The 258945-nt window shown below is 55.0% G+C and overlaps 5 protein-coding genes across 17 annotated transcripts; 1 reads left to right on the top strand and 4 right to left on the bottom strand.

Moving 5' to 3' along the window:
• Nucleotides 1-7636: 7636 nt before the first annotated feature.
• On the bottom strand, nucleotides 7637-33350 carry RBM44 (RNA binding motif protein 44). Its single transcript, XM_036253371.1, has 15 exons — nucleotides 33281-33350; nucleotides 28144-29726; nucleotides 27816-27874; nucleotides 25627-25803; nucleotides 24991-25174; nucleotides 24875-24897; nucleotides 24656-24740; nucleotides 22966-23080; nucleotides 20969-21097; nucleotides 18552-18631; nucleotides 18372-18442; nucleotides 16913-17201; nucleotides 12663-12811; nucleotides 12387-12531; nucleotides 7637-8007 (listed from the first exon to the last, which is right to left on the bottom strand). The coding sequence occupies exons 1-14, from the start codon at nucleotides 33348-33350 to the stop codon at nucleotides 12408-12410; spliced, it is 3138 nt and encodes a 1045-aa protein (XP_036109264.1). The 3' UTR covers nucleotides 7637-8007; nucleotides 12387-12407.
• A 16739-nt stretch (nucleotides 33351-50089) lies between these two features.
• LRRFIP1 (LRR binding FLII interacting protein 1) lies at nucleotides 50090-176410 on the bottom strand. 13 transcript variants are annotated; one of them, XM_036254781.1, is made up of 21 exons: nucleotides 176303-176410; nucleotides 112752-112838; nucleotides 106386-106403; nucleotides 102843-102890; nucleotides 101313-101357; nucleotides 100649-100699; nucleotides 96187-96246; nucleotides 93915-93977; nucleotides 86223-86300; nucleotides 77558-77593; nucleotides 77009-77134; nucleotides 73456-73626; nucleotides 70062-70154; nucleotides 68944-69036; nucleotides 67699-67791; nucleotides 65849-65990; nucleotides 55877-55926; nucleotides 54100-54217; nucleotides 53148-53227; nucleotides 51985-52089; nucleotides 50090-50766 (listed from the first exon to the last, which is right to left on the bottom strand). In XM_036254781.1, the coding sequence occupies exons 1-21, from the start codon at nucleotides 176396-176398 to the stop codon at nucleotides 50656-50658; spliced, it is 1764 nt and encodes a 587-aa protein (XP_036110674.1). In that variant the 5' UTR covers nucleotides 176399-176410; the 3' UTR covers nucleotides 50090-50655. The 13 variants fall into 13 exon arrangements, with proteins under 13 accessions (XP_036110674.1, XP_036110675.1, XP_036110676.1 ...); XM_036254782.1 differs by lacking the exons at nucleotides 67699-67791; nucleotides 68944-69036; XM_036254771.1 differs by lacking the exons at nucleotides 50090-50766; nucleotides 51985-52089; nucleotides 53148-53227; nucleotides 54100-54217; nucleotides 55877-55926 and adding an exon at nucleotides 60240-63571.
• Nucleotides 176411-200674: 24264 nt separating this feature from the next.
• Nucleotides 200675-209408, top strand: RAB17 (RAB17, member RAS oncogene family). The gene is made up of 5 exons (XM_036254964.1): nucleotides 200675-200804; nucleotides 206295-206446; nucleotides 207311-207436; nucleotides 208989-209082; nucleotides 209296-209408. Exons 1-5 carry the CDS (start codon nucleotides 200675-200677, stop codon nucleotides 209406-209408), a joined length of 615 nt encoding a protein of 204 aa, XP_036110857.1.
• Nucleotides 209409-212866: 3458 nt separating this feature from the next.
• PRLH (prolactin releasing hormone) lies at nucleotides 212867-213649 on the bottom strand. The gene is made up of 2 exons (XM_036253370.1): nucleotides 213550-213649; nucleotides 212867-213048 (listed from the first exon to the last, which is right to left on the bottom strand). Exons 1-2 carry the CDS (start codon nucleotides 213647-213649, stop codon nucleotides 212867-212869), a joined length of 282 nt encoding a protein of 93 aa, XP_036109263.1.
• A 4834-nt stretch (nucleotides 213650-218483) lies between these two features.
• On the bottom strand, nucleotides 218484-258686 carry MLPH (melanophilin). The gene is made up of 16 exons (XM_036254340.1): nucleotides 258633-258686; nucleotides 254390-254523; nucleotides 239901-240122; nucleotides 239631-239743; nucleotides 238364-238402; nucleotides 236482-236585; nucleotides 235109-235243; nucleotides 233606-233810; nucleotides 230850-230989; nucleotides 225903-226073; nucleotides 225485-225640; nucleotides 224055-224147; nucleotides 223314-223391; nucleotides 222866-222923; nucleotides 222292-222392; nucleotides 218484-220155 (listed from the first exon to the last, which is right to left on the bottom strand). Exons 2-16 carry the CDS (start codon nucleotides 254497-254499, stop codon nucleotides 220129-220131), a joined length of 1752 nt encoding a protein of 583 aa, XP_036110233.1. The 5' UTR covers nucleotides 254500-254523; nucleotides 258633-258686; the 3' UTR covers nucleotides 218484-220128.
• Between the last annotated feature and the right edge of the window lie 259 nt (nucleotides 258687-258945).

The following is a 258945-nucleotide window of genomic DNA, read 5'->3' as shown; positions in this document are numbered from 1 at the left end:
GGCCCGAGGGGGCGTCCTGCGGGACGGGGGGAGGGGGGGCCCCCCCTCACTGAGGGCTCGGGGAGGCCGGGTACTGCGGCTGCTGCACGGGTGCTCCTGAACCGGTCTCAACCCGGCGGCCGGGCCCAGGCCACGGTGTCGGTGCGAGAAAGGAGCGGACACCGGTGTCCCGTGGGGACGGGCGAGCGTGGCACTTGGGGAGACTCGATATCGAACAAGGACCCAGGGCCAGTGAAGCCCGGAGCCCAGCGAGACCTGCGGGCCGGGGAGGGCACGCCAGCGGGGTGGCGGCGCACAGGCCGGCGAGGAACAGGGCTCTGCCCGGCTGGAAGGTGGCGCCTCCGGACGTCTGGTCAGGGTGGTGGTGGGGGCCGGAGCTGGGGGGGCCTCCCGGCCTCCCGAGCTGACTCTGACCCCACGTAGACGCCTTAGATTTGCCTTGCGAGGCGGTCACTCTGGGTCCGCTTGGAGAACTGCCTGGGGGGTGTCTTCATTTAGAGGGGCGCCGGCAGTGACAGAGCCCTGGGGAGCAGGGTTCCTGAAGCGGGTGGGACCGGACACAGACCCCAGCGGCAGGAGCCCTGGGCAGCTGCGACAGCCCCTCCAGGACTGAGCCAGAGTGACTCGTGCTCACACTAGTGGGCCGGCCACTGCCTGGGCGCAGCGGTCACCTCTGGCTGGAAAGGACAGCAGAGCGCATGTTGAAGGAGCACCTCCTGAGCTAACTGAAGGGGAGCAGAGCCCCCTGCCGTCAGCTTAGAGAACAGGAGGCAGCTGACAGCCAGGCTGCCACCCATCCACTCTGGGCAGGGGCTGGCAGGGCACTCGGGGTCAGCATGCCTGTGACCTGGGGGCCGCAAATGTCCTAGTCAGAGTCTGCATCCGATGGCGGGGCGGGCGCACACTCCAGTCAGTGAGCTCTTCACACCACTGGGTGGCGGCCTGGCCCCCCTGTATTCATGTAACAGACATTCGAGTCCTTACTGTGTGCAAGACCATGCTGGGCAGACAACACAGATCCTGCCCTTTAGCTGGTGAAGCTTATGGGGCACCTCCCCAAATCTCAAGTGATAACACGCACGGCTCGCCTGGCTGGCTGTGGGTGAGAAGCCTTGAGGTCTGGGGGAGAGAGGGCACAGGGGGACTTGCAGGCAGAGCAAAGGGGCAGTGCAGGGACCATGCCCCATGGGGACAGCACGGTTGGGGAGCTGAGTGAGCCCAGCCTGGGGTAGGTCCACTGTGAGTCCTGGACGAGAAGAGCAGGTGTCTCTGCTCAGATCGCCCTCCACCCGCAGCCTGCACCACCCACCCACCCTGGGCGTGGGCCTGTCCCCATCACCCCCAGCACCGGGGACTTGGGGCTCCCTCGCCCTCAGCACCAGCCATCTGCAATGTTCCTTTGGAAGCTCGGTCACGAGGCGAGGTTGGTGGAGAGCCCTTTGCCAGTTCTCCTGTTTTTCTCACAAGACAAAGGGAAGTTCACAACTCTCTTGGGAATGCCCAAGTGGGGGCGCACACACTGGGTGCTCTCTCCCCTAACAGTTTTCATACCTGCACCCAGGGCCTGGGTAAGAGTCCCCGGGAGTAATGACGGGCCCCCTTCTGCAAAGGTAGGAAAGTGAGGCAAACTCGAACACCTGCCCCCCTAGCTCTGACACCATCACAGGAATTGACATCTTAGCCCCGGCTCCATCCTGTCCGATGTGTCTAACTGGTAATAGGCAGCACGGAAAATCGTTGCTCTCCCCGACACCTCCTTGCATACGGACAGTGGGTTCGACAGCGGAAGAGGAGAGAACATGGACAAATGCTTTATTCACTGCGTGCACAGTAGGGCTAAAGACACAATCTAGGCGAGTCAGCAAGGGCTGGTCAACACTACTAACAACTCTAACTTAGAAGGCTTTTGCTTCCACCCACCATGAAGTAATAGGGACTGGATTTACCACCACCCCCACCACTTTTTAAATCCTCACTTGAGGATATTTTTCCATTTATCTTCAGATAGAGGGGGAGGGAGGGGGAGGGAGAGAGACAGACATCGATGTGAGCACGACAGACATTGACTGGTTGCCTCCAGCACGAATCCAACCAGGGAGGGGGACTGAACCGAAACCGAGGTACATGCCCTTGATCGGAATCAAACCCGAGACTCTCTGGCCCGTGTGCTCACACGCCAACAGCTGAGCCAGACCGGCCAGGGCTACCCTCCTCCCTGAAACCACAGAACCGGACGGCACCCATGAAGCAGGTGTGCCGGAGCAGAGCCCGGCAGGGCAGCAGGATCCCACAGCGAGGTACCAGGGCCCTGGAGCTGAGGAGCCAGCGGGCGCCGGCAGGGCTGCAGGGGGCTGGAGAGGGGGCCCCTGCGCCTCAGCCCTGCACACCCAGGAGAGGACTCTCTCCAGGCAGGGCAAGAACCGCTGGGAAGGAGCAGGTTGGAAGAATCCCAAAGAGCTGAGCGCTGGGAGCGGCTCCAGTTCTCACCAAACGCAGCAGAAAGAACCCTGAGATAATCAGAACATCTGACAGTAATTAGGAGGGTGCTGCCTTTGTAGTTGGGAAAACTGGAGAGGTTTGCCCCGGGATGCCCAACAAAGCTTAAAAGCAAGAACTGACAAGATCTAATGATCCCCAAACAAAGACTTTGAAAAGTAAAGAACAGAATGCCAGAGACCTTCAAGCCAACTTCAAGCGCCTGACAGACATGTGACTGGAGTCTTGTCAGGCCGAAGTGTGTGAACTACTGTGTAAAAACTGTTCCCTAAACCTATACGCTCGAGAAGGCCGACAAACCCCAAGAACAAGTCACGAAAAAGAAAAAGATGAGGAGCATCACAGTCAAACTGCTCACACCCAGTCATCGAGAGGACACCTGAAGGCAGCCAGAGGGGTAAGAGCACCGTCCTCACAGGGGAACCAAGGGAAACGGACCGAGCTCCCCAGCAACAGTGGGGACCAGGTAAGAAGAGCAAATCTCTGAGTCTCGAAGGCAAACACATCAGGTGTCCTCTAGGCAGCTTCAGGAATTTGCTGGCTGTTCCGAGGTTAAACCTCAGGCATCATCCATGACCAACCCTACTGGGTACGAAGAGAGCAGGCGTATACACGTGGGCACTCAGCTCCGTGAGCGCGTGCGTGGTCCAGGGGGTGGCAACCACGCAGCCAAGCGGCAGGAGCCCCGGAGCACTCGGCTTCCTCACGCTGTCCCCAACGCGAGGAGCCCGTGGAAACGACGACGCCTGGACTCCGCTCGAGGGACCGTCCCACTTCCCAGGGCGCCGTCTCCAGAACCAGAGCCCGTGGGCAGCACGTCCGCCACAGAGCGCCCTCAGCATCACTTGGTGAGATTTGTAACTGCACAGTGACGCGCCGGGGCAGCTCTCACCGGCTCACGAGCCCGCCCGCTGCAGCAGCGAGCAGAGGCAGGCTGAGAAGACAGGGCCGGAGTGGAGGCCGAGGGGCCGAGGATGATGCGGAACCACCACCAGAAAGGTTCCTTAACATCCTAGACAGGAAAGTCATTTCGAAATGTCCCAACATCACCGAAATTAATAAAAGTCAAGTCTATCCAGAGCTACTGCGGGGAACCAGGAGGCGAGACTGCACCTGAACTGAACACCCTCCCCACCACCCCGAGACACTCTGCTATAAATGCCTAACAACCACACCGAGGGGGTCGGGAACGAAGACACAACCGAAGTCAGTTCAGAGACTCTCCCGACTGCACACTGTGAGGCTCGAGACAGGAACCCGGCTGCAAGGGCACACTCCAGGGGCCAGTGTCCTCGCCGGCGTGGCCGGGCAGTGCTGTGAAGGCCGTGTGCACGAGATGATGGGACGAATGGACAGACACAAGTGCGCCAGCTGCACGAGGTACCAGATACACCGACCTCCGAGCAGTCTGCTCCAAGGGCCTACGACCAACCCAATGAGCACATCTACTGACCCAATCTGGTTTCTAAGTAGAACTCTCCAATAAAAGCAAACAGCTGTTGACGTGACTGATTCCAGGGCTTGGGCAGGAAATGCAGAAGATGAGCCCAAAATATCCTGTGAGGTAAAAAAATAAAGTCAAGTACTTGACAGAGGATGGTGACTCACAACACAGAACCCAACCAGAAGGTGTTCCCAGTGGCTAAAGCTGGAATGATTGAAGCAACAAAATAAGCAATGACAGGATCGTATTTTAGCTCACAGAGCAGTTGATGAGCATCAGTGAGTCCATACTGCTACAACTGAATAAACAAACAGGGAAGAAGAGACAGCTTTTCCTTAAAGGAAAATTCTAATACATGTAGAGGGAAGGAAGAGACATCACCATTGGAAAAACACCACAAAAACAGTTATTTTAGGCAAGATGCTAAAAGCACGCGTGAGCTCAGGAGGAGCAGACACCTGCACACCAGCAAGCTCTCAGCTGGGGGACAGCAGCGCTGCAGGGCAGAGGCCACCTCGGCCGGTGCTGAGACGGCATCACCCAGAGGAGACGGGGCACGTGCCCGGGACAGGACGTGCTGAGGACACCGCACCCCTTGGCACCCTCGCCAAGGAGACACATCACTCCCATCTCATCAGAAAACAGTCGGTAAGTGGAAGTCCAGAGGCGTTCTACAAAGTGGCCGACGGTGCGCACGAGACCGGAGAACACGGGGAATGGCAGACCGCGGCAGGAACGGTCCCGAGTGCATTGTGGGACTGGCCTGGAGCTGGATGAAGGGAGAGCGGGGAAGGGTGAGATTTGATGAGATCTGTGGCCAGCGACGGCAGCTACGTTCATTTCCTGCTGTTTGTGACCTGACCACGGTTATGTGAATTAACTTCGGGGAGGCTGATGAAGGGCTTTCATGAACTCTCTGCAACTTTCCTGTAAGTTTAAAATTATTGCTAAATAATCCGAATTACTCAGTGTGTATGTCTGCCTGTGTGCGTGTGTATGCACGTCTGCGTGTGCATGTTTATCGGTATCTGGAGCTGTCAACCACGTAGGTTACTTTTCCCTTTTTTGGGCTTCAGCTAGTTTGTGTTTTTATCATTTGTCATCAGCAGTTCCCTAACACACTAATTTATGGCCTGCTTCATTCCAGAAACATCAAGGCAGGTTGTAGACATTCTTCGAAGAGAAAAACAATCTGAACAGTAGAGCGCAGACAGACAGCAGGAGGCACTGCGCACTGCAGGGCTCGGGGACGCGCCAGCGGCTGCGCCTTGACGGCGGCCCTGCTCTCCAGCAGGGACTGGGCATGCTCGGCTTCCCTCCGTGCCTGGGGCAGGTCCTCTCCACGTGGCACACCAGACGCCCGAGCGCAGCCAGGGAGGTCGGGGCAGGAGTGGGAGCCCAGATGCTGGCTTCAGAGCATGTCTTCTGACTACACGGTTAGAAATGAACCACACGTTTGGCTCTTGGCTTCCCAGCAGTAAAAGCAGTCACTTACAGCAATCATGTTCACAATATACATGATGATGACATTCTCTGACCTGTCAGTAGACTATGACAGTCAGCCCTGACCACCATGATGTTATTAAGATACAGTTCCATGGGGTTTATATAACACTTACAGCCCCTACATAACTTCTGTCCCCGAAAAGTAAAGATTCCGGCACAAATACACAGAACCTGTCAGCCTTACGTTGTCCCTGACAGTTTTCTAGAGCTAGAAATCATAGCTGTGTTAGCTCTCGACTGCTGATGTAACACAGCGCCACAGGCTGGTGGCTTACACACACACACACACAGACTCACTGCACATCTGCAGGTCAGGAATTTGACAGGTTTTACCAAGTCACAGCCGAGAGGTCGGCTCCAGGGAACAAGCTGTCCCTTCTTTTTCCAGTGTCTCGAGGCCACCCTCACTCCTCGGTTCTCGCCCCCTCCTCCATCTCCAAGCCAGCAACAAAGGGTAGAGTCCTTCTCGAAAGGACACTTCTCTGGTTCTCTCTCCTGTCTGCCCAGGTAATCCAGGGTCGTCTTCCGGTTTCAAGGTCAGCTGATTGGTACCCTTACTTGCTTCTGCAAACTTTTTTTTTTTTAATTTTATTTTTGTTACAAATGTTTCTCCTTTTTTACCCCACTGACACCCTCCTCCCCATTCCCCCCACCCCCACCCCATCCCCGGCTTTGTTGTCCGCATCCATCAGTTATGCCTACATGCATATAAGTTCTGTGGTTTATCTCTTCCCTCCCCCCACCCCCCCTTCTGAGGGTTGTCAGTCTGTACCCTACTTCCATGTGTCTGGGTCTACCCTGTTCCTCAGACTGTTATGTTCATTATATTCCATAAATGAGTGAGATCATGTGGTATTTGTCTTTCTGTTTGGCTTGTTTCACTTAGGATAATACTTTCCAGGTCCCTCCATGTCGTCTCAAAGGATAAGAGATCTTTCTTTCTTTCTTACAGCTGCAGTTTCTGCAAACGTAATACCCTTTCACACGTGACACATTCACAGGTCTGGAGGGTGAGGACAGGACAGCCTGGAGGACCTTTATTCTGCTGACCACAAGATCTAACACACATTTTACTATGGGCCATGTAAATAACTTGACAATAAGTAGCAATGATCAGTAGTGAAAAAGCAGTCAGGTCAATATCTATGGAAGGGACACTGGCTGCAGAACTGTTTACGTAAAGAAACGAACCCGTTACACTGAGCTGCTTGGTTGGACACCATCTCCTTTGCTCAGAATTAACGTGAGCATTCGGGCAGAGCCGACTGGGAACATTCAGTTCCACTCTGGTTTGGTGACAGTCTTAGTTCCAGGTCTCTCGTTATCTCCAAACACAATTATGTGTATATTCTAGTTGATATTGTGCGAGTGCTCTTTGGTGTCCCAGTAATGGTACGAGAGAAAGCCGGTTTTGAGCAATAATGTATTTTAAAATGATCTGACACTTTGCTAGTCCACGTTGAAAGTAATGTTAGTCCATGTTTCAACTTGATTCAACGCTAACTCTTAACGTAGCCTTTAAATAGAAATAACCATATAACTGAACATGTAGGGAAAATCTCCACAATTCTAGGATTGTAGAAATTTGGCTTATGGCAAAACCAATGAGACTCGTTTTTAATAGCATTTTAACATTTTTTTTTTTTTTTTTACATTCTGGAGCCCAATCCCCATTTAGGATGGATCTGGTTATTACTAAAGAAAAATTAATATGTGAAATGAAACAAAAACCTCCATTAGAAAGGAAAACCTAAAGCCCCCAGTTGGAGGTGCAGACTTACCATGCATGTGCATCCCAGAGAAACCTGGCCAATTATTTCCACAGGAAAATGCCGTCCAGCCGGCAACAAGTATTACATTTACAGTGGTATTGTCAATTCCGCCTTTATTAAATTAAATAAATACCTCAAACACAAATGTTAAAAGAGTAACTTTTAATCAAGTGATACCAACTAAATATTAAATACTCTAAATATTTGAAGAAAATGCATACTTACAATGTCCATCTTACTATTAGTAAAACTGCAATTTTGAACAGTATATTACTTTAAAAAAGAAATCGAAGAAATTTGTTATAAGGCAGAAAAATTAGACTTTGAAAACTGTTCCAATTTATACTCTAACCTAACATAAAACAACTTATTTCTAACTAAATCATTATTAAATGAATGTAAGCAATATAGTGGCCATTTAAAGCGAAGTACTTTAAATCTGGGTGATAAACGTGTGCATTGAGTTTACAATACGATCGCCACCATCTACGATTCTGTTTGCAACTTCGATAGGAAGATGAGAACAGAAACGCAAGCACTTCACCGGAGCACGGTAGGCCCCTCTTCCTGGTGAGGACGGGGACAGCGCCTCTAAGGGACTCACAGTGGCCGTGAAAATGCACTAAATGTATGTGTCAGCAGTAATTATCTTGGAAGCTTAAAAATACACTTATTCCAAAACCCATTTAACCAAACTTATCGAATCACATCATCTCAGGGTTCCACAGTCTTCCCTACGTGCTGCAGAGCGTCCTCTGTCGGAGGGAACTCGTGCTTCCCACGGAGATTCTGTAGGTCAGAGAAGGAAGAAATCAACAGAGTGGACACGGACGCAGTGCTGTCACACTCCACACCTGCACGCACACCTCGCTCAGTTCTCTGCTGGACCGGGAACGGAATCAGGCCACCAGATCTCATATATGCAGGACTATCAGACCGCCTCGCGGAGGGAACTGGGTTGTCAGCGTGGTGACAATGCAGTCATGTCCTCAGCAGAGTCACGTGAGTGAGACGATGTACAAGCTGCCCTACTCGCTGCGCAGCACCCGAGCTAGTACCGTGCAGGCGACTCGCAGACACTGGCCACCAATCAGCATCAATTATATGGAAATCGTTCTTTTTTATGACGAACAGACGCCACGGGGATACATCTCTCTGTACCGCAGGCCGACGCTCCAACCGCTGAGCCAAACCGGCCAGGGCGTCGGGGATACATCTCAACAGGACATTCTAACATGCACCCTCAAGAAGTTTTGTGTTCACGTCAAATCTCCCACAGAAGCTGCTCTGGTGTAAGGACAGCCCCACCCTGTTACTGTCCAGCTCACTGCTGTTTTCATTTCCAAAATTGTCACTATTTGAAACTATCTTGGTTTATTTCCTTCTTGTCTCCAGAATGTAAGCTCCTTGAAGGCAGGCAGGCATTTTTTCTTTTCATTGCTAAATTCCCAGCACCTAGAGGATGATCTCTGTGGTTATGGGGTGTGGGTGTGGGAGGAAGGCACACACTTTCGGGGTGCTGACCGGGCACGCAGTCCCGGGCATGGGCATGTGAACATTCTGCGCTGCAGTGTGGATTAGGAGGACAGAGCATGAGGGCAGCACCGGGAAGGCATCAGTGTTAGGCTAGCAGGTTACCGGGGTAGAGAGAGCAGTTAGGAGACAGTTGTTAGAAAGTACATATATGCAGTTACTTAAATGCGTGGCTGCAGGAATGCACAGGACAAAAGGAGAGCTCGGCAATGCCATTATAGGTGACAACTTAGATGCCAACTGTGCTCGATGTCACTGGGTGTTAACTGCTTCTAGGTGTTTTTAGGGAACAGAGCTAAAAATATGTATTTTTAAAGAACATTATTTCCAATTAAAATGCAACAGTACAGGATTTTTTTTTTTTTTTATCATCCTCACCCGAGGACATTTTTCCATTCTTTGTTCAGATAGAGTGGGAGGGAGAGAGAGGAACAGAGAGAGAGAAACATCGATGTGAAAGGGACACATCGAGTGGTCGCCACCCGCACAACCAACCAGGGCAGGGGAGAAACTGCAACCGAGGTACGTGCCCTTAGCGGGAACCGAACTCGGGTCTTTCCGGACCGCAGGCCGATGCTCTAACCGCTGAGCCAAACTGGCCAAGGCACAACAGTACAGGATTTTAATCACCTTTTCAATGTCTAAGATCTGCAGTGACATACCCTTTCTGAAAAAATCCTGTCCCTTACAGTTATCTGTGCCTTTTCACTTCATCAGTTTTATCAGGGATTTATCAATTTTATGTTTCTTCATTGTTTATTTCATTAGTTTGCACACTTCTGTATTTCCTGGGTTATCACCTTTCTCGTTTTATTGCCTGAACTTCCTGAGGCAGACGCTTCCCTCACTGATTCTGTCGTTTGTCCTTAGTGCGTGGGCGTCTGAAGCCGTCCGTTTCCATCTGCACAGCTCCGGTGTGGAGGGTTTTCATCACCGTCCACTAAAACCTATGTTCTAATGTTCATTATTTCTTCTTTCACTTGCTGGTTTATTTATTTCCAAACAAGAGGATTTCCAACTTATTTTTTTTAAATCCCCACCCGAGGACATTTTCCCACTGACTTTGCGAGAGGGTGGAAGGGGCAGGGTAAGCGCGAGGAGAGAAATACCGACGAGAGAGAGACACAGCGATTGGTTGCCTCCTGCACGTGCCCAGACTAGGGCTGGGGCCCGGACCTTCACCGGAGGCACATGCCCTTGACCAGGAATCAAACTGTGACTCTTTAGCGGGAGGGCTGACACTCTAACCACTGAGCAACACTGGCCAGGGCTCAACTTCTTTTTCATTATTGATTTCTAAGTTATTCAAATTGTAGCCCCAGAGGAACATTCTTTTTTCAGTCCTTCAGTAGTTGAGACTTATTTTATGGTCTGTAAATCAAACTGTAAATATTTCAGGGGACCTGTAAAAGGTCTGAGCCGGTGGGAGATCACATCCACAACGCAAGGCCAGTGTCGAGCAAGATGGCTTTATTGCGTGCGCCGGGGTGCAGGCGGGCTGAGGCGGGAAGGGTTCAGCCTCGATCAGGGTTGGGGTGTCGGTTATCTACTCTACTTTTAGCTTCCGGCAGTTCCTGCTGATGTATTTTGTCAGGCCTACCGTCCACTTTGCAGTAGGGCTGGGCTGGTATCTCGTCCAGCATCTGCTGGGTTACCATTGCCTTACAGATAATTCAGATAGTCCTTACCCATACTCAACAGAAGGCTGAGCAAAGGTCATGCAAGCAACACAATTTGCACAGTTTCCACCTTTTGCAAACTTTTACCTTTCCCCTTTAAAACAGTACTGGCCCTTCCAACCTGAAGAGACTCGAGTCAAGGTGGTTATTTGGATTGTTCAAATTCTCTATATTATCATTTTTGTCTGCTTCTTCTATTAGAGAAGTATGTCAAAATCTCCCATTATAATTATAGACTTGTTTTTCCTGCTAGTTTTGGAAATACATGCTTTACATATTTAAAGGTATTATTAGATGCATACTAATACAGAACTGTTATTTACACGTGGTTATTAAATAACCATTAATGTCATTGCTCTGAAGTGCACTTTGTCTAATATGAATACAGCACTGTTACTGTTCCATCCTTTTGGTACCCTAATGTTTTTCCAGATGTGTCTCTAGAGACACTAAAATGGTTTTCAAAAACCCAATCTGACAATCTTAGTCTTTCACAGAAATAGTTTCTTCACATGTGCATGTACTCACTGACGTGACTGCTCCCACCATCCTCCTTCCCACGAGTCACCCCCCCGCCCCGTGCGCTGCCCGGTCACTCTCCTTTGTGACCTACCTTGTACGATTTTCTATTACGTGCTTCTCCCTCACCCTATCGGCACTGGATGTATTTTTTAAATTGTGGTGAAGTATCCGTAACACGGTCGCGTGATCAGCCGTCTCCAGAACATTTTCACCTGCCTGAGCCGAGACACCCACTAACCCCACCCCGTTCTCCTCCCCCAGCTCCTGGCACCCACCATTCTACTTTCTGTCTCTATTAATCTCACTACTCTCGGTACCTTGTGTAAGTGGAGTAAAACAGTATTTGTCCTTTTGTGACTGGTTCATTTATTATAAACTCTTCAAGGTTCATCCATGATGTAGCATAAGTCAGAATTTCATTCCTTTTCTAGGCTAACTGTTATTCCATTTATGTATATATCAGCTTTGTTTATCCATTCATTTGTCCAGGGATACTTTGGTTGCTCCTCCGCTTTGGGGGTGAATAATGCTACTATGAATACAGGTGTACAAACATCTGTTTGAGTCCCTGCGTTCTCAGTTCTTCTGGGTATGTACTCAGAAGCAGAACTGCTGAGCCATACGGTAAGTCTGTGTTCAATGTGACAACTGCCATACCATTTTCCACAGTGGCTGCACACTCCCCCAGTCCCAGAGGTGAGCAGCTCACTGTGCCAACTCCGCATGAGCAGTGTGGGTGATGCTGAACAGGTGCTTTCCTGCTCAGAATCTGGAACTTTGGTACATGCTAAGCAGTGGGCACCCACAAGACCAGCCCCAAGCACAAACTTTGAGCACTGAGTCTTTAGTGCAGGTGCTGTCCTACCTCACTAGCGGAGGAAATAAGCACAGCCCGTGTCACTCCCCTGGGAGAGAGTTCCTGGAAGCCTGGGCCTGGGCTCCTCCAGACATGTCCTGTGAGCCTGTCCCTTCGCTCATTTAGCTGTGTCCTTTCGCTCTCATAAATCCCAGCTGTGCGTACAACTATGTGCTAAGGTGAATTCTCCCAGAATCGCTGACCTGGGGGGCGGTACTGGGGACCCCGACAGCCCTGTGAGCGAGGCACCGTACAAGCAGATCCGGCAGTCTCAGCCAAGCCTCCTGGTGACTGAGGCCCAGGCCAGCTTCGTGACTGCAGCATCAGGACAGTCCCGAAGCTACAACCACCCAGCTAAGCTGTTTTCAAATCCTGATTTGCAAACTATGAGATGATAAACATTGTTTAAGTCAATTAATTAATTTTTGGGTAACTGGTTTTGCATTAATAATGAACTAATACAGTATGTTGTTTTTTTACTTTTATAATATTTATAATACTCTTTTCATTAGGAAAAATAAAATTAGTAACTTACATTTTTAAGTAATAGTTAAATATAAAAGATATGATTGACTTACCTCTTATTACTTCTTTTATTCCTAATTGGAAGCACAGTTTTTCAAAACAGATGAAGTCATTTCCACAATAGTATTAAGAGACAAGCCATTCAGATAACCTTTATGACTCATTCTTACTTCTTGAAGAGCATCTATAATACGATCTCTGTGCAAAAGGCAAACCTGCATGAGCATCGTCCTGTCCACAGCATGTGTGCACTCCAAACATGGCTAAGTTATCAAACTGCATTTCACATAAAACTTGACATGCAGCTAAAACAGAACTGTGGCTGTCACCTGCTGACATCCGGATGCAGTTCAGCGAGTCTCTTCACGATCTTGGTAAAGCTGCGCAGGTTCAATGTATTTGGGGGTATGAACCGAATAGGCGTGTTGTGTAGTAATTCAGTGGAGTCGATCTGCTTACAATTCTTCATCTTGACACCCTAAATAAGTGTTTTAGAAATTTTCTTACAATCAGTAACCATTACATAAACACAATCCAGCTTATTCAACTAAAATAAAATTTTAAATTACAATAGTGAAAACTAAAAGTATTAACAGTAATGATAACAATTACAAATGATAAAATTAAAAATTTTAAGAAATTTGCTTTGATTTGGGATTATTTATACCAAGTGCCTTTCCTTGAGCTGTGCTCAGGGCCACCACTTGTTCTCAGAGCAGTGACAGTGTCTGAACCCGACTTTCTCAGCCAGGACTCCGCTCTGAGCCGCAGAACACAGACCTGTTTTCTCATCTTTCCAACAGAGAGAACGCAACGAGTTCATGCAGATGAGAGAGAGGTTGAGAGAGGCTGATTCACCATATACAATGAATATCTTAGGCTTTGGGCGTGAAAGCTTAGTTCTCTTATCTGACCTGACAGAAAAACTGGTCTACATGGTAGTTTCACATATTCTACATCTTATTTACTAAATATGTAACGAACACATACTCTATGCCCAAAGCCGTAGTGCATGCTGGGTGGGGAGAAGGCCAGGGAAGGAGACCCCTCTCCACTGATGGACCTTGTAATCCAATTGAAGAGACAAAATTAAAATAGTCAATTAATTACTATTAGCCAGGCAAGTAGGCTATAAATTGCACGAATCCAGTATAAATCCCATAAAAGTTCAACAAAGGAAGAGCTGAGACGTCAGGCCCGATGGAGTCGGGACAAGACGTGGTGAGAATCTCGCACGTGGAAATCTCGCACGTGGAGCAGCGTCCGTCTCGCTGCTCTGCTTCCCCCTCACTCGGTCTCGGCTCTCAGGACACAGCTCTCGGTCTGCTTGCTCACTGCAGCCTTCCCGGGTCCAGAACAGCGCACACCGCGGGTATGTCTTAACTGTTCGTAAAAAAGTAGATGCTTGGGATACAACAGTTAAGTGACAGAGGAAACCACAGAGAGGATGAGATTTCCATGGAAGAGCCAAGTCGCTGGTCAACAGCGATGGTAACGACTATTTGTTGAGTACACCTGCCAGGTCAGGCAGTTCCAAACATTTTCTGCATCAAAGTCATACAACATCTGTGAAGTAGAAACTACTATCCCCATACTAAGACAAGGAAGCTCAGACGCAGAGACCGCGTAACTGGCTCAATCACATGATGAGCAGGGGCAGAGCGAGGTTATGGATATGTTGTTCTTGATCATCACTACTCTGTCTCTCATCGTAGACAATTGTTTTCTAAACCAGGGGTGGACAACCCCTTTCTGCCAAGGGCCATTTGGGTATCTGTAACATCAGTCTTGGGCCCCACAAAATTACCACCTTAACAATCAGCTGCTCTATTTGCTCAGGCTCACTTGGTGAGGTGTGTGAGGTCAGCTGGAGCCGACTTCGTAGGCCTTATGTGTGTGGCCCACCCTGTAAATGAATACATATAATGAATGAATGTTGAGAATACAAGGAAAAGAAGGGCGACAAGAGATTGCTGGAAAGGTAAGAGAACCTGAGTCCAGTCTAACAAGGTGGTGACAGAGGCCTCTCTGCCCACACACCCTGAGGTAGCATACCCTACCCTGGCCCATGGTGTCCTGTGTACACCGCGTAAGCCTCCCTCTGCCAACTCCACGGCTACTGCCCCCGCTGACTAAGCAGGAGCGCACCACCTGAACCAGTGAACGCCAACACCACAGGCTGGGTCAGTCAGATGTCCTGTCTAAAGAACAAGGAATTGAAACGCAGAGGAAATGAGTCAGTCAAATGACAGAGGTGGAACTGAAAAGCACTGCAGAGTGAAAATGAAGAGAATAAAGCCAAACGGAGGAAGAGGAAAGCCCGGCCGACAGAGCGCCCACGTGCAGAGGCAGAGGAACCGAGCACACGGCTGTGGGGGCAGGACCCGTGTCTACAGGAGAGGAGGGGGAGCCGCAGTCCCGAATCTCTGGTTCAGGCACCATGTGGCCCACCGCACTGTTTCCTTTTTTCCCACCGTGGATTGAGGTTATGTACCAAAAACAAACATCTTAAACATGAAGTGTCGCTGAGATGAAAGGAAAAGAATTTTGAGAAAGGGATGATCAAGCGTCGAATAGGTTAGATAGTCAAAAAGAAGGTCAATGGGGGAAAGACCAATAAAAGGTCACTGGTGACAACAACAAAAAAGCAGTTAAAATACAACTTTAGAGACCAAAATTCTGGGATGTTTGGCAGTAAAACAGGACAGACAGGAAAGGTAAGTTCACAAGAATGAAGTCCAGTGGGAACCTCGCGGAGCCAGGCAGCCGGGAGGGCCGGGCAGGGCAGGGCCATGAGTGCTGGAAGGGTGGGTAACCGAGGACGGTGGGAAAGAAGGGCTGACGGACACAGGACCCCTTTGTCTTATCCAGCAAGTAGCTCTTTCATCCACTCATTGAAACGTTGCTTTCATCTACAGACTCAAAATAATCCCAGTACAAATCAAAGTAGGAGTTTTTGGTAGGTGCTGACAAGTTGAACTATGAAATTTATACGGAAGGACAAAGAGACTAGAATAGTCAAAACAATTTTGAAAAAGAACAAAGCTGGAAGACTAATTCTACCTGATTTCAAGGCTTATTATAAAGCTACAATCATCAAGATAGTGTAGTATTGGTGAAAAGATAGACAAACAAATCAATGGAAGAGTCTAGAAATAGACCCATATACATATATGATCAATTGTTTTTTGACAAAATTGTAAAGATAATTCAATCTCCATAGGATGGTCTTTTCAACAATGAGATGCTAGAAGAACAATTCCACATGTAACACAAAAACACAAAGAAAAAAATGACTTAAATTCATTCCTCACACATTACATAAAAATTCAGTCAAAATCTTTGTGATTATAGGTTTCTTAGATACAACACTAAAAGTACTAGTTGAAAAAGAAAAACTGGTACTTTATCAAAATTAAAAACTCCATGCCCAGTTGATGTGGCACAGGGGACTGAGCGTCGTTCGACTCCCGGTCAGGCACAGGCCCAGGTTGCAGGCTCAGTCCCCAGAGGGGGCGTGCAGGAGGCAGCCGATAGAGGTCTCTCTCTCACATCGATGTTTCTCTCTCTCCCTCTCCCTTCCTCTAAAAAATCAATAAAAACATATTTTAAAAAATGTAAAAACTCCTGCTCTGATAAAGATACTATTAAACAAATGAAAAGACAAAGTACAGTCTAGGAAAAAGTATCTGCAAGTCACATATCCATCTGATAAAGAATTTATATTCCAAATATAAAAAACTCTCAGAACTCAGTAATAAGAAAAACAACAAAAGAGTAAAAACGAACAAAATATAAACAGGAAGGAACCGCTGCTACACGCAACCCGCACCGGTCTCAGGCGCAGCGGAAGCGGCAGCAGCCGGCCGAGGAGGCCCATGCCGCCCCTGCAGTGGCGTTCCGGGAAAGGCAGCAACAGGAGCAGGACGCACAGCAGAGCGCAAGAGTGTTGGCAACGGACTCTTCCGTATCTTGACTGGCAGTTACATGTCTGTGTGCATCTGTGTAAGCACACAGACAGCAAACAAAGTGAGTTCACTGCATGTAAGATCAAACGAAAGGAAGGATGGATGCCCATGTGGTGCCAGGTGCTGTCTGAAGTAAGATGAGGAAGAGGAACAAAGAAATCATGACGCTGGACATAAACGACTTGTATGGGAGAAAGGGAGCAAGGCAACTTCTTCACTTCCCTGTGGTGGTGAGGGACGTGTGGGCACAGAGAATGAAGTAACTACATTTCAGGGTTTTAACGAGTACGGGGTAAGGTTAGCTTAGCTGCCATAAAAAGGATGACGCAGTGTGGTCTGCGAACAGAGAGGCAGACCCTGCAAAGCACTGGCAGAACCGAGTTAAGTGAAAGGAAAACGAGCTTTTCTGGGGCTGGGGCTGCAGAGACCTCCTCCCCGCAGGAGAACTGCAGTTGTACAGCAGCAGGTCAGAGTGGGTCCAAGGCTGCCAAACACTGAGAGTATGTTCTCTTCCCACTTCAAGATGGCTGGTTTCGGAGTCATCTGCTCTACACAGCCACTTACTGCAAGGCAGCTCACAAGACCACCCAAAGGGCCTGCAGGATACCAACCTCCTGGTCGAAATGGAATGACTCCCTGTCTTGCTCAGATCCCAGGTGCCTGGGCCTAGTTCTGGGCAATCTAGAAACAGACGAAGCTGAGTTGACTTCTTTGTTGGTGTTTTTCTCCCAATTATTCAAACTAATTCTCTTTCCATTTTTGGAGGACAGTGGTGATGTACATTCTCCAGGACTTTTTATAAGTCGCACATTGACTGATTTCCCATTTATTTCTATCCCATTCATTTCTTTTGCAGCAGACTTTGCATCATTGTTGTTTTTAAAAGCAAGAGATGCATATCTAAAATATAAAAGCAGAAAAAAAGCATATGTCTCAAGTGACTCCATTTAAGACAAAATTAAACATCAAGTTTTATAAAATAAATTTCAATCAAAACTACAAATAGGATCCTTTTTTTTTTTTTTTTTTATCCTCACCCGAGGACATTTTTCCATTTTTTGTACAGATAGAGTGGGAGGGAGAGAGAGGAAGGGAGAGAGAGAGAGAAACATCGACGTGAAGGGACACATCGAGTGGCTGCCACCCGCACGACCAACCAGGGCCGGGGACAAACTGCAACCGAGGTACGTGCCCTTAGCGGGAACCGAACCCAGGTCTCTCCGGACCGCAGGCCGACGCTCTAACCGCTGAGCCAAACTGGCCAGGGCTAGGATCCTTTCTTAATTGAGAGCTTAATATCTGAAATAAATGATGACCATATTTAGTAATAAAACGGTAAAGGCATTCCCAATGAACTCTTGCCATCAGTATGTTCTGGCAACGTCACAAAACACAGTAGCAAATGCATATGATGGCACACAGATGACACACTGATCTGCCTAAAAGTACACCGTGGGAGCCCCGACCAGGGGAGGGCCGTGGGAGCCCCGACTAGGGGAGGGCCGTGGGAGCCCCGACCAGGGGAGGGCCGTGGGAGCCCCGACTAGGGGAGGGCCGTGGAAACAACGGAAGCGCAGTATCTGAGCACCTGCTACGTGCCAGGTTCATTCCTACTGCTTCACTCACTCAGCTAACAACAGCTTCAGGGCAAGGCCATGAAGACACACTTGTTCTCAGCCCTGCTCTATAGAAAGAGCCTGAGGTTCAGCAAGGTTAAGTAATTTGCCCAGACTCATCAGCAAGTGCTCTTGGAGCTGGGCGGAGGGCCCGGCGGCGCAGCAGCTGAGCCTGCTCTAAGTACACGCCCACGGCCACCAAGAGACGAGACCAGGCGCGCACGGCCCAGGAGTGCTGCTCTGTCTCAGCAGGAACGGGGACAGCACGTGACGAAGATCCGACGGGGACCAGCACCAGTTCAGGTGGCAGCTGTGGGGCCCCGGGGCCCCCTCCTAGGCAGGGGAAGCTCTGCCGCAATGGCCCTGGCTCGACCCCCGCCTGCTTCATGTCCAGCACAGAGCCCCGCGCCAGCACACACAGGAAACGCACACTGACGGACGCTGGGAAACTCACCTGTAATTAGAAGAATCATAAACCGAAATTTCAGAAACTTGATATTTCTGGAAATGGGATCTTATATCAGCCTAAAAGAACAGAAAAGTTTGTGAAAGGTAGAAAACAACAACAGATAATAAAAATTTGAACACTAAAGACTTCTGAAAATGAAGCTCAAAAAAATAAATCCTGGCATACCTCAGATACTGAAGGGCAGAGACCACCAACATGTACCAAATAACCTTTAACTCTTTGTGAGGGTTCAACATTCTGAATTTCTGCTTATACAAAAACATAAGACACAACAGAAGATAACCATTATTATATCAATACTTCTAACAGAAATGTGAAAATTGTTAAATATTTTATTTTTATCATCACAGAGCTCGTCATAAAAGCATCCGCAAACAGCAGCGCTGACTGAAGACCAAGAGCCGGAGCTCAGCTGGGGATCTCTGGCCTTGATCGTATCGCCTAAAAAGAAAGAGGTCGGACTTGTTGACATTAAGCAAGTCTGTTGTAGCTTGAAAATGGACCAATAAGAACCAAACAGAGACTCAATCACCCCTACTGAAGACTGTGTCTTCTGCTCCTCTCCGGTTGGGAGCAGCACCAAGATGCTGGTGCACACAAGACCCTCCCCATCCCTCACGCTGGCCAGGTCTCTTCATGTTCATGCCTTTGCTGGGGGCACCACACCGAAAACTGTTAAGTCAGACGAATACCAGCAGGTACGAGGCTGTGTAACAGTAATGGCACATGGAAATGGGGGGGGGGGGGCAATTTAGATAGCACTATTTTGGAAATCACAAATACTAGGATTATAGGTATATTTTCCTTATTTGATAACAGAATTCAAAAGTCTTAGACTACATTTTCAGCCTGTATTTTGAAGAGAGCCTGGTCTGAAATAAAAAAGGATTCATTGAATTGAGATTCTTTCAAGTTACTATTAAAACCCATACCTGGCACATAGGAGGTCACACAATAATTATCTGTTGAATGAATTCTTAAATTAGTTTTTATTTGTATGATTTTAATTTTTATATAATAATGGGGTAGTTATAACTTTTATTTTCTTCATTCATATAATAATGCTCTAACACTTGTTGAGTGCTCCCCACATTCCAGGCAATACACCAAGCACTTCATACGTATCATTTCGTGTGATGTCGGCAACCACCCCGTGAACTACAATTGTCATCTTCTCCATTTTCTAGAGGAGGGTGCTGAGATCTCAGGAGTCGAGGTCACAGTCTAGCCAGTGGCAGTGCTGGAATTCAGGGAAAATCCTTCATCTCTAGGCAGTGATACCTACCCTTCTTCATTAACTTAACTTGCTAATTTCTTTGGTTTATAATGTGCTGTATAGAAAAAACAGTGAAACTAATGATCTCCCTTTATAATTTACATTTTTACATTGGGGGGATAAGGGAGCAAGGAACTACGTTACAGTAGAAAAGGTACGTAAGTAGGTATCAGGAGACATCCCTTTCACCCGTCACCGCACCTGGCACTAGAGTTGAACACAACACATCTCCTAACCCCCCCCCCCCCCGGTGGGCTGAGCGCTGCACCTGGCACCAGGACAGCCGTGAGCAAAGCACAAAGAAATCCGACCTCACGGGGCTGAAATCTGAGCGTGGGAAGCAAAACGCATCGCACACGATATGGAGAAAAATGTAAGGAGAAAAGGTAGTTACAGTAAAACTAGATGATATAAAGCCATTTATTTTAAACGGTGTATGTGTATTACGTATATGCATAAAAACATAAAATAATAACAAAAATATTAATAGTGGTTATTGTAAATTGGAGACACTTCAGGCAATTTTTATTTTCTTATACTTAAAAAAATTATTTTACTTATTGATTTTTTGAGAGAGAGAGAGAGAGAGGGAGAGAGAGAGACAGACATCGATTTGTTGTTCCACCTATTTTTTTTATCCTCACCCGAGGACATTTTTTTGTTCAGGTAGAGTCGGAGGGGGGAGGGAGGGGGAGGGAGAGAGAAAGAGAGAAACATCGATGTGAAAGGGACACATCGATTGGCTGCCTCCTGCACGCCCCCTACTGGGGATTGAGCCACAACCTGGGCATATGCCCTGACCGGGAATCAAACTGGGACCCCTCAGTCCATGGGACAACGCTCAATCCACTGAACCACTCTGGTCTGACAAGAAAAACGAACATTTTAAAGTGATTTAGTCTTTAAAAAATTGACCTACAAATTGCAAATTTTCTCATTTTTTTTATATTTATAAAAAAAAGCCACAACAGGAATAAAATATTAAAACAGCCTTGTACTGCCCTGGCTGGTCTGGCTTAGCGGTTGGAGCATCGGCCTGCGCACCAATGAGTTGCGGGTTCGATTTCGGTCAAGAGCACTTACCTTGGTTGTGGTTCGGCCCTGACCCTGGTCAGGGTCACGCAGGAGGCAACCAGTCGATGTGTCTCTGTCACATCAATGTTTCTCTATCCGAACAAAAATGGAAAAATATCCTCAGGAGAGGATTTAATAAAACAGCTTAGCACCCCTGATAACATGGAAGACAATAAGCACTACTTTAAAAATGGCTAGGTTAGAATTTCTTAGTAAATTGTTAAGAACCAACCTGGTGTAAACTTCGGATTCTGTCCATCTTGCTCTATTTGACTTTCCTGTATTCCTGAGCAATCAACTCCTGTCAGGTTCTCTTTAGCATCAAACCAGTCTTCACTTACTTCTTGAGAGTTTTTGTTATCTGAGAATTGAACACAAGCAGCTGTGAATGATATAAGTTTACCCCTCTGAGAAGTTATCTAAAAGCTTCCCAGAACCAACATGATGACAATACTAGTTTTATGTATAAAAATGAAAATATTGCCCTGGTTGGTTTTGCTCAGTGGTTGGAGGACTGGCCTGGGACCAGAGATGGGGTTCAATCCCCAGCCCTGGATGGGGTCATGCGGGAGGGCAACCAATCGATGTTATCTCTCTCATATCCATGTTTCTCTCTCTTTCTCTCTCTCCCTCCCTCCAACTCTATCTGAAAATCAATGGAAAAAATCCTGGGGTGAGGATTAAAAATTAATTAACAAAGTAGAAGAAGCAGGCATAAGGATAAGGATTCTCTGAGAAGGGCCCTGGCCAGTGCGGCTTAGTTGGCTGGAACACTGCCCTGTACGCCAAAAGGTCATGGGTTTGATCCCCAGCTGAGCAAGCAAAGGCCATTGGAGGCAACGGCCTGTGTCTCTCTTTCTCTCTCTAATCAGTGGAAGATATCCTCAGGGGAGGATTAAAAAGAAAAGAAAAAAAAAGTTTTTGAGACGGGATTTTCAACAGACCCTGAATAAAAAGTACTTTTTAGTCTGATGATCTGCAGTCTGGTTTTCCTTGAATTAACACCAATTTCCAGCCACATTTTTCTGATTTTATTTTTTATTCCTCATCCGAGGATATTTCTCTATTTATCATTAGATAGGGAGGGGAGAGGGGGAAAGAGAGACAGAGAGAAATATTGAGGTGGCAGAGCCACATCGACTGGGTGCCTCCCGCACGACCCGACCAGGGCTGGGGACGAACCGCAACAGGGGTACGTGCCCTTGACCAGAACTGAACCCGCGACTCATTGGTCTGCAGGCCGGTGCTCTAACCACTGAGCCAAATCAGCCAGGGCTGATTTTTAAATTATTCCTTATTAAAGAGATTTGCATTATCTTTCTACACAGACTGACAGCAGGCGTCTTTAAAGGGGTTAAACAGTACTGCAGCTCTTTATTTCTTTAAGAACTGAATTAGTAATGTTTCCGGAATGATCATCTTTTTTCATAGAAGACAAAATGAAAAATATTACAACTTACAGAGGTACAAATTGGACAGAGGAATTTTCAGGCTGTAAAACATGAACCAGAAGAATCAAAGTCTGTGTTATTTGGCAATATCAGATATAGTATCACATGACCTTAAAGCAGCGGTTCTCAGCCTGTGGGTTGCAACCCCTTTGGGGGTCAAACGGTCCCTTCCCAGGAGTCGCCTAAGACCATCGGAAAACACGTATTTCCGATGGTTTTAGGAACCGAGACACCACTCGCTCCTCCATCGTCTCCAGGCGGGTCCGCCCGCACGCAGATGCGCCCACATGCAACATGGGACCTGTGTTAAAGGGTCGCAGCATCAGGAAGGTTGAGAACCACTGCAAAGAGGTCAAGTCCATGTAAAAAGAACATACTTAACATTCATCATCAGAATGATGCCTTTCAGTCAAATAAAAATATTTATTTTGATTTAATGAATGGGCACCAGGAATATTTAAACTATACTGATTTCTGGCAATGATACAGACAATACCTTTGTTTTTTTTTATCCTCACCCAAGGACATCCCTCCATTTCTCCATTTTTTGTTCAAATAGAGCGGGAGGGAGAGAGAGGAAGAGAGAGAGAGAAACATCAACATGAAAGGGGACACATCAAGTGGCTGCCACTCGCACGACCAACCAGGGCCGGGGACAAACTGCTACCGAGGTACATGCCCCTAGTGGGAACCAAACCCAGGTCTCTCGGGACTGCAGGCCGACACTTTAACCGCTGAGCCAAACCGGCCAGGGCAGACAATACGTTTTTATACTGACCTTTGTCATCGAGTTTCAGTTTACTGAAGTATCCACCTAGATCACCACTTTTTAAACCATCTTCCTCGGGTGAGGCACCTTGTTTAGGATGACTACTGTCAGATAACAAAGCCACCTGAGGATCACGATAATAAAGACGACAGTCATGAGGACTGATGGCACTCTCACTGCGGGGGGCACTCTCACTGCGGGGGGCACTCTCACTGCCGGGGGCACTCTCCTGGCACTGGCCCTCAGGACAACTGAAGGCTCTGAGAGCAGAGTCATTCTCCACCCACTCTGCAGGTGCGCAGACGGGCCTCTGTCACACAGGTCATGGGGCTCAGGATCTGAACTACCCCGTCTGTGCAGTGACCGTATGCTCACATGACCATTATCTAGCAAAGTGTAGAACACACACACTAGAAATCAGATGATTTTTGAAGGTATACATAAGTATTTTTCATATTAACATTTAACTTATTTATTGGAAGTAATATTTCTTTACCAAATGTAGCGGTAAATAAGGTACTCTTTACACGTAAGTTTATTTAAGAATTGTTTAAAGAACACCACAAAGCAGTAACGTTACAGGGAATGCATGGCTATGGGAAATTGTGAGGATGTACAGAAGTAACTGAAATCTACTCGCACTACACTGGCTCATGCATAGCCGTTCATTCAATGAGACAGGTATTAAAATATAATCACAACTTAAAGTATTATTTTATAGCCAAAGCTTAGATTATAAAATTATGTGTATTATACCTTGTAGTTTTAAAAATAATTTGTTCTTCCCCAAATAAGCAGGTTATATCACTGCTACCATTACAATGATGAAATACAACTTCTCCAGAATGTTATATATCATTAAATAAATAAGTTGTTTAAGCAACTACATAAGAAATTTGAGGATAGCAAAACCTGTTTGTAGATCTGTTAAATTCTTTGTGCATAATTGAGTTGAATAAAACAATGAAATAAACTGCTAAAGTAATTTACTATTATCATTTAAGTTAACAGAAATGAATATAAATCAACCAAGTACTTCACTTTTGGCTTTGGAATGCACCTTGTTATATACGACTACCTACATAATATAACCTCAGGGTTAAAACCAAAGTCAGGAAGCAACAAGAAATGCCAGCTGTCCTGCTCCTGCCTCACTTGGTAATGGAGCATAACTTACGATTCTCTATCACTTCACAATTTGCAGAGTGACAAGCATTTCCCTGGGACCAAAAGAAGTAAAGAAAACCTATGAAAGGCATTTTTAAATTATTTTCATGTCAAAAAAGAAAGAATTAAAACATTGCCCTGTCTAAAATGAATATGTAATTACTTTGCTCTCCCTCATGAGATGAATTCCCTAAGATAATTCATTTTTACCCCACTGGATCAATATGATGGTGGTCACAAGTCATGCTTTGCCTGAAACAGTCCGGTTTATATCTTGTCATGGTAAATTATGAACATCACACTACCTTTCACCCTCAAGTCCCCTGGTTTAATGATAAATTATGTGGTTGCCCTACTCAATATATACTGTTGACGTCTGTTTGACCTGGATGCATGTGATACCACTCAAACAATAGTATACATAGTAAGCCAGTTAAATGACAAGAAGGACATGAGAACTTCTACAAATTCTAGTTTACTTGGCTTTAGCCAAAAAAATTAGATTTACACTGATGAACTAAAAAAATCTTACTTGAGAGAGAGTTTTTTTTAGGCTTGAAGAAATGTCAACATCACATATACTTTGACTATCTAGTTCAGAATCTGCTCCTGAAAAGCTGAACAGAGAAACATTTCATTAAAGATTTTGTCAACATTCTAAGTAATGACCAAAAGAGAAAACTTAAAATTAAGTAAATTAAGCAATTTTTAAGATAAAATAAATTCTAAATTTGATGAAACCATAACTTACACATGTGATTCTTTTTTCATTAGCTGGAAAGACAGAAAAGGGAAGAAAAGTCTTTTAGTTTGAAGTGTTTTATCTAAACGAAGTAAAATGTTTCCCCTTAAGACAAAAGCACATACCCTGGCAGCAAAGGCGGAGAAGGCGGACAACAACTTGGACTCGACGGCCAGCGGGGGCAGCTCGTCCAGCGGTGTGCCCCTGCTTATCTTCTCTTTCAAACCCACATACTTCACTTTCAAGTCTCCCAAAACAGACAGCAGTGCTGATCCTAATTCCTTTTTGATAGGATTAGTTGAAAAATTCCTGTTCAAAAGTTCACAAAATTGGTTTACGCTTAAGTCATCCATTTAACATTAATATCGTATAACATACTTAGTTCTAATTCTATCAGATCTTCAAAATTTTTTCTTTTAAATGTTCAGTGAAAGAAAAGGACCCAGTGAAGACTGCTTTCTGGAAGCAGCACCAGCGTCCTCATCACATGAGCCAGAGAGAACGCGGTGGAGCGTCATGGAGACCCTGCGATGACTTCACCTGTACTCGGACTTCACAAGGAGCATCGGATCTACCTTTTCACTGGGTTCTTCATCCCAGAATGCACTGCTGTCTCTCCATGAAATTCAAATGTATTACTTTTAAAAGTCGAGTTGCAATCTACTACTCATTTTGCCCTTCAAAATGATATTAAAGCAATTTTTTAGAATTTAAAGCTAGTGTCAATTTCTAAGATGACAAGACTTAAAGTGGACAGTCACCTATTTAACCCTCCCCTACTTTCCATCACAAGCTTGTAGATGTCACTGCAGTGGCGCTGACACATCTGATAGTGGACATCTAAGAGGTGGGACTCGGCCCTGACGGCTCTCTGCAGTGTTTTCTGGCAGCACTCTTGTGGCAAAGTCTTCTCCATTTCTTTAGAAAGTTGAGGTTCCCTTTAAAATAAAAGACTAAGTTAGGTAAGATTCTAAATATTTTTCTGTTAATGACACAGCCCTAGAAACAGATGTTCAGGTTCTTGCATTTCCGTGTCTAAATCAAGCTCCCAGACACGGAAAGGCCACAGGAACACATCACAGCGGCAGCAAACAAGGCCGCCAGGAGTCAAAGCTCAGCATCTTCTCTAGAATGCGAGGAGGTAAGCAATGCTCACATTCATGCTTCCTTTATGAAAAAGGACTTCAAAGTGAAGTACTGACTTACCCAGAATCTCTAGGTTTTCACCCGACATCAAGCTTTGGCCAATATTTTTATTTTTATTTTTTTTTTATTTTTATTTTTTTTAATGAATTTTTATTTATTTTTTTTGTTACAGACATTTTACCTTTTTACCCCGTTGGCACCCCCCACCCCACCCCACCCTCCACCCTGTCCCCGGCTTAGTTGTCCATGTCCATTGGTCATGCATACATGCATATAAGTTCTGTGGTTTATCTCTTCCCCCCCGCCCCACCCCCCATCCCCTCTTCTGAGGGATGTCAGTCTGTGCCCTACTTCCATGTGTCTGGGTCTACTGTATTCCTCAGACTGTTATGTTCATTATATTCCGTATATAAGTGAGATCATGTGGTATTTGTCTTTCTCTGCTTGGCTTCTTTCACTTAGGATAATACTTTCCAAGTCCCTCCATGTCGTCTCAAAGGATAAGAGATCTTTCTTTCTTACCGCTGCATAGTACTCCATTGTGTACATGTACCACAGCTTTTTTATCCATTCATCTACTGGTGGACACTTGGGCTGTTTCCAGATTTTAGCTATTGTAAATAGTGCTGCTACAAACATGGGGGTACATATATTCTTTCTGATTGGTGTTTCAGGCTTCTTAGGGTATATTCCCAGCAGTGGGATCACTGGGTCAAATGGCAGTTCAATTTTTAAGTTTTTGAGGTAGCACCATATTGTTTTCCATAGTGGCTGCACCAGTCTGCATTCCCACCAGCAGTGTACTAGAGTCCCCTTTTCTCCACACCCTCGCCAACACTTGTTGTTTGATGACTTGTTGATGGCGGCCATTCTGACAGGTGTGAGGTGATACCTCATTGTTGTTTTAATTTGCATCTCTCTGATGATTAGTGATGTTGAGCATTTCTTCATATGTCTCTTGGCCATTTGTATGTCCTGTTTGGAGAGGTTGGCCAACATTTTTAAAGCTACAGTGTTCTGGATGGAAATTACTCTTAAATGTGTTATCTTTTTAATAGGAAATAGACATTTCCCTTAATAATTAAGGATCATTATTATAAGCAAATATTTTCCTGCGTTACTTTATTAAAAAACCCAAGTTGCTGCAGTTCCCGAACGTGAACGGACCAGCTGCCGGAAGCCCCGCCGGCTGCGCCAGCACCTCTCCGTCAGGGACCCGGCTCTCGCCAGCTCCGTGGGACTGACCGCCAATTAAACTCAGAACAAGGGAGAGTGAAGGAAAAAGCAAACCATCTCAGAGCATGAAAATTAATTTGGCTTCTCAGAAACTCCCTTTTTCCCTTCCCCCATGTCCTGGCTCTCCATTGTGTCCTATATCATAAGGGTATCTAGTAAGTACAAAGTCAATTACACAGTGGGTTAAAACCAAGATTAACGTATCCCAGTGCAAGTAGCTATTTACTTATTCATACATATGACATTTTTCAAAGATGCTACTTTGTTTTGATCTACAGGGGGATCAAATGAAAGAAAACTGAGTAAATAAATCAGTATGGATTTGGGTTGAATAAAAGGATGCCACAAGTTTCTAAAGAAATTGTTGAGAATGAAATCTCAATAAATGAAAAACATTTACCATTCTCTATTATCCTAATATTTTTTTGTAAGAAGGCAAATGGCTGAAGCAGATGATCTCTTAAGCTCCCTTTAAGCTACTTTTTAATATGGTTGAGTACACTACAAAAAGGGAATAACTACTTTGATTTTCCCCATGTGTATCTGCAAGCTTGTACCTCTCACTTACCTCTCAGGATGTTCCTTTAAGTCTGTAACAGCAAGTGCTTTTCTTAATTCCAGGGAATCCTGCAAACGTGATTTAAAACCAGATTAGAGCTATGCGACAAACGACACAGTGTACCTGGAGCTCCACACTGGAAGAATGTAAAAGCCGCCTGCTGACGGCTGTGGCCCAGCGGCCCAGGGAAGGGCAGGGCTGGCCTCTGCCCACCTTCCCTCCACCCAGCCTGTCCCACCACAGCCTCAGGATCCTCGGCTAAAATGCAATTTACATTAGCATACAGTGCCTCTTTATAAAGTCAAATAAAATTCTATTATTAACATACTGGTTTTACCTTACTTAGAAAACTTCCATTTGGTTTTATACTGTTAACTGAGAGGGATTTTCCCAGTGACGCTCTCGTCCCCACCGTCGGCACATCGTCGTCATGACTACGTGAGCCATCCGTGTTACAAGCCACGCTTCTTTGTTTCGCCCTCTGCCCCTCCCCAGGGCGTCTTTTATTCATCATTGTGATCTCCGTGTTGCTGGACACAGACACTACCGAAGGCCTGGCGCCGGTCGCTCTGCTGGCTGTGAAACCAGCCCTGAAGTCGGTGCTGACATCCACTGTCTGATTCACGGTGACCGTGCACTCGGCCGCCTCTGTCACAGATTGGGGACGTGTTCCTTCCACACTGTGTAAGCACGTTTTATTTGAGGCACTGCCATCAGTAACTTTTAGGGAGCTGTCTTTTATTGTCTGAGTATCTTCAACTCCAATCCTTGGTGAGGTAAGAGAAAAATCTCGGACTGAGTTAGGAGTGTCTGGCAGACTTTCATACTGTGAATGTTCACAGGCAGAAATGACAGAATCACCACCAACGGAGGGACAGGGAGTCTGACTACCTTGAAAGCACTGTAGTAATGTCTCTAGAGCTCTGTCCTGTGGTGACGTGCTACGGTTTTCAAGGTGTTGAAACATTTTGTTCTCAACAGTTGCATCTCCACAAAACTCTTTACTTTCCGTGACTTGAGATTTGCTTTTGCCAGTATAAATTTTGGTTTTTAATGCCTGTTGAGGGTTTAAGAAAGAATTCTTAGATAGAGATTTCTGGTTTTCAGAACTACTCCTTAGTGAAATTTCACCAAATACTGTATGGTACATTAAACTCGTGTCTTGTTCCTTATTTTCGTGCTTTGGTTTATGATAGTCTCTTAACATAACAGAATTCTGGTATTTGGAGACATGAGGTGAATCTCTTTGTCCATAAACATCAACCAAATCTAAAGAGTTGCTAGAACTTTTCAGCTTAACATCATTAACTTTTAGACTGCTAGCACGCTCAACTTCATAACATGCATCATTTAACCCAGCAACTTCCAGGCTAGATATGTTCAGGGGTTTTGTCCGATTAGAATTTAAGTGGCTGCTCAGATACTCCTGCTCTTCCGCGCTGAGATAGTCCAGCTGGGAGTCTTCATCGGTTTCGTGCCTCTGCACATCTTCGGTAGGTTCTTTATCATCATCGTCCGAAACCTTGGCTCTTTCTAAGCCAATAATCTTATCAACTTTATGTTCCAAGATATCAAAAAACATCTCTCTTTTCTGCATTTCAGAATCTAATTCTGAATTTAAAAGACTAAGATTTTCATCCTTCAGTTTTGACTCTGAATAATGGATAGAGTATGTTTCATTCAAGAAAACGTAGCTGAGACTGTCCTCGGACGCCCTGGAGGGAGCGCGCGTGCTCTCCATGTTGCCGTCTGGACTCGCGGGAGCAGACGGCTCCAGGTCGACGCTGTCAAGGCTTCGGATTTCACTGTCGTCAGCTTTCTGTCCTAGTGCCAAGGAATCCCAGTCGTCATCACAAAAAGTCAACTTCGCTTCATTACAACCACTGGAAGATGATAAATTTCCTTTCTTAGAAAGTCTACCTGATTTTAAAAATAAAGATAAAATGTTAACAGCAGGACATTACAGAATCTATCCAGTAGAAAAGAACTTAGATGTGATCTACTCCAAGCTTTTCCCAAAGTAGGACTACTTTTACATTATCCACGACAAACACCCTTGTGGTGGCCACCATGGAATGAACTGGGTCTCCCTTAAAACCTCTATGTTAAAGCCTGAACTCCCAGTGTGACAGTCACTGGGGACGGGAACCCTGGGAGGTACTCAGACTAGGGGAGCTCAGTCTAGAGAGCTTGCGCTTTCTCCCCCACGTGAGGAGGACACTGCATGAAGGCAGCCTCTACAAGCCAGGAAGAGAGCCCTCCTCAAAGCCTGACCACACTGGCACCCTGGTCTGAACTTCCAGCCTCCAGTGAAAACTAAGCCTGAGCTACCCAGTCTGCGGCATCTTGTGGTGGCCCAGCTGAGGCAGCGGCCAAGGCTCTTCTCCAGTTCGCTCAAAGGCAAGGATTCGCTCCTGCCCAGGCAGCCAGCTCTGCCTGTGGTATCTGAGTGCTTCCTAGGTCCAGCCTTCGGCAGCGCAGACACGGAAAAGACCACGTGGTGGTGCACCCAAACACTATGGCTTCATAAGGTCACAGTGAGAAGCACACATAAATGCAGTGCAGGTAACGAGCAGGTAGATGCTCGAGAAGACCAGGAAGCCAACTTCAGAGAAAACTACATTTAAAAAGTGTTTTGAGCCCTGGCCAGTCTGGCTCAGTGGTTAGAGTGTCTCGCCTGCAGACTGAAGGGTCATGGGTTCAATTCCCAGTCAAGGGCATGTACCTGGGTTGCGGGTTTGATCCCCCAACCCCGGATAGGGTTGTGTACAGGAGGCAGCCAATAGATGTGTCTGTTTCACATTGATGTTTCTCTCTTTCTCCCTCTCCCCTCCTCCCTTCCACTCTAAAAGTCAATGGAAAAATATCCTTGGGTGAGGATTAACAACAAAAAAGTGTTCTGAAATACAATAGCTATTGTAAGCAAACCCAGCACCCATGAGCGAGCTGTGTGAAGGGACGTGGCATTGCAGGGCCCAGCAAACCGCCGTGGCTGGAGTGAGCTCTGCCACAGGAGCCACTGGAGCCACTGGAGCTGGGGCAGGGAAAGGTCTGTTCATGTGCTAGGGGGGCTGCTCTTATTCTAAGGCTACAGAGGACTGGAAGCTTCTGAGAGGGGCTGTCCTGTGCATGGACTTGGCCACAGGAAGAAAGACGGCTGAAGGGGCAGCCTGGAGGCAGACGCCGAGTGCGGAGTGGAGCCAGAGACGGCGCTGGTACCAAGTTCCACCGCTCAGACTTGGTGGGTTTGAGGACAGCAGATGAGGAAGAGAGGGGTTAGTGGCTTTCACATTTTTATTTTTTTGCCCAAGAACACGATCAGAATCATATCAAGGGCAATCAATACATATAATGTGTGTGAGTAAGTGAAACATTTTATAAAACAGTAACTACTACGACTACATCCAACATATTCTGGTATGTTCTGGTCTATTTTATTTTATTTAAAAAAGCTGATTTCAATCAACTAAACTGACTTCATGACTCACCAACTGGCTACCAAATGCTTAGCCACTGCTCTAAGATATTGATTAGGCTTACAACTGGTATTTTGTGAGTGGAAATACCTAGAGCTAGAGAACAGGGGCTTTGCCAAGAGCTGACTTGGAGGACAAAGGGGAGAAAGAAGGGGGCAGGGAGAAGAGAATGAGCTCATTTCCAGGCATGTGGAGTTTGAGGTCAGCAATAAGATACCCAGATTCAAATGTCACCAGAGTGCTGTAACAATTAAAATTTTTTTCTTTATTTTTAGAGAGAGTGAGAGAGAGAGAGAAACGTTGATGAGAGAGAACATCAATTGGCCTCCTCCTGCACACCCCCCACTGGGCTTTGGGCCCACAACCTGGGCATGTGCCCGACCGGGAATCAAACCAGCGACCTCTTGGTGCGTGGGTCAACGCTCAACCACTGAGCCATACTGGCCAGGCTTAAAAACACACAATAACTAGTCAGGGGCACTGACTTCTTTTCCATTAGATTGTCACATAAAAAATGACAGCAGCCACCCTGGCTGGTGTGCTCAGTGGTTAGAGAGTCTGCCTGTGCAACAAAGGGTCTCGGGTCTGATTTCTGGTCAAGGGCACGTACCTGGTTTGCAGGTTCCATCCCAGGCCCTGGTTGGGGCACGTGTGGGAGGCAACAAATTGGTGTGTCTCTCTCATATCAATGCCCCCCCCCCCCCCTCCACTCTCTCTGAAAATCAATGGAAAAAATATCCTCGGGTGAGGATTTAAAAAAAAAAAAAAAAGACAACAGCTAATACAATAATAGCCGTCTGGGGTGAATGCCCTAATATATAGGTCATATAACCGAGATGCATCTTACTGTCACATCTCATAATAAGGTTGTATCTGACTGGTTAATTCTTGGTAACAGAAATCCTTATATACAAGTATAGGCACCTCATTTTAAAAAGTCACTTTGGAGCAAAAAGGGTGGGTAATTACTATTATTTTTTGTAAATTAATCAAAATTATATATATTTTTTATGTCAGACTAGCAAAAAAATGTAATATTAGTTTGTGCGCCATGAGGTGACCAAGGCTGCAGGCTGCTGGTCTTGTAAGCTGTTATAAATATGGGGCTGGAGCCAAGGAAAGTGGTGTGAGCTTCAATGGTGAACTCACGGGCTGATAGAAATTTGTACACATGTTCATTATATATTCTTGATGTGAATTCTTTGTTTTTCTTATTAATGTGACTTTTTCCTAGTTTATTGCTTATCTTTTACTTCTTATAATATCATACTATGATTTTTAAGCTTTCTTAAATGAGTCAGTCCTTTCTTCTCTGACTTCTGAGTTTTGTCTCTGTGGCCTTCTCTACCACGTGATTATAAAAGTATTCTTCTGTATTGTGTGTGTACGCAACACAGCCTTTCTACACTATGTATATATTTTTTCTCTAGCATGAGGTAGGAACCTAACTTAATTTTTCCCAAAATGGATTGTCAATTATACTAATTCCATTTGCTGAATAATCCATTACTTCCCTCTGACTTAAAACATTACATTTTTTTCTAATAATTAAAACCACGTACAATCACAAGCATATACATTTTAGTTACCTTCCTTTTTATGCTCTTGTTATTTCTTATTTTTTTCTCTACCAATATCAGAGAAAAAGAAATTTCGGATTTGTGTGAAAACAAATCACATTCAACTTGGGTAGCGCAGGTCAACCTGCCCACGTTCCACTTAAGACAACTGTACCTATCAGCAGCTCCCAAAGGCTGGTCGGACATTCTCTCTCTGGTTCGCCTTCTCTTCCCTACGTCTTCCACTTCCCTGAGAGGTCCTGTGTAGGCTGCCCATATTCACTAAAATCACCTGAGTGAGGTTGCCAAGTCACATCTTGCTGCATCTTACATTACTGGATGAAAGTTTAAAAAATAGCAACACCAGAAGGGGAACTATCTAGCCCAGTGAGACTGCGTATCTCTCCGCCCAGAATAAAGCCAGCTGGCCTGTGCCCACCTTTCTGGGTGCCTCCACGGCGGTGGTAGTCCTCATCAGCCGCCGACTCCGCCACCGCAGGGGCCTGCATCTCTCAGGATGTAGATTCTAGAAGAGGTACAGATACTGAACTATTGGTATATACAGAATTACATTAAAAAAAAAAGTAGAAAAACAAGAATTTGACAAAGTGACAATTACAGTAAAAGATTCTAAAATAAGAGGGCTGCCACACAAAACTGATAGAACATTAGAATAACTTTTTAAAAAGTTAAGTTGACAACTACATAAGATTGCATTATTTAAACACCCCAGACATACTCATATCCAATTTTCAAGGAACATTAAAGAAAAAGCACAACACATTAGGCCACCAAAAAAAATAAAACCTGAATCAAAAACATTTCCAAATCTATAGACTTACAAAAACCAGTGACATGGTGTATCCACACAACTTTTCAGCAATGGACAGAACAGACCACTGACACATGGAACCTTGTGGATTAACCTCAACAACAGAAAGAAGCCTGACAAGAGGTCACATGCCTCATGATTCCATAGAAATGGATGTACAGAAAAAGCGAGTCTAGAGAGACAGAAAGTAGACCGGTGGCTGCCTAGGGTAGGGCTTGGGAAGAGGGGTGAACTATAATGGGCATAAGGGGTCTAACTGGAGGCATTAAAATGTCCTGAAACATTTGATTTGATGGCTGCACCACTGGATCAAGTCACTAAAATCACTAACTGCAGGACCGTACTCACTGAGAGTGTTCAAACAAAGTAAGACAATGGTTTCTTGCCCTAACCCAGCTGCGCATGAGGAAGCCTAGCTAGTCGTTCGAGCTGGGCCTGGGGCTCTCAGCAGCCACCCCTGGGTTTGTCAGGGTCCGTGTTGCCCAGCAAGGCCAATGAAGCTCTGCCCAGGTGGTGGGCCGAGGCCGAGGCCGAGACAGGGAGGCATCAGGGGGCGCAGAGCATGGTGGGGGGAGGCAGAGACCCTTTCCTTCCACCCACTCAGAGACCTTCCTGGCCCCGCCCTGGAGGGCATCTGCCTGGGCGGAGCCTGTGGCAATGCTGCTGCTCCTGGCGAAGCATCTGCAGGCACCACCACGACCCGCGGCACCAACCCCGGCCTGTCTATGAGCAGGTGTCTTGGTGAGGGGCCAAGGCCAGGGCCGGCCAGGACCCTCACCCTGTCTCAGGAGCTCAGCCACGGCTGACCCAAGGGAGCAGCTCCAGGGCTGGGACAATGGTCAGATGACCTGGGGGGTGCAGCATGCTGGCGAAGGAAGGAGCCCTCTGGGGTGCTGCACCCACACCTGTGGTTCAGCAGAGAAGGGGACTAGGAGGCAGAAGGGTCTGGAAATCCACCTTCCTCCACTGTGTGCCCAGAGCCAGCCCTGCAGCCGGACAGAGAGGAGGAGTCAGAGGGACTCTCTGTGCCATGGTGGGTCTGAGGATGATCCCCAAAGGGTCTGTGGATGCCCACCTGCTGCGCTGGGGGCTTGGGGAGGACGAACCCCATTTCCTGTCTCAGAAAGCTCCCAATGCTGTGCAGAGGCCAACAGTCCAGGAACCCTTGTGGTGGTGGTGGGGGTGGGCGCCAGAAGCCAGGGAGAAGGTTGCAAGCTCCCACTTTCCACACCGAAGGCCTCCGCTTCCCTTTACCTCTAGGCTCCGTGTCTTCCTGGCCCTGGGAGAGGGCACCAATGCTCCGTTCTCCCTGTTTCGCAGCCTCCTCAGTCTGGGGATGAAATCAGGCCTCCAGGTCAGAATGTAAACGGTCAGAAGTGGGCGACACTGAGCAGATCCTCTGTGAGTGGAAGGAAGGGCAGGCAGGTGGACCTCATCCTAGTGATGGGCTCTTTGCACAGTGCCTTCTGCCCCCCTCCCCTGGGTCACACTGCTTCTACCCTGCCCCCAGAACATGAAAACCCCAGAGATGTCCAGGCTGTGTACATGGGACTTCACTGTCCAGGAAGGTGGGCCAGGCATGTTCATGGATCAAGATACTCAATAGTGTTAAAATCTATCGTCTACAAATTGAGCTATAAATCAACACAATTTTTTTGGTAGAAGTCGACAAGTTGATTGTAACTTATACAGATATGCAGCGGACCTCTAGAATAGCCAAAACAATCTAGAAGGAAGTTGGATGACATACTTTAAGCCTTATAAAGCTACGGTACTGCCAGTGTAGTATGACAGACTAAGAGGTTAAGAAACAAAGTCCTGGAGTCCAGAAAGGGCCGCTTGAGTTCTGGGAAAGGCACCACTTCATGCAGTGTGGAAGGGAAGGTGTAGTAAGGCATATTCAACAGATGCTAAAGGAGTCAGACTTCTGCAAGCAGAAGGAAACGCCGGAACGCTGGGCTCCTACCTCACATCATACACAATAACAAACTGACATGGGTCATATTTCTGAAGGAGAAAACCAAACCTATAAAGCTTCTCAAAGAAAATATAAAATATATTCATGCCTTTGAGGTAGGGAAAGATTTCTGACACAAAATTTAAAAAGGTGTTAATAAAAAGTTGTTAATTTGAACTTCAGTGAAGTTTTAAAACTTTTGCTCATCAAAAAATCCTACTGGGAAGTGAAGAGAGGAGTCAAACACAGGGAGAAAATATTCACAATTTATATATCCAAGAGAGGACTCTATCCAGATTTTGTAAAGAGCTCTCACAAATAGAATTGTGAAAACATAATCTGCCCAGCTGGAGTGGCTCAGTGGTTGAGCATCGACCCTGCACCAAGAGGTTGCCAGTTCGATTCCCAGTCAGGGCACATGCCCAGGTTGTGGGCCCGATCCCCAGTCGGGGCATGCAGGAGGCAGGCAATTGATGTTCTCTCTCATCGATGTTTCTATCTCTCTCCTTCTCCCTTCCTCTCTCTCTAAAATCAATAAAGAAAAAATCTGATAAAATACTTAGACATTTACTTCACACACACAACACTCTTACGTGTGTGAGAAAGTGCTCAACATCACTAGTCATCAGAGAAATGCAAATTTAAATCACCAAGATACCACCTTCACACTCACTAGAATGGCAAAAACAAACAAACTGGTATCACCAAATACTGGTGAGGATGTAAACAAAATGAAACCCATACATTGTTAGAGGGAATACAAATTGTTAACATTTTAAGTGTTTGGAAGTTCCTAATGATATTAAATATATACCTACTTCATTACCAGTTTCAGGAATGAACCCCCTTCTGCAGATAATTCTTTACTATGTCATTCAATAATGACTGGACCTCTATCTGCTGAGCCACGTGCTACGTGCTGAGCACACAGAAGTGGGCCAGTCTGTGCCCTTATGAAGCATGCTGGGCATGTAACAAGCAACTTCCAAAAGCACGGTGGGGGTGGGGGTGAAGGAGCACATGAATCTTGAAATAGAGTACCTTTCTTCAAACTTGCTTGCATAGGAATCACTTGGAGTACTCCATAAAAACACAGATTCCACAACCAAACTTGGGGTCCAGAAACAATACCCTAGGACAGTCCTGTAACCTGAAGATTTGGGGAAACATAAGGTGCTATGGGAAATATAAAAAGACCTAAACTAGTCAAAGGGTTAGAGAAGGTCTTCCTCAGGAAGTGTCATTTAATCTGAGCTCTGAAAGAGAAACAACTGGGAGTTAGCCATAGTAGTACTGTACATAGTAGTTACTAAATCAATTTAGTAATGATTTTTACATAAAGGACATAATGTCACACACACAAAATTGCCTTTGGAGTTTTAAAAATTGAGACTCGTAAACTTCGGATTTCACATTAAGTAAAGAACAATATAGTTCCGTTGCACAGATAAAGGAAAGCTTGCAAAGACAGTGACATCTAAGCTGAATCGTGACATCTGAGCACCTCAAGAGGACTACTGAGGATGGCCCCCAAGTAAACAGAAGGCGAGGAGAAGAGTCAGGATAACTAGGCTCATGTATAAAAGTAAAATCATTATCACTGCGGGTGTTCTCACTGAACTAGGAACCTAGGAGGAGGAATGCCTTTTCTGTCTTTTATATTATTTTGCTTTCATGTGGGGAGCAAGGGAGATTTAGTGCCTATAACATACAAATTAAGATACACAGTTGTGAACCTTAGAAATTATCTGCCCTGAGTATTCAACTTCCAATTTAATGTTTCAGAAACTTTTTTGCTAATAATGAAAGATTTGGCCTAATAGCCTTTTAATGTTGTTACTACCATAAGACTGGCTACAGGTTAATGTCTGGGGTTATGAACTTTCTGAAGATTTGATAAAAGTCACACGGTTACTTCCCTGAGATAATGCACACACATGCAATTTAAAGGATTTATGGACTTCTCTACTACGTTAAAATTTTTAAGTTAATAAGTCCTGACCTTAAGGGATTGAATTTACGTCAACAATAATCCTAATCTAAGAATGTCAGGTAAACATTTAAGATAAAGAGTAAGACTGAAAGAAAGCCAGTTTATTAAAATAATGGACATTTTTTAGTATAGCTCAGTGGTTTTCTTCCATTATGGACTCGGAACTCTTCACATTCTTAAAAATATTGAGAACCCCAAGGAATACTTATTTATATCTATTAATACCTATCACATTAAAAATTAAAAAAATTTAAATGTTAATTTATTTATATACAGTAATAAGCTTATTGAACATAAGTAACATTTTAAATTTAAAAACATTTCAAAAAACTAGTAAGAAGAGCATTTACATTTTGAAAATCTTTTTCAATGTGTGTCTTAACAAACGGGAGTCTCCTTCATATCTGATTCTGCATTCAAATCTCCACTCAGTGTGTTGCAAGACTCACATGGACAGCCAAGGTCAAGAATTATGACAAAAGCAAAAACTTTAACAAAAATACTTACAAATCATTTACCTGATAAGGGCCTATTATCCAGAATATATAAAATAATCTTACAACTCAACAGCAAAAAAGACAAGCAACACAATTTTCAAAAAGAGCCAAGGACTTGAATGAGCATTTTTCCGAAGATAGCCAATAAAGACGAAATCACATTTATTCCCCAGTGTAATGCAAATCATTACACTGTGAGGACTCCTCACACCCACTAGGCTGGCTATGGACACCCAAGCACACACGGAAAAGGAGGCTGGCCGGCGGGGCAGCGGGAACCCTGGCCGCTGCTGGGGAAGGTAAAATGCCCACTTCGGGAAACAGTCCGGCCGCTTCGCCAACACTTAAACGCAGACCGACGGCGGGATCCAGCAATTCCACTCCTAGGATCTGCTTTCTCCACCCTGTTCTAGTTCTTGTTCGCCAAGCCCAGACCCAAGCTGGAAGGGTCACAGCGGCCCCCTCCCAAAATACAGCCCTCATCAGTTCACCCTACAGCTGAAAACTCGGCAACGCCGTCTTCGTCCTTTGGGTCAAGATGAAAACCCCGCACGACCCAGACCTTCCCAGGGCCTGAGCTCCTCATTCACTTTGGCCACGTGTGTCCGCCGCCGGCGCCCCGCCCCCAACCGCTTGTTCTATAGGCTCAGCCCCGGCCTCCGCCCCCAGCCCACGCCAGACCCTCACCCCCATCCGTGGCCCCCAGCCCACGCCCGGCCCCACCCCCAAGCGGTGGCCCCCAGCCCACGCCCGGCCCCACCCCCACGCGGTGGCCCCCAGCCCACGCCCGGCCCCACGCGGCAGACGTCCACATAACGGTGAACGCTCGAGTGAACCCATCTTTCCCCGGGGCAGCCCCCTAACTACGCGCCAAACGAGTTTTTTGGCGGTGCCAGTCCGACCTGGCGCCTGCGCAGTGTGGCTGGGAGACCCCCTGGGAACCAAATATAAAGACACCAAAGTGGGGGGCATGCGGACCACCGAGGACAGCTGACGAAGGCACAAATCCACGCCCCCCCAACACCAATCTGCCTGCCTCCCGGCCCAGGACCCCGAGAAGCCCTCGAAGGCCTCCTTCCCACGGCTGCCGCCCCCACCCCCGCCGGGCCCTGCCGCAGCGGGGACCACTGCCCCGTCTCCCTCGGACCCGGCTCCACCCTGCTGGGCGCACCTCCGGGCAACGCTGTCGCCTTGACGCCGCCGGCGCGCGAGGTTCAAACTACCGCCGCCTCCCAGCCCGCGAGTGCCGGCCGCGTGCAGCCGCGCAGCCCATCGGGTAACGGCCGCCGGAGGCCCGCCCACCCTTTGACTCCCCTGCGCGCCCCCATTGGTCGAGGCGGACGGGGCGGCTCCGTGATTGGCCTGCCCGAAAGCGGGAACGTAGGTGCGCACTGCGATTGCGCCTTAGCGGCGGGCGGTGCAGGGTTGAGCCTGCAGAGCCGCCTGGAAGCCTTTGGGGCTTTGCAGGCCGAGACCCCCGCCTGCACGGCGCCTGCGCGAAGCGCACGTGGGCAAATGGGGTGGTGCTGCGCGGGGTTGGACCCAGCGTCCGCCCGAGTCCGCCCGCCCACACTGGCTGTGCTACCCCGCGCCTGGCTGCCGCCGTGGTTTCCGCCACGTGTCCCTTCTTCGCGTCCACCACGACGTGTCCTCCCTGCGACAGCCCTCCAAAATATCGCTGGCAGGGCCAGGTCTAGGGTGAGACAGAGGCACCTGTTGGCCTCGGTGCACAGTTGAAGGGGCAGCAAAAAACTCAGTTATCAAGATAACATCTTAACACAGTCGTTTAAGAAATGGAAAGTAATGAAAAATCCAAGATGAACACAATATCCAAATCAGTACTCGTAATTTTCCCTTTTGCCCCCAGCTCCAAAAGGCACTGCTATCCTGTCTTAAAATGTACGTTTTTTGCCCTGGGGGTTTGGCTCAGCAGTTGGAGCGTGGGCCCGAGGACCAGAGTCCCAGGTTCGGTTTCCTAAGGTACCTCGGTGGCAGTTTGTCCCCAGCCCCAGCTGGGGTTGTGTGGGTGGCGACCAGTAGATGTGTCTCTCTCTCAAATCAATGTTTCCCTCTCTTCCTCCTGTTCTATCTGAAGATAAATGCAAAAATGTCCTTGGATGAGGATAAAAAAAAAATGTGCATTTTTTTTTCACGGCAAAGTTGTTTTGCATTCTTTGACTTTTGCTTAGATGATCATTTTGTTTAAGAATAATAAACATGTTAACATTCCTGAAGTCACATGTGTTTAATTCAGAAAATGCAGACAAATGTAAAGGAGAAAATAGAAATCCCTTCCACTCCTTGACAGTCTGGCTTTGGGTGTCTGGGGGGAGCTGTATGGAGAGGGACTAGGTCAGATCTTCTCCCATGTGGACTCCGCGGCCCTTTGCTGATTGGCCTCTCTATTCAGGAGTTGGGGGCATTTTTAGTCCACAGACACCTGCTGAGGTCCTGCTGTGTATCAAGCAGACCCTGAGCACAAAGCTGAAGGCAGTTCTTATTCAAGAAAGTTCTGTCCTGCTACACCAGACAGAAGTCACTGGGGGCTGAGGCGGACCAGGCGGGGATGAGAAGGCACAGTTGTGGCCTGATGGCAGGGAAGCCACACCCTGGGAGTCCTCAGAGAACGCAGCAGGGAAGCAAAGCAGTGGGCACACCTGTGAGCTGGGCAAGGCGACCTGTCTGCTCCTGCACCTCTGTACTATCTATAACACCTGGTAGGCTACTCTGCCCCACACTGTCTTCTAGGAAAATGATCTTGGCAATGTGACAGTATGAAGAAAGGGAATGCCTTCTGAAAAGAATGCAGATTTTCATTTTGAATTTTAAGTGGTATTTGCAACTCAGCTGCCAGTGCCAACCTATAGCCTCAAATATATCATTCTTCTTCTTATTTTTAAATATTAATTTATTTTTGCCCTGGCCAGTCTGGTCAGCGGTTAGAGCGTCAGCCCACGGACCAGAGAGTCCCGGGTTCGGTTTCCTCTAAGGGCACGTGCCCCAGCTGCAGTTTGTCCCCGGCCCCGGTTGGGGTCCTGTGGGTGGCAACCACTCGATGTGTCTCTCTCACTTTGATGTTTCTCTCTCTCTTCCTCCCTCTCTATCTGAAGAAAAATGCAAAAATGTCCTCGGATGAGGATTAAAAAAATTAATTTATTGTTAAAAATTCTCACCCGAGGATATTTTTCCATTGATTTTCAGATACATTGTGAGGGAGGAAGGAAGGGAGGGAGACAGAAAAAGAAACATCGATTGGCTGCCTCCTGCACGATCCCAACTGCAACCAAAGTATGCACCCTTGACTGGAATTGAACCCATGACTCTTTGGTCTGCAGGCAGATGCTCTAACCACTGAACAAAACTGGCCAGGGCAATTCTTAGTTTTAATCTTCACCAGATGATACTTTTTCCATTGATTTTTAGAGGGACTGGAAGAGAGGGAGGGAGGGGGGAGAGAGAGAAAAAAACACATTGATGTGAGAGAGACACATCGATTGGTTGCCTCTTGCACACGTTCTAACCAAGGCCAAGAATCAAACCTGCAACCCAGGTATGTACCCTTGACCGGGAAATCAGACCCTCAACGCGTTGGTCCGAGGGCTGATACTCTAACCACTTAGCTACACCAGCCAGGGCTCAAATACATAATTCTCAATATAGATGTTAAAATTGTATGTGCAATTATGATGGGATATATGTTGATTTTCCTTGAGTGGTGTCAGTTTCAAGGGTAAGTCTCTCAGATGCCATAATTAAATGTGTGTTGAAAGATGATCATAAGTTTCTTAATTATTCTGGAAGTCTTGTCCTAGAGATATTTATTATGCTGTTCTTATTTGAAAACTCCAAATACCAAAACACCACAGGAGATTTGACACAGCATGACGACGGTTGTGAGAGGAGAGGCAGGTGACTGGGAGATTTCCTTCTAATTCAGTGTTTCTCGAAGCTCATCATCACCTTTCCCCAGGGAGCTGCCTTATACTTTTCTAATAGCACCCACATTTTCGTATTATAGATTTAAAAATATCTAGGCGAGTCGTAATGTTTTGTTTTCTTTTAAACTGCCAGGGTTCCCGCTAAGGGCATGTACCTCGATTGCAGTTTGTCCCCGGCCCTGGTTGGTTGTGCGGGTGGCAGCCACTCGATGTGTCCCTTTCACGTCGATGTTTCTCTCTCTCTCTCTCCCTCCTGCTCTATCTGAACAAAGAATGAAAAAGTGTCCTCGGGTGAGGATAAAAAATAAAAAATAAAATAAACTGCCAGGTGACTATCATAACAATCTTCTGAGATCACCCCCCTAAAAACTCTCAAAATGATTTTCTGAAGAAATTTATACATTTGGGAGAAAGTGGCATCTTCATGAGATTTGGTCTTACTATACATTTCTAAAGTTTTTCATGTCTTATATCTCTTAGCAGAATGTATAAACTTCCTAATATAGTTACTCTGTTGGAACGAGGAGGTTTTTTGATTGTTTTTGTTTTGGTACTATTATGAATTGAGACCCCCATGATATTATCTAAATCTAACTGCTCAGTGTTGTTATACAGGAAAGCTATTGATTTCTGTATATTGATAACATATTCTAATATGTTAGGAATGCTCAAACCCCCATTGCATTCTATAGTTTTGCTGTTGAGTACAAATAGTGCTTATTTTGCCTCTTTTCCAATATTTATAGCTTATTACGATTTTGTATTTCATTGTATTGGCTAAACAGTGCTAACCCAGCATCTTTGTTTTCTTTCTGATTTAAATGAAAAGGCATCTATTTGTTGTATTACAGAATGTGATGTTAACTGAGAGTTTTTTTTTTCTTTCTTTCTTTAACCTGGGCATGACTGGGAATTCCCTGACTGGGAATTGAACCGGTGACCTCTTGGTGCATGGGTTGACGCTCAATCACTGAGCCACACCGGCTGGGCTGTTTGAGAGTATTTTTAATGATGTTGAGGAATTACCCTTCTATTCCTTAGTCTAAGAGTTTTATCTTTACAAATCTCAGGATTTAATGAGATGATTGAATGGTTTTTTACTTTTATTTAAAAATATATTTTTTCTTTATTGATTTTAGAGAGAGAGGAATGGAGAGAGATAGAAACATCAATGAGAGAACATCAATTGGCCGCCTCCTGCATGCCCCTCATTGGGGATCAGGCCCACAACCTGGGCATGTGCCCTGACTGGGAATTGAACTGGCAACCTCTTGGTGCATGGGTCGATGCTCAACCAGTGAGTCACACCGGCCATTGGTTTTTAAAATTTTTCTATTAATATCTTTTCTAACATTAAGCCATCCACAAACCCGATATTGTGTTGTCAGTCTTTTACTATGTTGTAGAATCTGACTTTTAATTCTTTATGATTTTTCATTTACATTGATAACTAAGATTGAGTTTTAACAGACCATGAAAACTGCCATATGTCCTGCCCTGCCCCCGTTCTCATAAACACTTGCATGAGTTCGGTCAAAAACACTCAAGGCTGTGATCAAAGTCAGTAACAGAACAAGTATATTATTTGCATTTATGAAAGACTGAGGATCGGTCCTGTAACTTTCCTTTGAAAGTGGGGACAACTATCTATCTTCATGAATTTGGATAACTGGCGCCTGGGACCGTCGAACACCGGGCTCTGAAGGAAGTGAAAATGGCAGCACCGGGATGTTCTGATGAAGAAGAGGGTGAAGAGTGAGCGGCTCATTGAGTGAAGCCAATGGTGTTGCTGACGGGCTTGTACTGCGGTGGCCACCACGGAAGGACACCTGAAGGCCCTCGGGTTGGTTCTCTCTAGCAGAGACGTTTCAAACACTCAAAGCCGCAACTTCCAGGGCCTTCTGCAGTGGGAGAAGAATGGACCCTTGCCCTCTGGACTGTGAAGGGTCGAGATGTTGAAGAGCATTGTGGGGAGACTGCTGGGTTCATCTGGAGGCAGGCTTGGGAGCAGGGGACTGAGGCTAGGAGCCAACGTGCATGTGCCCAGCCTGGGGCTCGCGCGGTTTTTCTTAGAGCGCGCCCTGCAGAGTTCTGGTCCCAGAGGGCTCTGTGGAAACAATGGTTCCACGGTCAGTTTGGGAAGTGGTACCCAGCCCATCTCCCTCTTAAGGAATCTGATGACATCCACGTGGACATGCTCCTCACCAGGCCAACCCACTGACTGTTTAACTGGGTGTTACCAAAGACTGTTTATAGAGTTCTTTTTACTTAGGGCCTTTACTAACATTCCTAGGAATTCGTGGTTCATGAAAACACTTTGGGAAATATTGGACTCGTAGTAATAGTCGTCATCACAATAAAGAAGAAGCAACAGCCCTGGCCGGTTTGGCTCAGCGGTTAGAGCGTCGGCCTGCGGTCCGGAGAGACCTGGGTTCAGTTCCCGCTAAGGGCACGTACCTCGGTTGCAGTTTGTCCCCGGCCCTGGTTGGTCGTGCGGGTGGCAGCCACTCGATGTGTCCCTTTCACATCGATGTTCCCCCCCCCTCCCTCCTGCTCTATCTGAACAAAAAAAGAAGCAGCAACATGTGCTACCATTTCTTGAGTGCTGCGTAGCAGACACTGTTCTTAGCACTGGGCACTTGGGTCGTGTGGGAGGTGGCCACTCGATGTGTCCCTTTCACTTCAATGTTTTTCTTTCTCTCTCCCCCTTCCTCTCTCTCCCTCCCACTCTAGCTGAACAAAAAAAATGGAAGAATGTCTTCAGGTGAGGATAAAAGAAAAAAAAACCACTTTCACATACCTCTAATCCTATGCTTCCTTGAAACAGTAATATGCTAGCCCAGTTGTTTCGTAAGGAATGTTGCAAGGGCCCTGGAGGTGTGGGAATGGAGATTAAAATCTTTGTGTTCTCCTATTTCAGGAAAAAGCAGATAGGTACCATGTCTGATTAGGCACAAAATGACACAGGATTTCTTAAGCAGCTTTGGGAATGGCAACCATCTTTCTGCCTTGTCACACATGTTGGGGTGCCATTTAAAATTTGACGTGGAAACCTCAGGGCTGTGGGCAGCGAAGGTGAAATGGCATTCTGCGCTTCCGGAGGCTCCCTCTGCCAGGCACATAGCTTAGTGCTTCAGACGTCAGCCCGAGTCCCTGCTACCTCCTGTCCTGCTGCCTGGAGCGGGAGTGGGAGCCGGAGCCGGAGCCGGAGCCGGAGCACCTGCACGCCTCAGGTGGTCATCCACGTGCATTAGGTGAAACAGGTCTGCGCTCCGAGGATCTGCATTTTGAGGACTCATGTTGGGCTCTCAAAAATCGATACACCTTAGTTAGCTAGTTTCTTCTGTTTGTGCTACAGGATTTCTCTCAGGCCAGGATTCAGTGACTAGTTTTCACTAGACAGCAGGTTAATACCTAGCTCTCATTAAAAAAAAGGGAAACAGCCCTGGCCGGTTTGGCTCAGCGGTTAGAGCGTTGACCTGCGGTCCTGAGAGACCCGGGTTCGGTTCCTGCTAAGGGCACGTACTTTGGTTGCAGTTTGTCCCCGGCCCTGGTCGGTTGTGCGGTGGCAGCCACTCGATGTGTCCCTTTCACATCAATGTTTCTCTCTCTCTCTCTGTTCCTCTCTCTCCCTCCCACTCTACCTGAACAAAAAAATGAGAAAATGTCCTCGGGTGAGGATAAAAAACAAACAAAGGGAAACAGAAACTGATTAGGTTTGCTGGGGTTTATTAAACCTAATTCCGAAGCATGGCAGAATGTTCTAGGTAGGAATTATGGGAGTCCAAGGTGAAGAAATGGTGTGTAGCTACCTACTGTGCCTGACTTGGTGCCTGTATGAGGGCCAAGCCCTTGGTCTGCTCTTGTAATTACTCAAATGACAAGTTTAAAAATACTCGCTTTTGTAATAACAGTAAAAATTGTCACCTACTCTTCTGGATTAAAAAGAAGAAGAAAGTGTTGTGCTCATTCTCCTGAAGCAGTCTCTGTGAAAATGTGATGAGTCACCAGTGTTTGAAACTGTTGAAACAGAAGACGAACGTTGTAAGTTATGTATGTGGCTCTTATTATGTTCCTATTGGACAGTGCTACTACCCTAGATATTCAAATGGTCAGGACTTTTTCATCCGTCAGTGTCGGTTTAAATGTCGCCTACTCCATGAAGACTTCCCTGACCACCCAGCACAGGCAGCAACCTCCCCGCAACTATACACACCTGACCACATTCACGCTCGCTCACTCTGTTCCATTCCTGCTTTCATCATGTTCATGATCTGAAGTGCTGTTTACTTACTACCTGAAGGTTCATCCCCGTTCACCCCAGGACTTGGAGAAGTCCTTGACCAATGTTTCGTGAAGTCTCATGAACTCCAGAAAGGTTCCCTTCCAGAAACCCTGCCCGTCATTCTTGATGACATCAGAGACACACACACACACGGTGTGTAGGGTAAAAACGAAATAATAAATGTACTTTTTAAATCACCGTAAGGAACAGACATCTGGTCTAACACAGAAGAGGGTCCCAGGTGCGAACCACCTGCTCTGTCTGTCACATCTTCTCGTGCCTCGGCGTTGGGAGCTATACGTGCCGCCGCAGCTCCAGGTCAGATTTCCCTGCAGATTTCGTCGTCACACCTGCTCTTACTGCTGTACTGTTAGTGTATTCACACCTGCCTTCTCCCACGCCTCGCTTTCTAAATCTCAGCAGTGCTACATCTCCGTTCTTCGGGCAGTTTTTTCTGCATCTGATCAGTTATTTTCTGTTGGTCATACGGAAGCCAGACACCTCTTTTTAATCCCCCCCACAAAGGGCCCAACCGGTCACAGGAGGAGGGGGCACTATTTCTCTTGTACTTTTCCAGCATCCGATTAAACCAGAACTAGACTGTTAGGAGAGTGAATTAAAAGCTTCTGATATGGAAATATTAAACCACAGTATCTTAACACCACATTTGGCAAATCGTGGCGGGTACAGAACGGAATGCCAGGCTGTCTGAGGCGGCGAAGGAAATCCTCCAGGAACTCCCCGGAGGGAGAAAGGCGGCCTCACCCTGGGCCAGCACGGGGTTGTTTAACTGCAAGGAGAAAGCTCACGGGATGGGACATCTGGGCACACCTGCATTGGGGGAGGGGCTACGACTCACTGGAGCCTCAGAGAGCCAGGCCGGCGCTGTCTTCAGAAGCAGAGCTGGGTGGGTCTCCATGGGCGGAGGTGGGCCCGGAAGGCTAGCCCTGAGGCAGGAACACAGACCTAGAGACCTCCTTCCTCATTATGCTAAATACGGGATTGGAACCTCTTGGGACTTAGGGTCTATTAATACAGAATTCACGTAGTTCTAGTTCAAGACTCTGCCCAGGTCTTGTTCCTATGCCACCCACGGGGACGAGTGATTGCAAACGGAGACAAACCCAACCAAGGTCAGTGGCGGTCCACTTAGGACGAGTGGGGCCTGTTTAGCATTTAGTGTCCTTGGGGACTGCGTGGGAGCCACGGCAAGTGGCGCTGGGCGTGTCCTGGCAGAAAGGGGAAGGGAGCAAGCGAGGGGAGGTGGGGACAGCCAAGTGCATACACGCCAGCCAGCGGACGGGCATCGAGGTGGCAAGTGTGGGCCAAGGGCTTGGGCCAACTGTGGGGTCCCTGTGAGATTGGGAGCTGGGTGGCAATCTAGTCCTGGAGGCTCTTGGGAACAGGCCAGAACTCCGACCACTGAACTGAGGTCCTCTAAACCCCCAAGTATCCTCCACGCCGGGGTGGGGATGAGGTGTTCCTGCCTGTGGCCGCAGGTGCAGGCAGCCAGTGGCCGCAGGTGCAGCAGCCAGTGCTCTTCCCTGGCGCGGTTTCCTCACCTGCAGGATGGACCTGATAACAGCATCCACCTCTCCGCGTGATCACGGAGACCGAGTGGATGAAAAGACGAGAGTCTGGCTGCCAGGCATGTCTAAGCTGCACAGGTGTTTGCTGCTATTAGTTTCTTCTGCGGACTGGGAATCATTCTTCATGTTACCTTCCCTGGTCAAATTAGGGGGTGGTTCCAGCCACATTTACTGGTTGAACACGTCTGTGTGAAGACGTGGAAGGGACCGCAAGGATAAGACAATGAAGTAGACATCTCTCTCTCCAGTGCGGTCAGACGGGGGCTGCAGGGACAGAGCAGGCAGCAGGGGCCCTTCCTGGCTCCTTCCTCCTTGTCCACTTGGCACCTTGCTGTGCTGTGTGGTGGAGCCTACTTCTAGCCACATTTGCTTCCAGTCTTGGCCCTTGGCTCCCGCCTGCAGGCATCAGCCTGGCACCCCCAGGGGGCGGCAGTCCCAACCCCTCCAATCAGATCTCAAATGCAGTGAGTCCCTTCCTTGGCTCTTCCCTCCTCACCCTTAGGAGCTAACCCCTCCTACAGGTCGATCACTCTTTATAGTACCTTCCCTGTTCAGATTAGTGGGTGGTCTCTGTAGTTCGGCTGCACCCTGACGAAATCCACTGTGTTCTTGAGAGGACTTGGAACACGTAGTGCTCATTAAAAGAACTTCACACTTAGAAGTCTTTGGAAACCAATCATCCTAAGACTTGCTCTGACAAATCCTTGGTAAATCTAAACCCACACTGCTGTGGAGAGTTGCGGCTTCCCCGGGATGAGGCTGAGTGGGTTTTTGTGTAAAAACAGTGGTTGGGACATGTGTGGGCACTGACCCGCACTCATGGTCGGGTGACTTTATCTACGGAATACTCATGAAGATCTGAACTGTAAAATGTCCTCGGTACCAGGAGACACAACCTGTCTCCCACCTAATGGTGAGCATCCTGTGTATCCCAGATCCATGCAGGGCTGGCGACCGACCTGGTGACCTCTAGCATGACACTGGGAGTGTTTTCTCAACTTTATACACCCAATTCATGTCCCCTACCCCAGCGTTCTCCAAGTGTCAACACTAGATAGTTTCGGATGACATGTCTTTTGTGGTTCGTACTTGCTAATATCTTGACAAGCCGTCCTATTTAGCCTTATTTGAAACACGGCATGTACAAAGAATAGCTAAAAATCAGCCAATAGCCCTGGCCGGTTTGCTCAGTGGTCAGAGCACTGGCCCTCAGACCAGAGTCCTGGCTTTGATTCTGGTCAAGGGCATGTGCCTTGGTTGTGGTTTGGTCCCCAGCCCTTGTCGGGGTCATGCGGGAGGCAAGCCAATCGATGTGTCTCTCTCACATTAATGTTTCTCTCTCTCTCTCCCTCCCACTCTATCTGAACATAAATGGGGAAAAAATATTCTTGGGTGAGGATTAAAAAAAAAATCAGCAAGTAGCCAAACTTTCCCTCCTTTCGTCCTTGAAGAGAACACAGTTGTTTCCACGCTGGTCTGTGATGTCCTCAGTTTACTTTTTAGTCTACGAATGCTGATTCTTATAGCTGTACTATTTATTTATTTATTTAAACATTTTTCTAGTTTTGACATTATTGCAGGAGTCCCTCTCCCCCCCGCCCCCCACCAGGTGCATCATTCTTATTCACTGTGAATATACCTTGTTTTTTATCCTCACTCGAGGACATTCTTTTTTTTGCATTTATCTTCAGATAGAGCCGGAGGGAGAGAAGGAAGAAGAGAGAGAGAGAAACATCGATGTGAGAGAGACACATTGAGGGGTTGCCACCAACACGACTCCACCAGGGCCGGGGACAAACTGCAACCGAGGTACGTGCCCTTAGCGGGAACCGAACCCGGGACTCTCCAGTCCACGGGCCGACACCCTTACTGCTGAGGCAAACCGGCCAGGGCCCTTCTTTTAAAAAACACAGAAAGGAAAATGAATTGATTTGATATGCTTAAAAAATAAGCAGGATGGCCCCAAACATACAGAACAATGAATACAAATGGTTACATGAAGCTCTTTCTCAATGGGTAGGGGGGTGTAAAAAGCCACATTGCCAGTCTTTCAACCTTTCATTTGTTTAATTTTTCTAACAGTACATTCTTTAAAAGAAGTTAACAACTTCAATTGCAAATAGAAGGATTAAATAATGCAAATGAAAAGCTGTCAGTTTTAGTAAGCGACTGCCGTATTTCCTGGGAAAAAAGTCCTCTTGTGATTGAACGGATGCAAAAACCCCTTAGAAAAGCTTCCTTTGTTGCCGGTAAAGAGTCTTCTTAAGGTCACTTTTACGCCCGGACCATGCTCCTGACTACTGAGTGGCGCTTGGTAATGGCTTGTGGTTCCACAGTGCTCGTGCGGGAAGCACAGACTGACAGGTGCTGCGGCCGCGGCTCCGGTGCAGACTGCCCGACACGGTAACATTTCCCCGTATTTTCAGCAAGACACGTGAAAAAAAACAAACTCAAGTCCCACTTTAATCTTTACTCTGATGACCCCTTTAAATGGCACGAAGAGGCTGCCTGGCCTTTGGGAGGCCCCCGAGGGCCCAGTGTGCTTATCAAAGAGCTGCAGGTCCTGGGCGCCGCCGCGGGCGGGTCTGCACCGAGGCATGGGGGCTGCTGGGCTCCCGCGAGTCCCGGTGCTGGCCCAGGAGCAGGGAAGCGAGCGGCTCCCGGCAGGACGGAGCAGAGCCTGCGGTGCTCTCCACCGGCCAGGCTCCCGCGTGGGCTGGCGCTTACTGCTGGGACAAGAGTGCGCTCCTGTTGGCTTTCATTTTCTCCAGTCGCTTCACTAAGTGGCCGTTGCTCACCTCCAGCTCTTCGGTTTTGTCCAGTGCGGAGCGGAGCTGGGGACAAGGGGAGAGGCAGCTTTGAGGGATGGGCTTCCTCCGAGCCTACCAGGGTTGCCAAGACGGCAGCCCTACTGGAGACCAGTCTGACCTGGACCCCTGGGATCCCAGACAGCCAGTTGCATGCGTGTGTGAATGCATGTGCTGCTTCGTGCAAAGAGGCTCAGGCTCCCGGGCTCGTGAGCAACCTTCCTCCTTTAAAACGACTCAAGCCCAGACATGCGCAGGCCTGGGATTCTGATGGTGTCACGAAGGGCAAGTGAGGCGCACAAAGAGCTGAGCCTGGGCCAGCTGGAGGAAGGGATCCCTGCAGCCCCGGGCAGCCAGGGGCAAGGCTTCTGCAGGCAGAAACCGAAGCCGGAATGCGTGAGGCCAAGCTGGTGACGCCCTGGAGCTGGGGCACGAGCCTGGGACAGTCTGTGGCCCTGCTTCTGGTCCCAAACCCTTGAAGACGGGGTGCTGGGGCCCTGGGACGGGTTAAACCCCACTGCCGTGCAAGCCCTCTCTGCAGGAAATCCCGTCAGGCCTGCAGTGTTCCTACACATGAAAACCCTGCATAACCTCGCAGAACACACACACACAAAGGGACAGACCACAGAATCAGACTCCCAGACAGGTGTGCAGAACAGAACAGCTGTGCGCGGCATCTTTAAAGAACAAGGACGCGATTAAGGAGAGTACGCGTGACCACACAACCAGGAACTCAGGGATGAACACACCTGAAGACACAGATGGAGGTGCACTGGAAGGTGTAGGCAAAATCTACCCGTCCGGCGCCAGGGAGCCAGGTGAGGAGGGGCTGGATGAGGGAGGGGGCTGGGGCCGTGTGAGGGCTGCAGTGGGAAGGTCGGATCTCCCCGACTGGAGCCCCAGAGGGGAAGTGGAGAGACCAGGGGTCAGAAATGAATGAAGGAGATCATGATTTAAACATTTCAAAACCGAAAGACCTCACAGAACCAAGAATCGCACACACCCCAAGCAGAATAACAATAAGCCCACATGTAACACACGAGAGTGGATCCGTAGGAAATCAAGGACCGAAAGGTCCGTGGCCCAGCTCTGATCTCTGACACAAGACTGCCTGTGTGATGTGGCTTGGCCTGATGGGACAACAGGGGACCCAGTGGCTGATTCCCCCACAGGAAGTCCTCTCTCTGCTCGCCCCACCAGAGTATTGGTACCTATCCTTTCCTTAGAAACAGCCAGAACAGTTACCTCTCTCTGGAGCTTCCGTTTTTCAGCCTTCAGTTCATCTTCTATTTTTTCTGCATTTTCAGCGGCTGATTTATAACGTGATACTTGACTCTCTAACCGTATTACCTAAGGGGAAGGAAAAATCAGCTGCATAAATGGATTGGGCTGTTTTACTTCTCTAATGGCTTTGTTTCATTTGAAATCAAAGGGTGTAACAATAACATGGGCGCATGTGCCACGCAGAGAATTATGACCTAGACTTTTGGACTATTAAATAGGTTCTAGCCTAGCGAGCTAGTTGCTCCTATCTTTGAGCAACCAGGACTGACCCCTGTTAGGGACTTATTTCTCCCTGGTCCTAGTCCAAAAGCGTGGCTCCCACAGTGCTGAGACCCTGCCGTCATCTCTCCCCTTCACAGGCTGATTCTGCTGGAAAATGGGCCGGTCCAAGCAGAACAGGCCCGGGAAGCAAAGGCTCCACCCGGCCCTCTGCTACCATCTAATCTCTCCCGGGGGTGGGGAGGGAGGCAGAAGGGCAGGAGGAAAGGCAGGGAACGTGGACGGGAGAGGAGGAGGGTCTGGTGGTCTTCCACGGCCTGCCAGAGGTTCCCGCTCTGCTGAGATCAAGGCACAACTCATAAAGCTCATTACTTTCTGTGCTGTGTCCCTATAAAAACTCCAGAGAAGTTTTACCCACGAGTACACAAGGGGGGGGGGGCACCTGCTGTTATCTCGCCCTTTGGTTAGGACATAGTTCACCCCAAATGTGCCCAGCATGCAAGGTGCATGAGTGCCCACACCTGGGGGCCAGAGAGAGCGGCCTGGCTGGGAGAGAGGGAGGGATCGGCGGGAGACCATCCCTGCAGGAAGCGCTTTTTAAAATTATTATTCTAAAAGAACAACAACAAAAAAGTCTCGCTACATTATCTACCTTCTACAGCTAACCCTTTTTTATTTTATTTTTTTACAAAGGGTCAGTTTCGATTATACAACCCAAGTCCCAGGATGACGACCTTCCCTTCCCTACGTTCTCTCTGCCGGGAATACATTGAGGGTATCTCGGCTCTAGAAATCTTGGTTCTAGAAATCTCGGCTGCTTTTTGTCCTCCGGCCTTTCAGGGGCGGGGCCTCGTAATTAACCCTTCACCCGCCATCGGCTTAGCTGCTGGAATGTGCACACATACATTTTGCTCTAGTGCAGTTATCTCTTGCTCAGACTTGGCAAGTTTAAATTTGAGGTCGCTGATCTGTCTGTTGGCATCCCCTAAAGGTTGAAAAAGAAGGAGAATGTGTTAAGCTCTCGGGCTTTTAAAATGTCAAAACAATCGTTACTGGGAACCAAGCCCTTACTTGGTGATCTTCCTGTAACCCTGGTCAGCCCTGGCCCGTGGCCCCAGCCCTCAAGCCGAGACAGGAGGGTGCTCTCTCCATGTACCCAGGCTGGGACAGTGCCCAGGAGAGAGTCCCTTGAGTGAAGAAGACAAAGAAGTGGTGGGGGGCCCGGCCAGTGTGGCTCATTAGTTGAGTGTTGACCCTGCACCTAGAGGTTGCAGGTTCAATTCCTGGTCAGGGCACATGCCCAGGCTGTGGGCCTGATCCGCAGTGGGGGGCGTGCAGGAGGCGGCCAATCGATGCTCTCTCTCATCAATGTTTCTGTCTCTCTCTCCCTCTCCCTTCCTCTCTCTGATATCAATAAAGATAAAAAAAAGAAGTTATGGGGGAAGTGGGGGAGACTGGGCCTCATTTTATCCCCTGAAGCTTTCTAGTTCACTGGCATAGAAAAATACCTTCCAATTTCCCATACAGTCAGCAGGCCCAAAGGCGGCTGCACCCAGCACAGTGAATGTGGGTTCCTGCGGTGCGACCCAGCGTGACATCTCTGTGCACATTTTGGGGCGCCTGTTCTGTGTCTCAGGCTCACGCAGAAACATCCCTGCCTCACCCACCTGTCCATCCTGTTCTGTCTTACAGAGGAACATCTCTGTGCTTTTGTAATCACAGGGAGGGGGAAGGGCTTCTGGGGGGACATGGGGGGACACCAGGTGTCCCTGCCACGGCGGTTTCTCCCTTCCCACACAGGCACACTGAAATCGCGCGCGCCAGCACGTGGACTCCCGCGCGAGGGTTGACATTTACGCTGTAGATCCAGCACATGTACGTCCGTCCCGTTTTCGAAGACACTCTCCTCGGGGCGCAGGCCGTCTAGCTTGCCGTTCTTCTCTCTTTCTCCCAGCTGCCGTTTGAGTCTCTTAATCTGAAAACACCCGCCGAGAAAGGACGTTAGTTCCTCTGTTCCAAGGGAGACACAGAGCTGGCCCGGAGCCTATCGCCAAGGGGGCAGCGTGTGAAGGGGGACCCGCCCCATCGCACAGCTGGATGTGGCCTCGCCGTTCCTTCCTGTGTCTCTAGGACGCCAAGGAGACAGCGGTCACATAAGCCCGAGAGAAATGCGGAAAAAGGTGACTGTCCACCACGGACACAGGGAGCCTCTCCCCTTTCATAAAGGAACCCACACACATAACTACATAACTTCTGCCAGTTAGACTCTTCTCAGGAACGAAGATTAGTGTTTGAAAATGCCGTTACATTTACAACAGCAGGCACGGATTGTCTTGCAAGTCTGGTGAAGGCAGGGGGGACTATGAAGGCAGGGGGGACTGTACAGGCAGCAGTTTAAATGCTTGTCCGAGCGTTAGCAGTTCAGGGCGCTATTAACTTCCACTCGATTCCCTAAGGAGTCAGGAGGGGCCCCCTGGAGCCTCCCAGGCACAGAAGTGCTGAGACGGAGCGCCCACCAGAACCGGCACCGCTGCACAGAGCCTGGACCGGTCCTCCCTCGGGCTGGACGCGCAGCTCACAGCCACAACGGCAGGACTGCCTGGTGCGTGCAGGGCGGCGACCAGCCCTGCCCCGGGAACCTCCGGTCTCTGCAGACTTGGTGGCAGTGCCCACACACAGACGCAGCCCCTGGTACACACTCACCACCCGGGCAGGCTGCTTCCAGAAAGCGAGTACAGGATCGCCACAGACACGGGTGTTTAAACGATCACAGGAGCCCTGGCCAGTTTGGCTCAGCGGTTAGAGCGTCGGCCTGCGGTCCTGAGAGACCCGGGTTCGGTTCCCGCTAGGGGCACGTACCTCGGTTACAGTTTGTCCCCGGCCCTGGTCTGTTGTGCGGTGGCAGCCACTCGATGTGTTCCTTTCACATCGATGTTTCTCTCTCTCTCTCTGTTCCTCTCTCTCCCTCCCACTCTACCTGAACAAAAAATGGAAAAATGTCCTCGGGTGAGGATAAAAAAAAAAAAATAATAAAAAAATAAACGATCACAGGAACGTGAGACTCTCCCTGCCCTATCGCGTGCTTACCCAATTTTGAGAGACATCATCCACGGCATTGTAAAAAGTAAGGCAGACAGATACCTTTGATTAGGCTTTGGGGGAGGGGGGGGCGAGAGAGGGTCGGTTTCTGGGACAGCGACTGTGGAATGGTTGGCTAACTACCCTGCATGGAAAACACCAGAGAGGGCAACTGTTTCTTATTTCTTGAGAGCGATGAAGGCAAAACATGGTGAAAGCAACTTTGTTCAGCGAGGACAGAGACATACCTGCCGGAAAGGGGTGCCGATCACTGAAATAACAAAACGGACATGGGTGGACCGGTGGTGTCCGGACCCACTCGGTCACGCCCTCGCCTCTCACGGCCAAGCCAGGCGCATTGCAGCACGGCCTTGGGCCTCTGCGCCCTCCTCTCCAGCCCTGTGACTCCAGGGGGAGCACAGGATCAAGCGCCCAGGCTGGCTTGTTACTTTGAAGCGTGATGCGTCAGGGTCCTGACAAAGCAAGGAGGGACAGGCAGGTTCCTGGTTTCGGGTGCCCCCCTCGAGAACTCGTGAAGTCATAAAAAGACGGTTACCTGTTCCAGCAGGCATTCTCGTTCATCAGCAAGCTTTTTCAACCTGATGTCTGAAGAAATCAGAAAGACACAGGTTTAGGGGCCTCGGCGGACTGCACCGGGCAGCAGAGGGCTAACTGGAGAGTGAGCGTTCGGGTTAGTGAGACTGATGGTGAAGGTATCACACACGTACCACAGCGAATGAGGCCACACACAGGATGGAGAGCAGTCCAGCCGCGGGAGGTGGAGGTGGTGAACCCCCGGCACATGCTTGTCTCGCCAGGGGCAGCGTCCGGCTGCATGCAAACGGGCTAATCTTCTACTTGGGGTTAGCATGCAAGGGCTCTGGGGCCAAACCACACTGCAACACAAGACCTCACGGGCTTCACGGTTCAACATCATTAGCAAGGTGCAAACCACACGCTGGGCGTTCCCGAGGCACGTCTCCGGCACTGGGTCGGCCCGGACCTTCCGGTGCACACCCAGAGGTGTTTCTCTCCGGGCTCCCCCAAGCGGGAGTTTTGACCGTCTGCTTGCGAATCGGAGTCTGCCAACTACACATGTGCCAGCCCACGTGTCAAATGCTTTTATCCTTTCGAGGAAGAATGCAGTAACAACGAGGTTTCTGTCCTTCCTCCCCGGCTCAGATATAACAGGATGCATACGCACGAGCATCTAGGAATCTCCCTAGACACCTCCCTGAATGCATCCTTCAGCGCAACGGGGATACCGTGGCCTTCGGAGGGTGTAGGGTTTGGGCCAAGCTCTCCGGCTTGAAGGACCAGAACAATGTGAGGGAGAGAGTGAGCCTAGTGCGTGCTGTGCCCTCCCTGCGTCGGGCCACCAGCCTCTTCACCCACGGAGCCCTGTGGGTGGCACTGTTATTATGACTCAAGGCACCAGGCTCAGAACAATTAAGCAGCATTCCCAAGGCCTCGCTGACCAGCCGCAGGGCCGAGACCCTAACCACCTGCTGTCCCAGGGCGAACGCAGACCTCAGAGCTGGCCCAGCGGTCCTGTCCCCGGGGGACTATCGCCCTCACGCTGCCTGGCTTTTGATCAGCCATATGCCATGGGAACAATTCATATAAAAGGAACCTTTTTGTTTTCTTTTAAAAAACCATGTATCCACATTCTCATCATGTTCCCTCCATTTTTCCAAACACCCCAAGTTGTTGTTTTGGAAGGCATGGTAACAAAGTAAACTGAATCAGAAGATGTTAAGTAAAAGGTAACGCCACGGCCCCTTGAGTTCCAGTCTCATTTACATCCGGTCAAACTGCTCGGAGGGGAGCCTCGCTTCCCCTCTAAACCTCCCGGAACTCAAAAACATTTCTGCAGCTATAAACCCAGATCTTTTATTCAACATCACTTTTCACTCCACCTTATCTATTTTATAATCCTATCCACAAATCCATGGGCATCCTAGGAGACCCTGAATATATCAGAAAGTGGTCTGGAAGCTCATTTGTTAAACAATTTTATTATTGTTTTTCTATTAGGAGACTTCAAATACCCTAGAGAGTGAGTTAAAAAAAAAAACCCGCACAAATGTTAACATGTAATAACAGTCCTAGGGAAAAAAATTAAAAATAAGGACACGGTAACCTTTAGCCTCATGGTGGGAATATGACAAAAAGTGGAGCTTTTAAGAAACAGACTTTTTAAAGCAGAATTCAGATGAAAACAAGAGTTTTAAGATAATGAAAATGAAAGAAAATGACCTGACATGAAGACAATGAGTACTGTCTTTTTTGTAGCTTTAAAAACCAACAGTGGGATTTGCAGAGTGAATGGTGCTGTGTCACTGGTATACTTTTAAAATTTTTTTTCTTTATTGATTTGAGAGAGAGAGGAAGAGAGACGAAGGGAGAGGGAGAGAGAGATAGAAACATCGATGAGAGAGAACATCGATTGGCCGCCTCCTGCACGCCCCCACTGGGGATCGGGCCCACAACCTGGGCATGTGCCCTGACCGGGAATCGAACCGACGATCTCTTGGTGCAGGGTCGACGCTCAACCACTGAGCCACACCAGCTGGGTTACTTATTGTGATCTTCACAAGGGCACAGCACACCTATTGCCCCCTGTACTGACCATCACTAACACCCACTTGATAAACCAACTAACTTCCCACGACAGACCTGTGGCTGCAGTTCTCAGAAACAAGACATCAAAGAACATGAAGTCACATGTCTCCCACGGAGGGTTTTCTTTTACATCAGGAAGTGAAAATGAGGTGGGTATTCAAGACATTTTAGTAATTCTGGCAAAGGATTACATTTTTAAAAAATCTGGTGTTTATACTAAACTCAACGACTTTTCTGGTATGCATTTGAGACACCCGTGAGAAGAGAGACAAAAAGCCAAGGCCTGCCCAGCCTGTGTGGCTCCGTGGCTGAGCATCGACCCACGCGCCAGGCCACTGATTGATCCCAGTCGTGGCACATGCCCTGATGCGGGGCGAGCAGGAGGCAGCCGACCAATGTTTCTCTCATCGATGTTTCTAATCTCTCTCTCCCTATCCCTTCTTTTCTCTCTAAAAATCAGTGAACACCTGTCGTCCCCGGGCAGCCCAACAGGGCAGAGCGGGCTCAGCAGCCAGCAACGGCCACACCATCGAGCAATCGCTTTCCGGGGCCGTGCCTGGTTCTAACTCTCTCCACGACTCGAAAAGGCAGGTTCCGACCCCACTTCCAGGGCACAGAAAGGGGCCCAGTGAGTGCAGGCGGCTGGCTGCTAACAACATACTGTCGCTTTTATTCCTGGGCTAATTTCAGGCCCCGCCAAGGGCCTCAGGCCTCCACTCCCCCCGGCAGAGGACAGTCACCTCCTGCCTACACTCGCTAAGTAGGGGAGACTGACACCTCTCAAGAACCCACTAGGGGCCCTGCTGTCCCACTTCCTCCTCACAGGACTGAGTTTGATTATATGGTCAGTTTCACATGGTCAGTTTCATCCTCCCTGGGCCAGGTCCCGGGCCAGGACACCACCTCCTTCCTGTAAAAGGAAAGACAGGGACAGGTTGCTAAAGGTGACTCTTTTTGCTCCTGTTGACAGGGCCCAGGAGGTCTGTGCAGACGGGAACTCTCTACACCAGCCCTGCTGGCCTGTTCCGCTGAACAACGGAAACCTTACTTTGTCTTTGACGTAACAGGGACCGTGGATTGGGTGAAAAGGCTTTTCTCCTGAATGACAGTTTTCTCTACATATGACCATCACACTGAACAGGCACATATGAACACCCACACACACATCCCTCCTTTCCTTCCGGGGCCTGGTTGCTTGGAATGAATCTTACTGTGGCGTTCCCTCGTTTTGATGACCACGGTGGCATGCTGGGGAAGTCGCTCTCCCGGGACAGGAGTCTACGGACAGAAAACAGACATCCCGGACTGTCTAAACCCCCAGAGGGAGCACGGCAGGGTCCTAGTGACGGTGGGATGTGCACGTTCAGGTCGTTAACTGGAAATACTAACGTACAGAAAGCAGGCGATGCAATCCGTCTCATTCCCGAAACCTCAGGACCTTCCCCGCTCCCCGATCGTGTTACCAAATCCCAGCCTCTGACTCCCACCCATCTCAGCTGGCTTCCCCTTTCTCTACATGCAGCCAGGACGATACTTCATTGCATTTTTGAAGGAGATTTACACTGTACATACAGTAGCTCCAGGCTGGTTTGGGGCTGAAAGTAGCCCAGCTTCCTGATTTTAGGTCTTGTGATTGATGTTTTCCTCTGCTCTGTTGCGGTGAAACCGCGGGGGTCTGGGTTCCCCTGGGGACGTGCTAGAGAGGGAAACTTTTGGATTCTTTTCTGAGTCTGAATCTTTTGACACCGAAATCTTTGCAGGTTGTTGGTATACCCCGTGCTTCTTAGCCCTAACAGACCTAGGTGGCTTCCTCGATCATTTAAGGGCCTCCACTGTGAGCATCAATTACTGTGCCAGGCCACACGGTCATTTCACACTCGGGTGTTCACAGTGAAGCCTCGGAGTGTCCGGAAAGGGCGCGGCTGTGCAGAGCCCCTTCTCCTTAGGGGCTCATGTCCTGATTCTCGGCTGTCCACTCCCCCTGCGAGCTGGAGCCCCCCTGCTCGTTCACTGCACCTGCCTGCCCCGTACGAAGCGATGAAACATGTTTACTCATGAAATGAGTGAGCGACTAAGCGAGCCTGCTGGCGGCTGGCCCGAGGCAGGGGAATTAGAGCGTAGTGTCTGAGTGTGCTCCTGAGTAGCAAGGGGGGGGGGGGTGGGGAGAAGGCACAAGGTGTCATGATCTCAGCATTCAGTGACTGTGGCTCCAGAGGCCTGTAGAAGGAAGGAGTTTCCCAGTGAGCACTGCAGCGTGAAAGCAGCTGGCCTGGAGGGGGAGACTCCAGCTAAGACCCTTCAAACTGTGCAGCAAGCCTCAGGGTTTTCTACCCACAGGGCACGAGTAGGCAGGGGCTGACCGCCCCCTCACCCTCCACTCAGGACACTTACGCAGTCGGTCAATGTTTACCTGCTGTTTCCACCACACTCTTCCAAGCTCTAAGTCCCGGCACGTGGAATGGAGATCTTTCTGCACTGGACTCCCCCTCAGACCACGGCTCACAGCAGAGGCCGCAGGGGCAGATGTCCTTGGTCCTCCCCAGACCGGGCAACACCAGCCCGGCCCAGGTGCCGGGAGAGAAGGTGAGTCCCACTGACCAAGGGTGCTCAGCGGGAGTCCCTCACCGGACCCGGACAGGGAGCCACCACGCGGAAGTGGACGGACGCCCGAACACTCGCTGCCAGGGTGACAATCCAAGGAGCCCACAGAGTGGAACCACAGGCTTGTGAAACTAGAGAAATGTCTTTATTTCAATTACATGATGACACGTTTGCCTCAGATGTTACGGAGGTTGTGGTCTCGTTAGCACTCAACGAGATCTTGTAACAGTAATATGAGTCCGTAGAGTCGGGTTAACAGCATTCATAATGTTCATGCCCTTGTGATTTGAACATGGTACAATTATTTTTAAATTGAACTTCACAATTATTTTTTAAAAATGCTTCTTTAGATAGGAAATATATATTTTGTTCAGGAAGATCAAAACAAGAACTCCCCAGAAGGCTAGACGGAGACACAGCAGACAGGCATTTTCACACCAAAACCCAGAAGTGACTCGGCCCCGGAACACACCCCGTCACGGCAGTGCGCACAGACGGCCCCCTTTCCTGTCGCTCTTTTGAAAATGATTAGACAAACAGAAAAAAGTAATTTTAAGGCTAAAAAAATAAATTTTAGAAATGATTCTCCCCACCCTAACATTGTCTAGAAAACGTGATGTCAACCTACGTCGCTTCCAGAAAAAAATGATTAAAAAAACCTTTGTATAAAGTGACTTTGGTCCGTGATTGGCAGGAAGTCAGAATCTACCAAATCAACTGAGGTGTCATGGACCACGAGGTCCAGACCACTGGCTGAGAAAAATTCCTTATACGAGGTAAAGACAAGGAAGTGCTCTCAGGACTTTGAGATCGCCGTTATCCCTAAAATGATGAGTCATTGTCCTAAGGTGCAAATCTCATCACTCAGCCACGAGAGGCTGCTTGGCCATTGATCTCCTTTTTAAATTAAATTAACGTACAGATCAAAAGCAACTATGAAAGCACACGTATGTGAATGAGACACATTCATTTAAATACCAATTATACTCACGATGTGGGGATCTCAGATGCTATTTGGTCACTTCAATGAGATGCTGATAGATTTGGTCAAGAATATCCACTCCCTATCAGCCTAAGGCAGATGGGAACCATGTTTATTTTGATCATAAGCAGAAACATAAACAGTGTACACTATTGTTCGATACTCCCGGAATGCTCTCAGTTAGATCTTAGACTGACCATCAGTGTGTCTCTCTCTCTAACCTGGGGGAGAAAGATGTAAATCTACAAGTAACAGTCTATCACTCAGAGTAGTAGATCATGTGGTAATTGATTGTCGTACGTGTGTGTCACGGGTCTCACCAGCGGAGGGAACGGACAGGAGTCTGTCGCTTGGCCTCACTGCCGTCCTGGGCCCCTCGGACCCCGCCTGACACGCAGGCCCCCGCCTAGGACAAGGTGCAGTCCTCTTTGCTTCTGTCCTTCTCATTTCTGACCTCCGCCTCTGCTTTGCTCTCTGAATGCAAGTCCCCCGACTCTCCTGCAGGTGGCGTGTCATCGTCTTCTAGACTAATGCTATCTAAAACCTTCCTGGCGCCCTGGCTCGGATGCTGGGACATCACACAGCCCTCCGTGCCTTCTGCTTGAGGGGCAGCAGGACCGTCCTCACGGGGCCTTTTGTCTCCGAGCAGGGCACCGCAAGGCACGTCTTCCTTCCCGGGCAGGGCGCTGGGGGCAGCCCCCGTCAGAACTCCTCGCTCTATCCCCTCCACCCCAGCTCTGCAGCCTGAAGCCCCAGCTGCCTCACCTTCCAAGAGCACCGGCTCCCCAGCGGCCGCCCCCCGCCCCGCCTCCGCGCTGACGTCACCGCCCTCCCGGTCAAGTTTTCCATCCGACTCCATCCCGGGGTCCTCTGAAGAGCCCGGGTGTCCACTGCCTCCCGCCACAATGTTCGGTTTGGGATTTCCGACCTCGTTTTGTGTTTCTGCACCTGACTTTTCATCAGCAGAGGTTACCTGCGTAACTTCGCTCAGATCTGGGGTCGGAAATGTTAGCTCTTTCTGCACCTCTTTCCGGGGTTCTACAGGTGACCTTTTCTTCCTGTTTTTCTTTTTCTTATTTTTTGTCTTCTTCTGTGATGCGTCCAGTCCCTCTTCCTGTCGGTCGTTCCTGTCTTCACTGGGTTCTTTCCCATCTAGGGGTTCACTCCTGGCATCGACCGTATCTGGCCCTGTTGCTTCCTGAGCCCTGGGTGCTGGAGAAGAGGGACTGGCGGGGACGTCTGCCTGGGCTGCTGTCTCCTTCCCAAATCCCTGCCCCTCAACTTCCTCTTCAGTGCTCTGCCCCCCTGCTCCTGTGCCCTGCGCTGGCAGTGCCCTGGGCTCGGAGACTGCCTGGCTGGCCAGCTCTTCCTCCAAGCCATGCCCCGCGCTTGGGTCCGGCCCTTTGGGGACGTCTCCTGCGTACCTGTCATCATGACTCACTGTGTCATCGCCATACCTTGGAGGACTGGAGGCCTCCATGCCCTCCAGCTGCCCCTGTCCAGCTGGCCCTGCCCCCCCTGCGCCCTGGGTGCCGCTCACCCGGTCAGGCTCAGACGGCTGCAAAGGGGCAGATTCCTGCCGTGGATCTGCGCTAACTTCTCCCGAACGGGGTTGGCCATCTTGCTCTTCTTGTTCCTGTTTCTCTGCAGCTTCTTCACTTTGGTTTTGAATATCCAAGGCATTCGGGCTGCCCTGCCCAGTCACAGGACCCGGGATGTCACCGTCTAGGTCACTCAAACATTTAGACTGTTCGAGGGCAGCCCCAGTCCTAGCACCTGGGGCGCCTGTGGCCTCACCGGCCCCCACCTGCTCTGTGTGTTCAAGGGAGGGTGCGCTCTCTAGCATGTGGCTTTGACCCCCGTCCTCATTTGGAGCTAATGTTCCTAGGGAGGGGGCACTGTCTTCAGAGGCTCTTGGGTCCTCGGCACTGTCGCCAGGCAGGGGGTCCTCTTTCTGCTGTTCCTGCTCAGTATTCTGCCCGATTTCTCTTTTCCCCACATTCTCCACAATTTCATCTTCCACCTCCACTGCCGTGGCTTCTCCTAGAAGACCATTGAGAGAATTGAAGGGACCCCCATGATGTGGCAACCACGTCAGATACCTGACAAGGTAACGAGGTTCTCCTTCCCACCAGCCCCATTCGGAGAGGGAGTCAGCTGCTGCCAGGTCTGTGCCCCAAAGCAGCTGCCGTGCCAGCGCCAGCGACAGCCACCGCCGCCACCTGGTGCCATCGCGGTGCACTGACTTTCAGAGGTGACGTTTCAACCACTAGAAAGAGCTGTGGATCAGGCCGCCGAGCAACCCAAATGACGGGTTTAAGAAGGACGTGCTCCCCATTCTCACGCCAAGCGCGTCTGACAACTCACCCGTTTCAGCCGTCAAGCTGCACGGCGGGCCACGCGGCCCGAAAGGCGGCTGTCCGATCATTTCAAAAGGGACAGGGCGTTTATCTTAAGGAACTCAGCCTCAAGGTCAGTCTCAAGGAAGATGCTTTTGCCATAACTCCGACAAGGGAGAAGAAAGCCCACCCTCCTGACCTGATTCCCTGTCCTGAGAAAGCAGCCCCTGCCCTCAACACCTTCGCCCCAACCCTGTGGGCAGGGGGTCCCGGCGGGAGGCAGACCCTTACATCGCAGTGACCACTTACTAAATAACAGACAACCCATCAATCAAAAAGTGATGAGTTAACAAACACGTCACTGCTTTGGAATGAATGTTCTGGATCCTCCAAACAAGACTGCGGCATCTAAGCTAGCATGCTGCCGAAGGTCAGAGATTGATCATTTCGTGACCCAGGGTCTCCACGGGGGTGCGCTTACCCCGGGAAAGCGGGGGACAGCTACTCAGGGCCAGTTTTGCTTCACACTTCAAAAACTTCTATGAGTGCATGTTTTCTAGTGTACATTTTATGTCCATAACTATTATATCTGTAACTATTATATACATATATAAATAAAAAATCAACATGCCTGTTGAGAGGTCCTCACAGTTCCAGATGAAACTACATCTGGAGACCACTTATAAAACTGATACTTCCGGTTCTTTCAGCGTCTGTTTCACAACAATTGTCAAAACACAAAACGTATATCCGAACAGAGCAGCATGATCCAATCCCTAGCTGCTCTGCTACTACAAGGGCATGACAGCCACGGGCCAATGCTCTTCTCTCGGCCTCTGACCCCGTTAAAGAGCTGCGTATTCCCTCGGGGTCAGGGAGAGTGAGGTCCACCCGCGAAGCACGCCCCGAGGCTCCTGCATTTCCGTAACTCGCGGGAAGTGAGCCAGGCCTCCAGACGGAAAGCAAAACCGTGCCTGACCTCACTGGTGCTCGCTGGGAAGCGGGGCCACACAGGTGACCATGACTCTGAGGCTTATCCCCAGGCAAACATTACGACAAGTACGAATTGGTGAGCCTTTCCGGGGGTCCTTCAATCGACTGGAACCCCCGACTTCTATTCTTTCAGAAGCAAAAATGTGCCATGCATGGAGACATCCCCTGACCGGGGGCAGACCACCCAGACTCTGCAGTAAAGAACGTCCCACATGGACCATACTGGGCACCGGGGCCGCCCGCCCTCTCCCTGGGCACCTGGGCCGCCCGCCCTCTCCCTGGGCACCGGGGCCGCCTGCCCTCTCCCTGGGCACCGGGGCCGCCCGCCCTCTCCTGGGCACCGGGGCCGCCCGCCCTCTCCCTGGACACCTGGGCCGCCCGCCCTCTCCCTGGGCACCTGGGCCGCCCGCCCTCTCCCTGGGCACCTGGGCCACCCGCCCTCTCCCTGGGCACCTGGGCCACCCGCCCTCTCCCTGGGCAGCAGGGTGGCCCATCCACCCAAGGCTACACTGAGTGTCAACCGAGACGTGCTCTGTCTCAGGTCCACCTCCTGTCCACCCGCCTCAAAGCTCTCACAGGATGTCACGTTGGCTTGTCAATGTGGTCACTGACTTAATCCACAGCCTCTGCCAGTCTGACCTTTTGACAGTTCTGTGACATACTCGGCACAGGTCTGAGGGAAACCAAGTAGCACTGTCAAAACCGTCCCTCGACTTGGAGACTATTTTCAGTCTCCCGTGGTAGCTCTGTGAAGAAGAGACATGCCCTGAGCCACAGGTGGTGAGCACGCATCAGAGGTGCTGGCCAGATGACACGCGTGGGTGACCATCGTGTGGCACGAACACTCCACGAGGAGGCACAGCAAATGGCAGGCATGCGGCGTGGCGGTTAGTGGGTCAGTGATGACTGCTTCCACGCTAGTAATGCATGGGAGATGAATCAGTGCCGGCTGGGAGGTGACAGGGTCCAAAGGAACAGGAGGACTTACCTAGGGTCCCGTCCCCAGTCACCTTGAGGGCATTCAACTCTTCTTTTGTCGTCTTGGTAGGACCCTGGTATGCAACGTTATTTAGAGTGTCTGGAGCCTCTCCGTTGGTAGTTGCCTCTGAATGTAGGATTATTCCATGTTTCTGGGAATTAAAAACAGGCCCACTGTAACACTCGCTGAGTGACGGCAGGCTCAGCTCCACTTTATGAGTAATAATTTCAAAAGAAGCTGTTTTTCCTGATGCAGAGGGAAATTCTACAGAGCTGAGAAGAGCTAGGCACCACCCTTGTGACTGTTCTATCCACACACACGCGTGCAGACGCTCCGGCAAGGGCTGGTCCGTCCGCAGGATGCCACACGTCCCGCTGTGCCGTGACCGGGCACTTTCGGCAGGAGGTGGCGCCTGCAGGCTGCCACCGCGGGAAGCATCGGGCAAGTCGCCGCAAAGTGACCTTCACTTTCAAAGCCCTGGTTGTTTTCCTTAGAAAGAAGTACAGAGCCCGGCCGGTGTGGCTCTGTGGTTGAGCATCGACCCTGCACCAAGAGGTCGCCAGTTCAATTCCATTCCAGGTCAGGGCACATGCCCAGGTTGTGGGCCAGATCCCCAGAGGGGGGCATGCAGGAGGCGGCCAATTGATGTTCTCTCTCATTGATGTTTTTGTCTCTCTCTCTCTCCATTCCCCTCTCTAACGTCAATAAAAATAAATAAATAAAAAGAGGTACAGAGGAAAAGAAAGAAATAGGTATGTGTTCTGAAAAGCATGGATGGAACTTACGTTAAGGAAGGGATTAGGAAGTGGCTAGAAGGTTTGGTACATTCAACTCGCCCTGGCTGGTGTGGCTCAGTTGGCTGGAGCGTCGTCCAGTACCCCAAAAAAAGGTGGCGGGTTCGATCCCCGGTCAGGGCACATACCCCGGTTGTAGGTGTGTATGGGAGGCAATTGATCAATATTTCTCTCTCAAATCGCTGTTTCTCTCTCTCTCTCGCCCTTCCTCTCCCTCTAAAAACAATAACAGAAAAAGAACTGTGCTCCCACTCACTCCATAGCGAAGTACTTTAAAGACAGCTGTCCTCACGACTCCGGGACCCTACTTGACCATGGGCGACTCACTCACTCACAGCCCTCTCTGTCCAGCTCCCTCTCTCGTGCCGGGAGGGACCCCAACACTGCACTCAGCCTGGGGCTGGCAGTCTGCCGAACCCGGGCTCCAAGCTGCTCCCTCTGGTTCACGGCTCTGGATACAAGTGGCCACACTGATACGTCTCCGTTAACTACCCAGGAATGTGCCCACGGCCACGCTGTCTCCACGCCGCCTCCCCAGGGCTCACAGTCCGCCCAGAGCTCTGGCCTCACCGCTGTGAGCGGCGTCTTTTCGCTCGGTGACCAGCCAGGGCGAGGACCACTGGACACGGCCCAGACAGAACAGGACTGTGCTACATCCAGTGTCTCAAAGTGTAAATAGCACTGTTCAGCTGGAGAAGTCTGGACAGCTGAGCCTTCACTGTAACAGACAAATGCAGTCTCTAACTTTGAGTAGCGTCCTGGAGAATTTATTAATGAGCATGGAAAAAATGGAGACAGTATATCGATGAATTCTTGGAAATCTGAGATGCTTGCCAGCTCAGATACGCGTGTGAGCACCTAGCCATGGGAAGACCCAGCGGGACCTGGACCTGCTTTGCAGGGCTCTTCGGTGTCAGCCAAGCCCAGATTTGAGCAGACTAAGAGAACTAAAATCAAGGACATAAAAGGCGTTAACACCAGCACACACACACTCCCTCCTGAGAACCCCAGAATTCGCCGCTGTCCCCGGGATTCTCTCTTTGAACTGTTTCCTTGGCTTCATACCTTTAGTTCCTCTTTCAGCACGACTACTTCTTCTCTAAGATCATCCCGTTCACTCCTGATGGAATCAAAGAACTCTTTCTGCCTCTCTAAGGCCTGAGTGTGCAGCGGAGCAGGGAGAGAAATGGGCAGAGGTCAGCAGTGTCGTCGGAAGCAGAGGGGGGAGGAGGCCACACCCTGCCACACGCCGACAGGCCAGGCGTCCGGTAGCACATGCCTCGGGACACAAGTGCAATGCCAGTAACGCACCGTCCTGCAGCTGGGAACAGCCGAGGATGCTGCTGCCTTCTCCCGAGAGGCAGGAGCCGCAGGGGCACAGGCGGGCTCGGCTGGCAGCGGCCCCAGCTGAGCCCGGTGTCCAGCCGGGTCAGAGAACTCGCAGAGGCCACGTGCCCTCAGATGAGGGGCAAACACGGAATGAGAAGAAACACCGGAGAAGCCTCAGCGAACACTATCTTAGCAATTTGGACTAACTTTCCACCTGGGTTCTCGGCGACTGTTGGCACAGGTAAGCACGAAGTGGTCCCAAAACACACACACGTGCACACACACACGTGCACACACACACACACGTGCACACACACACGTGCACACACGGAATTCTGAGCAGACACGAGGAGCTCATCAGAGTCAGGGCAAGGACAGCGTCACACTAGCAACACTCTGATGACATGCTGGAGCATCTGGGGACCGTCCCCAGAGCGGTGTGGTGTGACCGGTCACTAGACCCGGATGCCACGGTCAGGAAGCACAGCAGTTACTGTCAGTGGTTCCCTTCTTCCCCCTCATCACGCCCACAGGCAGGTGGGCTGCCTGTTCTGTTCTTAGGGAGGGAGAGGGTCTCAGGACTCTGGAGAGATTTCAAGCTGGAGGGAGGGGGGCACAGCCCTTGCCGGCTCGCAGCTTCCTCGAACCCCTTGAGAAAAAGCCCCGACAAGGGGGGCAGGCAATGCACACGTTAGGGCTGCCCGAGTGCCGCCCCCAGGGAGTGTCTCGGTCAGCCCCTGGCTGCTCAGGGGGCAGGCAGAGCCCGGCTCATGCTGACAAAACGAGACTCTCCAAGTTGGGAGCCGACTGCCAATTTGGAGTTACTTCCAAGTCGGGTACGTTCGAGTACTCGCTGCGTGACGGAGTTTGCTCACAGGGGACCATGCACACCCGTCCGAGCACACCGCAGATCCTGAAAGCAGCACACAGGCCAGGCAGACGGCTCACGGGAACAGGCTCGCGGGGACTCGAGAGGCCTACCCCTATCTTTTTGTCTTTCCACTCTATCGTTTCCTGCAGATCAGAAATCTCCCTGACAGAACTCGCCTGCTTCTGCTGCAGCTGGCGGATTTCCTGAAGGACAGGAGCAGAGAGAGCAGAGGGAGGGTTAGACAGGAGGAAGGACCAGGCAGACCTGCGGGGAGCTGTCACTGGGAGCCGGCAAGCACGGGGAGGGGGTGAAGCACCTGCTCACTGACCCCCCGCTCATCCCCGAAGGTGAACGTCGTGCTGGGTCCTGCTCCCCAGCACCCAGAAGTGCGGGAAGAAACCCGTCTTGGGGAAGTTCTCACTGAGAGGCATGTAAATGCTGACCAAGTTAGAAGGCAAAATCAGCCCGGCCGGTGTGGCTCAGTGGATTGAGCGTCGTCCCATGGACTGAGGTCCCGGTTTGATTCCCGGTCAGGGCACAGGCCCGGGTTGTGGGCCAAATCCCCAGTGGGGGGCGTGCAGGAGGCAGTCGATCGATGTTCTCTTTCACATCGATGTTTCTATCTCTCTCTCTAAAACCACTAAAGAAAAAGTATATACATATTTAAAAAAGGCAAAATCAGCCCTGTATGTCCCCTATTGCCACTGTACTGAATTAGCACAAATTCGGTGGCTTCAAGTAACACGAATGTATTCCAACAGTGCCGCGGCCCCAAATGGCCCACTGGGCGGAGCTCCAGAGGTGGGCAGGCCTGGGAGGCTCCAGGGGAGAGTCCGTCTCCCCTTCTTTGAGCTTCCAGAAGCACCAATTCCTTGGCTCACAGCCCCTCACGTCACCCCCTACTTTTGCCTCTGCCTTTCCTGCCCCCCTGCTGTCAGGACCCTGTGCCGCACCCGGCCCGCCTCGAAAACCCAGGGTCGTCTCCCCCCACAAGGTCCCTTCGGCGTGGAAGGGAATATTTTCACAGGTCCCGGGATCAGGACGCGGACATTGCTGTGTCTGCCCCACCTCCCCAAACACGCACACAACCACCCAGGAAGGGGCGTTGTCACCAACGAGAGCAACGGGACACCTGCAGCGAGGTGCAAGAACTGGCCGAGCCCTGGATCTTCCGGAAAACCCGCGGCCCCGAAGTCGCGGGGGAGGCGGGAGGGGCGCAGGCACCCACCTGGAGCAGCTCCTCCCTCTGCTGCAGCGCCGCCTTCACCTCTGAGAACTGGAACCGCAGCAGGCCGTGGGCGTGCTTCTCCCGCTCGAACTCCTGCGGACAGACGGACAGACGGGCAGAGCGTCAGGGCGGCGCAGCTCCCCCGGCGCCCACGACCTGTGACCACACCGCGCAGGGGCCCGGGCCTTTCTACCACCACGAGCGCATTTCCCTGGGCCTTTCTAGAAGCCGCCTGCGGCTTGCGGGGAATCGGAGTTGATGGCACGGACAGCGTTCCCGGGCCCCTCTGGACGGGCCATGTCCGGAAGGGTCTCCGTCAGGGTGTCTGCTGTCGTCCACGGAGCTGGCTGTGCTGAGGGCCCGAGCGAGGACACAGCTTGGCAAAGGATTTATACTAAAATTATCCCTGATGTTGAAACATGACAAGGAACGCCTTTTGGGATAAAAAGGGACTAAACAGGTTGACTTTGGCAGCCTATCTCGTGGACCGTGGCTGGCCGACTCTGCACTCCAGGGACAAGGCGGGAAAGGTGGGGGCAGCGGAAGTGCTTGGCCGCCCCCTAGTTGCACCGCCCCCTCTGTGAGACTCACCCCAGAGACCTGGCAACATGGCTCTCTGGTCTCCTGCTCGATTCATCACAGCGGGGCTGTCCCCAGTGATGGTCTGGCGCTCAACTAACTGCCAACAGCTCCGGGGACAGCAGGGGCCACCTTCCCTCGATCTGGGAGCTGGCTTATTGCAGAAGGGATTCGACCTTGGTTTCCGCTCACCCACTTTTGAAGTCTGGGGTGATGGGTCCCCTCCTAGCTGTGACAGGATGGGACTCTGGGACTTCGCTCGGCCTGTGGTCTCCTCCTCGGGGCAGCTTCTCTGGGTGGGGCGGGGTCTTTGCTCTCCCTGGTGCCCGAGTGAGTACTAGAACGCACTACAGTGCCCTGGCCACCCGGCAGGGTCAGCGCACGCTCTCCGCTTCTCCATTCACTGCACCGTGCCAGGTTTTTTTGTTTTTTAAGGATAATGATACTCATAAATTAAATTTTCTGTTTATTTCAGCAAATTTGAAAAATTGGACAATAATCCAGGGTTTGCTTAACCAACTCATTCCTGAAAACACAGAACGCAAGGCTTCCTCGTTCTGTACGTCATGAAGACCAGGAGAGCCCAGCCGCCACTGGACCAGTCTGCTGTCCGGAGCTGGACGTACGCCCGGGCTGCATGCTGTAAACTAGCACGCTAACCCCCATGCTTCCTCCCGGAAGCCCAAATAAGATTCCACCCTTCTTTGACCTTAATGGAAATATTTAATTCTTTTTTAAAAAATTTTTTTAATTGATTTTAGAGAGAGTGGAAGGGAAAGGGAGAGACAGATAGAAACATTGATGAGAGAGAACACTGACTGGCCGCCTCCTGCACGCCCCCCACTGGGGATCGGGCCCACAACCTGGGCATGTGCCCTGACTGGGAATCGAACTGGCGACCTCTTGGTGCAGGGGGATGTTCAACCACTGAGCCACACTGGCCAGGCGAATATTTAATTCTTAAATGGAGTGACTGTGTCTCTTCCCAATCAGCAGAAAATAAATGAACATAATTTCCTTAAACTCTTTGACACCTGCAACCGACTACCTCTCCGTGGTGTTCGGAGATGACAAATAAAAACCAGGGACATGTACTGACAGGGATCCTGAGGCACCCAGTCACTCCTTAGCCAAGCTGGCTGGCTCCTCTGGAGGGATCTTTGCTCCACGTATGACTCTGCCTTACATGGAACACACAAATGTTCTAGTAAAATCATCTCTAGTTGACCTACTGAAATGGGCATGTGTGTATTTAAGTCTTTCAGCAAAGGGCATGGTATTCTTCTCAGATGCTTGGGCTCCCTAGACAAGTGTAGAATAGTTGCTTAAAACACACACACGCACACTGCCCTTGCCGGTGTGGCTCAGTGGTTGAGTGTGTCCCATGCACCAAGAGGTCGCCAGTTTGATTCCCAGTCAGGGCACATGCCTGGGTTGTGAGCTCAATCCCCAGTAGGGGGCATGCAGGAGGTGGCCAATCAATGTTTCTCTCTCATCAATGTTTCTCTCTCTCCCATCCTCTCTCTCTAAAAAAATCAATGAAAAACATGTATTAAAAAATAAAATTAAAACACACTGGCATTGATAACAAAAAAAATTTTTATTTTTAAGAAAAGCTCAGACCACCGTGGGTGGTTTGGTTCAGCGGTTAGAGCATCGGCCCGCAGACCGGAGAGTTCCGAGTTCAGTTCCCGCTAAGGGCATGTACCTCAGTTGCAGTTTGTCCCCGGCCCCATAGGGTTGTGTGGGTGGCAGCCAGTCGATGTTTCTCTCTCTCTTCCTCCCTCTCTCCTTCCCACTCTGTCTGAAGATAAATGCAGAAATGTCCTCGGGCAAGGGTTAAAAAAAATAAAATTATATAAAATTTAAAAAAAATTAAAAAGCTCAGACTTTTATGGAACCTGGAAAACACACACCCACACCAACACACCAGGTGTGTACATACCATCTACAAATACAGTGGAACCTCGGTTCTCGAACTTCATTCCTCCGGGAAGGCTGTTCGAGAAGCAATCTGTGCGTAAACCGAATCGATCACTTGTTCCCATTAAAAACCATGTAAGTTGACGCCCTGGCCGGTTTGGCTCAACGGTTGGAGCGTCGGCCTGCGGTACAGAGAGACCCGGGTTCGGTTCCCGCTAAGGGCACGTACCTCGGTTGCAGTTTGTCCCCAGCCCTGGTTGGTCGTGCGGGTGGCAGCCACTCGATGTGTCCCTTCATATCGATGTTTCTCTCTCTCTCTCTCTCTCCCTCCCGCTCTATCTGAACAAAAAATAGAAAAATGTCCTCAGGTGAGGATAAAAAACAAAACAAAACAACCATGTAAGTTGAAAGCATCTGTTCCAGACCCTCACATGATTCCGTTTTCACCTTTCTTATATACAGTACACGTCGAATACCCGGTCTACGCTATACAGAAACACTTCTCTTAAATTTATCAGACCACCCCCTACTGGCCTTACACGAGTGTCTCCTGTGTCCCTGCCTCCGAAACGCGCTCCCCGGCCAAAAGCTCCTCCTTCACCCAGATCAACCGCCGCTCTCAGCCTCTTCGGGGCCTGCGGCCCGGGAGCACTTGCACACCCTCAGCAACGTCCGCTCTCGATGCTGCAGATCGTGCGGTCTCCCATCTCACCACACCCAGAGCCTTCCCTCCTCTGCTGCCTCAGCACGGAGGGCTGTCGGCTGAGAAGCGAAGTGCTGCTCCACAGCTGAGACCTTTGTCCCGCGAACAACGAGGCCGAGAGACGCTGAGAGGCAGTGTGCCCGCACACGTCCCCACGCGCCGTCCCCGCTCCCCCACGCGAACGCGTACCTTGCTTTTCTCCTCGTACAGGCGCCTGGACTCGGCCAGCTGTTCCTCGAGGTCCAGCAGCGTGTCCTTCAGGGTGTCCACCTGGTACATGTAGTTCATCTTCTCGTTGTCCAGCTGCGCGTTGGAGACCATGGCCTTTTTGTATTTCTCCTCCACCTCTGCGAGCGAGTCCTGCGGGACCAGGTCACACTTTAGAAATCGCAGTAAGAAAACAGGGAGCAAGGCTTCGCCCGGATTCTTAAACACACAGCCACTCGGCCCTACGCCGAGACTCTGTTTCGTAGAAACGGATGAAAGCAGGAAACACATGCCAATATTTTAAACACACAGAGATTCCTTCTTTTCAACCTGGTCGAATTCTCGCCACCCGGGATGGAAAGGGTTTAGGCCCAGGAGGAGGCAGCCGCCCCGTGCGGAGGGTCTGGTCACAGGCGGTCGGGGCTTGACCTGAGGATTCAGTAGCCACCAGGAGTGGTTCAGGCGGTTCAACAGGTTTCTGAGTAGTCACTCCAGATGCGTGACCAGAACTGGGGACAGGCCAGCGTGACGGCCGAGGCAGAGCCCTGCCGTGAGCGGCCAGAGATCCGTCTGGGCCTCTGAGCCAGGAAAGGGTTAAGTGGAATTTCAGGTTCTCAACCCACAGGGAAACTAAACAAGGCACACGGGCCTCAGAGGGTGGGCCCTGGAAAGACCAAGGTCATCCCTTTGGGAGGACCGAAAAGGGAAAGAGGCCTGGGAAGTCCACATGCCCCTCGCGTGGCTCCTGCCCTCGAGGGGCAGGGCAGGCGGCAGAGAGCACAGCCGCGTTCAGACCCCAGGACAGATGGGGAGGTGACTCCGTAGCGAGAGCCAAGTCCCGGGGTAACCCACCCCCAGCTAACGAGGGGCGGGCATGGCCTGGGCAGGTGTCTCAGGTGCTGTGGGAGGCCTCCCGGGGACCCGCAAGGGTCTCACCTGTAAACCAGGGTGACAGTTTTGGGTATGACCAGTGATCCCTGGGCTACCCCACCAGCGACCTTATCACAAGAATTAAAAACCAGGGTCTCAATTTCCTCCCCTTTTAAAATGAGGTAACACATATGAAAGTGATTAGTCATGCGATTTGCCACCTGCTCGGGTGTCCCTGTGCTACTGAACTCAGACTATTTCAGGGGTACGTTCTAGGGAGCTGGGGACATGGCATGTTTACCGCCTATTGCCAGGTCCTCAGTCTGCCTGGCCACCTCACAAAGACAGAGCCTCGCCCCTGCGGTTCGCCGCCCCCCAAGGATTGGGGCTGGATGTCCTGGCTAGTGCAGGGCAGGGCTTCCACATCCTGACAGTGGGGTGCGTGCACCCCAACAGACCCAGCACCAGGCACATTGAGATGCTGCTCCAATTAGTACAATGTTACAACATGCAAATAAAGGACTCGGTGCCTGGAGACTGTGCTGTCTGTTCCCGGAGATGGCAGGCACGGGCGATGCCAACGGAGTGAGGCACTGTGGGCATGTAACTGCTACGGGGCTACGGAAACAAAAACCCTCCTTGGAGCTTCGGTAGCTCCTGAATTTCAGCGGGAGGGAGGCTGCGTGCGTCAGAAAACGTGTTAAAGCTTTTTCTTGAAAGGTTGCACCGTACACACACCATGCAGCTCCCCCTGTCGGAACCTGGGGTGTCTGCTGGGTTAGCGTGCACTCTGACTGTCTCCTGGAGGACTTATCGGGTGAGCTGGGTTAATGCCGTGCGCCCACACTGCACACTGGTACCTTCAGCTCTTTCAGCCCCTGCATGTATTTGCCTTCCACATCCTGAATCTGGTCCTTGAGCTCACTGAGTTCCTGGGGGACGGCAAGAAAGGGAGGCGATGTCAAGGGAACGTGGCCAGACCACAGACCGGCCGTCCCGGGGTCCTGCGTCGGCGCGGCCTCCCTTCAGTCCGAGCACGGACTTCCTTCCTCTTTTGACAAGTGTGCGAGAGAAATGAAAGGAAGTTCCATGTTACTAGGATGAAAATGCAGGTGCATCTCGTGACATTTTCACAGGATTGTACAAAACTGAGGTCTAGCTCGTAGGATATTTTCGCACAGTTTCCCCAAACAGGCAGAAGCGCTTCAGAGACTGGAACAAGACGTTTTACTCACGGTTACAGGTTCATTCAAGCCCTGAGTTTACTCTGAGCTGGATACAGTACGACACGAGAGACAGAAGCCAGCAGAGCTGGGCCCTGCACCCCGCAGCTCTGGGCCTCGCTCTGCCCGTCCCTTCACCGCCACATCCCTGGTGCTTGGCATCGGCGGAGCCAGACGCACCTGGAACGCGGCTGAGCACGTGACTCGTGCTCACACCCAGGAGCTGAGGCAAACCCGGATGACAGCCAACAGCGTCGATGGAGTAAAGGAACAAACAGAGCTGCAGGTGGTCCAGGGATGGCACACGGGATGTTTTAAGAAGAATAGTAAAAAAATGTTCTCATCACCCTGGCCGGTTTGGCTCAGCGGTTGGAGCGTCCGCCTGCGGTCCGGAGAGACCTGGGTTCGGTTCCCGCTAAGGGCACGTACCTCGGTTGCAGTTTGTCCCTGGCCCTGGTTGGTCGTGCGGGTGGCAGCCACTCGATGTGTCCCTTTCACATCGATGTTTCTCTCTCTCTCTCTCTGTTCCTCGCTCTCCCTCCTGCTCTATCTGAACAAAAAATGGAAAATATCCTCGGGTGAGGATAAAAAAAAAAAAAAGTTCTCATCAAGCACAGGTGTCAGATGGCACCTTCAAGGGAACCTGGTCCACCCCTGCTGATGCTTATATCTCTTCTCGGGCCTCCCTGGCAAATGGGCCCCCAGCTGCGCACAGCACCTGTGGCAGCTGGTTCTCTTTTAACCCACTTCAATGATTAGAAAGCGCTTCCATACATGAGGCCAAATCAGATCCTTGAAGCGCCTCCCTCTGCTCCCCGGAGGACCCACCTTCTAGCATCTTAACCTTCCTTTCGTGTGTTCTCCTTTTGATACAGTTTCTTTAACCAATGTTGCATTTCTGTCTCACACCAACAGTGCTGAGACTGTAACCAAAATAGTGTCCACATTCTAGCAGGAGAAGGACAAATCACTCCACACCACAGTGAGGTCTATGCAGGTATGTGACAGAGAGAAGGAATGGACAGAGGTGTGCAGAAGGCAGGGGACAGAGTGCCCACGCGCCTCTGTGTGGCATGGTGAGTGTTGGCACAGGTGTGCAGGGGGCCAGGTGCAGGTGTGCCCCAGAGCTGAGGGGGTGCAGGGGCCTGGGCACAGGTGTGCCCCAGAGCTGAGGGGGTGCAGGGGCCTGGGCACAGGTGTGCCCCAGAGCTGAGGGGGTGCAGGGGCCTGGGCACAGGTGTGCCCTGCTATGGCAGGGCAGTCAGGGACGGTGTTCTGCGGGAGACCATATCTGAACTGGGTTTTGGTGTTACTAGAACACCTGTTTATGGGAGCCAGGGGAGATGGGCCCGAGAAGAAAGATCTGGCACTTTAGGAATTAAATCTGTTTTTTCCTTGAAGACAGGTTTTAATAAAGGGTTATAGAAGGCAGAGAGCGTTACCTTGATTTCCCTAATGGATGCTTCGGTGTCGATGGAGATGGAGGTGTCCCCGCTTCCCCTCCGAGAGGAGGTGCCACCCAGTGAGGCCAGCGTGGCTGCAGACAGGCCGGGCAGGTTACGAGACCCCTAGAGTGTGGCAAGGGTCAAACACCAGTTTAGAGAAAACCAGTTACTTGAACATCTGCTACAACGGCCCCTTCGCTTGGACTCAGTTTCCCACGGAGCGCCTTCCGTGGGCTCGCGGAGAGCGATAAGGACAGGGTCACGTGGAGGGGCCCGGGGTGCCTGGGAACCTGTCTGGGCTCATCTTACGCCCACGGCTGGGCCACGGCCAACTCCTTCACTGTTCTGAGGGTTTAACACACCTTGGAAGCGACCCCGGGGACCCCCAAAGGTTGTGACGCTGGCTGGTGGGCCACACACTGTCCTGTTCACTCACTGGTGAAGGTTGTGACCAAGGACCAAGCAGCGTACTTTGTTAGTTCCACCCATAAATGCTGGGACCCTCGGGTTTGTCAGGGACAAGACAGTCTTGTAGAAATCCCTCACCTTCTCTGTGAAGTCTTTCTCTGGTCTCTCTTCCACCTGGAGGGAAAACACACGGGCATTAAAGACAAGCATTTGCTGGGCGATCTGGACGCGGGGGTGAGAGGACTGTCAGATGACCCAGCTGGGTCGTTCGCAGTTTCAAAGCACTCTGCCGAGACCCTCCCGTGCACCTCGCCAGGCGGGCGGCCAGGCTTCCGCTGCCACCCTTCCCACGGCAACGTAAAGACGCCGGAACCCACACCGACCACAGACAGGCCCACCGTGGGGACTCCCTCGTGGGCTCATTTGGACAGGTTCACTCTCGATCCTGCAGCTCTGAACGAGGCCCGTCCGCACGCCGGAGGGGCCCCGCGCTCCACACCTGTCACCCTCCGCAACGACTGTGAGCGCAGCGAGGACCACGGTCCTGGGGCTGGCGGGTGCGACCACAGGACTGCTCCCCACAAGAAAGCAGCGAGCGAATGGGGAGCTTTCCTACTTCTCACCAGTGACTGGGTCCGTGTGAACCTTCAATCGCCTGCGGACGAGGGCCATGGGAGGCTGGGGCGGGGGCTGAAGGCACAGGAGACTTTTCTGGGTGAAAAGTGGGACCCCAAGCATTTGGCTTCTCTCCTCTCTGCTGTTTGGAGGAGTCTGAGGCCCGTCTCCTCCCTTCGGCAGGTGGGAGTCTCGGAGGGACCCAGAGCAGCCAGGAAGCTGCAAGAACGGTGACCCACGGCACCGCGCCCACGAGGGGTCTGAGCACGGGCCACACCGGCAGCGGCGCTTCTTCCTTCTCTGCTCAGCGTCCGGCAAAGACAGCTCCTTTCCCTTTCCCCTCCCCTTCCCTCCCCTCCCCTCCCCTCCCCTTCCCTCCCCTCCCCCCCCCCTCTTCGGTACATTGAAGGCTCCTCTCCACAGCCCATTGGGAAGGTCACAGAGGAGGAGAATGCCTTGCACTCAGCTGTCTCCAGTCTCCGGGGAGGCCGGCACCCATCGCGCCTTCCCGTCGGGGCTCCAGTCTCTCCGGGGAGGCCGGCACCCATCGCGCTTTCCGTCGGGGCTCCAGTTCGTCCCGTCGGGGCTCCCAGTCTCTCCGGGGAGGCCGGCACCCATCGCGCCTTCCCGTCGGGGCTCCAGTCTCCGGGGAGGCCGGCACCCATCGCGCTTTCCCGTCGGGGCTCCAGTCTCTCCGGGGAGGCCGGCACCCATCGCGCTTTCCCGTCGGGGCTCCAGTCTCTCCGGGGAGGCCGGCACCCATCGCGCCTTCCCGTCGGGGCTCCAGTCGCTGGGGGGAGGCCGGCACCCATCGCGCCTTCCGTCGGGGCTCCAGTCTCCGGGGAGGCCGGCACCCATCGCGCCTTCCCGTCGGGGCTCCAGTCTCTCCGGGGAGGCCGGCACCCATCGCGCTTTCCCGTCGGGGCTCCAGTCTCTCCGGGGAGGCCGGCACCCATCGCGCCTTCCCGTCGGGGCTCCAGTCTCCGGGGAGGCCGGCACCCATCGCGCCTTCCCGTCGGGGCTCCAGTCTCCGGGGAGGCCGGCACCCATCGCGCCTTCCCGTCGGGGCTCCAGTCTCCGGGGAGGCCGGCACCCATCGCGCCTTCCCGTCGGGGCTCCAGTCTCCGGGGAGGCCGGCACCCATCACGCTTTCCCGTCGGGGCTTCCATTCTCCGGGGAGGCCGCACCCATCACGCTTTTCCCGTCGGGCTCCCGTCTCTCCGGGGAGGCCGGCACCATCGCGCCTTCCCGTCGGGCTCCAGTCTCTCCGGGGAGGCCGGCACCCATCGCGCCTTCCCGTCGGGCTCCATGTCTCCGGGAGGCCGGCACCCATCGCGCCTTCCCGTCGGGGCTCCAGTCTCCGGGGAGGCCGGCACCCATCGCGCCTTCCCGTCGGGGCTCCAGTCTCTGGGGAGGCCGGCACCCATAGCGCTGTCCCGTCGGGGCTCCAGTCTCCTCGGGGAGGCCGGAACCATCGGGCTCCCCCCCGGCTCCCGTCGGGGCTCCAGTCTCCGGGGAGGCCGGCACCCATCGCGCTTTCCCGTCGGGGCTCCAGTCTCCGGGGAGGCCGGCACTCACCATGGTCTTCCCATCGGGGCTCCAGTCTCTTGTCTTCCCATCGGGGCTCCAGTCTCTTGTCTTCCCATTGGGCCTCCAGTCTGTCCTATAGCTCAGCGCTTCTTCCACTGGACGGCCAGAGAGTCCACCCGAGTAGCCTGCCTCACCAGTGACCTGGGACTCACGGTCACCTCTCACGCTTGCTCCGCAGCCGGTCCGGACTGTGGATGGAGAAATCCGCCGGAGCTGGGCTGAGGCCCGGGCGGAGTGGCTCACGAACACGGAAATGGTGACAGTGACGTCGTCTATGGGGCGTTTGGGTGCCAGTGCTAAGCGCTGGTCAGGACGTGAAGGCGGTGACGTCCTGGGAGGACGGCCACTTCCCGTCTGTGTGCACCCTGGGCCCACACGGCTGGCCCTCACAATCTGTCCCCACCAAGAAGGCTTACTAACTGCCACTTTCTTTCCGAACCTGCACCCCAACTTTCTCTTTGCAGGAGGATGCCTGAACAGACCCATGAAATGACTCAGCGAGTGTGACAGCCAACTGCGGGGACCAACGGAATCGGACACTCCAAAGGCGGCCACTCCAAACCAGCTCTGACTCCGGAAGGCCAGGCTCGCGGGCGTCCTGCCCAAGTGCAGCCCTGGAGCTGGCTCTGAGCACCTGGTCTCACCCTGCCCACGCGCGGGCTTCCAGGAGGACCCTCCTGCTCCCCTCCGTCTCCTCAGTGTCCTAAGAGCAGGGCAGAAAAGAAGAGAGACCACGTCCCTCGGGCAGGGGCTGGACTGGCTCCCATTTAGCCCCCTGGGTGGGGCTGCTGATCCTCCCTCTGCCCAGAGCACCCGTCTCACGTGCGCACAGCCGGCTGGCCCCCAAGGACCGGGATGAGCCTGTGTCTCTGGGGAGCTTCCAGAGTTCTGGGCCAGTGCCCGTTCGCCCCTCCACGTGGCAGCTGCATCCCATAGCGGAGGGCTCCCCGCACTGTGCACACCTGGGGATTATCGCCGCAGGTGTGCCTGCCCCACCCACAGGTGCTCTGGGGCCGAGGTGGCCTCGAGCGGGACGGCTCCGTCTCACCACCCTGCACCCACATTCCAAACTGTGAGATCTCAGCCCTTCGAGTGCGGTCTTGTCTCCATCAGGAGCAAACACATTCCTGCGCATTTCGGACGCGCAAGGGAAGGCTAACTGGCCTGCGCCCCGTCCGCTGGAAATCAGTCCACAAACCGCCCGGGCCCAAGGCCTTCATCCGCAGAGAGAAGCCGGTTTGCAAAGGAACGACGGTGACGAGGGAGCACAAGGAAACTCTCCGCGGGGGGAGCAGGGCCAGTTCCTGAGCCGGTCCCCTCCCGCGGCGCCTGAGCTTCGTGCTTCGCGTTGGCAGCTTCTCTGACCGTCACCAGCGACAGGCACAGACTGTGCAGCTGCATGAAGCTCTGCCGACAAAGGTGTGCGTCCCCAGAAAAGAAGGACCCCCACATTTTCCTAGTGTCCTTTCCAGAAGCAGGAGGCAGAAGCCACGCAGAGCCGAAGCCGGGGACTCGGGCCTTTCGCTCAGCTGGTTCGGCTGCGTTTCACGCGCCCAGGTGCACAGTCACTGCCTCGGCAGTTCGCAGAACATCGAACTGGGAAGGAGGAAACCTGACGTCATAGTTTTCTTTAATTTTAAAAAGCGTTTCAAAAATAGTTTTTGTAAAAAGTCTTCGCTCTCAGACACGTAAGGGACTCATGTGAACAGGGAGGGTGTGTTTTTAAATAGAGACCACGCCGGGAAAATGAAGCTTTCAGTTTAAGGAAAGCGACAGCCGGTCTGGGCCTAACCGCGGTTTCCAAGCTCCGTCTACATACATGTTGGAGTAAATGGTTTTGTCTGCTTTCCGAATGACAAGGGACAGCAGCCTGAAGTTGTTGCAAGGCCCAGGGCTGCCACTAGATGGCAGTGTGTCCGGCTGCCAGGGAGCCGTACCCACTTTAATAAAGCTCCCTCTGTCCTCTCAACAAAGGAGCAGGTAGGTAACCCATAGGGTGTGTCTCATCTCCACACAAGGCACAGCCCTTTACCTCCGAAAAGAATATACAAGCAGCAGCTCCGATGCACCGTGGCGGCCGCTGCATGGCGTGGCGTGGGGACCGCCACAGTGTGGGCGCGCGCTCAGGGAGATGGGGTGCTCCAGCCCACAGCAGCCCCGGCCCTCTGCGGACACCAGTGTCCTCATTCGCGGAAGGCTGGCAGCGGCCACATACCTTGCAACCTGCTGCATTTATGACTCTCATTTTCTGAGCAACACCAACGCTTTAGGTCAGCGCGCCGACTTCAGTGGCGGGCTTAGGACCGAGTGCACAGGACAGTGAAGAGTCCCTTCTAAACAAATTCCTCTGAAATGTTAGACTGTGGCAACTGTTCCTTTCAAAAACAAACGCTCAAAGTAGCGCCTTAAATAATCGATGCATTCCAGTGTTCACCCGTCCTGTGAGGGTGCTACTGACCACGGCATCGATACAACGCAGGGTCTCCCTACCACCAGCCACCTGCCCACCTCCTACACACAGGTACGGCCTGTGGGCACCGGGGGACCGCAGCAGGGGGGCCAGGTACAAAGGACTTTTCCTCATGGTGTCCCCACCCCCCGTCAGCACCCCCGGACCCCGAATGGGCAACGAGGTCCCAGAAACAATGTCACTGTATAGTCCCCTCTCAAGCAACCAATGAACAACAGAAAACACTGCTCAGAAAACACCCACTTTAAGGGCAATTTTCCTTCAAATATACACAGCAGTGGAGTCCACCGTCAAGGTGGAAACGTAGGGGTTAAATCCAGTAACACTGACGTGACCCTGAGTGGCCTGTCCTTGAACTCTCGTATTCCTAATTCAATACCCATTTGTCCCCTGGTCCCCGCCCCCGCCTCTTCACACAAGGTGCAGCATGAGTCACTGCAGACCTGTTTTTCTAGCTGAGGGGCCAGAGCTTCTAGCTCCTCACTCACGTCTCTGAACTCAGACAGGAAGGAGGAGCTGGGCTCCACTCAGGTCGGGCCGACAGACGTGTCAGCGACGAGGATTTGGGGGCCGGGGCGGCTCAGGCCTGGCTGTCAGACCTCCTGGTTCCAGCCCTCCGGAAGCTCCCTGCCCCCTCCCTGGGAGCCCACGCTGCCGAGGGCAGGGACAGGTGTCCGCTCGCCACTGCAGCCGATGCCTGGATCACACAGGTGCTCAGTACACCGGCTGAATGAGTGAACCCCAGCTTCTCAGGGGAAGATCTGGGGCTTGGTGGAGAAGAGGACATGGCGTGTTTATAGGAGGGGACACGAGAACGAGGTGGAATCGTGTATGTCCTCCTGAGACAGGCCGGCCCCCTCTGCGTTCCCACGACCGGGGAGGGCCAGGGGGTGGGGCGAACTCCGTCTTCAGATGCTGAGGCACCTGTGTTTCCTTGAAGCCGGGCAAGCTATCATTTCCTTCATTCTGCTTACTTTGCTCTTTAACAGGGCTCCGCTCCCCGCCCTCGGGGCACCTGCCCCCACCCCCACTCAGGTTCCTTCCCAGCGAGACCTTGTGCCCTGTCCTCACTCACTCATACTGCCCCTGCGCCCGGAGTCCTGATGAGCGGCCAGGCCAGGGGTCATTTCCCATGGTCCACAGCACCTCCAGCCCTGCCAATGCCTGCTCTCTTGTCTTGCTTCCTGAGGGTGTCACCACCCCCTCTTTCCAGGGGAAGCTCAGGAAGTTTACATGCCTGGCCAGGTGCTCCCGACCAGGAATGCGAGCGATGACATTTGAACCCGGCAACTCCCCACACCCTTCCTGCTCTGTGTCCCTCTGAGAGGCCAGGCTTCAAGGGTCACTCACTGCACGGCCTCGCCCCGGGCTCTGCCCATGGCCTCTGCCCCTCCCTGCCGGGCAGGGCACCAGGGCAGTCCAAGCTCGATTCTGGCTTCTTTCCAATCAACAAGGCCAAATATATCCACTGTCACTCTGTGGTCCAGCAAGCCCCAAATACAAACGCCCACCCCTCGCAACGGTGTAAGCGCCCGGGACCCAGAACACAGAAAGAGGACTGTGACTTTGGAACTCGAGAAGAGGGGCTGGCTCAGCTCTGTCTCCTGGACCCCGCAGGTGCCAGGACGCTGCCTTCTCCTCTTGAGATGGTCAAGTGCCCTGTAAACACACCCCTGGCGACCGCCCTGCCCGGGGATCGCCCCCCGAGGGAGGTGCTCGGATGGGGCGGCTACACGCCGCCCCACAGTCCGCGGGATGCTGGCCACCGCTCCCTTGATGTGTCGCCATGACGACCGGTGAGCCTCTATAAGGAGCCGCGACCCGGGAGGAAAGGCTGAACTGATGATCTGTGTGTGGCCCGCCGCGAGGTTGGCTCAGCGAAGTGCCTGGGTGCTCGGAGCGTCCAGGGCTGCGTGTGAGCAGTGGGCAGCGCGCTCAGAGCCTCCTCAGCTGCAGACTCCGAGCTGAACAGAGAGAGTCAGAATCATGAGGAGCCCTAGGGCCCCTCCGCCATTGCTTGGTTCCCCGGCGGTACCTGGAGAAAAAGCGACCCCGCGCACAGCTCCCCAGGACCGGGACCTCACCAGACCCCCAGTGGCAGGGACCACCCGCCTCTCGTCATCAGCCCCAGGGACACTGGACACGTTTCACGCTCCCCTGTTTATGGTCATCCACAACACCCCGGTTATGTGAGTAAATCTGTCACAAATTTAGAAGCTTCTGACAAAGAAATCTGAGTCTGATTTCAGTCTCTTCAGCGCAAGTGACCGGGTTGGGCCCTGTGGTTCTGTGACCTCACTGGGCTGCCCCTGACCACCCCTAATCGCAGGCTTTCCCGCTCCGTGTGCTCAGGGCTAGGACCCTTCGAAAGGAGAACCGCGGTCTCCACTGGTCAACTGTGAGTTCCTTTACTTTTCTCCAAAGGAAGGTTGGCCCTCCATTAGCTTCCACGGAGAACGTTTGCTCCTCGTGGTCGAAGGTTTCACGTCGACGCGTGGACAGGTGAGAATGTAGGGCACAGCCGAGCTGGGAGGAGGCTTGACCGGAGGCCGCCGGGGTGCTAACCCGGTCAGCAGGGAATCGAGCGCGAAAACTGCCCCCTTCAGTCTTACGCAACAACCGTAAAGAGCAGATTTGCCAAAAAACCGAGGTGACGTGATATCAAACAGCTGGGCATCACTCCTGCTGATGGTGAGCACCTGGCCTCCGGGGCGTCCTCACCCCCACCTGGGCCCCTCACCGCTGCTCTCCAGGACGGGGTAGGGGGGTGGTCAGGTGGCGCGGGTGCAGAGGGGGTGTCCGCAGCTCACACTTCCACAGAGAAAGGGGCTCTCCCGTCCTAACATCTGCCCCCCTGACCCATCTTCTGTTTTCTCACTCCCGACATTTCTCCACTACCAGGAACACGCCAGTACAAGGCCAGAGAGGACGAGCTCTGGCCTCGGCCTTGGAGTCAGGGACACAGGGAGGGGCACCGAGGCCGCCCACCCGCCCGCCTGATGCAGCAGTATGAGCTCAGTCTCCAGGGGTCCCTTTATCTGCTTCCCCAGAAGCCTGACATCTGCATTTGGAAGGAGCCCTCCAGGCTTTAAAAGAATAATAAAGAAGAGATCATCGAATTTAAAGATCGAACAAGTCACCAGCACACAGTGGCGCATCGGTGCAGGGGAGCTCAGCTCCAAGCCAACCAGGAACTCCGCCTGAACCCCAGCCAGGAACACGGCCTACACTGCAGGCCTCCGAGCACCCAGCTGTCCTGCAGCCAAGTTCAGAGCCACGCTCACCCTGCTCCGTGCCTGGGAGGTGGAGGAAGCAGACCGACGCTGCCCCGCTCGGCTTCCTGTGCCCTGGGCTTCTCAAGGATGCGGTGTAGGGGTGTCATGCACACCGAGCAGCATGCAGCCCGGCTCCTGTCCACTGAACCCCGCCCCTGGTCTCTGCCAGCCCGCCACCTCCAGGTGTCCCCAGGGGCAAAACTACCCTGCAAATCCCTCACTGTTCAAAGAATGTGTAGCGGCATCATACGGAGCATCCGATGAGGGGAAACCGCCCAATATCCAAAGACTACGGAGGCACACTCGAGGCCCAGAGGATGGGGACCACATCATAGGGCCCTTATTTTCCAAAGCAAAACATGAGTCATGATGCTGAGTAACCAACAAGCTCTGTGGTTCCACACACACTGAAGAAGGGGAGAGCCCGCGGGGTGACGGGGACGGGCCACAGCTAGGGATGCCACGGCACCGCCCCCCGCCCCCCCCCCCGCCTTCTAAAACCGCCTGGGCCGAATAACAAATGACGTCCAACAAAATGCGTCAAGTCCATCCTTTCCATGTTTAAATCATAAAGAGCAACGCATGGGTCACATGCTACACTCCCCACACTGCTCAAAGGCCCCCCTCCCAGGAAGACCCCCCTCCCAGCACTGTCGCCCGGCCCTCAGAAGCGTCACAGTGCCGGCCAGCATCGTGAAGCTGCTGTTCCAAGCCGGACAGCTCCCCCCACTCGCGTGTACCGGGACCGAACCGATACGGAGCACCTTGCTCTCTCCCGCATGCAGGCCGAGGCGGCGGCCCGAGGACAGACAGCAGAGGAAGGGGAGCAGGCAGTGGACAGAGGCACACTCACCACTGGGCTGGCCCGTGCCGAGCTGGCTCTGGAGGAGGCCCGGGAGCTGGAGCTGAGGTGGCCGCAGGGCTCCGAGGGCTGTCCCACAGCCCGGTGCCGCACGCAGACAGAGACAAAGGGACAGGGTTAGCAGAGATGCCCGAGCATGAGGCCCCCCCGCAGCCGAGAGGCTGGCCACGTGCAGTGCGGAGCAGGGGTTAGCACGGAGCCCAGGTTCCCCTGGAGAGCGAATGCCCGCTAAGAGTGAAAGACGTTCATCAGCGCCTCAGAAGAACAGAATGCTCGGTTAGTAGGAGAAAGGGACACAGGGCATCTGCTGAACTTGGCTGTGCGGTCACGCGCTGTGGGTGCACAGAAAGCCACCTTGTCTCTGTGGAAGAGACTGGCCGCCTCCCTGCCCGCACTGAGCCTGGCGCTGGGCAAAGGAAACGTCTGCTTCTCCATCTTCCCCAGTGAAAGCAACATAAGATCGAGGGTTCAGTCAAAAGCCAGGCAGGGCTCCGTTAGCTCTGCTGTAGACATCGGTCTGTCCGTCCACCAATCTAAACTCTCTCCTGGGAGAGGTACACACCGGCTGCTGATTTATCTGGGAGCCATGTCCTCTTAACTTTGATTTGTACTCAGGTGTGTCCTCATCCTAGATACCTTTCATGTTTTCTAGAAAGTTCTTACTTCCCTCTTGAGCAAGGAAGGGTGGGGGAGGGGAGGGGAGGCAGGGTACCAGCAGCAGTTGGGATCACGGCCTCCAGCAGGCATGGCATGGCCACAGGAGCCGCCCTGCTCGGTGCCCTTCCTAACACCGGGCACCCACAGACACACCTGCAGGCACTATCCTTCCTGCAAAGTATATGGGCCACAGCGTGTCGGGGTGCTCGCCACTGTCACCGTGAAGACCACCTTCATTGCCCGGTGTTCCTACTAGAGGGTCACTCCTGGGGGTGAGGTCTGCACTCCCCCCATTTCCTGCGGAGTCCCCAGTGATCAGACGAGCCTGGTACACAGCGTGCATTCCAAAAATACTTGTTGAATGAAAAACTTCAATTCTAGACTATAAATAGCCTTGGCCAAGGTGAGCAAGTTCTTCAGACCTGCCCTAGCTACACCGTTCCTTTCTCTGACACGCATTTATTGCACGCTCACGTGCGAGACTTCTCAGATGCACAGACATCGTGTGTAAGAACCAGGGCCAGATGGGTTACGTGAGAAATTTACTGGTATCACCTGCCTCACCTTGTAGCTTTACTGTGCAAAATAAAGGAAAACCCCCGAACCAGCACTTTAGGGCAAAAGACTTCGCCTTTGGGTTTGCCGAGAGGACAGGGGAGACGTCCCCCCTGCACGAGTCCTGCCGCAGCCTGTCTCTCGCACCCCGGTGTAGGATGCGGAGACGAGACGGTGCTAACAGAGCTCAGGGCTGACCCAGGTCCCCCAGCGCCGGCCTCAGTCAGAAAGTGTCTCCGCTCCACCTGCCCTGATCATGAAGAAAACCCTTCGAGCCCGGACCGCTGCGGTCCACGGGGCACCCCGGAGCTGCTTGCGTTGGGGAGTCAGCGTGGCTCACGCGGGTGAAGGTAAGCTGGAAATATCTGAGTCCCACTCCAGGCTCTCTGTCCTTGGCCATACCACGCACACGGCTTACTAACGGCAAGGAAGGCGTAAGACAGACAGGTTGTCAAGCAAAACTGTTCTACTTTCGAAAACCGGCCATTCGCTCCCTTCGAATCAGGTCACGAGGACGAAGTCACTGAACTGCACACACACACTGTGGCCGAGGCTAACTTCTTGGGAGAATGGAGACGAGGAAGGATCTCCTAGATGGAGGCTGTCCTGGGCAGGCTGGGGCTCGGGACAGGACGGACCCCCAAGCTTGCTCACAGGTGTGTGTGTTTATCAGGGGTCACACCTACTAGCTGGGTGAAGAGCGTGGGAAAGCGGGGGCACGGAGCCCCATTCCGGAACACGGGGACCCGGCGTGGCAGTCGGAGAGTGACGGCGAGGCTGGGGTGAGACGGGGTGGGAGGGGGGAGCTCGGTGCGCCTTCCTCCGCTCCGCCTGCTGCTTCGCTGCTGAGAACAGAGCTGACGCCCAAGATCTCTTCCGAGGGGTTTTACCCCGGGTTTAACCTGTCCAACTGAAGTCGGCAGAAGTGTGCTGAGCTCCCTCTGGGTGCACCAGGAAGCGGAGAAGAGCTTGTTTCTATTCCCTTTTCTTCCTTCTGCATGCCTGACACCAGGGACACGCGGCCCTATCTCAGGAGCTCGTGCCCCGGGGCGAGAAGGCCTTCCGTCTCCGTCACCCCGCTAACCAGCCGCGGAGGCCGTAGTGAAGGAACCCGCGACACACATCCCGCGGAGACCAGAGGTTCCACTTGGGTCGCCAGGAATCTCAGTGCTGGGGGGAAGTCTCATTCCCGTAAGGAATTAGTATGCCGTTTCCTGTCTGATAAAAAATACCATGTAGTTGCATTTATCTGTCTCATATAAGCTAGAGCTATTTCACCCATTAGGTGTATGAACTTTTTAATGGCTCACAAAAGTCTTTAAGAACCGGAAAAAGGTTTGAAAAAGCAGGTTTAGCCTGACCAGTTCAGTTCAGTTCAGCAGTTACAGCTTCGACCTGTGGACCGAAGGGGCGTGGCTTTGAGTCCCAGTCAGGGGCACGTACCCTGAAACTCTCTCACATAGATGATTCTCTCTCTGTCTGTCTCCCCCACCCCCCATCCTTCCCTCCAACTCTATCCAAAAATCAATGGGGAAAAAAAACCTCGGTGAGGATTAATAAAAACAAAACAAAACAAAAGTAGGCTCCACTACAAGAAAAATGTTATGCAATATAAAACTGACAAATGCTTAATGAGATGTCACCAAAAAGGAATGCTGCGTCAACTAATTATTAAATATAATACTTGTAAAAATTACATTCTAAAGAAAACTATGGGCTAGACAGGTTGCTTTGTAAGAATCCCTGGATATTCACGATGACTGGAGAAACATAAAATTGGATTATTTAGCTAACTGATGAAGTAGCTAATCATTTCCGAAAGCAAAATTAGAAAAGCGTTTTCACTATTTCTGAAGAAACCGTCTATCGCACGTGGACCCGGCGCAGTTCCAGGACCTCCGGGGGCGCTGTGGAGCAGCGCCTGTGACCGCGGGAGGCTGGCTCCCGCGGATGCTGGTCCAGCTGGTCCTCGGGACGGGCTCATTCATTAGCTTCCTCAGTTCCGAGGACGAATCCATTTCTCTATTTGTTCACCTTTATCATGACTCACTCAGTTTTTTCGTTCAACAAGTATGTCTTGTACAACTACCAAGCCTTTATCGCATGGCCACTGCAATCCTTCAAAGGAGAAGGAAGACAAAATTATGAAAAGGGAAATGAGCCCTGGCCGGTTTGGCTCAGCGGTTAGAGCGTCAGCCTGCGGACCGGAGAGTCCCGGGTTCGGTTCCCCTAAGGGCACGTACCTCGGTTGCAGTTTGTCCCTGGCCCCGGTTGGGGTCGTGTGGGTGGCAACCAGTCGATGTGTCTCTCTCACGTCTCTCTTCCTCCCTCTCTCCCTCCCTCTCTATCTGAAGAAGGATGCAAAAATGTCCTCGGGTGAGGATAAAAAATAAAAGACACGGGAAATGACGTAAGTGGGATATCCTGAGTCTTCGAATTCGTCCACCTCCCTCAGTTACCCAGAGGTGAGTAAGTGGTGGCCTGCGTTTCCTTTCCTCCTTTGATTGAGACCAACCCCTGCGCTACCTGAGTGTTGTCACGAGTTATGGGGAAAGAGCCGATGAAGCTTGGTGGAGGTCGGTCTTGTCCCTTTGACTGCAACGGGCGAGGACATCAGACTCTCAACCCCAGGCTTCGTGACTCATGGTCCGTGACCCTTCATACAATGGGAAATTGAGACGAGACCGTGTCTCCTCCCTGTGACTCAGGCCGGTTGTCTCCCCGGCTGGACTGTGCTGAGCAGGCCCGCCAGGCCACGCAGCGGACGGGAGAAACCACAACCACAGACAGTGCCTCACAGCCCACGGGGCACAGGCCCTTCCCCGCAAAGCCCCCCCGAGACTGTGGCCGTCCAGCATGGACGCCTGCCACAGAAACAGACGGTCAGGACGGGCGGCCCGTCCCTCTCCAGCACCTAGGAAACGCTGAAGCGTGCACTCGGATGGAAACTCAGAAGGTTGTGAACAAGGGGCACAGCCACTGTGCATACGTGAGTTTCCCGCACAGCGTAAGTACCAAGTGAGCCGGCCCAGAGCGTGAACGCCTGTTAACCTTATACACAGCGGTAAAAGCCGCCTTTCCATCTGCCAGGGAGGGTGGGACCCTGCTCCCCGCAGACTGAAGCGGGCTCAGCTGTCGGGAGAAAGGAAACCCAGATCTGGCCAAAGGGGACTGACCGGCACCACGCACGTGTGAGCGGCATGTCACCGGTGGTTCCCTGCGGACAAAGCAGGTGTGGCGGTGCGCACGCGCGGTGGGGGCCTGCGGGGCTGAGGGGGGCACCCGGTAGCTCCCAGCACAGACTGTAGGGGGAGCGGGGAGGGGGGCTGGAGGATGGGAGCAAAGGGCAGGTTTTAGAAGCCACGGAAAAACAGCAATGAGCCTCATGATAGCTAGGAGCCGAGCCTAATCCAGTTACGGGGTTAGAAGAAAAAGAGTCCACGTTCGCAGTAAATCTGACGGATCCAAACGCCAGTTTCCATGAAAGGCAAATGCGAGATGGTTTTTGACTTGAAACCGTGACCTTCTGCAGCATCCCTGCGACTCTCTCCTAGTCATCTCTTCCCAGGCGTTCCCGGAAGGGGGGGGGGAAGGGAGGGGAGCGAGGGGAGCACGGTGTCCAGGCAGACCCCCCAGACAGCAGCCAAACCGCACGTGCACAGCCAGCACACAGTGTGTTAACCCACACACTTCCACGTGGGGAGAGGGGGCAGCAGGGTCCCAGGAGCAGCCTGCAAGGCACACAAGGGGCTGTCAGCCTGCAGCCGCCGGCCACACCTGAGCCCGGCGGGGTTGCTGGGACCCAGAGGCTGGTGTGGCCGCAGACTGAGCTCCAGAGCAGCGCGGTGACTCATTTCCAGGCGCAGGCCACTGGCCGGTCTGGGGTGAGTCACTCGGCCATGCGAGGGAGAGGACAATGCGAGACAACAGTCCAGCCTCCAGGACACGGTCCGCCCTCGGGCTCTGAGCGGGCTCTGAGCGGGCTCCTGGGGAGAGCCAGGCCAGTCCCTGCAGCTAAACAGGAAGCCAGAGGAGCGTCCGCCGAGACAGGGCTGCCCCCGAGGCGGAGGCGGCCCATCACGCACAAAGGCCTTCCGAATTGCTTCCTGGACACATCGACAAGAGAAAAATATTTTCTGAAAAACAAACGAAGCCCAAATGGGGAACAATTGCTGGAAAAGGAGGAGAGCCCAAGAGACCGATTTGGGATGGCTGGAGCTTTTGAAAACACCCATTCACTAGAGCCTCCTTTTTCCTAAATTCCTTTTTCTATAGACGGTCTTACATGATGTTCGATAACATTTTTAACAGCTGAGAGACGTCTCAGAAGGCTCATCGAGCCGATGGAAACCCGCTGGACTCTGCTCTCTGACCTCCACGCAGGAGGGCGGGGCGTCCACACACGGGCACGCGGGGAGCGAGGGAGGAAGGAGTGGCGTGCAAGGGGGAGACAGACCCGGTTTCCATGCTGGGCGGACAGGGCGCTGGGAGCAAGGCCACTACAGGGAAGGCCAAGGTCCGAGCGGGACGGTCCCTGTAATTAGAGAACACGCAGGAGGGCCAGAGGCCGCTGTACTTCCTCTGGGAGGCACATCACATTGCACATCCACATGCAACCGCCGCTCACAAGGAAACGCGTGTGCACACACTTCCAGGGGCGGAGGAAGGGGAGGGTCCGAAGGAAATGAAGACGGTCCCGCTGATGGACAAAACTATGCTGGGGACCAAGTCAGGACTTTGGGTCTACACACAGGCAAAACCAGACTGCAGTGCGTGTGATCGGTAGCGAGATCACAGGGGCTCTGGACGTCTTTGTAATCTGAGTTCTGATTTTAAAGGTTGGCAGGAAGAGCTCAAAACCCAGAGTTTGTGGGGAGCCCTGGGCGGTTTGGCTCAGCGGCTGGAGCGCCGGCCGAGGACCAATGAGTCGTGGGTTCGATTCCAGTCAAGGGCACGTACCTCAGTTGCGGTTCATCCCTGGCCCTGGTTTGGGTCGTGCGGGAGGCAGCCCGTCGATGTGTCTCTCTCACATCGATGTTTCTCTCTCTCCCCCCTCCTCCCACTCTATCTGAAGATAAATGAAAAAATACCCTCCGGTGAGGATTAAAGAAACAAATACAGAGTTTGTGGAGAGATCAGCCTCTCTTTCATGTAGAATATTTCGCTGGAAATGGTCTCTGGCTAGGCCTCCCAGGTGGTCACACCACGGGGCGTGCACAGTCCATAGAGGACAGATTGAGCGCTGCCATTCTGAGCCCAGGAGTCTATATGACATTTCTGGGGAATACTTCTCCATAAATTAATAATTTCCCCAAATAAGGTGTTTTACCCGAGCTGAAGGACCCTTGCAGGGGAAGCCATTTGCTCCGGGTTTCGAGGTCAGCAACATTCTACTGACCACCCAAGAGCAGGACTGTCCTTGAAGGTCCAGTCGTTCCATGTAAGGAGCTGATGGCTCCTTAAGACATTCCGCCTCCACTTCAAGTCCCACAACTTGTGCCGGTCACTCCTGTGCTGCGCAGGCAAGTGGAACTCTGGGGCAGACGGGGAGAAACGGCCTAACGGTGACACACAAGCTGCAGCGTGTGTCAGGGGCTGGGCTGGAAGCGCAGAGGGCCACGGGGCCACGTGGGAGGAAGCACCCACAGCCACCTCCGGACACTGCGTGGTCCAGTCCACGGTCTGCCTCTGCCACGTCTACAAGACTGGAGAAGTCCTTAGGAAAAGTCTTCAGTGGTACGTACGCCACGGACACCTTCCCATTATGAGGTTTAAATAAAATAAAAGGGGCCGGTGCGCCCTGCAGGAGCTGAGCACAGTAGTGACCAAGGAGCTTCCGGGGGGGGACGAGAAGATGACGCTGGGCGGTGTGGTGGTGGCGACACGCGGCCGCAGGGAGGTCTGACGAGTGCTGCATTTTGAAACGGCCAGCTCTAATCGCGGCTCGGCCACCTTGGGGGGTCACTTCCGGCCAGTGGATGGAAGGAGTGACCTGTTATCCTCGGTCTCTCCGCCATCTGTCTGACAGCGACCACCTCCGCTCGGAAAGTGAGGAGGTTTTCCGAAGGACTGAGTGCTCTCTGCAACGGCATAGACCCCCTGGAATTAGGAAAATACACACAGCCCGGCCGGGGTGGCTCAGTGGCTGAGCGTCGACCCTGCACGGAGAGGTCACCGGTTTGATTTCCGCTCAGGGCACATGCCCAGGTTGTGGGCCCGATCCCCAGTGGGGGGCGTGCAGGAGGCGGCCAGTCTATGTTCTCTCTCATCGATGTTTCTGTCTCTCCCTCTCCCTTCTCCTCTCTAAAATCAATAAAAAAAATAGAAGTAAAAAAAAAAACGGGGGGGGGGGCACAGAGGAAAAGTGGTGAATAGATGTTAAAGGAGGGGAGTTGAACCCACACACACAACCGCATGCTATAAAACCTGCCGCTTCCGGAGAGGGTGTGAAAGATTTAAATGGAAACCAACCAACTTCTCCTCTCTGGATGATGACACAGTGGAGATTCTGCCGTCACCGCTGTAGCTGGAAGTCTGGGCACCAAAGAAGACAGAGTAAGTGACTCGCACTTCCTTAGTGTCCCCGCAGCCCCACCTGTCCGGGTCAAAGGTAAATACAAAGTGCACCACCGCACCACGTTAGCCCCGGGAGCACCAAGGCCCGAGCGCCTCTGCAGCGGCCGGAATGCTTAGCAACAAGACGCTCGAAGCGTCACCTTCCAGGGTTTACGTCTCCGTGGTGTCCTGTGGTTGAACTCTTACTGTTTTTCACAGTTTCCCATCTCTGGTGTTACTTGTAATGACTTACTAAATCTTATGATGGATGTCTATCACCTCCTAGCCTGGATTTCCACTGTTACACATCTTCGGAGCTAAATGAAACTCCGTTTATGGTAAAAGCCTCCCGCCATCCTGCGGGCCAGCACACCCAGGGGCTCCCGCGCTCCGGGAGGTGAGGGGTCTGGGCCAGCCGCCCCTCCCAGCGAGAACCACTGTCCACACATGGCAGCTCCCTGCAGCGGTCTCTGCGGTTTCTCCCACATCCTCCAGGAGGCTCTGAAACAGCCCAGAACTAGATGGGGAGGGACTGGAGCTACCGATGAAGGCGGGAGCTGGGGATGCAAACAGTCCAGCGGCCCCCTGCGGGCCGAGTTCCCTGGGAGGGGGAACAATGTTTCCAGACTCCTCCCTTGGGGGGGGGATTCAATGGGGATTCTATTCCTTCCCACCGGTGCTCCCCACAGCCCACCCACCTTTCTAAGCGCACCCTCCACCATCCTGGGCCTTCCCCCCGATCTTCCCAGACCTGCTGCCGCAGTGGACGGAGGCTACCTGGTTCCTCAATCATTATACTTCTCGATTATTTATTAAATCAATTTTATATCCAGTTTTTCTCCATGGTGAACGGCTTTACAATCACGTTCTTTCGTACTTCTGGGCGCGTGACTGAAATCTCAATACATCATACAGCACACTGTATTGCTATCGCGTAGAAGCCGGAGGTTCAACTGTGGCTCTCTGTGGAACACAGAGCCCGATGTTATCTTGTCCGGTCACAGAACGTGGCACTGCGTGTCTGGGATGTTCCAGAGAAGAATGTGATATTGGGTAGAGGTTGGACTAACGGGTTTCTACAGTAACGTCTCACCCTAAACGACAAAGCATCGTGCTCAATCACGGTGAAGCGATGCCTTGAGGGTGAAAAGCTGCGAGTGAACGGAACCCCGACAGCAGTCTGGGGCCACCAGGGGCCACCGAGGCTCTTGTCCTCCGTGGCAGCACGGGCTGTAGGACACGGTGGTGTGCCTGCCGCCTGCCCTGGGCCCGAGTGGACAGAGATGTAAAGAAGTAGTAACGGAACCGGAGGAAGTCCAGGGACATCCCTGCAAACAGCAGATGCAGGAAGACAGCCCGCAGACAGAGGGCGCTCCGTCTGAAGAGGAAAGCTGGCAGAGACCGGGCGCGTGCAGTCCTGGGGGGCAGGAGGGAAATCCTGAACCCTGAACACAGAACTTAAGTGTGTGTGTGTGTGTGTGTGTAATGTAATTCAGATTAATGTAAAGAAATACTGCTTTACACAACTAGTAACATTTATTACAAGAAAACAGTGAAGCAAATGTTAAGGACAGGAAGACTGTAGATAATTCAATGTATAACATTTGCAGCAGGTCATGAAACAATCAAAAATGTATCTAGTTTAGCCTTTTGAAGCCCAGGGAGACCTTCCTGCTAAATTTAGCTCAGGCCCCCCCACTGCTCTCCAGCACTCCTGCCTGGTCCCTTTCCTCCTCTGCACCCCTGCAGAGGACGGCTCGGGCCCCTGGCTGCACCCCTGCACCGCGAGTGTGCCAACCTCGGTATCCAGGAACACACAGGCTCTGCCCGTCTTTAAAATGACAAACAAGAGCCTGGAAGACGGGAAATGTCGAATTTCAGCATTTTGAAAGCTGGACATACGTGATATACACATTACATACATACACCTCGGGCCATAAAATAATGAAAGAGCTCATCTTTAGTCTAGATCTTCTAAGCTCAGAGATTCTTATCAGCATGAAGCTCTTACACAACCATCAGGACTGCTTATCAGCTGAAAATCATGAGCTCTCACTTTATCATGCACTAGGGAATAAAAGAGAACCACTATGACTGGGGGGGGGGGGGCAGCTACACTGAGCGATGTTTTTAAAAAGCTCGGCAGCAACAGGTTTGAATTCCGTGCCATGCAGATGACTGTACTAACCCTGCCAGATCTTCTGTTCAGGGGCTGCGATCCATATAGCTCTCCATCATAACCATTTGTCTGTTTCAATGAAGAAGAGAAGAAAAGGTGATATCAGCAGACACATGAAGACAACGGACAGACAGACAGACAGACCAGCAAGGAGGAATCAGCCAGGTACAGACTGAGCTTCCCGAGGGGAGTGGATGAATGAAAGCCAGGGATCGCCCAAATCCTTACATACCCCCAAGAGCCTCAGGCCCCCCATCTGCTCCGCTACAACTCAGGAAAGTCCATTCAGTGTCACTTGTGACTGCAGGGCACTGGGGGCTTGAGGCCCAAGTCCCTCCTGTGGGTGAAGCCACGGCCCGGCAGTCTCTCTGGGCGGTTTCTCCTGCCTGCAGCTTCACGGCGGTGCTTTGGAAATCCCAGCGTGCGAAGAGCCTGCCCACCACGCAAGCGGCCAGTGGTTCGGCCCGAGCTAGTCAGTTTTCAGTTCTGGGTTCAGGGTGAGTCCCTAACAATCACGGCCCCTCAGGAAGCTGTATTTAGAAAATTCAGACACAGCTTCTATCCACTCCATCATTCCATGTAAAAATTCATTACGGGAAATGGTAGGGTACGTCCTCTACACGCGGTTTTCATTCATCCAGTCTCCGCTGGCCTGGGGAATCAGAACGCCGGGGCCTGGGGTGTGCAAGCTCCCCAGACGCCCGCAGGTTAGCAGTTGCTAAGAGGTGAAGTAAGACACGAGAATTAATGCCCCATCCAAACCAGTCATTCTAGTGGTGAGTCACGCTCAGTCAGGAAGCTGCAAACACCACTCGGTGCTCTCACGCACACGCAGACGTCACACGTGGCCACGCGAGACTCAATCGTCAGCTCTTCGGATGGACGGTGTGAGGTTATTTTTCTACTGAGGCAAAGGGCAACTCACGTTCAAGGGCATGAGAGATGGGAACCACAGAAGAAAGGCAAAATCAAAACTCACGCGTGCCCTACCGGGTGCCTTGAATTTAGTTTTAAAATGGAATAAAAGCTGGAAGTAAAAGTGCCCTCCAACAGGTGCTCCTGACTCGCTAACACGTCCCCCCTTCTCCTCAGGGACGGCCCTGAAGGCAATTCACTTCAGGGAATAAAGTGGCTAAAAAGCTGGAAACATGTCGCTAATACATTAATTACGTAAAGGATGGAAATGCGTGTCACAGAAATGTGCTCATCCCCCAGTGTCAGGAGGCTGGGGTCCAGGGTGCTAGGCAGGTGGAGGGCACTATTAATTGTCACCGCAAAGGTAAAAACCCTTTTCAAACGCAGGAACTTGCTGATAACTTGGGAATGCGACAGACTGGGTGATGCACAGAATGCCCAGGAGCGTCCTGAAGGGAGGGGTGCGCGGGCTGCTGTCACGGTGGGCCGTGGGCTGCTGTCACGTGGGCCAGCTCACGCCCCTGTGCCTTTGGAGCTGGGATTGCCTCCCTGCGGTTCACGCTGACCGCGTAGAAAGCAGAACGCACGCAAACTCTCCCGGACAGATGCAAGAGAATAATTTCGAATTTAAGGCGGAAGCCTGTTTTGGTGCTGGAACTGGGGTCTTTGGCAAAGAAGCCCAGCTGTACATTGAACTCCATGGATAGGGACTAGAAAACCATGGATTTGTCATGGAATGAAACTATTTTAAATGTAACCTTTTAAAGGGACAACAGTCCTTGATCTGATTTGAGTTCCTTGAAAGGAAGACGCCATCTGTTCCCACCTTGGGACCCAGAGCGGCCAGCAAACAGCTGGTGCTCCAACAGTGTGTGGTGCCAGCCAGGTGGGTCAGAGCTGTGCCCAGGAGGCTCTGAAGAAGACTATGCGCTCTGGTTGGCACATCTGCCTCTGCCCACAGTCCCCAGGTAGAGACTGGGGGGCACCTGTCTCCACCCACACTCCCCAGGTAGAGACTGGGGGCACCTGCCTCCACCCACACTCCCCAGGTAGAGACTGGGGGCACCTGTCTCCACCCACACTCCCCAGGTAGAGACTGGGGGGCACCTGCCTCCACCCGCACTCCCCAGGTAGAGACTGGGGGGCACCTGTCTCCACCCACACTCCCCAGGTAGAGACTGGGGGCACCTGTCTCCACCCACACTCCCCAGGTAGAGACTGGGGGGCACCTGTCTCCACCCGCACTCCCCAGGTAGAGACTGGGGGGCACCTACCTCTACCCGCACTCCCCAGGTAGAGACTGGGGGGCACCTGCCTCCACCCACACTCCCCAGGTAGAGACTGGGGGGCACCTGCCTCCACCCGCACTCCCCAGGTAGAGACTGGGGGGCACCTGCCTCCACCCGCACTCCCCAGGTAGAGACTGGGGGGCACCTGCCTCCACCCGCACTCCCCAGGTAGAGACTGGGGGCACCTGCCTCCACCCGCACTCCCCAGGTAGAGACTGGGGGGCACCTGCCTCCACCCACAGTCCCCAGGTAGAGACTGAGGGGCACCTGTCTCCACCCGCACTCCCCAGGTAGAGACTGGGGGGCACCTACCTCTACCCGCACTCCCCAGGTAGAGACTGGGGGGCACCTGCCTCCACCCACACTCCCCAGGTAGAGACTGGGGGCACCTGCCTCCACCCGCACTCCCCAGGTAGAGACTGGGGGCACCTGCCTCCACCCGCACTCCCCAGGTAGAGACTGGGGGGCACCTGCCTCCACCCGCACTCCCCAGGTAGAGACTGGGGGGCACCTGCCTCCACCCGCACTCCCCAGGTAGAGACTGGGGGGCACCTGCTTCCACCCGCACTCCCCAGGTAGAGACTGGGGGCACCTGCCTCCACCCGCACTCCCCAGGTAGAGACTGGGGGCACCTGCCTCCACCCGCACTCCCCAGGTAGAGACTGGGGGCACCTGCCTCCACCCGCACTCCCCAGGTAGAGACTGGGGGGCACCTGCTTCCACCCGCACTCCCCAGGTAGAGACTGGGGGCACCTGCCTCCACCCGCACTCCCCAGGTAGAGACTGGGGGCACCTGCCTCCACCCGCACTCCCCAGGTAGAGACTGGGGGGCACCTGCCTCCACCCACACTCCCCAGGTAGAGACTGGGGGCACCTGCCTCCACCCGCACTCCCCAGGTAGAGATTGGGGGCACCTGCCTCCACCCGCACTCCCCAGGTAGAGACTAGGGGGTGGCACGTGTGTCTTTTCGGACAAAGATGCACTTGGCTCTTTAGACAAACACCCATGAGATTAGTGGGGACACCACCAGTTGTTATCTGTCACACGACACCATTAGCATCACACAGCAAGTCATCCGAACATCTCACCCAGGCGTAGGGACCCCAAGACTCCAAGTCGGGCTGCGACTGCCGGAGTGAGGATGGACGAGGACGGCAGGAAGAGAGGTGCGGACACCAGGTAAAAACCAAGTAGACACAGAGACAGAAAACAGGCAATACTGAACATCGTAACAACATTACTTCTGTTTTCATGATTTCTAGGGTCTCGTGGGCATTTGCAAAAGGAATTACGTCAGAATGGTAGCTGCCGTAAGTCCTGTAATGTTAACTAAAACTCTACGGCAAATGTCACTACCAGTCCTCAAATCTTCAGGGGCAGAGCTATGTCATCTCCTCGGAAATCTGCCTTTCGCCCCGGGGTCCCTGAGCCAGCAGAGCAGATTAAAGGCACCTTTAGTGCCCATGAAGTCTAGGAGTGACGCCATGATTTAGTTGTCATGGCGACTAACAAGCCTCTGCTCTCTGTGGTCCTTCAGTCAGAAAGGATGAACCGGGAATGAAGCAACAATGTATCACCGCAGCCAGAGGAAGCTTCACCCAGCAAGCAGAACTGCAGGCGCAGGTTAACCGGCTGCCCCCCCCCTTCACTTCCAAACACACAATGTTTCCAAATATAATTACGGATATTTTTGGAAAGTTTCAGGAAAAAGATGGTATTGTGTTTGTCAGCCATTAAGTGACAGTGATGAAGAGATTTCACCAGGGTGATGAAGGAGACGCAGCCCCAGGGATCCAGTGGGCCCCACTTCCCGCTCGGCAACCTCCGGCAGCTCCCCCAAAACATCACCGAGTGAGAAGTATTTTAACTTGTGGTTACTGGGCCTGAGACTCCAATTCAGGCGGGGAGCATGTGTGCAAACAGGACATGACTACGCGCCTGTTCCTTCACACCTGCCTGCACCCCACCAGCCACGCCCGGACGACGTCAGCAAGGTGTGGCAGTTGTGTGATGCGGACAAATGTATCAAAGCACTGTGGCCTCCAGCCTGGGAGAAAGACACAAAGGTGCCTATGCTCATGAGTGGTCTCCGCGGCAACAAGGAAACATCCCGCAGCTGCACAGGTTTTAAATAAGCACCTGGTCAGCTAGCTGTTGACCCCGAGGCTACAGGGACAACGAGGAGGCCGTGTGAAGGTGGGGATGAAAACGCAAAAGGCTTGGACACGAACTGAGCCATGCAGACCCAAGCACTCAGGTTACTGACCCTCAGGCTTCCGCGGCTACCCACGGACATTCTCTCATCTTCATCAGAGGCCTAGTGAGAGAAAGGGTGAAAGGGGCATGAAGCAACAATGTATCACAAACAAACCCAGGCCATGAAGCAACAATGTATCACAAACAAACCCAGGCCGGCTCCCGGTGGGAGGCGGCTGACCAGGCCCCACAGCAGGGGGCCGGAGAGGCAGCTTCGGAAAACCTCCAACCTCCAGGCCCTGAGCCGGAGCCCAGCCCCTCCCAGCACGGACTCTGCGCCTCAGTTTGCGGAGGGCTGTTTCTGGATGATGGGGATCTACATTAATTTCATTACAGTGCTGTTACCCACTTCGCTGGAGTCTACACCTACACAGGCTCAATGCGTATTACTCTGCGAAGCATCCATGGGTATGTGATAGCCAAGAAAGCATTAAAACTGTCATGGATATATTAATACTCAAATTTCTCAAACACTCTCCCCTCCCCAAAGTTAGGTCAAAATGCTAAAAGCTGAGTTCATTGCCTTTTAGGTAATAATATCAGTATCAGTTTCCTTAATAAACGCCACTGAGGTATACATACACAGACAGATATCACATACAGAGAGAGCTTTGCAGCCACTACAGACACATGCTTTCCGTCTACACCCCACGGAGGGAGGGAACAGTACTGACCGACGTGTTTCTCCTGGGTCTGCGTGAGTAGCGCTCGCTGTCTTCCTGCCGGAGCAACAGGAAACGCGGGAGTTAGTGACAGACGGGAGGAGGCCCGGCCAGCCAGCTGGGCCACAACACCGCATTTCCGATAGGGACAGAACACCTTCTTTGCCTTTGCTCACAGGCTTCAATGACAATGCCGGTGAGAAATGTTTTCTTCTACGGGGGGGCATTTAAACACACAAAATACTGGCATATCTCACGTTGGCTTTGAACACACGCGTGTGGTGGAGAAGGAGCTGCATCTTCACTTCTCTCTAACGGCTCAAGTCTGGTCCATTTCCACCCGCCCGCTCTTTCCCTCCCTCTCCTCGCCCCCGGGATCAGCTCAGAAATCATTTCCACGGCAGGGCCAATAAGGCCGTGGTCCTCCTGAACGTATTCCATGCACCTGGGGGTGCGGTTTCCGCATCGGGACATCCTAAGCACAGTGCTCACGGTGACAATCAGCAGTGTCTTCCTTTCTCAGGGGTGCAGAGAATGACACACCTTTTACCTGTGTCTTCGGATCAGGTGAATCCACCTGCCCCTCCACAGAAGCCGACGGGGACGGCCCCACACCGTAAAGGGCGAGGCTCACGTTTTAAACAGTGGGAGGGTGTGCTCTCTGTATTTCCAGGACAACTGCCTTTTCTATTCCATACGGGCACTAAGATGTTAGGAAGTGATCTTCCACTTCCGTAGGTTATTTTATGCATCAGGGATGTTTAACAGGACATTTCCACGCTGACCGGGTTCTCAGGTGCTAACGGGATGTGATAATGTCCAGGAGGCTGGTGACAAGGGGGGGCACACTCAGGTGCACGAGTTAATGGGAGGAGAAGCCATGTGCTCTCGGGACGGTGGGCAGCATCCAGGATGCACACTGTGGCCCCACATCCTCCTGGGAGGGCCAGAAGGACTGGGTGTCATCAGGGGTGAGCCAGCTCTCAGCTGACACAGGAGGACCCAGGAGCTGTTCCAGGAAACGGTACAGGAATGTTTTCACCACAGAGCAGTGGTTTCAGGGGCACAGCGGGCAGGTGGGGGCGGGGCGAACATCGGAGGCAGGTGAAGGTGGGGGGAGGGTGACTGGTCAGCTGACTGCAGTGGTGAGTGAAGGAAATGGAGCATAAGGTGACCTCTGGGCTCCGGCTGGGGAGACAGGCTGGCGATGGGAGAGTTCCCACCTGGGCACACGCCCAGCGCCAGGGTCCCTAGTGGCCAGTCCTCTGCCCCAGGAGGTCAGGGAGGGCGGCGGCCTCCGCAGACAGGGGCCTGGACACTCCGGGAGTCAGCTGCTGCTGAACTGACCAGACCCCGCGCCTGGCCAGGGCCCCGCTGACCAGGCCTCGGATGGATGCAGACCGCCAGGCCAGATGCGGAGACCCCGGCAGAAATCCTCTCAGTATTAAATTAGGCTGCAACAGGGATCTATTTATGTAATCAAACTGTGCAACAATCAAATTAAAAACCATGCAAGTTTCTCATCATCGTATTCAAGCCTACCATCCACTGCTCGATGTCACCCCATTTCGTAGACAGCCCGTAATATTTCTATAGACAGAGGGAGAGAAGGTTAGACAGGAAGGAAGTGGTGGGGACCGCATTCCCAAGCTGCTGCCCGAGCCACGGAGCGGGGAACACGCCAAGGCCAAGCGGTGACACAGACAGCGGGGCCCTGGACCCGCCTCCACCCCTCCCCTCTGCAGGCCCAGGGGCCCAGGACAATGAATTCCTGGGGCCCGGGGTGGCCCCTAGAGACCAGGGGGGGACCCCGAGCCCAGCAGCACCGGGAGCCCTCTGCACCGCCCGCAAGGGGAGCTGACAGCCGGGCCCAGGTCCCAGAGCAGGAGTGAGGAAACCTAGCGGCAAGGGGGCAGCTGTGCTCACCCCTGGCTCCCGTGCACGTCCCGGTACCTGATACCTACGCTGAATCTACGGACTGATGTCTTCATAGCTACAGGGGAGAGAGGCCTTTGTACCGGGAAACAATCCTGTTTGCGAGTCACACGCTGATTGTCTTTAGCCGAGGCCTCCACCTTCTACCTGGCCGGCCTAAACCAGGGCGGCCCAAGTCAGAGTGAGAACAACTGGATTCATGCCCTGGCCGGTTTGGCCCAGCGGTTAGAGCGTCGGCCTGCGGTCCGGAGAGACCCGGGTTTGGTTCCCGCTAAGGGCACGTACCTCGGTTGCAGTTTGTCCCTGGCCCTGGTCGGTCGTGCGGGTGGCAGCCACTCGATGTGTCCCTTTCACGTCGATGTTTCTCTCTCTCTCTCTTCCTCTCTCCCCCTCCCACTCTACCTAAACAAAAAATGGAAAAATGTCCTCGGGTGAGGATAAAAAAAGAACAATTGGATTCAGACCGGCTACTCCTGCTACTACATACAGTCCTTGCAAAGGCAGGGACACCCACCCAGGTAAGTTCACAGAACGGGGTTTTGCTTTTCCCCTCACTTTGAATTTCCCATTAGAACATCCAGGGACAACCAACCAAACCTCCGTGACACAGGTATGGTTTCCCTGTTCACAGTAAAATCTTAGAGTCAGGAGGAAGGGGTGAAGTGCGGCGTTGGGTTCGTCTCCGCTTCCTCGAAGGGTGGCCAGGTGTCCGTCTCCGTGGCCCTGCCCGTCCTTAGCGGCGGTGAGAGACCCGCCAGGGGACAAGCCAGGAGGGGGAACCTGATGCTTTCAACACTCAACCAACACAGCACTGAAGGCGCAAAAGCTCACGAGCCAGGTCTTTTTCTGTAAGTGACGTTCCTTAGACTAGACATTGAGACGGGAAGTAAAAGTGATCACTCCCCGGTCATGTTTTAACATTCAAGGAGGTGAAATGCAACAGCTTCAAGCTCCTTTGCATTCAGCTGGGATCAGCTCATGGGACTCTCCTGACCACGGCAGACAAGTCCCGTGCCCGCCGGCCGCGTCCTTTATCTCGCGGCTTAACCTGTTAACCGAGCGGGACGTATTTACACGAGTTCGCGCCCGTTATACGCTACGTCATTAAAAAGGGAATTCCCTGGTTAACAGGTTAATTACAGCGACAGAAGCGACGTGTTCAAAAAGGAGAAGGGCCTCCGTCAATTCACAAAGTACTATTTACGTTCCCCAAGAGGCCTCTGTGGTCAGTTGCCCTGTTCTGCTTTCTGCCGGCCCTGCATCAAGCCCCGCCTGCCCTCTCTTGCTCTTTCACTGTCACGAGAACCGGCTGCCGTACCTGCGCTGTACCCACGTCGCCCCGCGGGGAGAAGACCCCGGGAGCGAACGGTAAGTGCAGTAAGCCAGCCGTTTGACACTAGCTCGCAGGCCGCACAGCGAAGCCAGAGTGCACACCACACTTCAAGGGTGGACCAGGGGGTGAGCTGGGGGTCATGCAGGCGAGGGACAGCCAGACGGATGCACACGTGCGTCACTTTCAGAAATAGCTTTGATTCCACAGCAGAGAAACCGTCACTCAAAACAGCCCAGTGGGCTGGGAGCGAGCTGTTCCTGCCCCCCTCTCCTCGTTGTCTTAATGACCTTGAGCCACCTTTAGTATAAAAAGGTGAAAAGGTGTGTCTGCTTTCGCCCCAGGACTTGGTTCGCTCCGTGTACACATCACCGTTCTGGCAAAGTTCTCCTGGTGCGATCCTGGTGAGTTAGAAATGGAAGTGACTTCGATCTAGGACTAGCAATGAGGGAGTGAGTCCAAGTGGCAGCACTAGACAGCGTCTCTGGTCCGGGTTGGGGACAGTCAGGTCTGCACCGTCACACCCAGCGAGGGTTCCAGCCCTGCCTGCTACCTGCAGACACCCCGAGACGCTGTGTGTGTGACTCGGTGTGTATTTTAATTCCCAGACCCTACAGACACTAGCAAGGTGCAAACAGATGCTGGTGCCCACTTCACTGATGTCGTGCAGACGGGGGTGGGGCGGGCAGGGGAGGCCATTCGGGGCTGCAGTCAGCAAAGGAACCCGGGGCAGCATTGTAAATGGACTGGTGTGTTTCAGGGGCCTGCGCGGCCTAACCTTTGAAATTACGCTTAACTATTAGCTGCTCTAAAAGAACAATCTAGTTGTTCTTTATCCAGAAACTGAGAACGTTTATCAAAAGAAACTACCGTAGATGCCGGATGTAGCAAACTAAACCCATCTACGGGAAGGCTATGCACACCTTCTACAGACTCTCGGGGGGCCTCTCACTCCCCCCCGGCATTTGTGCGGAATCAGGGTCATTCCCTGGTGCTTCTGTCTTCAGTTTCTGTGACTGGCATGCTCAGTGCACTTATTTCTGAACCCCAGCTGCTTCTACAAAATCCTGGGATGCAGAGACACACGTTAGCATCTGAGGATCAGGGACAGGCAGGCTGACAGGAAGCTACTGGGGTTTATGCAGATCTTTTTCAATAGTGTGCAGTAATCTCTTAAAACATGGTCATTCGCACTGATGTTTTCAGTTTCCTAATGAAATTATATGGATCATCCTTCTCTTTAAGTATCTGGTTTCAAAGGGTTTCCCAAAGTCTGAAAGGTGACTTAATTTTGTCCTAGAATTCATTTTTTTTTCCCTCCTCAAAGAAAGAGCTTTCTGATTGCTTGAGGAAAAGGGCACCCCGTGCACAAAGCGTGGGAGGGAAGCTGCTATGCGCAGACGGTGAGGATCGCAACCGCAGACGGTGAGGATCGCAATCGCAGACGGTGAGGATCGCAACCGCAGACGGTGAGGATCGCAACCGCAGACGGTGAGGATCGCAACCGCAGACGGTGAGGATCGCAACCGCAGACGGTGAGGATCGCAACCGCAGACGGTGAGGATCGCAACCGCAGACGGTGAGGATCGCAACCGCAGACGGTGAGGATCGCAACCGCAGACGGTGAGGATCGCAATCGCAGACGGTGAGGATCGCAATCGCAGACGGTGAGGATCGCAATTGCATCCTCGCCCCACTCGGCTCCACGCCAGGCAGGGAGAGAAGCAGCAAGAACATGCATTTTCAGTGAAGGGCGTCATTTCTGAAAGGTGCCCACCCTGGGTACATGCAAATCCGCAAACCAAGGAGGGAGAGCCTACCTTTTGAACCTGATAGATCTAGAGACGGGCAAGAGAAACAGGAAGAGAAATAGAAAATCCAATTAAAAAGTAGAAACGTCAGAGAGAAAGGTTTTACATGTACCTAGAAATGTGAGTAAAAGCCACACCGGAGGGAAAAACCCGCGAATAATTGGCAAAGTATGAATTAAAAAACGTTGGCAGCCTCATCGAAAGAACAGGTCGTTGCATAGCTTAGTTCTGCAGCGGTCGGCGAGACTCGGCGGGGTCACCCGCGTCTCCCCTGCACCCCGCTGCCATCCTGCAGCAGAAGTCTGTCCGCCCTGTGCCGTGAACGGGAAAACGTGCTTCATCCTCGATTTCAAACCGTTTTCGCCGTGAGGAAAGTGTGACCAGAGGGTCCGAAACCTAACTGCAAGGCCACTGGCCGAGTTCACAGCCCGCGAAGAGAGGTGCTTTGGTGTCTCCCTCCTGCAGACACCAGGAGACCCCAGCTAGACACAGTGGTCCCTAAACTAACACAGACATCGCTGTTTTGAAAAGCTTACTAGCATACGTGGCCGTGGCAGCTGGCTTCGGAGGTGCGCCCTCCGTGTGGGGTTACCAGGCAGGCGGAGGTCGGCTTCCCTGCTCACCCCCGAAGCGTTCGCCGAGGCAGGCGCCGTCCAAGGCCCTGCCGATCTGCGGGCCAGAACCCGGGCGTGTGCAGTCCTGCCTGGCGAGCACAGGTGAGCATGCTCCACACTATGACTGTTACACACGGGGCCTCCCACAAACCGTGTATCCGGTCAGCGGCCACGGAGAAGGTGAACCCTGGTCATCGAGTCACCTGGTGGTCGGACTGTCACAGTTTCCATTAGGTTCTCACAGGAAACAGAAGGTGCACTTGGATTTCCCAAAAATATCTACATAGCTCCGCCCTTCACGGGTCCCCATCACCCCTTCAAACAGCCCCCAAAGCACAGCTAAGGAGGTCAGTTCTGAACAGGTGATGAGGCCCATTATGGAGGTGCAGTGGTGACTATGGGGGTTTGGGGGTGAGCGGGGGTCTGGGGCTGGTCGGCGGTCGGATGGACCCACAGCCAGCTCCCGGCCCCTGGTCCTCAGGGTCTGCTGGGGCTTGGGGACAGGTGCACAGTCCTCAGACAGCAGACCTCTTTGCTCACCTCTCCTCTCTGCACGTTCTCCATTCCGGCCCCAGTGTGGCTTCTACCACAACCCACTTTGGGAACCCCCAGACGGTGTCAGCAGCTCCCTGGTTTCCTGAGCCCCAGGGCGGTCCCTGCCGCTCCAGGCATGCACAGGCCCGGCCACTGCCGCCGAGCTGACCTCCTCCTCCAAGCCCTCGTCCTGCTCGGAAACTCCGGCTGGAGGCGGACGGCTCCCCACCAGAGAAGACAGATCCCATTCTCAGTTTCTACACCAAAACTCAGCCCTTCAGGTTCAACACCGGCTTTACAAAGCATCCTCTTTCCCACTTCACCAACCACCTGAAATGCCAGTGCCCCGGGCTGTCAGGCTGTGGCACCTCTAACGTGCGACTTCTGCGAACAGGCCCAGAGACACGGTCTGGAAGGCAGGCCGAGAGCTGTGGGCTGTGCCCCTTCCGAAATCCTACAGCACATCCCCAACCCTGAAGCTCAGACCCCCTCGGCCCGTCTCGCTCTTCCCTCCGGGTGCACGTGCAGACGCCATGCACGGGCAGGTGTGCACGGTGCACACCTGTACACTCCCCGCCCCAGACACAGCCAGGCGAACACACACGGCTCCCGTGTTCTCTGCGAGCCGCTGGCAGATAAACCCCTCCTCTGTGCCGACCCCCGGCTCTCCAGCAGCGCCAGGGGACCCTTCTGCAGGGCGGCTGCAGGTACCCACCCCGCCCGCCCCTCGGCGAACGCACTGCTCTGCCCTCGGCTCTGTCGCTGTCACCTACAGGACGCGCTGAGTTTGAGGCAGAGGGCAGACCGGGCAGCCCAACCGCGAGCTTTGCGGCTTTTCAGATCTTGATTCGAGTCTGGGCCGTTTCCTTAGATGTGGGCAAAGCCGTCCAGCTCTCTCGGGCCCGGTTTCCTCACCTGTCAATAGAACGCCCCTCACAGACTGTGACAGGCCCCAGCAGGTCCCCGTCCCCCTCTGCCCCACCCGTTCTCTGGGATTAGGAATGAAAGGCACCTGCATTTTCTCTAAGACCATCCTGCCCCGTCTGAAGCAGCAGCGCTCGCTCACCGCGGAGACCCTGCGGCCCGAGAGCGAAGTTGTTGCCTGGGCACCTGCCCCGGCCACGAGCCCCCGGAGAAGCTGGGCCTCCGCCCCCCTGTGCCCCTGCCCGCTCTGCTCCCACTTCCCGGGTTCTGCCTGGCTTCCCTGCTCCGCCTGTGGCTGCCTTTCTGCAGGGTCCCCCGGCGGTGCCCACTCCTCTGCCTCCTGAGCGCCCGCAGAGGGGGGCTGGTCACCAGGCCGGCAACCTGACCCGGGGGGTCGGAGTCAGCCTTCACGGGGTCACCACGGCCTGTCCCTGAGGAGAGGGAGCACAGTGCACACAGGACAGAAAGTGCTGCGACCTACGGCGCTGTCCCACAGGAAGGCCACGCTCCCCTCCCCCCCCACAGCTCAACCCCCTACGCGGAACCCGCCCCGCGTCTCGGAGCACCCTGCTGGGTAGCTGAGTGCCCAGAGGACCCAAATCACCAAGCTGCCTTCTGGGGGACAGTCCATGGACTTGATCACGACCAAGCCTTTGATCCCTGTGTCCCTACGATAGAAATAGTACCCGCCGTGACAATGAAGAGTTTCAACACTGCACCACCATCCACTGACCAAACGACACTGCGTGGATGGCCGAGCAAGGCTACGGTGGCATTTTTAACTGGATTTCCCAGGTTTCAACCAGATTTTCTCTGCAGAGCCCAAGATGCTTAGCAGGTACCAGACACCCGAGGGCCGGCCACGCGGCACAAGACCTGGGCCCTGAAACCCTCAGGGCCTGGTCGGTCTGGTGCCACCACCCGCTGCCCTGCCGCAGGGAAGGCTAACTCCTTGGAGCCGTCCTGTGTGACAGCCACTGAGGCCACCTCCCGCCACCCACCCCTCGCACGCTACCAAAACCCAAGGGCCACGACTCAACAGGCAGGACTACTGTCAGGGTGTAGAACTGAAATGAAACAACTTCCTTGACTCAGAGAGACAGGGCCGGGGCTTAAAGGAGGCCATGCGAACACAGGGTCTTGTTAATTCCTCTTCCCTTCTACTCTCTAAGTCAAGAACTTGGCAAAGAACTTAGCAAGAACCTGCATAGGTTAAATCAATTCTGTGCATAATTAAGGACAAGATACATGTTATCAACGTGTAATTTGGAAGACAGATATGTGCACTCATACATTGTAATTCATTTTCACTTTGATGTTGTACAAATGTTACATTTCTCTTCCTGGTGAAAGTCACTTTCTCTCAAATGTGAGAAAAGCTATAAAACGAGGACTAACACCAAAGGCAGGACCCCTTACAGACTTGCTGTCCCCCCTTCCCGCGCCTGCTGGTTCAGCTCCAACAGCAGAGCTCAGGGGGTCACAGGCCCCCGGGCATCCTTACAAACAGGGGGGAGGGCAGGGCCAGGGTTAACAGTCAGCTGCAGCAAAACCCGGCACAGCGGCAAACGGGGAAATTCTTCTTACAGCTCTTTTAAGACCTTGATAATGAAAAAGACTGGGGGCCGATGGAGAAACTGGAAAAGCCAATTCAAACCATGAGCCGCTAGGAGGGTGGGAAACCAGTTGCTGCCGGAAAATGAGCAACTGCCTCCACAGAAGGTGAGCGGCCTGGCCCTGGCCGGTTTGGCTTAGCGGTTAGGGCGTCGGCCCACAGACCACAGAGTCACAGGTTTGATTCTGGTCAAGGGCACGCACCCCAGTTGCGGTTTGTCCCCGGCCCTGGTTGGGGTCATGCAGGAGGCAACCAATCAATGTGTCTCTCTCACATCAATGTTTCTCTCTCTCTCTCTCCCTCCCACTCCATCTAAAGATAAATGGAAAAATATCCTTGGGTGAAGGTGAGCAGCTTGAGAAATGGGCCACTGCCCACCATGTGAGCACCCTGACCCTGATGCCCTCAGCCTGAGCACCCCGACCCCGATGCCCACCACGTGAGCCCCTCAACCTCAATGCCCTCCTCCTGAGCACCCGACCCCACTACCATTCTGATTTCCAAAACAGAGGGGAGGGTCTCCCAGTATCCTGCAAATATCTACTGAAAGAACAAAAATATTCAAGAGACACTGACACCAGGCAGTCTGAAAGGCACTTTGTCATTTAAAACATCTATTATTAAAATCAAGTTCAGGCTAAATGAACTCTGCTTTCGGGAAGCCTCCAACGACTGCGATTTGTACCCAAGTCCGGTGGGCAGACGTGGTGTCAGAATGGCTCCCATAGCACAGGTGACCCTGTCTCGGGTATGTGACAAAGGTCTGTTACACAAAACCTGCGCTCTCTCTCACGTCCTGGCCCAAATACTTGTCTCTGAAAATGCTTCTTTGAATGACCCTCGAGAGCCACTCTGGGGCCGAGGTCACGGACGGTACTGAGCCAGGTCCCGGCCTCGCGCTGAGCCACGACAGCGCCAGGGAGGTGCTTCCGGAGGGCTATCAGGCCTCAGGAAGTTTCAAAGTCCAAATCATGACCATGAAAATTCCGGAGACTCTTATTCCAATTTTAAAATGATCCATGCAGTTCCAGCGGAGGGCACCGAGCACATGCCACCCCTGCGCTTCCTCCCGTAAATCAGAGAAAAGCGCAAACACAGAGCACTAGAGTAACTCCGGCCGCAAATGTGCACGCGGGAACCTGCCCACGACTGCGTTTGTCCTTCCAACAACCAAGGGAGTGTGGCGACCTACTTTCCAGCACGGTTCAGCCTGTATCTGCACAGAAACACGGGACCGGTGACACCTAAAACTCAGACACGTCCCAACAACGCTGGCATGGCCGTGGCCTCCCCTGGGGTCCCTGTCACCGTAGGGGCTGCCTGTGGCCCTGGCCCTCCTGTCACTGAGACTGTGGTATAACTCTTCTGACCAATGTCCTGGGCTTGAGTTTCTTCTATTTATTTATTATTTTAATTTAATTAATTTATTTTTGTTACAGATGTTTCTCCTTTTTCCCCCACTGATACCCCCTCCCTCACCCTCCCCGCCCTGTCCCCAGCTTTGTTGTCCATGTCCACTGTTCATGCATACATGCATATAAGTTCTGTGGTTTATCCTCCCACCCCCTTTTCTGGGGATTGTCAGTCTGTACCCCACTTCCACGTCTCTGGGTCTACCCCATTCCTCAGACTGTTACGTTCATTATATTCCACAAATAAGTGAGATCATGTGATACTTGCCTTTTGAGTTTCCAACTATCCTCAACCTATTGCTCACACCATGAGGTAGCGTTTCCTTCCCCAAACTCACCTCTGGCCCCCCCTCCCCCGTGCCACACTCCACAGCGAGTGACAGACCCTACAGGCAGAGCGTGGCCTGAGCCACCGGTGGCCGGGCCTCACCTCACAGGGAAGCAGTGGAATCTGCCACCGTTTTAAGTGAAACTGGAAATCCAGGTTTTTCCCGAAATCTCACAAGTTTTAAAACTTTGGCTGGACTTTTCAATGTTGGCTGCGTGAGCCAAGTGAGCGTGTGTACACAAACCAACCTGGGAAAGGCAGCTGGCCGACTCTCTCCGGCACACTCAATTCAAACCCCTGCATGTCCTCGCAGGGCGTGGCCCACAGGAGAGCAGGCCCCGGAGAGGGACTCCCTCCTCCCCCCACCACTCAAGGGCATGGAGCCCGGAAAGCTCCCAGCTCCGACTGCCAGGTAGAGAGCCCTCAGCGGTCTGGCCGCAGCTCAGGATCATGAAAATAAGTAGCAAACACATTAACAGGTGTGTAAACACATCCCCATGTGCTCTGGCAGGGGGCAGTCTCCGCCCCGCCCTCTGGTCCAGGCTCCAGGCTTCAGGAAACCTGTCAGAAAGCGTCAGCACCACAGGGGACCGTTTTTAAATGAAACAGCTTAGTTAGTATAAAAACAACCGTCTGTTCTACTTTCACACTTTAATTCGGAGGGTCAGGGTCCTTGCTCAGCAGTAAGACCCTGAAGTTCAGAGCCAGAAAGCCGGGCTGGGAGGCGCTGTGCAGGCCGGGGGCTCTGCCCAGATCCCCCAGGTTGGCGTCGGGTCGCACGTCCGGCATCCCCGCTACGCACCCTCCCGGCCCGACCTTGAACAAGAGGCCCAGGCACAAGCGTGCCCTGACCCTGAGCTACGTCAGGCGGGCGGTGCCTCCGCACTCACACGCTCCACCCGAGAGGCACACGCGGCGGACAGAACCCAGGACGGCCCCCGGCGTTACCTCCTTCTGCTGCCGCTCCAGCTCCTTCATCCTGATCTCCCGGGCCTCCGCACGGGCCGCTCGCTTCGCCGCCAGCCTGGCCTCCGCCTGAAACACACCGCACATTGTGTCAGAAGAGGCACCTTGCAAGTCAGTTAGCACGGCTGCTGTTGAAAGGACACCTTGTTGGAGGTTCATAGATATACAGGAAGCATCGCACACTTGGACGAGTTAAAAGGGTCAACAGCAGTAGCAGTTACAAGGAGCCATGACTGCTGCCCATTATGGGCCCAACTAATCGCCGCGGCCCGTTTCAAGGGCTCTAGCTACATTATGCCGTGTGCTCCTCACAACAGCTCTCCTAGGCAGACACTGTTACCGCCTCCAGGTCACGGATGAGGGAACGAAGACACAGAGAGGGAGGAACTTGCCCAGGGTCACACAGCCCGTGAGCGAGTGGCAGGGCTGGGCAGCCTGGCTTCCTCCGGGGCTACGACAGACTCGCGCACGAAGCTCAGCATCCGAGCAGGACGGGCCCGGGTCGCTGGGCCACCCCTCCCCTCAGAGCAGGGAGCAGAAGCTGGGAGAGGCTGGCAGGCACGTCAGGTGCGGGGCCGGGACTCTGACCCACTTCCAGGACCCCTGTCCGGTCACCTCTCACCACGCCCTGCTGGCCTCAGCTTCCCTGCAACACCTGCAGGGCCCGGAAGCACTTTTTCTCAAGGTCAAGACCAGAGCTGTTAGAAGCGTTACATTAAAACACACACACACACACACACACACACACACACACCCTGCAATTGTGGCTCTTCTTCCACACTCTGCTGAGAGCACGGAAACCACCCGGCCAGGGCCGAGCAGCCGCCACACCTGGCGCTCGAACCCGTGACACACAGCACAGTCTCACACGTGTTCACCCGATGCTCGAACCCGTGACACACGGCACAGTCTCACACGTGTTCACCCGGTGCTCGAACCCGTGACACACGGCACAGTCTCACACGTGTTCACCCGGCGCTCGAACCCGTGACACACGGCACAGTCTCACACGTGTTCACCCGGCGCTCGAACCCGTGACACACGGCACAGTCTCGCGCGTGTTCACCCGGCGCTCGAACCCGTGACACACGGCACAGTCTCGCGCGTGTTCACCCGGCGCTCGAACCCGTGACACACGGCACAGTCTCGCGCGTGTTCACCCGGCGCTCGAACCCGTGACACACGGCACAGTCTCGCGCGTGTTCACCTGGCGCTCGAACCCGTGACACACGGCACAGTCTCGCGCGTGTTCACCCGGCGCTCGAACCCGTGACACACGGCACAGTCTCGCGCGTGTTCACCCGGCGCTCGAACCCGTGACACACGGCACAGTCTCCCGCGTGTTCACCCGGCGCTCGAACCCGTGACACACGGCATAGTCTCGCACGTGTTCACCCGGCGCTCGAACCTGTGACACACGGCACAGTCTCGCACGTGTTCACCTGGCGCTCGAACCCGTGACACATGGCACAGTCTCACACGTGTTCACCTGGCGCTCGAACCCGTGACACACGGCACAGTCTCGCGCGTGTTCACCTGGCGCTCGAACCCGTGACACACGGCACAGTCTCACGCGTGTTCACTCGGTGCTCGAACCCGTGACACACGGCACAGTCTCACACGTGTTCACCCGGCGCTCGAACCCGTGACACACGGCACAGTCTCACACGTGTTCACTGCTTCAGGGAGGTGAGTGGCGCAAGTGTGTCCAGGTCCTCGGGTGTCGGGCAAATTCCACCTCCTTCCCACTTAATTTTTCGGGGCCACACTTGTAATCTCCTCCAGTTCCACAGACACATTCTCCAGAGGTCGCACTGTTCCCTGGATAATCTTAAAGTGGGGCCACAGGGGACGGCCCCTGGCCCGGGTGTGGCCAGTGGGTCAGCAAGGGTCCGGTCAGGCAGCGTCTCCCCAGCGGCGGGCCCCGCACAGCAGGCTCACGGCAGGACGGCAGGGCCCGGGGTCGGGGACGTCCATCACCCCGCCCCAGGCTCGTACTAAATTAAAGAATCATCTTTCTAAATTCTAACCTAAGTGGAAAACTGACCCCAGCTGGGCAGTCAGCAGCTGGCTGGCTGTGTCCTCGGAAGGCATTTATTCCACAGCTTGGCTTGTTCGTGCGGTTCCTTGAACAATCCCAGCCCAGGTCCTTCCGGTCAAGGTGTCAAAACCACAGCTTTGTCAAACGTGGCTTCCTCGTGGCCACTTCCAGTTTCCTGAAGACCGGGTGAGGGGCGAAGCGGAGGGGAGGGCGGAGAAGGCACATCAGACGGGCGAAGTCCAGGGTGCTTCGTCCAGCCCCACGGACGTCAGCGAGGATGCCTCACCCGCGGGCAGCCGCCCCCAGCAGCCTGCTGGCTGAGTCAGACCAGACCACAGCCCATCGGGGGGTGGAAGGAACTGGGGGGCCTGGGGCAAGAGAAGGGAGGGCATGGAGGAAGAAGGGGATTGAGAAGGTAGGAAAGAGGAGGGGGCTGCCAGAGGGGGCAGAGGGAGACAGGAGTAGCAGGGGGTTTGGGGGTGGTCCTGAGAGTCCCGCCCCTGGAGTCCATGCCCCACGTGACCGGCTCCTCATTTTTTTTTTTTTTTTTGGTACGTGCCTCTAATGGGGAACCGAACCCAGGACTCTGGTCCGCAGGCCAACGCTCCAACCGCTGAGCCAAACCAGCCAGGGCCATCGGCTCCCCTTGAGCGTGGCCCCGCTGCAGGTGTGATGGGGCCACGTCTGACTGGGCCACAATACACGGCAAAGAGAAAGGCACACACAACGAAGGGCCCTCATTAGCTGACTCTGAGTCACTCAGCAGGGTATTCTGGGGGGCCCTGAGCGGTCAGGGGAGCCCTTTGAGAAAGAGTCCGAAGTCAGACCCTGCTGCTGGCCTGGGAGAAGCAAGCTGCCACGTGGGAGAGGCCTGTGAGGGGCCACGCGACAGGGAATGTGGGCGACCTCAGAGCTCGAGCACACCCAGCTGGTGGCCACGGGAAAGGGGGGTACAGTCCCAGAACAGCACGGAGGTGAGTCCACACCAACGTGTGAGCTCGGAGGAGGACCCTAGGTCTCGAAAGGACATGGCCCGCTCACCTTGAGTGCAGCCCTGGGAGGCCCCGAGCAGAGGACCCAGCTAAGCTGTCCCAGACTCCTGACCACAGAAACAGTGTAACAGACACGTGCTGTTCTAAGCTGTGAGGTTTGTTACGTAGCAACAGGGAACTAAGACAAGGAGGTGAGGTGACAGGACTCCTGCTCGCACAGCGAGTGTCCCTGTGGCCCGAGGACAGCGAGCGGCGGCCTGCCCAGCCCCCCCCCCCACTCTGGCCTGGCTGTGCTGAGGGCACAGTCCTTGAAGAAGGGACCACTGTCGTGCATGCAGTCCTGCTACCTAGGGTGGTCTCCGAAGTACTGTCCCAACAGACCTCAGCTACCCAGGACACGGCTCCTGCCACGGTCCCCCATCCACTCTGGTCCTCATGTCCAGTCCGACATGCCTGTCCCGTCCCTGAGGACAACCCGATTTGAAGGACACAGCCTTGGCTTGATAAAGAAACCACATGGCCCTGGCCGGTTTGGCTCAGCGGTTAGAGCGTCGGCCTGCGGTCCTGAGAGACCCGGGTTCGGTTCCCACTAAGGGCACGTACCTCGGTTGCAGTTTGTCCCCGGCCCTGGTTGGTTGTGTGGGTGGCAACCACTCGATGTGTCCCTTCACATCGATGTTTCTCTCTCTCTCTGTTCCTCTCGCTCCCTCCCACTCTACCTGAACAAAAAAATGGAAAAATGTCCTCGGGTGAGGATAAAAAAAAAAAAAGAAACCACATGAACAAAACAAAACTATAGAATACATTCCTTGAAGGAGGATCAGCTGTGGTCCACGGATTAGAATTCAGAGAGGAGGCACATTTGCAAACAATTCCAAATCCTTGCGATCGCCACCACATGAAGTGCCCACCGGAGTCTCGTGTGACTCGTGCGTGGACAGCAAAGTGCTCACGACGTGGGAAGAGGTAACGGTCATGCCTGTGGCCTCCGGACCACTGAAAACCAGCGGCTCTGTGGGTCCGTGTTCCGCTGGAATGAAATCTGTGCACAGCCGGCTCCATGAGCCTGAGACGATCATCCAGCAGGAACCCGACACCAGCCTGTGGGCCTCAGGGAGAAGCTGGAGCCCTCACGGTTCTCCCTGAGACACGCCGCTGCCCAGAGCCCAGCACAGCCTGGCACGGAGCACAGGAGGCGATGGCCACGCACAGATCACTGCGAAGTCACCAGATGTCTGACGTGACCAAGTCATTACATGAGCAAAAAGTACAAAATGGCAACGGTCCGCCTTGGTGATGCGCGAACATGAATCCATCCCCCCAACACGTGTGTGAGCCCGGCCCTGCCCTCAAGCTCCCACCGCCCAGGCCGCTGGGCCTCTGCTCAGTGCTCCTGCGCTGCAGAACCCACCGCCTCAACACTTTCAAAACATACACGCGCAGCTGCGGTCACAGCCCTGTCGGAGGTTTGAGTTTCCAAATGCTTCCTGTCGCTTTCTGTTGTTGGTTTGCAGGGGACCAGCTCTCATGGCCATCACCAGCCTAGGCCACTGGCCCAGGACACTGGCCATCACCAGCCCAGGCTACTGGTCAGGCCACCGGCCATCACGGCCCAGGTCACCAGCCATCACTGGCCCAGCCACCAGCTATCACCAGCCGGCCATCACCAGCCCAGGCCACTGGGCAGGTCACCGGCCATCACTGGCCCAGCCACCAGCCATCACCAGCCGGTCATCACCAGCCCAGGCCACCAGCTGGCCCCAGCCTGGCCACATGAACTCGCGGGTCTGCCTGAGGCATCTGGGAAGAACTTCCCAAGGACCGGCTGAAAGTCCCGGGATGTAGACACAGCAACTGGTGACCATGTACAAGTGTCAGAAGGCTCCCTGGAGCACAGGGGCCCTAAACCAGGCCCCGAGGGGCACAGAGGGGAGCGCCAGGGCCGAGCAGTTGGGACCAGGGCACACGTGGGCGGGAAGTCCCGGGGCCTGGGGTCCAGGCTCCGTGCTCAGCTCCTGTCTCCGGAACGTCATCTCCAAGGAACGCGGAAGCAGTGACAGGCTCGAAGCGGGAACAGCGGGCACGACTTCTGACTTAGAAATATTGCTCTGGCTGAAATGTGTGCACCCAGCAGGAAGCCCAGCCAGAAAGGAGGCTGCTGCTGGGCGGCTGGAGGCACAGCTCCGAGGCCACCGCCTCTGCGGGAGGTCAGGAGCCCAACGGCCCGAGGAGGCCCACGTGGTCCCAGAGGTCAGCCTGCGGGAAGAAGCCCCACCCGGCCGCCACCCGGCCGCCACCCAGACCGTCGTGGTGCGCAGGACGCTCGCCAAACCCTGGACGCACTTCCCACCGCGAAGGCCCTGGGGCTTTGGAGTCGGGGTACGCCTGCATGTCACCCACCCCCGGCCCCAATCTCAAGGGAGATGACAGCAGATGGAGGAAAGCAGAAGGATTTAGGGAGTTTAGGAGACAAAGTATAAACTGCTCAGGGCATCAAACAAAAAAATAATAATAAAGTTTGGAACCAGGACGGTGGGCAGTCTGCTGCCAGCCGTCAGTGGCAGTGTGCTGGGCACGCCATCGCGACTGTGCCCCAAGCTCCTTCTCTGACCTCAGGCGCTGGCCCTGCAGCAGCCCCCGGCCAGGAGCCAGGAGCGTTGGCACGGTCCCAGGCTGCTCTCTCCCCTCCTACAGAGACACCCCAAGAGGTGGCCAAAGCCCTCAGCTTGTCCCCTCAGCCTGAGTACCCTCAAGGGGCTCAGGAAACGGTGGCACTCTGGACCCCAGACCCTTCCTCCTTCGCCAAATATCACCTTTGTTGAGACACACACTCAAATGTTTGAGGATGAAATGCTCCAATTTTGCTCCAATTTGCCTGAACCTGGGTTGGGGGAGTGGGCAGGGTCTCTGGGTGGGGCAGGGGGCAGGGTCTACGCAGCTGTAAGCTGACAATTGTTAGGGCTGGGGGGGCTCTTTAAACCAATGGCCGTCACAGTGGTCTTCCAGCAGCAGGGGCCTCACCTGGGACCTGCCAGAGAGGCAGCATCAGGGGCCCCACCCAGACCCATGGAGTCAGAACCTGGGGGCAGCCATCTGGGCTTCCACACACCCTGCTCAAGTGTGGGGACCTCTGCTTCCTGTCATCCTATCTACGTCGGGCTTGTCTGACATTTTCAAATAAATTTTTTGAAGGAAGGAAGGAAGAGGGAGGAGGGGAAGTAAGGAGATGAAGGTTCCCCAAACCCAAACCATGCTCACTGCTGCTAAAAGGTGGCCAGGGCTCTGTTGTTGAAACTGCCGCACCCCACCCAGGAACAGCCCGCCCCCTCTCTGTTCTGATGCCGCCCGCAGGATGGCTGGATCGTGGGAGGCGCTCGCCCCGCCAGGCTCCTCTGACGAGATCCAGGCTCCCTGGCTGTCTCGGGAACGCCCACCGTCGGCGGGGATGCCGGAGTTCCAGCGCCCCTTACAGGGGACACGGCCGGGCCCTTCCCCCAAGGGTCCTTCCGTCCTGGCCCGGAATCCCAGAAACAGCGCTTTATAGACCTGGATCTTAAAGCCAGATGCCCTGTGATGGAGGAAATGATTGGACGAGAAGACTCCGGGTATCACCCAAGCTGCCTCGTTATAATTCTAAAAAGCTGAACCTCTGACTCCAAGTCCCTCTTTTACATGTTATTTGACCACAGACAAATATGACAGCATTCTGACATTAATGGTCTGCGTGATGCTAAAAACACACAGAGAAACCCAGGTCTGAGCCTCAGCCCAGGCTCCCGGCCAGGGTCTTGGAGGCCAGTCCCCAGTGTTCAGAGTCCAGGCTTCCAGGCACAGATGCCACAGGCCAGGGGCCCGGCCACAGGGCGCACAGGCTGGCTAGGGAGACAGACCGCCGAAGTGGCCTGCCCTCTTGGGGCAGCAGACCGGGCCAGGCTGGACTGAGCCTGGAGAGCCCCGGGGAGGAGTTAGGGCACAGCGGAGCCCCTTCAGGGACGGGTCCCTAACAGTGCTGAGGGTGGATGAGCTGCATGGCCAGACCCAACGCAGAGCGGAAGTGGATTTCACAGGGCAGGGCCCCAGGCTTCGCAGTCAACAGTCAGAGGCAGGCCTGTCCTGCCAGCACCGACTGGACAGGCCTGCTCGGAGCGCCAGGAATTCCAAAGATAACAGCTTCCTCCAAAGATAAGGGTTGCTCCTTTCCCTGGGGTCAGGGAACTGGGCCAGCCCTACGCCGCTGGGGACCGAGGCTGAGCAGAACTAGAAAGAGCAGTTGTTGGCCAGGACACAAGGAGAAACCCCTGGTGGGAACACGCCCTGTCCTCCACCGGGCCTACACGCACGTGGCTCCCATCCATGTGGCTCCCATCCGGGCTGTCTTCCTGCCTGTAGAGGAGGCTTTGGAAGCAACAGGAGATGCTGCCCAGCACCCTGCACCCCAATTCCAGTGACGTCTGTGTCCGTCTTGGGGCTCCTTCCCGTTTGCCCAGATGGCCCACAGGATGCTCCTCAGAGCAGAGAAGTGATCAGCGCTGGCGGACGAGCGTCCTGACTGTTCGGAGGACAGAGGTGCTGGGCAGCAGGCAGACTGCGCGTTCCTGAGAGCCACGCGCCGCTCCGGGGTCTCCTGGCTCTGTCTGTATCATCCCAGCTTCGAAGCTTCCCCGGGACTCGGCACAGCGTGGACCTCTGTATCCTCAGACCCTCACCCTGCAGTCGGAGGACGGGCTCCCACTCTGCCGTTACCAGGGGCTCGGCGGTGCACACGGAAGACGGCGGGTTCATGAGCCTCGAGTCCGTGGCGACTCTTCAGAAATGGGCTGAGATGGGCTTTCGCTGTGTCCTCCACCCTGGAGAACCCTGGGGTCTGGAGACGCACCAAGATGACAGCTCGGGAAGCCCAGGGACACGCAGCTCCTTACTGACGGCAGACGACCCGCACAAGGCTCTGCCATGCTGGGGCAGACGCTCCGGATGCTGTTTGGGAGGGACTGTCAGCACATATTAAGAACACCACCTGGGCCCTGGCCGGTTTGGCTCAGCAGTTAGAACGTCGGCCGGCGAACCAGAGAGACCCGGGTTCGGTTCCTGCTAAGGGCACGTACCTCGGGTGCAGTTTGTTCTCGGCCCCAGTTGGGGTTGTGTAGGCAGCAACCAATCGATGTGTCTCTCTCACATTGATGTTTCTCCCCCCGCCCCCCTCCTGCTCTATCTGAAGATAAATGCAAAAATGTCCTCAGGTGAGGATAAAAAAAAAAGAAAAAAAGAGAAAGAACACCACCTGGGCCAACAGACAGAGGACTGGGCCTTGGACACCCCGGAGGGACCCCCGTGCCGGCCTCCTCCCTGGTGTGTGCCTCCGAGGTCAGGCGGAAATGAGGCCGCGCGGAGCTATTCAGAGAGGTGAGCAGTGGTCAGCGGCACAGCACCCGGCAGAGAGGACCACACGCATTCATTCTGGCCACCAGGTAGAAAGACCAGGTGGAAGCAGCCAGCCAGCAGGTGTCTGTCAGGTCACGGGACATCAGCAGTTTATAACCCTGGGAAAAGCTGGTGGATGCACTCAAAGCCCACTCACGTCGGTGTAGGAGGAAGACCACGCATCTGGAGCTGGAAGGGGTGACGAAGAATTTGTTCTGCTGAGAACAAGCGGGGACCTCTGCCCCCCTGCTCCCGATGGGGGGGCCTGAGACCCAGAGAGCACACACGCCGGCCGTGTTCCAGGGGCTCACAGGTGGGGCAGAGTGGGGTGCACAGTGACCAGGGCCTGCGATGGAGCCCCTTTCCTGAGCTGCCTCTGCTGCAGGAAGTGGAGTGAGAAGCACCAACTTGTGTTTTCTGTGAAGCTCCAGCCCCTCCCCCGCAGCAGAGTCTGTGTTCACAGCAGCCACTGGTCCTGGCCACGAGTGTTCTGTGCCCTGTGAAAGGACCTCACCGGCCCAGCAGCGGTGGCCGATGCTGGCCTCTACCCTGTGTATCCACAGCCCATGGCCCTCGGCTGCCACCGTGCATGTCCCTGCAGCCTCAAACGCGCATCTTTCCGAACCCCTTGCTCTCGGGGTCACAGCAAGTCTCCCCCACGAGGGGGCCTCTCTTCAGGACCGTCACTTACAGTTGCCAGGGAGGGAAGGTGCTTTGGGACGACCGCTGTCAGTGGGGGAGTGCCGACTCCAGGAGAGCATTTTAGACCTGGTGCGGGCCCTGGCGGTGGTTCAGTGGTTAGAGCACCGGGCGAGACAGGGCTGCGGAGCAGGACAGACGGGCGGGGCCTCTGGAGTTTGGCCACACCGGTTGGAAGTGCCCAGCCACAGGTTCAGGGCACAGGTCTGGGGCCAGCCCATAAGTCACAAAATAAACAAGGCACACTTTATCGATGTGGAGAGCACAAAGTTACAGACTAAAGTTTAACTGGTTAAAGTTTAACATGATGTTTCCATCGAAATCAACTCAGATAAGTTATGGAACACACGCTGACATTATCATGGGATTTTATGATAAAACAGTGGCCTTCAGAGAGGCCTTTCTCTGGCCAGGCTGACCGATGGGACCCTCGCCCCGAGGAGCCAGCGCCCCGTCCTCTGCTCTTGGGGGGCCTCACGGGACAGCCAAGCAGCAATGGGGTCACCTCTGTGCGGACCACGTCCTCTCAACACGGCCCTGAGTTTCTGCAGAGGGAGGCTGTCCAGAGGGGGTCTCACAACCTAGCTGCAGCCTGGCTCTGCCACTAACCAGTGACGTGAGCTCAGACAGACTGCATCCCTTCTGAACATCAGCCTGCACTGCAGGAGGGCGCCAGGATCCCGGGAAAGGGCTCCACACCGGGCCGAGGACCTGTGCTGAGACCGTCGGTCTCTTCCCCAGGGTGCTGCTGGGAATCTCCTGATGTTGCTTGTCAGAATAACAACTTAGAAGGACCCCACATACCGACATAACAAGCTTCCATCAACCAGGAACAGAATCATTCACGGTACCTCATCGGGTGCAGTGACCTAGAACACGCACCTCCGCCAACGCCCCAGCACAGCCCTGCTGCCGAGAGAACGCTGCCCGTCACCCCCACGCACGGCTTCGTCGTCGGGCTGGTGTCCCTGGGACACTTCTGAGATGCGTGCATGTTCACGTCCTTCAACATGCCGGGACTACCCAGAGCCACGCACACGGCTGACCAGTGACAGCGGCCTGGCTCCCCTGAGCGGCTCCCCAGGGGACATGCTCCCCGAAGCCAACGCATCTGGGCTCCGCTCCTCACTTTCCCTGCTCCACGAAGGGTCTTCCCTGCTGACCCCTCACCTTACAGAGTCACACAGCATTGACCTGCTCAGAATAAGGGTGGACTCCCCAGTGACACCCTGCTGACCCCTCACCTTACAGAGTCACACAGCATTGACCTGCTCAGAATAAGGGTGGACTCCCCATGACACCACCCTTTCCTGTATTAGCCAGGACCACGGACTGACCTTTCATATCCCAGCGACAGTCCGGGAACCAGCCAGGGCAGAATGAGAAGCCATCATTCCTACCCTCCGGGGGCCTGTCTGTCTGGGTGGCCTGGGGGAGGGGCGGCACCCGGGAAAAGGCTCAGCTCCCGGGGTTCCCAGGCGGGAGACACAGTGACAAAGAATGACAATGTTAGAACAGCACACAAAATAAAATAAAAGAGAAACGTCTGTACTTCTCCCATTTCTACAGGTTCTTATTTAGAAACCGTCAGCCCATTGAGTGTTCTTTTGTTTTGGCAGTTTTGAAAGCTCCCAGAAATGGAGATGAAGCATTTGGTACAATGAAGGCTTCTCTCTGGCATTCAGAAGCAAGGACGGGCATCTGAAGGGGCTGCCTCAGTAAGGGGAACCCTTCAGCCGCGTCCTGGAGCTGCGCCAGGCTGGGAGCGGCCTCCAGCCCTGCCCGGGAGCTGGACAGGGGGTGGGGGTGGGGGCATCGGCACAGCTCCGAGGCAGAGGCCCCGCAGCCTGCCAGCTTGGGAAAGTCCCCGACCTCTCCGTTTCCTTTTTATCTGCAAGAGGAGATACCGAACCTTCTCAGAGGTGATGGCCAGGACTGGGGACGACGCCCACAGGAAACACTTAACAGGGCTGACACAGCGGGTTTGGGAAATGCTACCTGCTGTCATCGGCACAGCGGCTGGGATCCAGCCGGAGAACTCAGCTCCGCAGAGTCAAGAGCAGAGAGGACACAGGCACGAGGAGGCACCACCGGGAGGACGCGGGAGAAACGTCAGGGGAGGGGCAGTGGGGCTGGACCACTCCTCTCCCCTCCCCCAGGAAGGCTGCCCTCCCACGTGCCACAGACAAGGAAGAAGACGCAGGGTCAGAAACGACGTTCCTTTCATCTGCTCGATCCCACGAACATACCAACGAAAGATTCTGGTTCGAGTTAAAAGTGAATCCTCACTACAGGACTTGAAGATAAATTCCATCTCTGTCTGAAAGTAGCTGTTCTCTATTAGTATTATTGTTTAATCCTCACCCGAGGATATTTTTCTATTTATCTGCAGGTAGAATTGGAGGGAGATTGAGGGGGAAAGGGAGAGAGAGAGAAACATCGACACTAGAGAGACACACCGACTGGTTGCCTCCTGCACGATCCCAACCGGGGCCGGGGACAAACCACAACCGAGGCACATGCCCTTGGCCAGAACTGATTTGCCGGCTGACGCTCCGCCGCTGAGCCAAACCGGCCAGGGCAGTAGTTGTTCTTTAGAGTCAAGGCAAAACTGCTTTAAAGCAGTTGAGTTACAGCATTAAGGAGAAAACCACTCCTTAAACCAATGAACGAGTGTCAGAATACACCCCTGGGTGGTGGGGTTCTCGGTGACTGTTTTGGGTTTGTTTGTTGTGGAGTTTGGGGGGTAGGGGCTTCAGCAGCGGTCTGTAACCACATGCATGGCGATTCTGAACGATGAAATCATGGACGTAGCCAAAATAACCCTTCATGTAACTTAGGAGAAAGAAGTGATTTGCTTAAGTTTACCTAGACAGTTTGAATAATGAAAGTCCTAGGAAATCCATTCCACGAAAATAAGTTTCTTTATTCAAGACAGCAACTGAAGTTTGGGAGGCCGAGGGAAAACAGAAAGGTCCTAAAAACGGCTCTGCGGCCAGCCCGGGACTACCTCCCAGCGGGACGCAGCAGGCTCGCTTCTCAGGCCTTAGTGATTCACACCTCCTGCGGGCCTGGGACCAGCGTGCCTAATATGAGCAGATTCTGGAGCCTGGCATGTGAGGAGCCACCCTGCCTGCTCCCTCTGCTGAGTCACAGCCATCCTGCAGGGACGCGGCCTTCCTCCTGAACATTGCCTTTTGAGGAGCTAACACATCACAGCTCACCCAGCCCCGCAGCCCCGCAGCATCAAGATAAGGACCTCACTCTAATAGGTAACAGTCCAGTCGTGGAGAGAAAACAGTGTGGCAACTATAAATAACCCGATTTCCTGTGCTCGCCCAGCGGCCCTTCAGGCTACAGGGTTTCAAAAGCCGTTTGCTAAGGAGGCTTCCGCTCGGCGACATTGGTTCAGGCTGAACAGAAACTTACTTTGAAAGAAAAAAGGAAATTTGGTCTCCACCTCTGCCCTAGTGGGGCACCCTCAATACTCTGAGAAAAACCCTAACTTGGTATTTCTGTACCTTATCTGCTTGAGGAAGTGACCCATGTGAGACAAGCCGTATGACTCTAGGGCTCAAAATCCCTGGCTGGGCTCCAGCAGGGCCAGCCACCTGAGCCCTGCCTCCACCCCACACCTGTCAACGTGCCCACGTGCCGAGACCTAAGGGGACCTCGGCACCGGCACCTACGTGAGGTGGGACTTGGGAGACTGCATCTCTCGGGACGGGACTGGGGTTGGCCAGCCCCTGCCAGTCAGTATGTGGAAAGCAACCGGAGGTGACACACCCCACCTCAAACACAGGAAGTTACAAAAGTGAGAGAAACGCGTGTTTCTACACTCTCCCCTCACCCGGCTCCAGGCCTGGGGCTCCCCTGGAAGGAGCCAGGCCCCTGCTCTCGCTCTGCCCTTCTCCGGGTGGAGACAGACAGCTCAGCTTCCCCCTGCTTCCCCCACGCGCCCCTGGCCCTGACGGGCCCCGGCCCTCCTTCCCCACTGGAGACCCCTGTTCCTAGGGGCACAATGCAAACACAACTGGCCAGCAGCCCCTAACTGGAACACTGCATCGGCCAGCGCACCTGGGGGTGACTCCCTTCGAAGGCACCCCACCTGCCCCAACTGGACATTGAGCAGGCTTCCTTTTCAAGGGGACCAGTCACCTCCTGAAACAGGGACCGTGTTTTACTTCTGTTCCCCATTTCTCAAAGTGTTTGTTATTATGCACTAAATAAAAAAACAAGAAACCTCCCACAGGTTCACAATGTCTTACTGGAAATCCCAGGACCAGATACACCTCCGAATTCAACCAGCAGGTCAGACGCGTCTATCATATATTCCGTAACCGCGGAGCGTAACAGCCCTTCTCCAGGTCGTTAACGGGCTGCAGAGACGGGCGCGGATGGGTATTCACTCTAAGACAGGGCAAGACTGAAACCAGCCCCCCATCAGCCAGGGCAGGTCTCACTGCCAAATGAATCCCGCCACGAACTTACCAGAACAAGTAACAACGTTTAGTTTTCAGAGCATCCTGGGCCCTGGAATTAGTAGGGCAGTGATTTTTCAACCTTTTCGTCTCATGGCACACTAATTACTAAAGTTCTGCAGCACAGCAAAAGACAAACTTTTTGCTGACTTGATTTAAAAAAAAAAGTATGATTTTGATTCATTCACACTGGATGGCTATTATTGTATAGGCTGTTGTCATTTTTATATTTGACAATCTAAGGGGACAGAGGTCAGTGCCCCTGACTAAATAGTCAAGTACTGCTTCCTTCTTTCTCTTTCTTTCTTTCTGTCTTTCTGTCTTTCTTCTTTTTTTCTTAAAGGAAACACATCGTATGTTGTACTATTAGATATGCATTTGCACAGTGTTGACCTCTATTTTTTTTTTTCTTTATTGATTTTAGAGAGAGAGGAAGGGAGAGGGAGACAGAAACATCGATCGGCCGCCTCCTGCATGCCCTCCACTGGGGATCGGGCTCACAACCTGGGCATGTGCCCTGGCCGGGAATCGAACCGGCAACCTCTTGGTGCAGGGGTCGACGCTCAACCACTGAGCCACACTGGCCAGGCTTAAAAATTCTTGCGACGCACCAGTTGAAAATCGCCGGACTAGGGATGGTGGGCCAGTGCTGATGCAGCACCTCCTCAGTCAGGACCGGGACCGACTCCTCCTTCACCTGTTTCTGTGGAGCATGCATCTTAACCAGGCCCAACCCAAGGGTTAAACGAAGGGTTAAGGAGACCTTTCAGCCAGTGCCTTGGAGCCAGGTATTATTTCTACTCATGCCTCTGACCGGCAGGTCCCCCCCTTCCTCAATCCTTGTTCTCCATGTTTATTCTTTTCTTTTCCAAAAGGTCCCCACCCAGAGTCCTTCCTCCGAGCACCGCCCTGTGCCGGCCATCTATGGCTTGCCTGGGCCACTCAGCAGCCTTCCTTCCTTCCTTCTCCAAGACACCTTCCCTGACGCCGATTCCAGGATGTCTCTGTAGGTTCCTAAGCCCCTGGAAACCCGTTAGGTTAAGGGCTAGGAACCATCTCCAAAGGTCTGGGCCACGGCTGGAGCTCCAGTGAGGCCTTAGACACACATGACCAAAACGGACTCAAAACCAGCTGACGGTCCTTAGCAAGGAAGGTAAATCCCAAGTGCGGATGCATCAGAGTCTAGGACTATACCTTTCTCAGGTGTTAACCTACTGGTAAGTTCCTCCCAGGTCAGGGCGGTCTTTTCATTTCGAACCTCCCACAAACACCCAGTGCTTAATTCCTCCTGGCGACGGAGTAATGATTGTTTTGGGCTCACACTTGCATCAAGTTCCCACAAAGGCCTAGGAAGTGGAAATCTGGGGTCTTGGCAGTACTAACTTCATAAAATGTTTCTTTTCCAAAGTGCACCCTCTCACTTTTAAATATTCCCACTCCCGCCCTGGCTGGTTTGACTCAGGGGTAGAGTGTGGGCCCTCGGACAAGTGAGTTGTGGGTTCGATTCCGGCCAAGGCCATGTACTTCAGCTGCAGTTGGTCCCAGCCCTGGATGAGGTTGTGCAGGAGGCAACCAGTCAATGTGTTCCTCTCACATCAATGTTTCCCTCTCTCTTCCTCTCTCCCCCTCTTCCCCTCCTACTCTGTCTGAAAATAAATAGAAAAATATCCTCAGGTGAGAATTAAAAATAATAAATAAATAAATAAATAAATAAATAAATAAATATTCCCACTCCTGATCAACCACGAGCCTCATGATAGTGGGTAACTGCAAACCTTCCCCACATCCATGGGTGTTAAGCCAGATAACTGGGAAATCCTACAGGATCCTGTCCAGGCCCAGAGACCCCAGACCAGCCGAAGTCTATCAGGGAACTCGGGTCCTTGGGGTAGGCTGAGAAGTGGGCTCAGTCCCCAGTGGCCTAAGGGCCGGAGCAGAAGTTCCCAGGAACACCCAGCCACAGACGGTGCCAGCCTCAGGTGAGTGCCCAGGCTCTGGGCACCAGTTCCTCGGTGCTGTGTTTTATAAAATACCAAACCCACAGCTGGGAGGGAACCTCTGGACAACCCGCAGGTCGCCGGCCTGGGCGCCCAGGCACCCAGCTGGGCAGAGCCGGTCACAAGGCCAGCACTGGAGGCCACCCCGCTCCTTTCCTTCCCGGGGAGCGCACCGTCCAGTGAAACCAGCTCTCTGAGCAGGGGCACAGTGCAGCCGGGACTGAGGAGGGAGCCGGGCCCACTCCCACCCGCACATCCTCGCTGGGGCGGAGCCCACCCACACCCTCATCAGGCACAGACTGCGGCAAGGTGCCCTCTGCCCTGGACCTTAGAACAGTAACAAGGACCGGCGTTCGCAGTCAGAACCGGAAGTTTCCAGATGTTTCTCTTACCAGCTTCTGAGCTTCTGGACTCAGGCAGTCTATTTCCTTGTTCTGCGTGGCCGCCGGGTTGGTCATCCTGCCGGCTGCCAGTCCACGTCCCGCAGCAGGAAACACAGTCCGGAACGCGGCTCTGGGGTCCGCGGGCGCAGGCTCTCAGCGCAGCCGCATCCCGAGCGGCAACTCCAGCCCCGGACGGCCCGCGACAGACAGCGGCGGACTCGCCCTTCCCCAGGCAGAGGCGCACGCACTCCCGCTTCCCGGCTGGGGTGCGGCCGGGGGGCGTGGCGCAGGTGGCCCGGCTCTCCCCTTCGCGCCCCGCCCAGCCCGGAGGGTCCCGCCCCGAGCCCCCGCGCCCCGCCCCCGGCTCCTGGCCCCGCGAGGGTCCCGCCCCCATCTGCGCTCCACCCCCAGCCCCCCATCGGTGCTCCACGGCCGCCCGTGCTCCACCCTCACCCCGCCCACCGTCCTCGGTGCGCGCCCCTCCCTGCGCCCCAGGAGCTCGGTTAGCAACCCAACCCCCTCCGGCCCCCACCGGAAGGCGGTGGGGAAAAGACCCCAGCCGGCCCGCCCACAGGCGCGGGGAGGGCGGGGTGACAGGCGCGGGGAGGGCGGGACGAGAGGCTGTGGGGAGAGGAAGTGGGGGCGAGGGGCCGGCCGGCGCCAGGCAGGGTTCCGCTCCGAGTGGGGCCAGTGTAGGGGCGGGGCTGGGCGGGACGAGCCGCTTCCGCACCCTCGCTCGGGTCCCCAAGCCTGAGCCCGGCTTCCGCGGGCTACTGCTCCGCGAAGTCCTCCAAACTCAGGGCAAATTGAGCTTCTACGGACCCAGCGACCTCAGCCCCAGTTCAGCCGGCCGGGGGATCCCCATTAACGCGTCACCCCAAGAAGGGCTGGTTTCCAGAGCGACAAAGGACGCGGCCCACGGGGGTGAGAACCAGCATCCCACGCCGGTGCGCCCCCCGCCCGCCCGCCTCCCCAGCAGCCAGCCGTGCGCGGGAAGAACGCAGGTGCCAGCGGTTCGACGCACATCCGGTGGCTCAGAGCTGGGCCCGCAGGGTCCATGACCCGCCTGGGAGGCAGTGCGGCGCAGGGGCCGAGCGGGGCCGCGGCAGGGGCCCAGCCTCCCAGCACGAGCCACCCCCAGCCGCTGGTTCTTCCAGTCTTGCAGACAAAGCAGCCAAACGTCTCCCGACCTCGCCAAGCTGCGGCGGAAGCCACAGGACATCCTGACATTTATCAGAATGTCATGCCCGCCAGTGTGCTCAGCGGTTGAGTGTTGACCCATGCAGAATTCGCCGGTTCGAATCCCGTCAGGGCCCAGGCCCAGGCCCAGGCGGTGGGCCTGATCCCCAGTGGGGGCATGCGGGAGGCCGTCAATTGATGTTCTCTCTCATAGATGTTTCTCTCCTGCTCTAATATCAATGAAGAAAAAAAAAATAGAATGTCAACTTGTTCTGGCCCAGCCTGTGGCCCCTGGAAGGCCCCTGCTGAGGCTGCGCCAGCCCCTGCAAGCCCATGCCCTGGGGACACAGTTTTGAAGGCCCATCTCTGAAAAAGCACCCCCTCCCCCCCGCCCTTCAAAAAGGAGCTTCCAACAGAATCGCTTGGCCTAATTCTCTGCAAAGGCAGCTCCAAAAGGAGTCTTGAGAGACCACAAACTCACACTGAAATGTCACAATTCCCCAAGTTCCCACTCCGTCCCCCTAACCTAATTCTCAGCAACATGTTAGCGCATGACCTTCCCACTGTGGGCTGCCCACGCAGCTTCAGGGGAGGGGACTGGGTAAGGAAGGGCTGGTGGGCAGAGGAGGCTCTGAGGGAACAGAGGGCCTGACCCCGGAGAGGGTAGGGGCCACAGAAAAGAGGCGGAGTGAAGGCCTGGGGTGCCCCCCATCCTGTGGGAGAGACTCAGCAGGTTTTAACCTTGCTCAAGGTGAACACAGCACCAGACTTTGAAGGATCCTGTCCTTAGGCCACAAAACTAACTTTCAAATAGACTGAAACGCCTTTTAAAACCTTGCTTTCTTGCTATAACACCTTTAAATGTGTTCATGGATTACACTTCTTGGGTCTATGAAATGAAATGGATGGGAGAAAATAATTTCGAACTGTACTATGTGCTATGTGGACAAGTGTGGGATTTAGGGAATGTATCACGAAGAGCGATTTGAATCTTCATAGTAGCAACAACTTTGCAGATGACAATGATCGCCAACTGATACAGTAGCTGCCTTCTCCCCGACCAGTGTGAACATTCCCACCCAGCCAGGCGCATTCTAGGGCCACGTGCCCCTCCAAACCCTCCAGCCACACCTTGAGAGCAGGGCCCCCCGTCTCTGCGGCAGTGGGAAAGCTCCTGTGTGCTCCCCAACCCCCAGGTGGCCACGTGGGGAAGGTGTCAAGGAAGTGGACTCTGGAATGAAGCCAGCTGGTCCACTTCCTGGCTCTGACCCTTAATGAGAGCAGCAAGTTACCTTGGCCCTGCGTCTGGAGTCGCCTGAAGACACGGACGTGCAGACCAGCTAGGCCGAGGGACACGCAAACCGACCCTTGCCTGGTGGCCTCTCAGCCCAGGCTCTTCGCTCCGCTCCCAGCAAGTCCCCACCCAAGGCGCCCAGGCCTTCCTGTCCTTCTCCACAGCAGGAAGGACACTGGCAACTGCGGCCTCAGATGGCATGGCCTGGACAGACGGGGCAGCCCTGGGGAGGAAAGCAAACCCAGAGCCCCCACAAAAGCGGGGGGAGGGGTGCCTGGTGCCAAAGTGGGTGCAGGAGCAAGGAACAAGCAGCCGCTAATGTCAGTTCCAGGAACCAATGAGCAGTACCAGCAATGCGGTACCGGTCGCAGTACACCTGAGACTGCTCGCTCCGCGGAGAGGGGCGGTGAGCGAAACTGCCCTCTAACTAACCTGTGTCCCGCCCAGCGGTTTCAACCTCTCTCGTCTCACGGCACACAAACTAACGACCAAAATTCTGCAGAACAGGAAACATATATTTTGTCTAGCTGACACACACAAAAAAGATATAATTTAGATTCATTCACACAGGATGGCCATTGCTGTGTTGGCTGTTGTCATTTTTTAAATTTGACAATCTAAGGGAAAAGAGGTCGGAGCCCCTGACTACACAGGCAGGTGTTGCATGTTTGAACATTCCTGTGGCGCACTGGGTGAACGTCACTCCGGAGGGGAGGCTGCGACCTTCTGACCTGTCTCAGCCCAGCCACTCCTGTGCCGCGGCCAAGGCTCAGACCACAGGGCCAACGTTGTGGATACTGGGAGTGGAGTGCTGAATTCACTCTTCTTGGAGCTCTTACTGAGACTCCAAGCCCCGAGAATAAAGTGTCGTGGGCCTGGATGCCTTCTGTTAATTTTGATGTAAGGAGCTCTCTAATGAAAATAATTTCTCATTGAAACCCCTTCTATAGGAAGCCCCTTTCTTTCTCTTTCTTTCTCTCTCTCCCTCTCTCCCTCCCTTCCTTCCTTCCTTCCTTCCTTCCTTCCTTCCTTCCTTCCTTCCTCCCTCCCTCCCTCCCTCTCTCTCTCTCTCTCTTTCCCTCCTCTCTCTTTTTCTATCTTTCATCCGTGTGAGGATGGTTAACGAGTGGCTGGTGGACCCGACAAACGTGGTTTGGGACAGCCAGAGGAAGGGCGTGGCTGGGCAAGGCGCCCTGGTGCATGGGGAACCAGAGGGGTGCAGTTTGCATCCCTGTCCCCGCAGCTCTGGGGGTGGCTTGGCAGAATGAGGGAAACACTTTGCCTTGAAGAAGACAAAACTAAAACCACCTCCGTATCAGGTGAGAAGAAACCAGACAAGAAGCCCCGGCTTCCATCCTCAGGGCGCCGCTCCCTGGCCCGAGCAGCGTGGGGGGCGGCTCAGGAAGAGGGGTCGGCCAGCTGGACTGCGTCAGCCTGGGCTTCGGTCTTTCTGCAAACAGCTGCGGGGTCAATGACGCAGGGTCAGTTTTCTCCTCCTTTGGGTCCGGATGCCACTTCTAACAGGTTGACTCTGAATTTCTGGCCCCTTCCAGGCTGCCAGACAGTTAATGACCTATTAATACACAGTCATTATTTCAACCCAGCAACTCTGCCGAGAGGGCACCTTAGGTTTGGGGAAAGCTCGGTCTTGGGCATTCCTAAGAACCTCTATGCGTGTGCCCTCTCAACAAAAATTAAATGTCCAAAATCTAAAAAAAAAAAGTACAGAGAACTGATGTCCTGTATGGTTCTAGGCAAAAACTTAATTTCTTTCCCCAGAAAAGAACAAAAGGTAAATAGACTGGTCTAAGTTGTCCTGGGAGCATGAGACTCCTAGCTAACCGGCAAATGCCTGAACGGTTAACCAATGTGGGGCCACACCCAAGCTTGGTTGACTGGTCTCCATGGTGCTGGCCGGTTGCTAGGTTCTCCAGCTTCGCCTCCTGCTGCGGTTTGGTTCTAGGAGCTAGAGCTGCAGAGACAACGCCTCCCAGAGGTCCTCCCCCAGAGCCGCCGGCCTCCCCATTAGTCAGACAACCGACACAAAACCATCTTTCTAAATTATAGCCAGAACCATCTGTTTTCCATGAATCACTAGCTATGTTCATGACAACAGAATACACTTACCTATATTACTTCTACAAACAGTTACATTGTTACTTTGTGTGGCTCCTTTGACAAATATCCCAAAACACTTCTTATTGTAAAGATGTTCATGAAATGATCACCCAGATCCACACAGAACCCTAGTTCACAAAGCATTCTACACGCACAGCAAGGCCCACGGAAGTCACATAACTTGCCACAGACGCATGTTGGGAGAACGAAGCCAGCCTTTTGACCCAAGTCCCCACTAAAAGTCCTGAGGGCTTAGCATCCAGGGTGCCACCTGACACAGTTGTCCCCTCAACCCAGCCAGCCAGGGGTGGTCTGGGAACAGACAGTCAACAGACAGGCTGGGGAGTGTCCTTCACCATCTCCAGGGGCTTGGCCTGGACCAGGGGCGACGGCAAAGCAGTGCTCACCCCCAGGAAGACCTGGGCCACCGGCAGGAGCATCAGATGGGGGAGCCAGCCCCTTCCTGTTGTCGGCAGAGAAAGCTGTACCCCACGGGCGGCTGGCCCAGCTCAGGCCCACAGTGACTTGACCCTCGGGCCAGGATCCTGCCTGCCTGCAGCGGGCAGAGCCTCTGGGAGGGAGAGCAGCTAAAGCTACAGGGAGCTGGCTTCTAGCATAAGACAGCTCCTGCCCAGGAGCACGTCCCTGGGCTGGGAGGTGCTCACGCTTCATCCTCACGGTTGCCCATGACCCCATGCACCCTCTCCCCGCCTCCCAGACTACGAGGGGCTCTCCCGGGGTGGGGCACATAATATGGACGGGTGATTCTCCTAAGAAAATGAGGACTTTGACAGGTTCCCACGAACTCTCATTGATCTCAACTATTTCAGATTTGTGTAGCAACTGGGAAAGGAAACTCTTTTAAAATTGGCCCATCTTGCCCTGGCCGGTTTGGCTCAGCGGTTAGAGCATCGGCCTGCGGTCCAGAGAGACCTGGGTTCGGTTCCCGCTAAGGGCATGTACCTTGTTTGCAGTTTGTCCCTGGCCCTGGTTGGTCGTGCGGGTGGCGGCCACTCGATGTGTCCCTTTCACGTCGATGTTTCTCTCTCTCTCTCTTCCTCTCTCTCCCTCCCACTCTATCTGTGCAAAAAGTGGAAAAATGTCCTCGAGTGAGGATAAAAATAAAAAAATAAATAAATAAATAAAATTGGCCCATCTTTAGGAATTATTATTGTCATTATTACGATGATGATTTGCTAATCCTCCCCAAGGATATTTTCCCATTGATTTTTTTAGAGAGAGTGGAAAAGAGAAAGGGAGAGGGGGAGAGAGAGAGAGAGAGAAGTCGATGTGAGAGAGACGCATCGATTGGCTGCCTCCCGCAGGTGCCCCAACCGGGCCAGGGATTGAACCTGCAACCCAGGTACATGCCCTTGGCCAGGAATCAAACCAAAGACCCTTATTCAGTGTGTGGGCGGGTGCTCTAACCACTGAGCGACCAGCCAGGGCAGTAATTAGTATTATTAGTTTTGTATAACTGCCCGTCACTCAGCAATTCACCACACTTCTTTTCCATCTACTAGATTAAAGAAAAACAAAAACTCCCTTCGGACATCCTAAGGAAGGTGAAGAGTGGGAGTTTTCAGTGGACCGAATCCAGGGTGGCGGCAGACAGCAGGGTGGTCGCAGGCACTGGAGCCCCCAGTACGCACCGGTGCGCGAGGAGGACGGACACGGTGGCGTGCTGGGAGCGGAGCCCTGCAGGACTGCGTGCCCTGAGGAAGGGGCGTATCGGGAGCGCGCCGAGACGGACAAGCAGTCAGCGAGACAGAGGACGCGCGCTCCTGGAAGCCAGCCTGCACCTCGCTGCCGGGAGGCCGTGTGGCACAGGAGGTAACACGGTGAAGGATGAGAACGGGCCAGAAAGCATTTCGTTTGCAACCAGAACTACTCTGCCTGTTGAACTGTCGTTAAAATTCTACACATAAACATTTTCAACCGTCCGGGCACCTGCAAGAAGAAGTAGATTGCAGCCTGGAAGGAAGGCGGGATTTGGGGAAGGTTCGGGGTGTCCATCTGTTCGTGAGGACGGGAGAGACTGGACAGAGCCTGTGTGGAGGTGGAGAGGCAGGAGTCCAAGGAGAGAGAAAACAATGAAACAGGAGTGGGAAGGGGCCTGGGAGAGACCCACGAGCGAGCGAGGTCGGCAGTGGGGTGAGGGCCTGTACGCACTGTCGGGGTTCTGAGCTGCGTGGGGTGAGAAAACCGGCGTGGCCGGAAGAGGACAGATGGACAGATGACAAGCAGCACAGTCTGCAGCAGGGACTGCGGGCCACGGAGCTGCGGGGAGGTGACGAGCAGATACTGAAGAACCTGTCACAGAGCTGCCCTGACCCAGCCAGGGGGACACTGTCTTCAGAACCAGAACAGAGCCGGTCCACGGAGTTTCAGAAAGCCCAGGGTGAAACCTGACCCACATTTAAAATAATGTCTAATATATATTTCCTCTGGAATGAAGTTCATCTCCCAAGTGCCCAGGTATGGGTCCGCAGCAATCCTAGAGAACAAACGTACACAATTTTCCAGTCCAGCCCTCAGAACTCGCGGTCCTTAAGGCCGGACCACAGTGATCACAGAAACATCCCCCCTGTATGGTCACCCAGGACATGGCCACAAACCCCTCCAAGGCAGTGTCTCTCAGGAACACAGCACTAGGAGTGTCAACTGATTGTTTTCTGAAACTACTAAGAACACAACTGAAACCCATTTTGTATTTCTCAGTATACAGGAACACTCTGAAAAGTGCCCCCACGTGAACTGTAATTCAAAGAAAAAAATCTATATATGCCGCCAGAACAGTCCGTTCAAAATAAGCTGGGGAAAGTCAGCTTTACTCTGCACAACTGTATTCACCCACCAGTGGAGAACCCACTGAGGATAAACAAACAGGAATAGAAAATGACGATGAAAAAATGAAAGCAATGTTTTTTTCCAGATCTTCACTCGTTTGTCTATGGCCTCAAAATCCTGCCTGTGAGTGTAATGTTCTAGAGAAGACAGCATGTTCCTGATAATCAGCTCCGTGAAACAAACCTTTGCCGGGCTAGCTGGAAAATCCAGAAACCAAACACGTCTACTGATGTGACTGACAGATGCCATTCACAGGAAGGAAGTGCAGGGGACCCACAGCAAACAGGGAAACTGAAAGGCACTTGGGATGGGTTCAGAGGTTTACAAAACCAGGCGCCGTTGCTGAGCATCTGGACTAGAAGATGAGCTGACGCAGGGACAGACAAAGACATCAGGACTGAGCAACCTTCTTCCTAAGGTACAGAGACAATAAGATAGCAGCCCTATAGTACTTTTTCTAAGAAAAGGAATTTTCCTAAAGGAAAAAAACCCTGTCACATATGTTAGCATAGCACTAAAAACACCTGCCCACAGCCCCACACAGGGGTTTCCCTCTGCAGTCTAGTCTCTGAAATACACTTCAGAGAAAAGGCATCCACCATTCCAGGCTAGGTAATGAACACCTTTTTTGTCATCAATTTGTATGAACAAATTGATATCTTTGCAGAAGACATTAATGTAGAACATAAGAGCCTCACCTTTGAAAAATGACGATTTTAGGTGACCTTCAAGGGAAGTTTGAAAACAAGCAGCGAATGGCAGTCTGCAGAGACATGTTTGGCGTGAGAGTAGAAAATCTGGAATAACTGGAGATCAAATAGCCACTCCTGACCACGTCATCTCGGGGAACCAGCAATGAGGTCCATTAAAGGCACTTTATACCCGACCTCACCAGGCAGCCTGGACCTGCCTTTGGAATGGAGGGCGTGGCCCCGAGCCCACCACAGTTTTCCAAAGGCTTCTCACCAGGGGGTTCGACTTGAGCTGCCCAGATGACACTGAAGCCCACCCTCTTCCCCCCAAGTCCGCGGAGGCATCCACATTAACCGTGGGATTGGACTTTACGGGGAAGCTCTAATACACACCCTGGGCAGGGTTTCCTACCCTCGGCATCATTGGCTTCTCGGGCCCAGTAACTTCGCTGCGACACCTGCCCTGTGAACCACACCATCCCTGTGCGCACACACTCATTGCCATTAGCACGCTCCACCCCGCTGTGACAACCAAAAGCCTCTCCAGACATTGCCAAACGTCCCCTGCAAGGCAAAATGGTCCCCACAGAGAACCCCCGATCTGGAGGGACTTGTAGGAGCAGGCTGACTTACACACTCGTACAGGTGAGCCCCCAAACCCAGAGCTACACGTGCAGGGACCGTGGTCAAGGTGCAAATACTTCAGCACATCATTGAATCTCCATGGCCCGTTTCCTTGTCCCGTAACAACTTCAAGTTCATCTGAGAGCTCCAAGCCCCACGGTTACTGTGGTCCGGCAGAGCAGGAAGGCCGGCACCCCACCCTCAGGGTGGGGGGGCCCACAGAGTGGGAAGGGAGCTGAGACTCCGGGGCCACACTGTGCCCAGGCCAAGCCTATAAGCGACAAGGTCAGAGCACTGAAGACCAGAGGCCCCTGCACGGGCCACACAGAGAATTCGGTGACTGCACGAAGCCCTCGCCCCTCCACAGTGGAGGTTTGGGGGAGTCTGCTTGGCATTCCCCCACTCTGACGGGCACTCCCGGGCCCTCCGGCAGCTTCCTGTGCGAGATGGGAGAGAAGCAGCCACCAGACTGGATGGCAGGTGACAGTGGGGACCCCGTCCTGCAAACGTGTGTGGGTTATTCTCAAGCACAGGTTACATTTCCGGCAAAATAAGGGACTCTGGGATGACAGTCTGCACACAGGTCTGGGGGAGCTGCGGGCAGTCTGGCGTCACTTAACGAGCTGGGATTAGGTTTCAGCTTTCGTCGGCATTTTGGGCGCCCAGAGCGCTTTGTCTCCCAGGCAGCTGCCGCCTTCGAGCCCCGAATCCTGGCTCTGCCTCCGCCTCCGTGCTGCTCCCAAAGCCACACTCTCGGCGCCCTTGTCCTCCGACAAGCGCCCCGACCGTGAGAAGGGGGTGCACCGGCAAGGGCGGGAGACAAGATAGCCGCTCTGTTTATGAGACGGGGCTGCGGGAATGTCACCCTCGGACACCCTCGGGTCTTGTCAGAAGCTTTTACAAAACGAACAGACAAACGGTGCTCAGGTGAAGGAGCTTGAACTGTGCCCGGGAAGCCGAACGGACCCACCGGCAGGACCTGGACAGGAGGTAAGACTTTGTCTGGACGGAGAATTTTCAGGCTACAAAAAAGGCTGAACATCGCCCTCAGAATATTTACTCTTCCACATCAACTTTCGACTTGACTCGGTAAGTCCTGAGCCAACCTGCTCTCCTAAACTGGGACTCTGAGTTACATTATATTTGTAAATTACTTGGGGATTAGCCGACACCCTTTCAACAGTGAGTCTTCTCCTTCAGAAACAAGGTAGCTCTGTCTCCATTTTTTTAACCTGACGTGCCCTTCAGTATATTGTTAGAGTTTTCTTCATATAGGTCCTGCTTCTCTCTTTTTATTTTACGGAAAGAAAGCGCCTTTTGTTATTAGTGTTATTTTAAAATATGTTTTCACTGATTTTTAGAGAGAGAGAAATCAATCGGCTGCCTCCTGCACGCCCCCTACTGGGGATCGAGCCTGCAACCCTGGGCATGTGCCCTGACCGGGAATCTAACTGGGACCTCTCAGTCCGTGGGACAACGCCCAACCTAATGAGCCACACCAGCCGGGCTATTTTTAAAAATTCGTTTATTGTTGACATACAATTACAGTTGACATACAATCCTAATTACTTTCGGGAGGGGGTGGGGGGAAGGGAGGCCACTGCTTATTTCTTTATTCCTAAATGCTACTTTGAATAGGACCTTACCTTTTGCTGTTTCTTTGAGAAAAGAAATCATCGGGATATGGGAACGCTGTGGACCTGCGTTTCCATCCTTCACGACAGGCTGATGGTTTTGCATTAGACACACGAGATCCGCAAGCGTTTGCGTGTTTTGTTTGCTCCTTTCCGCAGTTCTAGGGCCGATTCTTCCTCCCGTCTGAACATCAGGGCTCCCGTGACTATACCGTGCAGGGCCCCGGCCCGCCGGCCCTGCTGCAGCTGCACACCCCACACTCGGGGCGCACAGGGCACAGCAGCTTGGGCACGAGCCTTTGCACGCGGGACAGGACGCAGGCTTGTTGGAAGCTCAACAGCCTTAAAACTGCCCGTAGAGAGTCTCCTTGCTGTCACCAAGAAGGCCCCTGGAAGGACTCAATTACACGTCTCAGAGCCAGACCCTGGCCTGTGGGCTCCAATCTAATTGTGACCAATGAAAGATAAGCAGGCAGGAGACCCGGAGAAGGATGGGGCTGGAACCAGCGGACGTTAGTGTTAGAATAGGAGTGTCTCCTGCAGGGAGGGCACCGAGGGGCAAGGACCCTGTGCTCAGGGTCTAGGGCCGGCACAGCCCCTGCCTGAAACTGGCCGTTGGCCTTGGACAAGGAACACAGCCCCCCTCTCTGCCTCCGTTCCCTCATCTGAAAACAGGAGTCAGAACAATGCTTAGTGATAGGGTTTATGATGCTTAAATGAGAGATTGCTTTTAATCAGTGTTTATTTTATTTTATTCTTCTTTATTGAATTTAGAGAGAGAGGAAGGAAGAGGGAAAGAGAGATAAAAACATTGATGAGGGAGAACATCGATTGGCCGCCTCCTGCATACCCCCCACTGGGGATCAGGCCCACAGCCTGAGCATGTGCCCTGACCAGGAATCGAACGAACCTCTTGGTGCATGGGTTGACATTCAACCTGAGCCACACTGGCTGGGCTGTAATCAGTGTTTAAATAAATAAAATGCTAACTGTTAGGGCAGTGAAGATGTTTGGTCTGTGGAATGCATCTTACAACATAGTTCCAGGAGCATTTAATCTGCGTCTAATGTATCCAGTTGTTCTTTATAGAGAGACTGGCGTTAACTTTTCCCCTAGACCGACTGCCCCTCCCTATCTGCCTTCCTGCCCGCCCCTGGAGGCTCTATGGGCCCCTCTGCCGCTCAGAGCCCGCGGCATGCCCGTACGCCCTGGCGCAGGGGACCAGATAAACTCCTTAAACCCACTACCGAAATACTCACTGAAATTCTAAGTCACGAGGCTCCAGGAGGAGTGACCATGTTACTTTTCTAGCACAAGAGGCCTGAACTTTGCGACAATTACTTTTCTCAGGCTTCAGTCACTTCCTGGCGGAGTTATGATCTAGACGGCGGCACGTGGACTTCTCCGGACAGACGAGGTGGTACGGCAGTGTCTCCTAAGGATGGCATTGAGCAACGGAAGCTCATGAACTTCCCTTTGGGGGTGAAGAGACTCTCCTATGGCACAGTTTTTGAAAAATGAGAAATTTTCTGCCCACGGGTCAGCAACTGAGTATGCAAAAGACAAAAAGATTCAAAGCTTTGAGCACTAATATTCTGTGATTATTTAAAATATTTGTTGTACATTCAGAATAAAACACAGTAGGACCAACTCTCCCTTTTAGACTCGATCTCTGGAAGACGGGGCGCGGGTAGAGAGGAATGGGAGAGACCAGAGGGAAACTTCTTGGGGAGGGCGGTCACACGCCAACGGCTGCCCCCTGGCGGCCACAGGTAAGCATTTCCAAGGGGCCCATGCTGGAGGTTTCTGGCTGGTATCACAGTCATCAGATGAAAACATTATGATAAAAAGGAACTTGAGCACCCGTTTAATCAACACATTAATCCACATTAAAATGTCTAATAATTACTATTAACTACAAAAGCCAATTTAGCCTTTATACGTGGAAGCAACCCAAGTGTTCACTGATAGATGAACGGATCAGCACAATGTGGTCCGTCCGGACAATGGAATATGGTTGGGCCTTCACAAAGAAGGGGGATCCTGACACATGCCACAGCGTCACATTAGGGCGAGTGGAAGAAGCCAGACCTCAAAGGACATATCCGGTATGACCCACTCACACGAGGTACCCAGAACTGGAGAAAGTAGCAGGTGGTGGCCAGGGGCCGGGTGGGGTGGGGAGTTAGTGCTTCAGTGCGGGACGATGGGGAGAACTACGGCGTGATGGTGGTGATGGTTGACGACATCGTGCATATCCGTAATACCACTTGAAAGTGGAAAGAAGGAAAATTTTATGTTCTGTGCATTTTACCAAATTTAAAAACATTTAAAAAAAACAAAACAATTTACCCCTTTGTCTGTGCACTACCACAAAGGAGGAAGAGAAACGTCAGCGTGGGGTTTTCCCCAGAAAACAGAAGCGAGACGGTGTGAGCTCTGGCGTCTCCACGTGAAACTGGCCACACGGTCGGTCAGGAAGCCCGTGTGGAAAGAAATCTCCGGGGAATGTGACCGCAGCAGAGCACATCTCTGTTGAAAGACCGTCCGCCTCGCGTGAGCTCTGCGTATTTGAAATTCACCGACGGGGGAAGATTTTAGCCATCATGACCCTACGTGAATGCTCAGATAGCATCAGGAAAAGGAGAATGGTGAGGATGGCAAGATGGTATTCTGTGCTGGCAGTGGCTAGTTTAATTAAAAAAAGAAATAAGGCAGGCATCAGGTAAACACGCTTCCAGGAGCCCATACCTGTGAGCCATTTCACCGCGAAGTTTTGGTGGGAAAGCAACACACAGTAGTAAACCGAACACAGTAGTATGTTAACCCAGTTCATGGGGCCAGCAAGTGGAACGGTGACTGCCGGGGGCGGTGGGGTGGGGACGGAGACTTACTCAGTGGGGACAGAGTTTCAGTTTGAGGCAATGAAAACATTCTAGTGATGGATGGTTGCACAACCATGTGAACCTACTTAATGCCACCCAACTGTACGCCTAGAAAGAGTTCAATGGTAGATGAACGTTATGTATATTTTACCACAGTGTAAGAATACTTTATTTAAAAAGTTTCACATCCTAAGAAAATGGCCACGTCAGCCTGGGGATATCGACTTCGTGGTACCCTGTCCAGCTGCAAAGACGGTGTTTAGAGCAAGAACGGACCAGCACACAATGCTCGCGGCAGTGCCGGGCGTCCCTGGGCACCCGCGTACCACCCTCCCCAGGGATGTCTACGAAACAAGGATTCTAAGCAAACACATCGAAACACGGCCACGGGCGACTTTGTGTCCTAACGAGGGTGTAGGTAAAACTGTTTCCTTGCCGTTTTCTGACGTTTTCGATGAGCCTGGGCCGCTTGTAAAGGGGGAAGAACACCGAGTTCACATACTCGGGAAGAGAGGAAGGACCAGTGGAAAACAATGCCTCCATGCTGTGTGCTCCCGGAGGCTTTGCAAGCGAACCGAGGAAGCTGCCCTTCGGTGGGCAACCACCCCGAGTTCTTCCCGCCTCGTGGGACGGTGCCCGGCAGGCTGGGAAGCCTGTGGCTAGTCTCAGGATGACATCTTTAAGTGTTGAGAACAAAGACTATAAGGTTAGCATGGAAATGGATCACTCTGAAACACATTATCAAAATACTCTTTTCTTTGTTAATCTTCACCCAAGGACATTTTTCCATTGATGTTTTAGATAAAGTGGAAGGGAGGGAGGTGGGAGAGAGAGAGAGAGAGAGAGAAACATAGATGTGAGAGAGACACATTGATCGGCTGCCTCCTGCACGCCCCCTACTGGGGATCTGGCCCACAACCTGGGCATGTGCCCTGACCGGGAATCGAACCAGCAACCTCTTGTGCATGGGTTGACGCTCAACCACTGAGCCACCCCAGCTGGGCTCAAAATACATTTTTAAATCGGGATATACTGTGTCCAGCGGAGACCAGACAGGAGCCAGGTACAGCACCAGCTGCGTGAACAGAAGCAATGTAACGCAGGGGCCACTAAGCTGGACGGTGGAGGAGGCACAGGGGCTCGGGGACACAGAGGCAGTGTGCTCGGGGACAGGTAGGGCTGTACTGGGGGGCAGGGTACAGTTCCGACAGGCTCCAGCTCCCAGGCGGTTTCTGAGCTCATGGAAAACACTAGAAACAGAACCAGCTGAGCTGTCAGGGTGAAGCGCCCTTGCTGGGGTGATGCTCCCGGAAACAGGGAGCAGACGGGAGGGCCAGGCTCCCCCCACGGCCTCCCCTGTGCCCAGCTGGTGTGGCCCGGGGGACAGGAGGTATGTCCAGCTCTCAGGGCATGAAGGGGGTCAGGAGAGGCCCAGCTTGTCCCAGCATATGTAGCATTTCATTCACGACAAGGGCTCACACCCACATGACAACACAGTGGCGTCCCTAGCTGTCCGCAGCCCCTGTAACGTGTCGGCAAGATACCTGGGATCTCTGTCGGTGACAGAGTCGCATGTGCTCTGAGCCTGCCGCACGCCTGGCCTAGGTCCGTAACTGGTGACCGTGCTGCGTTTTCCTGTCTGTGTTCAAGGAGCCCTGGACAGCACACGGGGTCCTGCCTCTGTGCGTGCCTCTCGGCTGCAGAACAGGCCCTCCAGGCGGGCAGATTCGATCTACTTCTGAATGTCACGGGAAATAAAGAGAACACGCGTGCCCACCCCACACTCATGGGTGCTGGGGGACAGATGAGGGTCCCTGGGTGGTGTTCCAAGCCCCTGGGCTCTGTCAGCCCCACCACTTAGACCACGACCCGCGTGAGTACCCGGGCTGCCCTTCTAACCCCGACTCCAGCCCACCTGCCAGCCGGGGGACACACCTGGAATTCTCACAGGCACCCAACCGCCCCAAATCCGGACTCTTGTCGCCCCCTGCCGTCTCTCTCCTGCATTCCCCCCCGAGACGGGATTGAACACCTCTGTCTCCACGCCCCTGTCTGTAAGGGACCGGCAGCCACAGTAGGAACCCGAGGTGGTGCTGTCAGGACTGGGTGAGCCAGTGATGCAGGGTGCACAGCAGAGCCTCGTCCTGTCCATGCCGCGGGGCCAGCGCTGGCCCTGCTCAGACAGGCGCGTCCTCCCTTCCTCCCCCTTCGGCTCAACACCCAGGCCTCCTCCCTGAAGAGCGCTTCGGTGTACCCCTTCTGTCAGGACTCACGTCTACCGGATGGATGGGAGTGATCCCAAACTGTGCCCCCATGTTTCTACAGGGTAACCTCATTCATCCATCCATTCCTTCACTCACTCAATGCTCCTTCACTCACTCATTCATTCATTCACTCATTCATTCATTCACTCACTCCTTCATTCATTCACTCTTTCATGCACTCATCTATTCACTCATTCGTCCATCCATTCACTCTCTCATTCATTCTTTCACTCACCCATTCACTCCTTCACTCATTCATTCATTCACTCACTCCTTCGTTCATTTACTCTGTCACGCACTCATTCACTCATCTAGTCACTCACTCACTCATTCTTTCACCCACTCATCCATCTCCACTCGCACGCCCCTCCCTTCACTGCTCATTCATCAATCAGTCAACAAGCGTGGACGGAGGGCCCACCCCACCCCCGCTGATGTTACGAGCAAGGGCGAGCATACCTTCCAGAAGACTGAAGTTAAACAAGTGCACGATAAGTAATTCATTGTAACTGTGGTAAGTGCCAGCACATAAAATAGTTTTCCCACACCGTGCCAGGCGCGGGGAGCACAGATGGAAGGCAGCTCTGTGCCTCCTGGGGACACGAGGAGGGAAAGGGAGGGCAAGGTGAGGTCTCCGTGGGAACCCCTCGAAGGCGTCCCTCTGAGACTGGGGTACAGTCCCAAGTCCTTGGAGTGTCTGCCAGGCCTTCTACCGGAGGCCCCTCCGTCCGGCTACTGCCCTCACACCAGCTCATCTCACACACCAGGGACAGCAGAGCCTGTTGCGCCTCCTGGTGGTGATGTGAAGACTTTCAGAGAGATTCCCCAGGTCTCTGCTTCACTAAAACAACTTGAAACACGTAACACTGTTTGTAATAGGAAGGCCTGACCCTCAGCTGAAGAACTTGTTACCCACCGAGTCCATGTCCCAGTTTTTAAAAAAAATTTTTCCCCCTTTATTGATTTTACAGAGAGGAAGTGGGAGGGAGAGAAAGATAGAAACATTGATGAGAGAGAACATAGATTCACTGCCTCCTGCATGCCCCCCACTGGGGATCGGGCCCACAACCTGGGCATGTGTCCTGCCCAGGAATCGAACCAGTGACCTCTTGGTGCAGGGTCAACGCTCAACCACTGAGCCACACCGGCCGGACCGTCCCAGTTTTACTTCATATAGAAACAAGAGCAGTCCTGGTCTCCTGGAGTGATTGTACGACACACAGTGAATGCGCGCCCGGTGAGTGCGCGCCCGGTGAGTGCGCGCCCGGTGAGTGCGCGCCCGGTGAATGCGCGCCCGGTGAATGCGCGCCCGGTGAATGCGCGCCCGGCGCCCGGTGAATGCGCGCCCGGTGAGTGCACGCACGGTGAATGCGCGCCCGGTGAATGCGCGCCCGGTGAATGCGCGCCCGGCGCCCGGTGAATGCGCGCCCGGTGAATGCGCGCCCGGTGAATGCGCGCCCAGTGAATGCACGCACGGAGGTGACTCAGACCAAGACCTCTGAGCACCTCGACAGCACTGCAGAATTTCACGGGCTCCGTGAAGAACTGAAGCTGCAATGATGTGTTAAAGACACCAGACGTCAGCATTTTGTGACTTACAGCAACACTTGAAAATACAGGATGAAGCACAGTGAGAGGTTTGGCTTTGAGCTCCAGGCTACGGGAAATATTTAAAAGCAGAGACTGCCCACTTTGGACATTTGCGAGATGTTATTTCAATATATGATAAAGTAGTTCTTCTTGCCCTGGCTGGTCTGGCTCAGGGGTTAGACCGGGGTTGAGGTTTGATTCTCGGTCAAGGGCACGTCCCTGGCCCTGGCTGAGGTTGTGTGGGATGCAACCAATCGATGTGTCTCTCTCACACTGAGGTTTCTCTCTCCCTCCATCCCTCCTTTCCATTCCAAAAATCAATGGAAAAATACCCTCATTAAAAAATAAAGTAGTTATTCTCTTAGAATAACCAGCATAATAAACTTTAGCACAAACAAACTTAGGTCAATATTTTTCTAAGGGCAACGTAACATGTGTGCTATTGGGGTGCAGAAAATTCTCCACTCTCCACTTCGAACCCGTGATGTAATCGTAAGGGAGTTAAGAATGCTTTCATCTTTTGTATAGACTCAGTTTTTATGTCTCGAATATCACATTCTCATTGAGCACAAAAGCCCAGCTCCCCTTTGCCTCGGGGCCACACTCCCCGGCCCAGTTTTAAGAAGTTCTGCGCTGTCTACGGATTTAAAAAGTCACTAACAGAACAATGGAGGGTGCCAAGCCGTCCTCAGTGAAAAGGGTCCTCCAGGGACTGCAGGTCCCCAGGCTGAGCCGTCACTACCCAGTCTCCACAGTGAGGTGCCCCAGGAGCGAGGAGCGGGCGCAGACCTAAGACAGAGCTGCCCCTGCCCGCCAGCGGGGTACGGCCAGTGGCTGTTGCCGGGGCCCCTCAGACTTCCTCCTCTCCTCTGCGAAAACCCACTGCAAACAGCCCTCAGAGGCGGCATGACTTCTCCCCTTTAGGATTTTAACCATTATCACCGTTTGTCAAGTGTCCTTGCACACAGGGAAGCAGCCCCTCCCAGCTGGTTGTCGGTAGGTGAGTCAGTGTCTCTGAGTCCGACGGTGCGGACGCTCCCCTCCCCCCGCCAGGCGCTGCCTCAAGCTGGCTCTGGGCAGAGAGCTCGAGGCGTTGTGCCAACTTAGCGTGTCTCACGCGGGGATGGCACTGAGGGAGACCCCGTGGCTCCTGCTCGTCGGCACCGTTTCCTGGGGAACAGTGTGATGGAGCAGCCAGTCCGTGCTCAACGAGCCCGTGTTGCTGTTTTTGGAGGAGAGTGGTGCGTCTGAGGGTGTTCCCAAGGTGCAGGCGTCAGTTCGGACCCAGTATTCCAGCGCCCAGCTCGGCTTCCCCCGCTCACCACCGGGGCTGCTCCCCCAGCGGACGGGCCAGGGTGGGGGGCCGATCCGGGGGTCCCAGCACCGCTCCGGCATCTCGCAGGCAGCGGAAGATGCTCGCTCTCAGGCTCAGAAAAAGTACTTGCAGCAGCCAAGGAAAGGGTTAGTACATCATCTGCACATCGCCGAAAAGTAAACGTTGACGCTCCAAGACATGTTTTCACAATCTGAAGAACAACTTCAAAAAATACGCATCAGCCCTGGCCAGGTGGCTTGGATGGTTGAGCATCGTCCCATGCACCAGAGGTTGTGGGTTCGATTCCCGGTCAGGCACATACCTAGGTGGCAGGTTCAAGCCCTGGTCAGGGCGTGTATGGGAGGCAACTGATCGATGTTTCTCTCTCACACGGATGTTTCTCTTTCTCTCTCTCCTCCTTCCTCTCTCCCTAGAAGTAATAAAAACACATATTCTTGGGTGAGGATTAAAGAGAAAAGAATCAAAGCGCTCGCGGTTCTGAGCCCTGCACTGAGGCAAGCCGAGAGCCGTCACAGCCCCTGGCCCTGTGCGGGGGCAGCGGCCCGAGGCAGCTCGAGGGCCCCCTTCAGGAACAGCCGGGAAGCGAGCACCAGGGTCCCCGCACGCTGAGCCCCTCTCCCGATATCTCGACTTGAGGGAGGAACCTGAATGGCGCCAAGTAGTTCCTCAGAGCTGCTCACTGTGGTGTGACGACCGCAGGCAGACAGAAGCCGTCACTGATCTGTCCGTGTCCCACACCAGGAACGCGAAGGTGGGGCGGGCGACCTCCGTGCCGGGCGACCTCCGTGCCGGGCTCTGAGCATCTGACACAAAGGTTGTGCTATCTTCTTCTTAAAGAAAGACAACAAAGAGGCAGTGTTTCTAAATACATGATTAAGACGATGTCCACAAACGTCCACAGATAGAAGAACGGAGGGAAATACAGTGATACCTCGGTTCTCGAACGCCTCGGTTTTCGACCAAATCGGTATTCGACCAGGAGATTCGAGAAACTTTTGTCTCGGAATCCGAACAAATATTTGGAACTCGAACTTCCGAGATGAGCCGAGTTGAGCCGAATGGCGTTCATTCGGCCCAGCGCGCCTTGCTCGCGTCATCAGTGTGAGTGCAGAGAGAGAGTCACGCTTTCCTATTGGGTTTCATTGCTTCGGTTCTCGAACAATTCGGTTCTCGACCATCCTCCTAGAACGAATTACGTTCGAGAACCGAGGTATCACTGTAAAATCAAACGTTGGCAGGTGTTATGCTTGGCCACAGGACAGGATACATTTATTCTCTATTCTCATCTGACTTTTCCTTCTTATTTTCTACAATGAACATGTATCAGAGTTAATAGAATCCACATATTCCTTCATCAACAATAATTACCTTTGTTGGTAATTTCCTAATTTATTCAACAACAAAAACCGTGTGAACCAAGCTTCAGGACAGACGCTGCAAGGACAATGACAGGTGGTGAGCGACATGCTCCTGCCCCAGCCCAGGGAAGTCAGGGAGGGCTTCCTGGGGGAAGGGGAACTGAGTCTGGCAGGATGGAAAGAGAGGGTGGAACGCAAGGTGCCGTGGGAGGAAGACAGGAGGTGGGGTGGCGGTGGGGGGACACTAAGAGCTTCTGGTGCTGTCACAAAGGTTTGAAGTGTGTCCTGGAAGCCACAGAGAGTCACCGGGATGTAAGGAGGGATCGCGGCCTGAGGTCTGTGTTTCCCCGGATCACGGGGACACCACGCTGAGGCAGATGTGAGCGGGGCACACTGGGGAAGCAGACAGACTAGGAGGCTGTGGAGACAACCATGTGGGGTGACGGGTGGGGGCACGGGGTGGGGCTCGCTCGGGCAGCTGAGGAGGCGGGCAGGGGACATGCATGCCCGAGGGGGAGGAGGATGCTCAGTGGCGGGGTCAGGGCAGCACACGGAGCTGCCCGAGTGGGGAGCGTTAGAGCCACGCACGGGGCTGGAACTGCAGATGTCACCGCAGAAAGAGGCTGGGAAGCAGAACCCCATGGAAGGGGGCAGCCAGCAGGAACAGGTGCTGGGACCCAGGGGGCCGGGATGGCATCGGGAGCCAGGGGGGGGCACTGGCCAGTCCTCTGTCACCTGGCTAGGTCATCGCACCTCTGGGTCCTAAATGGACACTGTGGGGACCGCGGGAGGGGTGGTGCTGACGGTCAGTTGAAAAGGGGGCCAGTTGAACGTCTCTGTCCTCCTGCGGCCCTGTGGCATGACCCAGGGCTTGGCACCTCCGTCCCGGGCCTCTCCCGTCTCCAGGAGGAGGCACAAATCCCAGTGCCCAGGAGGGGGGCAAAGAGAACAAAACGCCAAGCAGCAGGCACCCCCTCACGGTCTGAAAAGCACTCTGAGACCGCTGGTGGCGAGATGCCACTCACAGGACTGCCCGGGTCCGCGTGCGGGCCGGCGTGCGCCCGACCGGATGGCCGGCTCCAGCGGCTCCGCGGCCGGCTCCGCCCAGTGCGCGCCTGGACCCTCCTATTCAGTTCTTACAATGAGCCCGTGAATTGGAGTCATTTTTCAAGGAAGGACATGGAGACACAAGGAGAAGTGGCCTGCCTGCCCCACGTCCTGTGGCTGGTCGGTCGTGTGGCCAGGGCCCTGGGCCACCTCCACAGGAGGCTGCGGGCTCCCGGTGTTTTGGACCAAAGACACTCGGGCTAAGGGGTCATTGGAGCAGGCCGAGTAAGGTTGTCATGGACACTCTCAGCATGTACCACGCAGGGACCGTCAGAGGCAGCCCGGCACACGAAACTCCGTCCCCAAGGACCCCGGGGGCTGGGGGAGTCCGCGGCCCTTCGCACAGTGAAGACTGGCCGTGCCGCTGGATGCAGGGCCGTCGCCCGCCCAGGCTGCTGGGCTTCCGTGTCCTTCCGAGACCGCCGGCCGGGCGCAGACAAGCGCCGCTTTCCCCCGCATCCCCACACGCACCCCGTCTCCAGGGAACGGAGCCCCCGGGAGCACACGGTCCACTTTGCAGCACTTTCTGGGAGTTTCACAGCAGGACGGAGTCACCCAGAACTACGCCCCCGCTTTGAATGTCGTGCGCCGATACACAAAGCGTCAGGTTAAGCTATTCTGGCTCGTGGCTACTTCTGGGACCAAGTCGTCCTCACTGAAGCGTGGACTCCAGCCCCGGCTCTGCTGCCAGAACCCACTCAGAGCCGGTCCCTCCGTTTTGAAGATTACAGGTTATTCATCTACGTTTTGTTCAAATCATAGGCTCTCAAAGTTATTTTAAGACATAAAAACATCAGAACAATTCACCCCAGTAAATAGAAAATCCAATTCTTTTCTTAAAAAGAAAATGACTGTTGTATTTTACCTTAACATTTACATTCAACTCGCAGACTCTAGTTTCGTCAACGTCGAAAAGCGCCCGCAAGCAGTGGACTCCGCACTAGGGAATGCGCGTCGGTTCCCAGGGAGGAAGAAGCTTGTTTAAATGTTTCCTGAATCACTAAAATCGAATGTTCTCTCACCCTAAAGCGCTGTCCCTGGGCGGCCACATGCCTGAGTGTCGATCAGCTTCCAGAGCAGACCCGCTGTCGGCTCCCGGAACCGAGTCCCCAGCTGCCGTGAGCCCCTGCGGCGTGAGAACCCAGTGCGGACACGGACTCGGGCGCTCACGCCTCGGAGCCCAGCGGCCCACTCCCAGCAGCCGTCCCAGATACGTGCAAAGATGATTACACACGGGTGTGTCCCCATGTCATTTTTATTTTTATTTTATTTATTTTTATCCTCCCCCGAGGATATTTTTCCACTTATCTTCAGATAGAGTGGGAGGGTGAGAGAAACATCCACATGAGAGAGACACATCGACTGGTTGCCTCCAGCACGACCAGGGCCAGGGAACAAATGGCAACCGAGGTCCATGTCCTTGACCGGAATCGAACCTGCGACTCTTCAGTCCACGGGCCGCCACTCTAACCACTCAGCCGACCGGACAGGACCGTGCTGTGTTATTTACTGCAGAGCAGTGTGGGCGGAAGCCCGTCAGTCGTGGGAACTAGGGACAGGGTACTACGGAGCCGTTGCGGACATCTGGCATGACTCACATTAAATGATATTTGCTTATGATTTTAAAATTCAAAAAAAAAATTTCGCAGGAGGCAGCAAAACGCCCTCCCGAGACCAGACCCTCGCACTGTCAGGAGGAGGTCCGTTCCGAGGCGACGTTCTTTCTAGAAAGCTCCGGCGATGTAGGACACAGCTCTGTCTCTGGAGCTCCTGCGCTCGTGCAGTTTGCTTGCTTCTTCCCAAGGCGGCGTCCACGCCGCGGGGCGCACGGCCCCTCCGCCAGGGGGCGTCTGGCCTGGCGCCCCCCTCCCAGCGGGGACCTCGGTTAGCTCCCACCCGCTGCAGAGCAGACTGGGGACACGAAGTGAAAGGCTTGGTCGGTCCCAGGTCCTCCGCGGATTCCAGTCGTGGTCTTAACCACAGTTTCGGCTCCTAGGACACCTCCTCGTCCTGAAGGGGTCCTGCTGTGGTGGATGCCACGGTGCTTGCTCCCTGGCTCGGTGACAAACAACCTCGCCTGCTGCAGGAAGGCAGCAGGACGGAGCTCGGCAGCAGGGACCAGCCCAGCCGCGGGCAGCCGGGCAGCCCACACACGTGCGAACGGAACCACGCCCGGGAGAGCCACGGGTCTCCGCCAGGAGCCCAACCCCCGATCGGGGGCCCATTCCCAGCCCACTGCCCTTCCTGTCCACGTGGTCCCTCCGCCTCCACGTCTCCTGCTGAGGCCACCAGGACCTCCCGTCCGCAAGGTCACAGCGACGTTGTAACCTTTGGGTCTCCCTGCGGCACGCCACACTGCGGACCTGCCTCCCCAGCCCGGGGACTCTCCTGCCCCGGAAACACGTCCAGAATGAAACCCAACTCTCCCTGTTCCCCTCCCTGCCCTCACCCCAGCTCCCCTGCTCGACAGGTGGCACCTCGTGTGGCACCGTCTTCCCCAAGCCTCATCATCGGAAGCCTGGACCTCGGCCTCATCCAAGGAGGGGCCACGTCCTCATCCTTTTTTAAAACCACAAATTCTAGTCATTTTCATTAAAACAGCCCCGTGGTTCATCTGCCCAGTGCACTTTCATCCAGAGAAGAGTCTTTCTCTATAAATAGCCGGACTGCGAACGGGGGCACCAGCTGCCCCAGTTATGAGGTGTTACCAGTGGCCTTCGCTGCAGGACAAACAAGTGTTTCAGGTCGGTGTGACGTCCCACTACAGTCTTCACGTCCAGAGGAAGGAAAAGAATACAAAAAAGCATGTAAGAGCACCTGACGCACACCGCAGACCTCGGCCCCGAAGAACAAGTTCAAACGTGCTCGGAACACCCACCGGTGGGGGACCGTGCTCCCGAACCCCAGGTCCACCAGGGCCTGGGCACGGACCTTATTTGGAAGCGGGCTCTTTGCAGATGCAGTCTAGTGAGGATGAGGTTACATGGCTTAGGGCAGGCCGTCATCCAGTGACCGGTGTCCTTAAGGAGGAGAGGTGTGGACAGGGCCGGGGAGACCACTATGTGAAGAGGTCGAAGGTTAGGGGATGAGGTCTCCGGAGCTCTGAGCTCCTCGACCAAGAACCACTGTTTTCAAGGTCCAGCCAAAGCCTTGCACATATATTTGCTCAGTCAATATGAGCTGATTTACTGATCTCAGAAGGTATTGCAATAGACATAATAAACCGTGTATCTCAACTTGATAAAAAAGGGGCATACATGTAATTGGAGCCAATCTGTTCAAATATCTTCAAACACATGCCTCATCCCTGCTCAGGTCGCTACCTGTTACCTTTTCTTTACTTTTTCTTATTCTAACCCTTAGTTGCATAAAAAAGAAGCCTGTCACCCCAAATAACCAAAAGGGAATTATATAGGTAGCACCAATTCGCTTTGGCAATTTTTGTTTGGTTTTAATTTATCTATTGATTTATTTTTTTAATGCTCAGGTAGAGTAGGAGCATTAGTGGGGGGGGGGGTGGGGGGAGAGACATCGACGTGAGAGAGACACATCCATTGGTTGCCTCCTGCATGACCTCAACCAGGGCCAGGGACCAAACAGCAACTGAGGAACATGCCATTGACCGGAATGGAACCTGTGATTCTTTGGTCCGAGGGCTGACACTCTAACCACTGAGCCAAACTGGCCAGGGCTACTTTATCTAGCTTTTAAACACATCATACAAGTGTCCACCACAAATCAGTTTTTATTTTAAGTCTACATACACAATTCCTTCCAGGTAGATCTCCCCGCCCCCCCTGCCCCCCACTGCCCCAATTCCTACAGACAAATTGTGGGTCCAGGGAGTCAAGGTGAGAACACAGTGGCATGAAATAGAGACCTCAGTAACAAAACCAGCAGTGTGTCCCAGGAACAAATCTCAGACTGGGAACCAGTAAGTTACATTTCAGGAAACAAGACAGGCCTACACTCTTTGGGGGATTCTGAGTCGTTTTCAACAGCAGCCTAACGAGGAAAAGGTGGTCTCTCTTTTGTTTCGTGTTTCATTATTTCAATTGAGGGTTTGGATACTTTTTCTTTTGTTCAGGTTTCAATCAACACTGGTGGTTGTGTTGTTCTCTGCAGTGAATACACAGAACTGTCTTGGTGAAACCATATCATGCAGTTTAAATGGGCCACGCATCCAGCGAGCAGATCCGCTTCTGTGCATTCGGGCCCAGCCCACCTGCCCACTGCCCACGTGTCTCACTGGTTTCAAAGAGGGCAGATTTGCAGCTCATTTCCGGATCAACGACATGTCATTTCGCGCTCAGCATCGTGGGTTTCAGTTATCTAGGTCAACACCATGATTTCGGCCTCTTAGAAAAATCGCAAACGTCCATCTTCATCTTCAATGTGAAAATCCCCTCCGTTAAAATGTCTGATGTTGCGCCTTCGCCAATAAAAAGTAAGCTGACATCAGTTTTCTAAATTAGTTTTGATGGTTATGCCCTGGAATAGCAGTTCTTACATAGATTTGTACATTTAAAAAAAACAACAACTTTTTAAATAATTGAGATGCCAAGCCGCACCCTCGGCTCCGAGCCTCCGGGCTGAGTGGCCCGAGGGAGGGCGGCCGCCCTGTGCTGCGTCTCGGACTAGTGACTCACAGGGCAGAACAACCAGCGCTGGAAATGCTTTCTCTGTGCCAGGCCGTCCCGGCATTTCAAAAAGACACTTGTGAACACTGACACCAAGTACCTAAGAAACACTGAAGCTATGTGGACAACAACTCAGGGTACCATTTGGACCAACAGAGTTTGGTCTACATTAATTTCACTCTAGACTAAGAGTCTGCTTCCACTTCGAGTCACAGTCATTCATGGATTTCCGGATTGGTGGACTGCTTTTATGTTGAATGTGGGAAATGATCTCACTGAACAGACAGGGCTGTTGACGCCAAAAAGCACAGAGTGGCAAGAACACCCTCACTGCGGCATTTAAAAGTAGTGACAATGCCCAGCCGGTGTGGCTCAGTGGTTAAGCACTGACTCATGCACCCAGAGGTCGCCAGTTCAGTTCCCAGTCAGGGCACATGCCCAGGTTGTGGGCCAAATCCCCAGTGGGGGGCACGCAGGAGGCGGTCAACTGTTCTCTCTCATTGATGTTTCTATCTCCCTCTCCCTCTCCCTTCCTCTCTCTCTAAAATCAATAAAGAAAAACATAAATAAATAGAAGTAGTGACAAGGGGGCATTGGGCCAGATGTGATGGCATCAGCCCTTCTTGGAGTTATGAGGAAGCCTGGATCGAGTCTGAGTCCCGACCCTAAGTCCGTGTGTGTCCTTGGCTGAGTCACGGGGCCACTGAATTTCACTTTCAAGAAAAGGAAATGAGGTAGAGATAAATAATCTCTAATACCTCTTGCAGTTCTAAGGTATTTTTAAAATACCGTATATGTGTTTATTTGTTTTTAGAAAAAGAGGAAGAAAGAAGGAGAGAGATAGAGACATGGATGAGAGACTATCAGTTGGCTGCCTCCTACATGCCCCCCACTGGGGGTGGACCCTGAAACCTGAGCATGTGCCCTGACTGGGAATCGAACCGGGGACCTCTTGGTGCCTGGGATGATGTTCAATCCACTGAGCCACACTGCTGAGCAGCAGTTCGAAGTTATTTTGATCTTTTGATTTAAAAAATTTTTTTTGGTTAATCCCCACCGAAGGATATTTTTCCATTGATTTTTTTTTTTTAATCCTCACCCGAGGACACTCTTTGCATTTATCTTCAGATAGAGTGGGAGGGAGAGAGGGGGGAAGAGAGAGAGAGAAACATTGATGTGAGAGAGACACATCGACTGGCTGCCACCCACACAACCCCAACTGGGGCCGGGGACAAACTGCAACCGAGGTACGTGCCCTTAGTGGGAACTGAACCCTGGTCTCTCTGGTCCGCAGGCCAACGCTCCAACCGCTGAGCCAAACCGGCCAGGGCTGCATTAATTTTTTTAGAGTGGAAAGGAAGGAGGGAGGGAGGGACAGAAAGAGAGAGAGAGAACATCGATGTGATAGAGACACATCCATTAGTTGCCTCCTGCAAGACCCTGACTGTGGACAGGGATTGAACCTTCAACCCAGGTACGTGCCCTTGACCTGGAATCGAACCTATGACTCTTTGGTCTGCAGGCCGACGCTCTAACTGCTGAGCGACACGGGCCAGGGCTGGCCGTTTGCCTTTACGGTGTTCATCTGGGAGAGCACCAACGTCCCTGTGTGACCCGAGCAGACAGCTCAGGGGGCCGCTCCATGTGCACCTTTTATGGCGTTGGAACCGGGCGGGACTGCCGCTCTCCTTCCGTCACGGAGGCCCGAATGCCGCCCAGCAGTGGGCATGGCCCCTGGCACCAGGCTCTGGAACGGAGGCAGGGCTCAGGGCTCTCTGCAGGGCTGCACGCCCTCGTCCCTGTCTCTGACCCTCTCTCGCTTCTCGGCCTGACGCTGCCGGGTGGAAACGGTCCCAAGTGACAGCAGGCCGGGGGAAGCCAGGGACCCACCCTGCAAGTCTCCTCAAGGGCTGCCCAGGCCGAGGGCCAGCGAACGTGGCTGGCAGCCGAGGGAACTGGCACCTGCGGGATCGTGCGGACGGCCCCGCCTGCAGGGCAGCCTTCATCGCGGTGCCCAGAATAGAGCCAAGACTGGCCGGGCCGCTCCGTGGCCTCCGGTGAGGTCACCACGCCCAGATTAGAACGCTTTCCAGATCTCAACGGTGAAGGACCCAGACAGACAGCAGATACGGGAGGCGTAGCCCACGCCCCGTGACTGCCTTCCTCCCCTGGTGAAATGGGGACAGCGGGCGGGGCGGGGCCTCTGTGTAAGGGACACGCAGACTCCAGGAAGCACGGTCGTGTGTGTGAACGGTTGTACTGAGGTGTAATCTGCACACTGTAAGACTCATCGGCTGGAAGTGCACCTCCAGGGTTTCAGGAGATGGACGGTGCAGCAGCCACGGCCACCATCTACTTTTAGAGCGGCCACCCCCAGAGGTGTCAGCGTCAGGTCGCTGTGGAGCGGTCGCTGCACAGCCTCCTGGAAGCCCCCCGACAGTTACACTGTAGCAAGAGCGCACTGGGATTCTGTCTCCAAGGCGGCCGTGGAGGATGGCCAGAGGGTGCTTCCTCTCAACGTTGTAACATTCCTAACAAGTCCTCCAGCGGCTCCCCACAAACCCCTCTGCAGGGCTCCCCCAGCCTCGCTCTCCTTGCTTCCTTCTGGCCCCACCTTCTCACCGCGGGTCCCTGCGGCACTCACCACTCGGCTCCTGCCCGGGGCCAGCCCTGCCTCGGCGGCCCCTCCCCCTGTGCCATTCATTCCCTTTGCGCTAAAATAGACGGTAATATAAATTTTAACATTTTAACCATTTGAAAGTGTACAGTTCAGGGTCATCGAGTACATTTATGTTGGGGTACAGCCATCAGCACCATCCATCTCCAGAACTTTACATCTTTTCAAACTGAAACTCTGGACCCATCACACACGAACTCCCCGTCCCTCCCTCCCCTGGCACCCGCCACCTACCTTCTGTCTCTATGATGCTGTCCACTCCAGGGACCTCACATGAGTGGGAACACAGCCTTGTCTCTTTCTGACTGGCTCACTGCCCTCAGCATAATGTCCATGTTGTGGCACGTGACAAGATTTACTTCCTTTTTAAAGGCTGAGTACTATTCCTTTGTATGGATAGACCACAATTTATCTGTCCAGGGACCCCTGGCTTGTTTCCACCTTTGGGCCATTGTCAGTAACACCACTATGAACATCGGTCTAGATCCCATTTCAACTCTTTTTTAGAGAGAGTGGAAGGGAGGGAGGGAGAGGGAGAGAAAGGAAGAGAGCGAGAGAAACATTGATGTGAGAGAGACACCTTGATTGGTTGCCTCCTGCACATGCCTCAACTAGGACCAGGAATCAAACCTGCAACCCAGGTATGTGTCCTCCTCGACTGGGAATCCAATCCAAGACCCTTCGTGCTCAGGCTGATGCCCTGACTACTGAGCCCCACTGGCCAGGGCCTGGTGTTAAACTCCTTTGGGCATCTACCCAGGTGGGTTTCTGCACCACAGGGTGCCGCCATCTCCCCTGACCTACGAGACACGTTCCAGGACCCCCGCGGGACGCCTGAAACCATGGAGAGCACTGGGCCCTGTGTCTATCATGTTTTCCTCTATATGCATTCCTATAGTAAAGTCTGATTTGTCAGCTAGGTACAGTGAGAGAGCAACACAGTAACTAGTAATAAAAGAGAGTGCGGCCAGAGCACCTATGGCTCAGTGGTTGAGTATCAACCCTGCACCAAGACGCCGCCGGTTCGATTCCCAGTCAGGACACATGCCCAGGGTGTGGGCCCGATCCCCAGTGGGGGGCATGCAGGAGGCGGCCACTCGATGTTCTTGTTCATCGATGTTTCTGTCTCTCTCCCTCTCCCTTCCTCTCTCTCTAAAATCAATAAAAGAAAAAACAGAAGAGAGCGATGCACTTGGTACATGTGTGAACGTGGTCTCCTCGGAGCCGCTCCTTGGGCCGGACCCCCTCCTGAAGGAAACGCTGGGGTACGTATGTGAACGTGGACCCCCTCCTGAGGGAAGCGCCAGGGTGCTGTGCTCCTCATGCTGGACCTCCTCCTGAAGGAAGCACGGGGTACGTATGTGAACGTGGCCCCCCCTGAAGGAAGCACGGGGTACGTATGTGAACGTGGCCCCCCCTCCTGAAGGAAACGCTGGGGTACATATGTGAACATGGCCCCCCTCCTGAAGGAAACGCTGGGGTGCGTATGTGAACGTGGGTCCCCCCTGAAGGAAGCACGGGGTGCGTATGTGAACGTGGCCCCCCTGAAGGAAGCACGGGGTACGTATGTGAACGTGGCCCCCCTGAAGGAAGCACGGGGTACGTATGTGAACGTGGCCCCCCCTGAAGGAAGCATGGGGTACGTATGTGAATGTGGACCCCCCTCCTGAAGGAAGCATGGGGTACGTATGTGAACGTGGCCCCCCTCCTGAAGGAAGCATGGGGTACGTATGTGAACGTGGCCCCCCTCCTGAAGGAAGCATGGGGTACGTATGTGAACATGGCCCCCTCCTGAAGGAAGCATGGGGTACGTATGTGAACGTGTCCCCTCCTCCTGAAGGAAGCACGGGGTACGTATGTGAACGTGGCCCCCCTCCTGAAGGAAGCATGGGGTACGTATGTGAACGTGGACCCCCCTGAAGGAAGCACGGGGTACGTATGTGAACGTGGCCCCCCCTGAAGGAAACATGGGGTATGTATGTGAACGTGGCCCCCCCCCCGAAGGAAGCATGGGGGTGCTGTGCTCCAGCCGCTCTGAGTCTCAGCGTCGCTGCTCCCAGGCTTCGGGGCCATTACTCAGTGAAGTATGACTTGCACACGACACTGTGAGACTGTGACAGTCACCTGATGGCTGGGACGGCTACTCTGTGACGACGGTGGGTCGCGTCCACAGCGTGGGGACGAGGGACAACAGCGGGATGGAGCGGGGTGGCCTGGATTTCACTCTGCTACTCAGAATAGTGGGCCATGTAAAACCTAAGAATTGTTTCATTCTGGAATTTTTCATTTAATATTTTCACACTGGCATCGACCGTGGGTAACTAAAACCGAGAAAGGGGGGGCACTGTAATTGGAGGAATACGTTCTCCCTTGAACCTCCTCCACGGGGGTGACCATCAGCTCTCGTCAAGGTCACCTCCAGATCCAATGGACCTCGCAGCCCTAACCGTCCCTGACCACAGGTGTGGTCCTTCCTTCCCTAAGCAGTGTGCTCACCGGCTTCCGGGACGGAGCTCGGCCGCCGGGCTGGTCCCACCCCTCGGTGACCTCTCGACGCTGCCCTTGACCCCTTGGTGAGCTCATCTAGTCCGGTACCGTCAGTGGGAGCCCCACCGATCTGTCAACGGACAAGTTCATCACGGAGGGGTCTGTCGCCGCCATCTGCGCCCGTTCACCACTGAAAGCAGGGCCACCGCCGAGGACCTCCCATGTGACGGTGCCCTCGAGGGCCAGGTGCTCCAAGTCTGTGGAGGCCATGTGAGCTGGCGGCCCGAGGCGCACTGGCCACACGTGGCCCCAGGCAAACGGACGTGTGGCCAGTTGACATCGCACCCTGGGTTTCAGGGCTTGGTGGGATCAGAAGAATGAAAAATACCTCAGTAACTTACGGATGACTGCATGTTGGAATCGTACTGTTCGGGCCAGCCTGGGTCACGTTGACTAGGTTATTAAAATTCACCTCACCTATTTCTTTCTGCCCTATTTAACGTGGCTAATACACAACGGACACGTGGGCCGCATCACACTTCCACTGGACAGCGCGTTCCGGAGCGGGCTTCATCACAGGAAACGACATCAGAAGGAAGCTGTCCAGGCTGTAGGACAGACTACGGGTCCAGTGACTGGTTTCCATGACAACGAGGTGGGGCACAGTGGGGAGGGGGCGTCCATAAGCTAAAAGAGTCCGAGGAGGCAGAATACCCAACTGTGACGTTCGGACTTTTTGTGGACCCTGATTCAGAGAAACCAACTGCAACGTGATGGTTCTGAGATGGCGAGAACATCCACTATGTCTGGGTGTCAGATGATACCGACCAACTCGGGGCGATTTTGCCAGATGTGAAAACATTGCGGTCCTATAGGAAAATGTTCCTCATTAGAGTTATGGGTACTGTCCGGCCAGTGTGGCTCAGTGGCTGAGCGTCGACCCTGCACCCAGAGGTCGCCGGTTCGATTCGCGGTCAGGGCACATGCCCAGGCTGTGGGCCCGATCCCCAGTGGGGGGCGTGCAGGAGGCGGCCAATTGATGTTCTTGCTCATCAGTGTTTCTATCTCTCTCTCCCTCTCCCTTCCTCTCTCTCTCAAATCAATAAAGGGGAAAAAATAAAGTTATGGGCACTGAAGTGTGCAAGAGTGAATGACATACAACTGGAACTTGCTCACCGAGACACGTACAAAGAAAAGAGCTAGAGGACGAAAGTGTGCGAACCGCGTCGGACGCAGGTGGCGCTGTGGCCTTCACTGTTCTCCTCGCCCTCGCTGGGGCACGCTGGGAAGGGCTGGTGCCAAAACTCACTAAAGGACCAGCTCTAACTTAAAGAGTGTGACACAGTGTGGAGATGACCTTTCGTGGTCACCTTAGGGACTAGGACTCAGCCCCTGAGTCTCCCTCATCGGAACCCTGCACCCTGGAGTGACCCGGGGAGCACGTCACAGGGGCGGTGGGGACAGACATCAGAGTTGCCGATAGGGGACACTAGGTTTCCCCCCAAAGTGGCTTTACTCAACCCCCAGACTGGCTTAGGTAAAAAACCAACACCCACCCCTCTGGTCGCGCAGGGCAAGGCCCTGGGTCGTCTTTGGTGCCTCTTTCCCTGTCCAGCCCCACCTGGTCAGCAGCAAGCCCCGGGGCTGGACTTGCAGAGGCGAGTGAAATCCGACGCCCATCCCGATGCTGACCCACTCAGGTCCAGCGGCCATGGCCTTCCTGCCCCGACACGGCACCTGCACCCAGCCTGGTCCCCGCTCCTGCCCCTCCCGTCTGCTCCTCGGGCTGGGCCAGCGGTACTCAGGCAGGGAGGCCCTCCCGCACTCCGCACAGCCGTCCGCGGGGCCGCACAGGCACCCGGCGCTCCTCCCCGCCCGGAGCCGGCCTGCCGTCACCCCCGCCGGGAGAACAGGCTCCGGCCTCGCAGCGGCCTGGAGGCCCCAGAGGGTCTAGCCCCACACTGTGCGCAGGGGCTCATGGCAGCTCTCAACCCATAGCCTTGCACCTGCTCTTCCTCTGCTGGGGGCACGGCGGGGGGCAGGGGTGCCTTGGAAAAGGGTTTCAGCTGCTCATCCCTTGGAGGTAAGAGAGGCAAAGAGAAGCTGAGGTTCTGTCACCGGCCCAAGTTCAGAACACACACACACGTCCTCGGCGGCGAGCCGGAACCGCAGGTCCGAGCTGCGGGCGCCCAGCGCGCTCTGGACACGGAGGACGGGACCCCTCGGCTGCGAGGCCACGCAGTTTCCAAGATGAACAATCTCCAAAATAGGGAAAGAGCAGCTCCGGGGGTCAGGCGGGAGCCGGCAGCTGCCGGGAACACGAGGTGGGCAGCCGTGGCTATTTCTGGCCTCCCGGGCTCCTCCAGCGCGGGGCCCCAGGGGACCATCTGGGCCTCCGCCCACAGCCCCTGGAGAGGCGTCGAGTCCCTCAGACATACGGTGACGTGGGACGCACGAGTGTGACGTCGGAACCCAAACAGGCGGCCGAGCGAGGCAGAGCCCGTGCGCTCAGATCCCGTCCCAGGCCCAGGTTGGCGCAGCCCTGCGCTGAGCTACCGGAACGTCACGGAAAAGTCAGCGCTCCCTGCGGGCTCTGGAAACCCGCACAGGCCGCTCCTACTTCCCGAGCAGCCCAGCTTCTCAGGAAAATACCCTCGGAGGCGGGAAAGCGGCGGCAGGCACGAGGTCTGAGCGAAGACACAGCGCAGCAGAGGGATGAGAAGCAAGTCCCGCCCTGTCCCCTCAGGACACACTAAGACCCAGGCCTTGCCGGACCCTGGGGCCAGCGGGTGACAGCCAGCGCCTGCTGCCCCACCGGCCACACGCCATCCCAGGGAAGGGGCACTGCTCCCCGCCAGCCCTGCACCGGCGGGCGTGTCTCCGTCTCCTTTCTACGCGGCACGAAGGCCCGCAGGTTACTCCCGGAGCCGCCGGCATCCTCCCTGCTGCCACCTGTGCCCGAAAGGATGTGCCACTTCGGGGCAGAAGAGTCAAAAACCTGAGAACAAGTCACCGCGCCTGCCTAGGGCTGCACCGACCGTGGGGGCCCTCGCGAAGCAAGCTGCTCCCGGGCAGGGTCCGGCGAGGCCGCGATGAGCCGAGGCCCCTCCGACCCGCCATGGCGTCTGACGCGGGCCAGAGGGCAGCTTTTGCCACTTTAGGACGCCGTGACTTGGGGTGGCCAGGGCACAGGTGGCGGGCCCCAGCCCTGAGCTCTGATTCGGTGGGGTGGGTGGGCCCGAGAAGCAGCATTGCTGATGGGTTCGGGGCGGTGGGTAGTGTCTGGGGGCCACCTCTTGAGAACCACTGACTCGGGTAAAGTCGGCCGCCCCTGTTTCCAGCCCCACGTGCTGCTGCCTCGGGGCTGGGCTGGCCGCTCAAGCGCTGTCCCCAGAAGCTGCTGTGCATGGCCCGTCTGGGGCCACAGCCCCGGTCTAGGTGACGGGCTGCCACGTTCCACCCGGGGCCGTGGTCTTCACAGGTCTGCTGTGCAATGGACACACCTGTACAACACAACAGGGGCAGAGCCAAAGCCACGCACAGGCGAAGAGCCTGGCTCCCGCTGCTGAGCACGCTCCCTGCAGGGACCTCTCTTGCGAGCGACCGGCCGGCACGTCCAGGAGCGGGAAGACGCAGCTCTCTCATGACAGACGGGGTCTTCCACACTCCCCCCTTTCCTACACCTCGGGGCCGCTCCCAGGGTCGGACTGCGAGGAGTCAGACGGTTAGCACGTCAGTGAAGGCTGGGGAGGCCCCTCCCTGAGGAGCCTGGTGGCGGTTGCCGTGGTGATGGTGACTCTAGTCTATGTCCTCCTCACCTCCACAGGGATCTGAAAGGACCAGAGCCTGGAGGTCTTGGGGGGGGGGCTCCTGTACCTCTCCTCTTCCTCCCACCTCTCCCGACGGACACGCGAGGCTTGCACCTGCTCCCCCGGTTCAGGAAGGAAGCCGCACCCCCATCAGGGGACAGGGGACAGGGGACAGGGGACAGGGGACAGGGGACAGGGGACAGGAGACAGGGGACGGCCCGCGTAGAGAGGAAGCACCGCCCCTGGGCCAGGAGCGCGGCCTCACAGTCCAGGGGGGCTGCTGGAGCCTGGACCCTTCGGTGTGCAGAACCCACTGGGGACCCCCTGACAACACCCTGCTCCCCACGTCTGCACAGCCCTCTGGGTTTGTGGGCTCTCAACTGGTTTCCCCTGGGAACTCCACGAGGCTGGCTTCATCCCTCCTCACTGTGAAGACGGCCAGAGCTGAGCGGGACTTGTCCCTGGGCACCTGCTCCATACCCTCCACTTCCCAGCCAGGCAGGCTGGGGCTGGGCTGGGGCTGGGCAGGGGCTGGGCAGGGGCTGGGGCTGAGGCTGGGCAGGGGCAGGGGCTGGGCAGGGGCTGGGGCTGGGCAGGGGCTGGGGCTGGGCTGGGGCTGGGGCTGGGCTGGGGCTGGGACTGGGGCTGGGGCTGGGGCTGAGGCTGGGCAGGGGCAGGGGCTGGGCAGGGGCTGGGCAGGGGCTGGGCAGGGGCTGGGCTGGGACTGGGGCTGGGGTGGGGATGAGGCAGGAGCTGGGGCTGGGCAGGGGCAGGGGCAGGAACCAGGCCTCTGTCTCCCAGGCCTTGGCAGGCAGGTGGCCACTGTGCACACATGGTCTGTGCCATGAGCCCCTGCTTGGTGCCGGAGGGCGTGTGTGAGGAGCCAGATGCCTGATGAATGGCAGGAGCTCCCTGACCTGAGCACCCTGCCTGCACCCCTGCCTGCACCCCTGTAGTCCTCACAGCCGCGCATCATCACCTCCACTTTACGGGTGGGAGAGAGGCCACGCAGCTTTTCCAAGGCGGCCACGCCAGCAAGTGTGCCACGGAGCCTCGGACCCAGTCTCTGGCCAGAGTTGGACTTGCCCTCCATGTGACAATGTCTCCATCGGTCAGAGACGATCGTACCGGTGTGCAAAACACCTCGTCCCATGGGAATTGAGAGGAAAGTTTGATTTCACTGGTCTCAGTTTCCTCAATGCTGTCCCCTCTCCTAAACGGGCCTCATCACACCAGGAGGAAATGTTTCAAAGCCACTATCACAGACCGGGCCTTCGTGGCAGAGCTCAGTGTGACATCGGGGACAAGTGTGCTGTCCGAGTGGTGCTGGCTCCTGCAGATGGATCCTGCCCAGGCCACCAATACGAGGACTGAGCGATTCTGTCTGCTGACAGCTGGTGGGGTGCGAGGGTTCAGGAGGACCCGCATTCATGCGTGACTTCTGACCAGGAGTTTAAACTACTTGGGAGGAAACCCCCCCCACAGGTGTTCCTAGCAGTGAGAAGACACGGGTTGCCACCGTGCTGCGGGGGTTCCCATTTGGGCTTCAACCCGTGTGCACCCCACAGGAGGTCCTCAGGGACTCTGTGCCTGGTCGGCGCGGCCCCAGACAGCATGGTCTGACGGGGAGGCAGCCCCTGCAAGGCGGGGCTGGGGACACCTGCGGAGGACACATACCTCTGGCCTGGGGAGGGAACAGAGCGTCACTGGGGAGGCCAGACCTCAGCAGTGACACGTCACCTCCTGAGTTGCCCATCAGAGCTGCCTTCACTCCACAGGTGAGGGATGGAAGTTCTGAGGCAGGGCAGGACCCACGTCCCCGGGCCAGTTAGTGGCGGAGCGGGGCCGCTTACACGGGTGGGCAAACGCAGGTGTACAGCTGTTACATGGAAACAGACACACCGGTTATGATGATTACAGTGGCTTTATTAACCCAAAAGGTGGCCCAGTGGCACAGTAAACCTACCTTGCCCACCCTGCGTGTCTCTTGAGAAATGAATAATCTGTGTGAGCACACCAAGGCCTCAGGAAGGAAGCCTGCCCCCCGAGACGGTGCCCCCCGAGACGGTGCCCCCCGAGACGGTGCCCCCCGAGACGGTGCCCCCCTGAGACAGTGCCCCCTGAGACGGTGCGCCCTGAGACGGTGCCCCCCGAGACAGTGCCCCCCGAGACGGTGCCCCCCTGAGACGGTGCCCCCCTGAGATGATGCCCCCCGAGACAGTGCCCCCCGAGACGGTGCCCCCTGAGACGGTGCCCCCCTGAGACAGTGCCCCCTGAGACGGTGCCCACAAAGCCCTCCTGGGGCCAGGTGTACCTTCTCCTGAAATAACTGAACAGTTCTAAATGCGATACACCAAACTGTGTCCACAGAACTAACGCCAGCTACACAGTGTCCGGAGAAGGTGTGAGATACTTTTCACTGTTACACTTTCTGTGTTAACTGCACGGAAGAGCGAGCTCCCTGTGAGGTGCTCCCCCTACGCCCTGGATTCAGCGCCAGCCTTAACCGCCATGTTCTGTTTAGAAAAAGTTGGAAAAAGGAGTTAAGAACAAAAAAATACATTACAATGGTGACACTATTAAAAAAAACCAAAATCCAAGTAAAAAAGGCAAAAGAAGCCTGAAGCTGAACTTCCAGTTAAGGAGTGGGGTGCCGTCTGGGGGTGCGTCCCTTCGCAGATCCTCAGAAAGACGGAGGCGCACGTCTGAACCCCCAGGGACAGAACACAGGACACCAGTGCGGTCTGGGTTGCTTCCTGTCTCACCCCTGCAGCCGGGCACAGGGGACCGGAGGTGGACGGCGGCCCTGTGGAGGGGTGAGCCCTTGGACGTGGCTGCTTTTCACCCTCTGTCACCAGGAGCGGGAAGGATGGAGAGAGGCCACGGTCTACGCACACCTGTCCTTGGGCTCTGGCGAGCTATTTTAAGAAGCTCAGCTGTGAGCAGGAGAAGCAATGTGCCTCGTGGGTGATACGGGGACACCACGGATCCCGTGAGAATGTGCTGTCGCTGGTCTCTGTTGCCCTATGCCCAGGCCCCTCTGATCCAGGTGGTAGGCCTCCCTGGGGGGGCGATCTGGGTATTAGTGGGCACCAGCCCCACCCCCACCAGTGAGGCTGAAGGGCTGAAGGGCTGAAGGGGCTGGGCTGGGGTCTTCCCTGTCCCTCCTCCAGCAGCACACCTGGCCTTTCCAAGGAGCAGGTGATGCCGGCAGGTGAGCTCAGGTCCCACCCTGGCACTTACTGAATGAAAGTTGGCTCCCTGCCCTTTGGGGGTTTTCAAATGGACAGAAGCATCGCCTCTTGGCCCCTTTTTTTCCGAGGATACTGCCTTCTCTCGGTGGCCGGTGGGCACCTATGGAAAAGCCACCCTCAGGGTTACGGGGGGACGGTGGGGTGCAGGTGGAAGCACTCTGCTCAGAGCCCAGGCAGCGCCCGACAACACTGTCCCCAGCGTCCTGCTGAGCCCTGCCGTGAAGGCTGCAGGGTCCGGCGGAGCCCAGGAGCAGCCTGGGGACATGACCCCGCTGACCCGGGGCGCCGCGGCAGCCGCAGGGACGCCATCGCTGGCCTGCTATTCCTGGAGCGCCCGGTGCCGTGCGGCCGGGCCTTTTCCTGGAGAGAAGGTCGTGAGGATCAACACTGCTCCCGGCCCGGCCGAGTCGCTGACACGGACGCTGGCCTCGAGCGGCCGGCCGGGCTCACGGGGAGCTGTCTCCGATGGGCGGAGCCACCTGGCCCCCGGACATCACTCCCAGACCACCTCTCACCGGCCTGCACCTTCGTGCCAACCCAGCGCCCCTGCCCCACCCACCACCACAGCAAAGTGCAGCCCAGCTGGTGGCTGACCCCGACTTCCTGGGCGTGCACTGCTTTCCTAACCCCGTCCCCCCAGCTTCTGGGGCCTGTGGCCTCCCCCTCACTTCCAGGGGGTTTAGCGGGGAGGGCCCAGGGGGGGAGAACGTGGCCGGGCAGCCCGCGCTTCGCCCTCCTGGAGGACAGCCCTGCACCCGGCAGCTGGGCCGCTGAGGCGCTGGCCCGGGGACTCGTCAATGTCTGGAGACAGTTTGGGTGTTGCTCCGGGGTAGAAGCTGACGCTGTGAAACACGCTGCGGTGGACAGGACAGCCCCACCTGGGAGAAGTATCCGCCGGAACGTGCGGGGCGCCGGGGCCGAGGAACCTGACTGAGACGGCGAGGAGAAAGGACACCTGAGAACCAGGCACAGAGCCGGGGACCCGGCCGCCACCACGCACCGCAGCCTCGCGGCCGTTCTGCTCGGGGTGGGGCCAGGCTCGGGTTCAAAACGGGCAGCATACAGTGGCCTCTGAGCGGGCAGGAGGCCCAACGACAGAGCACCGGGCCCGGCGGAGCGGCCGACTGTCACTCCAGGCCAACCTCAGGCTGGGGCCCAGGCTTGGCTTCGGACAACAGCAGCTCGGAAAACCTGGTGACAATTCACCGCTGAGTCTTAAATTCAAGACCAAGAAGCACAAATGCATTGAACACAGAGGGTCCTTTCCGGCAGCTGCTCGGTGACAGGTGAGATGTGCCCAGGTCCCAACAGAGCGTCGCATGGGTCTCACTCGGGCGCAGCCCTGGGCCCTGCCCGAGCGCGTTCGCCCCGCTCCCAGGCTGCTGTGCCCTCACCGCCAAGCACGGGCCGCTGGCACGTGCTCTCAGCTGACTGCTCTCTCCTTCTAGCCTCTTGCTTTCCAGCTGCAGCTGACATCGCCGGCTCTTCTCCACTCTCAGCCCTCAACTGATGGCGGAGTTTCACCCCTGTGCCGGGCACGTCCTGACGGGGACAGCCTGCGGTCTCCCCCCGGACAGAACAGCCACCAGGGCACAGCCACCTCCCTGTTGACACCTGCCAGGTACCAGGCGGCCTGCTGTGGCTCCCTGGGCTCCGACCCCCCCACCCCCAGGAATATTACTCAGGAAGGAGCTTCAGACATGTCAACGTGCCTCTGGTCACACAACTTAAAAGGCTGATGGAGCTGGCCGGTGTGGCTCAGGCACCAAGAGGTTGCTGGTTCGATTCCCCATCACAGCACATGCCCAGGTTGTGGGCCCAATCCCCAGAGGGGGGCATGCAGAGGTGGCCATTCGATGTTCCCTCTCATCGATGTTTCTATCTCTCTCCTTCTCCCTCTCAAATCAATAAAGAAGAAAAGTAAGTAAATGAAAAGGCTGACGGAGCCCCTCCTGTACGCTTCCCCACGCTGGTCAGTTTCGGCGGCCACCTGCATCACCATGACGCCTCTGTCCGATCACCAGTGACACGCACCCCACGGGACTCAGGGACAGTCCCGCGCTATAGGCGGTGACAGCTGAGAATCAGTCATGGCTCGGAAGCTGCGCTGTCCCATAGGGTGGCTGTTGCCATAGGCGGCGATTTAAATGTAAACAAATTAAAATCAAGGGAAATTTGAAATGCAGTCCCAGCCATAACACCCGGCACAGGGACAGTACTCTGTCCCCACAAGAAGTCCCACAGCCAGGACGGCCGCGGATGGCTTTCAATGTTTCTGGGGCAATTTAAAGCAGTATCTTAGGGTGCCCAGGGTGGAGCCATGTCAGCTGTCAGTCAACAGAGAAATCCCGCCCCCGAGTGTCAACCTGGACACCTGTCCCTGCCTAACGGGTGCCATAACGGAGGTGAACAATCAAAGTAAGAAGAACCGAGGATTGGGGTAGAGAAATGGACACGGTTCTGCGCCTCCTGGTTTCTTTACCTGTGATTTTGTGTCCACTCCCTCCCGCCAGGACGCGGTGGCACAGGGCAGATGCTCCGGCCTGGAGGCTGCGGCCAGCTCTGGCTCCCGCTACTTGCTGACCGCAGGCTCGCCGGCCGCCGGGCCGTATCACATTCTGCCTACTCAACGCCGCAGGCATTCCGTATCTGTTTTATGGAAAGTACAGCTCAGTTCTTAGAAGATTTTCCAAACAAACAAGCGAGTTATCCTTGAGCCCGAAGCTATGAAAACCGTGTTTTATAACCACCTTTGTTTGCTCATCCGAGCTGACACTGTGTTCCACCCTCAGCGGAAGACGATTGAGATGACGCGACCCGTCTGGACATCAGCGGTGGCTGCGCTTCCCTCGTTTCTGGCGCAGACGGATTCCCAACTTCCTTCTCAACCCCTACCAGCCCCGAATGGAAACAAAGCCGTCGTGGGCCCGCGTCAGAGACGCCGGCTTGCCAGCACCGAGCGGCATCGCCAGCCCTGGCATTGTGGCAGGGGCCTGGGTTCGGGTCCAGCTGTGTGCCCCTGCCCCAGTGGTGGCTTCGTGCCTGGTGCCAAGGCTGCAGCCTCCACCGGGGGCCCAGGGCGGCCTGGCCACAATCCTGTGGCAGCTCCCCTCGGGGCCTGTGCTCGCATCGTCCCCAGAGGTTTCAGTGCCCTGCTCTCACTCTGGAGGGTGGCCAGGAATCACCCCATCGGCGGAAGGCTCCAAGGGGAAAGAGCAAAACAGGCAAAGGACGAGAAGAAACAGACCATCGTGCGAAAGAGACGCTCAGGACGAAGGAGACGACCCTCGGGCGCGGCGCTGTGTCAGCGAGTCACAAGGGATGCTGGGAAAAGGAATAAAGGATGATGACAATGAACACCACCAAGAGATGACATGGGAACAGAGACGTTTAGATGCGGTGGCAGAAAAGGTTGAGCAAGCCCTGGCCGGTTTGGCTCAGCGGTTAGAGCGTCGGCCTGCGGTCTGGAGAGACCCGGGTTCGGTTCCTGCTAAGGGCACGTACCTCGGTTGCAGTTTGTCCCCGGCCCTGGTTGGTCATGCGGGTGGCAGCCACTCGATGTGTCCTTTCACATCGATGTTTCTCTCTCTCTCTGTTCCTCTCTCCCTCCCGCTCTACCTGAACAAAAAATGGAAAAATGTCCTCGGGTGAGGATAAAAATAAAAAAAAAAAGAAAAGGTTGAGCAACTTTCCGGGAGGGGATACCGGGAGCTGACAGATTATCTGATCTGTTTAAAACACACAGAAAGGCGTCCTGGGAGGCTGTGTTGGAGTCTGTGAGGAGTTAGATGTGCCAGATACGCAGACAGAGAGCCAAGGGAAGGGGGAGAAATGACTGACAGTGTGCACACGGCTCCGTCCTCAGTGCCACCGCGTCACGTTGTCATCGCTGGTGCCGGTCACCACTTCGAGGTCTTCTCGTGAAACACCTCCTTCACCCTCAGAGGCACCTGTGACAAGTGCGCTCTTTTTTTTTTTTTTTATTTTCACCCAAGGACATTTTTGCATTTATCCTCAGACAGAGCGGGAGGGAGAGAGGGCAGAAGAGAGAGAGAGAAACATCGAAGTGAGAGAGACACACTGAGTGGCTGCCACCCACACGACCCCAACCGGGGCCGAGACACACTGCAACCGAGGCACGTGCCCTCAGCGGGAACCGAACCTGGGACTCTCGGGTCCGCAGGCCAACGCTCTAACCGCTGAGCGGAACCGGCCAGGGCCGATCTGACTCATTTTAAAAAGGGTCCCGGCTGCTGTGTGGAGAACAGCCTGCGAGTGTGGGACAAGGGCAAAGACATTTCTTCCTTCAATGAAACGAAAGTTAGTTTTGAAAAGACGAGAGAATGAGAAGACGAGAGGCAGAGTCGGCCGAGAAGACGGGACCTCCCACGAACCGCTGTGCCGATGGCGCCAGGTCAGCGGGGACACAGCCCCGGAGACGGGAAGCCACCCGCCTGACTGCAGGGCACTGCCTGCAACAGGGCTGTGGACGGAGCCGAACCCGGACCCAGGACGTGGCCTGGAGAAGGAGCCGGGACCTCTTGGTGGCGAGGGGCCTCGGAAGTCACTCAGCACCTCTGAGCCTGTGTCTCTGAGTCAAACAGAGACGCTCTAACTCCTCCGATGAGACCTGGCACAGTCACAGGGTGACCTGGAGGCACCCCACAAAGGGCCGCCTTACAAGCTCCTTTGTTCCCATCTCCCCACTTTCCAGTCCCGTATCCCGACCAGGCTCAGGGGGATAGACCAGGCCCCCCGATTTCCACCCTGCCGTGGAACCTCTTCACGTCATCTGCGTACAGATCCCACCCCTAACCACAAGACCAGTGAGTCACCCAAGGTTCACCCAGAAAAGGGACAGGGGACAGCTGGCCCTCTGACAGAAATAGCCATGGGTGGGCCCCGGCCAGTATCCTCAGGACAGCCCCCGCTGAGATTCGGACTCCATCTCCAGCCAGCTCATCTTGTTGGGACTCACAGAAACAGCCCAAGGTCAAGGCCCAGTGTCTGCAATCCCTGCAAAGAGCCCAGACGGTGACAGAAGTCCCCCTGGAGTGCGTGCCCTGTCACATCCCTAACACCCGAGGGTAAGGTGCCGAGATACATGTGTCTGTCCTCGGAAGATGAGCTGGGGGACCCGGAGGCCCTCGGGGGGGTGCTGTGCCAGGTCAGGCCCCCCATGAGCAGTGTCCGTGTGGGTCAGCCTCTGTCCCACCTCTTCCCACTCGCCCGGCCACAGAGCGCCGGCCACGCTGAACCCCACGACCCAGTCTGTGTGCAGGAGGTGTTGACCTGCTGGTGTCCTCAGAAAAGCAAATTCATCCAGAAAAAGGCCATGATGGCGGCGGCTCAAATGAGGTGAACGGGGCTGTGGCAGCCAGACTGCCCTCAGGGACGTGCTGGCCACGTCACCTCGGCCGCCCGAGAGCCAGGAGAGCGCCCTGCGGCTGGGCTCAGTCAGGATCCCAGAGAAGCCCATCTGCGGGGGCTGCAGGAAGGTGGGTGCCCGTCTTCGGCTGTTCTGGAGGGAGCGTGTGCCCAACCCCCAGATTGGCCCTGGAGGAGAACAGGAGACAGGGTCCCTCTAACAGGCTGTCTATCAGGGCTATTTGGGGGACTCAGGGTTAGCATGTCCTGTACTTAGAGGACTCCCCAGAACGAGGCATGGAGGTTGTCCTGAGATGAGGTCCCCAGAAGCAGAGCCCGAGGCAGGGACTGGGAAGGGGCGGTGCCAGCAGAGGGGAGAGGGAGCAGTCGGACCAGCCCACAACCCCACGGGGGCTCTGGAGCCTGAATGTACCCTAGAACTGTCTCCACCTGGAGGGACCATTTGAATCCTCACTTCCTCCTCAGTAGCCGCAGGTGCCCCTCCCCCAAAAAGTGACTCCTCAGGACCATGGGAGCATCTCATGTGAGGAGGATGGCTGTGAACCCCAACAGCCAGCACCCACAGGCCAGGGAGTCAACACCCACCGATAGGGGGACCTAGGCGGCCACCACCTGCAGCCCTGAGGGGACCATGTGCTATGAGGACACTTGCAGTGGGACCAGACATAGGGGAGGGAACGGCGTGGTGGGTGAGGCAGGAAAAGGGGCCTCCGCTGGTGTGGCCGCAGAGGAGATGAGTCGTCATCATTACTTGTCACACGTGTGTGTGGGAAACGGCATTCTCCAATTGGAGGAATGCTGTAAACTGTCTCGGGTGTTGTGACAGCCATGTCCTTTTACTCAGTGGCAGAGTGCTGAAGGAGAGACTTGGGACGCTCAGGAACCATTAGCAGAACGTCAACCGCGCTGGGGGAGAAAAGCGCACCTGCTCTGTGCACACCTGTGCTGGCTGGGAAGCCACACTTTCCCTGGGGACAGCCTCCAAGGACATCCTGGACCTCTGTCCTGACAATGCTGCTCCCGAATGCCACCTCAGACAGACAGTGCGACACTGCTTTTGGGAATACATCTACAGAGACTGCAAGTTGCAACTCCATTTCCCACAAACTGCCCTGGTTAAACCCTATGTAACTGCAGAGATACAATGTATCGCCCCCAGGGGTGGGTCTCCTCTGCCAATCTGGGCTCCCGCGCTGGGCTGGGCCCCGCCTCCCTGCCTGGTGACCATCTCGGACAGGAATTCTCCACTTAGCGTCCCGTGCACATTCCTGGACGCCAGGCCTGATCCACCCCTCCCCCCACCACTTTCTTCAGTACCCCCCAGTTTCCATTCAGGCCACACACCTCCCCACGTGCTGCAGGCTGGCAGACGCCCCCAGCACAGTGCTGGTGTGGGCTGCTGAGCCTACTGTCCTGGTCGCAGAGCCTCGTGAGGAGCAGCCGGGAAAGACGGTAGAAAGGTTCCTCCGAGCTTGTGGGAGAGACAGGGTGTGAGGGGCAGCCCGGGAACACAGCTCGCCCCGAGGACGACGCCACCCACAGAAGACGGCCCAGCAGAGCCAGCTGCAGAGGTCGTGTGGACAGAGATGCCAGCATTGCCACCAGGCTGCTGGGGACCCTGCACTTGAGCTAATGTGGGGCCAGTCTGGGTTAAGGCTCCTGTCCCTTCAAGAGTAACTCGCCCTGGCCAGTTTGGCTCAACAGTTAGAGCGTAGGCCCTTGGACCGAAGAGTTGCGGGTTCGATTCTGGTCAAGGGCACGTACCTCAGTTGCAGTTTAGTTCCCAGCCCTGGTTGGAGTCATGCAGGAGACAACCAATCGATGTGTCCCTCACATTGATGTCTCCCTCCCTCCCTCCCTATCTGAAGATAAATGAAGAAATATCCTCAGGTGAGGATTTAAAAAATCAATAAAACATATTTAAAAAAGAGAATAACTCAAAATGCCACTCCCTCCAGGATGCCACCTCTGATCACCATGCCCAGTCCCATGAGCAAGTGTAATTCTCATCTCCAAGCCTCCAGAATACAATATCCGTGCCCCTTTTATGTAAATCTCCTGCCTTCATTGCTGTCATCGGTCTGTGGGTCAGAGGCTGACCAGCTCCTCAAGGACGGTCCTCCCCAGGTCCATCCCTGCTTCCCAGCCTCCCCGAGTCAGGGTGTGCGGGCACGCAGGTCCTGTCAATCACTGAGCAAATAAGAAAGGACTGAACTTAAAACCATCTGTTCATTTTCACAAGAACTTGGTGACTGTTTGCAATGTGAATAGTGATTCTAATTTTCACAGTTGGGAAATGTAATTCAGTTAGTGGTAAAACATGAAATACTGCACCTCCAACCAGCCCTGTGACACCCACACCTACGGTTGGTTTGACTGAGGATGTGCGTGGGGCCGGCTCTCCATTCACCTGCTTGCTCGCTTCATGCACGTACCCACGCCCTTTCACCCGGGCAGCCCGGGGGCTTTCATTTCCCCACTCAGGAACGAGGAGACGGAGGCTGAGGGGCAGGGTGCCTCACTTCCCTGGGAGGGCGCAGTTTGTGTGAAGCTGTGCACACTTTCAAAGCCCACATCTGATCCCAAGTCTAAATCTGTCACCTCCAACTGCGTCTCCCAGGCTGGGGGGGGGGGGCAAGACCACAGCCCCCCGTCACGCAGGACTGCAGGATGTCAATCCGGGCTTTTCCTTCCAATCTGCATTTATAAACACCAGCAGATACGAGCTACCCTCGGGGACTCAAATTCTTTTCATTTCTTTGTCCCCAAGCCGCTGATGGAAAGAGGAGGCTGTGGTCATCGGTCACCTCTGGCCTCCCTGAGAAACGTGCTCGGTCTTACGTCAAATGCACACAGAAATGCCTGTCTGAGGGGGGATTATATTCAAGCTACTGCACTTAGCCAACAGCTATATTTAGCCACGTGTATTTCAAGTACCTTGTACTTCTTTTTACATTAATGAGTGTACCAGACACTGAGGAGCACCCACGATGCTCCTGGCTCTGGGTTGAGCTCTGGGATACAAAAGTAAGACAGTGCCTGCCTGCGTGTCCCCTTCTACAGGGGGACAGACGGGTGAACAAAATCGCTGAGTCCACGTGACTATCACAGTGGGTGTAGGGGCAACAGCTGAGGTGCGGATGGAGGCAGGGAGGCTCTGCCTGGGAGGTTGGGAGGTCTCACAGAGGGCAGATCTAGTGCGGGCTTTCAGGGATGAATAGGAGTTTGCCTGGAAAGCCCCTTTCCTTCTCATACAGAGAAAACCACAAGTCTGTATTCATCCAATATTAAACAAACACGAACAGACAGCCAAGTGTCCACAAAAACAAAATTTAAGCCGAAATCACCTAAGAACTGGTGGTAGAGGAGACTCCACAAACAGCTGAGGGACGCAACCCGACACCGCAGCTCCCGAAGCTCATGGGGGGGGGGGGGGGCATGTGAGAACAATGCTCTGTGGACTGACTCTCCCTCTGCCCCAGCACTTGGAAGAGGGTCACACTGCATCTGCGGTGCATTCTTATAGTTAGCGCATGCGTGTGCGTGCCCACGCACACACGCACACACACACACTCATACACGGTGCACAACTCAAAAGGTACAGAAGGGTGTATCCGGAGAACTCAAGCCTCCGTGTCCACCCCAGGCCCATGGAATGGCTCCCCTTCCCCAGGCTGCTGCTGCTACCAGTGTGCCGGGCGCCTTTTCGGATGTCACCGGCTTGTCCCAGCTTCAGGTCGAGTCCTTGTTGGAGAAGAGGCACGTGTCCCGATATGCACGCGGCGAATCTGCCTCTGGGCAGTGCATCGCCCACCTCATTAGGACAAACTCTGCCCAGGTAACTGGTGAAAACCTCCGTGTGCCTGGACCCGGTTTCAGGCTCGGTCCAGAAACAAGAGTCACAGTGACCCCGAGCAATGCCTAAGCCGCTGCACTGTGTGTGACGATTCACGACAAATGGTCACCGACAGGGGCCAGGCCATTTCGCCAGGGCCATGTGGCCTCCGGGGACGACCACGGGCCTTCAGGATTGGGCCTACAGCACCCCCACAATGCGGCACAACAAAGCGGGGCGCTTGTCTCCCCACCCACGGACCCGGCCACCTTGCGCCAGGGGCGGCGCCCCAGCTCCGCGTGCCTCGGGGGCAGCGGCCCAAGGGAGCTGGGGCGGGGGGAGGGTCAGGGTCGCCAGCCTGTCCCCGGGGCTGGAGGACGTGCACCCGGCCCGCGAAGACCGCTGCCGGGCCCGCGCCCCCGCCCCCGGGAAGGACGGACGGACTGACGGCCGCCTGACAGCTGCGCGCCCGCCCCCGCATAACGGGTCCGCCGCGCTCACCTCGCGCGCGATCTGGTTCAGCGCCTCGTCCTCCGCCGTGAGCCGCTCCCGGTTGGGGAGCCGCTTGCGGCCCGCGCCCTGGGTGCCCATGTCCATCGGCCGCTGCGGCTGCCGCCTCTGCTGCCCGGGCCGTGGCTCCCGCCGCTCGCGCCCCTCCGCCCGGCCGCCCCGCCCCTCCCTCCGCCGCGGCGTCATGGCGTCAGCGGGCGCGGGCCGGGGCCGGGGACGCGGGGGACGGGGCTGGCCGCCCGACCTGCGGGAGCGGAGCGTTAGGGTTGGGGACGAGGCGGGCGGGGCGGGGACCGTGCGCATGAGAACTGCGGCAGGGTCGGGGTGGCTGGGGGTCGGGGCGCGTAGACGCGGCGGTGACTCGGGCTGGGGACTCCGGTGAGGATGGGGGCGAGGGATGGTGGAGGGTTCAGAGACACCAGCGACCTGCGGTCCTAGATGCGGGGGACGGAGGACCACCGCTGGGGACAGAGACCACCGCTGGAACCACCGGCACCCACAGCCGTGCTGGGACCTCTCTCCACGGGGCGTGGAGGACTCGCGGGGGTTGGGTTGCGGAGAGGGGTTTGCGTGGACCAGTGGGCGCAGGGACGCGGTTCAGACCTGCGCCTCGCGAGTCTTGGTCCCGCCGGTACAGACTGGGTGAGAGCAGGGGCCAGGCCCAGGGGCCAGCAGCTCCATCTCCAGCCGCCAGGCCCTGTGACCTTGGCCAGCCTCAGGAGCCTTACGCAGGCGGGGTCAGATCCGGTGTTGCAGACTCTCCTTCTTAACGTGCATGCCCTCTGTGACTTGTCTCCCTGCGCCCGGGTGCCCAGCTTCTGGGGTGGGCCCTCACAGCCGCCGCTGTCAATGAACAGTGTTGAAGGAGCGAGTGTGCCCGTCCTCCCTGCCGTCAATGAACAGTGTTGAAGGAGTGAGTGTGCCTCGTCCTCCCTGCCACGCCCTGAAGGCGGATTTAAAAATGAGCGGGAGGGGCAGGTGAGGTTGAGAAGCCATCCCCTTGGTGTCCACTGGGGGACGGGGAGTACATACTGGAACGTCCTGAATGTGTATTTCAAACTAAAAATAAGAACGTTGTATGTCAAATACTAACATTTCACATAAACCTCAGTGTGCGGGGCGCCACCACCCGCAGTGATGCGCTAGGTACCGGGGCGGGTGTCACGTCTCCTGCTGGGGTTCTTTCTGATGGCGTTGAATGAACCAGGTTAAATAGATTGATGGATTACATAACCCCGTTTTAGCTAAAACTCCGAGAGGAGACACAGGGCTTGGAAGGATTGAGAAGATTCTCGAAGAGATTTCCCTCAAATCACACACAAGTGAGTGAGACCATGTTACTCCTGGGAGGGGCTCTTCACTGACCTCCCCTGAGGCTGTGAGAACAGTGAGTAGTCATCCGAAACAACTTGGAACATGAATTCACACTGCGCGTCATGAGTGAATAACCTTCTAAGTGGATATAGTAACTGATGATGATAGATACTGACATAATATATACAAAAGTGTATATATATATGTGTGTGTATATAAGAGTATATGTATAGATATATAAATATTTTTAAAAAAATATTTAGTGATAGAGTCCACAGTAAAAAAAAGTCTGGCTTCTAGACCAGAGACTGTTAGATTTGTGGGGCCTGTGAAGGTTTTGAGAATCTGATGAAAGCAAGCTTCCTCCTCCAGGGGAAATAAAAAGCGTGTGAACAGGAAGGTTGAGGACAGTTTTAATGGGTGATAGTTTGAAGTCCATCCATGGGCCCTCTGACTCCCCAGACCGTCCCCATCCGAGCCTCTCTACCTGCCGAAGCCAGGGCAACCTCCAGTACACTGTCCTGCACACACTCCGGACTCCCAAGCGGCCCCACACCAGCTGCAGCGTGTCCGGAGAGTCCCAACAGGTGTGTGATGTGTCGCTGGTCCTTTGTGACCAGGGACAGGTAGCATGCTGAGGTTTGTGAAATTATTTACTGTAAGGGTTATGACTGCCCTGGCCAGTTTGGCTCAGCGGTTAGAGCGTCGGCCTGCAGACCAAAGAGACCCGGGTTCGGTTCCCGCTAAGGGCATGTACCTCGGTTGCAGTTTGTCCCCGGCCGTGGTTGGGTCGTGCAGGTGGCAGCCACTCGATGTGTCCCCTTCACATCGATGTTTCTCTCTCTCTCTCCCTCCCACTCTATCTGAACAACAATAACAACATATGTAAGGTTTATTACCATAATAATTTCATCCTTACTGCATGCCACCTGGGGCAGAAGTTTTGCTCAAACAAGGTGCATTGCAGGAGGGGGTCGCACGTGCCGTGTGTGTCTGGAGAGAAAGCTGAGGGTATCTGTCCATACACAGGGCCAGCTCTGAGCAGCTCTCTCAGAAGAGCGTTCTTGAGGTTCAGGACCAAGACCGTCTCTGCATCCCTCTTGTTCAGGGTTGGAGCCGTGGGCGCTTAGACAATGCATGTGGCCTAACTGAATGGAGCCCTTCTATTTATTTATTTTTTATCCTCACTCGAGGACATTTTTTTTTGCATTTATCTTCAGATAGAGCGGAGGGAGAAGAGGAAGAGAGAGAGAGAGAAAAACATCCATGTGAGAGAGACACACTGAGTAGTTGCTACCCACATGACTCCAACCAGGGCTGGGGACAACCAAGGTATGTGCCCTTAGCAGGAACCGAACTTGGGTCTCTTTGGTCTACAGGCTGATGTTTTAACCGCTGAGCCAAACCAGCCAGGCCCTGAATAGAGCCCTTTTAGAAGATACTATATAGGTAGGACATAAAGTCCAATGACCTTTTTACTTATGGAAGAGAAAGGCTACAAATATGTATAGACTAGCAATAGGATCATTTTTCCCCCCTAGCATGGGTATTATTAGCTATTAATTCAATTGATTTTAAAAACAGGTGACAGATGAAATCAGTTTCATCTCCACTGCTAGAAGCTAATGTTTTAATGTTTCTAGCAGTGGAGATGAAACTTAATATCAAAGTAACCCTCCTGCCAATAGCAATCATAAACCTTAAATAAAATAGAAAAGTAACCCTTTGCAGGTATTGGAGAGTAACCAAAAGCAGATACAGATTAGCGTGGATACAGCCTTTGAATTAGGATCTGCTTCCCCAGAGGACACTCTCCAGTCTTCAGGGGCACTGGGTCTAGAACATAAGACTTTCTGGACCGAGGAGAGCTGGAAATTTAGTGAAGACATCCCAGAAAGGGGTGCACCGAGGGTTGAGCCTCTGCACACTACCATGCAGAATCCATGGCTGGGTCCTGAGCTGTGCATGTGTGGGACGAGACCCCGAGAGACCCGGAAGGCAGCAGCTGGAGGCCTGGGCAAGCCGGACAGAGATTTCAGCAGCTGCCCGGTGCTGGGCGAGCAAGTTAGGGATTTAAGTCCTACCATGTTCGAGGGGCTTGGCAAGCACCTTGAATCTTTCCTGAAACCCCAGAAAGACTACCCCGTAGAGCAGTGATTTTCAAGCTTTTCATCTCTGGGCACACATCAACTAATCACCACCATCCTGCAGCACGCCAATCTGGCCAAAAAAATAGGTAATTTTGATTCCGTCCCACCAGATGGCTATTGTTGTGTTGGCTGCTGCCATTGTTTAAATCGACAGTCTCAGGGAAAAGAGGTCAGTGCCCCTGAATGAACAGGTGTTTGAAAGATTCTTGCAGCCCGCCAGTGTGCCGCGGCACATCCTTGCGAATTGCTGCCTTGGACTGAGATGTTTGAGGACTAAGGACTATGACAGAAAAAGTCAAAGCACGCCTGTGGTAATAAAGCCCAGAACCAAGTCTCAGCAAGATCAAGGTGATATGCAGGATCAAGGTAACTCAACTCCCTGCTAGCATCAAATTCAAAAGTCTTCAAGAGAAGATAAGAGAATCCATAATCTCTGAAAGGTATTGCCCACCATGACTAGTATACAATGAAGGATTTCTGGACATAAGAAGAATCGGGAAAATAAGACTCGTAGTCAAGAAGAAAAATAATCGATTGGAAAAGATTCACAGATAACCTAGATGTTGCAACCGGCAGTGATGGTATAAAATAACTACAGGAAAGATGGATGAAGAGATGGAATTTAGAAAAGATTTTGGGACTCTGAAAACAAGCCAAAGGGAAGTTGTACAACGGAAAAATACAATATTTGTAATGAAACGTTCACTGAATAATATTAGCAATAGATTGGCTGATAGAGAAGAAAGGATCAGTGGACTTGAGGATTGGTTATTAAATCTACCCTAACTGAAGGACAGAAAGAAAAACAAAACAAAACACTTAAAAAAAAAAAAAAAAAGACAGTTTTTGAGGGATTCAGGCTGCCACAGTGGTCACTTGATTTTCATAAAGGCACCAAGACAATTCACTGGAGGTAGAAGGTCCTTTGTTCTTTTTTTTAAGTAGATGGAGGGGAACAACTGGCTATCTATGGAGAAAATAAAGTTTGACCTTTGTCTCATGCCATATACAACAATTACATCATGATAGATTTTAGACCAAAATTCAGTAGCTAAAACTATGACATTTCCAGGAGAAAATGTAGGAGAATATCTTTGAGACCTTGGGGTAGAAGATTTCTTAGTGTACAAAAGGCACTAATCACCAAATACAAAATTGGTAAATTGAATTTCATCAACATTAAACATTTCTGCTGATTTAAAAACTCCCTTATGGAAACGAAAACACAAGCCCCAGCCTGGGAGAAAATACTCGCCCTACATCACTGTGACAAAGCACCTTCATCCAGAACATATGAAGATTTCCTAATCAGCGATAAGAAAATAACACAAGAGTCATTTAAATAATGGGTAAGAGATTTGAAGTCTTGAACCTCATATAAGAAGAGACCAAAAACTATAGGAAAGGTGTTCAACCCCCTTATCATTAGGGGCACACAAGATAAGACCACAGTGAGAAACCACCTCCCCCCCGTTGGAATGGCTACCACGGACAGGACCCGAGAGACCGAATGCTGGCGAGGATGCTGAGCCGAGGATGTACGGTTGTGCACCCACTTTGGAATGCTGCCTGGGAGCCCCATAGAAACATGCCCTGGGACCCCGTCATTAAACGCCTCAGTATTCACCCAAGAGAAAGAAAAACGTGTCTACGAAAAGACACGTGTAAAAATGCTCCCAACAGCCAAAAGCTGAAAACAACCCAATGACCATCAAGAGGTAAACGGAGAAGCAGACTGTGGTGGTGGATATAATCTACTCAGCAGTAAAGATGATCACACGCCCAGGACAGGCAACCAGTGGACGGCTCTCCAAAGCCTCGTAGTGTGTGGCGGAAGCCGGGCCCAGACACCCGTGTTGAGTGATTCCACTTCACGCATCCCTGCGACAGGCAGCCTCACTGCGGAGCGAGTCGGCGGCTGCTCTGCGGGATGGCGGACTGTCCACAGAGGGGCTCAGGAAGTGTCCGGGGCGATGGAAACGTTTTACATCCTCGGTGAGGTGGTTGCTCTGGAGGGTGAGCAACCGTCCAGGTTTACCTGGAGACGAGGGGCTTCTGAGACATGGGACTTTGATTTCAGAACAGGGACAGTGCCAGGAAAACCAGGACCGATTGGTCGCCCTGCGTTACGTGCGTACACATTTGCTACAACTCGTAGGATTCCAGTGTCATGTCTACATGTGTGCACACGTCCGTGTGTGGTCAAAACCTGTGCATCTGCTTTCGTGTACATTTTACTTCAATAAAAAAGAGTATTTTAGAAAATAACGATGGATCTGAGAGGGAAGGAAGGGGCGGGAAGAGATTAACTGAAGAACTTGTGTGAATATGTGCACAGGCCGTGGACACAGACAGCAGCGCGGTGAAGGCCTGGGGTGCGGCAGGAGCTGGGAGGAGAGGGGTGAAGGGGGGGAAAGGGGGGGCATCTGTAATACTTCAATGATAAAAAGAAAATAAAATAATGATGGAAAAACAACCAAACCAGTGAAGACACAAACAGGCAACACAAGAGCATCTTCCCTTCAGGCCTCACATTCGGCTCATCCCACTGAACTTCAGGGACCACAGTGGGGGGCGCCGCTAACACGGGGCTCACAGCCCTTCCTCCAGGCGTGGATGCCGTGAGGGGACGCCTGGTGGTCAGCGACCTGGGCACCTGTCCGCTGGGAGAGTCAGGGGGCTGGAGGGGTTGCATCGGTCCCCCTGCCATTTGCTGTGGGGTCTCGGGCCCCGTGGCCACTGTTTCCCTGCAGAACGGTCGCAGGGAACATCACTGAGGTGTGGAAGTGATTGGCCTGAAGTCTGGGCCAGCTCATTGTGCCAGTGGGAAGCTCACATCATTGTCCCTCCCTGCCAGGGAGTCACATTTCCCGAGGTCCTGTCTCCCCATGAGCTCTCCTGTGCTCGGGGTTGTTGGTGCCTGTAACCCCGAGCACAGAGCCTGGGGATTCTGGGCTGTGTTTGGATTTGCCTGTTTCCTCTTGGTGCCACACGGTGATCCTGGTCTCGGCAGGTTCCTGCCCAGCCTGGCAGTTGGCAGACTTCGTGGGAGCAGAAATTCACCAGGCTCCTCTATTACCTACAGGTGCCCTGAGCCAATGCGGCCTCTCCCCTGGAGGAGTCACCGTCCCTGAGCCAAACACCGCCTTTATCAGTGACTCCACCCCAGGCCTTCAAGCGATCAGCACAGACGTCCAGATCTCCTCTGTTCTTTTTTTTTTTTTTTTAATCCTCACCCGAGGACATTTTTTTCATTTTTTGTTTAGACAGAGCAGGAGGGAGAGAGAGGAAGAGAGAGAGAGAAACATCGACGTGAAAGGGACACATCGAGTGGCTGCCACCTGCACGACCCAACCAGGGCCGGGGACAAACTGCAACCGAGATACGTGCCCTTAGCGGGAACTGAACCTGGGTCTCTCTGGACTGCAGGCCGACGCTCTAACCGCTGAGCCAAACTGGCCAGGGCTCTCCTCTGTTCTTATAGGGCAATGGCTTTTAAGACCACTTTGTCCTCGAGTTGGCAACTTTTAAATAGAAGAAACATTTTACTAAGTTTTTGTTATGCCGAAGAATGCTCTGAAGCTGTTCTTGTGAGAAAAAAATCTGGAACTTTCTTTCTCAACATTCAAATAGAACCAAACAGTTGAAAACATCCCGGAAGGGCCTCCACGTCGCCTGGTCTTGCCCTCGGCTGTGACTGTGCTCAGGGGTCTGGGCCAAGGTGCAGTGCTCTGTGCCAGCCTGTGTCTATTTTAGGAACATCATAGGAAAATAGTTTGTACCTACGCGTTTGCTTCCTGTGCTCAGCCCCCAGCCGAAGAACCATTTGTGAAATGTTGCTACAGGCAGTTTCTAAAACTCAGCTTTGCCTCAAGCAGAACAAAGATGATGTGGTTTTCTCCCTATGAAACATTTTTTTTACAGTAAAATGTAATCACAGTGCAAATAGGAGCGATGACCATACCAGCCCCTGGGCAGTGCCCTGCGGCAGCCATGAATGCCCAACAGACACCTGCTGAGCGCCGTGCGTGGCCGGGACACGGAGGCTGAGCAAGATGCGTTCCGGAGGCTGAGCAAGATGCGTTCCTGTCTCCAGCAAGTCTCCGGGTGGCAAACGAACCGTGAGTCACGTACATAAACAACTGGAGCGCCTCGCTGGGACCATGGGGAAGGAATGTTTGCTTTGCGGATGGATACAATGTATTCCCGGGAAGAAACAGTAGCTGCAGTCAGCCTTGTGGCCGGGGGACCACACTTTCCCTGCCTCAGGCTGTAAGTGTTAAACCACCGAGGCCGGCTGCATAAGCCACGCCAAAATACGCCTCTTTGGCATGAGGGCTGGTCTGAGCTGATTGTTCTGAGAAACGGCAAGCGCAGGAGAAGCCCAGAAAACAGACGAGTTCCGTTTGCAGAAGCAGTGTGAGCAAGTGAAGGCTGTCTCACGAGAGAGTCCCGAGTCAGGCCAGAAGCCGGCTCCGCGGCGCCGGGACTCTCATCCTGGAGAAGGCGCACAGGTCTGCAAACCGCGGCCGCTCCTGTGCCTGCCCGGAGCTCTTGTCTTTTGACGAAGATGGAATTTAAGCTGGTGGCTTAGGCCCCCTGGGGCGTGACACATGTCCCCTCATTGTTTCACGGATTTATACATGCTAATACACTTCTATTTGTTTTCCTCTATTACTCTGTCTTTGCCGTCTCTCGACCTGCAGGAACGGTGCAACGCAATGAACTACAAGCACATGCTGGTTGGAGGGAGGGGGGGCTTTGCAAGGGAGCAAATGCTCCAGATCTTTGGAACATTCCCATTTATTTGCAGATTCATTCCTCCAGGTTACAAGTGGATTTATATAAATTATTTCCTTGAGATGGCGTCTTGGTTTGCAAACCATAGAGCCTATCTCTCGCTTTTTACAGCGGAGACTTTAAAACTAAAAAATAACAATAAAAAAGCTGTGGTACATATACACAATGCAGTACCATGCAACTGTAAGAAAGAAAGATATTTTATCCTTTGAGACAACATGGAGGGAACTGGAGAGTATTATCCTAAGCGAAACAAGCCAAGCAGAGAAAGACAAATATTACATGACCTCACTTATCTGTGGAATATAATGAAAATAACAGTCTGAGGAACAGGGTAGACCCAGAGATGTGGAAGTAGGGTACAGCCTGACAACCCTCAGAAGAGGGGGGTTGGAGGAGATAAACCACATAGCTTATATGCATATATGCATAACTGATGGACATGGACAACAAAGCTGGGGACTAGGTGGGGGGGTGGGGAGAAGGATGTCAGTGGGGAAAAAAGGAGAAACATCTGTAACAAAAATAAACATAAAGGATTCCAAAATAGCGGTGGAGTGAATGGAAGCTACACAGACTGTCTCCCAAATCCCAGGACCAAACTGGAATTACAACTAAAATAAAGATGAATCGTTGGGAAAAAACAGAAAAGCAGCTTGTGAGGATCATATAACCAGGGACACTGACTTGATCCTGGTTGGATTGCAGAGGCATGAGAAGGGGGCTGGGAGCCCACAGACAGCAGTGGCCTTAGCTGTGAGCAGTGCCCTCGGGTTAAACTCCCAAGTGGCTCCACAGCCCAGAGCCACGACAGACGCTAAAATGGCCACAGCCACTCACCTTGGGCTCTGGCAGAGAGAGGGCAGACTGGACTGGAACTGTGTGGGGACACTCGAGATTTGGAGTGTGCTCAGAGCTTTTGCTGAGTTGCAGCCATGCAGGACGGTGGCCATCTTACTTCTTCCCAGGGCTCTGGGGAGAGGCAGTGGCCCTCCCTTGGAGATTGAACCCCACCCAGGTGGGACATTGAAATGCAAATTGAGGCTCATTAACTACCAGCATCTGCCCCACCCTCGGGAAATCCCCTTATACTGAGCACCTGAGGGAGTTTTTCATTCAACTGAGGACCCAAGGTTCTTCAAGTAACCACTACTGATAGCCTCCAGGCAAAAAGCTAGAGGATAACTGAACCATTCCTGGGCTAGCAACTCTAACCAGGAAAGTACCACAGGAAAATGTGGCAGGCTCCAAAGCCCACTGTGATGGCCAAAATGGTGAAACACAGAAACAAACGCCAAATGAAAGAACAAGAGACCTCTACCAAAGATGAGATAAATGTGGAGCAGTTAAGCAAGTTAACAGAGCTAGAATTCAGAGCCATGATCTTGAGGAAGCTCAACAGCATGAGTAAGGACATCAGCACCAGGAGTAAAGACATAGAAATGTTGAAAATCAACCAATTGGAAATTAAAAAACACCAAAAAGAAATGAAGAATGACTTTTCAGAAATAAAGAACACATTGGAAGGTCTAAACAGCAGAGTAGACAGCTTAAGAGAACTGTGGGACAACTGGAAATGTAATAATATTTGCATCATAGGAGTCCCTGAAGAAGAAGATGGGCAAGGGTTAGAGAATACATTGGAAGAATAGTGACAGAAAACTTCCCTAATTTGGTGAAGGAAGAAGGCATTCAAGTTCAAGAAGCATAGAGAGCCCCAAGTAAGAAGAACCCAAACAGGCCCACACCAAGACACATAGTAATTAAAATGCCAAAAATTTAAGACAAAGAGAGAATCCTAAAAGCAGAAAGAGATAAGCAACAGATTACTTACAAATGAACTCCCATAAGGCTCTCAGCTGACTTCTCAACAGAAACACTACAGGCCAGAAGGGAATGGCATGAGGTAATCAAGGTCATGAAAAACAAGGATCTGAATCCAAGACTACTCTACCCAGCATGGCTATCATTCAAATAAAGAGCTTCCCAGACAAAAAAAAAAAAAAAAACAAAAAGGCTAAGGGAATACATTAGCACCAAACCAGCACTGCAAGAAATGTTAAAAGGACTGCTGTAATTAGTAGAAGAAATAGGAAGAAAAATAGAACCAAACTAAACAAAAATGGCAATAAATAAGTACATATCAATAATCACCTTAAATGTGAATGGATTGAATGCTCCAATAAAAAGACACAGAGTAGCTGATTGGATAAGAAAGTATGACTCACATATATGCTGTTTACAAGAGAGCCACCTCACAACAAAAGAATCACATAGGTTGAAAGTGAAGGGATGGAAGAAAATCTTCCAAGCGAATGGAAAAGAAAAAAACCGGGGGTAGCAATACTCATATCTGATTAAATAGATTTCAAAATGAAGACCGTAACTAGCGTCAAAGAAGGCCACTACATAATATTGAAAGGATTTATCCAACAGGAAGATATAACCTTGATAAACATATATGCACCCAATATAGGAGCACCAAAATATATAAAAAATCTTCTGGAGGACTTCAAAAGAGAAACCAACAGAAATACAATCATAGCAGGGGACTTCAACATCCTGCTGACAGCACTGGATAGATCCTCTAGATAAAAAATTAGCAAGAAAACAGAGACTCTAAATGAAGCACTAGACCAAATGGATTTAATAGATATCTACAGAGAATTACACCCCAAAACTACAGAATTCACATTCTTTTCAGGTGCATATGGGACATACTCAAAGATAGACCACATGTTAGGACACAAACTAAGTCTCTACAAGTTCAAGAAGATTGAAATCATATCAAGCATCTTCTCAGATCACAATGGCATGAAACTAGAAATGAATTGCAACAAAAACATGCAAAGACATTTGAACACATGTAGGTTAAATAGCATGTTATTAAACAATGAATGGGTTCTGAGGAGATCAAAGGAGAAATTAAAAACTTCCTGGAATCCAATGAAAATGAACACACAACAACACAAAATCTATGGGATGCAGCAAAAGCAGTTCTGAGAGGGAAGTTCATAGCACTACAGGCCTACCTCAAAAAACAAGACTTAGGCTATTTAACCTCACAACTTAAAGAACTAGAGAGCAAACAAAAAGAAAACCCCAGAGCAAGTAGAAGGAAGGGAACTGTAAAGAACAGAGCAGAAATAAACGACATAGAAACCAAAAAAACAAACAATTCAAAGCATCAATGAAAAAAAGAGCTGTGTTTTTGCTTTTTTAAAGATAAGCAAGATTGATGGACCCTTAGCTAGACTCACCAAGAAACAAAGAGAAGTGAAAGAAGAGAAGTAGCAACTGACACCACAGAAATACAAAAGATCGTTAACAACTACTATGAACAATTATATGGCAACAAATTCGACAATCTAAGCAAAATGGACAAATTTCTAGAAACACATAATCTCCCAAAACTGGACCGGAAAGAGATAGAAAACTTGAACAGACCAATAACAACAGAAGAAATTGAAGAGGTAATCAAGACTCTCCCAGCAAACAAAAGCCCAGGCCCAGATGGCTTCACGGGGGAGTTTTACCGAACATTCAAAAAAGAACTAAGACCCATTCTCCTCAAACTATTTCAAAAAATTCAAGAAGAAGGAAGACTTCCAAACTCATTTTATGAGGCCAGCATAATTCTAATTCCAAACCAGAAAAAGACACTACAAAGAAAGAAAACTACAGACCAATATCCCTGATGAACATAGACGCCAAAATCCTGAACAAAATACTAGCAAATCGAATCCAGCAATACATCAAAAAAATATTCACCATGACCAAGTGGGATTCATCCCAGGGATGCAAGAATGGTACAATATTCACAAATTAATAAATGTGATACACCACATAAACAAAATGAAGAATAAAAACCACATGATCATATTAATAGATGCTGCAAAAGCATTCAACAAAATCTAATACCCATTTCTGATAAAAATGCTCAGCAATGTGGGAATAGAGGGATCATATCTTGACATAATAAAGGCCACATATGAAAGACCTACAGCCAACATCATACGCAGTGGGCAGAAACTAAAAGCATTTCCGTTAAGAACAGAAACAAGAGTGGCCACTTTTGCCACTCTTATTTAACATAGTACTGGAAGTCTTAGCCACAGCAATCAGACATGAAGAAAAAATAAAAGGGATCCTAATTGGAAAGGAGAAAGTGAAACTGTCATTGTTTGCAGATGACATGATATTATACATAGAAAACCTTTATGAATACATCAAAAATCGATTAGAGTTAATAAAAAAACAATCCCATTTACCATCGTGGCAAAAAAATTAAGATACCTAGGAATAAACTTAACCAAAGAAGTAAAGGACCTATTTGCAGAAAACTATAGGCCATTGAAAAAAAGAAATAGAGGAAATATAAAAAAGTGGAATATAAAAAAGTGGAAGCACATACCTTGTTAATGGATTGGAAGAATTAACATCATTAAAATGTCCATATTACCCAAAGCAATCTATAGATTTAATACAATCCCCATCAAAATACCAATGACATATTTCACAGAACTAGAACAAATACTTCAAAAGTTCATATAGAACCAAAAAAGACCCCGAATAGCCACAGCAATCTTGAAAAAGAAGGACAAAATAGGTGGAATCATAGCAGCCTGTAATCAAAGCAGCCTGGTACTGGCACAAGAACAGGCATATAGACTAGTGGAACAGAACAGAGAACCCAGAAATGGACCCAAGGCAATATGCTCAATTAATTTTTGACAAAGGAGGCAAGAGCATACAATGGAGTAAAAACAGCCTCTTTAATAAATGGTGTTGGGAAAATTGGACAGCTACATGCAAAAAAATGAAACTAGACCATCAACTTACACCATACACAAAAATAAACCAAAATGGATAAAAGATTTAAATGTGACCTGTAAATCCATAAAAATCCTAGAAGAAAATGTAGACAACAAAATTTTGGACATAATATGTAGCAAAATTTTCACTGATACATCACCTAAGGCAACAGAAACAAAGGAAAAAGTGAACACATGGGACTACATCAAGCTAAAAAGCTTCTGCACAGCAACAGAAATAACCATCCAAATGGAAAGGCAACCCACTGTATGGGAGAACATCATTGCTAATGATACACCAGATAAGGGGTTAATTTCCCAAATATATAGAGTACTCATACAACTCAACAAAAGAAAGACAAAGAACCCAATTAAAAAATGGGCAGAGGAGCTGAATAGACACCTTTCCAAACAGGACATACAACTGGCCAAGAGACATATGAGGAAATGCTCAGCATCACTAATCATCAGAGAGATGCAAATTAAAACAACAATGAAGTATCACCTCCCACCTGTCAGAATGGCCACCATCAACAAATCGCCAAACAATAAGTGTTGGCCAGAGTGTGGAGAAAAGGGGACTCTAGTGCACTGCTGGTGGGAATGCAGACTGGTGCAGCCACTATGGAAAACAATATGGTGTTACCTCAAAAAATTAAAAATTGAGTTTCCATTTGACCCAGTGATCTCACTTCTAGAAATATTCCCTAAGAAGCCTGAAACACCAATCAGAAAAAATATATGTACCCCCATGTTCATAACAGCACTATTTACAATAGCTAAGATCTGGAAACAGCCCAAGTGTCCATCAGTAGACGAATGGATAAAAAAGCAGTGGTACATATACACAATGGAGTTCTATGCAGCTGTAAGAAGAAAGATCTCTTATCCTTTGAGACGACATGGAGGGACCTGGAATGTATTATCCTAAGTGAAACAAGCCAAGCAGAAAAGACAAATACCACATGATCTCACTTATTTGTGGAATATAATGAACATAACAGTCTGAGGAATAGGGTAGACCCAGAGACGTGGAAGTAGGGTACAGCCTGACAACCCTCAGAAGAGGAGGTGGTGGGGGGTGGGAAGAGATAAACCACAGAACTTATATGCATGTATGCATAACCGATGCACATGGACAACAAAGCCGGGGACGGGGTAGGGGGGATGGGGAGGAAGGTGTCAATGGGGGAAAAAAGAGAAACATTTGTAACAAAAATAAAATAAAATAAAAGAATTAAAAAAGATAAACAAAAAATAAAACAAAAACAAACAAGTAGCAAACCCAGACATTGTTGAGTCCTAGGGCCCATTTGTCCACTGGAGGCGGTGTTCCAGCCGTAGTCCTGCAAACCCCATCTTAGTCACATGCAAAAGAAGCAATGGATGCGAGCAGGTGGTCTTCCTGTCTATCAGTCAGACCTGTCTGCCCCCCACACGCTTTGATCCTAGGCTGGCCAGGTTGTGAGAATGCGTATCACAAGGTTACAAATCATCCAACTTTTATTACACGGGTCTTAGCCCAGAGCTCAGAAGGGTAGAGAAAAATTATATTTTCTCCCTTAAACTATGGCTGTGTCCCCTCCAAGGACCCCAGTCCTGTCACTGGGAGGGGACTCTGTACGCTTGCTCAGCACCAGACCTTAGCTGTTGGCCCAAGCCCCTGCTGCCCCGTCTGGGACAGAGATGAGACACCCTCCAAAGAAGGAGGAGGGCCTCTGGCCTTGGGGAGGAGAGTGGGGGGTGGGACAGAAGGGACAGGGCTGGGGATGGGCCAGGGCTGGTCCCAGGAAGGAGGGACGGCCCTGCAGAACAAGCCCAGATAAGGGGACAAAGACGGGTTGGTGCCTGACTGAGAGAAGAAAGGAGAGACGGCCCCAGCTGCACATCACAGGGTATGGCTCTGTGTGCGTGTGTGTGCGTGTGTGTGTGCTCATGTGCACACCCATGTGTAGCAACACCACTAACTTTCTGCTTCCCAGCCTTAGGCAAGAACTTGCTTTTGTCTTTCTGGGTGGTTGATGAATGGATGGTGGGGACAACCATCAAATTGCAGCATGCTCGAGTTATTCAGTCCCTGGAGGAAATGCTTCCGCCATTCACGCCATTGGATTCGGTGCGAGGCTGTGCCTCAGGTGGGAAGCCCGGCGTTTCTGTTTCTGTTTTCCCCGTTTACTTACTGTTCACGTGCTCCTGCGCCGGTTCCAGAGAGATGCACGGTCGTCCAGGTGGGAACCCTCCTTTCGCTGAGACCGAGGTGGAGCAGAGCCTTCCCGGGCGTACCCGAGAGGTGCCCTTTCTCTCGCGGCTGCCGTGTTTCCTGTGATTACTGGGGCTCCCACAGTCTCTGCTCCTGGAGGACAGAACCTTTGGCCGTGGAGTGTCCCTCAGCCTCCGCCCCCATGCTGCCTCTGGGGACATGTCTCTGCTCCTGCTCGCTCTGGGAGGGAGCTGCAGAAGAGTGAGAGGCAGACCAGGGGTGTCCAGCCTGCGGGTGCCCGGCTTCCAAGGTGGCCTCTCTCCCACAGCGCGACCGGGCGGCTTCTGCTCGTCCGTAGCTCTCGGGGCTCACCCCCGGGCCGGCAGGGTGGCGTTTATGCATTGCCCTGTGAGTGATCTCATCTCATCTTGTCCTGTGACATTGTGAAGGTTTCTTTGGCCTCCTCAGTAGACAGTGAGCTCCCTGGGGGCGTTTCTACGTGGCCCAGTAAGTCGTGGGCACCGTCCCGGGGATGGGAAGGGTTTTGACAAATATGTATTGTCTCAGTGCTGGAGGCCTGAACCAAGGTGTCCACAGGGCGGGTTTCTTCAGGAGGCTCCGAGGGAGAATCTGCCCCACGTCTCCCCCTGGGCTCTGCTGGCACCGGGAATCCTTGGCAGTGCTTGGACACCAAGCCCTCCTTTTGGTTCAGGGACCCCCAAAGGACCGGTCTGGGGCAAACGCCCAATTTGCTTTTCACGGAGGCAGACCCCCCCGAGGGCACTTCGGCTGACATTCTCACGAATATCCATGACATCCAAGGTGTTATGGGTTGAACCGATTTGCCCCAGACTTCATATATGGGAGTCCCGGGACCTCAGCATGTGACCTTGTTTGGAGACAGGGTCTTTGCAGAGGTGATCAAGTTAAAGTGGGTCATGAGGTGCCCTGGTCCAAAATGACTGGTGTCCTTATAAAGGGGGAAGTTTGGATGTGGACATACCCACAGGGAGACGCCACGCAGAGATGGAGGCAGACATCAGGGTGAAGCTTCTGCCGCCCAAGGCTACAGCCTTCCTGGCAGCTGGAAGGGGCGGCGGAGTCTCCCCGGGCCTCAGACAGAGCCGGTCCTGCCCACCCTGATCTCAGACTGTGAGGCAACCAGTCCCTGCCTTCCAGCCCAGACGGTGCTACTTTGTAACAAAAGCCCAGCACGTGGGTCCAGGATGGTTGCACTTTCCATGGATGGGGCTTCCCCTCCTCTGCAGCTCCCTTTAGTCCCCACCTGGCTTCCTCTGAACGTGACTGGAGCATCTTGGTGGAGCCCCTGTGTCTCCTGCACACTCACCCTGGGGCAGAACGTGGCACGGCAGCCAGTGGCTTCTGCTGCTGGTCACGCCCCCCGCAAGGGCTGCCGGGAGGAATGTGGCCCCTCACTGAGCCTCGGGGCTTGGGAGGCTCAGGGTGCGGGCTGGGCGTGGGGTGGGCCTGTTCCAGAGACTCTCCCAGGGGCGTCGTCAGGGGATGCAGTGAAAATTGAGAAACTGTGTACAAAGGAAAGGGAATCCCCTCGCCTGGAGCCCAGGGATCCTTGGATACAACTAGGTCCGGTCTCAGATGTTTTTCTGCGCGGAGCTGACTTCCACCCCTGCCCTCAGCTCTGATTTCTCACGAGGGCTCCTGGGGCCGGCCCGCTGGGCATGGGGGCGAGTAAGTTCACTGCCAGCCTCAAGTGCAGCTCGAAGAGGAGTCATTTCCTCTGCCCTGCGGGTTCCAGGTGCTCCTGAGCGTGGGACCGGCCGACCAAGGCCGCACTGTCCTCGGGCCCACGGACACCGGGCCTGTTTGTCTCGGAAACGGTGGTTTCCGCAGTGTGTCCGCGCTCGCCAAACCGCGGGTATTTCGAACCTTTTTCAAAACATCACTCACAGTGTTCAGTGCCCAGTGACAGTCCCCGGAACGACGAAGGAACAGGAGCAGGGCCTGTGGTCAGGAAACGAGCAGCACTCGGTGGGGTCGGACCGCACGCTGGCCGATGCTGGACACGCTGATAAGGTGGCGCGATGCTCTGGGGAGAGGTGCCCGGCGGGCAGGGAGCGGCGGGTGTGGGGAGCGATCTAGAAATCTGAACAAGAGTCAAATGGAAATCGCGAACTGAAAGGTACGATGCGAGGTACCCAAGGAGCCAGTAACGGAGGCTGAATGGAGTACTAAAAATACTCGGCTGAACCAAAGGGAGAAGAGGAGGGACAAAGGACAGAGAACGAGGGGACACAGAAAGCGCACTGGAGACGGAAGACGTAAGCAGAACCGCACCCATGACGACATTAAGTGCAAATGGACCAGACGCCCTGACCCAGAGGTCGGACAGGGTGAAGGCGCTGATGCTCGGCTCTGGGTACCATTGACAAGGGATGCAGGTTAAATATAAAGACACAGGCTGAGAACCAGAGGGCCCCGGGGGTCCCACCCTTTCCTTCCTCTTCATCCCTGCCTCCCACCCGCCCTCCCACATCAGCTCAGGCCGAGAGGCCGGAACCAGGCTGGGCTGCAGACTGCGCGGGCGGCCAGGGGAAGGGGCACGGGACCCCTTCAGAAGGGCGGGGGTGTGCTCACATTGGCACATTTCACCCCCATTGTAGTCTCTACTCTGAACATTTACTCCTAAGTGGTGTCCTTGAAAGTTGAAGACGCATCATCCCGCCAGGATGAGAAACGTGGCCCAGCCCCGTGAGGACACCTGTGAGGCACAGGCGTGGGCGCACGTGCCCCCAAGCGCGTTAGGGAAATGCTAACTCCTGTTGCATTCAGCTCAGTCAGGGGCAGTGCCAACGTCACGGTGGTCAGTCTCCGGTCTGGGAGCATATCACGTCTTCATGTACCAAGTCTTCTGTGTCTCCAAGCACGCTGCCCGCCGTCAGCGGCCTCCTGGCCCCGAGGGGCCTGGGCACACCTGGTGTGGTTGCTTTACGAGGGCACACCTAGCACAGAGGCCACGCAGGCCCGGGGAGTGGCCTTGGGCTCCTTGGGCAGGGAATTCTGCCATCTCAGAACATGATGTAGAGATGGGGGTGGGGGTGGGAGGGTACCCACGGATGCCTCACCCACAAAGAGGGCCCTCGGGTGTGGCCTGCAAGGTGGGGTGGTCGTGAGAAAGAGGACGACGTCAGATGCTCCAAGTCAGGCTCTTACACAGGGCCTGGCACATAGTAGCTGCTCAATAAAAGGCAATGACTTTGTTTTTGCTGTTTTGAGTCCTCATGGAATTGGACAAGGCCTCTCTACCCTCACCTCTCTGGCCACTCCACACTTGGTGACAGTGTCCCCTGGCGTCCCCACAGCACCATGGGCCAGCCCCTCACACTGCTTCTGGGGCTCAGAAAGCTCTCCCCTTGCTTGGCCTTTGGACAGGTATCTCCTCCATCCATCCGTCTGTCCGTCCTGTCAGCGTCTCCTCCTGGGACGAGTCTCCCTTGACCCTTCCCTTCCCCCTGGCCAGGTGAGCATGTCTCTCCTGCCCATGCCCTCTGCTCCTTTAGGGCCTATGTGACCTGGGGTGGCCACCTCTGTGCGGGCACCTGTCCAGTCATTGCTGGCTCTGGGCATCCCTAGGCCGGACTTTGCTCTGCCCGGCACTGCCCAGCCTGGCCGGCAGCCAAGCACCAACGCGACTGCTGAGCGGAGGAATTTCCCCCGGAGTTCAGAAATCTTGCTGGAATTTTCCATTGAGATAAGCGAGGGTGAAGGTTTCGGGCAAGGCAGGCAGCCATTCCTGCTTATCTCCAAGGCCTCAGCGGGTCAGGGCGAGCTGGGCGTGCCGGGCCTCAGACAGGGGTCCCACGGAGTTCCTTCCGCTTTGTTTTTTTTAATAATATGTTTTTATTGATTTTTTTAGAGAGAGGAAGGGAGAGAGCGATAGAAACATCCATGTGAGAGAGAAACATCCATCGGCTGCCTCCTGCACGCCCCCTACTGGGCATCGAGCCCACAACCCAGGCCTGTGCCGGACCGGGAATGGAACCGGGACCTCTCAGGGCTCGATCCACTGAGCCACACCGCAGGTCCTGAGTTCCATCCTTAACTGCAGCTCTGCGTGGGAGCCCCGAGGAGGAAGGGAGCCCCTCTTGCCCACAGATCCTCAGCTCCCCCGGGATGCTGCTGGACGGGACATGTGTCGGCAGTCTGAGCCCCAGGGCTCTTCACAAGGAGCGACGGGTGTGGGCGCAGCGGGAGCCCCAGCCCGGAGCCCTGCGTCAGCCATCTCGGAGTGTGTGCGGCACAGTGCAGCAGGCTCTGGCCGAGTGACCAGGAGGGCGCTGGTGGGGAGTTGGGTGCAAAGCTGTGAAGGTGATGTGGGTGGACGGGGGCCAGGTGCACGGCTGCCTCGGGGCAGAGAGCCGGTGGCTCTCACGTCCGAGCAGAGAGTGAGTAGCCTGTGGGAGCGGGCGTGGCCGAGAGTCTTCAGACACCGGCTGGATGCCCAGACCAGACCATCCCCGGGGCCCTCTCGGCTCCAAACGCCTATAATTTTGCTTCTTTCCGAAGGGGAACAAGCGTGAGCACGTGCTGCCCCCGTAGGCGGCCCAGCTCAGTGGCCCAGCGGGCACTCTCCTGCGAATGCCCAGGCAGGAGAGCTGAGAAAATGCCCAGAGACAGGGTCTCAAGTCCGCATAGCCGTGTACCCACAATGCTAACTGCGCTCGTGGCCGGTCAGTTGCTTGTGTCTCATTGGTGCCTAATCCCCACCTCTGGCTTCTAGTGTGCACGGTACCATGTCCGGGCGGCGTGTCCGGGTGGGGTGTGGTCAGGTGGCCTGTGTTCTGTCCCCGCCCCCTGCCTGCCAGGTCCACAAGGGAAGGAACCCTCTGATTGGCAGTGAGGTCTCAGGTTTCTCCCCGCAGGGGGTGGCTTTCTGTGTGCTGAGATCAGAACCTCCGGCCCAGCAGCCTCACCTGGGAGGTGAGAGGACAGAAGGGGGTGGCCTGCTGAAGGGGGTGGCCTGTTGAGTCCCTGTGGGAGGACCCTGCAGATTTCAGGGCAAAGACCCACCCAGATGACAGGCTGGGCAGTGATGAACCCCAGGTGCCCTGAGCTTCTGAGGTCAGCCTCCACGGTGCCCTGGGCCTCTCGAGGTAGGGAGGGGTCATTAGGTTGTTTGAGGTCGTCCTGAGCCTCGGCCCCAGGTGTGGTTGGCCCTGTGTCACCTGGGCGAGGTGGCCTTCGCTGTGGGCGTTGTTTCAGGCATGGGGTAGGCAGGATTCTGCGATGGGTCCCAAGATCCCTGGCTCCGCAGAAGGACACAGGGAGGTTGGGGTTGACAAAGCTGGTAGATGGCGTTAAAAACCCACACCCCCTCCCCCAGGTGGCACCTGGCCCAGCATCTGAGCGGGGCCCCGCCCACTTGGCTTCCTCTGGTTGCAGGTGCAGCCTGGCTGGAGCTGGTTCCGTTGTGTGGAAGGACTGAGCTCACCTGCCTCCTGTTCTGGGCTGCTGGCCGCAAGTGGGCAAAGCCACGCAGCCCCAAGGGAGGAGCAGGGAGGCGATGAAGTGAGGTCCTGACGAGGCTCAGGGGCTCAGCAGGGGTGGCAGCAGGCACCTGGTGGGAGGCTCACTTCCAGCTGGGTGCCAGGTGCTCCCACGGCCCTCTGCAAGGTGCGCCCTGCCTGCCCCCGGTGGCCACGTGACCACTGGACCTTACCCAGGAACCTGGCAGAAGGAAGTGGCCTGACTTAGGGCCTGGGAGCCGGGGGCTGGGCACCGCCTGGGCAGAGACTGCTGCTTCTACCTGGTCTCTTCGGGAGCCCAGCCTCCGCCGCCCAGCTGCTGGTGAGGGAAGCCAACCTGTCCCCAGGACAGAGAGACAGATGGGGCCCTGCCGGCCCTGGTGATGACGAGCTGTCTGGCTCCCTGGAAGTGACCAGGCTTAGGAACACGTGAGTCACTGTTTCAACTTCTGTGCACTTGGCAGTGTGTGTGTGTGTGTGTGTGTGTGTGTGTCTATGTGTGTCTGTGTCTGTGTGTGTCTCTTTGTGCGTGTGTCTGTGTCTCTGTGTGTGTGTCTGTGTGTGTGTGTTTCTTTGTGCGTGTGTGTGTGTGTCTGTGTGTCTCTTTGTGTTTGTGTGTGTGTCTTTGTGTGTGTGTCTCTCTCTCTGTGAGTATGTTTCTTTGTGCGTGTGTCTGTGTGTGTGTGTGTGTGTGTGTTCGTGTGTCCACACATGAATAATCAAAAGGGCTCAGTGAGGGAAGGAGTCTGCTCGGCTGCGGGCCACAGTGCCGTGTTGGACGGTCAGGGAGGTCAGGGAGGTCGGGAGGAAGGAGGTCCCCGCTGAAATGGCAGTGACAGGCCATGCAGGTCAGGTGTTCTCTGAGGAGGGGCCGGCGCTCAGTCAGTTCAGGGACAGCAGAGTCAAACCACACAACAATCTCGGTGCCCTTTACATGCTGGAAGGGCCACCCACAAGGGACCCTGACCGAGACCCTCCCTGCAATGTCCTCCTCCCAAAAGACTCGTGAGGTCTGCGGCCTTCGTTTCTCCTTTGCTGGGGTAAGGAACGAGAGCCCCAAATCACGGCTATTAAGCCCTTCTCACGTCTCTGTGCTCACAGAGACTTCAAAGAACCCACTTGATTAGCACCTGGGCCTGGGGTCAGGCCTCACATTTCCAATGTTCTCCCTGAAGAGAGGGCTTCAGCCTCTGATCACTGAAAGCTTATAACCCGTAATCACACAAAACATTATACATAAAATTCCTTACTGGGTCTGGCTCATTACAGAGAGAAAAAATAAATAAATAAAACCTCGTAAAGCCCCAGTCGTGGGGAACCGTTTGGGCAAATTGGAGTTGTAGGAATGTTCCATGCTTGTTCAAAGTAGGTAACATGTAGCAATGAGCAAAGCTGCCTTTGATACTGTCGTTGCCTTTTTCAAGGTCGGACAGGAAAGTGTGTGTTTGTTTGTTTTGGTTAGTTTGTTGGTAAGACTCATAAATAAAAGCTGGAAGAAAGCAGGCAGGTGCCATTCCTGGTTGTGTTCAGGGCATGGGGTCATGAGTAGCAGTTTCATTCTTCACATCGACCGTGATGTGTTATAGTAAAATAATCTCTTCCAACAGAGAGATGTCTCACTGCCAGAGGGGTAAGACATCGGCGGGTGGAATTTCAGAAATGGTCTGTGCATTCACAGCCCACCTATTCTGGTTGATTCAAACATGTTTTGTGACCTGGGAGAGGACAGCTCCCACGGAGGCTCTGAGCAGCCCCAGCACACGGGCCGCGAGCTGCCCACCTGTCGGGCTGGCTGAGCTCCACCCGCGTGAGCACCGCGCAGGGCGGCCTAAAGTCGGGGACTCGCCGAGCCGGGCAGCTGGGGGCTCCTCCTCTCCACCTTGCCCACCCCAGTCCACGGCGTGCCAGCTGCCCGGGCAGTGGCGGGCACGCAGACGGCGTCCTGGGAACAGGTGTCTGCCAGCGAGGGCTTCTCGCGAGAGGCCGTGTGTGTTTATGAGACGTCGACGGGCCACCTGTGCGCTCCGTGAACACAGTCCTTGAGCCCCTGAGTGGCGGCCGCCCAGGGGGAGAGAGAAGTCATTAAAACAATGCCGTGAATTAGGCGGGGCTAAACTGCCGTGATATCCCTGGGGGAGAGGAGCGTCTATTTTATTAACTGCTATTTATGGGGACTGGTCACACGATCGGGGCCAGGATGGCAGCTGCGGGGCCGGAGAGGAGCCTGTGGCAGAGACATTTGTATCAACAGCCCTTTCCCGGAGGCAAACCCCGGTTCACTGCGGGGAGCTTGGGGACACTCTGGCAATGCCGAACTTTGACCCCACATCTTGTTATCTCTCCCTGGACTTCACTGGGAGTCTGGACATGTTGAGCCCCCGGGGCTGTGAATTCCTCCCCGGAGGGCCAGTGACTGCGGCCGGCCGGGTTTCCGGGGCTCAGGTTTGCTTTGCAGGCCTCTGAGCTTCATGTTCTGCTGGTGGCCGGAAATCTGTGGGGTGAATTGCTCTGAGTTTTAGCCTGGGTGGGTGGGTTTTCCCAGAGCACAGGGGCCCCTCCAGGGCCCTCACTGGGTGGTGGTGGGTCTGTGGAACGCAGGAGTCCGGGGCATCCCGACACCCCGACAAGACCAGGCAGGCCTGGGCAGTCTTTTTTTTTTTTTGGTATGTGCCCCTAGCGGGAATCGAACCCGGGACTCTCTGGTCTGCAGGCCGATGCTCCATCCACTGAGCCAAACCGTCCAGGGCAGGCCTGGGCAGTCTTGACCCTCCTAGAGCCCCCCGCTAACTCCCAGCTGAGACCCTGCTCCCTCTCGTCACCCCTCTTCCGTCTCAGGTCTAAGAACTTGTTCAGGCAAATATTTCCGAACATTAATGTTTTGATGGGTCATTTGCCTTTCCCTGTGTCTCCCTCCCTTTTTGGAAGAAGTAATAGATTTTTTATTTAAAAAAAATCCTCACCTGAGGATATTTTTCCATTTATTTTCCGACAGAGTGGGAGGGTAGAGAGAGAGAGAGAGAGAGAGAGAAACATTGATGTGAGAGAGACACACCAACAGCCACACGACCCCGACCAGGGCTGGGGACCCAACTGCAACCGAGCTACGTGCCCTTGACCGGGATCAGACCGTGGTTCTTCGGTCCATGGGCTGATGCTCTAACCACTGAGCAAACGGCCAGGGCAGGAAGAAGTAATAGATTTTTTAAAAGGGAGGCTTAGTAGAATGAGGACAATGAGCCCACATGACGACTGGCTCGCCATGGTCATTGCTCAGGGTGTGCGGCTGTTCAGGGTACAGAGGTCCTGCCGGGCACCACCAACGCGCTGTCCACCCACAGCTGCTCCCGACATTCCTTAAAACACTGCTCCGGTCCCCCGCTTTCCAGGTGAGGAGATGGGGTACAGAGTGGAGCAGGGGTGCCAACCTGGGCCTCTGACTGAGAGCTCTGTCCATCCGTCAGTCCGACTATCTGTCCATCTGTCCATCCGCCCGTCCGTCCCCGGCTGTTTGCGCCCTGCCAGGAGGCAGAGCTTCGGGGTGGACACACTGAGCCTCCATTCGCTGTGTGTCTCCGCAGGGCATGGCGCAGGCAGATGGGGCCCCCCAGCCGTTCAAGTTGGTCCTCTTGGGGAGCGGCAATGTGGGCAAGTCCAGCCTGGCTCTCCGCTACGTGAAGAATGACTTCAAAAGCATCCTGCCGACTGTGGGATGTAAGTGACGTCCTCCCTTAGTCTCCTCGGGGAGAAGCTCGGGTGCCGACCTGGGTGCGGGTCGCACGGGGCAGACGCTCCTGGAGCCTCGGACGTCCTGGGCTGCGGCTCCTGTTGGCCGGGCACTGGCTGAGCTCCGCAGGGGTGCAGGTTCGGGGTCAGGGTCTCTGGCCCCCAGGGGCAGGGTGTGTGAGGGATGGTTCTGGAGCAGCGGTGGGTGGGAGCCCCGGAGAAGCCCTCCAGGCTCTCCCTCGGGGTTGTGGGCCACCTGCTAACTGATCTGCCTCTCACGCTGCCCATCCCCCTCTGCCAGCACCGCTGCCCTGGGCAGGTTACCATGAGCAGCCCCTGCCTGCCTGGGCTCCTCTGCCAGCCCGGCCTGGATGGGGCAGTGGGCACAGGGCAGACCGTCTCAGTGCCCCTCAGAGAGGCACCAGGCCAGGGCTCCCGGAGGCCCAGGTCTGCCGTGCCTCTGCGGGCTGTCGGCTTCCTTCACATCCCGCCAGGGGGTGAAAACTCTTCTTCCCCCAAGACAGGGAAACCAGGCTTGTTCTTTACGCCAGTCTCTCTGGGAGGTGGCCAGCATGGTGGGAAACCTCCACACTCCGGTTCAGAGCTTCAGTTTCAAATTTGGACTCTGCCACGGAGAAGCTGTCTGTTTCCGAATTCACACGTTCACTCATCCATCCACTCACCTGTTCAGTCACTGATCCATTCCCCCCCTCATCCATCCACTCACCTGTTCCTCACTGACCCATTCCCCCCCTCATCCATTCCCTCACTCATCCATCCACTCACCTGTTCCTCACTGACCCATTCCCCCCCTCATCCATTCCCTCACCTGTTCCTCACTGACCCATTCCCCCCCTCATCCATTCCCTCACCTGTTCCTCACTGACCCATTCCCCCCCTCATCCATTCCCTCACCTGTTCCTCACTGACCCATTCCCCCCCTCATCCATCCCCTCACCTGTTCCTCACTGACCCATTCCCCCCTCATCCATTCCCTCACTGTTCCTCACTGACCCATTCCCCCCCCTCATCCATCCCCTCACCTGTTCCTCACTGACCCATTCCCCCCCTCATCCATCCCCTCACCTGTTCCTCACTGACCCATTCCCCCCCTCATCCATCCCCTCACCTGTTCCTCACTGACCCATTCCCCCCCTCATCCATTCCCTCACCTGTTCACTCACTGACCCATTCCCCCCCTCATCCATTCCCTCACCTGTTCCTCACTGACCCATTCCCCCCCTCATCCATCCCTCACCTGTTCCTCACTGACCCATTCCCCCCCTCATCCATTCCCTCACCTGTTCCTCACTGACCCATTCCCCCCCTCATCCATCCCCTCACCTGTTCCTCACTGACCCATTCCCCCCCTCATCCATTCCCTCACCTATTCCTCACTGATCCATTCCCCCCCTCATCCTTTCATTCACCCCTGCAGCCAGTGTCTGGTGGGTGTGGCCTGTCCCCGGCCGGCAGTAGAGTAGGGGGTTCCACAGTGGGTTGGATAGCTGCCCCTCCTCTACCCCCTAGCCCCCTCCCCCACCCCAGGGCTGTCTCCTCTCTCCAGAGGGAAGAACCTGTTCCACCATCAGGACTCTGCCTCTCTCCTGGGCTGGGCTCTGAACCTTTGTTTCCACTCTGGTGTCTCTGGAATGGTGGGTGGGAGGGTGTGGAGGGAGGCACAGAACAGAGTAGATGAGTGGGTAACCCCCGACCCTCTAGTTGAGTTTAGACACCGGTCCACGGGGTCAGCACTGATTTATTGAGCACCTTGCTCTGAGCCAGCGATTATGCTAGGTGTTGGGGACATAGAGGTCAGTGAGCTTTCCTTTGCTTTAAGCAGCTAAATCCCCGTGGGAATGTAGTCTCCACTCATATCTCAGGGTCGGCTTCACACGCCTCCTACACCCTGCCATGCCGCAGCCTTTGGAGGTGGACATTATCGTGATCGCATTGTTAGCAAGGAAGCAAAATTATTTGTTAGTTGTTCCAATATGTCTATTAGTACTATATTATAATATATTCTATATTATTTTAATTATCGTACTATTATAGTTCTGTAAATGTGGATGATGCTCCCCCTTTTCAGACAAGGAGGGGGAACCTGGTCGTTCCTTCAGTGTGTGAGGATGTAGCCTGTAGTGCGCGATCCCCCGAGGGCAGACCGTGGCTGCTTCTCGGGCTCGGTCTGGGCTTTGTTAAGAACCCCGGCGCCTGTTCCTGGACTGGCGCACAGAGCAGCCCACAGGGCACGAGGGCACTCCCTCCTGCTGGGGGGCTCAGTGGAAACCGTGGAGGTGGTGGGTGCCCAGTGCCCGGGCTGCAGGGACACTCGTAAATACAAGCTGGATGAACAAATGGCTGGCATCTCCAGGTCTTCTCCTGGGAAACGGGAGGGGTGCCCTCCTGTGGGAGGCTCCCCGTGAAGAAGGGCTTCAGGACGTCTTAGGCTTACCACGTCATGGCTTAGGGTCGTCACCCTTTCTTACACACCCACCCACTCTCCTGGAGCAGGGGGGACCAGGGCCGGCAGGGGTGTTCCCCTTCAGGGCAGGCCAGCCTCAGAAAGATCGGGGGCCCCTGGGCCCCTCCAGAGGGTCGTGGGTGAGTGTGTGGGGCTCCACAGGGGGCTGACGATGGGCACAGCACCTGGTGGGCACAGGGCCTGATGGGCGCAGGGAGCTGATGGGCACAGGGCCTGGCTCTCCAGAACAGGCCATGGCTGGGCAGCTACCAGTTGTGCCAGGGCAAGACCCTGAACACCCAGAGAAGCGGAGGGGAGCTGGGATGGTGATCGGCAGACCCGAAGCGGAGTAGAGTGGAAATGCCAAGTGAGCCCAGCCCTGGGCTCGGTCTGCCGGGAGGAGGCCGTGAGAACCCTGGGACGCCTGGTCGCCCCAGTCACCGGCCAGCCTCCGGGTCCCTGCAGGAGCGGGCCTGGCCGGGCACGTGGCAGCTCGCGCGTCCGGGACCCCGACTGGCCCATTTCCGTGCTGTGCTTTCCCGCCGTTTGCCAATATCATTTCAGGCAGAAGGATCTCTTGGAGTTTGATTTTTAAATCCCTTTTTGGCGTTCACTGTGGAGACCTAGTAAATGTGGTCGTGGGTTTCTGAGCATGGACGATAATAACTGTGGGCTCCTTTCCGAGTTGGAGCCAAGGAGTCCACGGGGCGGGGTGGAAGTCACCTCGATCTCCCCCTGGGCCCACCTGAGGGCCTTGTGTTTCTCTCCAGACAACTTTCTCTGCCAAGACTATTCAGACGGTCACTGACGCCCTGGCACCGCTTGGACCGAAAGCCCAGCGCCCCTTGGAAATGTGTTGGGACTTGCCATTGATTCACACAGACTTGTGCCATCATTTCCACACGAGAAAGGAAGATGCCGGGAGCTCGGCTGGTGAACGAAGGAGGCCAGCCTGAACTTTGGTGCCGTGCGCGACCTGGCCGTGGTGACCTGAACTTTGGCGCCGTGCGCGACCTGGCCCTGGTGACTCCCGAGACAGCCGGAGGCAGATTCAGAGATGTGACTGGACATGATGGCAAAGGGACAAAGGGTGTGGATACATGGCTGACGCCCCCAGTCAGAGATTCGGGAGAGCAGAGGGCGGCCCGTTGGCCACCTGGGAAGCAGGGGACATTGGCTCACGGAAAAGGGGCAGCGGAGCTTTGGAAGGTTGAAGCGAGTGGGCAATGCTGGTGCAGCGGGGAGAGCCCCTTCCAAGGCCCATGCACGGCCCGCACCCTCACGATGTCATCACCCTCATGTCATCACCCTCACGATGTCATCACCCTCATGTCATCACCCTCACGATGTCATCAGTCCATGGAGCATCTGCTTCGTCATGTCCACATCCATCCTGACCATGAGCCCGCGTAAGCCAGCAGCCATGAGTCCCCACGTTTAGGTAGAAACTTCGGCTTTGAGCCAGAGTGAGTCTGCGCAGGCCTCCTGCAGACACCACAGTTCTGAGATCAAGGTGCCGCCAGGGCGGCTTCTTTCTGAGGCCTCCCGTCCTGGTGTGCAGGCGACGGCCATCCCCGTGTGCTCACGGGGCCTCTTCTCTGTGCCTGCGTGCAGGGAGGGGGAGGGGAGAGGGGACTCTGTCTCTCTTCCCATAAGGGCACTAATCCCATGTGGGGCCCCACCCTCAGGACCTCATCTCACCGGCACCTCCCAAAGGCCCCACCTCCTCATGCCATACCCTGGGGTTAGGCTTCAGCGTATGCATTCTGTGAGGACACAGTCCGTAACGGGTAGGAAGTTCATCTGACTCGAGTTCATGAACAAGCAGGAAAATGCAGGTGTGCAGGCAGAGGACCTGGTTGGTGGCCTCCTCTTAGGAGCCACCCCAAACTAGGTTCTCATGAGAGAATCATGATCTTAGCAGTTCTGTGCTGAAACCCTCAGCCAGCGACCTCCATATCCTCTGTGGGCAGTGGATGGAGCTGTGTTTCCCAAAGCTGTGCCTGAGCCCTCCTGCGGGCCCTCGCCGCCAGGCCCGGCCTCCAGCCCTCTCCTCCAGGCCCCGCCTCTCGCCTCCAACCCCTGCCTCCAGCCCACGCCTTCAGGCCCCACCGCCAGGCCCCGCCTCTCACTCCAGGCCCCGCCTCCAGCCCGCTCCTCCAAGCCCCGCCTGTGAACATAGTGACTTGGAAAAAGGGTCTTCGCAGATGGGATTAGTTAAGGGAGCTGAGATGAAATGGCTCTGGGTTGCAGGTGGACCCAGAATGCACTGACTGGTGACCCTGTCAGAACACGGAGACAGGGAGAAGGCCCTGTGGACACGGAGGAGGAGAGGTGATCTGTCTAAGCCAGGAATGAGGAGGGGGCCAGGGCAGCCACCAAAGCCAGGAGACAGGTGTGCAAAGGATTCTCCCCCAGAGCTCCAGGGAGGGACCTACCCGGTGATACCTTGAATCTTGACCTCTGGCCCGGAACAGAGAGCACAGATTGCTCTTTGAAGCTGCCCAGTGCATGGTAATTGGCTGTGGCAGGCCCGGAACCAGCCCGCGGGCCTGCAGGGGAAGTTTTCATTTCCAGCACCCGGCTGTTTTATCAGAATCTCCCCACAGGCGCCGAACCCTGGAGTCTGGGTGGGGCAGAGGCTTCGACTAGGGACCCCGCTGCCCCCTTTCTTCTGGCTCCTCCAGCCCCTCTCGGGTCCCCTCCCCATGTCCAGCCTGGTTCCGTGTGAGACACACCCACCACACTATGGGGCAGAATGTCTGGTGCCCCCAATCAACTCTGAAAGTCACATCACTTTGGCAAGCAGGGCTGAGGGTTGAGTTAGGGTCCGTGTGTAACCCATGAAGGGTCCGCGCCAGTGACTGTGGCACTGGTTTTGGGCGGGCAGTGCCGGTTCCAGAGGGGTGTTTGCTGGCCTTCCCAGCTGTGGGCGGCAGGGAGCAGGTGTCTCTGCCGGCGTCCTGAGCCAGGGTCCCCTGGGTGAAGACCTGGTTCTCCGTGTTGGGTTTCAGGTGCGTTCTTCACAAAGGTGGTGGACTTGGGGGCTGCGTCTCTGAAGCTTGAGATCTGGGACACGGCGGGCCAGGAGAAGTACCACAGCATCTGCCACCTCTACTTCAGGGGTGCCAACGCCGCGCTGCTGGTGTACGACATCACCAGCAAGGTAAGGCTCACTCGGGGCGTGGCCCCGCCCCGTCGCGTGGCATCTGCCCGTGCTCTCCTGGGCACAGGACACTGTCTTCCGAAGGCATTGTGGGGGTGCTTTGTGGTTAGATCACAACCAGTAGGAAGTTGGTCACCTCCTTCAGGAAATCCTCCCTGACAATGCCTCCGTCTCCTGCTCGTCTGGGTTTGTGCCCCTTGGTGGTCCTCCCAGAACACCCCGCACACTCGTCATTGTCACTCAGGGCACCTTGAGTGCCCACTGAGTTGATGAGGGGTTACAGAACCAGGGCGGACACGCCCCTGGCTGCACACCCCACACTCAGCATCACCCGGGCAGATGCTAAATGAAGTGAGTGGACACGCCCCGAAGCAGGAGAGCAGGGGCGGGCTTCCGGGAGTGGGCGGGAAGGCCACGCACCAGCCCCGGCAGGGGTTTCCTGCTGGAGCAGAGGTGTGGGTGGAAAAGCGGGCTTCAGCCCTGCCAGGGTGGGGTGGGGCAGGGAGGTGGTGGGGCAGGTGAGCAGGAGAGAAGGGAGTCCTCCGAGGCAGGTAGACTCGGTCATCTGTGCTGGAGGGAGGGAAGGGGCATAGTGGGGCACAGGGCGGGAGCCCCGCGACCTGGTCTGCAGGGCACTGCCCAGCCTCCTGGGCACTGTTGGGGGAAAGAGCTCCCTGTGGCCCAGCCCACCACGGGCAGCGGAAGAGCAGAGGCCCTCCTCAGGGACGGAGCCGTCCTTGGGGCTGGGGGCTCTCTGTCACACGGTCAGCAGGGTCACAATGTGGCATTGGCGCCTGCCTTTTCTTCCCGGGACAGCTAGCTGGGGAGGCTGCCCTGAGGTCCCTCCTTCCTCCTTCCTTTTAGGATTCCTTCCTCAAGGCTCAGCAGTGGCTGGCGGACCTGGAGAGGGAGTTCCCCCCTGGAGAAGTCGTGGTGATGCTGGTCGGCAACAAGACGGACCTCAGTGAGGAGCGGGAGGTGACGTTCGAGGTAGGACTGGGGATGGGTCGTATGTCACCAGGAGAAAGGAGTGACCCTGAAGCACACACACACATTCACACACCTGTGTGCACATGACACACCCAAGCACTCACATGCACACCCACTCCACACACACACATTCACATACACGTGTACATGCACACACCCAAGCACTCACTCACATGCACACCCGCACCACACACACATTCACACACACGTGTACATGCACACACCCAAGCACTCACATGCACACCCACACCACACACACACATTCACATACACGTGTACATGCACACACCAAGCACTCACATGCACACCCACTCCACACACACACATTCACACACCTGTGTGCACATGACACACCCAAGCACCCACTCACATGCACACCCACTCCACACGCACACACATTCACACACCTGTGTGCACATGACACACCCAAGCACTCACTCACATGCACACCACACCACACATACATTCACACACACGTGTACATGCACACACCCAAGCACCCACTCACATGCACACCCACTCCACACACACACATTCACACACCTGTGTGCACATGACACACCCAAGCACTCACTCGCATGCACACCCACACCACACACACACACATTCACAAGCACCTGCACACACACTTCTCACTTTAGTTTCCCTTCTGAGCAGAGATTTCTGGTCTTTCCCGGAAAGGCCAGACCTGGCGATGGTCACTACCCGGTGTGGGGAGTGCTGAGCACCCCAGGCCAGCATGAGCACCCTCAGGACGGCTGGCGAAGTGTCCTGCCCGCATCACACAGGAAATGGGAAGCCTGGCCGGGTTTGGGGTCAGAGGAGAGGAAGTTTGGGGTCTCTGTGGGGGACGGGCTGAGAAATTCCGTGGGGAAGAGTAGAGCTCTGTGGGCCAGGTGAGGGGTGAACCCCACTGTGACGCCCTGCAGTGGGCACGGACCTCCAGGCAGGGCGACCTGGAGCCTGAACACTGCCCCTCGTCCTCAGTCAGGCAGGCTCGGGGAGGGGCCCGCGTGGGGAGCCCCTAGACCTTGAGACCCGAGTCCTGGGCAGGCCCAGCTTTCCGGTGGGCGCCTGTCCCCTCCTGGGCACACACTGCTGCCCTGGCGCTGTCCAGCTTGCTCTGTGACCTACATCACGCCACACAGGCCTGAGCCGTGTGGGAGACGCGGAGGGACCGCAGAGGAGGGGCCCTGCTTCCCTTCCTCGCCCAGAGCCCACAGGTGCCAGGGAGCCCTCGGGGCAGGGCCTGTGCCAAGGAAGGTGGCCTTCCCAGACTCTGCTCTGCAGCGCCCCCTCCCGCCCGGTCCAGGGTCCCCCAGAGGAGTCAGTCCCCCCAGGGCGGCACCTGCTGTGCGGGTCTCACAGTCCGGAGGTGCCCGGCCGGTTAGATCTCAAACAAACCGGAAACACACACTAACCCCAAACAGAAACGGTGACCAGCCACCAGGGCCGGCCGGTGGCTACTGGAAGGTGAAGAAAGAAGGTGTCACCTAAGCATTCTTAGGGGGCTCTTTTTACAAGTGACGTGGGTTTCCGTGGCCGTTCTCAGGAGGGGGAGCAGTTTGCACAGAGCCATAGCCTGCTGTTCATGGAAACCTCCGCCATGCTGGACCATCGCGTGACCGAGGTCTTCAGCGCCCTCGGTGAGTGACGGGCCCCGGCTCTTCTTCTCTGGCTCCCTGGGCCACCAGGATGTCACTAGGGACTGGGAGGTGAGTGGGAGAGTCGGGGCCCGAGGTTCATGGCTCCGGGGAAATGTCAGGAGGGGTGGGGACCCCGGGGGCTCCGCGACTGTGGCTTGTGGGGGTGTGCTGGGCTGGGGACCTCCTCACCCCACTCCCCTCCTGTGCTCACAGCTCGAGAGCTGCTGCAGAGGGTGGAGAGGAAGGAGCGCCAGGCGCAGCGGGGGGATGCCCGGCTGACCCTGAACCAGGGGCCCAGGGGCCCGGCCAAGTGCTGCGCCCACTAGAAGCGGCCACAGTGCTCAGGTCGTCGGGAGGAGCCCTGCTGCTCTGTGTGGACGGCGCACTTGACTCTAATTCACTGGTGACGCTGGCTTTTCCTGGAGGTGCCCAGGAGCCGGCGGCTCGGGAGAACCCCTCCCCGAGCCCGTGGGAGTCATTCGCGAGAGGGTTCGGGTCACATGGCCTTGCCTGCTACACCCAGACACAGACCAAGTCCCAAATGCCCGGCCAGGGCCGCCTGCCCGGCCTGGCTCCTGCCCTCTGCTGCCCTCGGAGGAGTGAGCGGGTCGGAGGGAACAGGGACCAGAAACACAGGACTGGGCCCTGCCCTTTGTACCCAGTACTGGGCGAGGCCCACTGCTCCCGGGAGTGGGGAGAGGCCCGAGCAGGCTGGGGGAGAGACCGTGCCCAGGAGGTAGAGTGAACGTCCTGGGCCTGGCCCATCCTCACCCCATCTTTGCGGAGCCCAGTGAGGTTCCCTGGGAGGGATGGTGGCTGCCAGGGGCTGCAGGGGCCCCGCTGTGCATTTGATGATGCCATGCTGGGGCCCGGTGAGCTCACGGGAGGACGCAGCCTTCCGCCCGAGGTGGACACCCTACCGCCGACCTGTTCTCTGGAAATTAAACCGCTTTCTGTAGCCTGGTCTTTGGTGAACTGGCAAGGTGGAGTTTATTGCACGGGTTCCAGGGGGGCCCATGGGGAGTCACCAGGGCGGCAGGCCCGGCAGGGGTGCGGGCCCAGGGCATCTCAGGTGGCGACACTGCACTCCCCCCTCACAGCCTGTCCGCCATCAGAGACGCCCGGCGGTCGCTGTGGGAGGTGAGCCCGTGTTAGGGGGAGGTGCCAAGGGGGGCTGATTTGGGGGGCTGTTGGCTTCCATCCGTGCCCCTGGGACTCTGATAAGCGGGTTTGACATGTTACCATCTGAAGAGGGTGGCTTCGCCATCCTGACAGTGAGGATGGACGAAGGAACATGGAAATCCTCCAATCCCGCTGACTTTGAACGTTTTGGCATCCAAAGGGCTTCAGCATTTCTAGGGGCTCCTCCTGTCTGCTCTCTGCTCTCATCCACCTGCAGGGGAACATCGGCTAGGCCCCCAGGCCAATGAGGGGTCCTGGCGGGGAGCTGGTCAGAACAGAGGCCTGAGGCCGCCTGGGCTCCATCTCGGTGTGGTCGCCACAGCGTGGCTGTGTCCCCCCAAAGGTCTTCAAGGGGCCTCCCTCCCTCTCTCATCCATCAGGCGGGGTGCTGGGGGTCTCCCGGCATCTCCCCTGGGCAGGCGTTACCCTCAGGGCAGGGAGTGGGGATTCTGGGGGACCCGGCGTCTGTTCTGGGGAGGTGGTGCAGCCCGGTGTCCCACGACTCACCCTTTCGTGGTGCTGGTTCCACAAGACACTTGCATGTGACCTTTCTGGGCAAAGTGGAGCAGGCTCTCAGGCTCCTTCCGTCGCGGCCTTTGAGAAAAGCTAAGGGGTAGGTAAAGAAACCACGCTTCCCAGAGGGCCTCCACCTTGGCTTCCGCTGTTTTCTCCGGAGACAATTTCGTGGGTGAAACCTGACAACGTATAGCCATATGCGTTGCGGTTTCTGACTGTAGTCAAGTTGGACAGTTTTTCACCCGATTATTCCCTTTGCGCGCCACTGGCCACAGCAGGGCGGCACCAGCCTGATGGGACCCCCCTTGGAGGCTGTGGCAGGCCAACGTCGCCGCTGGCCACTAGATGGCGCCCTACCATTGCTCATTTAAGACCAACCCTGCCGCTCCCAGACCCCAGATCCCTAAATGCAAGGCTTTCAGAGGAGTTTCTGAGAGCTGACTGACGGAAGAGAAACACCACGTACGGCAGGGTGCCCGTACCTCTGTGCCCGTACCTCTGTGCCCGTACCTCTGTGCCCGGCTCACTCCTGTCTTGCCAAGCGAGTGTCGCTGTGGTAGGATTTATTGTTAAATATCCTGATGCATTTCCAGGTCTCCACCAGTGGACGGGGTGCGCAGTGACCCTGGAGCCCCGGTTCTCCAGCCCCTGGGATGTGATTGCCCCTCCCCCCGCGGCAGGTGGGGTTCCACCCTGCATTGGGACCCCACCCCAGGCTTTCCCCCGGTGCGTCTGCGGCCGGCTTTGAGCCCTCCCAGTGAACCTGCTCTTCAGGGACGGGGAGGACTTCTGCGGGCAGAGGTCCTGTCTGTCCTTCCTTCCGGGGGTGTCCAGTGCCCCGTAAGGGTCTGCTCCACAAATGTGTGTCCGACAGGAGGGTGGGAGCCGGCCCCCGGCCCCGGAACCCTGAAGAAAGGGCTGGCTTTCTAGAAACAACCTCACTGAGGCCGACAGATTGGCGCGGTTGTCTGTGCAGGGCTCACCCGCCTTATCTCAGCCCTCCGGGAACTTGGGGACAGTGGCCGTGGGGCACCAGGAGTGTGGCAGTGGGGCCCGCAGGTGTTCTGGCTCAGGTGCTCCGGTACAACCGGTTCCAGGAGCGCGCTGGGTCCTGCCCGCAACCCGGGAAGCGGCCCCGGCCCTTCTCAGTCGAGGTGTGGACTGGGGTCCTCTCCGAGCTGGGTGTGCATGAGTGTGTGCATGTGTGCATGTGCGTGCATGCATGTGTGTGCACGCGCGAGTGTGTGTGCATGTGCATACGTGTGCGTGCATGTGTGTGCATGTGCATACGTGTGCGTGCATGTGTGGTGGAGGCAGGCGACATGCACAGGTTGGTCAGCGGCCCCTCAAAGCCACCCTGCGGCCCTGTTTCTGTTCAGTGTATCCTGCCTCCGCTGGAAGAGCCCCCTTTGCCCAGACCCATATGCTTCTTATAAAATTCATTTACTACCTACACTTAGGACAATTTGAGAGTCAAACATTATCTGTAAGTTGTTGAAAAAAAGTAGAGAAAGAAGAAAAGAAAAAAAGAGGGAGCTAGCTCCTCTTGAAGACTCCGGCTCACGCGTGGGGGAGGGTTCGGGTCAGCGCTGTGTGGCCGTAGCGTAGCCGCTGCCCCCACGAGGGTGCTCGTGCTCATGTCCCCGGCTGTGAGCTCTCCGGGGACCGGGGCCTCTGCACCTGGCACGGGAGCCCTACCGCTGGGAGAGCCTCCTCCAGCACATGGTCAGACTTGGCACTGGTCAGTGGCCGGGGCACAGACACGATACCACGGAGAACACGGCGCCCGTGCCCACAGCGAGCGGCCCGTCTCCCTCCCCGTGGCAGGGATACGGGACAGAACAGGGTCACAACACCTCGGGGCACAACCCACGCGTGGATCACTCTACAGGGTGACCTCCTGGGCTCCCATAAAAGTCAGTGTCACAACCGACAGAAAGACGAGGAACTGCGGAGAGAAGAGCTGCAGCCGGCGGGCAGGCTGGACCGTGTGGAGAAAGACGCCAGTGACGGAGTCCGGACGCTTTTATTAGGATCCGGGGAAAGCAGCCCGTGTGGCGGGGGCGGGCTTGGGGGGCTGCTGGAGTCACTCCTGCTCTGGGCTGTCACCCGCCCTGGGAGGGCTCAGTGCCTCCCTCCAGGGGGAGGCCGCCGGCCGGGGCCACAGGCTCAGCTCTGGGGCGGTGCTCAGGGCCGCCCTCCTCCGGCCGAAGCGGCCCACAGGCCTGATTCTGCGACCCAGGAACCAGGCGGGATCGATGTCGGGGGCTGGGAAGAAAAGGTGAGAAGGTCACGAGGGTGCCCCCGGGTGTGCCCCGTGTCCTCCGTGTGGGGCCCAGTGCTCCCACCTGGTGGGTGGCAGGGCCCAGCACACATGCTCAGCTCTCCCCACTGGGCTCTGCCCTGTCCCCCAGGCCATGCGGGGACCCACGCACAAAGGAGGGGCACACGAGGGTCTGGCGAGGCCATTTCTGGGTGGCGAGTGCAAGCTCACATCAGGACCAAGGACCACTCCCCTTCCTGCCCCCCATTCTTGTGCCAGGGGTAGGTAAAGCCTGCTTGGGCCCCAGGCCACCCTGGTGGTGGGAAGCGAACCCCTCAAATGTGTGCTAGACAGGGACACTGGGAAGCAGGTGGCAGGACCACTGTGGGTTGGGGACCGGTGACCAGCAGGGCAACCCCCAGGGCTGGGGCTCTCAGCAAGGACTGGACCAGGTTAGGAGGTGGCCCGGGGGTGGGGGAGGGGCGGGGAGGGAGCCTGGCACTCACTGCGGGTGTTCGTGGAGTGCTGGGGGGCGCGGCGGGCAGCCCCCCGCAGGGCCAGGCCCAGCAGCAGCAGACACAGGAGCCAGACCTGCAGCACCCTCATCCCCCTGGCTCCTCGTCGAGGCCCCGCTCCAGGTGGGCTCCCGCTCGGGAGGGCACAGCCTGGGCAGAGGGCGGAGGGCAGAGCAATGTTAGACACGCGTGAGGGCCATGTGCACGAGGCTGGGGCCTTAGGTGCCGTGACAGCCGTGTGTGTGGAGAGAGCACACGCACAGGAGCGTGGGCGTGTGCATGTGTGCGTGGGTGTGTGCACGCGTGTGTGTGGGGAGGGGCGTGTATGTGGGAGTGTGTGTGTGTGCCTGTGTGAGAGGGGCGTGCATGTGGGAGTGTGTGGGGGGGAGGGGCATGTATGTGTGTGTGTGTGTGTGTGTGTGTGTGTGTTCCACAGCTCTGTGCTGGGGTGGGCTTGGGCACAGAGTAGCAGACGGCTCTGGCAAAGTCCTGTGCCCTCTCTGGGGCCCACTCTGTCCCTGCACAGTGAACGCTGCATGAGCACCGTGTGTGTGGGCTCTGCCGGCTCTGTCGTGGGCACTGGCCCTCAGTCATCAGGGCCCGGAGGGGGGGAGCTGTGGGTGCAGACAGGAGGGCTGGCTGGACAGCTCGGTCCGACAGTCCGTCTGCGACAGGGGCCCGGAGAGGGGGAGCTGTGGGTGCAGACAGGAGGGCTGGCTGGACAGCTCGGTCCGACAGTCCGTCTGCGACAGGGGCCCGGAGAGGGGGAGCTGTGGGTGCAGACAGGAGGGCTGGCTGGACAGCTCGGTCCGACAGTCCGTCTGCGACAGGGGCCCGGAGGGGGGGGAGCCTCTGCAGGGCTCTGTGCCCTGCATCCCGGCCCGGGCAGGGAGGGCAGAGGCCAGCAGGTGTGTGGACAGCTGCCCAGAGGAGCCCAGGGAGCTGCAGGGGTGGAGAGCGCATTTGCCCAGCCTGAGTCAATGTTGGGGGGCTGGGGACTCGGCATGGACCAGGCTCGGGGGCTGGGACCCCAGGCAGGGCTCTTTCCCTCACCAGGCCCAGGACCTCCTGAGGCCCGTCCAGTCCTGCCCCCTGCACACTGGAGGGTGTGAGCGGACAGCCAGGCGTTGTAGCAGGGTCACATCCGGGTCCTCACCGAGCGCACCCCGCCCAGGGCCCCAGGTCCAGTCCACAGGCTCCAGGAGGAGCTTGCAGAGGGCGGGGCCTGCTGTCAGCAGCAGGACAACCCCCTGCAGACGGGAGGAGAGGGCCCCTCGGCAGCCGAAGGGCCAGAGCACTGCGGGTGGAGGCAGGGACCTGCCAGGGTGCGTCCACCCAGCAGTCCTCTGGGCCTGGTTCGTCCTGCAGGCGCCCACGCCGTCTGTCTCCGGGAGGACCCTCGCTGACCTTGACTTTCCAGCCTGCCCCTGAGCCACATGGCAAGTGCTGTCCCTCTGATTTAAAATGCCCACCCTTTCCTTTTTAGAGAGGTGTCACACATGGGGTGGGGGACCCTGACTCAGCAAATGGAGGTGCCACCCGGAGAGCAGAGTGTAGAGAGAGGCATGAGAACGGCAGGGCCGTCTGCTCCAGGGCCGGGCTCCTGCTGGGGGGAGGTGCCGGGCTCCTGATCCCTGAGAAGGCAGGTGGGGATCCCCGGGGCCACTCCCCGGAGGCGAGGTCCCTGCTGTCCGTCCAGGGGGACCCCACCTGCCTTCTCAGTGGGGCGGCCTTCACCCTCCTCTTCCACCATGGACAGCACTTGAGCACCACAGGCCCTGGGCTGGCAGGGGTGGCCCCCGGACACATAAACGGTGGGGGCCTGTCCCTGCCAGCATGGCCTTTGGAGAGCCCAGCCCAGAGAGGGAGATTTGCAGAGACGGGCAGAGGGACAAGCCGCCCATGCTACTCACCGCTGTTCCCCATCACGGTGGCCCGCGCTGCAGTGTCCCGAGGGGTGACTCAGCTGGGAGCCAGCTCACCCCTTTTATAGGCCTCGGAGGAAGCCACCGACCCCCAGACACTGCCCTGGCCCCCCCGTCCCCGCCTCCCTTACAGGGCGACATCAGAGTCTTTGTCTATCTTCTCTCTTCCGCTTTTTTAAAACGCTCATCAGAGACGTGATTTGTCCCCTCCTGGGTTATATAATTTCATTTGGGCCGAGTGGTTTTAAAACACATTAGCCTCCTTTACGCTGGCCTGGGGGACACTGCAGAGTCAGGTGCTGCATGCGAGCCACTGCCTCCCGCACAGAAGGTGACTGACTGGCTGCTCCCCACCCGCCTCTAGTCTCCGCGGAAGTCACCGCCCGGCCAGCGTGCTCGGTGGCTGAGCCTCCACCCTGCACCACGAGGTCGCTGGTTCGGCTCAGCAATTAGAGTGTCGCCCCTTAGTCCGAAGAGTAATCGGTTCGATTCCCAGTCAAGGGCACGTACCTGGGTTGCAGGTTCTATCCCTGGCCCTGGTCGGGGTCATTTGGGAGGCAACCAATCAACGTGTCTCTCTCTCTCTCTCTCCCCCCCTCCCACTCTATCTGAAAATCAATGGAAAAATATCCTCAGGTGAGGATTAACAAAGAAACAAAAAAACAACAAAAAAGGAAACGTGTGTTGATTTCACTGTGAGAGCAGCTTAGACGCGTGGGCGGAGTTTAACGCGCAGAACCGAAGGGAGAGCACCAGGTCAGAGACCCGGTCACCCCCATTCCTCCCGGGGCCCCCCCTTCTCCAGGTCGGTTCATCGGGTTTATGTTTTGAATCTCGTGTTTTCCATCGAACAGTCATGTCCTCGAGGTGTACATTGATGCATTAGAAACAACGGACCGTAGTCTCCCGATAACTTGGACCCAAGGACCTAACTGCGGGTGTCTGGATAATTCGATGGTGTCCGAGGTCACGGGCACGGTTGAGCGCAGTGTCAGGGAGCCCAGCCTGGGGGGAGAGACCCCTCGGTGGCCCTCAGCTGTGCAGGGTTGTGACAGGACACGTGTTGCTTGGTCAGACTTCCAGGAAGTTGTCCAGTGCAGCCCCTCCCCCCGGGGGCATTGCTGCCCACTCCTGGGGGTGAGCTGCTGTGGTCGTGGGCTCCCTGCGGGTCTGGAGCCCCGGGCACTGGTGAGGGACCAGTGACAGGAGCGTGGTGGCAGAGGCGGGCGTGGGGCTCTGCCAATGGCTGCAGGTGAGGTCACGGGGGCGGGTCCCCTCCGAGCTCCTCGGGGGGCTCAGTGCTAGTGGTGGCCAAGTGCTCACGGGTTTCCATCCTCCGGAGGGGTGATCTTGTCTTGGAGGCGGCCTTCTGGGTGGTCCCCACAGATGTGTGTGCAGTCAGGGTCCCCTGGGGTGATGGAAATGTGAGACTGTGGGAGCTGGAGGCAGCTACCTGGGCATCACCATGGGAGCATGTGTGTGCACATGTATGTGTGTGTATACGTGTGCCTGTGTGCACACGTGACAGCAGTGTGCCTGTGTGTACAAGTGTGCACCTACATGTGTGCCTGTGTGTGTGTGCAACTACACACGTGCCTGTGTGTGCATGTGTACTGTGTGTATGTGTGTGCATGCACGTGCACCTATGTGTGTAGGGGGACAGTGAGCACCCCTTTCAGTGAAATAGCTTTGTCAGAGTGGAACTGGTGTCCTGCCACTTTGGGGGTTCCTGTCCTGGGGGGAGAGACCCCTCGGTGGCCCCTCCAAGGGGTGGCTGCAGACAGTGAGGGACAGGGACATTAAAGGCAGCAGATGAGAAAAAAATCCTGAATAAAAATTTGTTTCTTCCACAACCTTTTATTCCCTCTTTCCCCTCTGCCACCTCCCCCACCCCCTGAAATAAAATACGAAAGACACAGTCCAGCAAGGCATTACAAACCGAGTCATCTCGACAAGTACAGTTACCCCGGCTTGTCCCGTGGGTGGGGACCTGTTCCTGCCTGAGAGTCACGGAGGGGACTGAAGAAAGACCAGAGTCCGGGGCAGTTTGGGGACCAGAGAACAGGCCTGGGGCTGCGGGGTGGGGGCACTGGTGGTCGGGGAGGGGCTCCGTGGATGGAGACGTGAGTGTTCCCTGGTGACGGGTGGACTGGGGAGGGGCTCCGTGGATGGAGACGTGAGTGTTCTCCGGTGATGGGTGGACCGGGGAGGGGCTCCGTGGATGGAGACGTGAGTGTTCTCCGGTGACGGGTGGACTGGGGAGGGGGCTCCGTGGATGGAGACGTGAGTGTTCCCCGGTGATGGGTGGATGGGGAGGGGTCCGTGGATGGAGAGTGAGTGTTCCCCGGTGACGGGTGGACTGGGGAGGGGGCTCCGTGGATGGAGACGTGAGTGTTCTCCGGTGACGGGTGGACTGGGGAGGGGGCTCCGTGGATGGAGACGTGAGTGTTCCCGGGACGGGGGGCCTGGGGAGGGGGCTCCGTGGATGGAGACGTGAGCGTTCCCCGGTGACGGGTGGGACTGGGGAGGGGGCTCCGTGGATGGAGACGTGAGCGTTCCCCGGTGACGGGTGGACCGGGGAGGGGGCTCCGTGGATGGAGACGTGAGTGTTCCCCAGTGATGGGTGGACTGGGGAGGGGGCTCCGTGGATGGAGACGTGAGTGTTCTCCGGTGATGGGTGGACCGGGGAGGGGCTCCGTGGATGGAGACGTGAGTGTTCTCCGGTGACGGGTGGACCGGGGAGGGGGCTCCGTGGATGGAGACGTGAGTGTTCCCCAGTGATGGGTGGACTGGGGAGGGGGCTCCGTGGATGGAGACGTGAGTGTTCCCCGGTGACGGGTGGACTGGGGAGGGGGCTCCGTGGATGGAGACGTGAGTGTTCCCCGGTGACGGGTGGACCGGGGAGGGGCTCCGTGGATGGAGACGTGAGTGTTCCCCGGTGACGGGTGGAGCCGGGGGGCGGTGGCCACACACACACACACGGCTGTTCTGGGTGTTTCCAGCTCCTCAGAAGACCTTGGCCGTGGGCTGAACGCGGCGTGAGCAGAGAGCAGGGGCCACGGGCAGGTTCGGGGCCCAGCGCTCACTGCCCCCGTTACAGGAACATGTAGGGACATGTCCGGGCAGCCAGACTGTCTCTTTGACTTGGGAGCTCACACTGAGTTTTATTTACCTTGTGGATGAGGAAGGGTGTCCATAAAAAGAACTGAACCCCCTTTCATTTCCAGGAAGCTTTTCGTCATCTGTAGCTTTGCACTGGGGCGACCCTCTCACCAGCCCCCACTCTGAGCAGCGGCCCCAGGTCCACCTTCCCGCCAGCCCGCCCGGTCTGCGCTGACTCACGGGACCCCTGGGAGGCTGCCCTGCTCTGGGGGTGCCCTCGACGCCGAGACCCCCGTGGTGGTCGTGACCCGCGGGCTCAGTGGGGGTGCCTAGCCAGTGGTCCGTGCAGCCCTGGGCGCGGCTTGTCCTCAGGTCAGAAGTCGAGTCGCCAAAGGCCCTTGGGCATCCCTCTGTCTTCCTCTCCCGGGTACACCTGACCTGGACCAAAGCCCCTTCGTGAGAGCCAAGTTAAAGCCGACCCAAGTCACTTCCCAAAGTATCTGATCAGAGCAGCCGCTCCCAGGGACACTGCCTCGCACGAAGGGCTCCGCGGCCCCTCTGCGGAACGGGCTTGCATTTCATCTGAGGCTTAGTGAGCCAGTGAGCCTTCGAAGCCCCAGCCGGGCTCGAGGAGGGAGACGTGGTTTCTGTTTCTATGCTCAAAGGCAGCTCTGGAGGGTCCCTGCGGGGTCTTCTTAAAACCGGATGAGCCACCGACACCCAGAAGTCATCCTAAATCCTGACCCTAAGTCTTGGCCTGTCCGAGACGGAGGATTTAGGGCTCATCTATGGAACTGATGGCAAGTGGCCCGCAGGCACCGCCCATCGGTCTCGGCCCTCCGGGACCCAGGCTGCCACCTGTCCACGCTCCACCACCTCTCCCTGCAGGTCTTCTGCGTCTGCCTCTGGGCACTGATCAAATGCCAACCACACCACGTGCACCCCTGACCACAGGGCAACGTCTCCTAGCCTGTGACCCACAGATGAACCTGCAGAGTAGGTATGTGTTGGGCGGGAGGTGGGGCTCTGTTCCTCTTATCCAGCTGATCGTGAGTTCAGTTACGTGTCTTGATGTCCAGTTTCCTTCTGCAGTCACCACCACACAGAACACACGCACCTGCCCACGCTCCCGTGCGTGGCCAAGGGTACACAGAGGGCTGGTGCGGAACCGTCCTACCTTCCCACTCCATTATGAGCAGCCCCAGGAAGGCAGCAGGGAATGGGGTGGAAGGTCACCCTGCATCGGTCTTCTGTGTGTCCTTCAGAAAGTGTCAGCACTGTCCTGAAGGGACGACGTGGCGCCAGTGTCTCACGGGCAGAGCAGGTGGGCAGGTGGCCTGGGAAGCTGGCCATGAGTGCGGGTGAGCAGCTGCAGGTCTGGGGACGACGGCCATTTCACAGGACAGTGTTTATTCCTGGCTCTCCACTGGGCCATGCAGAGTGGAGAGTCAGGGCAGATGAGGGGACACGATGGCCATGGGGGAGGGGAAGTAAGGTAAGGCCACTCTGTTGCTCTGTCCTGTTCTGATGGACCTCTCCCCGCTTAGGGCCGGTGGATCATCACAGGTTTCTGCAAAGCACAAACACACATGCACAATAAGCAGCACAGATGGGTATGCACACAGATGTGCACAGTAAGTGTGCACAGAGGGGTATGTACACAGACACACACATAAAGTGTGCATAGAGGGGTATGTACACAGACACACACATAAGTGTGTACAGAGGGGTATGTACACAGATGCACACATAAGTGTGTACAGAGGGGTATGTACACAGACGCACACATAAGTGTGCATAGAGGGGTATGTGCACAGAGGGGTATGTACACAGATGCACACATAAGTGTGTACAGATGGATATGCACACAGATGTGCACAGTAAGTGTGCACAGAGGGGTATGTACACAGACACACACATAAAGTGTGCATAGAGGGGTATGTACACAGACACACACATAAGTGTGTACAGAGGGGTATGTGCACAGACACACACATAAGTGTGTACAGAGGGGTATGTACACAGACGCACACATAAGTGTGCATAGAGGGGTATGTGCACAGAGGGGTATGTACACAGATGCACACATAAGTGTGCACAGAGGGGTATGTACACAGACACACACATAAGTGTGTACAGAGGGGTATGTACACAGACACACACATAAAGTGTGCATAGAGGGGTATGTACACAGACACACACATAAGTGTGTACAGAGGGGTATGTGCACAGACACACACATAAGTGTGTACAGAGGGGTATGTACACAGACACACACATAAGTGTGCATAGAAGGGTATGTGCACAGAGGGGTATGTACACAGACACACACATAAGTGTGCACAGAGGGGTATGTACACAGACACACACATAAGTGTGTACAGAGGGGTATGTACACAGATGCACATATACATGGGTGTACTCAGAGGACCATACACACAGGTAGGCATGAACTTAGACATATGGGTGTGTATATAGAAACATGTGGACATGTGCACAGACATACACAGATTATGAGTGTACATGCACACAGGAGTGTACACACCCACACAGAAGGCATTAGTCAACCCCTTGGGGTTTTACTCAACCCTCCCTGTCTCTGTTTCCCCAGCTATGAATTTGGTGGATGGCACCAGCCCCCATCAAAGGGGTTGTGGATACTAAGTATTTGCCCATTTAAGGCCCTGAAACAGGGGAGGTGCATTCTCATTTGAAAGCATTGTGTCCCTCAAGTCCCACTGACAATTCCGTATCCGCTGTCTTCAGTCCTCGTGGGGATGTCGTGCTCCGGTCATCATCCAGATGGCCTCTTTCCTGGCGAAGGGAGGCCGTGCAGGGCGTCTCGGCCCTGATCGCTCCCCATACACACGTCGCCTTGTTTGGGGTGAAGCGCGCGTGCCCAGCCTTCCTGTCGCCCACACAGGCTCACCCACAGCCATGGGGGCCGAGCCCCTGCCTGTGCGCGTCTCTGTGACTTTGATCTGGGCTCAGGCAGCGGAGTCCGCAGGAAGGAGCAAGCGCTGGCCGGTCTCCCTGGCAGCCAGGCCTCTGCCAGGCGCTCGGAGCAGCTGGGGGCCCGGGTCGCCGCGGGCAGGTGCTGGTGGGACGTGGCCGGAGAGCGGTGGGACCGGAGGTGCTTGGACCTGGTCACAGCCACTGGACACCAGGTCATGACTGTTCCTGGGATGTGGTCATGCCCTTGTGGCCCCGGGGGTCAGCTGTTTCAAGTTGTCGCAGGGCTGAGTTTGCGAAGGTGCTGGGCTGGCTTCGGAGGGGGCGCCGTGTGAGGAAAGCTTATGCTGCCGGAAGCTCTGGGCCCCAAAAGGCCTTCAGGGGGCACTTCGTGGGGACAGAGGCCACCACCCTGCTGGACAAGCCCGCGGATCCCTGGGGCGTGGCAGGACCTTGGGAAGATGGTTCTGGAGAGAGCCTCGCCCACGGAAGCCTGGGGAAGCCTGTCTCAGGGGCTGTCTCCTTCCCCGAGCGCCCTCACTGTCCCACGGACTGTCCCCTTCCCAAGCTGACACCCACCACTGACTATCTGGTAACTTTCAGACATGTGCCCTATTTTTGTTTAAATAGTTCGCCAATTTTACTGTACATGTTACTTTACCCCAATTTTCTTTATTCCAACAACTTGATATCAGTGAGCAGTCTGATGGGCCCCAGAGTTCCGAAGATGCCCCGGGGGCCGGGATGGACTTACCGCAAAGCTGGGGTGGGCGTTCCCCGCCCTGCCGTTGGGGTTTCTCTGTGTCAGGGACCCTCGGTACAGTGACTTCCGATCGAAGGACTCGTCGTCTGTGCCTTTGGGGGAGACACGGGGTGCGTATCCATCACACACTCACCCAAACGGGTGCCTTCGCCGCCCGAGAAACCAAGTAGTGACAACTGGCGGTCCCCACCGAGAAGTTTCCTCAGTTCTAAGCAGTTTCGGCCAAACTGTCACATTGTAGCAGCTGTGCCAGTGAAAGGTCAGTCCCACCTCCCCCTGCGCAGGCGTGTAAAGCCTGCCTCCCAGGGCCCAGAAATGCATGCACCAGGGGGTGGGGTCCCCCCTCTTCCCTCTACTTCTGTGGGTGACACAGCCTGAGGGGTCCTGGACTCTGGCCCTCAGGAGGGTGTCCCCTCAGGCTGTGGTGGTGAAATCAGGCACACCGACTGTCCTGCAGGTGCTGGGCATCATGCTGTGTCCCATGGGGTACGTGGGAATTCAGAGCCCCGCGTCCACGTCCCAGAGGTCCCCTGGCCCGTGGGGAGGGGGAGCAGGCGACTCTTACCTTGACTTTCAGGGGAGTTACCGAGCTTCCCCCTCAGAAGGTAGGGTGCAGCCATCACCTGGAAGGAAGGAGCCGTCCCTGGGCTTCGCGCGACTGTGATCCTTAGATACGGGACCTAATTTTGGACTTACTCTTCCCGAGTCTAATTAACGGGGTGCACTGCCTCCCGCTCCTGGGCTCTACCAGGACTGCTAACAGTATGGAGATGCACCTTATCAATCAGCTAAGCACCGAGTTCCAGAACGGACACAATGCTTAGTTTGGGGAGCTGCTGACTTCGGGTGGCGTGGGCTGCGAGGGGTCCTCCCATGTCTGCCTTGGCTCAGTGCGTCTCCGAGGCCGCCGGCCTGTGGGGCTTGCCCCGTCCTCCCCCAGCCCGGGGGCCTGCCATGCTGTGGGGGAGGGGTGTCCACCGTGCACCCCGTGGGGGTGGGAGGGAATCACACACCTTGACCCCATCCGGAGGGCCTGCCGGCGGATCCTCGGGACTCGGGCTGAATTTCCCAGCGAGTCGGGGGTGAAGGATCTGATGGGAAGAAGCCTGTACGATGACTGCCCTGGTGACCTCCAGCCCCGGGGCCAGGGAGACGCAGGACAGACGGTCTCTGTCACACTCGCTCAGGAGCACGGGAAGGCCCTGCCAGACACACCCTTGGAGCTCCGGGCCTGGGGCGGCCGGTTCCGCCGTTCAAAACACTGGACCCCAGGACAGCCAATGGTTTCTGAGTGTCGTGGCCACCACAACGGCCACGGTTCCACGGGCAGGTGGCTTGTCGTTTGTGTGAAATCGGTGTTACCTGGGCGCCCTGTTTTCCCTGGCGACCCGTCTGGGACTCTCCCAGGGTCCTCTTTGTCCTCGGCCGGGTCCCCTCACCAGTGTGTTGTCTGAACGTCCCACCGTGACGCAGGAGAGGAGGGTGTGCGGGGACACTCCCCGCCCACCCGCCCCAGCCTCGCCCACGCCAGGGCAGTTAGTAAGGTACCAACACGAGCTGTTTCTTTGTCCTTTAAAGTGGTGCCCGTGGTATGTTTCAAACCCTCATAGGAGGTCAGGCCCCCATAAAAGACTTTCTCCAGTTGGAAAAACAAGTAATAAATGAAAAAGAGCACCCACAGGGCACAGTCCATGGATGGCTGGCCTCGGGGGCCCATGCTCCTGGCCAGGGGTCCCAGGGTGCTGCCCACTCACCGGGAGCTTAGACCTCCTCCGGGGCTTCCCTGAGGTCCTCACCGTGAGCCCTGCCGCCCGCAAGGCTGCGATCCTGGCCTCGATGTCCGAAACCTAGGGGACAGCAGACGCAGGCGGACACCGCTTAGACGTCCCACCGCGGGTCTGTCCTGGAAAAGCAGCTGCCCCGACTCACCATGTTGTCCTGTCTCCCTTTAAGATTGGGGTCACACCCAGATGTGCTTCCTGGGGTCCCATTTCATGCAGGTGCCATGGTTGTTGGGGAGGGGCTGGGCCGCCCCCAGGCAGAAGCAGAGGGCTTAGGACATTTTTGCAGGGTGTCAGGACAGCTGGTTCCCAGCAAGGATGGAGGGGACAGTGACTGGGAGGGGGCACCGAGGCGCTAAGGGACAGGGCTGTTCTTTATGGGCACAGTTTCCAATCACCCCCCCCTCCTCCCCGGCACATTTCCCTTGCCCACCCCTCTCACTGCCCCCTGGGCCCCTCCTCCCAGGAGACAGAAGCCCCGCCCTCACCCTGTTCTGGTCCCTTTGACGATTCCCAACATCTTTGCTGTGGCCCCCGGGGCCCTCTGCTCGCACCCTCACCCTGCTCCCATCACCGGGCTTCACTGTTGGTTCCTGAGACACCACGTCTGACACCCCAGGGCCCTTGCACGTGTGCTGCCCGCCTCATCTAAGCAGCACCCCACTTCCTGTGCGCACAGCGCTCCCCCCTCTGAGACGACCCCCTTGGCCGTGGGTCTGTGGTCTCTGTCCTCCCACGGAAAGTGTAAGCTCTGCGAAGGCGGGCCCGGGTCTAAGATGCTCAGCCGTGTCCTTCATGCCCAACACAACGCTGCCACTTCTGGGGCTCTGAACACTGTTCGCCGAGCAAGGGGAAGACGTGAACAGAAGTCCTCAGGCCGGCTTCCCAGTGTGCACAGCTCCAGGGACCGAGGACACGGCTGAGGAGCAGGGAAGTGGGGACGGGCAGCGGTGTGACCCCCCAAAGTCTGAGGGGCAGACCCTCTCTTCTCTGTGGGCCCCCGGGGGAGGGCCGAGCAGAGCCCCGTCACTGTGACTGTCCCTGGGAGGCCTGGCTCTGTCCTCTGACCTCTGTGTACCAGCGACACCCCTACCTGCACACTAAGGCTCTGGGCCCATGCTCCTGCCCACGCTCCTTGGCCAGAGTGTGGTCCTGAGCCCTGGGCTGTCCCAAAGTCCCAGCTGCTTCTAGAGAAGCCCCTCCCCGTGGGGCGGAGCGTGGTGAGTGCCAGTGCGGGGTGCTGGGGTGCGATTCCCACAGCGACCCCCCACCTCCCGGCTCCTGTTCTGGAGACTATGGGGTCTCCTGTGAGAGCCGCTGGGACACTGTCCCTGCGGTCAGACCTTCAAGCCCACCACTGTCTATCTTGGGGGGCCACCTGCTCCCCGAGGCTGTGGGGCTACCTCGCTCTCCGCCTGCTGAACCTCGGAGGCCGTCATGGCCACTCTGTCCTCCAGCTCCGACAGCGCCTCGTCTGGGGTCCTGGTGGCCTGCACGGGGTCCCGAGGGCCCGGGGGGCTCTCTCCCCCTCTGTGAGTTTGGCCTGCAGACGTGCTCACCTGGGGAAGGAAAGCACCCAACTGACCGCTGGCAGGAGAGCCTGCAGGGTCCCCAACAGGGCCTCGTCCTCAGGCTCCCCTTTTCTCTTCAAGCCCGGAGCTGGGTGGCCGGGGGCTGGGCACAGCGTGCAGCCCTGGTCAGGGCCCTTGGTGACCTCCAGGTGGCTGCCTGCCTGGGCTGGGCTGCTGGCTTAGCTACAAATTGGTGACCCCTAGCCCCACGTCTGCCTGTGTCCTGCCGAGACTGCTGGGGCGACCTTACCTCTGGGGTCGCCCCGGGGAGGTCCTCCAAGCAGGTGTTCCCCTCTAGCCCAGCCCCTTCCTCCTCGGACGAGGCACCCTGGTCGCTGATGTTGCTGGTCATCTCCTCCAGCTTCCTCTTCAGGGTCTCCTCCTCCGTGTCAGCGTCCACGGGCTCCCCGGTGCCCGGACCCTGGAATGAGCACGGGAGTGGGTCTGCACTCAGTGGGTCACCTCTGCGAATGGCTCCTGCTGGAGCCTCGGTCTCCATCCACTCTGGGGTCAGCCCCCTGGCACGGCTCTGTAGGAGGGCCCATCCTGGGCATCCTCATGGCACAGGGCCATCTAAGACCCACCCTTTATTCATTTCTACATTTATTTTTATCCTCACCCGAGGACATTGTTTTTTTCCATTTTTTGTTCAGACAGAGTGGGAGGGAGAGAGAGGAAGAAAGAGAGAGAGAGAGAGAAACATCGATGTGAAAGGGACACATCCAGTGGCTGCCACCCGCACGATCCCAACCAGGGCCGGGGACAAACTGCAACCGAGGTACGTGCCCTTAGCGGAAATCGAACCCAGGTCTCTCCAGACCGCAGGCCGACGCTCTAACCGCTGAGCCAAACCGGCCAGGGCCCTTTATTTATTTATACATTTATTTTAAAGTGTAGTTTATATACAATGTTATATTCATTTTATGTGTTCAGCATAGTGATGTAACACTTATATACCTTGCAAAGTCATCGCCGCGATCAGGCTGGTCCCCACCTGTCACCGCACGTAGTAGGATGTCACTGACTCTGCTCCCTATGTTGTACATCCCGTGAGCTACTTTATACCTGGGAGCTTGTCCCTCTTCATCTCCCCCTTGTCTGCCCAGCCCCTCACACCCCCCCTGTGGCAACCACTTGTCTGTTCTCTGAGTTTGTTTCTGTTTTGCTTTGCTCCTTTGTTCTGTTTGTTTAGATTTCACATCTAAGTGAAATCATGTGGTATTTGTCTTTCTCTGTATAACTTATTTAAAAAATATTTTTATTGATGTTTAGAGAGGAAAGGAGAGGGAGAGAGAGAAACATCAATGTGAGAGCAGAACATTGATCGGCTGCCTCCTGTGTGTTCCCTACCGGGGACCGAGCCCACAACCCAGGCATGTGCCCTGTCTGGGAATCGAACCGGCGACCTTTGGGTGCCTGGGACAATGCCCAACCAACTGAGCCACACCGGCCAGGACTCTCCATGCGACGTATTTCACTGAGCATAGCAGCCTCTACGTCTGTGCATGCCATTATAAATGACAAAATTTTGTTCTTTTCTACGGCTGAGTAGTATTCCATTGTGCAAATGCACCTCTTGGTATCTAGTCGTCCACTGATGGGCACCGAGGAGGCTTCCATCGCTCAGCTACCGTCAACAACGCTACAGGGAACAGGGGTGCCTATGTCTGCACTAACTATTTTCTTCGTTTGCGCCTTGTTGGCAAACCTCCTCTAACAAGGGTCTCAGGCCCTGTCGGCAGGGGGTCAGCAGACATCCCACCGCTGATATAGAGGACACCGCAGAGGACAGAAACAGTGGCCGGACACAACCCAGCACCCGCCACTCAGGAAGCGCCAAGTTCCCAAGCTGTGGGTTGGAAGCTAAGGTCACCGCCCGGGCTGTGACCTGGGTGGGTGACCGTGGCATCATCATCTCAGACCCTCACGCCGAGGGCTCTGGAACACCGAGCAGAAGCTGGGAGTGCACACGGGGACACGGAGAAGACGAATTCACCAGGACAAGGGAGCTGGGCCGAGCGTCCCCGGGCAGCCGCTGTCCTGACCAGCACAGACAGGACGGCGCGAATCAACCACGCCAGGCGGATCAAACTAAAACTCGTTATCTGGCCAGAGCCGTGGGTCACCCGTGGGCCAGGAGACACCAGGAGCCCACGTGAAGTGACTGGACGTACAAGCTCCTTGTCCTGTGAGTCACCAGCCTGTTGAGTCACCAGAGCTATTAGCTCCCAGACGGGGACAGGAGAAAATCGATGCCTGCTCGGTCTCCTCCGAGCGCTGTGCCCCAGCCTTCCTGCCATTATCTTCCCGCAGTCACCTGCTCTCCGAAGCGGGAAATGGCCTTCAGGTGGCAAGACGCTTCCGCGCCGCTCGGTGGGTAATTAGTGTGACCTCCCGAGCGCCGGCGCTCTGAGCAGACGGATCTGCCCCAAGAAGAAGAGTGAGCTGAGAAGTGTCACCACCAGGGTTTCGCTCTGGAGCGGCAGCTGGTGACTGAGCCCACCCACCCCGGTCGCACTCAGAGTCTGAAGAGACAGCGATCAATACCCCCGGGGGGAGAGCCCGGCAGACGGCTGTCTCCCCAGAACTCCGGGCGCCTGGCTGCTACGCTCTTTCAGGCCTGGGCAGGAAGAGCCCGCCCTCGCCAGGGCCCGACAGTGGCGCTGTGAAATGTCCCTTCCAGAGGGACAAAGAAAGAAAAACGTCCCTGGGTGAGAACTAGGCCCAGTCTGCCCTGGGGCTGGAGGTGGGCAGAAACGGGCGAGGCACTGAGCCCTGGAGAGGCAGCAGGCACCGGGCTGGGGCTCAGGGTGGCGTCCCGCCCAGTGTGAGGAAGGACTGCGCCCACAGGACAGATGTGACACAACCCTGGCTCTCTGTCTGATATGGAGAGCCCCTGGTGCCACCAGACGCCCCACGGAACCCCTGCTTCCCAGCGGTCAGGAGCCCGGCCCGAAGCTGGCTGGGTCTTCTTCCTCTGCCCAAAGTAGCATCGCCCTGTGTGAGCCCAGCTGTCCGGGTCCCCGCGGTGCTAGACCCGCATGGATATCAATCTCTGTGTGAATGAGTGTTTTCAACTCGCGTGCAACAAACCGAAATTGTAACATTGGACAAGCACGACGCGGACGTAGACCAAGTGTGAACGTGTACAGCTGTGAGTTGGCACGGCTGCATTCGGGGGTGGACGCCGCCCGGTTCCCAATGTAAAGATGCACGGGCCTCGTTCCAGGTGAGACGTTAGTCAAAGGAAACAGAGTTGATAGAAATAGATGAGGAGAAGAACCCCAGAGCTAAGATACCAGCATGAGACGGAGAATAATCGAAGGAGGCATGAAGGACAATTAGTGTCAGCTGGGATCTGTATTTTACTGAGTGGTAGTTACTAAAGTTGCACAATTAGAAACTTACTGAAAAGGGATAATTTAATTCTAGTCTTCATCTCATTGTCTTCTGACTGGGGGGCTGGGAGCTCCTCTGTCCCACCGTGGTCCTGCCCCGAGGGAAGGTCTCTGTCCCACCGTGGTCCTGCCCCGAGGGAAGGTCTCTGTCCCACTGTGGTCCTGCCCCGAGGGAAGGTCTCTGTCCCACCGTGGTCCTGCCACGAGGGAAGGTCTCTGTCCCACTGTGGTCCTGCCACGAGGGAAGGTCTCTGTCCCACTGTGGTCCTGCCCCGAGGGAAGGTCTCTGTCCCACTGTGGTCCTGCCACAGGGAAGGTCTCTTCCCACTGTGGTCCTGCCACGAGGGAAGGTCTCTTCCCACTGTGGTCCTGCCACAGGGAAGATCTCTGTCCCACTGTGGTCCTGCCCCGAGGGAAGGTCTCTGTCCCACTGTGGTCCTGCCCCGAGGGAAGGTCTCTGTCCCACTGTGGTCCTGCCCCGAGGGAAGGTCTCTGTCCCACTGTGGTCCTGCCCCGAGGGAAGGTCTCTGTCCCACTGTGGTCCTGCCCCGAGGGAAGGTCTCTGTCCCACTGTGGTCCTGCCATGAGGGAAGGTCTCTGTCCCACTGTGGTCCTGCCACGAGGGAAGGTCTCTTCCCACTGTGGTCCTGCCACAGGGAAGGTCTCTTCCCACTGTGGTCCTGCCACGAGGGAAGGTCTCTGTCCCACTGTGGTCCTGCCCCGAGGGAAGGTCTCTGTCCCACTGTGGTCCTGCCACGAGGGAAGGTCTCTGTCCCACTGTGGTCCTGCCCCGAGGGAAGGTCTCTGTCCCACTGTGGTCCTGCCCCGAGGGAAGGTCTCTGTCCCACTGTGGTCCTGCCCCGAGGGAAGGTCTCTGTCCCACTGTGGTCCTGCCACGAGGGAAGGTCTCTGTCCCACTGTGGTCCTAAGTCACATTTTCTTTTTTTTTTTTCTTTAAAAAAAATTTTTTTTTTTAATCCTCACCCAAGGACATTTTTCCATCTTTTGTACAGATAGAGTGGGAGGGAAAGAGAGGAAGAGAGAGAGAGAGAGAGAGAAACATCGACGTGAAGGGACACATCGAGTGGCTGCCACCCTCATGACCAACCAGGGCCGGGGACAAACTGCAACCGAAGTATGTGCCCTTAGCGGGAACCGAATCCGGGTCTCTCCGGACCGCAGGCCGACGCTCTAACCGCTGAGCCAAACTGGCCAGGGCTGAAACTTTCTAAGTCACATTTTCTTAAAACCCACATAAAGTCTGCTAAAGGTACAAAATAACAAGTCTTTCCTCTTGTGAAAGACAGAAAATTTGACAGTTATAAAATGTATATTTTCATCAGAAGGAATGGAATTCTGAGACTTGCTACAATGTGAGTGAACCTCGAAAACATGCTCAGTGGAGGAAGCCAGGCACCCAAGGTTGTCTTTGTGTGAGATCCGTGAATCCGCAGAGACCAAGGGCAGGTGGGGGTTGCGGGGCGGGGGCGGGGCGGGCCTGGGAGGGCCTGGAGGGCCCCCGAGGGGATGGTTTGGAAGGACAGGTGGTGAGTGTGCCCACTGTGAACATACTAAGTGTGACTGCAATGCTCGCTTTAAAGTGGTTCCTTTGACATGTGACTTTCACTTTGACGCACAAACACGTACTTTGGTAACATTGCTCGTCTCTGTGAAGTCGGCTTGTGTGATGTTACAGCTTTAAAATATGGGAAGCTGTGATTTCCCTGACATGACCTGGTGTCAGAGTGAAAAGGCTGCACCCAAAGAAGCTACGGAGGAGCCCTCCCCTGCCCTGGTACCTGGCTGTCGGACGAGGCCCGGCCTCCCCGACGGGAGAGGTGGGGGGCCACCCTGTAGGCTTGCGCGCTGTCCTCATCGGAGGTGTCTGTGTCGGCCAGGTCCGGGGACGGGAGCTGCCTGCTCCCCACAGTGCTCGGCCCTGTGGAGGGACAGTTGTCAGATTATTTGGGGAGAAAGAATGAAAGCCAATGGACATGTTTTTTCAATGAAAAAATGGGAGATCAAAGAAAATGAAGACATGATTATAGTCTTGATGTGATGGGGCCGAGACCCTCCCACTAAAACACACGAGGATCTTCGGGAAACAGAGGGGCCTGGCACCCCCACAGGCCGCGGTGGCCAAGCCGATGTCCTGGAATCTCACTACACGGCGTGGAGTGTGCAGAGGTGGGTCCCCGGTTTCCACGAGTGGAGGTGCCTCTGGGAAGTCTTCCCACACCGGTCACCGTGGGCTGTTTTCGGGCCAGAACAGTGACGGGCAGACTTGGGGAGCATGAGTCACCTGCAGTGTGGCCTGAAATGCGTATTCCTGGGCCCCAGCAGGGAACGCTCACCATCCCCACGTCCTCACCGAGACGCATGACCCACACAGCCACCCCGGAGCTGGGGGACGAGGAGCCTCCAGGGCAGACCCTCCAGTGCTTCAGAGAGAAAGTCACGCGTGCACAGCTACTTCCGCGCGTGCCCTGCAGCGGCCGCACGATTGGGCCACAACTTGTGAGCTTGGGAGGCGGCCCGAGTGCCTGGTTTGAGCATGGGGCCCTGTGCTGAGGACACAGCTGAGCCGGGACACCTGGACACCTGGACACCTGGACACAGGCAGATCCGCAATGCGTGTTGTTTCCAGTGGGTGAGTTTGGGTTACTTGGTTACTAGCGATCAGTAACTGCACAGCCTCTCACTCACTGTCCCGGGGGAGGGGATGGATGCGGCACTGCTGACCCTTCTGCAGGGGGACTGAGCTCACTATCCCGGGGGAGGGGATGGATGCGGCACTGCTGACCCTTCTGCAGGGGGACTGAGCTCACTATCCCGGGGGAGGGGATGGATGCGGCACTGCTGACCCTTCCGCAGGGGGACTGAGCTCACTGTCCCGGGGGAGGGGATGGATGCGGCACTGCTGACCCTTCTGCAGGGGGACTGAGCTCACTATCCCGGGGGAGGGGATGGATGCGGCACTGCTGACCCTTCCGCAGGGGGACTGAGCTCACTGTCCCGGGGGAGGGGTGAATGCGGCACTGCTGACCCTTTCGCAGGGGGACTGAGCTCACTGTCCCGGGGGAGGGGTGAATGTGGCACTGCTGACCCTTCTGCAGGGGGACTGAGCTCACTGTCCGGGGGGAGGGGATGGATGCGGCACTGCTGACCCTCTCGCAGGGGGACTGAGCTCACTGTCCGGGGGAGGGGATGGATGCGGCACTGCTGACCCTTTCGCAGGGAGACTGAGGCCCGGGTGCGGCGGCGTAGCGGAATGGCACGATGACACCGCCAGCACGCTGTCCCTGACCACCTCACTGAGACACGCTCCCACTTCAGGATGGGCCTGCCCGGCCGGTGTGGCTCAGCAGTTAGAGCGTCGGCCCGCGGACCACAGCGTCTCGGGTTCAATTCCGGTCCAGGGCACGTACCTCGGTGGCGGTTCGTCCCCGGGCCCTGATTGGGGTCGTGCGGGAGGCAACCAATCGATGTGTCTCTTTCACATCGATGTTTCTCTCTCTCTCCCTCCCACTCTATCTGAAGATAAATGGAAAAAAAAATATCCTCAGGTGAGGATTAAAAAAAAGAAGAAGAGGGGGTGAGCGTGCGCCTCAGAACCGATGAGGCAGGTAGCCGTCCGCGGAGCTGGCTTGGGTCAGAACTGCAGGTCCCCAAGAGCCATTTCTCAGCATGACGCAGTCTCTCCAGCTCCCTTCTCCTTGTCCCACCCCCACCGGCCCCGCCCCCACAGCGTGGGTGATTAGGGACCGCGGGCTGGGGGTGGGGGTGACGGTGTCAAGTCCGCCCGCTCGGTCGCTCAGTCGCTCAGTCAGTGTAGAGTCATTTACTCATTACCAGGGCAGGTAACACCCGCCTCGCCTCCCGGTGCCTCCAGGTCCTACTGGGCCTGTGATCATGAGATTACGGCCCCTGGAACATAATGAAAAGGGAGGACGGAAAGCAAACCGACGTGTCTTAACCACATTTCGCAGCCGCACCCGGGGGAGGCTGCGCCGCCTGCCTGTGTGATCTCATTTGCTCCCATGTCCCGGCCTGACTCCGGCTGAGTGCGCCCCAAAGGCGAGAGAAGAGATGGCACTTGGGGACTCATTAGGGAGCACACTGCCTGACAACCAACGCCCCCGAGCCAGTCGGGGTCCTCGGTACCTGCAGACCTCTCGACGCACAGCCGGGAGCCCACTGGGGACCAGGCCCCATCTGTCCCCGGGGGCCCATGGTCCTCGGCTTCAGAGACGCCCTGTCCCCGTCAGGATGGCCAGTCCGGTGGCCATCGACCTGTCATGTCAGGACGACAGCATGTTCCCGTCCTGCAGCACCGTCCTCTCGGAAGGCGGCCTGGCCGGGCGGCCAGCGCTGGTCGCTGAGCATCGCGAGGGCGCTCGCAGCCCTGGGAGCAGGTGGCCCTGGCTCGGCAGGACTGCCCACCACCAGTCACGTGGGAGGAAGGGGCTGCTGCGCCTCAGCCAGTGTGTCTGCCCACACGGTGTGGCCGGGGTTCGCAGGGCCCAGATGAGAGGCCGCGGCCAAGGGCACCTACCAGGAGCGGCAGCGAGCCCCGAGGCAGCTGTGCAGGACTCTCCCGGCAGGCAGAGCTCAGCGAGGGCGTCCTGTCCGGCAGGGAAGAGGCTGTCTGTCTGCTCTTCCCGACGGGGGGGCCACCCAGAGGCCCCGGCTTCCGCTTCCTGCAGGGCCACCGCCTCCTGGGGGGTCGCCTCCATCACGCTGGGCTCCCCTGTGAGGGCCTGAGACAGGGGCCGTCAGCCCAGGCGGTTCAGACTCGGGGACAGCTCCTCGGCATTGGGTCTCTCGTCCACATTCTGAGGGTTCCAGGTGTCACCTGGCTGACAGCATCGGACACCTGCCCCCCGCCTGACAACGCAGTGCCCTTCGGTTTCAGAAAGGAGCTTTTATTGCCTATTCTGCACCCCATCTCCAGGAAGAAGGTTGGGTCCCAAACCCTGGACCACACGTCACACAAGGAGATAGAAACTTCCGACAGCGCTGGGCTTAACCCCCGGAGACCAAAGCCCCGAGGAAGTAGGGGGACGGTTTTGGGGGGAGGGGCATACTGTTCTGTATACATTTCACTAATCCCTAAAAGCCAGAGAGGCAAGAGTGGGTGGGGTGGGGTGCCCCTCCACCCTTCCGCGGGCCTGAGGAGGGTTGTTCCATGGGGCCATCGTCCCCAAGGAGAGGAGGTGCTGAGGACTTCGGGAAGCCACCTGCCCCTGCCCCTTCTCAGCTCAGCGGATCCAGGGTTGGGGGCAGGAAGGAAGCTGCCCCCGGCCCTGGAGGCCATGGGAAGGGACACTGAACACCCCGAAACCGTGGCCCAGAGGCCTCTTGGGCGCTGGCTCCTGGCCTGTTGGCACATCCTTGGGAGTCTGCAGAAGGGCCTGGGCAGACCCAGCCTGCCCCAGCTCTGGCCAGATCCCACCTGAGCCCAGGGGACCCCCGGAGTTCAGGGCTCCTGTGAAGTTGGGTGTCACTCTGGGGCTTGTGGCCAAGCTGCCCTTTGCCGCCTGTGCCCTGTGGGTGACGGGCACAGCCGCTAGTCCTGAAGGTAATCTGAGGTGGGGATCACCCCCTTTCCTGATGACTGAGGATGGAGCCTCCCGGAGGGTCCCCAGACCCAGGTCACGAAGCGGAGGAGCAGAGTGACCACATGTCTGGCTCCTGGACAGCCCTGGCGGATGCCACAGTGCCGGTGTGGTCATCAGCGGCGGCCTCGTCCACCAGGGGACTGTCCTGCACTGGCCAACAGGCGCGCCCTGCTGCAGCGGAGGTCCAGACACGCCGGCCAGTCTGACCCCCGGGCCTGCCCTCCCGAGTCACAGGGTTCTGCCTTATTTCTAGGACAAGCACCCACCCTGAACACCCGGGCCCCTAACTCAAGTGCCCTGCACCCCACACGTCCATGCCGCCCGCTCGGCCTCTCTGGAGGCTCTAGTCCTCGGAGAAGGTGCAGTTTCTGGACCCTGTCCCCAGCCCGTGGCTCAGGTTCTCCCGGAAGGGTGGGGCAGACACCGAGCCCACTGACCTGCACGCTGCCCGGGGACCCTGGGCCTGAGGCCAGGGGCAGGGGGTGACCGTAAGACCCCGTGGAGCCATCGGAGTCGGCCTCGAAGTCCAAGCTGTGGATGGGCAGGAGGCGCTTCTTCTTGGCGGGCACAGGCTGGGCAAGAAGAGAATCGGGGTTGGGGGACAGGGAGGACCAGACGCCCCTCGCCCCCGGGGCGGCGGGGTGGGTGCTGGACAGACGAGATGAGCTCCAGCTCAGAGGTCTGCCCACCGCACCCCGCAGGGTCTGCACGCCCAGCGCCCTTACGTAGTGAGCAGAAGCCGCTGGTGGGCCCCTGGCTGCTCACAGGTGCCAAGGACACAGGCCTGGTCGCTGCAGCCTTGGGGGGCAGGCAGGCTTCTGGGTGCTGCCCGTCCTTGCCCTTGGGGCTTTAGGCAAAGTGGGGCACCAGCTGGGGAAGCGGGGGGGGGGCTCCTGCATTTTAGATGCCAGAGCAGAGGTCAGCTCCAAGCCCACGGTGGCTCCCATCCTTCAGGCCCACACTGGGGGGCGTCCCGGCAGCGTCCTGAGTGGCACTTTGTCGTAACAGACGCACAGATCCCCGGGGAGCAGCTGGGCGGACCTGCCGGCCTTGAGTCTCCGCTCTCCCCGTGGCTCGGTCCACACTCATTGTCACCCTCCCCCCCTCCAACCTGCTCCCTTCCTTCCTCCTGCCCAGAAATCCTTTACTTTGCTTGTCTTTGTCACCAAAAATAAGTTTAAAAATCAGTGAAAACAGAAACAAACACCAATAAAAACAAGGCTCATGGTTGGCCCTGGAAAAAACAAAAAAGCTCACAGAGGAGACCCCAAGGCGCCTGCCTCCCTGAAAGATGCAAAGGCCATCTTAGGGGTCCCCAGTGTGCCCTCTGGGCCCGTCTGCCTTAGGGGTCCCCAGTGTGCCCTCTGGGCCCGTCTGCCTTAGGAGTCCCCAGTGTGCCCTCTGGAACTGTCTGCCTTAGGGGTCCCCAGTGTACCCTCTGGAACTGTCTGACTTAGGGGTCCCCAGTGTGCTCTCTGGAACTGTCTGACTTAGGAGGTCACCAGTGTGCCTCTAGGCCCTGCCTGCCCTCCTGACTGTGACCCAGAGGCTGTGGCCGGATGGGCCGGGCCGGTCTGGGGTCTGCAGCTTTCTCTGCAGCCTCTGTCCACCCCACAGCCTGCTTGGGGTTCCTCACGGTGACCATATGCTGAGAGCCCTCTCCTATTTGGGGCCTAGTGACCTCAGAGGTTGGCCGGCGTGGCAAAGGGGGCGGAGTCTTAGTGCTCACACAGGCACTGAGAGTGTCAGGAAGTCAGAACACAAGGCTGCAGCTGAGGAGTGGGGGGCGGGGTGGCCGGGGAACACTTACTTTGCTGCCAAGGGGACGAGCCTGGGCCACCATGTCCAGCTCTCCGTCCGTATCTGTCTGCTCACTGTCACTGCTTCTGTCTCCAGGGCTTGGCTCAGGCCCACCTGCAGCAGACACCTGCATGACTCCATCCAGGGAGACAGACTGGAGTGAGCCCTTTCTCCACCCACCCACCCACCATCTATCCTTTCATTTTCTCAACCTCCCACCCACCCATCCATTACCCATCAATCCACCATCCACCCATCCATCTATCCACCATCCATCCATCCACCATCCATCCATCCATCTATCCACCATTCATCTATCTATCTATCTATCTATCTATCTATCTATCTATCTATCTATCTATCCATCCACCATCCATGCACAATCCATCCACCATCCACCCATCCATCCACCCATCCATCTATCCACCATCCATCCATCCACCATCCATCCATCCATCCATCTATCCACCATTCATCTATCTATCTATCTATCTATCTATCTATCTATCTATCTATCCATCCACCATCCATGCACAATCCATCCACCATTCACCCATCCATCCACCCATCCATCTATCCACCATCTATCCATCCATCCATCCATCCATCTATCCATCCATCCATTTACCATCCATCCACCATCCACCCATCCATTTATCCATCTATCCACCATCCATCCACCATCCATCCATTCTCCATCCATTCACCATCTGTCCATCCATCCATCCATCTATCCATCCATCCACCATCCACCCATCCATTTATCCATCTATCCACCATTCATCCACCATCCATCCATCCATCCATCCATCCACCATCCATCCATTCTCCATCCATCCACCATCCATCCATCCACCATCCATCCATCCATCCATCCATCCATCCATCGATCCATCCATCCATTCTCCATTCACCATCTGTCCATCCATCCATCCATCCATCTATCCATCCATCCATTTACCATCCATCCACCATCCACCCATCCATTTATCCATCCATCCACCATCCATCCATCCACCATCCATCCATCCACCATCCATCCATCCACCCATCCATCTATCCACCATCCATCTATCCACCATCCACCATCCACCATCCATCCACCATCCATCCATCCATCAGTTCATTTCATTCATCATCCATCCACTCAACATTCATCGCAAAACATCCAGGTGAGGCCCTATGCTGGCCTTACACAGACCTATTCGAGCATCAGGTGAAACTGGTCCTATCCACAGCAGAAACCTAGTGCTCTGCACCAACTTATCAGTGGTCACACCTGCAGGGATTCACTCTGCAGTCACCGACCCCTTTGTAGACACTGAGACGTTGGCATGGTGGGGGCGATGGGGGCCTAGAACTCAGTCTTATTTCCCAAACAACCTGCTTCTCCCACAGCCTCATTTCACCTGCGTGTCAGCAGGCCCAGCCTCAGGCTCAGCCTAGAGGGAGGTGAGGTCCAGCCTGGGGTGCTCTGCTCTCCTTCCTCTGCCCCCAGACATGAGCACCAGGCAGCCGGTACCCCTCCTGGACAGTGACAGTGTTGAGGAGACACATTGAACAGCCAGACAGAGGGCATTGAGACATGACTCTATCTGCATCGGGGGGATGTGGACATGGGCTTCCAGGGGCCGGGGCTGTGTGTGGCCGGTCAGGGTGGTGTCCCTGCCCCCTGAGTGGATAGGAACTCTCCATGACCCTTCCGTGATCAGCCCTTACCTTCCATCTCCCTCTATACCCAGGACAAGGGCTTGAGCAATATCAGCCCAACTTGATAGTGAGTCATGGTTAAAAAACTCAAAGGAGTCCCCTTGTTCCTTCCTGACACAGAACACAGAGTTCTTGGAAGGGGTGGAAATGAAGATACAAGCATTTGAGCAAAAAGGACTTACTATGGATGCTGGGTGAGCTATGCGCTCTGTCAGACAAACCTACAACCACAGAAAAGGTGATGAGAAGCAAGACACCCTTCGGGGAGCCGGGAGCTCAAGGACTGGAGGGAGGGGGCTCCTCCCCACCCGCGGCCACCCACACTGTCTCCGTCCTATGGAAAAGTGCACCCACCCCTCTGAAGGCTGCTCTGCAGACCCTGCGTGCCCCCACCAGCTACACGTGGTATCTGTCAGGTCCTGGCTGGGACGGCCATCGTTTGTGTGTTTGATGCTTTTTTAGCTGCACCCCTTCCCCAGCCTCTGTGCTCCCCGCTGCGCCCTTTCTCAGTGGACTGTGTTCATGGGCACCTGCAGGGAGAACCCAGCAGAACCCGGGGGGATGGCACTCTGTGGACCTGAGACATGCCTTCCTGGGGCTTGGAGCCTGCGGCTGGGAGCGGAGTTCCCGCTGTCCCACAGCGCCACCTGCTGGCTCTCAGTGGTGACAGTTCAGAAGGTTCCCTGTAGAGTTGCCTGCCTGAGCTCTGGACCCTGTGATGTTTAACATCACCCAGGTCCCGGCAATGAGCCCTCCCAGGGCGAGGCCAGGTCCTCGGGGCTCTGATATGGCCTGTGGGTTCCTGCCTTGAGCAGCCCATGTTGGGTTATTTCAGATGCCGGGTAGTGTGGCTGTTCCCGTGCTACCTGAGTCCCCACCCCCACCCCCAGCCCCTCTGCTGCAGGGAGCCCCTCGCCGGAGCTGGCTGAGCGGGCCCAGGAGGCAGGATTCCACGGGCTCCAGCCCAAGACAAAGGTGTCAGCCTCCACGAAGCAGCCTGGGGGAGAGGGGAAAGAGCCCCAGGAATAGGATGAGGGTCGCTCCCCGTGTCGCCGGCACTCCTGGTCATGTCTCTGCCTCAGTGTGGTGGTCACAAGGCCACATTTACTCTTTAAAATGTCCTGGTCTGGATGGTTTATCAACGTGTCACCCCCCCCCGCCCACTCTGCTGCCTAGGGAGGAAGGACCTGGGCACACGGGGCGTGAACCTGGTCCTGGTTATTCCATTAGCCACCGAGTGTGAGAACCTTGCTAAGAGCTCCGGACAAACGCCATTTCTGAGAGTGGAGGGGAGTCTGCACCTCGTGACTGCGGCAGCCACGGGGACTGGCAGACAGGCGGCGCTCTCAGCCCCCCACAAAGGAACCTGCTTGGTCCTGAAACAGGAAGACACGCCTGGGAACAAAAGGCGCCCCCCGAGCCCCACCCTCCGCGCCGCCCGCATCTCACCTCGGCCGGGCAGCCGCCCGAAGAGGGACCGGATCACTTTGGCACTCCCGAAGCGCTTGAAGCGGGCTCTCACGTGCCCGTAGTACCACTCCAGGGAGCCCATCCTCACCACTCTGCAGAGAGACGGGGCTCAGGCCGCGGCACTGCCAGGGCAGCGCACAGGTGCGCCCGGCACCAGGCACACGGGCCGCCCTTCCTCAGCCAGCCCCGCCGCAGGGACGGGCCAGCCCCAAGGCAGCAGGGCGCCCCGCCCTCCAGGCCCTGGCTCACCTGGCCAGGTGGCAGGGGAGGCAGAGCCAGCCCTCCTCCTCGGGGTGGACGTGGCTGCAGCCTTGGCAGATGAAGAGGCTGCAGTCCAGGCACTGCCGCTTGGGGGCTGCCCAGAGCCGGTAGGGCTGCAGGCAGTGGGCGCAGTGGGTGGGGTTCAGGTGGGCCGCGTCGCAGACCAGCTCCCTCTGGGAGCTCTCCTTCTTCATCTTGCCCTTCAGGCCCCTAGGGAAACGCAGAAACCAGGAACACGCTGGGCATCTCGTTTCTGCAGCTTTAAATGTGGGAGCGCACACCCCGAACCCTCTCACACACCCGCTCGCTGGGCTCAGGCGTGCAATTTGGGAGGTTGAGATGGAAGCACTTTCTCTTTATAGAAATGGACTCGCACTTAAACATTTCTGTGACGATTGTATGTTTTCCCAGGACGCACGCACACGACTTTCACTCATTGCGAAGAGGCCCAGGGACCATAAACGTTCAGAATCAGGCTGGGCCGGTCCCCGCGCTACCCGCACAGCCTCGCGTAGCTCCGGGCAACAGGAGGAGGACGGTCGAGGGCTGGGCCCGGTTCTCTCTCGAGCTCCGAGGCAGAGCTCAGAGCCGAGGCTGAGCCCAGGTTCCCTGTTCAGCTGGGTTGTCATGAGCATGGGGTGTCTCATCTGCCTCAGGGGTGGGCTGGGGGTTCTGGGGAGCCCAGCTGGGATCGGCCGGTGGTCCTGGTTAGGCCGGGTGGCCCCTGGATGCAGTTTGTCCCCAGTGTAGTTGTTTAACAGAAGGTCAGGGAGGAGAAGAACGCAAGCGGGGACGAGCTGGACAGAGCGGAAGTCACAGAGAGCAGAGCAAAGGCTCATTAGACCGGGGTGGGAGTGGGGTGGGGGGGCCGATGCCGGTTCCGAGAGGCTCTGACCAGTCACACCCATTCTGTCCAGGGCCCGAGCTGAGGACACCGCCAACTCGGTGGACATCAGGTTGGCAGACTGTTGAGGAAGCTGTGGGACCCTGCACCCTCCCGACGGCGGTCACAGAGTCCGGAGGGCAAAGCCAGATGGCATTTCCTGCACAGCGGTTTGGGTCCCTCCCAGCAGGGGAGCAAGTTGAGCTGCCCCCCCTTGTCCCCGCAGAGCATGGCTGGGGTGGCTCTGCTTGGAGGTCGTCCAGCTCAGGAGCCCTGGCCTGTCAGGTCCTCAGTGACAGCTCCCCGTGAGCCCGCCCCAGGGAACCGCCTGGAGAATGTGCCCAGACAGGAAGCGCATCGATTGTTCTCGCGGAGAACGCCTGCCAGACGAGACATTGTGGTTTCAGACGAGATCAGATCGATCCGTCCTCAGCGACAGGATCAGACAGACGCAGGTGCCACTGTCTTCTGAGAAGGCCGCACCTGCTGTTGGGACAGGGCCCAGAGCGCGGTGGGGCTGTGGGCAGCGGGCGCGTCCGAGGAGTCTGGGTGACCAGCTCCAGGTCAAAGTGGCACCTCGCTGTCCTCCCAACTACTATGACAATACCAAGTGAGACCCCAGAATAGGCTCCTGTCTCAGCTTTGAACCCCCACCCCCACCCCCGCACACACACAGGCCAAGCGGTTGCAGGAATCGAGGAGGATTTTGTCACCCACTGCGAGAGTCTAGACAAAGCTGCACGGACAAGGTCAAGGCTTAGTCCCAGACGGAGGAGCACAAGGCACCCAGAGCCAGGGCAAAGGGTTTGGTCTCCGTTTCCTCTCTTGCTGTGTCTGCATCGGCCGGAAACCCAGAGGCCGCCCCTCCGCCGGACGGGCCGTGCCCGGTGTCTCAGTGAGGGCCCCTCCTTCTCCACCCGGGCAGAGCTGTACCCTGGGGCCCATCACAGGAAGACGAGGGCATGTGGGGGCGACCTGCACCCAGCATGTGAGGTCCCCTTAAATAGGAGCCCAGAAGAGTCCTGGCGGGAGGGTGGCTGGAGACGGATATATTTTGGGTGTGGAATTTGGGGGGAAAGGATAATTATATTCCGCTCAGACTCTTTCGAGCATAATGTCCCTTCTTTAGAACGGGGGGGAGGGAAGAGGAGGCCTCTGAGGGTCCAGAGGGTAACCCTGAGCGGTGCCTGCAGCACAGGGCCCATCAGTCCGACCCGGAGCTTCAGATCTGGACGGGGAGGTGGTGGGGCCCGAGCCACACACACGGTCAACCCCGGTCGGCCAGATGTCACTGCACGGGGGTGGGGGGCATCAGGAGCTACAAGTGAGAGTCACCTCCTGCAGTAGAAGACGCCTCGGATGTGACTCACTGTCACAAACAGAGGACTCGCAGCAGGTCCGCCTGGTGTGCTGGCCGGGGCGTGAGACCGCGGAGCAGGAGACGGGGGACCAGGCTGAGACGGAAGCAGGCGAGTGTCAAGGGGTCAGTGTCCTCTGAGTGCAGATGGATTTGACGCAAGGAAACCGCCCTCAGGACAGAAGGAGGAAGTGACCGGATGTGGAGGGAGAGGCTGGAGGCTGTGGAGAGGTCACACCCCTGGTCCTCGCTCTCCCCCTCTTGGGGTGGAACGCAGTGGGAGCATGGTGGAAATGTGCCGGAGTCCTGGGGACGGCTCAGGACCCCCGGGGTTGGTGGCACACCCCTGTACACGGAGCTGGGGAGGACAGTGTGGTGGCCACAGCTCTCAGACAGCCCGGCCAGGGCTCCTGCTGTCCAGCACTTGTGTTGGGTATTGGGGTGAATCCCAACCCCGAGACTGTGCCCCAGCAGGACGGCATGAGGTGCTGAGAGGGCCGGAGGGCAGGCAGGGTCTGGGCATTGGTACAAAGAGGCCAGAGCATGCTGGGGGGTCAGGGTCTCAGTGTGGGGGCCAGCCGCTCAGTGTCCTGCCACGACCACCTGTACACGAGCAATGGTCCCCATCCTAGAAGCAGACCGGACCCTCTGCTCTGCATCAGGGACCAGCCAGGAGCCGGTGGACAGTGTGTGGAGTCAAGACGCCATCAGCTCTGTCACCGTGAGGGCCAAGAGCCCCTCCCTGTCACCCACCACTGACGTGGCCAAAAGCAGGGGGTGGGGCTCTGGAAGAGGAGACCAAGCCCTGGGCGGACATCAGAGAAGCCTCTGGAAACCCAAAGCGTCCTTGCTGTTCACGGGGTGGGACGCAGGGGGAGCCTGGATGGTAACAAGGGACCCAGCCATCTCTGCCCAGCTGGGCAGGGTGGGAGCGAGTCTCAGCCCCAGAAGGAAGCAGTGTCCCTCTGAGAACACGTGGACGCTCTCCGCCCCGGAGAGGAGGGGCGCCGGACTCCTGGCCGTTGCAGGCCTCACGCACGCGCAAGGACTCAGCTGCTCCCACGGGCCCAGGAGCCGGCCGAGCGGGGCTGGCTCGTGGCTCTCTGCAGGCTGGGGGCACCCTCCTGCGGCTGCCACAACACACTGCACACATTTAGTGGCTTAAAGCAACACCAGTTTGTGATCTCCCAGTTCTGGAGCTCAGAAGTCCAACCCGGATGTCGCCGGGCTGAAACCGAGTGTCGGCAGGACTGTGATCCACCCTGGAGGCTCTGGGGCACATCTGTCCCCTTTCTTGTCCAGCTCCCAGGGCACTTTTCCCTGTGCCAGCCCCTCCTCCGTGCAGAACCAGCGCGCCGAGCCTCCCAGTGCCCTGGCTCCTGTGCTCCAGCCTCTCCCCCGCCCGGGCCCTTCCCTCCCAGTGCCCTGGCTCCTGTGCTCCAGCCCCCCCCCCCCCCCGCCCCTTCCCTCCCAGTGCCCTGGCTCCTGTGCTCCAGCCCCCCCTCCCCCCCCCGGGCCCTTCCCTCCCAGTGCCCTGGCTCCTGTGCTCCAGCCCCCCCTCCCCCCCCCCGGGCCCTTCCCTCCCAGTGCCCTGGCTCCTGTGCTCCAGCCCCCCCCCCCCCCCCGGGCCCCTTCCCTCCCATTGCCCTGGCTCCTGTGCTCCAGCCCCCCCCCCCGGGCCCCTTCCCTCCCAGTGCCCTGGCTCCTGTGCTCCAGCGCCCCCCACCCCGGGCCCCTTCCCTCCCAGTGCCCTGGCTCCCCTGTGCTCCAGCCCCCCCCCCACCGGGCCCCTTGCAAAGCACTGGGCCACCTGGAGAGCCCAGGGTCCCCTCCCGACGCCCAGGTCAGCTGTTCAGCAGCCTTAACGGCACCCACACCTTAATTCCCTTTTGCTGTGTAACGAACGTGTTCACAGGTTGGGGGGATCTGGACGTGGATGCTTGGGGGGGCTCATTATTCTGCCAGAGTTCTGCGGGGAAAGAAGGTGAGGTCTTACTCCCCACCGGAGGTTCCCAGATGTAAAACCCACACCCCGGCCACTCCTGAGAACAGCCTAAAGGCATGTGTCCCCCAGAGGCCAGGGAACGAGGGTCGGGTCTGACCCCAAGGACGGGGCTGAAGCCGAGAGAACCGACGAGTCACAGGACAGAGAGGAAGCTATGACAAGGAAGGCGAGCAGACCAAGCCCGGGTGTCAGAGGACATCGCCAGGGAGAGACGGATGCCGTGACCACACAGCGGCTAGGTGTCAGAGGACATCGCCACGGAGAGACGGATGCCGTGACCACACAGCGGCTACGTGTCAGTCCCGGTTCCCTCGCGTCAGGGACTGCAGGGTGGGAAACACACGTGCTGACGCTCTGCGCTCCTCCAAAGAGGAGGACCGGGGATGACACAAGCGATAAGGGGACCTGGCCAGTTGCTCAGTGGTTAGCGCGTCGGCCCGCAAAGACTCATGAGTTCGATTCCCGGTCAAGGGCACGTGCTTGGCTTGCAGGTTCATCCCCGGCCCTGGTCAAGGTCATGCGGGAGGCAATCCATGCATGTGTTTCTCTCACATCGATGTTCCTCTCTAGCCCCCCTCACTCCTCCCCTTCCACTCCATTTAAAAATTAGTGGAAAAATATCCTTGGGTGAGGATTAAAAAAAAAAAATGGTAATAAAGAGGAGCCCAGCTGGTGTGGCTCAGTGGTTGAGCGTCGACCCAGGCACCAAGAGGTCACCGGTTCAATTCCCAGTCAGGGCACGTGCCCAGGTTGTGGGCCCAATTCCCAGTGGGGGGCGTGCAGGAGGCGGCCAATTGGTGTTCTCTCTCATCAATGTTTCTCTCTATCTCTCCCTCTCCCTCTCTAAAAATTTTTAAAATAAATTTTTAAAAAAGGTAATAAAGAGGACACGGTGTTGGTAGTGAGCAAGGTGCTGAGAGAGTCCCCGGCCCTCCTGAGCGACCTCAGACCCAGGAGAACCGGGCTCTGCTGCCCACTGACTTCCTGCTCCAGCCCCGGTCACTCGGCCCTGGAGCGTGTCTGGACGCCACGTGGCCACCATGGGTGACTTCCAACCCCTTATTGTTATTATTATTATTTTATTCTTTAATTGTTTTTATCATAAGAAATGTGAAGTTTTTTCTAAGTGGAAATCAGAGCCCAAACCGGTAATAAGGAAAACAATAGCTGGAGAGAAGGGAAGGAGAGAAATCAGCTCAAACCACCACCTCCCGTCTAGGGGCCAACGAACCATAAACCGGCTTCTGTGTTAGGTTTCATTTTAAGCTTGTTTGTTACCTTACTAGCTAAACGAATCTCTTAGATGCTAATTTCAATAGAAAAAAGAGACACATGAATAAAAGCTACCTCTGAAGTCAAGTTAAAAATATCAGCGCCCTGGCCGGTTTGGCTCAGCGGTTAGAGCGTCGGCCTGCGGTCCAGAGAGCCCCGGGTTCGGTTCCCGCTAAGGGCGCGTACCTCAGTTGCAGTTTGTCCCCGGCCCTGGTTGGTCGTGTGGGTGGCAGCCACTTGATGTGTCCCTTTCACATCGATGTTTCTCTCTCTCTCTCTCTCTCCCTTCCACTCTATCTGAACAAAAAATGGGAAAAAATGTCCTCGGGTGAGGATAAAAAAAAACAAAAAACATTAGCAATTATTTAATTGTATTTAGCCCTTTCAATGTTCATTTTGTTTGCACAGACATTATTCCTTTTGTGCCTCTTAACCCTGTGAATTTGAGCAGATTTTAGGAATGAGGGGAAACAAGACAAAACAAGGTATTCGGAGAGGCTGACCTCACGCCACAGGGGTTCTAGGAGCTGGAGCCAGCCTCCGTGGGCTCTGGGGCCCCCACTGCCCACCTGCCCTGCACCCCTCGCCCTGCAGCCCCTGCCTTCTCTCCCACTCACATTCATTTATTTTCCTGTCTTCATACGCCTTCTAAGGGACATGATAATTTTAATAACGGTGCAATAGTCATTGTACCTGGCTACTTAACATTTTTTAATGTACAAAAATCACACTGAAATGCCAATATGCTTTAATTTTCCCACCACTCAGAACATTTGAACAGGTATGGAAGATTCTGGACCAGACAATGCGTAAAGAGAAGACAAGAAATATTCAAATAACTTACGCCCCGTTTCTAAACGGTGCCCATTGCTCTAGCGGCCACAGTTCTCCGTGACTCACACTGGGCGGTGTTCCTAGATTTTTGCAGGAATTCAGGTCTGTTTGCAGACGTTACACATGCCCATGACCACCTGTTTGCCTTTTTGGGACAGGCTCCCAGGCCTAATATTTGACTTGTGGGCTGCGTCTCTGAGACGGGGCGTCTGTTTAGGTAAAGGGCAGTTCTCACCCAGGGGCGCGTCCCCAGCCCTGCTGCGGTGTCGTCCTCTGGAGGTACGAAGACCCAGTAACTCCACCCTGAACACAGCTTCGGGGCCCCTGGGTAACGCGGAAGAGTGACCGAGAGGACGCAGGTGAGCGAGGGCAGGCGAGGCACAGGCCAGCCGTGAGCACAGGTCAGGGGACGCCTGTTTGCAGACGTCCAGGCGGGTGGCACCGGGCTCTGGGCTCTTCCAGGGAGGGAGTCACAGAGCTGGGCTGAGACTACCGAGTTGATGTTCTCAGGGAGGTTTACCTGCTGCTCCTTCATGTTTACGTGACATTAACAATCAAGATGTGATAATTTTTTTTTTTTTTTTTAATCCTCACCCGAGTAGGCGGGAGAGAGAGAGAGAGAAACATCCACGTGAGAGGGACACATTGAGTCGTCACCACCCACACAACCCAACCAGGGCCGGGAACAAACTGCAACCGAGGTACATGCCTTAGTGGGAACCCAACCCGGGTCTCTCTGGATCACAGGCTGATGCTCTGACCGCTGAGCCAAACCAGCCAGGGCAAGACGTGATTATCTTGTTTGCACTTAAAGCCTTTTGACACCCAAATAATGTGAACGGACGTAGAACATTTACAAGAGAAACCCTACAAAACCTTACGAGGCACGGCCCCTGGCCATCTTCCCACCAGCAGCAATGACTAGGTGCTCTTCAGAGCCGGAAGCCCCTCGTCCTCAGTGTCCCCACCTGTCCCTGGGGTCATCCTCAGTGCCCCCACCTGTACCTGGGGTCGTCCTCAGTGTCCCCACCTGTCCCTGGGGTCGTCGTCAGTGTCCCCACCTGTCCCTGGGTCGTCCTCAGTGTCCCCACCTGTCCCTGGGGTCGTCCTCAGTGTCCCCACCTGTCCCTGGGGTTGTCCTCAGTGTCCCCACCTGTCCCTGAGTCATCCTCAGTGTCCCCACCTGTCCCTGGGGTCGTCCTCAGTGTCCCCACCTGTACCTGGGTCGTCCTCAGTGTCCCCACCTGTCCCTGGGTCGTCCTCAGTGTCCCCACCTGTCCCTGGGGTCATCCTCAGTGTCCCCACCTGTCCCAGAGTCGTCCTCAGTGTCCCCACCTGTCCCTGGGGTCGTCCTCAGTGTCCCCACCTGTCCCTGGGGTCGTCCTCAGTGTCCCCACCTGTACCTGGGTCGTCCTCAGTGTCCCCACCTGTCCCTGGGGTCGTCCTCAGTGTCCCCACCTGTCCCTGGGGTCGTCCTCAGTGTCCCCACCTGTCCCTGGGTCATCCTCAGTGTCCCCACCTGTACCTGGGGTCATCCTCAGTGTCCCCATCTATAACTGGGTCGAGAGCAGTCAGGTCCCGAGGTTGCCTGAGGAGTGAGTGAAATGTTTGGTGGTGCGTGGCTATTTTATTTCCTTTCATTGATTTTTTTTCTTTCACCCATCCCCCACCTTTGACAATCATCAGCTTGTTCTCTGTATCTGTTTTGTTTATTCATTTATTTTTTAAAATTCCACATGTAAGTGAAACCATAGGGTATTTGTCTTTCTCATATTTCACTTAGCATGATACCCTTAGGTCCACCCATGTTGTCCTAAGTGCTAAGATTTTATTTTTTTCGTGGCTGAGTAATATTCCATTGTATATATGCACCACAGCTTTGTCCATTTTCTGCTGATGGGCACCTAGGTTGCTTCCACATCTTGGCTATTGTAAATAGTGCTGCAGTGGACATATGGACCTAGAGGGGTGCACACAGCTTTTCAAAGTAGTGTTTTTGTTTTCTTTCAATAAATACCCAGAAGTGTTACTACTGGGTTGTATGGTAACTCTATTTTTTAATTTTTTGAGGAGTCTCCATACAGTTTCCCTCAGTGGCTACACCAATGTACACTCCCGCCAACAGCGCACATGAGCTCCCTTTTCTCCACACCCTCCCTGCACTTATTGTTCGTCGATTCATTGATGTAACCATTCTGTCAGGTGTGAGGTGATATCTCACTGTGATTTTAACTGGCATCTCTCTGATGATTAGTGACATTGAGCATCTTTTCATATATCTATTGGCCATCTGTATGTCCTTCTCAGAGAAGTATCTATTCAGATCCTCTGCCCATTATATATATGTATATATACACACACACACACACATATATATATATTTTTAACCCTCACCTGAGGATATTTTTCCATTGTTTTTTTTTTTCAGATAGAGTGGGAGGGAGGGACATATAGATAGATAGATAGATAGATAGATAGATAGATAGATAGATAAACATTGGTGTGAGAGAGACACATGGACTGGTTGCCTCCCACAAGACCCTGACCAGGGCCGAGGACGAACCATAACTGAGGTATGTGCCCTTGACCGGAATCAAATCCTAGACTCTTTGGTCCTCGGGCTGATGCTCTAACCGCTGAGCCAAACCAGCCAGGGCCCTTGGCCCATTTTTAAATTGGATTGTTTTGTTTGTTTGTTTGGTGTTAGGTTGTACAGGTTCTTTATATATTTTGGATATTAACCCCTTGGCAGATGTATCATTGGCAAATATCTCCTCCCATTTATTAGATTGTGGTGTTTTGCTTGTTTTGTTGATGTTTTCCTTTGCTGTGCAAAAGCTTTCTTAGGTTGATGTGGTCCCATTTGTTTATTTATTTTTTCCTTTGCTCCCCTTGGCTGAGGAGACATCCCAACAAGACACAACTAAAACTCATATCAAAGATCTTGTGCCTGTGCTTTCTTCTCAGAGTTTTACAGTTTTAGGTCTCACATTTCAGTCTTTAATCCACTTTGAGTTTATTCTTGTATGGAGTGTAAGCAGGTGGTCCAGTTTCCTTTTTCTGCAGGTGTCTGTCCAGTCTTTCCCACACCACCTATTGAAGAGACCGTCACTATTTCTCGTCTCCCTTGCCGTAGATGAATTGCCCATGTAAGTGAGGATTTATTCTGGGCTCCCTTCTCTATCCCGTGGATTGAGACGCCTGCTCTGCGCCAGGGCCATGCTGTTTTGATGATTGTATCTTTGTCGTATAGTTTGGAACCAGGGCGCATGTTTCCTCCTACTTTGTTCTTTCTCAAGGTTTCCTTAGCTCCCGTGGTGTGCAGATCAGCTGATATTCTCCACAAGAACTGAATCCCAAAGGAGAAGGAAGGATTTGAAGAGAATATGAGCAGTAAGAAACAGGTCCTTTCCCAAAGTGCCTTCTGGTCTCAGTAGCTGCTTTCTTGCTCTAGAGGCAGGAACCACCTCCCAGGAGCCTCACCGGGGCCCCCTCCTGGTGGCCTCCTTCCAACGACATCTTCTCCCTGGGGGCCCTTGAGGACAGCGAAGGTCAATGCTGCTGGAGTGTCTGTCAAAGACGGAGGAGTCCCTTTGAGCAAAGCCTCTGTTGTCCACCCCCTTCCCCACACGTAGGGAGGCGGCCGCACCCCTGGGCTCACAGCCCAAGCCCCGCACTGGGCAGCAGACTTGGCATCAGGACGTCCATTCTCTCACACAGATGTCGACCCTATTCGAAGGCTCAAAGTTCATCCCCGGCAAGACCCACGTTCCCATGGCAACGCCGCGCCCGGATTCCATCTAGAGCGCCTCCATGCCAGCACTGTTAGCGTCCCAATGTAGCACATCTTCGAGTTTTCGACCCTTTGGCGCTCAGCACTGTATCCTGACGGGAAGCCAGGAATAACATCACACCCTGTACAGTAAACAGCCCACTCCCAGTTCCCTGGTCGCCCATGCCAGCTTCAGGAGAGGTCTGAGCTGCCCAGGCCAAGTCCCAGGCGAGGAGGCCTCCGGCTTCCTTCTCCTCCTCTTCCTGCCTGGAGGCCTGCCACTCAGGAGCAGTGCCCGGGGAACCCTTCCCGCAGCCCGGAGCAGAGCCCACACAAGGTCGGGGCTGCTGGCAGCCCTGTGCCCTGGAAGAGGCACCGTTCTCCTTGGCATGGCACTCAGGGGGCTTTGGTGTTTGGGGGGTGCCTGGTCATGTAGGTGTTAGTGAAACCAGTCTCACAGGCCCATGGCTCCAGTCCTTGTGACTACCAGGGACAAACTCGTTCTTCCCGTGCCAAGTGGTGCCCTGGTCTCAGTGGTGAGGAGGTGCTGGGTCTCCACCCAGACCCGCCCCACATCCTTGCCAGGGGCCGGGCGCTCCTCTTTGGGAGAAACCCACCTAATACGCATTTTTGGTGACTTTGTAAATATAAAAAGAAACACCGTTTTTTGTTCTTTGATAGTTTTCAGACGGGTGTGCTTGGTGAGTTGTCTGCTTAGCAAGTTGCCTTTTGGCAAATTTGCTGTTGGTGAGCTGACCTCCAGCCCACACACGGTGTCCACATCCGCTGGACAGAACAGGGGTCCCCAAGACACGTACGGGTTTGCTTCTTGGTTTCAGGTCCCCCCCATTAACTGTGTTCTGTCATCCGTCTTGGTCGGTTTGGTACCCCTTTCGGAGGAGGATAAAACATCCGATGCTCATCTGAACAATTCCTGAACTGCAAGTTTGTGCTGGCCGCCCACTGAGCGGTCACCGGAGGCCCGGGGTCTGCACTCGCCTGCTGCTGATCCGCAGATCAGAGAACCGGGAACTGGGAGCCCATGAGTTGTCCCCATGGGGATCGAGGAGAAACCCGGAGACAGGCCACGGAGGATGGGGCTTGTTGGGGCGACGAATGGATGAGCATTTCTGTTGAAACTGGTTAAATGCACAGATAAAGACTGAGCCGAGGTTGGGGGGAAGGGAGTTTCTATTTTAAACGTTATCTTTGGTTTCATCACGGACTGCTGGTGGTTTCGCCAACGCTCTCTGGAGAGCCGACTTCGGTGTCAGGAGCTGGAGTCCTTATTCTGAGCTCACTTCAGCCTCAGCTTTGTGCTTGTGTCCGAGACCACGGCGGCCCGGGGCCCTGGAGGCCACGGGGGGTGGGGGCACGGAGGAGGGCTTTTCGCAGGCAGGGGCAGCTTCGCTGAAGCAGTAGCACAGTGAACAGGAGACAAAAACAATAAAAACACCTGCCCTAATCCCACTGTTCACGTGACTTTACCTCCTAAAAGGCTCGCAGCCAGACCCTGCACGGGAGAACCCGTCACGGCTTGTGCCTGGACTCCACGGTTCTTGGACGTGGACTTTCCACGTGGCTGCCTCTCTGTGTGCAGCCGTTCTCAGGGGCCACAGAGTGGCCATTGTTTTAACATTCGCCCACACCCTCCCCCGTCTGATGGGCAGTGAGGATATTTGATAAGCCACCCCATTCACACGGTGGCCGAGAGGACATAGAGGATGACCTAGTGCCCCCAACTGTAGCCCATTCTCAGAAAATTCTTCTAAAAATAATTTTTTCAATCATCACCCAAGGATATTTTTCCATTGATTTTTAGAGAGAGACAAAGAGAGAGGGGTAAGGGGGAGAGGGAGAGACAGAGAGAAACATTGATGTGAGAGAGACACACTGATTGGCTGCCTCCCATATGGACCCTGACCAGGGCTGGGGATCGAACCGGCCAGCCAGCTATGTGCCCTGGACTGGGAATCAAAGCCACGACCCTTTGGTCCATGGGCCAACACTATAACCAGGGAGCCACACCAGCCAGGGCTCTCAGGCACTTCTGAACGAGGACTTCACCCTGACCAGCGGGCCTGGGGACCTGGCCAAGCCACAGTTGTCCACAGCCCGGGGTTGTCACACTTCAAACTCACGGGGGACCTCCCTTCCCAGCAGTACTCAGAGGTGAGCCGAGCTGTCTCCTCTCTCAGTGAAATGACTGGAGGAAGGTGAACACCAGGAATAGTGGTGTCAGACGGACTCATCCACATGTAGGGCACACAGGACTTTCTGCACAACCCCTTCAGCTACGTCCTGTGGCTTTAAATACCGGGATCAGCTGAATAATGGTCCCCCTTACCCAGAAACCTCTATGTCCTAGTTGCCCAGACCTGTGAACATGTCACTTTACTTGGCAAAGAAGGGACTTTGCAGACATGATTGAGTTAAGGATTTGGCCAGGGGAGGTGACCCTGGATAATCTGGGCGCACCAGTGCCTCCCCAGGTCCCTAGAAGGGGAAGCGGGGCAGGGAGTCAGACGGGGTGGCGGTGAAGGGTGTTACGCTGAGGCCTTGGCCATGGAGGAAGGGCCAGGAGCCAGGAGTGGGGTGCTCCTGGAAGCTGGAAAGACAAGGTGTTTAGAACCCCTGAAGGGGTGCAGCCTTGCTCACACCCTGATTCCAGGACCTCCGGCCCCCAGAATCAGGAGACATGGTTTGTGTGTCTACGCCGCTGAGTGTGTAGTAAGTAGAGCAGTAGTGAGAACTGTCTCCTGTGTGGCGAACACGCCCCAGCCACAGCTCTCCAGCTCCAGCGTGCGCACCCCTCGCCTAGCGGCCGAAGGTAATCCAGTCTCTGCTTCCCCCAGACCTGGTCTACCTGTGCCTTCCCCTGAGGGGACAACTCCACCCTTCCAGTGACGCAGGCCATGACCTTCAAGTCACCTTTGACTCCTCCCATGTTCTCCAGCCCACAGCCAATCTGTGGGCGGACTTCCCGGCTCCCCCGGCAAAGCTCAGCCGACCACGTCTCGGTGGCTGCAGTGTGCTGAGCCGGGGTCTGGTCCTGCTCTGCTCGGGGGCCTCGGTGACTCAGAGCGAACCCAGGCGCTGCAAGGTCCACAGGACCCACGCGTGCCACCACGGCCCGTGGCCCTGCTCTGCCCAGGGCCCCCCCTTGTAGATGCTCTCTTGGCTACTGCCTTTTTTTTTTATTGTAGAGAGTATTACAGATGTCCCCCTTTTCCCCCCTCTGACCCCCTCCTTCCTGCTCCCACCCCCTCCTGATGTCCCCCACCTAGTGTCGGTGTCCATTGGTTGTGCACACATGCGTATATGTTCTTTGGTTTATCCCCTCCCTCCTCTCCCATCCCCCTTCCCTCAGGTTTGTCAGTCTGTTTCCAACTTCCATGTCTCTGGATCCCTTTTGGTCGACAGTGTATTTTATTCATTATGTTCCACAAATAAGTGAGATTAGGGGGTACTTGTCTTTCTCTAACTGGCTTATTTCACTCAGCATAGTGCTCTCCAGGTCCCTCCAGGTCGCCTCAGAGGGCGCGAGGTCTGTCTTCCTCACAGCTGCGTAGTACTCCATTGTGCAAACGAACCGCAGCAAGAGAACAGCAACGGGTCACCTACAGGGGCCCCCATACGGCTCTCAGCTGACTTCTCAACAGAAACACTACAGGCCAGAAGGGAGCGGCAGGAAGTAATCAGGTCATGAGAAACAAGGATCTGAACCCAAGACGACCCTATCGAGCAAGGCTGTCATTCAAAACAGAAGGTGACAACAAGAGGCTAAGGGAACATACTGGCTACTTCTCTCACCCCGAGTCTTTGCTCAAACCTCCCCTTCCCCACAGGCCCGCCAATCCCCAGACACCCAGCAGAGATAGCAGGAGCCCAGTGGACTCGGAGCGTGAGGGGTTGGGGGCGGGACATGCCAGGGAGCGGGGTCCCTGATGATGCCGGCGAGTTTGAGCTCAGTTGTTGGGGAGAGGACGGGACCTCCAAAGCTATGGGAAAGGGGGGCGGGAAGCAGCCTTGTCCTGAAACCCCGCAATTGCAACACTGGGGTGTTTCAGAATGAATCGAGCCTTTACCCCTGGATCACGGCAGCTCTTTCCCTCCTGCAGCATCACCCCGTTTGGGGAGGACGTCACCCCGGATGCTGGGTCAAGCTGAAATAAAACTGCTCGGGGCACACTCGAAAGTCGGGGTGTGGGGCCAGGTCCCTCGCTTCAATGGTGAGGAACCCAGGGCCAGAAGAGAGACCTTGCCCAGCGCCTGGCCTCCATCAGCGCCGCTCACCCCAGCGAGCCCGAGGTGTGGAGAACGTGGGGTCCGCGGGCTCAGCCCGCACACTTACTCCAGCCTCTCCTCTTCCTTGCGCCTCAGCTCCAAGTCCCGCTGAACCACCTCCCAGACGTGCTTGGCCTCTGCGTCCGTGAGCTTGGAAAGGTCCAGCTTCTTCCCCATCCTGGCGGCTTGTCGGGGTCACACCTGGAAAATCACAAGATCGTTGCGTTAGCCCGGGAAGCCCGAGAGGCTGGCTGACTCACAGAGCCAGGCGACACCCCGAGCGCAGAGTCCCAGGCGGGGCCTGGGCCTGGGTGTGCGTGGCCCTGCGTGTAGAATCCCTCACCCCGGTTTTCAGGGGCCTCCTAACACCTCCTGGACCTCACACCCTTAGGCGTGGTCCCTTATTCTCTCTCCACTGTGATGTCAAGGGACACCTCCTTCCCCCTGCCCTAGAGCCCGCTTTGTGAGGGGACCCCGGATGTGGGCCTGGGGTCCTGGCCGAGGCGTCCCGGGGGAGGAAACAGCCTGGCGTGGGGCACGATTCTGTTTGGATGCCATTCCGCTGTGGGTGACTGGAAGTGTGCCAATCGCCCTGTGGCTTCAGCAGGTCTTCACTGAGGCCTGACATCTGTCTTCCCGGGAATGTCCCAGAAGGGGTCCAACTGTCTGCTCTCCCGGGGGAGCCTCCATCGGGCTCCTGAACCGGGGGAGCGCCGGCTCACCGTGGATCGCGGCGGCTCACCGTGGATCGCGGACGGAACCCACCAGCGCCGGGAACGGCCCTCCGGGTTCCGCGTGAGAGGTTAACTATGGAAAATGATATTTTCTGAGCAGCGCTCAGGTATCACTCAGGAAGAAAATTCCCACAGAGACTCCATGGCTGTTGACTAGGATGTTCCCTGGCTTGTGCCTTAAAGTTGATGGAAAATAACGTACATGTTTTTGCCCAGCCTCTCAGTATCTCTGCTCTCAAGCATGGTCTGACTGTGAACCCCATATCAGGAGGGGACCCTGAGTGCCCGGATCATCCAAACTGTCCTTATTGGAGTTGAATTTAGATTTTGGACAAAACAAAATGGACTGATGCCTCCTGGAGCAGTTTCTGGGTTTGAAAAACATTGGAAGTTCTTTGACAGATGAGTGGGAATTATTCAGTTTTTCTTTTCTTTTTTTACCACTTTTGAAAAAAAAAATACTGTATCCTAAGAAGTGAATTCTTTGCCATTCTATTTTCAGAGCAGACGAAGCGCGTGACCGTCAGCTGGCTGAGGACATTCCCTCTCCTGGGGACGAGGCCCACACGGGCTCCTGCTGCTTGAGCGAGGCCAGACACGCGCTGAGCTGGGACCCGGGGAGGCCCGGCGGGGGAGGCAGACGGCCCAGGAACCCCGGCATCTCGGCCCAGCACATCTGGGCCGCTGCCAGGCTGCCCGAGTATTAGGAAAGTGATATATATGTATCCATGAAATGAAACAGTGATGGTAGAATATCCCTTTTGAAACACACATCCCTTGTAGCTAACCCAAGACCACACTGTTGCTACTTCATGGGTTAGACATTACCTGAAACATTTTACCCAAACGCTTATTTTTAGTTCTGGCCCAAGGACAGGGTGAGCCGCAGGGCAGGGGGCCGGCAGTTTCAGATGGGACCTTGGGGGAGGTTCTTTGGGGGGGGGGGGCTGGTCCTGGGATAGCCAGGGGTTGAGGGCCAACGGCCACAGCATGGCTTTACCTACTGTGACCTAGCCTTCCCATCTGATGGATTAACAAAATGCTTAAAGCTTTTTTTTTTTTAAAAAAACTATGTTTAGAAAATACTCTTACATTGCATGAAGAACATGTCTGACTTCAGCATTTAAAATGCCCACACCGAAAGTCACTCGTGTTTTGGGGCATGTTGCTAGTGCCCCTCTGGCTTGCCTGAGGCTGGACCCTTGGGGTAGTGGGAAAGCCGGCCCCTCTGCCGGGCACAGCCATTCCACGGGGCCCACGCGGGCTCAGGGAGGGGCAGCCTTTCGGCCTGTCTTCTCCTTGCCCATCACTCCTTGCTCCCTTGCTCACGGAGGCCCGATCTCCACTTGGTGCCCCTCACCCACCACAGTCACGGGCAACCCCCAGAGGGTGCAGGGCTGCTGTGGCATCTGGCCTGGCCCCGGGGAACCTCCCAGGGCACATGCATTGGGACGGCAGACTCCGTCCTCCAGGCTCTGTCCCATTTCAGCGGAGATAACTCCTAGTCACGAGGTTCCTGAACAAAACACTTTCAGTTTGCCTCGTTCCAGATTTAATCACGCTTTTAATTTTCGAGACTGTTAACCTTCTCCGGTCATTTGATAGTTGTAAGGGAGAGAAGAGGGGGTGACATGGGGGTGACGAGGTGGGAAAGACACAATGAACTGGTTTTATACAGTGACTATCCCGGACCAGAACGCCGAACTTCAGGGGTGTGTCATCTTTTCTGAGTTCATATTTTGGCCTAATTAAAGGGTCATCTGGACCGGGCTCGCCTCCCTGTCCCTCAGCTCCATGTGCCCTGGGCCCTGAGCTTCTTCACAATGGTGACTACGAGCTGTCCCACCTGAGCAAATCGAGCTGAGGAGCCAAAGTCCCTCCCCAAATGCCCAGCTAAGTGTGGCAGGCGTGCCCGCTGACTCAGGACCCAGGTGTGAGGTGGGTGCTGCTCTTGCTGGGGAAGGTGTGGGCACACTCCCAGGCATGGCTCTGAGCCAGGGCCTCTGGGTTCACTTTCTGGCTGGTTCCCAAATGCCACCCCCTGGGAGGAACCGCCCCTCCCCCCGCCCGCATCAGCTGCAAAGCGCGCACGTTCCCCCTGAGGTCCCCTCCGGCTCAGGTGTCCCAGCACATCTGTGGCTCAGGGAAGAGCTCTGAGGTCCCAGCGGACGGCCCACCCTGGGGGTGCTCTGCAGCCTGCCCTCTGCCTGCCCCTCTCTCTGCCCTCCCAGGTCCTCCCTTTATCCGTGGACACAGGTCCTGCCTTTGCAGCGAAGGCCTCAGCATCCACAGCAAGGACACGGCCCCGGATGGCCGTGGGCTGAGGGTCAGGAGCTGGCTTCCATCCCAGTTCAGGCACCAGCCGGCCCGTGACCTGGGACACGCTCCCTGGGTGTCAGCTCTCCCATCTGTACCAGGGACACCAGCAGGCTCCGAGACCCGCAGCCCTCCCTCTCCAGCTCCGCAGATGCCGGATGCGAGAATCAAAGGGGGGGCGTAGGTGGGGAGGAAGGGGGAGCTCATCCTCCAGAGGCTGCTTCTGGAAAGAACAGGACATCAGACCCAGCAGGCTGACCCCAGCACGTGGTCATGTCACTGTCATCCAAGGTGACCAGAACCACCTTTCCCATCAGACTACCTGGCCCCCCAATCCTCCCGCCAGACACACTCGGCTGGCGGTGATTTTCCAGTCACTGGTGCCTCAGCTGGTACGATGCCAACACTCCTCTGTGTGCCTGGCACTGTCCTTGCCCGTGTGCCGTGCTCCTGCCAGGGAAGGTGTGGGCACACTCCCGGGCATGGCTCTGAGCCAGGGCCTCTGTGTTCAGCTGCCCATGCTCGGCAGGGCCCTCTCCTGGGCCTCACACCTGGGCAGGGTGAGCCTTTGCAGTTAGGGCGCTGCTGGGCCTCACCTCCCCCAGCATCATGCCAACCTCTCAGAAAGACATATGTAAATATGATTAAAGAAACAACACAGAAAAAGAAAGAAGGTGTAAAGGCCCCAATCCAACTGAAAATGAAGTGGGGTTTTCAATATCTGGTTAAGACCTGAGCCTGTGACCTCTCAGGAGATTTACAATTTTGCTCAGGCTGCCCAGACCCTCCCCACGTCTCTGCAACAGGGCCAGGGGGCAAGCTGGGGCTGGCAGCACACAAGAGAGGGTTCCCTCCTCCCATGCCAGGACAACCCCCAGGCTCTGCCCCCAAGAACGGCAGGGCAGGAAGCCCAGCAGGAAGTATTTACCCAAACAGCCTCAGGCCCCTGGGCAACCGGCCCCAGGGAGAGTCCGGAGGTCTGCAGCCCCAGCCCCCTGCTCGCACTCCCACAACAGGGCTTCTGATGAAAAGCACCCTTTTCCTCAAAATGGGATGCTCAGGACCTGATCAGTCTGGTCAGAGTACACAGGTGAAGTGTGAGATTTGGGGTTCTGGGGTCTGGACAGGATTTCCTCAGCAGCCTGCAGCCAGGCCAGGGGGTCACTGGGGGCGTGTTCACGCCAGCAGAGCTGCACACCTCTCCGGACCCTCCCGGGGCCCCACCGGTCCCCCACCGGTCCCTCTTCTCCTGGCACTCACCCACTCTCTCCAGGGGCGTGTGCGCTCTGCTTCCGAAGAGCCTGGGCGTCTGGTCAGGGCGCACTGGGGTGCAGGGCGCAAGCCAGGAACTCCTGACTGTCTTGGCCTGGAGGCTGAGGGTGAGGTCCGGGTGCTGCCCCCCCCCCCCGTCACGTGGGCTGCGTCCCGCCCAGCTCCGGGAGCAAGGGCACCTCGGGGTGCTGGGCTGGGAGTGCCAAGCAACCCGGCGCCCGCGCAGGAGGCGCCCATGCAGGGGACAACCCCGCTCTCCCCGCCCCAAGGCAGCTTTGGGGAGAAGGCAGCGGCTGGAGCG

The sequence above is a fragment of the Molossus molossus genome, unplaced genomic scaffold (genome assembly GCF_014108415.1).
Source record: "Molossus molossus isolate mMolMol1 unplaced genomic scaffold, mMolMol1.p scaffold_m16_p_11, whole genome shotgun sequence".
NCBI lineage: Eukaryota > Metazoa > Chordata > Mammalia > Chiroptera > Molossidae > Molossus > Molossus molossus.
This window is presented reverse-complemented; position numbering and strand designations above follow the sequence as displayed.

What these genes read in the sequence shown, in the direction of transcription:
- RAB17 (XM_036254964.1), top strand. Translation starts at nt 200,675, where the DNA reads ATGGCGCAGGCAGATGGGGCCCCCCAGCCGTTCAAGTTGGTCCTCTTG. An exon ending in CATCCTGCCGACTGTGGGAT is followed by an intron (nt 200,805 to 206,294) that starts GTAAGTGACGTC and finishes GTTGGGTTTCAG; the next exon opens with GTGCGTTCTTCACAAAGGTG. An exon ending in CGAGGTCTTCAGCGCCCTCG is followed by an intron (nt 209,083 to 209,295) that starts GTGAGTGACGGG and finishes CTGTGCTCACAG; the next exon opens with CTCGAGAGCTGCTGCAGAGG.
- LRRFIP1 (XM_036254771.1), bottom strand. Translation starts at nt 176,398, where the DNA reads ATGGACATGGGCACCCAGGGCGCGGGCCGCAAGCGGCTCCCCAACCGG. An exon ending in GACCCAGGAGAAACACGTCG is followed by an intron (nt 100,700 to 101,312) that starts GTCAGTACTGTT and finishes TTCTCTCACTAG; the next exon opens with GCCTCTGATGAAGATGAGAG. An exon ending in GGAAAGACAAAAAGATAGGG is followed by an intron (nt 67,792 to 68,943) that starts GTAGGCCTCTCG and finishes CTGCACACTCAG; the next exon opens with GCCTTAGAGAGGCAGAAAGA.
- PRLH (XM_036253370.1), bottom strand. Translation starts at nt 213,649, where the DNA reads ATGAGGGTGCTGCAGGTCTGGCTCCTGTGTCTGCTGCTGCTGGGCCTG. An exon ending in GCACTCCACGAACACCCGCA is followed by an intron (nt 213,049 to 213,549) that starts GTGAGTGCCAGG and finishes TTTTCTTCCCAG; the next exon opens with CCCCCGACATCGATCCCGCC.
- RBM44 (XM_036253371.1), bottom strand. Translation starts at nt 33,350, where the DNA reads ATGCAGGCCCCTGCGGTGGCGGAGTCGGCGGCTGATGAGGACTACCAC. An exon ending in GAATCCGAAGTTTACACCAG is followed by an intron (nt 18,632 to 20,968) that starts GTTGGTTCTTAA and finishes TTGTATAAGCAG; the next exon opens with AAATTCAGAATGTTGAACCC. An exon ending in CTGCATCCGGATGTCAGCAG is followed by an intron (nt 12,532 to 12,662) that starts GTGACAGCCACA and finishes CCTTTTGCACAG; the next exon opens with AGATCGTATTATAGATGCTC.
- MLPH (XM_036254340.1), bottom strand. Translation starts at nt 254,499, where the DNA reads ATGGGGAAGAAGCTGGACCTTTCCAAGCTCACGGACGCAGAGGCCAAG. An exon ending in GGGGCTCGCTGCCGCTCCTG is followed by an intron (nt 230,990 to 233,605) that starts GTAGGTGCCCTT and finishes GTCCCTCCACAG; the next exon opens with GGCCGAGCACTGTGGGGAGC. An exon ending in GGAGGAGGTCTAAGCTCCCG is followed by an intron (nt 223,392 to 224,054) that starts GTGAGTGGGCAG and finishes TCTTCCCATCAG; the next exon opens with ATCCTTCACCCCCGACTCGC.